Source organism: Cebidichthys violaceus, unplaced genomic scaffold, assembly GCF_023349555.1.
Source record: "Cebidichthys violaceus isolate CVI_PGR_0920_01 unplaced genomic scaffold, fCebVio1.0.p SCAF_24, whole genome shotgun sequence".
In the NCBI taxonomy this organism is placed as follows: Eukaryota; Metazoa; Chordata; class Actinopteri; order Perciformes; family Stichaeidae; genus Cebidichthys; species Cebidichthys violaceus.
In genome coordinates, this window is record NW_027176417.1 from 4321309 (window position 1) to 4609666 (window position 288358).

A 288358-nucleotide genomic window follows, 5' to 3' on the forward strand; every position below is an offset into this window, starting at 1 on the left:
CGCCATCCTCCTGCACGCCCGGCCCAATTCTTTTGACTCAACCGAGAGCAGCTGCTTGAACTGGGATACGTCTTGGAGAGGCATCTGGGCCCCGCGGTCGCAGCGACCAACGCTGGATCTCACCAGGGCAATGAGCTCGCTGGCGTCGCGGCGGACATCAACGAACCCGGAAGGGAAGCAGTACATGCGGTCCTTGAGTGCGTTGATTCGCGCGAGGCGGTCGCTGAAGCTCATGTTGTTGAGCACCTCCCCATACAGCTGCTCCCCAGCTACATCCACCACCGAGCCACAGGGCATTATGGCCGATGCAGCCGCACAGCCGTTATCCATATCGTTCCCACCGCGGCTCCGTCGGGGCCTCTCCCACTCGATGTCATCCTCCTCTCCCTCGCTCTTACGTTTGAAGAAACAGTAGCTAAAAGGCCCATTGCATCTCCAGGGACTGGTGTCCAGTTTTTGAGAGCCCTTCATGTGCTTAGCGTCTTTCTGCAGTGGAAGTGCCACAGACGCCCTCCTGCTGTCTGCCCTACTGCCTGTAGACCAGCATGCGTGGGCAGACACAGAGCCTTGGGAGTAGCTCTTGGAGAGCCGCTTCCTCGTCGGCCTCCGTTGGACTTTGGTCTCACCTTGCAGGGGCACAGATGGTGACAGGGGCTGCTGGCTCCGGCACCGAGTGGGCTTATCAAACAGGACCTCCACGCTCCCGGAACTGGCGGTCACATTGCTGGAGCTGCGTTTGAGCTCCCTGCCCCGTTGCAGGCTATTGCAGAAGGGATCCGCCTGTGTTGGGGTTGGGGTAACAGCCTGAATGTGGTTGTGATTTGGCCGAGACTGGATGCAATGGATGGCCTCCTGTGTGCATCCCGAGTTGCCGGAGCTAGCGTTGGCTTGCGAGGGAAGAGACAAAGGAGGTGGAGGAGGCGGGGGAGGTGGAGGAGGAGGGGGAGATTGCAGGTTGGGAGTGGGAGATGTAATGCAAGCCCTAGTGCCAGCACATGTCTGCCTGACAAAAGCTGAAGGGTGGTCTCCCCTTCCTAGTGAGACGGTGTTGAGGTCAGCCCGTTGACCACTTACACTGGAGGCAGCAGAGAAACAAAGAGAATCATTAGGACGACAATGTGGTGACTGACGAACTGCATGCTTTGCTCTCGGCTCTGATCTGAACCAGTCCTCAGTGCTGCTACTAGGCTGGCTTCTTGACCGAGGCGGGGGGCGGTTAGCGGTACCCCCACCCTCGCGGTTTCCACCTGTAATGAATCCCCCGTCACGACTGATACAGCCCTCTCTCTTATACAGGGACAGGAAGTGCTCTGGGTCCATACCACTCCTCTCTAGTTCGCTTTCCAGGCCAGAAAAGGAGCTTCTCCTCTCGGCAGTAGCGGGCATGAAATCTAGACTGTCATTCGGTTTCTGAGCATGCATGTCAGAACTTCTCTTGAGTTTGGCAGGAAGTGTGGCAGAATGGTATGACTGAGGGTTTCTATTTGCCAGCTGCATGGTGTTCGCGTTTGGGGTTACTAAATTTGGGCTGAGGAATGGGGATGATATGGAGGAAGGCATACATGGGCAGCGAGCAATGGTGTTCCCCCTATTCTTTACCATTTCGACAAGCTGAGGGTTACTCGTGATAAAGCGCCTGGTGTCCTTTTTTACTGCCCCTCCCATGCCTGCACTGTACAGCTTCCCTCCCTGATGCATCTGGCTGACTGTTAGATAGTTAATCAGTTGTCTGTAGGCCTCGCTGCCTTCCTTCTGGTTCAGCCCCTTAAAACAGGCCTGTTGTTTAGCATGCAGATCATTGTGGGGCCTCTTGCTCCCAGTACCTGTTGTCTCTTTATGCTTAGACGGTGTGGCCGACGAGGGACGGCCTGGTTCAGCCCCAGCAGCAGGAGGGTGAATGTTGGGAAGCATTTTCCGAAGGAGGGAAGGGTCTGCATGAGGGTGGAGGTCCTTTCCCTGAGTGCTCTGGCTAGGGGTGCCGCGAGGGATTCCGGGTTTGCTATCCTCATAGTTTAGCACCCTGAGTAATGAGGAGGAGGAACTAGAGAGTGGGTGCCTTTGCAAATGGTGGCGTTTTAATTCAACCGCACCGGGGCCGAGGGGTGAGTCCGTTGGGGTGGCACATGCACTACTGTTCGTGCTGCCGCCAGCGTCCAGCGATGAGCACAGAGAACCCTGTAGTGAACTGTGGGCTTCCCCTTGCAAATTTGAAATCCTCTTGGCGAGGTGGTACTCACACAACCGTGCGACACTCTGCTGTCTAGAAATCGGCTGATGGTCATTTTGTATGTCCGATCCCTGCTCGGACCCCCCTGAACTGGATTTTTTGGCTGGGGACAGCAATGATGCTACAACTAGATGCTCGTCTTGCTCGACAGCAGCAGCTCCATTATCTGCACCGCAGTCCCCCAAGTTAACAACATCTAACAGGCGATCAGAGCTAGTGGACGGAGGGCGGGGAATTCTGTGATGGTTGCGGGGGAGGCTGTTCATTGCAACGCCCTCGGCTGCAGCATTTTCTGCCAGAAAAGAATTCTGTCTCCTTTGACTTTCCCCTCGCTCACAGAAGGAAGTGCGCTGGTCCAATGCAAGATGGCCGCGGCTCCCACTGCCCTCGCCTCGATGCCCTTCCCTTGTGCTGAAGGTGTTGTACTTGCCACCGGAGTCCGCAGACTTTTTGTGATGCTTGCCTCCTGGTGTGGTGGAACTCGGGCGCTGGAGAGTGGACGAGAGCTTTGTCTGGGATCTCACCGCCAAGCTGTCGGGCCCTGATGAAGCGGTGTCCAATAGGGGGCTCCGTCTTGGGGGAACAGCTGGAGGCTGAAGGTGCCGTGTTGGACTACGGGGTTTCTTCTGTATCGTTCCTACCGTGCTGGGCGAGACGGGGAATTCGGTTTTCTCCTCGAGTAAAGGTTGGTACCCTTCCCTTGTGGCCATCAGGAGACGCATGTGGCTCTCATTGAGCCTGTGAGTTGCAGCCAGTTCACAGATTTCCGTCATCTCCGAGGAGTTGGTCTCATTGCCAGAATCTGAGGACGACTCTGGGCTGAAGCCTCGAGACGCGTAAACACCTAGGAGACAAGAGAGACAAAGTTAAATATGGGTCGTTTAGCTAACTAAGCTAGCTGCTGAAGCTGTTACATGGTATGACATATTCCACAGAGATATGTCCATATTTGTAATTGAGAAGGCCTATTATAAAAATAGTTTTTGTTCTAGTGTCATGGATGTGTTCAATCAAAGACATAGATGGTGGTGATCAAACGTTACTGTACTTGCATGAACTGTCAACACACCTGGATTGCTACTGCTGGGTGGTGGCGGCGGAGGCCTCTGTTCAGAGACGGACAGAGCCTCCAGTGCCTGTAGGGTATGCATGACTGCATTCTCCAGCCTTCTCTCCCCTCCCGTGCTCCCTTCCCCGTGCGTTGGAACGGCGTCGATTAACGACACCGGGATATCGTCATTGTCGGGCGTGCTTAGCGGCCTTCCCTCGGGTGCCGCGTCCTCGTCTGAACTGTCCCGAAAGCCCGGTGGAGGAGCCGCGATCGCAAGGTTGAGCGTCTGCAGCAGCGTGTCGTCTTCGTCGTCGTCGACACTGTCGTCTCCCTCGGGAGGGGGCAGCGACGTCAGGTCGATAATGTCGTCGGTGGAACCGGAAAGCACGAGGAAGGAAGCCTTGCCGGCTGCCGTGGCCAACCTTCCTCCTTGGCTGCCACGGTTTTCATCTCCGCCTCCTCCGTCGTCGCCCACTGGTGTCCCCCCGGTGGAGTCTTCTTCGCAGGAAGCATCGTCGTCGTCCTCCGCATCGTCCGTTGTGTCGCGATAAAATAGATCCCTCAGCAGTGGCTCCTCACCACCTTCCTCGGTTATAATGTTACTATAGACGTGCGTCAGACCACCGAACTGAAACGGCACCCTGTCCTGTGGCCGAAAGTCAGTGTTGTTGTGCAAGTAGGGCGGTCTGTGCTCGGGGACCTCGGGGCTCTCCAACAGTCTTTCATAGCCCAAGTTCTTCGGCTTGTTCAAAGGTGGGTCCCCTCCAAAGATGAACGACACTTTGGCGCTCCGAGGAGAGTCTTGAGGTTTGTGTCTGGTAGTGGGGGGAAGAGGAGGGGGCAACGGACTCCTCCGTGTCCCAAGGTCTCTGTCCGGGTTCGGGAGTTCATGGAAGTAAGGAGAGATGCTGTTTTCTTTCTGCCCATTGTTGGGATACTCAGAGTCCCTGTTGTAGACCTCTCCTTGGCTGGGTGACGGCTCCTCGTTGTCCCCCAAAGATGTGCTGTATGGCCATTCCAGGACACGATCCTGACCTGCAGACAGCAGCAATACACCGTCTTATTATTTTATGTGTTTTATATTTTATGTTGATTGAATCTTAAAGTGGCTGCCTGCTCTTCACAAGATGTTTGAGTGCTCCACTTTGAGACTTTTTGGTTTTAATGCTGCACTGTAAATCTTACATTTTTTAAGCTTCGAGCGTTTCTTCTCTACTTGTTTTAATGGTTTCATGTGGAGTGTCCTGCCAGGACAAAGATGTTGCCACATATTTTTACAATGCTCACGAATAAAAATGTGCTGGGAAATGCACATTTTGTCATCCAAATGCACACACAATTTAAATACTGACTGTACAGTTCAACAAATTAAATTATATTAGTAGCAAATCCATACTATTCTGGCCGCACACACATACAACACTGGCTTGGTTAATCATAACTCACCAGTGTCATCCCCTCCAGTGCTATTGGAGTGGGGCATGCTGAAGATAGATCTCCTGGAGTCCACTAGGAGGCGGTAGTAGCCTGCTGTTAGACAGGCCAGGTTCATTGCATCACTGGCTTCCATGATCAGTGTGATGGGCTGTGAAAAAAAAACGGAGGAAAAGAAGGGTGGAAGGAGGGAAGGAAAAAATAAAAGAAGGGATAAACAACAGATAGTATAATTTGTGTGAAATAATGCTCGCTACTGCTTCTGTTTTCGGACAGAACCGCGCTCACCCTGACATCCAGAACATGCAGCTCCAGTCGGACGTTGGTCTCATCCTCCGTGAGGATCTCGATGCGGTTGACGTGGCTGAAGTCGGCCAACAGGGCCACTAGGTTGGTCCGGGTGTTGATGACGTGACTGATGCCGTAACGCGGGCCCACCAGCAGCGTCACCTCGGTCTGTTTCTCCCCTTGCTAAAGACGGTTAAAAGCAAATCATCATGTCAAACTTTCATTTCAAAAGATTTCAAAATTGACAGAAACACAGTTGGAATCCAAACTCAACTTTGTTTTTTTAAACTTGTACAAACCCTTTGCAGAACTAATGTCCTTACCAAAAGTATTGAACTGAACTCCCTCCCTCCATAGAGCCGGAGTTCGCTGAGGTACCTCAGGTAATGCACCTTGGCCTGCAACGCAGTCAGCTGCACAGAGAGAAGGGAAATACATTAGTAAGCATCCGAAAACCAAATCACTTCAACCTGTGCGGACACATTTGTATTATGTCAGGATGTAAAGCACTCTCAAGCCATTTTGATCCAGACCACTGATTTTCCATTACATCCCATCATGTTATTTAAATCTGATCAAAGTCTGAAGCGCTGCTCCGCTGCAGTTCTCGTTGTGGCTTGCTTGTGTGGATGTGTTCCTCTCCAGTCATTTAGGGTCTGTCAGATGTATAACATTCAATCTTAAAAAAGACACAAACTGCATTTTAGCATTAAATATCGCTGCCTACACTGTAACGAGACATATATATATATATATATATATATATATATATATATATATGTTTTATGCATCCATTGTTACTTCTTCACTTCTTTACAGAGCAGATTGTGTTTTTTATTCACCTTTTTTATTATTAATATGCACATGTCCTATATCAAGCTGCCTTCATCACCACTTACAATACTCAGCGTCAGACTTATTTATTTATTGTACATCTATCTGATGTTGCACCTTAAATTAAAATCAGTAGCAAAAGAAACTACAGGCTAATGGGATGTCTGACCTTGACAGACATCTCCATTAAAAAATAATTCTGTTTGGATCAAATCCTCGCTCCGTTTTAACCACCAAACCGAGTGAGCAGCTCCTTTTGGTGAGGGCTGAGGGATAACTTCAAGGCCGTAATAAGAATGCTAATTTGCGGCGTCAGTGTTTTGAACCGCGTGTCAGTTCGTTGGTGTTCCTTGGCCGCATGTCTGCCTAATGAGAAGGTGGATATCAACCGTGAATGCAAATGATCAGCGCATCGCGCTGCTCGAGGCTGGGAGGGAAGAGATCGATGTCCCTCTAGTAAGCCGGGCATTTTATAGACATTATACACACATATATGGAGTTCAGGGGTGTTTAACGTAAACTACGTTCCTTCATCCACTACATGAAGCTGTGTTAGGTAACATTAGGCATAGAGCAATGCTGATTTGTCTGCTGATGAGTAATGTTGCCTTTCAGATTATATACTTCATTTTATTCACTCTTCACCCAATCACAGGAGGAGCCTGGCATCTATAAACATACTCTCATGTGTCCTTAACAGTGGTTCAACATCCAAACATCTGCTGGCGTCGGTTGAAAAGTGGAGCTATTACAAGCGCACGCATCAAAAGAACAAATCTGATTTATCCATGCATGAGAAACTGGCTGTTACACTTTCGTTGTTTTTATGTTTGAAAGATAAGAGATGTAAAACTGAAGGATGATATTATTGAATTTGTAATGTCTGTTAAAGAAACTGTTCAAAATCGTATAAGACAATACAGATACATAGAGAACTCAGAGAATAGACTTGAAATTACCAAATTTAGAGTCGTACCCAAACTGGATTGCCTAAAGATCCGTAAACCTATTGTTCAATATCTTTTTTTTTCTCTCGGTGTAACAAATTAATCCCAAAAAACAGAAATGTGTTTTTGTCTCCTTACTTTCCTGCCTCCCTGCTCTGTCTGCAGCACTCAGCCTCGAGCTCATCCATTACTACTGAAGATGTAAATCTTTCAAAATGGGCCAAAAATATAGAGTCATTTAAAAAGAAAAAAAAAAAAGGCTAAGTAATTTCCAAAAACAGCTGCGCTCTGCAGTTCTTTAAGGAGTCATACAACATTCAGCCAGGATGAATACATATTTGGAGGGAGTATGGCATGTATGGCGGCACGATGGTGTAAGAGGGATCGACTCGAGATGAACTACATGTCACCAAGTGTGCTGTGTCTTTAATCACAGTACAGTTCTTTTACTCATCCACATGCACTCATAGTTCAGTTTGGAAGCGTTTGCGTCTCCTCTGAGATTCCGTGTCAAAGTAAATGTGGGTGTTACAGTATGAGCGCCTGTATCATTGAAACAGTTTCACAAAGAGCTAGAAAGTTGAGCTGAAGTTGGATCAGCGGCCCCTGGCCGGTGGAACATGTGTGCGTGAATATGAATATCGTATTATGCACCAAGTTTGACGAAGCGTTTTGCTCGTTTTTCACATTAGCATGCGCGGTCTGGCTCGACTGAGGGTCTTATGTTGACAAGGGTGAGAACCTTTACAAGGTCGAGCATGGCAGCGATGCTATTTAAGGATATTGCGTCAGGAAAACAGACTGCGCTCGTGCACATTCGTGTGTGTGTCAGAAGTTTGATAACAAGGGCAAAGAAAGACAAAGGGGGCTGCTTACTTTTTTCCCTGGAGGCACGAGGTTCTGGTTGGTTTTTAGGATGTGCGTCAGAGCCTTCTTGATGTTTTTCTCCTTCATGCTGGACAGCACGACGGGAGGCAGGAACAGCGGCAGACCCCACTCCTTTCTGTTGAGAGCAGATGGATTGCCAGTTAGAAAGAGGTGGGGAGCTTTCACCAGGCTTCCTCAATAACTTTACCATACGTGAGAGAATAATCCTAACAACTGCCGGACTGTATAAGTTGTGGTGCTGAAACGTGTCCATGACTCGTACGAGAGTTCTGGACCACATATGGATTTTGTTGCCGAATGCCATGCATTGTCCTGAATCACTTGTTTGTGCAACTTAAGAACAAATCTGTTTCATTTGAAAAAAGTGTTTTTTACACAAGGCCTAATGTTTGGATGCCATTTCTTAAGATGATGCAATTTGATTGTTTAGCCAACCAGAAGACTGAATCCCTGAGAAACTTCTGTAAAAGCATCAAAAAATAACTTTCAGAGGAAACCAAACAGTCTCAGTCAGTCTACTATGTATTATTGATGGAGCAGCTCCAGGCTGTACAACAGTTTAACATTACGGACCATGTTGGTAGTGTCAAAAACACACCCGCAACGTCCTTTACACGCAAACTTACTGGATGTATTTCAGGGACACCTTCTGGGTCTGCCTGGTCGTCATGGTGAGGATGTACATCTGCAGAGCAGCCAGTCGCAGCGCGGCGTCGTACTTCAGCTCCGTGCCGAAGCGCTCCAACACCACGTCGTTGCAACTCTACGGCAAAGCAGGAAGCAGTGTTACATAAGAATCCCAAAGTCAAGCTGCTGGGGCTCGTGAAGTGCGGTTTGTGTCTCCATCGAGCGGTTCGAGCGGCAGCAGCGTCCCTGCAGAGCTGAAATAAGTCGTTCCCAACCTTCGTGACTTGAGCTTCCTTCAAAGGGAAACCGTTTCCAGTCCCTGGTGAAGGACTCGGAAGTACAAAATGTCGAACTGAAGATTAGCTTTCCTTCTCTCAGGCTATTTCACTTGACTAATTATCAAAGGAATCCTATGGGGAGGCAATTTGTTATTTTAGAGAGTAGTTAAGACAAGAGTGTTTTTTTTTTTACTTGAGGACTTTATTTGCAAATGAAGATTTTGTCTTGACAGGATCCATTCTGTAGCTTTGTTGTTGACCATTAATCACTTCCAAATTACCATATGCTCCATCCTTATCCCGCTCCAATGTTTCACAGAGTCAGTTTCAGGACTTTGCTCACCTGCACATAGAGGTATTCAAACGCCACAGCGTCTCTCCGGAGCAGCTCAACAGGGTCCCTGGGCACGAAGCTGAGCCTAAAGAAACACTTCATCTTGTCACAGCCGGGCCTCTGGGTCACCTGGGGTCACAGACAGGAGGGAGACATGAAGGGAGAGAGAGAGAGAGAGAGAGAGAGAGAGAGAGAGAGAGAGAGAGAGAGGAGAGAGAGAGAGGAGGGGAAGAGAAAGATGGAGGGTCAGAGGTGAACAGAAGCATCAGAACATGCACCGATGAAGAAAAGGCAGTGAACCTCCGCTGGTGGTCGTAACCTTGTCTCCGCATTTGATTCCATTTCCAGCATCATCATTACAATATTGAATGTATTTTATGAATGATTTAATGTGGTAGTGTAGGGAGTTTGTTTTCTATTTCAAGGACTACCCGCCTCCTCCTCTACAACTGTCACTGAGATTGACACTCAGCTGTATTACACTGTATGTTTCATCAAGCGTGTCGGCGACTCTTAAACTGCCAGTGCGTGTGCCACGTGCAGAGCTCCACATCGAAATATTAAAATTGTCCTCTTGTGATCCCGCAACCTCATCAGAATGTAGCGGACACTATGGGTGAGAGTGAGTGTGTGTGTGTGTGTGTGTGTGTGTGTGTGTGTGTGTGTGTGTGTTGGAGTATAGGTGTAATGTGAGCTGTCGCCCCTTCTGTGCCAGTGCTGATAAATAGCACTGCGGTCCAAATGCTGTGTGAATACTGAGCAGGAATGTGTGTGTGTGTGTGTGTGTGTGTGTGTGTTTGTGTGTGCGTGTGTGTGTGTGTTTGTGTTCGTCACACAAAGAAAGCGAACGAAGAGGAAACATCCCCTACCTGAGTAAGCATCTCCTGTTCGTGCAGGAGGAGCAGTTTGCTTCCAGAGCCTTCCGTCCTGTGTTCCAACACCAGGGAGAAGTGCTCGATGCATTTGATGGACAGCTTCTCTTGCAGGGTCAGGATCACGTCCTGAAGTAAAAACACCACATGCTTATTTAATTAGAGTAGTCGCTCTATTTCCTTTGTGAATCAATCAATTGGGTTTTCTTACGTTTTGTCATTTTCAAGTGTGAAATCACTGCGTGGCATATAGTCAGAACCTGCTCGGAATACGCGGGGCCGATGCGTATTTGTAACACATAACACTAAGCATATCCTTTATGAAAAGTTACAGACTATCTGGATTCTGTGCTTGACATTTGCCCTGTTTCTTCCATTCTTTAACAAAAACCTTGACTAAAAATGTCAAGAGATGAAATTGTTGAAAAGGGAAAAGACTGTGGGTGGAGTGGAAACAATCCGGACTTTGGACGTGTCTTTTATTCTGATGGAAATTTAGTGTAAAACATGATAGAAACAAGGTCAAAATATGACGGTGTGAGTGAGGTGTTTTGCATTACTTACTGTACACGTTTTTCGAGCTTCAGTATAATTATTGGTTCCTTTTTTCTCTCGTCTACCGGTTTAAGATTCTCGCCCATTCGTCTTTTATATTTTACTTTTTAAGAGAAATAAATGTTTTTGTATCTTTACCTTAGCATAGAATATAAAATGCATGTTCTTGTTATGTGAAGGAGAATCTGCTTCCATAATCAAATAACGCTTCTGTAAAGCTAGCTAACATTAGCTTACCAGTTGACATAACTGCTGTTGTGGGTAACTGTTGCCATAGCTAAGTAGCTTAGCTAGCTCTCTTAGTAGCATGACTAAAACAGAACGTAATTTGCAAGTTTGATAATTTGACATTGAAAATAAAACTTTAAATAATGCTGGTGTGTGATTCCAATGAATATTATCAGAAAAATGTATGATAGCATATATTTAATATAACAAATTAATTCTAATACAGGTCTTTTATTTCTAGAGATTATTTTTTTTTCCATTCATCAGACAAAACATTGACCTATATCGACATAAATAATCATTTCATGAAGGTCATCTTTGACCCACCTATGGAGTAGTGTGGGTTCCGATGACCTATGGGTTAAGAGGATAAAGTAGATTGTATTAATCACTACAGACTGGATCACTCCAGTGTGTGTGTGTGGCGCTCGGACCACACCCATCTTAAAACCTGGCTTTCATTTTGGCACGCACGCACGCACGCACGCACGCACGCACGCACGCACGCACGCACGCACGCACACAGGGGCTCACCAGGTGAAGACAATACCAGCCACAGAAGTGAGAAAAGGAGTGACTCGGTTCTCTTGCTTCCCAAACTATACGCTGGGAGCCACACTGGATCAGAACTGAATCTACAAGTCAAACATTGAAATATGCTCTTTGCCACCTCGCCTGAATAAATGCGCCGCTCCAACAATCTGAACTCGAACAGTGATTCAATTTTGTGGTCTGTGTGTGTGTGTGTGTGTGTGTGTGTGTGTGTGTGTGTGTGCAACCGAGACACACTCATTTGCACTCTGAATGAATTTCTCCCTTTGTAATAACAGATGCAGCAGAGACTGCTAATCTTGCAAAGTGTGCCTCGAAGGGTCGGGGCACACGCAAACGCGCACCTTGATAGAAGTGCTGCTGTCGAAGCGAAAAGACTTGGTCTGCCCGTTCTCCAGGTAGACCTTCAGGACATTTGGCATGAACAGAAGAGAGTTGTCCTTCACCGGGTTCTGCAAAGGAGGAATACCATCAGTCTTTTCATCCTGCTCATTTGACGTCCCTCTAACAGAATACAGGTGAGGTTCAATATGTGAGAGGATTTCACAAAAGTGTATCGATGTCGTAACACATTTTTGCGACTGTCTTATCTATCTGGCATTCTCTCAACTGTCTGTCTTATGTGGTAACCATCTGTCATTGCCTATATAGGTCATACATAAGTGTGTGTGTGTGTGTGTGTATGTGTGTGTTAGTACTGACTGGAACCTGGCCGTTTATAATGACCGCCTCTGCAAAGCGCACTTTGACCGGATTGGACTTGAGCATGGCTTTTTTGGCTGCACTGATGAACGCTGATTTAGGGGACTAGGAGGCAGCGGTCCAAAGAGAGAGACACGGGAGGGAAAGAGAGAGATGGAGAGAGACAGATGGAGGGAGAGAGATAAAGAGAAGCATAAATAAACATGCACAAATGAAGAAGGGGAAAAAAAAAAACAGGTTTCCACATTAGCTGCACATGTAACACTGGAAAAATCAATACAACTTTAACATAATAACATAAGTTTCCTGAAATTGGGAAAAGCAATTTTCGAGAAACACAACCCTGGTGCAACACACCCCAATCTTAAGAGGAGACGGATGAATGCATTTAGTTGAAGGAAGACAAGATCATTCCATCCACTTTAAAGGAGGTTTAACGGGCCTGCAGGAGAGTTGAGGAGAGCTTTAACTGTGAGCCACAAATCTATACCTCCCCAAATATGGTAACAAGGGCACACGTCATTAATGAGGAACTCAATTTTCAAGAGACACTCAGAGGATGTTTTTGTTTCTGATAATTATATAAAAGGTATCAATTATTGTGACAGAATCAACACATTACACATACAGAGTAATCCTTTCCCTGGATTTCATTCCAGCATTTTCTTTTTTTTTTTTAAATAAATATATCTGGCACATACAACCCTTGTGGTGCATAATGCAATCTACTCACGGGATACGGTTGGACGACAGTCAACACGATGGATTCTTTGCAGCTCCTGAAGCGAGAGAGGACAGCGAATCACAAAGTCAACAGAATCATCAGGAAACAACAGTCGCAGCGAACCGCGATGGCAGATAAGCGAGAGGAACTTGATTAGCTTGGCTGAAATGGAATGAGGCGCCTCTGGCAGTCGCCACTTACGAGTAGAAGCAGTTAAAATAAGAAACACACACACATACTCATTAGTTTCCCATTTAAAAAAAACCCAAAACGTGATAGTATGTCAAGGAATATGTCAAGGTAAACTGAGTGCATCCAAGTAGCAAAAAGCTTTTTTTTTCTTTTCAATTCAAAATATGTATTTATCCGAGTCTGTGCATCAAGCATTGGATTTAATAACTTATGACAGGGTCCGTTCCCAAGTCTTTTTGGAATACGAGTGAACTGGCCCTTTAAATCTAGGTGATCCACAACCTTCAGGACAGGGTTTTCAGGGGGGGGGGGGGATTCTTGTATTTCGTCACAACATCCTCCAGGTGATTAACCTGAACTGCTACAGCTTAGTTTCTGTAGTCACCTGACGAGGTCGATGACTCGTTCTCTGGGAGCCGAGCTGACGGGTTCGTCGTTGATCATGATGATCTCATCGCCTGGCAACAGCTTCCCCTCCGATGGACCACCTGCGCGCGCACAAGACACGAATGCATACAAGCCGTAGTTGATGACAGCGCACATCGAGAGTTTCGGCCCGTCAGCCAAAGATTGTCTGGGAATGAGTCAGTGGAGGAACAGCTGAATGGACACTGCATATAAATGTGTCAGCTTACAGATAATGTGGACGTGTCCGTCTCCTGACACATGCATTGATAAACTGCTGCGTCCTTAAGCACAAGCAGTATATTGCTTTTCTTGGCCAACAACTCTGAATAGAATATTCATTGGTTCAACTGTCTGTTTGAAATTCAGCACTGATTGATTATTGAGATATAATCACTGTGTGTGTGTGTGTGTGTGTGTGTGTGTGTGTGTGTGTGTGTGTGTGTGTGTGTGTGTGTGTGTGTGTGTGTGTGTGTGTGTGTGTGTGTGTGTGTCGTTGCAGCCACCGGAGCTGACGGCTGATAGGAGTCTGTAAGCAGTGGTTTGGCAGAAATTTGGCAATTAACCAAAATAAACAACACTTCCTTTACAAAAAAAAACTAGCATGGCTTCCTTCTAAACAATCATTACAGCAACTGTTTGCACTGATAAGCACGCTGCAAACAGCAAGGAGGAACTTATGAAACCGCTCAGAGCAATCTCTCAGGCCATTCTTTTCCGGCTTTGTTTTGTTAGCGTTACTTTATTTTCTCTCAGTTATTCCGGTAGCATCATATCCCGCTACTGTTCAGCGTTGCTAGTGCAGGCAATGAATACTGCTCCTCTAGCCGTCAGTCATCTGACACCCACAGTGGTAAATGGGCTTTTGCCTGGCGAAATACTCCCTCTAGAAACATGATTCATGTGTTATTCTTTGGTAAAATACATGCAGTTAAAGACAGTGTTTTACAAGTGACTCACACAGGAAGCAAAGCTAAATTGAACACAGTTAACGTATATGCATGCATGTTTAGTGAATGTTTTTTTACTTGAGGGATGTGGATTGTATTAAACTACGATTCAGGGTTGCCAGTTTATTCTATCAAGTCAATGATTTCAAGCCCTGATGTGTTGGATTTGACCATTTCTGACGTTGGCGACTCCTTGTGGTGACATCGGAGAGGACGCTGTTAAAGCCAGCGACGCGTGGCGCCTACCTGGTGTGACAGAGCGGACCACCACCGGTTTCTCACTGCCTGCCACAAAGCCGAAGCCCAGGACCGGGTCCCGTCTCATCTCCACTAGGCGGGGGGCGGGGGGGACCCCATCCAGGTGAACCTCCTCCAGGGAGCTGCACTGGGACACTTGGCTGGAAAAGAGAAAAAAGAAAAGGAGAGGATGATGAGTCAGCAGATCGTTTCACTTCAAGAAGAGATGTAGCTGGTAATAGGCTCAGTGACTGTGCTGCATATTAACAAAGAATCTCTTAGAGATTATGATGCAGAGCACATTAAAATCCAATCAATTCATTCATTCCTACACTAGAAATTAGTTTTAGCTCTGAAAGAAAACATTAAACTTGGAGTGAATGATTTGAGCTATCCCATCAGCTGCTCATAAATCAGAGCCCTGGCTCAGGTTTGGTCATTAGCACAACATTTTATGCTTAAGAGCTATTTATAAAGAGAGCACAGGTCCTGCGTTCATAAAATACCTAAGATCTGCAATCTGGAACCAATTTGGTTCATGCATCCACATAAAAGTCTGCAGACTATTCCAAATTAAAGTGTGTTGATCATTTAATCGAGTCACAATTGTTCAAAATGAATGTGCAAATGTCAGAAAGGCCTGCTCTCTTCTTAACGGCTGCCGTTATCGTCATATTAGCACAATGTCATGCATCTGAGGGACTGAAACTAATTCCTTTAAATCCCTTTTGAAAAAAAAGCAACATTAATGCAGGTTAATATTGGTGAAGTATCGCATTATCCTTTTCTTTGCCTTAGTGCAAGTCACTCAGGATGAGAGCACCACTTAAACGTAAATGCCTCATATTAAATTAAACCTCCCTGCTTGCTGAAGCTCAGACGTCTGTCTGACCGGGACACAGAGTGCCTGTTAATTATGAGGCGATATTCGCTTTCAGTGGGGTTCACTCATTCTCTCTCTGTCTCTATCTCCACCTCCCCTCCCCTTTTTCGCAGCTTAAAATGCTCCCTTGGCAGCCGTTGCTTCCCCGCTGCACATTAAGTCCGGCACAGGCCGGGGTGTCCATTGTTCCCAAGCCAACATCCATTCCATATTGGCTGCCTCTGCTGTCCATATAGATAAATTCATGCCTCATCTGTCCTAACCTTCACATAGTCACATATGCTTCATTAGTTTGTAACTAAGCTAAACTAACGTCTCTCTTTTAATTCATCAGATGATATTGTTTCAAAATTTTGCATGTCCAATGTGGCTTTACCAATGGATATTTATCTAGTTATCGCTATATATATATATATATATATATATATATATATATATATATATATATATAGACACACACACACACACACACCTGCAGCTTTGCCTCAATCTGCCCTGATTATAAATGTCCCAACCGACTCCATCTCCGACCGCTTCGGATCAGTCTCGATCTCCGCCACCTTCTTCCCCTCTTGCGCTTTCTCATTCTGTCTCTCATTACCACATTGATCTGTACTGTGCATACGAGGAGGGGGGGGGGGGATCTCAAACTAAATCTGTCTGTAATGAAGCATGTTCCAATCTGCGACGTGGGCCCATGTTCTCTGTCAGGGTCAGTGGGGCTTAATCCCGCGGGAGGGCAGAGCCGGGATGTCAGGGGGTCAGGGGGGAAGCTGAATACAAAAAGGTCCTCGCGTTGCTGCTAGTCATGGAAGAATGGGGAAAAAGCATGCACACCAATGCAACTCACGCTGACGCTCCAGGTTCTCGTCAGTTGTAATTGTTAAAGGTTTGTATCACTAACCATGACTGAAGTCGTTCTCTAATCTTAACCAAGTGGTGTGAGTTGCCAGGTGCTGACTAATTTTATCGGGATAACCAGCTGAAAAAATGCTAAGAGTAGCGTTACGATCCACTATCGTTTCACATAGACTGTATATCAGAGGTGGAAGTAGTCACTGTGAGGTCAACCATTGGTTTTCAGACTGCAGCTTTGAAGCCAATTTGGCTGTGGCCATCTTGGTTTTTGGCCGTCACCAGAAGGGACACGAGAGGGTGGAGCTAAGTACAACTGAACGCTGGATAAGACATTTTTAGGCGATGTATTTTAGGCAAAAGCTTACTTATTTATTGAGATGGTATATGCTAAGTACCTTTCCTATGGGGATTGAATGCACTCATTGAAAGTCACTTTGATTGAAGGCACCTGCTAAATGTCTTGATATATGAATGTAATGGTTTATGTTAGATAATTGTATCCCTATCGCCCACCTGTACATCCATCCCAGGCAATGGAACACCAATGAAAAAGGAGAAAGGGAGCAATATTAGGTGTCAGCGTGGAATAGACTGTCACGAAACAGTTGGCAGGGTTTATAAAGCACACACGGATAAGCTCATGAGCACACACCACAAGTATCCATGTTAATCCACACAGGAAGGCATATGATTACTCTACACACACTGTCAAATCACTCCTGAACGTTCTTCAGATAAGGACAAATATGATAGTTGTACATTTGTTAAACTGATTTGTTGTTTTCAAAATTGTTTTGAGAGTAAAACACAACTCTAAAAACAAATCACATCCATCTCATGACAGACACAAATGTAAAAATGCCCATTTTATACACAGTATGTGCAAATACATACAGCCCAGCTGCCATATCACAGGGAGTTCAACTCCACTGACACTTGAGTGGAGACTGGCATTGACAAACCTGCTAGATCATGTTAGATAAGGTTAGGGGGGATATCTGTCCATTATAGGTAAATCAACTGCTGGCTTTAGTCGCTCTCTCGCTCGCTTTTCTCTTTCTGTCTCGCAGAAATCCAATCGGGATACTCAATCTGTGCCACCTCCACTAAAGCCAACAGCTTTTCTCTGGGAACAAAGCCACATAACCAGAGCCATCTCACTTGTCATATTTGACTTTCCCATAATGAGGAGAGGAAGAAAATCAAAATCAAAGAATGTATAAAAGGATGGATAAGAGGATATACAGTAAGAGGGCAGGAGAGCAAGAGAGGAAATGGATACAAGAACAGACAATACTGAAAATAATCAAATCAATAATCAAATGTGCCAAGTGTTGAACGAGTTATTTTTATCAGTGCTGCATTTGTCCACTGAAGCCCAGAATACCAGCCTTTGGAAAGCAGAGACCAAGGGAGGGGAATTGATGTCGAGGGGTCAAAGCGAAGATGAGGTCAGAAGAGAAGGACAGGTCGAAGGAAGGATGAAAGGAAAAGTATCAGCGAGAAGTAGAAGTGCAACCAAGAAGGAAACGAAAGAAAACACGATGACAAGTGGCAAAGAGAGGGACCAAGGAGAGGAGCTAAGCAACCAACAAAACATATGCAGCCATTGTCAATTAATACACAGCGTAGTTTCACCACCGCATAAAGCAACTGGTGCGTCAAAAAAGTTAATTGGATCACAGCTTATCAGAATCAGACATGTCTGCCTAACACAGAGCCTGGTCCACAGCGTGTACATAGCGCTGGCATCATCGTGCAGAACGTTCGGCATGCCAAAAGCCCTCGACGCCAGTCCAACTGCAGGATCTGCATGTTTACCTGGCTTCATGTTTCTTTCTGAAAAACAAATTTCCACAGACAGGCTCTGAACGCTAAACTGTCTGAACAGTGCCTACTTTTTGTGCATGTGGGGAGGACGTGGCGGATGAAGCAATACACTGGCTCATTTAAGTATCGTGATTAAACTATCCATTCATTCATCCACTATCTTCTGCTTATCCCAGGCCGGGCTTAGCAGGGTATTCCAGACACCCCTGTCCCCAGAAACATTTTCCAACTCTTCCTGGGGAACCTAGGCCAGACGAGATATGTAATCCCTCCAGTGAGTTCTGGGTCTACCCCGGGCGTCTCTTATGACCACCTTACACGATGGCTGCAAACCGCCCCAGTGCGTGCTGAAGGTCACGGTCTGATGGAGCCAACAGGACCACATCATCTGCATATTGATTCAACGAGGTGATGCTTTTGGGAATAGGCGGGTTTCAAAAGGCGGTAGTCACCTAAAACAACTTTTGAACCACTACCACTGCTGTTTCTCCAGAGGATCTTCCTGATGCAATCATAATCAACTGCGGGGACTCTGCGGTGATGATTGTACATCATATAAACATGTGAGCACACGGCATGCTGTTGTTTAGGATCACGCTGTACATACTTGGTGAGGCAGTCCCGTCCGTCCCTGGTGCTGTTCATGCTGTCCCAGCTGTATGGAGGCCCCTGCAGTCCAGTCCAGGCGCCTGGGCCAGGGGGCGGCCAGCCCGACATTTTGTTCTTATGGCTGAAACATAAAGGACGGGGAAAAATGAGCATTTGATCGTCACATATGACCAAAAATGTGCTTTTATCAGGGTGCTGTGGAAGATAATTGAAGTAAAAACACTTGATTCCTACGTAGTTTTCACTTTTGTTAGAAGGAAATATAGATAAACAAGGACCAGCATCTTGAGTGATAGAGTGAACCTGGTAAGGTCATTTTTAAGAACACAAAAGTTTCTCATTCCCCCTGCACATAAGTCACTTCTAAGAAAAACAAACACTTATCAACATTTAAATGGAACTCATACATAAACATCACGGCACATGCATCTACTTATTTCAAGAGGTACATCATGTAAGAAAAGAATGAAAGGTGAATATATAAATCTCTTTGGATTAAAAACACTGAGGGACACTCTGGTAAAATCCCTCTCAGCCCAATTAGTGTGACCTCTTGCCTCTCTGTGTGTGGCTTGCGGTGTGACATCGCACTGTTTAGTGCAATCAACTGCAGTCAAATAGCGGCCCACCGGGTCCGTAGATGGCCAATCAATAGCTGCACGTACGGGCGAGCACTGCGGCGGCTGCTCTGCAGAATTGCCCGCGTGCGGTGAGGAGAAGCGCTGATGTGACGGCTGATTCGGTTATTGCAGATTACTCAAAACGATGTCATTGAGGATCGTTGGAGGAGATAGCAGGGGAGAGATCAGCTCCGACGTGTCACCCCGCCGTGAACTGCGAGGGAAAAGTTCTTCCTATAAATGAGGATTGAACAGACCCCCCCCCACCCCTCACCCACCTCCTGAATCAACTGTGCCAAGTCCAAATCCACACACGATACAGCGACTAATCATGCACAGGTTATAAAACTCTCCACGGAAATAATCACAAATGCAATAAAAGATCATCAAGCCGGAGAAAAATGCCACTGAATTTAAATATGCACTTTAAACATAGCCTATATTTGATTTACTTTGGAGAACACCACGAACCATGAAGACAAGTTTATCGTCCTGACCTCAAATATATGGTCACAAGCAGATGCATATATAACCACAGTAACGATGAATAGATTCATGGAATTTATGTGCCAAGATTTAGACTGACATTCTGTTACGCAGCATGTTCTCCACTGTGTGCTTTACATCACAGTTTCAGCCCTTTCCCATTGGACGCAAAGGCCCCAAGTGATCAGCCAATGACTCTGCAGTCGATACAAATGCTTAAAAAAGAAGAAAATGCGTACTAGAGGAGGACGTCATCGCCGTAAGAATCCAGCTGATCGATTCCCATGTTGTGCTGTCGATGGGCGGAATACATCAGTCAGTCATGTCATAGCTTATGGTGTGTGGAAAAGAAAATTGGCCTTTAGACGAGCGGTGCAAAACAAGCTCCACTGGGAGCTGGAAGTGTCAGAGCCGATCAGTCATCCTGCTGATCAGCTGTCATGTAGAAGGAAAAAAGTCGTGATGTCTCAAGCAATACACACATCTTCTGTGCTTCTATTAACACCCACATGCAAAGAAAATAAAACAAAATAGGAGGTCCATTTCAGCACTCGAGGAGTTCTACTCTTGAAGCAGTCGGACGCTTGTGCTCCTGCTGCATCTTCAGTCACCCGAAAGAAAAACACATCCACCACCACTTCAGAATCCCAATCAGAGGCTGCGGCGCTAACGGCTGTGCAGATCTCCAGTGTGCAGCCAGACATGCATCCGTGTTTGTCGCCGTGCTGCTGCCGAGAGCAGCTTTGGGTCCAAACTGAACTAAACTGCCGTGGCCTCGCCTCCTTTATCCCATAATCCCTCTCATCACAGAGAAAACAAATCCATGCTGTGTGTGTGTGAGAGAGAGTATGAGTATGTGTGTGTGTATGAGAGAGAGAAAAAATGAGAGGGAGGGAGAGAGTGTGTGCAACCGTGCATGTATATATACGTGTGTGTGTGTGTGTGTGTGTGTGTGTGTGTGTGTGTGTGAAGAGGCTTTTCAGAGAGCAACAACGTATATGGAAACATCGCTCCATTTCTGAGCTGGAGGAAACTGACTCTTAAAGTTCACCTGGATGGCATTAATACTTTACTCCCTTTTGGTCCTCCTCCAGCAAAAAATAAGTTGTTTTTATGTCCATACGGGACAGAAAAGGGCAAATGGTTCCGCCAGTAAGACGAAAAATGATAGTTGAGTGACCGACCGAGCGTTATTGCCATCCCTGGCGGAATAAAATACACTTCAAGGCCCGATTGTAAATGAAATAAGGCATTTAAAGATAGATATTTTCTACCACAGACAAGGTCCTTTGCCTCCATGTTAGCAGCGTCGCCTCCTGAATGCAAAACGCAGGGATTAACACGCAGATTCAAGCCCAAAATCAGATAGCTGTGTTTACCATTCACAACAGTGACAGTCACACTGATTGTACAGCTGCATGTTGAAAGGGAAACCCTACAAGTGGTGTTGAAAGCCGCACCCTCTACCCTTCAGCTGGGACGGTGCAGGCATCTTTCTACTTCTCCCATTTCTTTGCCTTCCTTAGTATTTATTCTGAAAGTGCAAAAGGTAACCGACTAAAGAATCCCTGCGCAGAAACTGAAACGTCGACAGATCCCAACACAACGAAACGTAACACCTGCATTCCATCATGAAAGTTGTCTCCTCGATGAACTACGCAGCACAGTTTTTGTCCAACTCAAACTTGCCGTCTTGACACGAGGGCCCCCCCCCACGTTTCATTTCCGTTCAACATACCAGGGGTCACATTATATGAATTCAAAAGAAGCAGCGGGGGGGCTTCGTTCTGTGGGTGTCTTTTGCTGAAAAGGCCACAGTATTGACTTCAAAAAGTACTTTTTGTTCCAATCTGATCAATGAATGCTTTTTCCTTTAGCGCCTGGGATTGATCTCTCTCTCTGTCATCCACACAGCTCAAAAGCTAAACTTGAAACACAAACTCAATCGATGTTTCGTCCCTTGACGAAAACGGACCGCAAAGAACCCTTTTTTGTGTGAACGTGTGGGACAGGACTTGAGGAGTAGGAGACTCTATTAAGAGGGTTGTATGTAATTGACTTAGACAGATTTCATAGATTTAATTATACATAAGTGATTGATTTGACAGGTTGTAGTATTAGGAGGGTACAAGTTCTGCCAAGCGACGGCCCCAGAGCAGCATGTTTTGTTTCACTTCAATGGTTTTGACTAAATTAGAATCCTGATGCTTGTTTCACCCGTTAGAACCTCGCCTGCCTAATTGATTTGTCACAGCCGGGGTCCTTATCGACTGCCATTACTCGTATTGATCGCCTGTCTTTTCATCGTCGTCAAAAACACTGAGGACGCGGACTGGATCCCGGTCGTGTATTGCACGGCGAGGCATAACCTCTACACTTATCCTTCTTTAGAAACAAAGATGGTGGTTACTGGAGCTAGTCTGTTTTTTGTTTTTCCTCGCTGCATCATATGACAGACCTCCCCATCACAGAAAGCAGCCTTGCCAGCTGGCACAGACCTCCCCACTCAGCCACCACATGCTCCAGTCAGCAAGAGCGCACATGGCCCCGAACGCTGATCTCCGGGTGCATCGCAACAAATGTTTCCTCTCCGACATGCCGCGGCTCGGATTCCGATTGCTCCCGTCCAGTAAAGTAATCCATCGCAGGGTTCAGCCGAGGAAATGCCTACAGTACTATCCATATGAGCCTAATATGTAACAGTACATTCAAGCAGATTATAATCCCCTCTTTCTCTGACATTTGTCATCAGTAAATATGATTGCTTTCATAGAGAATTCTGCAACTAGAAATAGTTGTTTTTTTATGTCCAATGATAAGTCTTGTAGTCACAAATGAATGACTCATGCTCTCAAATTAAGGCGGCAACAGATGTTGCCCACAAATAGTGAATTTATTCCTTTATATTGATGTCATTAGATTATCACATTCGTGACGTTTGACCCTTTACATACAGCCGTGGTTACAGTTGCCAGGCCATAGACAGTATAATCTAAATGATTCACTTGAATTCAGTGCAACGTGTGTGTGCATGTATGTGTGTGTGTGTGTGTGTGTGTGTGTGTTCTTTTCCTCTGAGGCTCTCTACTGTTTATGTTTGACCTGATATGGGACTCATTTCCAGTTTGGTCTCCACTCTGCCACTGAACCCTAGACATCAGCGAGCATCTGTCACACCGTCTCCTCAAATGAAAGCCAGGAGCAGAAGGGGAGCCGAGCCACTGGGGCATTTCTGCGCCGATCTTTGCCAACACATTATTTTTACAGAGTTTGAATTGTGATTTCAACAAGACGCCGAAGCATTTCAAAGATCCAGCCTCAGGATGGAGGCCATATAGAGGACTTATTTACGGCCTGGCTACTTATCACTGCTGCCGGGAGTGAAAATATTTTAGTTTGACCTTCCTTTTTTTAAAAGAGACCACACACACACAAACAACGATTTGTAAAACCCCTCAAGATCTTTATCAAGACTGAGTGAGTTTGCACAAAAAGCGAAGAGCTCTCCCTAGATGCTTTAGCCTACATTATGACAATGCTCACGACAGCCAGTAGCATAAAAGCCCACCAGCCCTCTGCCAATTCTCACCACTTTACACTCTGCAGAACAACTCGGGTTTAAGCCACAACCCCCCCTGTCCTGTTAAAAGCTCAGCTGCTGGGTGTCCTGCATGCTGGTGGAGCTGAGGACCCCTCTCAGCATTCAGGGACATCAGCTGGGCAGCTGAGTCTGCAATAAACACAAAAGTGTTCATTCAGTCTCTCCTTTATAAAGAGCACTGATATATTGACTTAAGTGCTTTAGGAAAATCGACTCTAATAAAAGGTATGTCATCTCCAGGGACTTGAAATGAGATGCAAAGAGACGACTTTCTGCCGTGATTTCACACTACTGAGCACGAAAAGTTTAGAAAATAGAAAAAAAGATAAAATAGCTCTATAAAAACAACACAATTAGCCTGAAGTAATCCTGTGCATTTAGAAGATGTATCACTGAGCAGGAGGCTCCATTAAAAAGACCCCGGTTCTGGTTTAAATGGACAAAAAGAAAAGGAGATTGTGGTTAGAAGTGTTCATACAAAGACACTTAACACATGGTGTAACTGACTTAAACCAGATAACAGTTCACAGGTTAATTGCATGTCGCACCGTGCGATAATAAAACGTCAGATGTAATCTGTGTCAGACATTTTGAGGCCTGTTCGATCGGGTGATAAACGCCTGGTGAATCATTGCACTACGAGGCAGGCAGAGACATCAACGTGTGTCATCCATCTGTTCTCATGATTTAAAAACCAAAAACAACTCATAATAAATGTACACCAATAAGGGTGCTAAAAGTATTGATGGGCCGGTGTATTCTGCCACATTTGATGTCGTACTCTGATTGGATGCTTCCAGATTCTCAAACGTGAGTAGAAGCAATTTAAAGATGTCGCCTCGGAGGAATCATAACTATCCGGGAAAAGAATCAGCAGATTAATCGACAATGATTCCACAGTTCTAAAGCTGAAGTGAGTGGATCTGTGCTGTTGTCTCTGCCGTTGTCCAGTTAGGCATTGTCACTAGAAAATGTCCTAATTTGCTTGCTAATGGAGCTTCTTTCCTCCAAGTCTTCCTCATTATGCTCATTAATGTTCCAACTTAACACACTCATAGCTCCCAGCAAGACAACCGCAGCCATCGCCTGACCTTGTTCTCGTCCAATCCTCACTCCAGTTCCATTTGTGGGCTTTTCCCCCCCTCTCTCTCGTCCTCTTCTCAGTCTGTTCTCCACGCCTTTGCGCAGTTCATAAAAAAAACATTGCCGCCCGTTGCTAAAAGTTGCCCTGGAAGTGCTCTTTCTGATATAGCTTTACTATACGAAGACGACATGCTTTGGCTCTCAACAAGCGGGGCACGGACGTACACGTGAAAACGTGCACATGCACACTTTGTTGTTATGCAACACCCTTGAACATTAAGCTCCACTCTACATGCTCGCTGAACATCTCGCCGAGTGCAGATGTTTGCAAAACAAGCAAAATAGAGCAAAAAAACAAAACAAAGAAAAGCTGTGGAAAAAAAGTTGCTAATTTGCAAGCAGAGGCTTCTGAGACACTTCGGGAAACAAATTATGTGGAGAACAATCACATTGACTCATAAACTGAGGGGATAATGGATCCATCCATTTAGGTGATTCATGGCTGCTTTTCCAACCATCCATCTGAAAGTGAACAGCTCTCACATTCACCATTTAAAGAGCACTTTAAGATTTCCTTTCACAGCCACCACGAGCCATCACGGCTTTGGACAGGAGAGATCGTTCATGAAGCCGACGCAGTCAAGCTCCTGATTGCAGCCCAGGAAATCAGACTGAACTGACATTTCGCTTAACTTCATTATTCAGTCGGACTCATTTCAGCCAATTTGTGTGTGCGAGGAGGGTTATTTTGACTCATTGAGGCAAAACCAAGTCAATCCAATGGAGTTGTTGCAATCAGTGAATTCGCTCACAAGGGCAAAGCAAATCCACACGATTCAAATTCGACTGCACCGCTGACCATTAGAGGAGCTGCAGATCTTTGTGGAAACAGACAGCAGGAGTCCAAAATGGAAGGCGCGATCGTTCTGCGTTGCACCATTCTTCACTGTTATTTGACCTTCTTTGTTGGAGCACAAGCAGCTGTTTTGAGACACGAGTCAACGGTTTAAAATACGTGTTTTAAACAGTGAGCTTAATGTTCCATTTAGTTGTTGTCCTTTAAGGTAGCTTGTTAAGTGTCAATCAGCAAAGTGTCTCTTAGCAAGGTCGTTGGCTTATAGAGCTTTTTATACGTCTTCATTTGGTCTTTATTGGATGATATGATGAGAACAAAGTGCCAGGGGGAGTAAAGGGTCCGGTACAGAGACGGAACGAAGCTGGGAGTGTTATTGTGACCGACTACAGCTAACCAGCAACAGTAGTTCACCACTGAGGGAAAAAATAAAAGTATTTTTAGGCCCAGTCACAGGAAGATAATGTCTCCATCCTTAATTCCACTAATAAAGCTCTGAATGGTTGGTTGCTTTTTCACCCTGGGACATGTCTGGACCTGGCTAGTTGTGAAAAGACATCTGCAGTGATTCAGAAATAATCTAGTATTCATACTCAGCATGCCACAAATCTGAAATGGAAAGCAAAACATAAATGTTGAATATTTCAAAAAGAGATTGTTTAAAAAAAAACGCTCACATCTGGTTCCGTCTACAGTACTCCACCATATGCAATCATTTGTATTTCCCCGTCAGCCACCAAGTTGCTAAATCCACGAACTGCAGAGGCAGTGAGTCACCGCTATTCTGCTATTTTATGATTGCGGGTAAATGTTGCATTTGTCATGTTGCACTGTGCGTTATTTCCTCTGCAAATTGCCGGTCCACTGAGATCACAATACAGACAGATCTGCCTCCTTTCCTTACGAACACTGGCTGGTCTTACTGATGTGGAAACATGCCAACGGCGTGTGATGATGGAATCAATTAAAAGCTCACATAATAAAAAAGCTACTCCGCACAAAGACATCAAAGTAGGTGAGCAGAGGGAGCTGTTACATTGAGGATTTCATTCAGCGTTGGTTTCAGGACCACGGACAGCTCTCCTTCTATTCTACAGCGCTGATCAGATGGGAATACTGATTCCCAAGTTAAGGCAGTGTAAAAAACGATGTTCACACAAACGCTCATTCTTTATCACTTCTTCCTTTTGACTTTTCCTCCTCGTCCTCACACACACACACACACACACACACACACACACACACACTCACTGTGAGTGTACCAGACTAGAACTAGTGGGCACACCCTGTCCTTTCCCAATGTGAGGATTTGGACTCTTCCACAGGCGGCTGGCCAGACCCTTGACCTTGGCAAAAACACACACATCGCCGCTCAACGACTGTCCTTAACAGCACTGCGAATGGCCTCTAACAGCTTGAGACAAGCCTGTGAGTTTAAAAAAAAACCCCAAAAGGCTCCATTTCTCCTCGCGATGGAAGGAGGAGAGCAGCATTTGGTTGGAGGACAGCAGGTGCAGCTACAAGTGTGTTCATTTATAGGATGAGATAATATCAGATGAAACCTCAATGTTTGCCAATGGGGGAGTTTAAAAAATAGAGAATCTGGCAGCAGATGTAAGCACGCGAAAACAGAAAAATAAGCTGGATGCTATAAAAAAATTAACATCACGCTGTGTTGAAGAAGACTTGAAACTAGAGATTGAGACCATAAACTCATGTTTACTGAGGGAATAAATCAAGAGAGAAGTAGAGTCATCTTCTCACAGACTTCTATAGAACACTTCTTCTTTTTACAATAAGAAGAGATAATAGATAGTACATTAACTTTGGTCTTTGGGATAAACTTACCTTTACCCTCTAATGGTAATGAAAGGAGCTACAAGGGCAGGTCACAAAAAGCAAAGCTACATCAGGGAAATAAGGATGAAAGTGGTGGAATTGTTTATCTGGCTTGTAGGTCAGTTCTGTTTCCGACCCGTCACCGTGCACATTGCATCTGTATCGGCGGCAGACCGGAACACTTTACAGTGTTGCTTTTCAACCTTTGCAGCGCAGCGGTACGTCTTTGTTGGACAACACAGTCCGCAGAACAACACCCCATTGATTGTTTGTAAAGGTCACGTAAAGCCCAGTGGAACCAGGAGCCAGAAAACACAAACGGCCGCAGAGCAGAGTTTTAAATTATGTTTCTTTTAAATAAATCGGACAATCGTCTGTTTGAATCAGGTTGATGCTGTTGTCGAATCAACGATTTTTGTGGCCTAAAGCTCCACAGGAGCTCACTGCTCAGCTTCAGCTAGAGGAGAAACTAATACTAAGACACAGCATTTCATTGCAGCCCGCACCTTTGGGCTGTCCATTAACAGATCCAAGAGGAAGCTCTGAGATTCCACTTAAAGACCAGGATGAAACAGATGGATCCCCAGGGACAACTGAAGGCAATTACTCACCAGTCACCCTACCTCACAGTCCGTCATGAAGAAAACGAAAAGTCAAGGCTTACATTGTCCCTTTGTTTACAGAAAAAACACTATTTTATTCAGAAGTATATACTGTGGTGATCCAGTGGATTCAGTAAAGGCATCATGATGAAGTCAAGTGGGGCCTTTTGCGGTCCTTCCTGAGAAGTTGTGTTTTAAAAAACGGTCTCAATTTGTGCACATATTTATTCTATACCTCTTAAAAATGAATTTGGCTTTCTGTGTCATATCCTTTTAATGTTGTTCATATGTGGACTGGGGGGGTAGTACTTTATCTGAGGTCATGCCTGTGGGGAGTTTCATGTTAGTTTCTGGTTGGTTGACTGTACTCGCGTGATGCAATGACGACAAAGCATCGACAACCTCCGTCTATTCGGACCGAGTCAATTTTAAAGGTTAGAGAAAGAACACAGTGTGTGTGTGTGTGTGTGTGTGTGTGTGTGTGTGTGTGTGTGTGTGTGTGTGTGTGTGTGTGTGTGCATATCTGCTTGCAGCATGAAAAATAATTCAGTGTGTGTGTGTGTGTGTGTGTGTGTGTGTGTGTGTGTGTGCATATCTGCTTGCAGCATGAAAAATAATTCAGTGTGTGTGTGTGTGTGTGTGTGTGTGTGTGTGTGTGTGTGTACTGCAAATACACTTGAGTCGCTTCATTTGTCACTGGCTACATTTGGTCCATGTCAAAAAATGCGTACAGGCTGAAAACACGAGAGTGGCCGGAACATCTGCACCGAAACATCGAGGCACAAAGCCGTGGGTTAAAAATACCGAACGCCGAACGCCCCACTAAATAAGATTACACATGAGGATGGTGATCATTCAGTGAATAAGAAACACTAATGTCTGGAGTCTTCAATCACAACGGAATGAAAGTCTGGCAGTGAAAAAGAAAGAGAGAGCATAAAGAGTGCAGCAGGGTATGGATATGCAGCAGATAAACAAGTGTTTTATGAAGCACTTTGAGAAATGATGCACTCACAATTAGTGGGAGTGAAAGCCATGCTCAATCAGTGGAGGAATATATATATATATATATATATATATATATATATATATATATATATATATACACACACATATATATATATATATATATATATATATATATATATACACACACATGCCAGGCTTGAACATGCATCCCAGTGCAAGTGCTGCACTGTATGTAGATTTACAGTACAGTGTGTGTGTGTGTGTGTGTGTGTGTGTGTGTGTGTGTGTGTGTGTCAGTATTATGCCATAGTATTTGGAGCAGAACTAATCACTCAACTAGCCTCTTTAGCGAACACATGTATCAGCGAACGGACAACTGGGTGTCAGTGGGAGCTCGTCAATCACGTGCCTCGTCACTCAGTAATCCTTCCACATCGCTTTGATTGTGTTTAGTTCAATCTTATTTGTCGATCGCCTGAATTCCAGAAATGCAATGGTGTACTGCCCAATCTGCTGCTGTTGCAGTGACAGATGGCCCACGGGTGGAAAAGATGATGTTCTGTTGTTGTTTCAGAATGTGTTAGTTGAAAGTTAATGTGGGAAAATCCAAACTCATAAGAAAACACCTCCTCGATACAAAACAAATGTGTGCAACTAAATACAAATTCACCACTTGAACAACCGCCCTTTTAAGATAAATCACTTTCTTCCTGTCATGTTTCATTCATGTGTTCCACAGCGCTGTACCCTTCCCTGTTACAAACATCACCCAGAATACCAGTGTGTGCGTGCGCGTGTGTGTGTGTATGTGTGTGTGTGTGTGTGTGTGTGTGTGTGTGTGTGTGTGTGTGTGTGTGTGTGTGAGAGAGAGAATATAGAATGCAAGATAATGCAAGATATTTTTAACTTTCCTTCTGTCCCACTGTATGTAGTAAAACCCAGCCTAAGTGATCAATTATTGAGGATGCACTTCCCCTAAGAGTATGACAGCGTTTGTGAAACATTCTCACACACTGGTCAAATCTGTGGAGACTTGTAGGCATTTTAAGCTTCGTGACCACTTGAAGAAAAATACAGATTTTCAAGCAACATGCTTGTTATATAATGAGAACACAGATGCTAAAATCACCCATGTGTCCTCGGGCACACTTCGGCATACAGTATGCAAGTGAATGCGTCTGTGAGCATTTATCTGAAAAGGGAACAGCTGTAAGGGTTAACGGTACATTGAGACTTGTACTTCATTCTGTCAATGTTGCGTTAATGTTGTCAAGTTGTGTGCTGGACTATTTCTTGGCCAGGAGCATTCAGGAACTACCTGGAGTCTCTGCTGGTTACCTGGCACCCCCACGATGACCAGAAGGCTACCTTTGTATTATTTCAAATGCAAAGGGAGCAAATGAGATCCCAAAACCCGAAAACCGGCGTCATAACCAGCAGCAGAATTCTACACGGCATATCTACAAAGTGATGAATCCATGAGAGGATTAACAGAGGAGGGAGCGAGATGTATAGACTGTGTAGGGCTGGCAAACGAGCGATGTGACACAGTCAACGGGTTCAAATGTTTTTAAATCATTACAGTGCTGAGGGAGGAAAAAATAAAAATGTCTGTGAATCACCTCATCGCATGAGCACTGACCCGGCCAACAGAGTCATTATGGACGTGATGCAAACCTACAGGGAAAAATCTCCAGGCTGTTCCTCCACCTTACAGTCTGTGTATCCCAAAGTCATTCTCAAAATGACCCTGAAACACATCACAGAACACTCAGTTAAAAAGCTGCTCGCTCGACAAAGTGCTTGAATGCAGTGAAAACTTCAGACAGAAGATCAGTCACTTGAGTGAGTCATCTTGGGACACATGGGTGGTTTTTTTGATGCCTTTGTTCTCGGGGATTGCTGTGGGGTTCAACCTCGGGGCGAACACCATCACATGCCTCGTTATGATGGGCGTTGGGGAGAAGAGAGGGTTGTCTCACCCCACAAAAAAAATAAGAACAATTCCAGTTGAACTCCCGCAGTTTGGTTACAACGAGGCGGTTTATCCATTTATGAAGCGAAAAGCCTATGCATCCGCGTGTCGTTAAATAATGCACTGAGCAGGTTCCATGCAGAATGCATGAGACATGAAAGCGCTGACAGAGAAAACACATGCTGTACGCCGAGCTCTCTTAAAACTTACAGAACAAGTGACGAGAACCCAATAAAGAGCGTTACTTCCTGCGTCACCGATCAGCTGGCTGACAATTAAAGCGGAATTGGGAGATGTCGCTTGTCCTCGCAATTATTTGTTTCTCGCGAAGCCGAGGCGAGGGAAGGAAGTTCAGATGTGAACGGAGCGAGTGAACAAAATGGGTTTTTTGCCCTATTTGCATAATTGATCAAATTTGGTCTTTCGTCAAAAAGGGGGAGCGGAAGCATGAGGCGCGTCGCTCCAGTCTTGTGTGAGAGATGACTGGAATTAGGGGAAGCAAAATGTGGCAATCATAACATAAGAGAATATTAGCATTCACCAGGAAATGAATCCCTGCAGTAAGACTGATTAAACTATTCCATTTCAGAGCTGCTATCTTTTATCAAATACGCATCAAGAGATAACAAACGTGTGGGCTGAAAACAAAGTGGCTCCTGTGGCTTCAGTACACATTTTGAAACATGTATTAACAAAAGAAAAAAAGCCTTAAAATAAATCCAACATCCTTAAACAATCAAAAGCCATATCAGCCTCAGATTGAGAGATGAATCACCTGTATGAAGCAGACAGGCAGGAATAAATACACATGGAAGCGGATGGATGTGCTGCCATATAAAGGAGACAGATAGGTGAGGGGGAGAGAGTGAGAGATGTTGTGATGTGATTTCAGATCCTGACTGAAACAGCCAGCAGTGTGTTCACCATGCCAGCCCCTCCTGCAGTGATCACCGACCAAATCCCTTAGGAGGATTATCCAGACGCAAATCAAGAAAATTGTCCAACTTTAAGGGTTACGGGCAGGGAGTGAGAAAGTGAGAGTGTGGTGGTGGTGGGGCCTCCGATTTGTGTTTCGACACACGTGCACAGCTACGCGAATACAACTGCAAATATAAGGTAAAGAAATGTATTTTGTTCATTTATGAGCCTTGGTGGTGCTGATTTTTTTAACCTTTGGGGAGATCCAGGCTCGTTGTTTCCCCCCCTGATTCTAGTCAGCTAACTGTGTCCTGGCTGTAGATTTATACTTGGCATACAGACACTCGAGTCTTATTAAAATTCTCATCCCCCTCTCTTTTAGAAAGGTTCATCACGCTGCTCACACTGCTTCCAAAAATGCTCCGTACATCATGAGCACAACCGAGGCACAAGATTCCACACAGAACGATGTTACATTTGTCTCCGGTGACGATGAAATGATTACAGGTGATTTTAAGTAACGAGTGTCCCGATTGACTAAAACTTTGCAAAAGATTTTTTTTTTTTTTCGGGAGCCACGATGTGTCAGATGGCTCTCGGTGTAGTGGAACTTTGCCCTCTGAAGTAGCAGCATGCATTTGGCAAAAAGCAGAAGGCAATTTGGCACGCGTCGCTGTAATCTGATATTCAGAACACAAACAAGGCCTGCTGGCTAGTTTCACTGCCAAATTCCAGGACACTAAAAAGCCAAGAATTTCCCACAGTACAAACGCTGATAGAGGTCCCTGCCTTTGTCTTTGGGATGCATTGGATAAGAGAGACCGGCCTCCCGGAATAAAGCCAGATGTGTGTGAACAAAACTCCCATGAGTCCATAGTCAGAATAAAACCAACAAACAACGAGAAGGATCACATATCCCTCTCACCTGCTGCAGCTGTTTTATTTCCCATCTGACGATGAATGATTCATTACGAGCATTAGGCGGTGATGAATTAACCACAACTTCTCATTACAGTTTATGAAGCAAACTTGGCTTGCGCAGCAAGTGCAAACAGAAGGCTCTGAAACTGTATTATGACAGCTCATGGATACACAACGGCCATCTGGGAACGGGCAAAGCGCGGCTAACTTGCCAGTGAGGCAAACACTCTCTTGGCGCCTGTTAGCGCGACGCCATTATTAATTTTTGCCATTTTACAGTCTGTCAACAATGAGATTGGAGCCAAATGTGAATAAGTGGGAGTGGCGAATATTTTGACCGGCTGACAAAACGGTGAAGCGTAAGGGAAAGTGCCAGTGGCAGCCAGGAGGGTAAAAACACTCCTGGAGGAGGAGGGGAAGCACTTCTTATGACAAACGGAAGCTATTTATTCAAATCAGAAGTCAAATAAAGACAAAAGTGGGAACATATGCAAAACATGCACACCTGCCTCTGTGCCGTGTGACTCATTCATCTACATTCATGAGAGGAATATGAATGTTCTCCATTTTGGATGGTTGTTTTTGTTGGTGTTTTTTGGAAGTCCAGGAAAAAACTAATTTAAAGAACACCAACTGTTTATCTCTCGCCTCATGATGTGCAGGGGTAGTTGTAAAAGATTTGCTTTTTGAATAGGTATTTAAAAGATGATAGATTTGTTGTGGAATGCTTGGCGGTAAGTCGGAGCCACCGTGGACACTTCTCTCTGTCTTTCCTCAGAGGAGTGGAGGACCCGCTCCAGATGCTAACTTCTGGATGTGTAGGTTTAAGAGATTTGTCATGAGCCACGTTTAGAGGGCTTAGAGATGTGAGAGTCAGGGATCATGCAAACATGTGTCTACATACGTATGTGTGGTGTATAAAACCCACGGTGAGCGGGGGATTGTTGTGTGCTGAGCTCTTCATCATCGCCGCAGCTCCGACGTCTTAAGACTTTTTTTTTTTAGTGCCTGTGATTGGTTTTATTCAACGGGTCCGGTGAAGTTTACTCGAATGGAAATAACCCTGAATGAAGCGTTTGATGAATATGTTTCCCTTTATTGTGTAATTGTAATACGTGGGGCGAGGTTGAGCATCACGGAGGCTGGATAGCGTTGCTCGGGGTAAACCTGGTTCTCTGGAACAGACTTTTAAAGCTGAAGTACTTAGTAGTCTTGTTACGACTCTTCCTCTGGCCCTCTGCTCTCCACCGGCTCACTTTGTGTTCCCATCCTTTTCAGTAACCATTGTCTGTCCACTCTGGTTTCTTTATCTTTCCCTTAATCACCAGCGCTCTCTGGTTGCTCCTTGGACTCTGTGATTGCATCTCATAGATGCCAACATTTCTTCGCCACTAAAATAACAGGACGAAAACACGAGGCCTCTACCTGCATACATAAAATGTAACTAAGTACATTTACTCAAACATTTGATCACAACAAAGTCTGTGGACTGTCTTGAGTAACCGGGTGGTGATTTCTAGGGAGAGAGACGTTGCTGTGTGCCATACAGTCCCATTATAATGAAGAGAAGGCACACTACTGCGGGTATCTCCAAAAACAGGAAAACTCACTTCCATTCCATGCTATGGTAGACATCTTCTGCACTGCAATTCAGAGGGACAGATTGTACTTCACTGCATTTATTAGTACTTACTCAGATTTATTTGATTGACTTATCAGATGTATTGTTGTAGATGAAAGGCCCACATCCCTGGGAGCGTCCGAGAAGTCACAATATATATATATCTGAATTTTATATATATATATATATATATATATATATATATATATATATATATATATATATATATATATATATATATATATTTTTTTTTTTTTTTTTTTTTTTTTGTTGTTGTGTTTTTATAGCACATGATGACGACTTATCTTGTGTGCATAATATATATTTGTTTGCATCCTTATGGATGATTACACACTGAAATGGGCCTTTGACTTTGCTACTTTAGGTACATTTTAAGCAGAATTATGAACATAACTTTAATTATCGGTTACAGTGCGGTATTGTTACTTTTACTTCAGTAAAGGATCTGAATACTTCCTCCACCATTGACCAGTCTCATTCATTGTGAGAGTCATGGAACTTTTTGGGTGAAATGCACACCGGCTGACAGAGTGACTGTAGAGTGCAATTACTGGCTCTTCCAAAGAGACTCTTGACTTGTATACCCGGCAAAAAAACGATCCGCCTCACAGCACCTTCTTCACTGTTGAGACAACTTCACCTGAATGGATTATCTTGTCTTTCTTCCCAAGGAAGTGGCATTTGTCATTAGAAAACACATGATGGTGCCCTCAGAGCCTAGAAGTAAAAGAACACACGCACACACACACGCGCACACGCACGCACGCACGCACGCACGCACGCACGCACACACGCACACACACACACACACACACACACACACACACACACACACACACACACACACACACACACACACACACACACACACTCACCCAGACAGCTTTGGCATCTTGGAGAAACCAAACATGTCCATGTGGTCCTGCTACAGCACTCTATATCCCAAAGCTGCTCCACATCAGTATTCTAATCCACATCCAAAGCTCAGACAATCCAGTTTCAACCTGGATCCATATTAAGAGTCAACAAAAGCCTTTTGAACGCAGAATTCAGAATTCCTCGCTGTTAGTGAGAAAACACTTGAATGGTGTGGTGAAAGTATTGCCCTTGTCCGGTGCGCAGACTGTCCAATTCCTTGTCCGTCCACAGTGTTGCGTCCTTTAAGTGATGACATAGACCGCGCGGGTCACCCCCTTCCTCTCTGCTCTCTCTGGGACGAGTCAGCCCATTCTGCCGCTCTCCACCTGGCTTAGTTGAGCTGCAATACGCCCCCCGTGTGTGCTCTCCATCTCGGCGCATGGAGTAGTGCAGTGATCCTAGCCGCGGCAAGCAGGGTAGAGGAGAGGAGGGGGGAGGGAGAGTGAATGGCAGAGGGATGGGATGGAGAGGGAGAGAGGGAGGACAAAGCGAATGGATGACGGATGCTCTCTGTCTCCGGCTTTGCCCTCCGTTCATCTGGGCTGCGAGTCCCTTTGCAGGGCAGAGGAGAGGATGCAGGAAAAAGGAGGGATATGAGGATATCAAGATAAAAGATGGAGGAGGGACATAAAAGGAGGGTAAAAGTGCTTTGGTTGTAAAGAGGAAGCAACTGAGAGAGACAGAGAAGGAGGGGGGAGAGCGGTGATGGGCAGAGGAAAGCTGACTCGGCAGAAAGGGGCGCTGATGGGAGCAAGACCCCGTCTCTCAGGGTTTTTTTCTGTTTTTCTCCACTGCTTGGTTTTACTTGCTTGTAACACTGATGCAACAAAATGTTGAGAAATCTCTTCACATAAAAACCTCATTTAGATTGAAAACAAATGTCTTTTTAACACACTGAACAGAAGAAAATCGACTTTAGACGGTCTGCCTTCTAAGAACGTTCAAGGACTTGTTATTTTTTTATTTTTGTTGCTGTGCATGTTCACACATTCCTTCACAGCCTGTCAAACATCGTCAACAAGTCAGGGCCTAGTGTGTGTGTGTGTGTGTGTGTGTGTGTGTGTGTGTGTGTGTGTGTGTGTGTGTGTGTGTGTGTGGACGCACACAGATGGCTCAGCCTTAGCCACAAGGTGCCGTGGACGAACCACAAATGGACCTCAGTGGCGATGATGAACTTCAATTGAACGCAAAAGAGCGTAAATTATGTTTAGCATCCCATGTAGTCCAGCTCAACTGGGCGTGTAATGAAAGGTACACGCTTCTCATTTTTCTTATGAATGACGGGAGGACATTTTTCTTGTTCTCATTAGTTTAGCATCATCGGCCGCTACGGGTAACAGCACAGGGGTTGTTTTATCAACGGGGGCCTGCTGTCACCGATGGCATCTGACAGTCTTATGTGACAAGAGTCACTAATTTGGCTCCAGGCCTTTCCTTAAATGTGCGGTTACAGCGCTGTCGGATCAGGACAGCGGAGGGGAGACGTAATGTCAAGCGGCATGTGAAATGAGAGAAATGGAAGCAGCAAGTTGAATGCCACAAGATTTAAGGATTCATAAAAAAGTTACTCTGATGGTTGAGGACAGTCTAATTACTATTTATGAGCACGGGCGGTTCTCCGGGGAGCGATGAAAAGACTGTGCACTTGATCACATTAAAAGTTTCAGACTCTCTCTCTCTTTTTCAGAGAAAAGTTTTCGAGAATATTGCTCAGACAGTCCCAGGACACATAACATAATGCTCCACCTCAAATAAATATACAGGGTCATAATCTGCTTTCTGTTACATTACTGCTTATTGTCAGTGCTACAGCGTCATAGATTTGTGCTTTTCCTAAATTCCTACAAGCTTTGGGTTATCATTAATCAGTTCAGTCTCATTCTCACTCATTTAAATGAAGATGCTGTAAGAGTCACTGGATGTTATCCTATCATGACGTCCTGATTTGCTTGTTGTCTCTTTTCAGGGTTAAGAGGACAGTATACTTCGTAAGAATTGTTTGTCATGGCCAGATAGCTTGGCAGCACGGAGGGAGACTTATATAGGTAGGTAGAGACAGGTAGGTCGGCCATCCGCTCATTTTGTCCGATTTATTTAGTTTTTTTGTCAGAGCATTTGATTTATGGGTTTCTGTCGGGACGTAAAGATAGTTTCAAAAATTGAAATCAGAAAAAATGCTTCTAGTTTGAAGGAAATTCAAAGCTCTGCGGTTAATGAGCTCACAGATCTTTGGAGATCACGTTCAGTAAATAAGAGGCATCACGTCCGTCTCCTCTCAAAGCGGTAATGGCAGAAAGCAGCGGCTTAATGTCAGGCAGCTTTGATGCAAAGACTCTTTGATGACCCTTGTCTTCCCTCAGGCACACACTAAAGCACATGCATCCACATGCATCCGCATACATCAAACGCACTTTGTGAGTAGCAACATATGAAAGGCCTTGTTGCCCTCTTCCATATTGGTTTGCTCACATCCCATCTCACAGCGAGACAAAAGAAGCCCCCTTTTATCTGTTCGTATTCAATTTCCTGTCAGAACGTATTACAGTTCAAATCTATTTTGGGATATCTAGTTGTGTGCATCACTGGGGGCTTATGGATGATTGTTTCCAGGAATCCTTATTGTTGAGCTTTGAAAATTAGGAAACTTTCCTTTTGATAAATCACATTTGTGTCAGAATGGTGGGAGGTTCTTAGATGCGTGGACATCTTTAAGTGAAGGCGACAACAGAAACAAACCAAATTGTCTGGAAATAATGAGCCACATCTGCAGCAACGTAGTTCCTCTGCCCCGACCGTGTTTATCCTCCATCAGTATATTTGACCTGACACATCGACAGAAGAGCAAAGAACAACAAGCATCTTGTGCGATGCATACGCTCTGCAACATGATGATGAAGCAGTGCGACGGCTTCCATGTTACCAGCTCCTTGCTAACACACACACTTCCTGCACTGAATGCATGGTCTTAGTCTGCTAATGGCTGTGTTTTAGTGGACCACCCATAAATATTGTACTGACTTTATTCTCATTTGAAATATCAAACGTAAAAGCCGGCCTTTATCCTCAGATTAGGAAAAGGAAGGCTCAGAACACAAGGAAGAGTAATGGAGTTGGTGGCTGAAGAAGCTGGAAGCAGTGCACTTCAGGAGGAGCTGATTGGATTGGCGAAGGAAGCGGTGACTAACGATTGGTCCCCGTGTGAGTAAGTGAGCGGAGTGCTACCTTTAGGTTTAAGAGATTGGATAAAGTGATTGAGGAAGGAGTTGCCTAATTTGAATGTGACAGGATAATAAAGGGAGGCAGGGGTCCATGAGAATGGATCAGGGCCAAGAGGCCTAAGGGCTGAGAGCGGGGAGCGAATGAAGAAGTGAGCGACAGTGAATGACCTTTTTTTGCCAGGGTCCACAAAGTCCCATTTTATCTCCATGACTTGTTTCATTAAGGGATGTAAAGGACGGGACAAAGAGTGAGTAGGACATGCTGGACCTGTTCCTCCTGAACTGGTCATTTACTTCCACACTTCACGGATTCCTCCTGCAGTGACTTTCTCAGCTTCTCTGAGAATGTTATGAACCGGTTCCCGTCCCAGAGGGACTCGAACAGAGCCAACTTTGAAAACCGCAAGATGGAACATGAGCTCAACAACAACATACAAGCAAAAGAAACATGTGAAAAGTATTTTCTTTCTACAGCTTCTGCTTTCTTATGTTCTTGACTTGACCTGTGACTTCACTTGGTCTTCTGCCTTTTGATTCGGAATGACTTCCACAGCCCCGAAAGTAATGTTATAAGTGTGCAGAGGATCAAGAGCTCATTTTCCTGTCAACTGATGAAATCAATCCAACAGCACTCACTCATGTGCCGTGAGCAGAAGGGAAAGGTTCAGACCAGCCGACAGACACCAGATGGTTCCTCAGATCGTCACATTCGGATGGAGAGACTGCCGGCAACTCGGCTCAGATGTGACAAATGATTGTGATACAGGAACGTATCCATATTGATTCTAAATGTTCTAATTTTCATTTGAAAGTAATGCATACCAAAGCTAAAAGCATGCATTTCTGTACATTTTCCATTTCAACTTTTCCTATATTAAGAATGTTGTGTATCCGCTGTGTGTAGTTGTGTTAGCCGTTTGCCAAACTTCTGTCCGAAACACTGTTTTCCCCTTTGACGTACAGTCTCTGGTCGCAGAGCCACGTCCGAGTATGGACCGAGGAGTCGGCAGGCAGCCAACGGCAATAAAAAGCAGGCGATAAAAATGTTTTTTTCCGAGAGCGCGGGAGTCACCGCAATCACAAGAGGTCCTTGAACACGCAGCTATAACTCGCCACCCAAAATATTATGCAGTTTGCTGCAGCAGAATGCGAGCGGTGGACAAACATAGGCGCTCACTCACTCACACACGAGAGCGCATAGTTCTCCTGATGGAGATAATGATTATGTAAATGTAGTATTATGTTCAGCATATCATCATCTCTATAGGCGATATATAAAGTCAGCCCACCCACAGCTCTCCTTTCGCCAAATTCTTAAAATGAAAATGTTATTTAAAAACAGTAATAATCTTTACAGTCCGTGAACGTGTTGAGCACCTGAGGAACAGAACAGCAGGACCTTTTTTTTTTTTTTTTTTTTTTTATCAGTCAAGGCTGCTGTCTGATCTCTCCACTCTTCTTATTATAGTGAGGATAGATAGGAACGCCACTCGCATCCCACTGCCGGTTTGTGTCCCATAGAGATAAGCCTCTGTCCACTAATGAATAACAATATAGCCCAAGGTCGCCATTCAAGTGTGAGTGGCTGGGAGAGAGAGAGAGAACACATGCGTGCCACGCATTACTACACATCGCATTGGCATTCAGCACTCCTTCACCTCTCTGTGATGGTTGACACGCACGCACAGCGAGTCATTAACCTGCCTGTGTGTGGGGTGTATCTGTTTCTCTGCTGCCTGCTGTCAAAGAGCAGGATGTTGCATGTCAATACCCATCATAACAGCAGCCTGTAATGGGGTTTCCACTGGAGGCTGCCTCAGGAACAATAAAGATCCTCACGCAGTTAAACGTGCGGCTGATCAGCTGATGTCTCTTTTTTGTAGGAACTGGACCTTGATGACTTTGACATTCCCTTGAGTCTCATACATAAATCACTATCGCCTTTGCAACAGCCACTCACATCTCCCTGGTTGTTCTGTATTCTGCAGACTACTGAAGAACATATACAGAGCCGGCCCTATCTGCTACAGGACGCGGTTGTGTACGACCTTTGCAAATTGTGGTTTGATGGAAACGCTGTCGCCGCCTGGATTACGTTCACTCGCAACGCTTTTGCTTCAATTCATGAGGAGTGGCAATCTTTATAGTGTCACAGGGACAAAGGGAGTCCACAAAGAGAGGTCCTGCATCCCTCATATGGTCGGCTTGGTTGGAAAAAGGCTCTTGTGTGTCATTTGCATTAGTTACCTCAAGCTGATTCATTTTACTTAAATTAACTTCTTCCCCCATTACAGGAAACAGAACTCATCAAAAATAAAAAAGCTAGCATTTTATCTGAAAGTGGTGAGACATTACTAATCAGCAATAACTAAATCGACCCATATACAATGAAAACAAGTTACAAGAGAAAAACTGTGTTTATGTTCACAATTAATATATTTAATTTAAAGCTTCCCCATGGAGTTTTCAACCACTAGTGGTGCTGTAGAGCAACGTTTCAACAATGCAACAATTAAAATACAAGACAAGGCGTGCAAAGAGTTTAAAATGATTAGAATAGCTTTGTGAATAGTTTATGCACATACAATGCATTTGTGACCGTTTGTTTACTTCACCAGGTACCTTTAAGTCACCATAATGTCATTGTTACAGCTGGTGTCATGTTTTAAATAAATACATAAATCAAGTCATACTCATGCTTTACTTTGTCACAGCACAGGTGGGGCGTTCAATCATAGTATTACCCGATTATTATCTAAGTGTATACGCGATCGCTACGGCAACGTGCAGTCTCAGCAGCCCAATCCATCATCAAACAGTAATGTTACACGCCCACATGCATGACTTCCCAGCATGCAACAGCGCGGGGCCAGGCGTTTCCGGGCCAGCTCCCAGTCATTACAGGGGATAAAGCGGACGCCACCCTTCACATGCACACGCGCACGTGCACACACATGCAGCAACTTTATGCGACTCGTCTAAACAACGAGATCATAGAATTTCATTCCCGTCCGCCTTTAATCCAAACGGCAATCTCTCTCTTTCTCTCTTTTCCTTATGAGACAGGCTTAATCTGATAGGGCAGACTACCCTAAAGCAAGGGAGGGGAGGGGAGATGAAGGGAGGGAGGGTGTGAGAAAGAGGAGAAAATGACTAGATTGATAAAACAAGGGGGAGCGAGGGAGGTGTACGTAGGGAGAGATGATGAGGGTTTTTGGGGGGTGGAGAGGGGAAAAAGGTCAGGGAGGATAAATAGATGGAGGGAGAAGACGGATATTCAAAAGTGAGGGGTTATAAGATGAAGGCGTGATGTGGGAGTTGATGACGGATTGGGAGAGAAGGAGACTGAAGGATGGAATGAGCGAAAGAGATGGGAAAGGGCAAGAGGAGACGCAGAGGGGAAGGGATTATATGACGAGAGACAACCGAGGAGAGGAGGCGGATACTTTATGAATACAACATTATGCTATTCAAGATTTGAGACCAGATTGCTTGCTGGATACGATCTAATCCACTGTAGCAGACATGGATCAAGTAAGATTGTGAAAACCTTCACTTGCTTTAAAACATTATTGGCACACAGGTTGGGAATGCCAAGTCAATGTATGAAAGTGGATTTTGTTTCAGTGAAAGACTAAACATGCTGCTTTTGAGGACTTTTAGATATGACTGATTAAAAAGGTCACACTCATTATATCCATCCATCTATTTACAAAATAGAATTCTACAGAGAAAAATAAAGTTACTTTTTAGGGCTTTTTGGTGTTCCTGGAAATAATATCCTGTAAAACGTGTTCACACACCCACGAGAACTTAAAATAAAAGTAGCTTTTTCTCTAATATTCTCCCAGAGCTTTTTATTTGCATGGCATACCTGCTGTACCTGGCAGCAACCACATTGCTTGTGACGCACTGAACCTGTTGAGTGCTCCATGTGGGTTTAAACAAACAACGCATTAGGCTCGGCTTGGTTTTTTTTTTTGGTCTCTCTTTCCTCGTGCCTCCTGCTGTCAGCCTGCTAAATGTCCCTCATCAATAACGCTTGTAGATAAATAGAGCTTGTCGGAGACACTTGGGAGATAAGGAAGAGTGGGGAAACGACGGGAGCTATCTGTCACCTCACTGAATATCAGTAAGCTGCTGGTTGCCCCGCCCCCTCAGATTTTTTTGTGGCACACTAAGATGGAGGCCTCTATGTAGAATTGATCAAACGCTATCGGCTATTCGTCGAGTCCAGCGTGACATTTAATTACGCACACGCTCGCTAAGCTTGAATGCTGACGAGAGACACATCTCTAGACGACGCAGACAAACAAGCATTTACATTCAAACGTGTGCACGCAATCTGTCTCAGTAGAACCGCAACTCACATTCCATTAAGGTGCTCATTATAAGGGGACTTTTATTTATTTATTATAAAAAAGAAAATGATAATGAATAACCTGTGGCAGAAAAGGAGCAAAACAGCAAAAGCAATTATATAGACATTTTTAACAGTCATTTTCAAAAGAGTAGAAATAGCTTATTTGTGGAAAAGCTACTGCTCAGTGGATGTCGAGACTAAGTGTGATTACCAGTCCCAATGATGCTGGATATAACTGGGCAAGTGAGAGTCACAGTAGAGGCGGACGTGTTCTGGACAGGAGTAGCAGTAATAAATAACATTCCCCTGGAACAGGAGCTGGAAGGCCTTATTAGGATGTTTTCTGTGTTGCACTTTTAAAGCAATTGTATTTGCCTGAGTGTGTTTGGACCAGATGTTACACTGTGACAGTATAAATGATGGAAACTTCCCATAAGGGTTACATCAGAAACTGGAAAACGGTGAAATGCACCGCCGTCAAGACGTGTCCAAGCATTCAGAGGTGCTGAGAACACTGGTACTACATTCATGTGTTTTCTATTCCACGGCATTCTAATCGAGGATGAAGGGAATTTAAGTGTATTTGAGCAAGATGTGGTCAAATAGACCTAGATAATTACACCTCGGCTCTTGTTGACTACCAATTAGAATCTCTAATTCACTTGAGGGGGAAGGAGGAAGACCACCTTAACCAGGACGGACAATCAGGATTGAGAACCAGACCTTGACAGGTTACTCTTCTAACCACTGAGCCCACAGTACCTGATCTTCTGGATGTATAGAGCAAAATAATTGCCCTCCCTGGCTGACTTAATACCACCTAATTTAGCTTTTAGTAATAAGATCAACTTGTCAACCTCAGCCACACTTTATTACTGGAGGTAGGTGTCAGTAAATCACACTACCTGTTAATAAATGCCCATTTTGGCGACTTTGAGAAGTGGCTGTAAAAGGCCTTAAACGATGAGCACTCTTGTTGCTGGCTCACTGATGCAGGGTTGTGTTTGGTGGTCTGAATGCTAATAAAGCAAAACGGAAATTGCATAATTTATAACAACAATCCCAACATATTCCTGCAATAAAACTGAAGCTTAATTAACATTCAGCACAACTCGACTTCAAGAAAAGACAATTTGAAGTCAGTTTGACATCAAAGTTAATGTAGTTATTAACATTATTATTCCAAATCTCCTCCATCTGTTGTAATAATTTAACATGCAATGGGACACTAAGTGGCATATGGGTTTTAAAGCTCACAGTTCCTCCGGCAGACAAGCGGAGATAAACATCACGTGATAACCCCGGCTGAATGGACACGTATCTGCATTCAGTCATTAAAGGATTGTGGCTTTGCACATTAGCTCATCTGACATTTATGGAAGATCTCGGACTGTTTGGAAACGGACGACGGATTTGCACCACAAATCCCCCACTTAGAGCCACCGGTCCAGAGACTCACACTCACTCACTCAGACCGCGGATATTGTGTTTGTGCGATAAGTGGTACTCCGAGCGAGATTATCATCATCTGCTTGCAGTGCGTGAACAACAATGAGGCACGATAAATACACAACAACCGCCGACCGAGAATGAGGAGCGAACAGCCCGATGATGCCCTGTCGATACCTGCCAGCGTAGCTGCACACAGTAATGTGGTATTGATGGTTCAGCCTTGTTGGTCAATGGTGTGGTCAGCTGTTTTGGTAATGGAGTGTCTTGTTAACACACATGTCAGCACAAGTGCAGCAGGGTTTACAGTACACACAGACAGTGCGTGGTGCATGGCAGTATGACACATTGTCAGAGCTTCCTGTGTCAGGGGAGGGAAGGAACGGAGAGAACACATTGCGATATGTTCCTCTCACATCAGGTTAGGTTGGTTGTGAAAGCAGTGATGATGGTCTTTGTAGACACAAGGAATTACTACAAATTTGCAGGCAAAATCCCTAAAAAACAACATGAACTATGCTGGGTAACTGCTGCATGACTTCGGCATGTTGTCAACAATCTCCTCAGCATTTACAAAAGCAGAAAGTTTAGTGAGCCACATTCTGTATGGATGCGTACAGCAGCACGTAGTTTACTAGACACTTTCTATCAGATCAAAGCGACAGTGCTGCAGCTGACGCCACATTTCGACGGGCAGATTTGCTCCCCTGCAGTCTATTTTTCAGTAAGCAGAAATATATAAAAGCCAGAACGTTTTGGGAAACTTCGCTGTTGTGTGTGTTTTGTACATTTCCTTCCAGAGACGCTGGATCTTCGAAAATCTCAAATCGGAAGAGTAGGCGATTGTGGTGTTTTTCACGATGCATCCTAAATCACTTCTGTTTGCTGTCTGCGGCAAAAAGGAATTCATATGAATGTCCGTCTGACAGGCGGAAGGAGAAGACGACGAGGACTAGACTTCGAGCACATGCCAGCAAACTAAACGGTCTATAACCGATTTGGCCTCATGGTCCTTCCAGCCCGACCCAACCGATCCGGGCGCAAACATCCTGCGGTGCAGCGGAGTACAGAGGTGGAGCGGCAGCAGATCACGATTAAAGGAAGAGCACTTTCAATGGACACATATTCTCTGCACTTTTTTTTGGAGAGTGAGAGAATTGTATGAAGTCTCTAACAAAGCACCCACGGTGAATAGAAAGAGATCCCCCAAGGGGTTTTAGGGGGGATGGATGTGCACCTTCAACCTAAGATGAAAATGAAAATGGATTTTTTTGGAGGGAAAATGATTTATTGGCTCTTGACATGAAATGTCGAGTATTGGTTTTACCTTTGTCTTGTATTGTGTTTTGGTACAATTTAACGTAATATAAGACTCTTCCTTCAACATTAGCGTGAACAATAGTGAAAGGCGATGAAACTGAAAGATTATAATGAAACTGAATTTTGATTCTGTATATTCTAAAAAATATGTTTTTCATGACAGCATATGTATGGTCAAAACAAGTATATTTTCAATGTGTGAGGTTGCTGGGTATTAAGTGATTTCTGCCTTCAACAAAGCAGGATTACAGTGAGGGGCGCATCAGGGTTCCAGTCTTAGGCCACCATTAATTGATATTTATAAATGATTACCCAAATGTGTCCAACATAGTGTCTATAACAACTGCACAATCGATGGAACATCATTGGTGATGACAATATTTAAAATAGTAAAAAATAAATATTGCAAACGTCTCCCTTTGATTAATAAAAAGCCAGCTATAGCTTGATTAGAAACACTTCAGACTCCATTTTATAATCTCATTTAGTTTCATTGTATCTACAGTAATAACATATTTTTGTGTGAATTTGGTCAATTGTATGCGCTTATTTGGAAGAATACAGAACAGAGCTACATATTTTAGTTTTGATGCAGACTGTAGTGCAATATGAATGAGAAAAGCGGCACAACATGTTCATTTGGTTTCACTTGTATCTCGCGGTGTGTCACTCATCCTGCAAGCTGAGTCAACATTCAAATATTTGGAATATCAGTGATTTGAAAACCAGGAACAGCAGGTGGAGAGATTGAAAAAAAGAATAAATCAGTCCACGTCTGCCTGTCTGCCTGCCTGACTGACTGACAGCACAGCAGAGGCTGAATCTGAATCAAATTTCATTTGTCTGCTTTCTGGGCCACATGTTTCCTGGCCAATGACCTATCACCTCGTTGCTGTAATCCTTCGACAATGATGCCGCGTTCTGGCGCCTCCTCAATCACACGGTCCACTGCTGACCAGCAGCTGCATGGTTTTATTGTGTTTAGATATGAAGAAAGACAAAAAAAAAACAGGAGGGGAACACTTATCCCCCCACAAACTGCTGTCGTTAGAAAAACATACCATGAAGTTGTGTTTTATTGTGTTTTAATAACTTGACATGATTCGAATGTGTGTGTATGTGTGGGTTTATATGTGGATTATTACTCCAAATGACAATCAGTAAACACATCATCATGCTGTTGAAGGGACAATACTAAAACAAAAACAGAACATGGACAGTGTGGGAAGCAACATTCATAATATATGGGCAAAATAATAACATTTTATGAGACCACACCTCACACACACCCAACCCCCACAACCACCCACACACACACTCTTCCCAGCAGCCAGCTAGCTAAACCCCCTCAATCCATGATGTAATCTCTAAGTGTGTTCAGTAATTACAAGGTCCTAGATTCCTCCGCTACTTGGAGCTACCTCGGCCTTATGTAACCGGCGGCTCACGTGCCGCCAATTCACCGAGCAAGATTACAATATGGCTGCTTTAAAGCCTGCCGCGGGAGAGTCGGCCATTAAATCCACAGACTTGCTCAGATCAGCTCTGGTGATAGTCAAGAGATGATGGAGAAAAAAAGAAAGAAAAAAAAACACGTGACGACGCTGTGACCTCAAGGAGGTCACGGGCAATGAGAGTCAGTCCGGTTCATCCAGTATTTAACACATCGATAAACAATTATCTTATAAAAACACTAACGATCAGCACAGAGAGGCCCGTCAATACATGGCACCCCGATGCACAGTCCCACAGTTGAGCACCAAGTAACACATACGCATCCACAAACAATGAAAATACATCGTTCTGGCAGAAAAACTCTCCAGAAAGAAACAGTTATGTAATGTAAATTATGCTTGTGACAGCAGTTTTCTTCAGTAACCTGTATTACTTTTGTGCAATTATAATTAATAAACCAGGCAAAAGAGAAAATGACCTTGATCAAACGCATCGTCAGAGTACAGCTTACATATTAATATGGCAATAATTATGATGATCATTCATGGGATGTTATAACACCGACATAAAAATACTGTGGATACTTTACATTCTGTTGACAACACTTCAATACTTATACTTTAATGCAATTTTGCATGTAGGAACTTTACTCGCAGTGAAGTACTCTGGGTGTGATAATGCTACTTTTACTGAAGTAAATGATTTGAATACTTCTTCCACCACTGATTAAAAACTACCTTCTGATTCCTGCTTGATCACGTTTCATATTTGCACTTCGCTTCTACCGCTGACTTTGGCCGAGAAGAACAGTTAAAACAAAAGTGCATAATACTTAATCCACAACACATTTCAGATGAAAACAAACAGCACAGCCATTTGCGAAGGCGTCGGAAGATCAATCACCAAAAACGGGCCTGAGGCAGCACAGCTATTCATAACGAACCTGCGACCCCGAGTCACAGGCCCATAAGAGGCTCCAACCACCAGCGGCAACCTCCATGTAAACCTCCCATGGAGCGTAATCAACAAAGCCCTCACTAAAGAGCTTTGTCACTCTGATCAGGAAGTACTGAAAGAGGTGGCAAAGGCTGGAAATGGATCTCAAAGAGATTCTACTTTGCAAAATAAGTCCAACGTGGCGACGGCTTGCTTTCTGTTCTACGACCACGGCGAGCCAACCACAAAGAAGAGACAAGGGACACCACCACTTACTGGAAAGCGGTTAACATCCCCAGTTCGTCATCGTCGTCGCACGGCTCCATCCTGTCAGCCGGCCCCGGACAGATGAAGGAATGAACGGGTGGAGAGAGTGGGATGGACGCCCCCGGCCCCACCACCACCAAAAGGCTCAGAGCGTTGGAGAAACAGCTCCTGTCCCGGTCCCTGAGTCCAACTCCAATAAAAAAATAAAAATCCACTTCCTCTGAATCTCTTTAAAAAAAAAAGAAAGAAAAAAAATCCCCAAACTCAATTCTGTGTGTGTGTGTGTGTGTGTGTGTGTGTGTGTGTGTGTGCACATATGTGTGTGTTTGAGTGTGCTCCTGTTTTTCTTTTTTTTTCATTCCTAGCTTGGTGCCAAATGTTCCAGCTTAGCACCGCTGTGCAGCACCGCTGGTGATGGATTTAGCCGGGGCATCTGGGCCAGCGGGGATAAACTCCATTCACTCTCACACACACACACACACACACACACACACACACACACACACACACACACACACACACACACACACACACACACACACACACACACACACACACACAAGCATAAATGCACAGACACCGGCACAAACACACACACACATGCATGCATGCATGCAGAGAGTGTCATGCGGTGTGAGATTGCAGGGGACAATGTTGGGAAAAACCTTCCCCCACACGGCATCATCCGGGAGATGACAAGATGTGTGATATACAGTGTGTCCAGCACACAAACGCACACACACACGCCCCCTCACACACGGCTTGCTCGCAGAGCGGGCGGATCAATGCATGAACAGATGTGTGCCAACTTTAGAGCTGCTACTAAGCGCAGACATCAGCAGCTGTACTTACAACGGGCGCGTGTGCGAGTGTGTTCCCTCAGACACAAAGACGTCTGAAGCCACTCGTAAACCCCGACGCCACACAGCGAGGGAGTGTGTGTGCGGGACATATAGCAGACATTTGTCATACAAGTGTGTGTGTGTGTGTGTATACGTATGGGATGGGAATCAATGGCTGTGACATGATTCCCTCCTGTCAGAGCAGCCAGAGGTCAGCGGTGCCCCTGGGCACGCAGTGGACAGAGAGAGATTAACACAACAATAATGTACACACAATAGGAGAAGGACGCAACAGAAGAGTGCAGGAGGCGTCCTTGCTGACTCAGAGGAGATAAACAAGGACCGGTGACAATAAAAATCTGATTGTGTAGAGTGAGAAAGGAAATTTATTCTCACACACACACCATCACATAAAATTCTCTCTCTCTCTCTCTCTCTCTCTCTCTCTCTCTCTCTCTCTCTCTCTCTCTCTCTGAAGAGGGGGGTTGAGCAAAAAAGTAAAATCAACACTGAGGGTCTGTGAGGGGGGTGCGGGGCCTTGTGACAGAGGCGGAGTAGGGGGAGTCATTGCTGATAATCTTAACCTTCTTTACATGGACAAATATGAATTCCGGGGCATATCTTAGAGGAACGTAAAACAATGCACATGGTAAAACATGTTCAAAGAAAGGACAGGAAATGGGGAGCCAGGATTTTAGAAACACTGCAGCCAACACACCCCAGTGCAAGCTTCAAATGTTGGTCCTGAATGAAAAGTCAGATTCTACATCTAATTCACTCAGGTTCTTTAGCCTCCCACGGTGCTAAAGAACCTGTACTTGGGTCAAATCAGACCAGTACGAGTCCAGAAAACGGTTGAGAGCTTGCAAGTGAAGGGCTCAAATGACCAGATTGCAGGTATGGAATGCAGATCGTAGAGAAAATGCTAAAGCAAGCAGCACCCATTGCTCAGGCTTTAGAAGGCTCTAGGAAGTCGTCACAAAGGACCTAGAATGAAGCATGTTTTGTTTACATAAGATGAAGGTATACGGAGGTGACTTTAGCTGCATATGCTAATAAGTTGAAAGGTTCAGAGATGCCAGGAATCACCGTTCTAATTGAATAAAACATCTGCGACAGCAATCACTATTTAGATAACCAGAATGATATACAGCTACAATCTCAGACACTCAAATCTTTAACATCTAGCCAGCTGGTGAGAAGTGCTGCCCGTCTGATTACCCTCAGATTTATGACTGCATGTCCTCTACTGTCACCCCTTGTGGGCGAGTATGTCATTCTTTTGACAGCTGAATTCTCTCTCCATTCAGCAGTTTATTTGTATTACAAAATGCAACAGGATGAAGGTCTTACAGTGACATGGTGATATAATGCAAGCCCTGCAAATTCCAGTTCAGGCCAACATTTGCTACTGAGATGCCACCTGGCACTGACTCTTGGCCAAGTGGCTATCTATAGCCATGTCTCTAGGGACGGGACTACAGGTTTGTACATGCTCTTGACCCCTGTGTGTCTAATTTTATAAACAGCACAATAAAAAAAAAAGCTCACCAAAGCTACATAAAACCTTCCTAATTTAACTCCCTACTTTAGTCATGAGTTTTACTAAAGAATTCTACTTTGTGAAGTAGAATTGTTCTTACATATTTCCCTGATCATAAACACACGTGTTGGCTCGCCCCGCCTCAAAGGGTTAGGATTTAGAATTAAAGTGAGGTTAAGGTGACTATGACGGTTAATGCGAGGCCGTGGCAAAGGTGAACATGTTGGGAACAAATATGGGATTAAGAAATGAGAATAAGCTCCGAACTGCCCTAAAGAGACACGTAGAAGTGTGTATGTGTCGTGTGAGCATGTTATGCTGGGAAAGACTCCTGGCCAAAGAGCTGCACCTCCATCGTGTCCATCTGGAGGCTTTGTAGACTTTATGTAATCGTGTTTGTTTACTGGGAAAAGCAAGCGAAAGAGTCTCCTAAGTAAAGGCAATTTTTTTTTTTTTATCCACTTACTACCATGAGCTCTATTTGATGTATTATGTGGATTGTCGTGGGAGGGGGGGGTAGGAGACAAAGAGGAGGGCGATATCAAGGGAAGAAGATGGAAATGGAGAGACGAAGGGAGGGAGGAGGATCTCAAGTATGACTCATTGTGTAAAATAAAAAGATGACGGATAATACATTTGGGGTGCGGGGACTGTTAATCGGCAAAATGCAGCGTCATCCCTATTCTGAACAAAAGCAATAACCTGTCATCAATTCTTATAATCTGTATCGCTCACATCTCATTCACAGCTGGTGGATTTGATGGAACAGACGGCTCACTCCCGAACGCCAAGAGTCCTTACTGTTTCATTATGAAGAGAATGGAGATTGATCCTCTCTTTAATTACACCCTCTCCTATCAGTAATAATAGACCATGAATTAACTGACCCAGCCACCGGCTGACCAGGACAGGAAATATGTTGCCTCTGAAAAGAGTGCTTCACTTTTTTTATTGTTGGCTGTTTGTACTAATGCAGTCGCTCAATTACCCGTGAGTCGACGTTTCTCCCCGTCTTGTTACTGCTTAAAGGTCAAAGTTTTGTCAAAAAGACAAAATGTGCCATCTGAACCAGCACTGCTCTAGTTTTTAACAAATCTTGCATGTATTATTAGTTTTTTTCATTAGCTCATTGATACGCCACTGTATTCCACACACATCCAGCCATGCTCACAAATCCAACTGGTGGTCCATTGAGGGGCAATTAAAGGTCGACAGTTTACACTCAAATGTGGTGCAGACAGCACTGGAGTGATTCAGACATATTGGCACTGGGTTTTAGTAAAATGCATGCTCATTAATCTCATTACTTCTCCTGTGTTGTGGCTGGGCTGCTTCCAGTCCGACCAATCGATCAATGTACTGATTTCTGCGACGTCCATACATGGTTAACCATGTTACTGAGCAGCCATGGCGATGTGTGTGTCCAGTATTTATTCTCCTTGAAGCCCTGATTTGCTGCAGACTAACTCCTGAGGGAAATCTCCCTCTCTCTTTAGCTGCTAAACGCTCCACAGTCTTCACCAACCAGTCGCTAACCTTGTCTGTTGGTGGTTTGGCACTGGGCAGTGTACATGTCTGTCCATTATGTCATCACTTCATCTTTGAAAAACATGTTTTGTGATGTCACAGTGACCTTTGATCACCAAAATCTAATCAGTCCAGTTTGTGCCCAATTTGATGAAATTCTCTTCCAGGTAATTTCTGCCATGATGACGTAGACAACGTTTTCTATACTGGCTGCTCATAAAACACCGACTGATCCATCACATCTTAATGTGTGAATCATGTTTGTTTGTATCTATCTAGGCTGGGAAAGACGCTGTATGTGGGTTTAGGCGGCGGCCATCCTACAGGCTGCACTGCACAGCATCACACTAAAGCCTGACTTTAAATCCTCTCGAATGTTATGTCAAAACCACAGGGCTTGGGAAAAGTAGAAAATGCAGTTACTGCAGTAAGATAAGTGGGAGGGCTCGGATCAGAGTGCCTCCACCCGACTGTGAAAATGTCTGTCTGCCACAGTCTGCGCTCGCCCGGCGAGATGGAAACAACTTCGTCCAAAACTTTCCGGACGACCCGACCATTTGCAGCCTGTGCTTCAGATGAAATGAGGCACCGAGTGCGCAGGAATATGGACACGGTGCAATATTTGATTTGCTATGCGTTCTGTGCTGTACCATCAGGAGGCAAAATGGATATAAAAATTGTTAAATCTGAAAAATGATCACGAAGGATGAGGTGACAGTAGAAACTATATCTTAGCCTACCTCATAACTCAGTGTCTCTGTTCCTCTCTGCCCCAACAAACACAATAACCACAAATGCTGCAAAATGACTTTATGTTTGGGTCAGTGGGGTGGGGTGGTGAAAAGAAATTGCAGTTGTGAAGCGGTTAAAATAACAAGGGGGGGGGGGGTAGAAAAACAAAATGAGAAGAGGAATAATGGAAGGTGTGAATCTGGGGCAGAGGACAAGTGGTGATCGGGTCAAGTAGAAAGTCCTTCAATCTAGTTCTATTCCTCTTTCCCATCTTTCCCTGTCTTTGAAGCTCCTATGGTAGGATTCTCAGGAGCTAAATATTTATATTGTCAAATTTAGTTCAAATTTAGTTGATTTAGTTCTAAATTCAGAAATGGTTATTATTATCATCATCTTCATTATTATTCTCATGTGATGCAGCCCATCTTGTTCCAGATGGTCCAATCATCGCTAAGCTTCCCTAAATGCGCCAGCCAATAGGGTTTTAGCGCGCTGACCGCTGTAACCTTTTTAGACTTTAAATACGGCAGAAGAACATTAACCGTTTCCCCGCGCGCCGCTGAGTCAGACATCGGCACGAGGAGAGGAGAGTGTAGGAACATGAGGAGGAGACGTGAAGGAGGCAAGGGAACGAGAGGAGGGTCACTGGCCACGCAGGAGCCTCAAAGCGATTAGCTTAGCAGAGACACTGAAAGCATGAGCAAACAGCTAGCTTGGCTAAACAATAGATTAGTATGAAGTTTATGTTTCAAAATAAAAGACAAAATACTTACAAATTTTACTTTTGTGGCATGTATATCCTTTTATATATTTTGCACTATCTGTATTATAATTCCCATTGTTGCAAAAACAATTGATCTTTTTTTTAATAATGCAATACAATCACTATTATGCATTTTAATATGACTATAAGTCACTCTAAGTGGTGATTGTTTGCTTTATAGACAGGCGTTATAGAGAATACCTTATATGTAACAGTGCTCTGCCAAAATGGTTGTATTGTTAGCGAGATTTACATTCCAATACGTCTTTCTCCACACCTGAATGTGAACCAAAAAAAAAAAAGAAAGTCTAGCCAACATTTGACAATTCTATTGAGAAATTCAATTTTAAAGTTGGAAACGCAGCTACTGACAGAGATGGATAAAAAGAGCAAAATGCATTTATATTCCTCAGCTAGCTGTGAAATATTCCTCAACCAAAGTTGAATCTGTCGGTGTAAAGATAGTGAACCCTCCACAGGGAGCTAGGGGTGATTTAAAGACGCGGCGAGAGTGTCAGCCAGTGAGCGTGCTCTGTTGGTGGGAGAGTAATTGTATGCATCAGGCCATGGTGGGTGAAAGAAAGAAAGGGAAAGAGAAAAGCTTGATGAACAACACCCGGAGTTCTCCCTCTAGCCAGAGACCGAGATTCCCTGAAGGGTTCAAGGAGAGGTGATTTATGGTCTCTATCTAAACAAACAGGGCTTGTTTTATCCACTCCTCGCCGTCCTGCCACTGGGAATCAGACTCCCATTACAGAACCACTGGTGATTAAAAACCAGATGAAACAGATAATCATCACCACTGTGGGCTGAAAGCTAAGTCTCAGTGAGAGCGCGAGCATTCACGTACCATTGGAAGAGATCTTTAATCCCCTTCTCTTCTGTCATTTCTAGAGAGGTTACTGGTATTTTTTCTTGCTGCTAAATTCCCGACCAGATGGGGGAAGAGCAAAACACGCATTCCCCGAACAAAACTCATTTTTAATGACTCGGGTGATCAGTTGCAAGCTCAAAAAGTATGCAGAACTGCATATTGATATTGGCGGGCTTAATGAAAACATATTGATCACTCCTCGTGTTTGTATCAAGGGACTCATCACATGACTTTGTAGTCTACAGCTGTAATGACGCAGAAGTGATATTGAAGAACAGTCAATCCAATGAAAAGACTAAGATGCAGTTAGAATGGAATGCATGCATTTCACAGCCGGAGTCACATGCCAGTGACAGGAATGAAGTGTCTTGTTTACAAGGACACTTGGCATGCAGCCGTCTATCTGTAATCCAACATGTGGAGACAATGAGTGTTTTCACCTCGTCCCTGATGAATGCTCTAGTTATTACAATAATGGGCTTACTCATCGCTTCCAAGAAAAGACGTCTCCCTCCATGCAACCTGCCTGTTTCGCGCCTCGGATGAGAAGTTGACCGAACGGGGCTTCTTCGGGTGCCGGTCCTCGAACGCTTTGCAGCCGCCGGGAGCCGTCGGGGGGGTCGAGACTTGGTCAGAGCTGACTGACGTGAGGTCAGTGCTCAGGTCAAATGATGTCCAAGAAGAGTCGGAGGAGGCAAAGGAGCTGGTGTCCACCTTCTCCTCTTGCAATCCATCTCCTAGGTCCATGGTGCAGGAAAGAAAACGGAGGGGGCAAAAAGCTGGAGAAGGAAGATGAATGACACAAGAGAAAAACTGACGGAGGACTTGGATGAGGACGGGTAAGGAGATCAATGCGTCAAACGTTGTCTGGATTAAGCAAAAGCTCGGAATGGCAAGCAGAAAACACTTCAGAATTAGATAATGGAACGGAAAGAGATACGTCTGGCTTTTCACTCTCTTCTCTTCTGCCTCAAAAAGAGTTCTGAAGAGAGTGACGAGAGGAACGGAGAGACAAAAAGACCAATCAGGGGGAAACACTAGACAAAAGAGACGGCGATATGGATGTGAGGGCAGGAAAAGAAAACCACTCAGGGACTGAAGAGGAAGCCAGACAGTGAGAACATAGAGTGCGATGGAAAGATAGGACCCAACGGCTGCAGATGGAGAGGGGAGGTGAGCACAGACAAGAGGAATCAGGTGAGAGGTGAGGGCGGCAGCACTTATGAGGTGATGGCTCGCATCTCATTACATCCCATCACCACCTCCACAACAATTGAATCATGCGGTAAGCGGATCGCGGCGGGAAATCGATTGGAGATGCATGGGGCGGACTGTACTGGTGGCTTCTGCGGCTACACGATAGCAGCAGGAAGGAGAGTGCCGTCTCGGGTTGCAGTGTTGAGCAGTTCATTACCAGAAGTCTGACCCAGTCCAAATACAATTATGGCTCACCACTAAAGCCCATTAGGACCCTGAAATGGGGAAGCCAGGTTAGCAGGCCTCCCGAAGGTACACTGGGAATAGATTAATGGCATTGTTCTGCAGACTGTACAGATACAGTATACAGGTACTCAGGGTATCCACGTGTGCACCCATCGGTCAACTGCACCAGAAGCTCGGCCAACAAATCACACTTGTAATATACTTTAAAAAGTCTGGCTTGCCGTCAATGTGGTTTAGGCAACATACTTGTAACTATTTGGTTAGGATTAATAAAAGATTGTTTTGGGTTATATACTTTTGTAAAGTAACTTCTATTACGTTAACTATGAAGCTTGAGCCAGGAGATGATTAGCTTAGCTTAGCATAAAGACTGTTAGCAGGGGGAGAGAGCTCCCGTGCCTGGCAGCACCAATAAAGCGAATTAACTAACAAGCTAGATCCCATTTAATGTGTACACGAACAGAACTGTAAAAACAGCAATTTACAGTTTTACAGAGAGTCATGTGCTGGAACTAATTAATTAACACTTACTTATAGTGAGCCATAAAAGGTGCTGCTAGGTTTACTTTTGAGCTTCAGGACAGAGCCAGTCTTCATGCCAAGTGAAACTAATGCACTTCAAAGAGTTTGATGAATGTCAAAAGAAATTCTCCAAGTGGCAGAGCGACAGCAGCAGTTACACTGGTAGACATAAAACCAGGAGGTATATTATTGATCTCACAGCATGCCTCCCAAAGCTCACTCTTACTCAGTAGCTTTATAGTTTGTCAATTTGTCTTCGGGGAGCGCACAAAGACACAACCAGTTCCAATAGTGCCCGATTTAGAACAACGCATCGAACTTTTGTCTCTGCCAAAGACACGTCCGCCTCTTCTTAGCACTACAGGCACTAGAACACTCCCATCCATCTCCAGCAGACAAGGGTACATTGATTAGGTCAAAATTCCAACTTCATCACTAACGCTCACCAGGGGAACCGTCGCCATATCACACCACAGCAGATCTGTCTTTCTCTCTTTTGTTTTTGAACTAGATTTGATTCAATAGGGTCAAAGTAGTGCAACGTTCATTTAACAGAGAACCACTGGATTCAATAAGGTTTGGTCTCAAGTAGCTCAAAGACAAAGAGGAGCTGTGGTAACAAGGACAGCCGACTCAAAATGTCACGCTGCGGCAAAACCATTTCCAGGGTGTAAGTTTTAATCAGCTACAGTGCGAGGACATGGAAGGTGAAGGTAGCTGATAAAACTGTCTACATTAAACTTTTAATAGAGGAGCGCTTTGTGAGGTTTATCTGATGATTCAAATGAACGTGCGGCGGAATACGACGCAGAAACGAAGCACACATCAATCAAGATAGTACAAGTGGCATCCCTAGAATCAGCTGCGGTGGTCCAGGCATACACGACCATGGTGCTTTATGTGTATGTGAAGGATGGAAGTCTTTATTTAAACTCTAAGAAAACAGAGTTGAAAAGAAACATTACAGTAAATAAACAATACGGGAAAAATAGAACCATTGTATGACACATAGTAATGTGTCATGTCACATATTGTAAAACCAATTCAACAAACATGAACAGGGTGGTGTGCAAAGACAAATAAATAACATACTGATCAACAGGTATTTACATTTCCTAGCATTCGTTTAAATGATTACAATTTATTTTTTTTAGCAAATGGCATCAGTTGTTACGCTGCACATAAATGTATGCTCAATGTGTTCTGACCCGTTCAAGTGATTGTCTAATCTCTCTGGTCCTCAATGAACTGAGCTTGAATACAACAATCTTTAATATTTGCAAATACTAACAGCATCAGGTCTTTAACTGTGCGATAAGATTAAATGTCTCAGTTATGTCGTACACAGAATATTGTCTTCAGTTTTTCACCATCCTGTTTGCTAGAAGGCAAAAAAAAAACTGGAAATAAAAATCAGCTAGACATTTATCAGAGCAACAGGACAACATGAGAAGCAGGACAAACCAAGAAGACAATCTCTCAGGGGCACTGGAAGGTGTAATACTACAGAGAGAAGTCCACAGGAAAAACAACATTCCTGACTCAAAGTATTTTAAGAGTCAGTACTTTAGAACTACGCAGCGAAAGCAGCGAAGCGCCTCTGGGACGGGAGGACCAAGTCCAGATGAGGATCGCTGGCGGCGCTGCATTGGGAGCGCTGACATAAAGTCAGTACTAAAGAGGAGCCAAGCTACCAAACAGGCAAACCAGCGATGCCCTAAAGACTATCCAAACTCAGAACAGGAAGAATATCAATCCCTGTCAGTTTCCCTTCTACGAACAGGCCTCAATGTTCCAAAACACTGAGGCTTTGAAGAGCGGTAAAGTCTGAGTCGGTGACAAAAGGGGCTTTTTGCCAAGCAATGCTGCGTGTGTCTGCTTCCACAGCTGAGTGATTCAAAGCTGTTTGTATTTGGTTAGCCTCTAAAAGCTGAGAGGCTAGAGAACTTCCTAGCCTTAGCCTGCTCTTAAAACGTGTAGGCCAGCTAACAAATAAGCGGGTGACAATGAGGAAAGCGGAGCAGGGTGCCTCTGCATGCAGGACAGTGGGTTAGTGGCATGGCAGAAGCAACTAGTTCCACAAGCCAGCTGCAGGAAAAACTAATGTTAGGCCAGAGGAAAAGGAAGGTTGGTCCAGGAAAAGACAACACGGCTGAACTCCAAATACAGCTGCTATTTATTCCTCTGCACACGAGCCCAGACAGGTCGGTCTAGACGCACTGAAGGGAAGGTCAGGGTAGAGACAAGCAAGGGAGAGAAAGCACAATGGCCGACGTCTCCTTCAATAAATGGGCCTTGGTTGTTTCATGCTGTAGTGGGCCTCGGACGCCGACACGTATGCGGACTCTGGAAAGAAATCCTCATGGAACTCTGCCAGAAACCTAAAAGAGAGGACGGGAGAAAGGAAGTACAAGAGAGGGAAATCGGGTGAGATGGTTTTGACTTCGACGACGTTAGGAAGCCCTCGGTGCTCACATTAAACACTCAAAATAAGTGTGCCATCCGACACGATTTGCTTACACAAAGCAAAAAATGCGTTAACAATGAAAGCATCTCAAATGTCCTGTCCCAGCACGCTTGGACTTCTGGTTTTCCTAGATGTCCCTGGCTCATTCCACATAAACCCTAGACCCCTTGCCCTCTGCCTGGGGGTGTATATGTCAGACACAAAACCCCCTCATCCATCCTATACCATCAGCGCCAGAGAACCAATCGCTCTGACGGAAAGACAGAACATGAGAATGACCGACCAGCAGTCAGAGAGAGAAGAGTGAAAGATCCCCCCCCCCTCCCTTCTCCTCCTCCCATCTAATCAGTAGCGAGGAAAACTAATCCGGAATCTTCTTAGTATCCGCTACTCGGCCAAATCCTCTAAATCTTGCCATCTCATCTTAGCTCCACCGGCCTTCCTAATCTCAATGCAAACAAATTATCCTCATCAGAGAAGAACTTAAGAACGCTTTGACAACGAATAACAAACAAGACAACCTAATGGGACAATAAAGGGGACATGCCAGTAGCCCACAGTGACACTTAATCATAATCATTCTTGCGGAGACAGGGGAGAGTGAGAGATCAACTGTGGCCAAAGCCCAGAATGCACTGCACTTCAGTCTCTGCGACATCAATCAGTTTTTCGCCCGCTCTGCACAATCTGCCACGCGGCTGATTTCAGAGTAAAAGGCATCAAGGCTTTTCCCAAAAGACATCAGTGTTTTAGTTCATGTCCAGTGTCCTGCAGAGTCTCCAACACGGCGAAAATAGGAATTAGTTACTGAGAGAAACTCTGTTTTCTGTATTGAACACTGTCGATGCCCGTCTAAGCGACTTATAGTTCATCACAGAGCTGTAGGGGAGATTGAAACTGCAAACATGATTTACTTTGAAGCGCTTCACGCCTCGTGCAAGTTATTGTCCGTGCCATTTGACAGAATAATATTCTGTGCAAGGAGATGCACCAGTGATTTGCAGTCCAGTGTCACTGGAGTGGATTAAAAGACTTTCTACTCCAACTGCTGATGACACTGCAATATGTGTTTCGCCAAGAGAAACTGCCAATGCTGCTGAAAAGAATGAGGTATCGGTCTTCTATTTAGTGTGGAGCATTACAGTCGCGGGTTGACAATGCCGCTTTACAGCCCTTCTGTCCCGCCGCGAGAGAGAACTAAAATCAGCGCATCACATATGTAGTTGAATGCTGTAATCACACTGCACACCACTCTCTTCCCACAAACCGACATGAACGCCAGCCGTGGCTATTTTCAGAGGACCACCTCTTGGTTTTTATGGCACTGAGTGCTGAGCTCCAGTTTATTTATTTATATAAATTTTTTTGGGGTTGAGTAGTGGAATAGAGGTAATTTTGGCTCTTAGACTCGGGCCTGTCTCCGTGGTGAGTTCAGGTGTTGCTCCACAGCACTGCTCGGTGGCAGGAAGACGGTACTGCGTGCGTTTGATTAGAGAATGAGAGGACCTAAATCCCCCAGGTTTGGGACCGGCTGAACTGAAGATCGCTGGGGAGGATTTAAAGATTAGACTCCCGCGCTTGTGTAACGCCCACTCATCTCCCTCCCTCTAACACATGCTCTTTCTCACTCCATCTCTCCTTCCCATCATGTTCTCCTTTACTTACTCTTTATTCTTATTCTGTTTCTGGGTTATTTCCGGACAATCATTATTATTGTCTTTCTATGAATTCTATCTTTGTCCGCGACCTTTTAATATCTTGCTTCTGTGAAGCAGGCTACCAAATACATTGTGAGTGAGGAATGACGTATTGGTCAAGGGTGTTCTAGAGATTGATAGCTTCCAGGTTCTTTGTGAAATGAGAACTTCTTGCAGCTCAAGGCTGGCAGTAAGTATTGAGCTTTAATGCTTAGCTAGGTCAAACCATGGTTAATGGACTATGCAGGTTATTACCAAGGAGCATTTTAAGTCAAAGTGCGTCCTATTTTATGTCCCGTTAATTGAATGCAGCCCCTCGTCTTTCTAATGAATCATCCTCCGTGGAAATTATACATGATTTAACACCGTTTCTTTCCACCTGACGGCACAATCCACTTTTCGAGAAGGGGGTGAGATGTCAATATTATGCCTGAATGTTTCAGTGAAGGAACCGTTATCCTTTAGGCCTGAGTGAACCAAAGATTGGTACTTTCCCATCTGCACAGCGTAAAGGAACTTGAAACCTCTTTAACCCATCTTAATGAAATCGTTGCTGTCCCTCTTTCGCTTACTGAAGCACTTACCTCTGAGACCTCTTACACGTAAAGTTGAAAAAACGGATACACTTGATTTGAACACAATCACATACCTGAGAAAGAGTTCCAAATGCTTGACCAGGGCTCGGAGGTTCCTCTCTGGGATCTGCATTTTTCCCAGGATCTCAGGAAGCTTCACTGAAAGAGAAAAGGCCAGACAGTGACAAGAATGCTTCACCGCAATCAAACCACTGAAATCACGAAAGACAAGTGAACCAGTGTGAGCAAAACATTACGGTCATTACATTACGGTCATTACAAAACGATGAGAGACACCAACCAAAAAGCCGCAGGAGGTGCTGTGATCCGTACAGGTAGGAGGGTGGATGAGGCTGGTCATGCAGAGGGTAGTTATCAGGAGTCAGCTTCCAACTTAGGACCTGGTTGACGGAGTAAAGGAAAAATCATTTAACAGACAATTTGATCCTTTTTTCATTGGTTATCAGGAGTCAGCTCACATGGTATTGTCAAATATGTCAAAACCTCAAACAGTTGCTTAACTTCTCTCCCTGCAATGAAGGAGGCCATTTATGTAACTACCCGAGTACCCTTGAGCATGAAATTGTTTCCCACCCAGATACTAGTACACACACAATTTCATCACCTCATTAAGCTCATTGTTTCTCCGGCTCTCAAGGCCATAGAAAGGCCCACTTCGCTCTTTGCTTGGCGTCAAGGGCAACGGGGAAGATGAGCCGCTGTGCACTGGGGTTTCTGGGTAACAGGAACCGACAAAGAACAACATGTTTACAGATACATTACATATAGATATATAAATATATATATGAAATATCGCACAAAAAAAAAAAAAAAAAAAAAGACAGCAAAAATGTATGGAGGCAAAGATTTTAGGGCACAAAGTTCTTCTTAGGAAAGTGTAGTTCTTAGGTACTTGGAAGGGGATAAATGTGAGAGGAAAGAAGTAGGACAACACCATCTACTGGGCAAAACTGGTTACTACAAATACAAAAGGTTGCCACTACCCGTAACAATATTACATTGAATGTTTCATGCAATGCATTACCTTAACATCAATCTGACTGTGAGCATCTTGACTTGTCAAGCACATGTGTAACTAATAACAGTAAGTTAACAATAAGGTTTATCATTTTCAGTAAAGGTAAAAAGAAAGTGGAACTCGTGGTAGAAAAGTAATATCACAAAAAGCTTTCATTTGAAGTCCTATTTCTTGAACAGACTGTCGTCTTACTTCTCTCGAGGTTGAGGAAGAACTTGGGCTGGGATGAGGTGTCGACCAAGCGGCGTTTGAGCTGCGGGGATGCTGTAGCACTGCCTCCACCTGAATCATTACATCATTACATACATTCTATCAAGTTACAAGTATGCTTTACTCAACATAAAAACACATATATTACTACTGAAGCATACAAAAATAGATGAAGTCTCCTTAAATGAAATATCCTGTTGGATAATTTTCCAAATAGCACCAAATCCAGTAAAAAGTGATTACCTCCACTGCTGCCTTCAGCTGGCCGGTCGCCTCCAGATGTGTTCCTGGTGGAGCGTCTGAGTGACTGGGACTGGAACGAGATGCAGTCCATGTCAGGGTGACGCCGGCGCTTCGGGGTGGGGGCGGCGGCGGTGGGCGTGGTGGCAGAGATGTCGCTCAGTGCTGGTTGGCTGTCTGTGGACTGGGGGGTGGGCGGGTTGTGCCCCAACGGGCTCGGGCTGCGCTCTCGTTGGGCGCTTCAGACACAACGGGAGAGAAAAAGGCTTACAGCTTGATGGAGGAGCTCAACGGTCGATCACAGCCGAGCAGTGGCTTCTGAAACAACACGGGAGTCTTGATTCATCATAGCACACTCACCTGCTGGAGCAGGGGGAGATTTCGTTGACAGCCAGGAAAAGCCTGGAGGAGCTGACCTTTTTGAACTGGGCTTGTTCACAGGGGTAGAGGAGGATCATGGGTAAGGTGAAGTCGAACGTGATCCTCAGGCCGTCGACCATCTCCTTACACAACTCCTCACTTCAAACAAAGGAAATGTAAGGATTAGGTAATGTTCATAATCATGTATGCCGTCTCAGCTGGGCCAGACAAAGAAATCAATCCGACAATGAAAAAGAAACATTTTGGTAGACACATGACTGGGAACCATAATATATGAATATGGGGAAAAACGATGACAAAACCTGTTGTCTTAACAGATGGTCTACGTTGGACAAAGCACATCTGTTTCCACCGCACTCTGTTCAAAGCGTGCGCAGACTCACCTCTTCTCTGGAGGGGCCGGCTGCGGGCTGCTGTTCTGCGTGGTGTTCTGCTGACGCCGGTACCGCTCGTTGGCCATGAACGCTTTGTTGATGGCAAAGTGCTTGACGTAGTACTCGAGGATGTGCACGACATTCGTCTGACAGGGAACCATGACCAGCTAGGGAGAGGAAAGCATGGACAAGACTCGAGTCAGTTCAATATCTTCCCATGCCTACCAGAAGTAGCAGTATCGGTATGTTAACATGTGGAACGCTGCTTAGCATCTGCTGCATGTACCTTCTTCCTCTTGTTGATGTAAAAGCAGTCGTCCTCCAGTTTCTTCTTCAGGACATCGGGGATGTTGAGGTCCACATGGACGATCTTCTCCTCACATTCCCTTTTAACATTAATGTCGGGCTCAACCCTCTGAAACACACAAGATATGAACCTTCAGGTAAATAGAAACTAAGGATGTGCTTTGCTACGGACAGAAGTCATGGTCTTAAAAGTTATGTTTGGATTATCAAGTGTTGGATAAGTTACAACATTACGAGGGAACAAAGGAAATAGAGGTAATTTTCCGGTGGCACTTTGTGCAATGCAAGTTGGTCTAGATAACAGCATCAGCTAAAGGCCTAACATGTAAATGTTGGTCTATATATGCCTTTGTCTTAGATGGAAACTGAGCTGATCCACTTCACCATTTTGTTGATGTCCTCAGAGAAGGTGCTTTCCCCGCTATTGGAAGATTCAGGGTCAGAGTCGTCCTCGCCACTGCTCCCCGAAGACGAAATCAAACCTAGACAGAAAAATTCGGAGGGATTAATTTGATTGCTGTGGGAGACTGGGAGCTAAATAACAAACGGCAGAGGAGGATTTCTCACATGCGTCATCACTGTCGTCCTCCTTAGGGAGAGTCTTCAGTGAAGATTTAGTACCAGACTGCCGACGCCGCCTCTTGGCCCATCCCTTTCTCTTCCTACCGCCAGGAAAGAAAACAAAAACGCACCCACCATCTGTATCAGTCTCGTCTAAAGATAGACCAAACTAATAGAAAGGTCGAATCCAAAGCATGTGGACACAGAACAGACATTGACATGCACTGGACTTGTGGTTTGAGTTACAGGTGTCATGTACAGTATGTTCACGGACAGCGCTGCGCATGTCAGAAATCAACAGTAAAACTTTTCAAGCCCATTCTATGACGCTACTCTCTCTACTTAGAGAGGCCCAAGTGATACACATGCAAGAAAATATTCTCAAAGGTTAAACATTTTGATGGCATTTACCTGCATGGCTGAATGAATGAACATAATATGAACTTACATGCGACCTAGAGCTTTGCGTGCCAGTTTATGTTGCAATTTACGGTTTTCCTCAGAGTCCCTTAGGACATGATCCTCTGCAGCCCAACGATCCCAGCTACCCAAACACACACACATTTAGAAAATAAAAAAAACATCACACAGACCTGCATGGGTTGAAGGCAGTGTTTCATATCGATTTCATTACACAAGTTGATGAATGTGACATTTTGCAATGATAAACACTACAATGAGTATGATATATGCAAGTAGGGAGGTGACAGGGACTCATCTTACCTTCTGTTCCAACCGTTGAAGTGAATCAGGTACTTTGGGATTCTTCTTCCATGCTCATCTGTACCAATCAAGATGTCAAGGACCTGTGAAGGGAACAGAAAACTATGAGTTTTGCTTGCTCAAGGCTCCTGTGGTCGTATTCAGTTCCTTGCATTTCGACAGGTATTATTATAGTTTTTCTTGTAAATTATAGATTTATATATTATAGTTTTTCTTGCACATTTGTATGCGGTCAGATGCAAATCACTATCTTACATAATGCATCACTGGTTCCAAATGATATGCTGAGTGGGGGGAAAAACTCTATTCTGTCATTATCACAACCTATAAGCTCATGAACTATGATGGGACTAACTTGCAGTTTAGCTTGGAGCTGGAAGGACCTACTGTTCGGGAATATCCTAAGAATCTGGCCTTAAATACAGCAAATATCCAAATCCCATAACACAACACCGTCACTTATTAGCATCTATAGGCCAGCGTTAGCACCAACACGATTTTAATGTAATTTATTGTTTTCTTTAACGTTTAAATTCAAAATGAACTTCACTTATTAGGCTACAGTTACTTAAATGAAACATTTGACGCTTCTTACACCAATGCAACTCAGTCAATGCTAACTGTTAGCTTGCCTAGATTAGCAAGAGCCAGGCTAGAATGTGTTGATGTAAACAAACCCTCTATTAGCGTTAGCTTGCTAACTAGCCAGCCAGTAAAAACGACATTGCGCACATAACGTTAACGAAAATAAAACTAGAATTAGGCTAGAACATCATTAACTGCAATAAACACGTTTAAAATGTGTTTGTTGCTACCGTGAAATGCAATGAAAACAGCAAATGCTACAGTAACGGTCAGTGTTGGTGCGTTTGTTTATTAGGCGTTTCCGTTAAACTACTTTGAATGATAGCCAGCCAGCTATAACTACTTTACTATTAATGCATAACTATGTCTCTAGCGTTAATTCAAATAGCGTTATTACATGCCGTGGTAACAGTTTTTGTCTGCAACGCTTTATCACGCAACAAAATATCACAGTTGTCTCTACGACTAAGATTAATCTTGCGCTTCAAGAAGAAACATGTGTAATCGAACGTACCCGGAAACCATCAAGAAACAGTTTACGTTATATCGCAGCACATTGTGCATTAACCGCTAACGTTGTTTATCTGAGGCCTACGTGGTCGAGTCATATACCCCACACTTTACACAAACTGCCCTGCTTCTCCAATATAAAGTATTCGTTTGGAAAAAAATCGAAATACCGAAGAGCTAAATTACGCATACGAGATATTACCTTAGCGTCGTACAACACTTTAGCCTTGGTGGGGTCGGGTTCAAAGCACAGGACTCTCTCTCCTTTGTGAAATGAGTACTTAATGCCCCGCGAATTCATTTGTTCATGGCGACGTGTGGGAAAGGGGGCATCAATCTGGACCCTATAAACTCCTTAACCCTTTCCTCTCCAAACGCTTTTCTGCGAGGGGTCTCCCACCGAAACACACTTTGGAGGGGTGGCGCTATTGCGGGATAAATGCAACATCTACTTGCTGCCTTCACTGGCTCCTCGTAATTTCCCCTATCAAGCCTTGTGGGAACAGTACTGGGTCGTGGAATATGGTTGTGATTGCCTTGATATAATAGAAAACTTTTTTTTTTGCAATACAAATTCACTGAAAAACCATGAAGCTTGAAGCTGAACATCACGAATGTATTTTTGGTATGTTTTCACAATTTCAACAGTTTTAATATTCAATTAAAACCAACACGATTTTAAGAATTCATCATATTATTCTGACATTTATGAGTGAGTGCAATGGGCTAAATTTAGCCAAATAAATACATAAATGCAATCTATCGTCATCCACTGTGTAGCATTGATCATTTATGTATGCAAAACACCTATCCGCGACATTCCACAGAGCACTGAAGGCAGCATGGAAAACGCAATTCAATAAGTTTGAAATGGTCTCTCACGAACGCCGTACTAGTAGTGTAATTTCAGAAACTGGTCAGCAGATGTCAGTATACGGGCACAAAAACAAGTGTACATGAAACTAATTTGCCTTCATTGTGAAGTTACCACCAAACTGAATTTGTTCCATTTGGTAAATTAGATTTAGTACATATATGTAGTACATTTCCACAACAAAGCAACACATGCCTTGACTAGACGAAGCCTTTGTCTGTGTGGACCATGTGTATGAGTTACATCATGAACATAAACTAATGCTCAAAGACCCCAGTGTTTTACAGGTCTCCATGTATTGCCTGGCACACATGTGAAACAGATTTTTACTGTAATTCACCTGTGTTTATCCCAATTCTAATAACACCTTTTACCATTATCTTCATAATCTCCACTTTCATATGAAAAAGTAGGTCCTATAAGGTTCCACGGGATACAATCTCACCAAAGAGGAAAGCCATCTGTGTGCGTTTAGGGGTCCATGACATGAACATTATTGAGAGCCTGCAGGTAATTTATTGGACGATTGCAAATGACCTCAATTACAACTCTGCAGATACTCAGATTAAATATCTGTATTAAACCACCCTATACAAATTAAGCACACCCGGGTATCATACACATGTTTTGGTATTCAGTTAACACAGGTTAGGGAAGGAGCCTTTTCCTTGAGGCACAATACAGTAAAAGAAAATCCAGCATGTCTCAATAATCTAATCTTCCTCTATTGGAACAATATGGTGGCTCTATAATATACAGGGGTGTTTAGATGTGCAGCCAGGAACACGTGAAATCTGAGGTTGGATGCATTGCTCTAGGGTACAAACCCTCTCTCTGTGTGCACTGTGTTTGTCAATTTGATAACATCCTGTTAGTTTGCAAACAGATTAAATTACTTCTCTAATCGCAGTAGTAGTAAAATATGGAATAATGCTGAAGTTAATTGTCTTTAACAGATCAACAATAGACCTCGCATCACTGATTCATTGTTTCATATTTCATATGTAGCGCTACAAGTAATTAGATTTCCTTTGATTGCTGACCTTGTCACCTTCTCATTCGCAATGAAATGTGCACTGATCCCCAGCACAGGAAACCATGTCTCTACAGCTGTAGCTGAATCAAGGCTGCTCCACTATTGTACACCAAATATGGACAGCGTGTACTTTACACTGAACGTGACCAGCTGAAGTGCAGCCCCGCTGGTGTATTCTCCTTCCCTTTGACCCTGACTGCGACTGATATATGTTGACAGTCACGTCAAACGATCACTGTTTCACATTAAATGTTTTCCACGGTTACGCAGCGTATTCAGTCTCCTAATGCCCAGCTTGTCTTTGACGAAGAGCTTGAAGGCAGCAAAATGAAAAGCCAAGGATGTGCGAGGGTCTATACTTTCTAAATCTTTGTAACATCTTCTCAATCAAGCACTATTGTTCCATAGGACTGTTGTTCTTGGCTTTCCCCCCAAATGGAGGAGTTGTACGGGCAGAGTTCAGGGCAATACTGCCTCCCTCGGGTCCTGGCTCCTTTCCATGAACTGTCCTAATGCAAAACACCATGTTTTCTTTCTATAATATCCCGCTTCTGTGATTTCACTCAGCCTGTGTCTCGTCCCCACGCAGACTGTTTTTAGAAGGTTCAAATCTATCTCAGCTGTTATCGGTGTCATGTCACGCTGTGTTGTGTGTATGTGTGTGAGCGCGTCATGCGGAGCAGCTTCATAAGCTCCTTTATCAGCCGTGCGGCACCCTCCTCTCAGGGCTCCTGCTGTCCCTTTTCATTTCTCCCATACTTTCACACACTGGGCCACACATGATCCGTCTCTCTCTCTCTCTCTCTCCCTCCCTCTCTCTCTCTCGGAGTCTCTCTTTCTCTCACACACTCCTTTAAAAAAAACACACTCACTCAGCCATCCCAACATGCTGGGATCGCTGAGCTCCTCCACGAGCATCTGTGTAAACAAATGTCTGGAATACAGCCTCTTGCACAGGTGTATAAAGAAAGGCATTGGTTATTAATCCTGTGGCTCACTTATTGTCCGGCTAATAATAGCACACAGCGGGCTTCTCTGATAGACCCATTATTCCCAGACGGCGAGGTGGATTAATGAGAGACAAGGATTAATATGCCTATTTTCATCCCATGGCTAAATCATGTCTGTCTGTCTGTGAGCGTGACCTTCTGCCCGTCTGATTATCGTGTATGTCTACTCGCCTAATTATGAAAATTAGCTTATTAATCATAGAAACTTATCTTACTTTCCTTTTTTTTAATTGCAAAGGCAGCAGGAAACTAAATGGAGTTTAACTTCAAGCTTTTCTAAATGGAATTTGGTGGATGAGATTAGGGAACTCCCACTGATGGATCATCTGGAGGGCATTTACATTTTATCAACAAAGTAAAAGAGGAGCCATGGGGGTCTTGGAGTCGACTCTTTAAATGCAAACTCGCCTGGAGAGTTGACCAAATTAAATCAAAGTGGTTAATAAAATGCTATGTTGACATCAAATGGTTAATAAGCAAAAAATGCAAGAACTGATCTCAAGTTGTCTGAACCCCCTCCTACACACACACACACACACACACACACACACACACACACACACACACACACACACACAATTAAACTGTGTTCTCACTCCACTCTAGTTTGGGAATGACCAACGTGAGAGGAAAAGAAGACTCACTCTTTCTCCACTTTACGCAGCGTCCGCAGCCAGATGCGGCACATTCCAGCTCTCCGCCAGCTCGTGCTCGGACCCTTCCTTTTGGTGGGGAAACGCTAAACTCGCGTCTTGTAGTTGTCGGGGAGCTTTTGAGGGACGCATTGAGCAGCGCTGATGTGAGATTAGGAGACATGTCTGCCGCTCAAGGACTCCTCAACAGCGTCTTCTCCTGCTCCTCTCCTGCCTCTAAAGCCATAACCAAACGGAGGCTACGCCAAACCCGGAGCCTGGACCCCGCCATCATAAGATACTGTGACACCGGGACCCACGGGGCAAGTGGCGCACCGTTTTCTGGAGCGGCGGCTGCGGACGCAGGTGCGTCTCCGGAGCGCTCGGCTGTGAAACCGACTTTACGCACCAAAATCCCGACACTTAAGGAGTCCATAACACCGTCCATCTCCTCTCCTTCGATTCCTCTGGATGTTTCTCCGTCCTCCAACTTCCACTTTGACTATGACATCGTGAAGCGTGCCAAAAGGAATACCGCCGGGGATTTACCGTTTCTGGTGAGGGGGCCCGGGGCAACGCCGTCCGGGAGCACCGGCACTCTGTTCTCCCCGCGGAGGTGGCTTCAGAGGAAAGCGCAGCCGTCCATCTCTCACGCTTACGTTGTGTGGAAATCAGAGGTAAACTTTTTTTTTTTTTAAACTTAGATTCCAGCGCAGTGCATGAGTTTCTTCCTCTGTGGTTTTAATTCAGGGTGGCACAGTTTTTGCAGGTTCAGTGCTGTGCTACATATATAGACATCAGGCATCCAACAAGGCAAACAACTACCTTTTCCTATTTCTTCAGTAAGTTCCTCATTATTATGGATCCATACTAAAATGCTGTGTCACTAAAACATGTGGAAAGACAGAATTTAGGTCCAACTCCATCCCTCTATGTGTCTATGACAGCTCCTGGAACAGTTTGTATATTACAGTTTGTATATTTCTGCTAGAAGCGAGTCAAGCCCCTATGCCAGCACACACATCTGCTGCAAATCTCTTTTCAGCACAGCCAGGCTCTTTAAAATGCATGTTTTATTCCTGGACCCAGAAATCTGGAATTCCACCGTGCATCGAATCGTGACATCAGGACTCGAGGTGTTTCTGTGTGGAGACGGTGGAGTCTATGATTTATGGGTTTTCAAGAGGGAGTGTTGACCCCACACTGACTTCTGCACCTGGAAGATGTCCAGTATCAAACCACCACAACTGGAGCAGTTGTCTCGGTCTTGCCCAAGGGCACTTGGGTAATTAACAGGGGGAAGGGAGCTGCACTTATCCTACCTGTATTTGTTTCCCAGTGTTTTCAGTCCTTGTGAGAGTCACCTTACACCAAAGCATACTTCTGGGAAAGCTGAAGAAGGATCTCTTATGGAGAGCTGAGGATTAAATAAATACAACAAAATCTTGTTTTCCCCTCCTACTGTTGTCAACAGTGGGCTGGTTGGGCTTTTGTCTTCATATAGGCTTCAAATTGAGTGTGAATGAGGGGGAGGGCAGTGTATGAAAGCCTTATCAAAACATACTTGGGAGACTTACTTTTAGCGAGGGGGGGGGAGGTTTATAGGCTGCATAGTTGGCACGAGTCCACATGCACTGGTGAGAAGGTATGATAATTTCCCCCGGCTCTTGTGTGGACCCGGCCTCGTATTTCGCTTCTCCTTCCACACCGGGTGTACGTGCAGCAGCAGCGCCTGCGTGTGCTGATGTGAGGGACTTAAGGACACATGGCCCGGGAGTCGGTTCTCACGACTGCGAGCGGTCTCCAGGTCAAAACCCATGCGGCCCCTCAAACGGCTCTCCCATCATTTCCTATTACAAAGAGCTGCTCCATGCTTCACTCTCTCTGTTTCACGTTCTTGCACACACACACACACGCGCGCGCGCGCGCACACACACACACACACACACACACACACACACACACACACACACACACACACACACACACACACACACACACACACACACACACACACACACACACACACACACACACACACACACACACACACACACACACACACACTTCCTCCCTGAGATGTGGAGAAGCTCTCACTCAGCAGTTTCCCACCACTGCAGCTCTGTTTTCCATGCCCCCCCCCCACACACGCCTGCTACGCTCCACCGAGGATAACATGAGGCCATCGGTTTGGAGTCATTAGTACAATCTGGACCTTGAAGTTATTGCACCTCAGAGTGTTTGTAAAAATACAGAGCTGAGACAGAGTGTTGCTGCTCCGCTGGGAGGTTTCACACGTGTTGCTGTGAGCTGAAATCCTGACACGAAGCGTAAACAAAGAATATGTTTTGGAATACTGAATCTAGCAGAATTTGATTTAGTTGCAATGCACCTGTCTTTCCCAACGCAATTCAATTCTCAATTTCTCTGAACAAAGAAAAAAAGCAGGAATAGACGTCTGCATTGTATCAATATAGATAGACAGGTTTTACATGTAGGTGCAAGGTCATGTATTGCAATCTATGTCTAGCTTTTGCTCTGGTTGAGATCCCACTTTAAATTATTTGCATGTGTGCCACTGAGAGAGAGTGTGAGTGTGTGTGTGTGTGTGTGTGTGTGTGTGTGTGTGTGTGTGTGTGTGTGTGTGTGTGTAGGGCAACCTGTGCAGATGTGTCTCATGCTATGCCTTTTTAAGGAGAGAGACCTGGACAGTGAGGCAGAGGGAGAAAAGAAGGGGGCGGCAGAGACAAAGTGGAGATGGTTTACACAAAAAGAAAATGTCTGACAGATATATTGCCTGTGATTGCTTAATTAATAGCTATTTTTCCACGGTCAGGTTGTTGATGTTGAACGAAGAATGACGCAAAGGAGAAAATCTTCGGAAAGTCAAAGCACCCTCGGTGTTATTACAGCAGAAGGGCCGGTGACTGGAAGCGGCTCTTCTTGTGGAGTGATTGGACTCTAGAGTTGGCCGTCTTATCAACATGTTCTTGCAGAACAGCACACGTATAAAAACAATGGATGGTTTTTAGAGGAGCGCACTGGAATGTGGAACTTCAGCGCGCAAAACATACGCTCACAGCTCGCTCACAGCTCGCTCACAGCTCGCTCACAGCTCGCTCACGCGCGCTTCACACGGGCTCAGAGAGGAAGCAGCAGTCGGCTAATTTAATCCTGGTTGTTTATAGGGCGCCAGAATGTTGACATTGTGCAGTCTATTTTTAGAGCCACTTACCCCAATGCTTAAGAAGAGGGGGCCAAGTGAAGAAAATCATCTCAAAATGATCGCTTCTAAACGGCTGATGTGTGACGGTGGTTGGTTGAGGTCAGAGCTACTAACACAGAGTGGGGTTGGAGGGAAAGTGGAGGAAAGGAAAATGTGTTTGCTTACTCTGGCCTATCAAGTAAGGTAATGCTATTTGTAAAGGCTAAAGAGCCACTATTAGTGTGCAAAAATGGTTGATCCCGAACTTTATCTGTTTTGATTGGTTTAGTGTGTTTACACAGAGCAGATCCCACACTCTTCTGTTGCCTTCTAGAGAAGAATGGAATGTGAGATGGCAGCTCAGACTTTAGAATCACTTTCGCTAAAGTGTGTGGAGAGAGAGAGAGAGAGAGAGAGAGAGAGAGAGAGAGAGAGAGAGAGAGAGAGAGAGAGAGAGAGAGGAAATAATTTGAGTGTTTATTGAAGTGTCAGTATATATGACCGGTGTCCTCGTGTGGGACATTTACAATGACAGTCGCTGACATGTTGCCATTCTTAAAATTCTCTAGATGCCCCCGTGTTGATTTATGTTTATGCATCATCGCCGAGCTACATCAGAGCACTCTGAGCTCGGAGGAGAAGTGGAGGTTTGCTCATAGGATCACTAAATGTCTGCGTCTTTTTTTGTAAACCATGCCGTAGACACAGATCTATACAGCAATGTCGATGGATCGGTCCGTTGGATTGGTGCATTCACGGTGCCCAGAGGATGAACCCAAATGGCTTTGGTGATCCGCTGCCTTTTCCTCTATAGCGCCACAACGAGACCAATAATGAGGGTGAGGGTTCAATTAAAAGGTAACATGTACTACATTCTGTTATCCAAACACAACTATCACTAGACTCACACATTGACTTTTGACAGTTTGTTGGCTATTTGGTAGAAATATCTGTGTAACATTACTGAGATCTATTTTTGATAGAATCCCCCCCCGTTATGTGAAATATTATCATTATGTTCCGAGCTTACACATCTCGTAAACGCATTTATTTTTCAAGCTGCAGGGGCAACGCTTCATTTATCACACATCATGCATCCTAATTCAGCCTCCCTGCTTTGTCCAACATCTTCAGTATGAACGTCAGTGCGCTTTGAACCATATAAGCCAGTTGACACGGGTCATTTCAACACTCATGACGATGGCAATGTCATGCTTTATGGCGAAAAGAACGTCCCGTCTCCACCTCTACGCTCTATGCATCCTAACCCAGTCATGAACTAGGAAAGGTCTGTTACTGGACTATTCCTAGTTCATGACTCTCCCTCTTCTGTGTCCTTCTCTCCTATATGCAGATCTCTTCAAAATGTTTCCCAGTGTTCCTGGAAAACATGCGTCATCAAACAAAAACACTCAGGAATGAGGCAACTCTCACTCTTGAATTTGTTCAACGACTCGAATGAAAATCAAAACTACAACACGAAACAATAGCAATGCAATGAGAAATACAACAAAAACCTGAGACTGTATCTTTGAAATTCTGATACACAACACACACTTGCTCTAGGAAACAGAGAGGCCTGAACTTTTGAACCTAACAGCCATCCATTTTGCTTTTCCTCCCCGATTTCCTCCCTAAGTTCCCTCAAAGTGAGGAGGCTGCGTTGGAGGAACGAGACCTTGACGCTTTCGACATCTTTGGAATGTGCGTACCAAAAATACAAACTAAAAACTAATCCACACACTACCTCGGAGGGTTCAGCCCAAGGATTTGCAAAGTCTCATTAATCTAGAAAGAGGTTTTTTTTTCTCTCTGTTTAACGAAACATTATCACAGAGTGCAGAGCGAGTGGATTACAATGTAAATCAAGGAGTAGGATGTCATCACGCTGTTGCAAGAGCTTTTGGCAAACCACTGAAACTGATGGGGTGCAGGTTGACTTTCGTGGCTTACAGCATTACGTTTCTGATGTGGGTTCACCGTAGTCTTAAAGTCAGAGTCTGATCCGATGGGAGTCAAAGGACAGCTGCTCTTAGCTGTACAGGATTTAAAGATCATTTCTGCAGTTCTTGATATGTCTGATACAAAAGGCCTGATTTTAGGGTGGATTTCCTCTTTGCATGCGTTGCTCACTACATCAGAATGAGTCACATGTTGAAATGATGAAGCTGTGTTCAAAAAGCAACCACCGAGCCTGTTGTTTCTTGCTGCTTAACATGCATAGTTATGGTATAGACGAGCTCTGCAGCATGTTCTAGTACAGCTCCCCTCCTGGGAGAGGCTCTGGGTTGATGCATGTGGGTCTGCATGGGGCTGTAGTTGGATTACGGTCCTTATTAAGTTTAACGGGCCTGGTTGTTAACATGTACAGCCTACTGACAGGCCTCCTATTTATGAAATCATCTAAATATTCAGCCGTGGCACAGCACCCTTTCTTAGTTCTGTGCTGTAAAGTAACCAGAAAGCAATCAGACAAGTATAGGACATGACAAACGTTTGCTTCCAATGAGACGTAGCTAGCACTATACTGTATAATGTGTCTTCCCAGAAACGTGATACCTTGCGGGGTAATCTTTTGACAAGTTTGTGTGATATTCCGCTGAAAAGAACCATATGAAACAGCGGGGTTTGTTTGCCGGCGTTCTTGGTTTCGCAATCTCACATCTCCGCTGGGATGTTTTCTCAACAACGGAGGAAAAACGAGAGCAGTTGGAAATAGAGACGGCTGAAAAGTAAACATTAATTTCCGCAGCCAGAATCTCTCTGTCTGGTGCAGATTAAAGCGCTCCTCCAGTGAGAAAGCAGCGGTGTTGAGTTACGTTCAGTGTGTGTGTGTGTGTGTGTGTGTGTGTGTGTGTGTGTGTGTGTGTGTGTGTGTGTGTGTGTGTGTGTGTGTGTGAGAATCCGAAGGCAGCGGGTGGATGATCTAATGGCCGTCCCCTTGTGTATGTGTGTGTGTGTGTGTGTGTGTGTGTGTGTGTGTGTGCGTTACAGTGACCCCTGTGTCCACTAATGTCCTCTCTAATGTGGTTTGTCATGGGCTGCGGGGGGAAACGCATGGACAAGATCCTCTCACATCTGTCATTGTGTGTTAAGTTTACAACTTCCCATTTATGCATTCGTCTCAATCAGTGTAAACTCTGGTGATGTGATACTCACACTGGGTGAGAACGTTTCGTTGCGTCACCAACACACCCGCTCTTTGTCTAATCTCAGAACAATAACACGGAGAGAGAAACTGAAAAAGTGACTTAAAGAGATATTTTAAGGCTTTTTTTTTTTTTTTAAATGCTGTGGATTTAAATTCCCTCACATACATTAAGAAACATGCAATGAGAAATATTTGTTTAGCATAATCATATTAGAAATGATCTGATTATCGTAGGCGCTCTAATGAACGGCTCACTCTTTGGTCACAATATTCTGGGTTTATTAGAAGTGGACTTAGTCACTGTGACGTCACCCGTTGCTTTGTGGACTATAGTTTTGAAGGGTTTTTGTCCGTCGCCATCTTGTTTGTTTACAACCAGAATGACACGAGAGGGTGGAGTCAATTACAACAAAAACTACCATAATAATACCCACCAGCGTTTCGTGTTATCCATTTAAGTTGTTTTTTTTCTGCTGATCTCGAGAACAATACCAATCAAGAGAGTTTTTCCACCCTGACATCTTGCTCAGGGTGATGGACATGCTCTGGCTCTGTGTTTCAGCGAGTGCAACGATCTTCATGAGGAATATCAAGAGGACACTGCATGTTCATATCCTGTCCCGTAGCGGAAACATGAGCCCCGAGAAATAAAATCCAATTTTGGTTTTGATTTTGTCACGCTACAGTTTTCATTTGACCATTGGCACATCTCAGTGCAGCCGAGGACATCTTGCTTACTGCTTCACTGTAAACTGTGTTGTTTTGTTGGCTTTCCTGTTCTGCGTATATTAATTACTTGCATATACTAAAGAGCATTTGACCTCAGTGTCATGCCTCCCTTTGCCTGCTCATTTATTACTGAAAGAAAGGGTTTCATGGTGTATTTAGTAAGGATTAACCGAATGTTCCTGCTCACACATGCAGGATTTAGGCTACTGTGAGAGCTAAGCTTTGACAATTAATACCTACGAGTGTGTACACTTTGGTGCATGCATGCGTGTGTGATTTTCCCTTGCAGAATTATGTCTGTCGATCAAATGCACCCTTAAATATTGGGAAAACTAGTCTAAATAAGCCGTGGTTTTGGAGTAATTGTACATTTTGCTCGGTGCACCCCCTTCGTGTGTGTGTGTGTGTGTGTGTGTGTGTGTGTGTGTGTGTGTGTGTGTGTCTCCTTCAGTGGGGGTTTTAAGGAATTATTTATTTGGAATTCCAGGTCAGAGCTTCATGCCGAGGCCCCAGGGCTCCTATTGAAGAAGGGGAGGCTACTGACTGAGTGACCCTCTCACCAACTTCCTGTCCTCTTCACACACCCATCCCTTTTTCTGCCTGGTTTTGTTTTTCATCACAGAAGCTTTCTCCTGTCCTGTTCTTGACTTTTACTGCCTCACTTTTTAAAGGCGCTCCCCCCATTCTCTCTAATCCCGTGTTTACGCTGAATGCAGCAACCGGAGCAAAAAAACATGAGATCACACCAGGTTGATTTGACTTTTACGGAAACAAGAACCGAGCTGGGATCGCAGCCCGGGTTTGTTGGACAGGTCCAGCTTTGCCCTTCCAAAGACTGCACTGAAAGCAGGCAACAATCTGTTCTCTGGCATGGAGGCTCCTTTGAACCGAACTGCCTGAGGAGCTGAGGGCCAAATCAGTGTCATCTTTCAAACGGCGGCGTAAAACTCCCTTTTTACAGACACGTGTTTATGCAGTTTCCACTAATTTTCTTTAACTGAACTCAATTTCCATCTCAAAAACTAGCCTAGAGGATGAATCTTCATGTTTTGATGACCTCTCAGGCCGAAGTTTCTCTTGTAGACAAAACACAACATCAGACTCCAATAATAATCTAGCAATATGGACAGCGGTCACACACGTGATTCGGTTTATTCCTCACTCCCACCTCGTCGAATATGTATTCACATACGTAACAAACACTCATTTTAACTCAAACCTTGATCTTTTCTGAAACTTAACAAAGTCATTGTGTTGCCTGAACTTAAGAAGTAGTTTAGTTTGACTTCACAATGTTAACCACGTGTTGAAGTCTATGGGACTACCCTGCAAGTTGAAAATGGATGCTAAAGAGCCAGTCCGTTATTAAAAAGGGACCCCAAAGCGGTCCTGACTGCATGTGACGAGTTGGGAGGGAGATCGTGTTGGATGAGGCGTGTTCACACATGTGCAGTTGCCGTAAAACCTTGTTGTCTCCGCAGACGCTGAAAGTAGAATATGAAGTCATGAGTAAGCTTCCTGCATTGCGACACATTCATACTGGGGAGTGTAACAAACATCGCAGCCTAAAGTTGCACTCGTATGGCTTCAAAATGTATTCTCCTGCCAAAGCAGCATTGATTTGAAACAAAGCACAACATAAACGTTGGCTTTTACTTTTAGAAATCGATGACAAACCGAGGAGTCGGTCAGCTGCATGCAGTTTCTTGAAAGGGTCAGGAGGTCGGTAGGGAGTAAGGATTAGAGGCGGTCAGGTCATGTTGAGGAAAGTTCCTCAAGTGACATGGGCGCACATACACTGTACCGTCTCACGGATCTACCGCCATGTGAACATCTGTTTAGCATAGAAACAGACAAATGACAGACACGCTCTTATGAAAGCAAATCCTTGTCAGATATACATGACTCCAGGCCCCCGAAAAGCAGAGTGATTTAAAGCAGAGGACCTCTCTCGCCCTGAACGAGGGAGCAAAACAGAATGAGACAGCAGGCATTTCAGACACAGCCGGAGCTCTGTGGCTATAAATAGAAAAACAGCTCAGCGGAGGAACACTCAAGTTCCAGAGGCGAGGCGGGGAGAGTCATATCGGTTGCAGGTGTGTGTGTGTGTGTGTGTGTGTGTGTGTGTGTGTTGAGGACTGTGCAGCTTATGTGTGTACCTGCAGTTGAAATATGATGGGTGTCGTATTTAAGTCAGAGGTACCTTCAAAGTGCAAAGTTTGTGATCATTTGCATGCACTCAGCAGAAAGGCCTGATAAAGAGAAAGCTGAATCAAAACGTTTTAATGCCATCTAGTGGACATAACAAATAAATCATCTCCCATTACACTCTTCATACATGCCACCTTCCATCACACATCTTTGCCTTGGCTATATTACCCCAAAACAAGAAGTGAATCAGCCAAATATATATATATATATATATATATATATATATATATATATATATATATATATATATATATAAATATCCTAATTAAAAGGGTTGTAATGGTGCCACGTTTATATTGCATTACTATAGTACAGTACATTACTATTGTTTTTCCAGTTTGCTTACTGTAGTCTTAATATTACTGTTGCATACAATGTACTAAAACACTATATAGTGCTGCATTTTATTGAATTTAGTGGCAGATAACTCAGTAAAATGAATGGGAAAGTGCAGATTAAGAGAGAAATGTGAGGAGTTGTTTTTGCCACTAGAGGGTGCCAGTCAGCTTCCAGTAAATCTCCCATGAGTTGAGAACATTGAGTATTATCTGGATGGACACGTACGCACACGCGCACACGCACGCACAAACCGATGATCAATTATAGTAAAAATGTGGGTGGGCTGCATTATGGCCCGTCACAGCTGCGCACATCTGTCTCCTCGGCCTCTCTATGTCATAAGTATCTTACAAAAACATTACAAAAGCTGATACCAGCTGCAGGCAGACCGTATTTCACAGTGCTGGGGCCAAATAAAACTGTTTAAAATGCATTGGACAGGGAGGAGAAACCCAAACAATTTGATCCTAGGCCCTGGAATGTGTTCGCTTTAAAAGGATATTTTAACAGGCTGACAATGTGTTGCAGACCGCAAACATCTATACATATAAACCTGACTGGAGCTGTTGTCGTCTGCAGGGCGCTCACACAATCAATGCATGCATCGATTTCCCTATAAACTGCCCTCCCTCCTCACTGTTAAAGCACTTAAACCAATAAAACCTTCTGGTAAATGTGGGCTTGTGTTGTTATTATTACACATTTGCAAAGTATTCTCATAAGACATCTCCAGTGGAGTGGAATTGTTTGTACTGTCACCAATACCCACACACACACACACACACACACACACACACACACCCACACACAAACATAACAATGTGTGTTTGTACTGCTTTGGTAGGGAACAGCATCACTTCCAAGCAAAGATCAAATTCTCTCCTGCAGAGTACCTTCCCAGAACATCAGTGTGTGTGTGTGTGTGTGTGTGTGTGTGTGTGTGTGTGTGTGTGTGTGTTAGAAAGAGAGAGTGTGTACATACGATATTAGTTTTTAAGAACCAGTAGTCTCCCACATTAAAATAACAGAGATGTTGGCCTACTTTTTTGTACTAAAGATGTTTTCTTTTTTTGAAGTTTAAAGGAAACGTGCGCCTTCAGGCTTGTAGTCAAATGTTGAAGCATGCATTTAAGAGGATCAAAGGTATTTATGTTACTTTTTCTAATAAATAAACGCTCATTTTGCCACGTTCTCTATGGATGATTGCTCAAACACAAGAGCACATCAGCCTGATGCCAGCTCAGGAAGGGTTTTACCTTTCTGGACACCTGGCGTCAAGTAGGTCTTTCCCAGGGAAAATTCCACCAGTACAGGAAGTGATGAGTTTTTGTTTTTTTTTACATTTCCAGCAACAGCAGCAGCGGTTTGTTTGCAATAAACAGAAGAAGAAGCGGGTGGTTGGCATTAGCGGCGATGGCCACCATGACTAAAGAAAAAAATCCTCTAAAGAGAGTCTCACTTGTATTGTTCCCATAAAGGCATCATTCATGTTTATTATGCGCTTCAGAACCCTGATGTCACTGTGCATCATCTTTCAGCCTCATTCTTCAGGCTGAACACAAAGCAAATGCTTTGTCTTGTTGGATTCATCGTCTCATTCCATCGGGCTTCCACTCTCAAGACACTTTAAATGAACACAAAGGGGCTCAAAAAAAGAAGCTCTTGGATGGATGTAGCAGCCCAGGTGTCGATTAGCATGTGGGATACGCACTTAAAGAATCAGTGAAAGCGCTTCACCCGGGCCGACGGTGAAGAGAGACGACTCAAAGAGGAGAACTCTACGGCTGTCTTTTCCAGACTTTAGGTGACTGTGGAGATGCCTGTGCTTAAGGAGATCAACAATGAGGTGTGTCAGTCTGCTTTCCCGCTGAGAGCTGCAATTTGCCTTGATTTGACCTAATTGGAGGAGGTTGCAGAGCTGCCAGGTTTAGGGCAGAGCGTGGGAAATGGAGCCATTCGTTGAAACAGAGATATGGAAAGGGGGGGGGGGGGGGGGGGGGGGGGGGGAGAGAGTAAGAGACAGAGAGAAAGTAGAGGGGGAGAGAAAGAAGGAGGGAGCAGTGGAGAGATGGGGTAAAAACTCTCTCTCTCTCTCTCTCTCTCTCTCTCTCTCTCTCTCTCTCTCTCTCTCTCTCTCTCTCTCTCTCTCTCTCTCTCTCTCTCTCTCTCTCTCTCTCTCTCTCTCTCTCTCTCTCTCTCTCTCTCTCTCTCTCTCTCTCTCTCTCTCTCTCTCACACACACACACACACACACACACACACACACACACACACACACACACACACACACACACACACACACACACACACACACACACACACACACACCTGGGTTGGATTAGCTCGGGCTAGCAGGGAGGCTCCGTGTTAATGGAGATTTAATAGGCTCTGAAATGACTACCGCAGTCATACAGTGTTGATGTGTGTGTGTGTGTGTGTGTGTGTGTGTGTGTGTGTGTGTGTGCTCGAATTAGTATTTCTGAATGTTTACCATGCCTTTTGGTTTTATGAAGTTATTAAATCTTTCCACTTGGCTTTCTGCCGACAGTCGACCAGTGAAAAGCCGACTCGCTGGGCAATCATAACCGCACAGAATAGATGTTTGGATTTGGTTCATTGAGTGCGTTTACAGGATTTAGTTGGGAAGCCACACTGGCTAGAAGGATGCTGGTAAACTCTTACCATGCATTATGCATAAACACACAAAACAATGTGGTGTGAATTTGGCTGGTTTGAGACCAGCTTATATCTTGAGAGCACCTGAGAAGAGAGGCGGCTCACACTGAAATGAACTGGTCCTGTGTCGCGTAATGCAACTGCACTTTGTTATGTTGCTTTCAAGGATTTCCGAATCCGACTCTTCAGACTCTACTCTTTGTGCCCGCGAGGTTCGGTCTGTTGCCGTGGCGACAGCTCGGTGATGTAAACACGCCGCTGACCCTGGCCGTACGAGCGAGAACAAAGACGCCGTCCTCCTCGAACGTAAGCATTCGGAGACGGTCTATGTTCAAAGGCTCTGACGCAGTTAGTGCAAGTTTCTAGGCAATGGAAAAAAATCAGACATGGGGAACATGAACTGAAATTACAAATAGAATATAGCAATAAAGATGTTGAGAGGTGCAAAACGCCATCGACCTTAAACATCACTCGTACCTTTCCTGACATTATGGCTGCATAATATCACGTATAGGGCTGATTGAGAGTGACTCTTACAGGGAACATGTATTGTATTTATTAGCTTAGCTGCACACGTTTAGCAATTATTCCTGTGCAAAATGTGTGACATCTGTAGGTCTCAGCACATATTGTTGTAGCTCAATACACACTGTGGAAAGAAAGTCACGTTTTAGGGTAAAACAAACCTAAATCATCTTAAGGTCACAACGTTCCCTGCTCTTTTTTTACCACTGTGTGGTTGGCTGTGGAATCTAACCCTAACCCTAATATACTTGACTGACAAGTCCTAGTTTGTGAATTTATTTTATTTTAGGGAATAACTGCTGCAAACCCAGCTTGTGATTGTGTGTGTGGGTGGAGCCAACAGGGGAGTCGAGCTTGGATTCCAGCCACATTCCAGAGATTGAAAAAAGGGATGGGATGGATCCGTCAACCCCCACCTCCTGTCTGTCTTCCAGCTCTTTCTTCTTCTTCTCGTCCCATGCCTCCACCCAAACATGCACACACATACTTAAACACTGAGCTTGCCTGGTGAAGCTCATGTCAAATCACATGACAATACTGTGTGGGAAATTAAAAAACGCCTCAGAATATAAAAGCTATGCGTTTCAGTTTGTTTGTAATTTAAAATGAACCTTGAATCAAAGTTTTTGGGAGGTTGGCTAGTCGGCTAACTAACATGTTTAAGTACAAGGATGTCGATATTCTTTATTTTTCTTATTATTGAAATCATAAATATATTGATCCCTCTAACAAGTATTGTCTGTGTAGCCCCTATAAATAAATAAATACTCCAAGGACACTGAATGTGTATTTATCCACAGCTGGAAATAAAACAATGCTCTGCTAACATTTGCTAAAAACTACAATGCGCAGCTGATTTTGTTTATCTTCTTCTTTTTTTTGGGTATTTTCAACAAGCTTTTTTGACAATAACAAACGCATAGAATAACATAATTGTAAGACTCTCAGTAATATGAGCATAAACATGTAATGTATGCTTATAGTCTATCATCACACTGGACAGTTTATCAGAGAGACAGAACGTCATGGCTGCACGTGTTGCATATTCGGATGATGTCCCTCACCCAGATTATCAGTAGAAGGATAAAAGCATTGCTGTCATTCGTGAACAGAGCATTCCTAGAGGGCTGCTGTGTTTATCCTGCACACTAAATATTTATCCCCTGAACTGAGAAGAACTGAGGCCGCTCAGTTCGAATCTGATAAAGCTTTGATATGCTTTAGACCAGGTGACTTACATGCTGCACAGATCACACACACGACCGCATTCACTGCATGTGTATACAGCTATGCAAACAGAGCGTCTGTGAATGCACAAGCACATGTACCCAACGTATGCATGCATGCATACAGGGGTACTTATGTCAACTTATATGAATATGTTGGAAAAGATCCTGGGAATCCAAAAGCACAAACTGATAAACACAGATGAAGGGTACGTCCAAGCAATGTCACTTGTGCTCGTTTGTTATGGCCCGAAGAGTTCAAATGAGTTTGCAGTCCATAGTAGGCCCGACCAAAGCAACACTAAAATACATCTGCTGCAAATGAAAGGCGATCGTGGGCCGAGATGGGGTGAAGGTGTGGCAGAGAAGAGGTACAACTCCAGGGAGGAAGAGGAGAAGGGCAGAGGTTGAGAGAAATATGGTGTCTATTATTTTGAATTTATTTTTTGCATATTTTTAAGTACAAAAAAACCTCACTAGCTTTGAGAAACACCAGAAGAAAAAAAAAAATCAGACAAGTAGATTTGCATCTGAAACAAGTGAAAGCTTCGCCAGGTTGAGCTGATTACCATAGAAAACAAGCAGACTAATGAAGACAGTTGAGTGTGTAATACTCATCCATGCAGCTCCATATTGTCTACACGGCCTCGCCTCTGGTGCTCGAGTGATTGCATTTCAAACAGATTTGCATAAAACAACACGTGATGAGACAAAGCGCCGGCAACACTAAGCACACTCATTTGCATGCAAGCAGGTGATTGGATGTGGAGGCCATGGATCAGCCACTGTCCACAATATATCACTAATCGCTAGCATGAGCACTTTGATTGCTCAATGAATAGAGTCCACTATCGGATTGATTTAGTAAAAAACACACACACAATTATTGTGTCCATTAGAAATGGACTAAACTGTCATTCATCATTGAACGTGTCTCGCCCTTTACCCCAGTTCAGAATGCAAAACGCAGATGGTTACCTTAGCACAGCTCAAACATCAGAAACAGGCAAATAGTGAGCCTGGCTCTGTCGAAAAGGAAGGAAACCTGAAGCTCAATATTTAACTCGTAAGAGTTGGTTTCTTTAATCCGTACACTGACCAAAGTGTAGAAACACAATTGGCCTTTCGTTCGGCCTCAAAAGTTGGCTATAATATAGATGCAGCCTTAGTTCATAACGTACTTAAGTGGTGGATATTTGCAGTAAATCATATCGTGAAAAAAATAATTGACACACAATCAATCTTGAGCTTTTCGGGCCCCTGGGGGTCTAGGACAGTTGCCCGCTTTTCACAGTTGTTAAAGTGATGTGATGTGATGTAATGCCTGGGCCAACATCTTGGACTCGGAATACTTCAAACTAAAGCCAAGTTTGTGTGAGTTCATGTAAAACCAGTTCATACACTCTCATAAACTCACACTCTGAGCTAAACAATAAGCAGAACTAAGGAGTCCTCATTCCTACAACAGTGGCTAATAGATCCAAAACACACACACACAGGAACACTAAGTGTTTGGATGAACGTACAGAGAGAGGCGCTCTCCTTCAGCGGAGGCTGAGCCAACACGCGCACGTCACATCACTCAGTGGACATTTTATTCTGTTATTCAAGCTATTCCAAAGCCTCTCTGGAGATTCGCTCAGCGGCTGTTCCTTTAGTTTACTCGAGAGTTGGTCCAAACGCTCTGCGTCAGGCAGAACTGTGTCGCCGACAAAATGAAGAAGACAAAGTGAAAAGGAGCTGTTGTTTTTCCAAAAGCGTGGATCTCTTGATGTTTTATAACAGGTGTGGAGCTGCTGTTTTCTTAAGCGCTGCCACCTTTAATTAGGTTGGTTTTTTTTTTGTTCGCAAGCGAGAGAAAATAAGTGAGCTGTGGTTTGTTTGACTGTGTTGTAGTCCATTGCATTAAATTACTTCTGCACTCAAGAGTAGACATTGTTTTTCATTTTTTTGCCGTATTTTGACCAAACGTTTATTCCCGGTCTGTTGTTTTTCTAGAACATGGTCTCATGGTCAATTTGGAGTTTGGTATTTCAAAGAAATATTTAAGTGCCCCAGATAATTCTGTGTCTGTTTTTTTTTTCTCTTCCCCAAATCTAAGCTCATGTGATCATCTCACATCGCTCCCTCCCTTTCCCATAATGATCCAGACACTTTCACTGTGGTGCTATGGCAACAAGTCAAGGCTATTTTCTGCTTTCCTCCAGCCAGCAAATGCATCACAGAGCATACGAGCACAGAAATCTCTGCAATTATTTTTCCCACGGTCTTTTGCAATGTTTTCTCAACAGTTTGCCTCGATTTGAAGAAAATTATCAATGGCAGGAATTGAGGCAGCATTTATTACATTATATGTCTCTACAATAGATTTGTCAGACTTGACGTAATGCTGACATCTGACCAAATGTGACATCTACGTGTATTTGATGGTCTCTGAGGGGACACCGCTGGGTTGAAATGTAAACCACGTCAGCACGTTGTGTTGTATGCCGACACTTGGGTATACAAACACATGCGTGCGCACACTATCACAGAAATACACATGTACTTGTTATTGTGCTGTCCTACACAGCTGGCGAGCCGAGACACCATGGCAACTGTTGTGGCAGAAAACATTAAGAAGGCGTGGGAGGTGGACACTGTGGGTGTTGGTGCGCATTAAGGGGGACAGGCTGGAGCTGAAAGACGAGATATCTTAACTTAACTTTATTGTACAGACAACAAAGTCATTCACTTCAATATATGTTTTTAAAATATGTATTTCTTCCACATGAATTTAAATTGTCTTGTGTTGGATTAACCAAAGGTGAAGATTTGAAGATAACATAGCAAAAGACACTCCCTTTTAGTTTTTAAAGCACCTGACCCGTATGGGAAAACCTACCCAGCATTACTAAGGGATCCCAAGGGGGGAGAGCTGCCGGCCGACCAGTCATGCAAACAAGCTGACAGAGCGGCAGGCAGGAGGATGGATAGAAGGGTAGAAGGTAGGAGGTCAGATCACCACACATATATACACAGACGGCGAGACAGACGGATGAGGCCAGACGCAGACAAACACATGAGTGGAGAGACGGACTTCACTGATCGAGTCACTAAAAGTAGGGCGATGAAAACACGCAGGGTCTGAGAGGTATGCATGCATTTCCATTTGAAAACCCCGGAGAAGAACGCAGATGGACCTGCACTTTAAATACATTCTGTTATGTTCCCTGGAACACTTTCATCCATTTAAAAACAGATTCAACCGATTTCATCTTGAAAAGCATGAACAGGTTGACTCCGACTTGAATCTGGTGTGATTGAACACGTAAGTCAAAGTGCTGCCCTGATAATCAATATTTAAGCGGTTGTTACAGATAGAACTTCATTCAGTCCACTTATCAGGTGAGTCAACAATGCTGGTTTCAAAATAAAGTACGTTTCAACTGGAACGAGACCAAGAACACAGTTACGGCCTGCTTTTGCTTGGAGAATAAACACTTCTATGTTCTAATAGAGAAGACCGTCATCTAGGCGTCAATGTGAAAGTTTCATTTAGTGCCAGGCAAACAAACGGCAAACCAACTACAGGAAATGACCCGAAACAGAAACAAATGCATTTGTATGAGAGAATGAATGTTGACATGTGATAGCAAACGGTTCCTGATGTTAGGAGAGCTTAGTTTAACAGATCGAGCAAACAACAGTCGGACTACAATAAGAAACTACGTAAGAGACTCTTTTGCCAAATCTGACCCACCAATTTTCAATCAATAATTCCTGCGCAGCTCCAAAAGTAAATGACGTGAGATAATGAAATGGATTTCTGACAAAGAAGTTCAAAGTGAGTTGCTTGTCTTCGCTGTTTGAGGCTTTTTGTTGTTTCTTCATCTGGTTCCTTAAACGGGGAGATTTCCAAAAGCAGATTTGAATAAATTCTTGGGGCACAGTCGATTTAAGACACGCAACACAATGTTAGTGACTACACCTTGGTGGTCTTTTAGTTGTTGATTTTACATAATGCTTTCAAGATACTGCGACTCCAGATAATATAAACAACATTGCAAACCATGTCGAGGAATAACGTCACAACATTGTTTTTCTCAGAGAGGTCATCGGCCCTATTTTCTTAAAATGAAAACTCTATTCTCAGCAAGTGGTTTTCATGCAAATTACAACCAGAAATTCTACAAAGTGCACCTCTCTACTTTGATTTTTTTCACATTCTAAACGTTTCCTTTTGCAAAACATACTTCCTTATATATTTCAAAACGTCGTGGCCTCGGGTCAGGGCCAAGCAGTTCCACTGAAGAGCGGTCCTGACCCGCCTGCCGCCTCGAGCGCAGTCTAATGGAGGTGGTGTGGAGATGAGAGCCATATAGCAACACTCAGACTAGTACCCAAAATCCATGACTTACACCCCCCCCCACCCCACCCCACCGTTCTCTCTGTCGATTGGCCCTCAGGACAGAGTACGGAGATTTAGGACAACTGGGTTGGCCTGTTGAAAGAAGCGTCCAGATTGAATCCAGACCCACGCTGTCGTCACGTTCCGTGTGTGCGTGTGTATGTGTCCTGTGTTTGGTGGATGTTGAGTGATCAGTTCCTCTAAGAAAACATTTCCCCCGCTGCACGACGGCCGTCTCTGGAGGGAGGCTGTGGTCCAAGACCCTTGACAAGACATAATTCCTTAATATATTTGTTTGCGTGTGTGCGTCTTCTGTATTTACCTCCCGAGTGAAGCACCGTCTTTCTCTCTGTCTTTTACTCACTCTCTCACACACACACACACACACACACACACACACACACACACACACACACACACACACACACACACACACACACACACACACACACACACACACACACACACACACACACACACACACATTCCCCAGTTCTGAGGTCATCCCCCAGAGCTGCTTTGTGCTGCTCCTGCTGTAAATTCGTTTATGTGTGCCCAGTTTTTACCATTCCTCTACCCCCCCCCCCCACACACACACACACACACACACACACACACACACACACACACACACACACACACACACACACACACACACACACACACACACACACGTTCCCCTTTCCCCCTTTCTCTCATTTACTTTCTCTTACACCCCGTGTTGTGAAATTGAGGTCAAAGTTCATTGAATCAACGAAAGATAAAACACAGAGACCACAAGCTAATAAGAGGCTGCGGTTGTTTTTTTTCCTTGAATTTGATCAGTCTGATTAGGATCACATATTACATACCAAAACAATATAAAAATTGTGCTCAAAAACGTGACTACAGGCAGAAATATATAGTCATGAATATGGTGGAAACCAGACTGAAGGCCCAAAAAATGACCAGCGCGTCTTTGTGAAACATTTGATTCTATAAACTTGGTGACGCAGCGAGCACTCGCAGGGCTAGCTGTTGAGTTACTGTAGCTGGCAAACATCTGAAACTGTAATAATCACTTTATTTGTTGTTGTAACAACATATGGAAGTAGATGTCGATTCTATATTTGAGGATAACCTTTCCAAGATGTGTTTTCACCCAGCGTCCACCGGGAGCGAGGCGAGCTCGTGCACGTGATGCAACGCACGCAGATGCTTCGATGGGGGGGCCTCGCAACATCTATTTTGCGAGTGTTTGCTAAACAGATCGAAGGCCCCGCAGGATTCCTCTGTGGTTCGCTGGATCGTCTTTAAGCACTTTAACAGAATACTTTCCACTCGATGGAGTGATTTCACAACTCAGGCATTCGGCCTTTGGAAGGGAGGGGGCCGCACCTCCCCACTGAGCGATGTAAACATTAGCGTTCTGCAGCCCGCCTCCACCATACTGCTCTGGAATTATATGCCGGCCTCATGAGCTCCCTGTAAGATAGTATTGGAAATCTCAAGGAGGTGATTTAAGCAGCGTGCGTCCGAAAAATTCTTTTTGGAGAAAAGGTTTATGAGGATTAAAAAAAAGACATCATGATGCAGATTTAAATCGCTGTAAATACTAATCACTGTCTCTTTTGTTGCCTCTCCAAACTGATTCTCTTCCAAATGGACACTCAATAGCAGGGATGTGGTGCATCAACACAAGCGGGCCGAGCCAAATTCAACAGCGGAAAATCCCTGAGTGTGCTTTGAAACTGATATACGATCACACGGGGGCCTCGTTTCAGCTTCATGTTTTTAACAAGTTCAAGATGATATGAGCAGCGATGGCGAGCTGAAGGGACATGACATGACAGACGTGGCGTTGCACGGCCTCCATGAACGGGCAGTCGGAGCCGATTCCTGCCGTTTGCAACATGCGTGTAAAAACACTCGGCCATGTTCCTCCTCTCTTCCCTTCGCTACTTCTTCTTGTCCTTCCTCTCCTCCAGCCTACCCTCCCTCCCTCCCCCACAAGCTCAGTGTGTTTATCTGTGCGTGTGTGTGTGTGTGTGTGTGTGTGTGTGTGTGTGTGTGTGTGTGTGTGTGTGTGTGTGTGTGTGTGTGTGTGTGTGTGAGTGAGAGCCATACTGGGACAATTGAAACTCCATTTTAGGAGACACTTGGCTCCTCCTACAGGTCCATAAAACACAGCGTCTAGCCTTACGACTGAACTTCAGTGTTTTTAGGGGGGGAAATTAGACTTTCACTTGATCATTTTTCATATTTTGTATTGGCCAATTTTGCTTTTTCTAAAGGTCTTATTGCATCCCGGTCCAAAGCATATTTTAGCATAAAAGTGTATTCTTGAACTTGGAAATAGCAGTTTGACAAAACAACCAATATATATATTTTTTACATATACAAATTTCAGTTAGATGTTAATCTGTAATGAGAAATAAATAAACAGGAAAAAAAAGTTATACAAATCCTCTACATATATAGTCACCAAGTCAGAAGAGATCACAAAGAAGTTTCCACTGTATATGGATAAAATCAAAACTGCCACTGATTGAACACATTCCATAACAACGGATAAAACCCCATCTGATGATGAGGATTATGTAATCAGACAGAAAACACAAGAATGTTATTAAGTGGACCTTTGGTTGGGATTCTTTTGTCAAAGATATTTAAACTGGGCTAAGATCCACGTTGATTCAGTAAATTCAAGCTCCAGATGTTACATCAGATGTGCGTGATTATTGACGTTTAATGGAACGAAGCATACAAACTGAACTGGATATGGTGGGTTTGGAATCTGACTCTCAGGCTCCACGTAAGTTCATTGTTTCAGAAAACTCTCACAACACTAAAAACAACATCACAGTGAACAGGACGTTCGAGTCAGCAGAAACAAGTGGGATTTTGACAGCCGCGTTTATCAAGTATGTCTTTATAACCTCACATCACAAGTCGTTCTCATCCCAAACAACACATGCAGCTGCTGAAATAACAGAGGGACTCCACGTTCTGTCCCAATTTCACTTAATCCAAACACTTTTATTTTGTTTTGACCAACCCCGTTCAAACAAGATCTGATAAGCAGCCGCCCTATCTAATAGCTGTTCAGAACAGGTTTTCTGTAACCATGCAGGGCTGTGATGACGCCTGTGGGAGACACACACTTACAGTACGGCACCTGGTTTACTGCCGAGTCAGTCCGCAGCAGCTTATCTCTTATCTCCAGGTCTCAGAGTGAAGTAAAGTGGTCCTCTTGACGTCTCTGCATTCTTTAAATGGCGAAGGCACTATCAGATCAGCGTGGAGGAACTCACCGCCTTTCTCTCACTCAACTCATTCACACGTACTGTTTATTAAATACAGAACATAATGTGGTCAGTTTGTGTCCTTCTCTATAAACCCACTACTGCAGAGCAAAGCAAATGCTTTTCATTAACTCTCACTGTGTGTGTGTGTGTGTGTGTGTGTGTGTGTGTGTGTGTGTGTGTGTGTGTGTGTGAGTGAGGTCAGCTTATATTCTTTGGCCACTGTGCCCATTTGTTTTGCATGCTTCTGGTTTTTACCAGCTACGATGTGGAGTCGTAAGACGCCGATTGCAAAACGCCTGTTCCACATTAAGTGTTACACAAACCCTGACAAGCCTCCCCCTCCTGTTTAGAATCTTCCAGTGGTGAACTGGCCCTTTCATGGTCGCTCCAAAGAGCATTTTTCAAAAGGGGAACGCTCATAAATAAAATATTTATTTTTTTTACAATTGAAGCAAGCAATCGCAGTTTGGGTTCAGCGGTTCGTCCAGTAAATTGTCTCCGCTGTGATTTATTTGCTCCAGTAATTAGGCCAACAGAAGGCTATTTGTCACAGCTGGCAGGAACTTTGTATCTCCAAAATATCAACTTTCCACATGCTGAGATAAATGGGTTTGTTTTTATCTTAATGCATGATGCATTTCTGGATATTTCCAGTGAGGATGGCAGTAAAAAAGGACTTGAAAGCCCCATAATTCATATGGCAATATTAGACTGTTATTCAATTTTTGTCTTGTTGAATTTACAATACCACAAGAAGCTGTCGTTAAGGTGACGTAATTCATTCATTCTGTCATTAATTATGCATAGAAGTTGTATATGTAACTCTCCACACTGTTTCTGACTACAGTAAAAACAGTAACAGCTCTTTACTATAAACAATCCAAAGAAGTTACCCTATATGGAGTTCCCAGAGTCAAAGCTTATCAACTATGTTTTTATTTGTATCTGTGTAGCTTAATGCAATAAATGCATAATACAGTAGAAGATATGTCATGTCTAATAATGGCCATGCTGCCTGTAGAAAACAGCAAGCATTTGGAACATGGTCAAAAGTCACTTTGTTACTCAAAACTAAAAATTAATTATCACTATTATTACTATTAGTGTGGTTGATATTGTTGTTACTTTTCTCATTTGCAAGGAGACTCATGTCTCTCGTGACAGTAGAATAGTTTTCAAGACAACACAATGTCTCAAATAATAACAGAAATGCGCAGTTTCCATCCTACTTTCTGATTCTTGTGTAAAAACACAACCCTGACCAAAGCTTGTTATATTTTGAAAATCTCAACCGGAAGCCCGGACTCATACTGCCGACAGCGCGCTCTCTGGCTCGGCTCAGCATCTGTCTTCACCAGAGTGCACGGAGCGCGCAGTATGGACCCGTTACGCATTACGCACAATGGTGTCCCTCCCGGCACGGATGGTTTTCTGACCCGCGCTTCTGACTGGCGTAAAGACATCAACTGTTAAAAGCGGCGGCGACGTGCAGTGAAAAAGAAGTCCACGGTCTCCGTTTGTCTTGAATGCAGAAGAGGGAGAAGACGCGAGTGATCCGTGGAGACTCTAGTTTTCTCCGCTCCGACGCGCGCACACACTTTTTTTGGGGGGACTTATTTTCTACCGGGATATCATTTGCTGCATCTGCATTTTTGGGGGTGTTTACTATATGTGGATACTTATCCGGGACCATGGGAGACTCCGTGTTCCTCGACAGGCACAATTCCTATCTTGTAAGTACTCGGTTTATTGGCCGTAAATTAATTAGAAAGACTCGAACGTGTGCTGATAAGGCGCCTTGACGGCTTACATCTACTGTTGTCAGACAGCGTATGCGCGTGCAAGTGCAATGTGCAGTGCGTGCTCGTGTAAGGAACAGAGACAGCTGTTTGTTTCCTGCATGAAGATGACTTTCTGCAATTTAAAGCATCTCTGTCTCCCTGTATGGCTGATATTGTGCAGACTTGTACATCATTTTCCGTATTATAGTCGACAAACTTGATGCAGCAACACAAATAAAAATAACTTTTAAGTTTTAAATGAAATGTCTTTCCCTGTAAAATGAAGGTGAGTGTGAAACAGGAGTCTGAAACTGAGCAGAGAAAAGACGGCCTCAACATGCAAAAGCTTCCTGTGATGGAACGTTTTCAGTGACATGTGATGTATAGAGCGGCGGACGCATGTAGGCACACAAGACCACACACACGTTTCCTGGTTGGGAGACGGAGACTTTTGCTCTGCGGAGCAGCTCTCTGAAGACTTGTGCCGACCGCATGTTGTTGCGTTTGACACTCTACACCTCAAAGCTCGGTGGCCACATGAGGGCAAAACACGCAGATGTGGGTCAAGGCCGTGAGGACCGATGAGAACCGCACCTTCAAAACGAAACCCTCAGCATTTTTTATTTGTGAGCTCATGTTTGGCTATTTGGCGGATTGCAGAACAGGTTCATTCCGAAGTGGGAATAGGATCGGTATGTGTCGTGGACACAGATTTAATCATCCACACATGCTCGTATTTGATCCCCCTTCTGTTTCCATCTCTCCCCCTTCTCCTCCTCTCTGGTGGTGAGGAATCCTCCAGCGGTGTGTCTCCTCTTTATGAGCGATGTTTCTGTGGCTGGAAGCCCTCATAAAGCTACGAGCGCCGATTGGAAAACAATACAATTGTCTTTGGCTCGGCTGGCAGCGCGGTGTGGTCTGGATGTGGGTTCTGCAGCGTGACTGTGTGGTGCGAAAGCCGTCGCCACATGGCTCACAGAAATGGTGTTTAAAATGAATCCAACACACGACGCGCTGCCAAATTGTTCTTGATGCACTTCTCCACTACAATGCATGCACTTTGATGTATCTGGGCTCTTATTTGTTAGTGTTAGCCCTGGTCTCCTTTTGTGAACCCAATAAATACTTGTTGGAAAATCAAATCATCACTGATGGCTTTCAGAGCGGGTGATTTGATTGGACGTAAAGTTGCTGGGAGTAACTTTTAACTGGTTATGAAACAGTCTTAATTGAATAACGATGCCTCTCTTTGACCTACATAAGTAAACAAGTCAACGAGAAGATTGCATCTTTCTACAAAGTTATTCTTAATGCCGGTCATTGGTGCCACCGGGTTGGATTCCAGTTAAAAAAACAAACAAACTCATGCAGGATCACCAGAAACTCATCCAGCTCAGACTACTGCTGGGCTTCCAGCAGCCTCCGGCCCACCACGGACAGACCCAGATCGGGCTTCACTGAGTAATGTGGTTGTGCTGAAGGCACTCGTCTGCAAAGTTCCTGTTGATGCTCTACATTTCATGAGCAAGCAGCAAAGATCTGGTCATTTAGCAAAGAAGTCAAGGATGGTAGTGTATTTCCTGGAGGCTTTATAAGGTAAGACATTCATTCAGACGGCATCTATTGATATAAATACATAAAATATTTACTCAGGGAACCTTAAACTAGCACTTTTTTTTTAACAAAAAGCAGCAGGTTAAGGCACGAGAGTAATGTCCTGACAGTGCACCACAAATACTAGTGGACCTCCAGCCAGGCTGCTCATTGCCGTCTCATCAATCCTCAACACTTGGTTGAATTTGGTACAAGAATGCAGCTAAAATACGACAAAGAAGAAGCAGCTACAAAGAAAACTGCATTTGTGTTAATGGAGGATTAATCCCCTCCAAGCCGTCGTTCGTCCGCCGATGATAAACAAGCACACCAGCGAGCTTTTCCTCGTTCCTGCCAGAGCAGATTGAATATTTCAGATGCTCGGTTACTGGAGGCACACAGGGATGGAGAAGACGGCGAGACGGAGCGGTTGCCAGTGCGTAAACGTTTAATCCCCCCTCCTCGTGCATTTTGTTCCAGTTGCAGTGACTTGTTCCTTTAGACTCTTAGAATCGTGTTTTGCACTTTTTGCTGTGGATGTTTTGCAGCAGGACACTAGTGAATAAAAACTTTGAAAGTGAACAAAGCAGCAACAGGCAGCTTGGTGTGGTGCACACACATTGAACAAATGAATCAATCCTGTCTGAATCGGTTGAACAAGTAAACCGTTTGTTCAGCTCAGTAGATAGATTAAGCTTCAGCAGATGAGCTATTAACTCATTAACTTAATTATTTAGCTACTGAGCAAACTATGAATCATCAGGTTATTTCAGGCAGGAAATACAAGTCATGTTTGCCACATCAGGAGACTGTCACTTGATCCGTACCGACACGTTGCAACAGAGGTTCTTTCTCACCGTTCTTGACTGAGGTCGATTCATAGGTCGTAAAAAATGAAATGTCGTCTGGGTGTCACATGATGAGGACAGAGAGATGAATGAACGAGGACGTTTTAGAACACGGGAGTTTGATACAAGTGATCCTGGAGGGGAGCCGAGGCTTTCGCCAATTGTTTTCTGCAAACAAGTGCAAACTCTTATGACTTGTTCACTTTGCATATAGCAGGCTATCATTCAAACGAAGGATTTATTGTGCTACATTATGCAGGCTGTGCATTTACTGCAGAAGTGAGGAAAAGTCTTTGTCTCTCTTTGTCTGTCTGAGTCCGTCTCTCATCACTGACCAAACAGAAATGTCGGCGTCTTCCTTTAGCCGTCCTGGGACCCTCTTCAGCCCGAGTGCAGCTACCTGTTTAGTCAAGCACCAAATCCCTCTTTAGCCTCCAATTGTTCTCCTCTTTGCTGTTTCTCTCTACATTAGACTTCCATTGTTTTCACTCACTTCAAATTCGTATTTCTCTCCCTCTCTGTGCTCTCCTTACCTGCTGATATGTGACCTTGTTCTGCTGCAGTAGGTGTGTTTGTTTTACTCCCCTGCCACTCCCAGTACAAACAGCTCTGGCAGAAAATGCCACAAAGCCTTTCACACGGCAAATCGAAAAGGCGGTTTGACATAATGGATGAATGATTAAAGCATTGATTAATCCAAAAGACAGGCATATTGACAACTATGCTTGATGCTCTAGCGTCTGTAATGAACAGCTGTGGTCATGCATGCATGTGTGTGTGGACGGATGGCATCAACCATCCATGCGGCTTCTTAGTCATCGGCACAGCGAGTTTATTTACAATGACCACAAGATTTCCAAAGCACAACCTGACCCAGAGGAAGGACTCAACAGGAGTGGACGTTTTGTTCGAGTGCAGTTACTAGGAATGCACACAGATACGGTATGGTTTCATTACAGAGGGCCTGTCCAATATTGGGGGACAATGTCTCCTTCAGATCTGTCTTCTGACCTCTTATCACGCCCGTCATGTTTTGTGACACTTGAAAAAGGATCCGTTGTTGCATGTGTGGGGTAAGTCGAAAACGGCGTTCCACAGCCGTCACTTCTGGCCCGTCATGACAACACTGTCCTTCCCTAGTTTTTTCTTTCTGGACCCTGTCGGGGGGGAAAGGCACTTGTTTTATTATCAACAGCGAAAGAGAAGTCCGCCCTCCCTGTGACTTGTCTTTTTATGGAGATGGTCGAAGGCTGAGGGGAAAGCAGAGGAGGAGAAAGTTCTGGCAAGATCTGATCCACTGTTTGCCGAAGGGAGATGGGCTACCAGAGGCAGGAGTCTTTCTCTGGGCCTGAAGGAAATATGTGATGTTTTAAGGAGTCTGATTTACAGCTGAAGCTCTTGCCCTGGTTTCCTCATTACTTCATGTATTCAGGTGTGTCTGGAACGGAGTTGGCCAGCAGGTTCAAGAAAAGGTTAGACATGTTTCCTGGCTGTTTGTGTGAAAGCCATGAGGGCATGACGTCAACTGCCGCGTTGCCGTGTGAAGTGCAGAAGTGTTACATCATAGTTTGGGAATTTTGAAGCGCCATAACGGCATGTTCACCACGATTTGCTGAAAAACGGCACACTGAACTGGAATCAAGATGGAACTAATCAAGCATACCATATTAAAAGTTTAGTAATCCATTACTTCACACACACACACACACACACACACACACACACACACACACACACACACACACACACACACACACACACACACACTGATGTTTGCGCTCAACCCGCACAGCCACACATGGATGCATCATGAGTCATGCACACAAAAGCAGAACTATGCTAAATGGTGAAAACAGATTGAGCCGTCCAGTGGAGAAATCTCTTCATTTCCAACACCTCAGCCAGCTGTTGCTCTGCGGTTGACCTCAACAACACAGCAACGCCAAAACTAGCCAAAGCCGTTAAAGCTCAGCAGGATACACCTCCCGGCTCTGCACATGTCTATCAAGAGCAGTGCATTTGCATCTCGCAGCAGTCTGCAGAGGACAAGTGATGCTTGCAGACTTGAGGCTCATAATGGTTTCTGCACGATTCCAGAAATACAAAAAAAAAAAAAACATGCCTATGCTTTGGAAAGAAGTGCAAACCAGCTCAGAAAGCATGCACGCACGCACGCACACGCACACACACACACACACACACACACACACACAACTCTGTTTCTCCTTGGTGGACAGGTTTTTGTGGATGCAATATCTACGACCGCAGCGGCACAGAAGAGCACTTCGCTTGAGGAAACCACAATAACGACACGGAAGAAAGCCAAGAACAGTTGCTGTGACCAAACTGAGAAGCTTGGCTCCCATGATTAGTGAACTGCTCCAGCAATGGCGACTGTGAAGTGTTTGTATTATTCTTGACTAGCAAAATCCCCCAGATTATTTTTTTGAATTTAATTGGATGGAATTGGTTGAAAATACACAACATAAACCGTAATAACCTTTCCATTTGGAACACAAGTTATTATGTTGTCCAACTTTTGTCTAAAAGTTCACAGTGGGGCTCCACTTCCTACTTCCGGCTGCACGGCTTCCACAGAGGAGTCTCAGAGCGTGACAAGGCAACGCGTCACATGCAGCGGAGTCGACTGAGACGCTAACTCACGGCGTTCAGAATAGAACGCACTTTCAAGGGTTTCGAGGCACCTCGTCAAGTTATTACAGCAAGCTGGTGTGAACAAGTAGCCTCAAGGTTAAAAGTAGCATGCGGCTTTAAATAAACGGCCTCATTCTCGGTCAGCGTCATGGCGGCGATCGCTGCCTGTCACAGATTAGTCGAAAGGTGCTGGTGCCATTGATCATGACAGATTCCATTCGCATAGAGAGCAGAACAAAAACTCAAGACAGACAAACCTATGGAGACAGATGCACCGATAGAATCAAGCGCAAACAGATGGACACAGATGAGCTGACAAGACAACAAGGAAAGGTGGAAGTCAGACCTCCAGTTCGGTTACATCTCAGAGAGCCTGGATGAAGGAAAGATCCCAAGTCAGACAAGGAATAACACAGATGAAGCCAGGAATAACACTGCTTTCTGTGACAGACACACAGTTGGTTCATTGGAGACACCGTTTATGCGTGCAGCGGCTATGTGCACTCATGTGCCGGCTATGCACATATTTGCACACAGGACAAACCCGTTTAATGTGTGTGCCCATGCATTTAACTTGTGAGTATGTGTGCAGACGAAGTGTGACCCAGGTTCAAGGGACCTTTGACTAAGACTGGATTAGCTGCTCTCAAGGCTGCCACTGGAATGCGAGGATCAACAAGGCTGTTGTGGCAGTGCACACGCAAACACACACACATGCACACACACACACACACACACACACACACACACATTGCCTTGTGGCGCACTCGATATTTACCCTCCATTCTATTATTATTATTCCTCCACTCCTTCTCGCCCCGTGTTCTGACCATTTTCTCACTGGGAGTATCGTTCAAATTGGCTTTAATGAGAGCAGCACCGGTGGCTTTATTCATCGTTTACATCAGCGTACGGCTCGGTGTGGACATAAACGCAGCGTCCCACTTCTGCACGGCTGCATATTCACCCGCTCATTACATACGCCTTATTGTCTTCAATGTATTTTGCACATTTTTGCAGAAAAGCTTGAACTAGAGTTTTGCAAAACAGCGATACTTGCAGACATGTCATGAATGATGAATGATCCGTTTGAAAAATGTGTTTCTAGTTCTATCTAAGTGGCTGCAGGGATCATGAGGCAGTATTTGTTTATTCCTTAGAACAGGTGGAAAAGAGCAGGAATGTTTCCACAAAGGCATCTGTGTCCTTTTCACTGTGTTGACTGAAAGTTGGCATCTGCAAGTCAAATTGTCCAAAGTGGGACTTTTTCGTTTTACTAATGGATTTATATTTTGAAAATATTTTTACAAGCTCGGTGTATCTGATGTATGAGGCTTTATTTCCATAACTAATCCACTGCGCTGCGCTTATGAAAACAGTGAAAAGTAGTTCCTGGAAAGTACCGAGATGTTTTGTGTAAATATAAATCTAGTCCCAATCATTTTTTGCACAGTCCCTTACACCGTTACAGACGTTCTCCCTTTGAGGGATAGTTCCAGGGATTTACTTTCTCTCACCGTTGATCAAAGTGTCAGCACAGAACCGCTGTCATCATGTTTCAGTGCCGGACCTTATTAAATCCTTGTGGTGTGGGGCTTGGTGGATCTAGTTTCCCAACACTCACAACTAATCAGACCTACACTTAACAGGCCCGGGGAGAAAAACGGACTTTGTTTGAGTTTTGATTGCTCTCACCGAGCAGTGCCAGTGGGAAGGCGATAAGTAATTTGCCTTGTTAATCAGCCCGTGTTCAAAGTGTTCTACACCTAGTCGTTACTGTACTGTTAACACTAAACATATATAGTGTTCTTTTCTGGCACGCATTCACACACACGTTTTGATCGGTTGAAGAGTTGGGTGTGTTGGGCGGCACTAGAGCGCTGTGTTCAATAATAGACCAGCTGACCCGACGATGACCTACGTTACACACACACACACACACACACACACACACACACACACACACACACACACACACACACACACACACACACACACACACACACACACACACACACACACACACAGCGTCACATCCACCGTCCGGAGAGAACAAAGCATTGTGGGGCAGTGGCGGGTGTGGCGTGGGTCTCCAGGAAGTCACACTTGGCTAAAACTTCCTGGACTGAAACGAGGCTGATGGTTTCGTATGTCCGATTGAATCACTTCTGTTTTCTCTTATGTGCGGTACTTCGTTGTTTGTGAATGGTTCAGATGTCTCCGTGATCCAGCGGAGAAACTGTCCGTTTATGGGCAGATTGGTTGACACTCACTGTTTTTCAGTTTTTAGCAATTTTTAAAGAAAAATCCCTGAACTTCTCTTTCACCTGGATTTTACGTCCCAGTGCACCACAACACACACCAAACTACAAGAAGCTAGTGTAGATTAAATGGAAACATGGAGAAACAGAGGTGCCTACAGATGTAATATACAGTTAATGTGACAAGCGCATTTGACCACAGATGCAAGCCCATGATGTGCATTTACAAGTCAACAGTCTGTAGTTGTCCCAGTGTCTCAGCCCGGTCATACATTCCAGTCCCGCCATGGAAGACATCCTGCAGGATGAGCCCTGGGGTATAAAAAGGGGCCCTTAAATTGTTTTGTCAAAATTATAGAAGAACACATTGATCACATGCACTTAATGAGCCACAGAAAACCCAAGGAGACAGACCCAGAGTCTATGAAATGCTGGATTTTCTCTGCACATATGCCCCCCCCCCCTTCAGTGTAGCATCCAAGGTCATGTCTTGTGAACATGTGTGCGACTGCACGTGTGGCTGGTGCGAACGCCTCGCATTTAAGTCGTAAACGCTGCCATGTACCTCATAAAGTGACCACGGCTCTGCCTCCACTCTGTCATCTTCATCGTCAACATCATGCGGACTCCGAGGAGCAGACCAGCAGGTTCTAATCCCCTGCTCTTTAACTACTGCACAGGATTAACTCGGGGGGGTGGGGGTCTTGCACCCATGTGGAAAATAAAGAGTCTTATGGAGACTTTGCTCTGATCCCGCTGTGTTAAATGGATACGGTGGAAGAAGCACAGAGAGAGAGAGAGAGGAACCAAGGGAATGCGCTGTACTTGTGTCGGCTCATGTTCTCGCCGCTGGTGTGAAAAATAAACCTACTATTCCCTAATAGGATCAACGTCTTATCCTACCCACGCTTACATCCATGAACAACGTGTTAAGTCAACGCACTCGCACTCTGATCTGTTATAATAGCTGTTGATGACAATCAGTTAATGGGGAAACAGTTAAACTCCTTTATTGTTATTAATCTAAGCTAGATGTCTTTGGACTGCGAGAAGAAACCGGAGCTCCAGTTCGAGAATGCTTCTGAAAAGGCTCAGCGACAACGCTTATCTTAAAATGGCAGTTATAACACTGCTTCCTCAAAAAAAAAGAAAAAACTCATCCGACATGCAAAGTTTATTTGTATGGATGTTTTTCAGTGAGGAAATCGTCTTAGGCACGGAGGAGGAGGAAGTCTGTGGTTGCGAAACCGCCATTCAACTGAAACGTCTACAGCCACAGTGCATTGTGTGAAATTCGACAAGCAGAGACAAATTTCAAGCTCTTTCAAGAGAAGAAAATGTTCAGCCGTTTCAGTTGTTTGGAATTAGACATGTATTGCCAGAAAATCTTGAATTCATTATTTGCTTCAGGACATCCTCTAAGACATTTGGGACATATTCTTCTTCTTGGTTGTTTTGAAGTCACACTCAATTAAAAAAAACAACAACCGTGGCCTCATTCTTCTAGTGTCGTAGTGATCATGTGTCTGTCTGGACTGCAGGAAGTAGCAGGACAAAGTCGTGGATGGCTGTTGAGACCGGTAATGAGTGTCTTGGTACACGGGCGTGTCTCCATGCACATGTTTGCTTGTTACTGAAGTATTTCAACTGAGCAGGGTTTTATGGGGCGTGTGGTATTGGTATGACGGGGGAAACTTGCGGAAACTTATGTTGGATTTTGCTCTTCATGGTTGAGGGGAGCAAGAGAAGCCGAGTCGCATCACAAGTCGCGTTCCCGCTTTACATCAGAGGCCCGATGCGTTTGGCCAGTTCTGATCTCTGAATCTATTTAACATTCCAGGAACTATGGAGTGGCACATTATTTCTCTGGGAGTGCTTTTCTGTGAAGCCTGTGCCTGTGCCTGTGTGTGTGTGTGTGTGTGTGTGTGTGTGTGTGTGTGTGTGTGTGTGTGTGTGTCCGTTCTCACGGTGCTGACTTAGTGGAGCGCTCAGACTGCAAAAGGTTTGATGGGAAAGTAATGCTCATGGGGCTACTTACGCAGTCTTTTGGACTGATTGGTAGATAAAGTGGTCACACACAAACACACACAAACACACACACACACTGCATATTAATTTAATGTCAATCTGTGTTAATGGAGGGACACTGAATTCAACGATGTCCTTCCTCAGCTGTAAGTGTCAGATGTCTAAAATCATGCTCACCTCTGAGGGTTGAAAGCTGCCATTTGTCATCTGCTCAGTTCTGTTTGGCAGTGGTTAGGCTACTGCTGAGTTGTGACCTTAATTTGAGTTTCAAATCACTCCAGAACACAGATGGAGGCCTGGAGGAACTCACATAAACACACACATGCATGCAGGTCCAGGACTGAGCACTGATTGCTCAGATTGTCTCAGCTGCTGCCATCAGGCCACAATCAGTTGGTCTCAGTTCAAGCGGAGCGAGCCACGCATTTTTCCACTTATTTATGCTGAAGCGCACCTGACCCCCCGATCTGCACACACATACAACAACCGGTAAAAGTGCCCTACTCCCCATACAGGATGAGTGATGATTAACCAGCTTCATTAGCTCAGCTGGCTAGACTGGTAAGAGAGAGACAGGAGGAGGATTTATAGAGATGTATACAGTTGAATAAGACTTGATTTTTGTGTGTGTGTGTGTGTGTGTGTGTGTGTGTGTGTGTGTGTGTGTGTGTGTGTGTGTGTGTGTGTGTGTGTGTGTGTGTGTGTGATAAAATGCCGGAGGACATATTGGCCCAGGAGTAAGAACAATGACTTTATTTCTATAAAGTTTATTAAGCTAACAAAGGAACACATTGTGATGGAATTAGGTCTTGTGATTTTCTTGGAGAATCATTATATATTATATATGAATTGCTAATTAATTGAACCCAACAGCAATATTAAATAATCTAAAACAATATTTAGTTGAATGGCTTGAATCCTCTGTTGTTGTTGTTGTCATATGATGACCTCACAGCTTTGTATTACATCACTATGGGAGATGCGTCACAGTGCCGTTTAAGACATTCTTCACTGAGAAAAAAACTGAAGCAGGAGCTGGATATTTTTTAGGGGGATTTAAATGTGGATCTTCACACTTGAGCTGCGATGTTTCACTTCCCACAATTCACACGATTACAAAAAAAAAAACAGAAAAATTGTGTAGCAACACGAGGCAAACAGCATGACAAATATGTCATGAAAGGTTATGACAACTTCTGCCAGACAGAAACAGCACTTGCAATTTTGGCAAGAATTGGGGGAAAAGGTTAGTAAGGCCTGTTCACAGACTTCAGATGTCTGCTCTTGAGCACACACACACACACACACACACACACACACACACACACACACACACACACACACACACACACACACACACACACACACACACACACACACACACACACACACACACACACACTCCTCATACTTGAGGTTTGTATGCATAAAGTTCAGTGTTGCAAACAGGAGTATTATGTCTCCGACATAAACCCAGTCTGCCAATAACAGCTGACTGATTTTTGAATGTAATCTGTGGTCAGACTGCCATCTACAAATTGCTTTGTAACAATACCACACACACACACACACACACACGCACACACACACGCACACGCCCTCAACTTCTCTTTCTATCAACTGCGGTGTTGATACAATACCTGATTCCCTTCCCTTTTGCAGCTTACGTAAGCATTATGCGAGCTCCCAAGTCGTCAAGGTCGGACCTCATTACCGCTGCAGGCCCTTCATATTAATCTTTAAAATGTTTGAAGTTGGCCCGATGCTTTAGATGTGCCTGCCAGTGATTAGAGGGGAATATTTGGAGCACACACTCCACATTGCTCATTATTGCGACCGAGCCAGGAAGCCCTCATTAAATGCAAAGGCAGATGAAAAACAATGTGCGGTGAAAGACGACACCAGCATATTCTGTATTTACTCACTAATGTGCGGTGGCGCCCCGCAGCTACAAACAGTTTATTGTTCATACATTTACTGCTAATTAAAATAGCAAAACCCAACTCAAAAATGTATGACTGTTCAAATGTAAAGGCTCATGAGTTCTCAAGCTGTCCATTGTTAGGAGAACTTGTGTAATATAGTGTCAAGTGTGGAAGTCAACACAAAAGCAGAGTTTTGCATTTTGGTTCCTTTTGGAAAGTAGGATAACTCGCCACCATAATGTGCTGAATCATATATTCATCACTTGTTTGTCAGAATGTCATTCTCAGATAGAAACATTGGACAGACTGTCCTCTGCTGCATGCTGGGAAGGACAAGACTGAAAGTGCATTTCTTTCTGTACTGATTTTATTATCTTAATATTGACCAGCCCAAATGCTAATTATGCAACCATAATGTAAATACTTGTTTTGATTGCCATAACTCATAACCATCAACATTACTTGATGTAAAAGGCAAATATTCAATTTTGAGAAGGTGGAAATAACACATTTGCCATTTTACTTTACAAACAAGTTAATGCAGTTAATATACTAGCATTTTTTTATTGATTGAATATTTGTTTTACAGCAAGGATCAATCATTTTAGCACTAACTGACACATTGTTTGTGTTACAGCTGCATTTAGACACAACCAGATGTGTCTGAATCTGCCCTTTTAATTGCATTTACAACCACAACATCTTATTGTTCTCACACAATACTCTATCTGCAAGCTCTCCCATACTGGAGGCTGATAACCTCACATTTTACAACCAATGATAAGCCTGATACTGCTGAATTGCTTTTGCATCGGGTTATGCAACCTGTGCGTGGGATCCATAAAATCCGGCGGTTATTTCCCCCTCAGGCGGCGTCAGGTACAACCCAAAACAGGTGGGGGAGACTATTAATCGTTGCTGTGTGGCAGATACAGATACACAGATGTACAAACACGCACACGCACACACACACACACACACACACACACACACACACACACACACACACACTGACAAAGTAAAAGTGGTCACTAATTACAAGCAGGTGGGAACCTTGAGGAGGTTTCAGGGCAGCAAAAGCAATCTATTACATGCATGAAGTCAACCTGTAAAAGAAAAAAAGAAAAAGAAAAGTGTTGAAGAATACAAGTGCATTCCTCTGGATCAGTGTTGTGGTACAGAAACTCTGCTCAAGGGCCATTTAAAGCCAGCTGCAACACAAAAGGGAACGAAAACAAACCAAAGAGTAGGATGTGAAGAATTTTGCAAAAGTTCCTTTCACCAAAAGTGTCTGCATTCACCAAAAAGGGACCTCTCCCTGGACCTCTGGTACCTCTCCTCGAATATCACTACACACGTCACGTCGTTTACACAAAGCCAGCCAGCATGATTTAACCATTACAGATGTGCGTGTATGCATAAGGTTGTAGAGAACACATCTGTAAATCAGACGCGGTCTTGTCCGTGGCTACCTGTGTTTTCCTCCCGCTGGCAGATTTGCTATCTTGAGACATTTCACTCAGAACCACAAATGTGTACTTCATGGTAGCAGTAGAGGAAAAGTCACGAGATCACCACAGTCATAAGGATCCGCCAATGTCTGCGCAACACTATCGCAATCCATCAATGGCATGTTGGAACATTTCACATTTCACTTTCATACGTGCTTTCTTTAGGGTCAAAACTCATCCGTCTTGCAGGATTTGCTACATCGTCTCAATTTATTGCTGTACATGGTTGTAGTAGGACTATTTCGAACAGCACTTGAAGGCAGCGTGTGGGTGCATATATTAATTTGAGGCTTGCTTTCTCTCCCATCACACACACACACACACACACACACACACACACACACACACAGTTGTAAAGTAACGAATCATCAGATGGGGACTAATAGAAACAGTTTTGTCAATGTGTTGCCACGGCGTTTCAGGCCAATAATGGTCACACAGACGTCGATATGGAATATTGAGCGGGAAAGGGCTGGCTGTGTTTGTTGTTGGTTACATCATCACGTGGTGCTGTCAATAAGTCATGAAAGGACACTGATGATCCAGAGAGGACAATCATGTGAAAACATGCATGGTTGTCATTACTGTTCCCAAATCAGTACGGCACAAAAACCTCCAACAGGCCTTTTCTCCGCCTCAGTGACGCTATTAAAATGAGATTGAGTTCAAGCAGCACAGCACAACGACAATTGCCCCGCTGCTTGTGTGTGTGTGTGTGTGTGTCCCAGGTGCGTTACCATAGTAATATTTCTCTCACTTCCTGGCCCTTTTGATTTGCTGTGTATGCGTTGCCACGGAAACTGACATATTCCTTTGTCCGTGGCTTTTTTGTGCCATTGTCCCGTTGTCTGAAATAGAACAGAAACCACATGCTGCAGTGCACTGGATGTCCAGATGGCATTAGTCATCTAACTGCACGGTGCGCGTCCAGTCAGCAGAGTCATTAATCTTTCTAGTTCAAGTGTTGAATCCCATAACAGAAGCCTCGCATAGCGTTTCACATACACAACATGCCCTGGTAATATTAACGGTGAGTTGGACATTTATTTAAACATTTAATAACCGGTTTACAACACCCGTGCACTCTCACCGAGCTGTTTGGCTTCGATGAACCCCACGCCTAAATCACTGTTTGCATTCTTCTACCCCACATGTCGAACCATTTGTCTTTCCCCCTTTCCTGCAAAGCAAATTCATGATTTAATGCGGTTTATTTAAATTGCATTAATAAGTGTGGCAAACTGGCAGAAAATACAATTCGTTAAAGTTGGGATTATCCGATTAGATCTGCTCAGCCAGTCCAGCAAACAACATCTGTGGGGGGGTTCGACAGTTCTAGTAAATACAGAGGCAAACAAATGATGGCAGTTATGTAAAGGCATAGCAACTGACTGTATTTTGGAGACAAACAGGAGTTAAAGGATTGTGACAGTAGCTGCATGGCAGATTTGTCTTTATAGAGGCTATTCAAACAGTGTTACGTCTCACTAAACGTCCACGTCATGAGGTCCCACATAATGAATGCTTTGGTCGTATGTTCCACAGGCTACGGCTAGGCTCAGTGCTACGGTGCTATGTGTGTTTCCAATGCGATTTGTGGTCCAGTAACATGTGATCTCATTAACTCCGCTGATAGAGCCAAACAAATGAGCATGTTCTATGGTGTGTAATAGTAGCCGACTATCATTATCTCAACAGTGGGAAAATGACCTCCCGATTAGATGACTGTTATTAGATGTGAGCAGTTTTCTTCCAGGGGATGATAAGAAAAATCAATCCCTACTGTTTAAAATGAAACCATGAACTCAAAAGGACTTATCACCATGGCAATCAGCTGCTGTGTATGTGTCTGCTGCTGTTGAGGCCAGGTTTAGATGTCTGACGAGGTAAACTTGGCCGTAGATTCTAAAAGCTTGAAGGCCAAAATAAATCCCAAATCACTGATTTTTGCTCCATTAAGGTGAGTGATAATGTGGAAAAGGGGTTTATTTAAAGCTGAAATCTAGTAGCTTTCCAAGCACTCTGCATCATGTTGGCATCCTTTTTATGTCACTCTCTTTTGTTTCTGTGTTCTAATACACTCCAACAGCTAATATATGGGGGTACGGGGGTAAAGCAGAGCGGGAGATGGACAGGCGTTGTACCGGACCATCAAAGACAAAGCTCTTTATTCACTAGATTATCCGCAGTGCGTTCCCCACCTATGATCTGCATCGTTAGCCACTGAGATAGCAAGCCACTCACCAGAGCAATGAGACAGAATACACAACAAGTCAGACCACGATGAACGTTCTCTTATCATGTAATTGCACTTGACCGTGCGTCCAAATTACAGGTCAAGAATGTTAATTCTAAAACCAACATCTAGTAAAAAAAATAGAACATGTGATAACACAGTGGTTGCAGATGTGGTATGCCTTTTTGACCCCTTCAAAAATATATGGACACATCCTCTTTGACAGAGACGAGTGATACAACATCATCCGACAAGAATTCTACTTTGTCAAAAGCCAAACTGTGCGGGTCGGTTTTGGAACGTCTCGGTTTGTACGTTTCAACGGGCGTCCCTGCGGGTCACGCAGGCTTTCAGCTCATTGTTGCCAGAATCCAGCAGCGATACCAGCATTTGGTCCGGCCTCTTCGCCCCGCTGTCAGCATTCCACGGGTTTCATAGGCTGACACTCAAGAACTGAAGCTCATCCATCCCCTTCAGGAATCCTGCTGGGCAGAACCAGCTCGACCGCAGAGAGGCCTCTTATTTAACTTCTCCAACTGTTTGTCTTTGCTTTCGCGGCGTGTGTGAGCGCAGGCGTGTGTGAGCGCAGGCGTGTGTGAGCGCCCCCTCAAGCTGCGTGTGAGGTCAAGCGGCAGGGAAAAGGGTTTCCTCGGCCAGCGATAAGGAATTGCACACACACAAACAGTTGTGCTGGATGACCTGCTCTATCCAAAAAAAAAAAAAAAGGGGGGGGGGGGGGGGGGGGGACTTGTGACACACACTCAGGTGGCTCTCCAGGTTGCCTTTTGTCCACATTCTGTTTTTCCTGCCACGGATGAATGATGGCTCTGTTGCTTCTCTGCACTGAATGGGGTCCAATAACAAGAGAGCTGACAGCAGGAGAATTAACTTAAAGAAAATATTGTTGATGGAGGCGAAATCGTGAAAGGAAAAGTGACATAAAGTCTTCAGTGTGTCTCAGAGAAGCCCATTTCTTCTAGAAGACGTGAAGAATAAACAAGGGCAACGTGATGAAATTCTATTTTTTCAAAGATATAAATGGTTTATCTGTGCTTGCGGCAGCACAAAATGAAGACCATATATAAACACAGGCACATTAGAGTGCACTTGTAAGCCCTCTGTCTGGATAAGGCATTAGATAAATTGCAGCAGTCTGTCCTCTCCGTCTCTTCCCTTTCTTTCTTAACCTCTCCCTCTTCCTGACCTCTCTTCTCAGTAGACAGAGGAATGCATGACCAGAGACTCAGATGACTCCAATGTTCATCAAAGCCAAAGCGCTCTCTGCGTCTGCGGCAATTCATTACAATTCACTTCGATTCGAGTCCACCTTGATCACAGATTAAAGCCAAAGCTGCGACGTAAACCTGTCTGAGGATGAGAAACGAGCGCGGTGACTCAGACCGCTTCCTATACGCTCTGGCCTCATCGTAACCTCACCTCCTCCTCCACATATGCATTCTCAACGCCGGTTACGTGTTCAGAAAGCATATTGCAAATCCATCAGTGCGAGGCCACTGCATGTCCTCACTTGCTCTTTTTTTTGTTCTTCTTTCCATCTACGTCTGTGTGGACTTCAACTTTATACATTCAGTTCGGCTCATGTTCCAGTGTTGTAAACCGTCCTGCACACACGTATTTTGCAGACTTTTCACATATGCTCTTTATCTGTTTGAACTGTGTTTGTTGTACTACATGTTATCCAATACAATCTACTCTCAAACTCATCATCTGTGAGAATCGCATTCAAATGTTTTTTTTTCTAATCCTTTTTTGTATTACTCAAAGAATGCAGAGGCCAAGGGTTTCCTTAGTTTCACATGCATCAAGTCCAGGCAACCTTAATGTTTTTCAAGATTAAAACAACAGTAGTTACATTCTATTCCTACGTTTTATGTTCCGATAGGCTAATCTTTGCGTTAACTCTTGCCTCCCTCAGGGTGATTTCACCTGGAGCAGCCTGTCGGGGCGGAGCGTGCGTCTGACGCCGGTCGCCATCCAGAGCCTGTCGGAGCTGGAGAGGGCCAGGCTGCAGGAAGTAGCCTACACCCGATTACACCAGGACTATGATCTGGGATGTCAGATCACCATGCCGAAAGGTGGGAGAATGTGTGTTTCGGAAGCTAAGCGCCAACATAGTTCCTATGCTGGTTGGTTCCAAATGGCCTCAGCCTTTCAAGACGCTGACAATAATGTGACTGTTAACTCGGTCACAACACCTATGTGACCGTGTCCGGAGCGGTTCTGTGAAGACGACGCTACCCATTTGAAGTTCTTCACTAGAGTTTGGTTTGTAAGGTTGCGCAGCTACTTCCAAGTGTCCCATAAAGTAAAGCCAAAAGCTCGAGCCGCTGACCACATCCTGTCGTCATCTCGTCAAGTGTATTTAAGGGAAGTCATGTAGGGTAACACATGGATTTAGATGTAAACCGTAGTTCACATTGGGATCGCGTGCTTCCTGTTACCCCCCCCCCCCCGCTCTTAACACGCGACTCCCTTTCCGCTGCAGTTGAGTGCCCGCTTGTCACGATACACACTCTATTAAAAATTGTTTGTGGGCCTATCTAAAATCTTTTTTTGGTCCCGTATAGCAAATCATTAAGCGAATGAGGGTCAAAATTGGACAAATTAGTGCAGATATAGCAGGCATGGGCACTGCTCTGAAAGTGGCTGAGTCGGTGGTTTGTTTGCCTCTGGGCCCGCCCGTGCTAAAAATGTCTACATGAATCAGTTTATAGAAAAGGACCAGAGTGTGGTTATTTATTTGGTATCGGATGAGTAGTATTGAATCAGCAGAGACCCATATATTCCAACTTCTACTCCCTAATACGCCCCAAATACTATGGATCCTTCATTTCCCAAAATGCAACTCAATAGCATTTTTTGTTAGGTTTTCCTTTCCTGGTGTCTGCCCATATCTCTGCTCCCAGTCTGTAACAGGCCTCCTGTTAAACTAAATGTAGGTCTTAAGCTGAGATGACCTCATCAGCTTTATTTTCTCAGACTTCACAGAGCTCCCTCCAGAGACACAGACGACATGATTCAACTGTGTTACAGGTTGAGTAGTTAAGTAAACTGAACGTCATGTAAGTCAGACTTGTTTGGAACAGAACCTGCTGTACTTGTGGTCCTGTAGGTGTTTGTGCCCACATTTCTTATGTGCTCACTTGTGGTATTTGTTTCAGTGGTTCCCAACCTTTTGGGCTTTTGGCCCCACAGACTGAACTTATGTCAAAAAGTATTTTTTCATCACTCTGATTAATTTATATAATTTTTTAGAGGCCTGAGAAGGTAAAATTATCCAATTAGTCTGATTAGTAGATGAAAGTCAAGAAAAAAAAAACATGCTGTACATTCCTCTCCATCTCATGACCCTCCAGATCTCTCTCCGACCCCTTGGGGGGTCCTGACCTCCAGGTTTGGATCCAATGATTTCAAAAATCTGGCAAAACAGTCACAGCCTAGTTTACAACAAACACTTCTTGCTATAGTCATTCAGCTGTGTTTCCAGCAATTAGTTCAAAATATTGTTATCTTAATCAACAGAAATGAGACCCAAATTTGTATTAAACCAGAATTATTCTTTCAGTCATGTAAGTGTGCAGCTTTCTTTCCCTGCACTGGATACGAGTGGCGCGGCTGCCGTAGCAGCGGTATAGTGCTGGATTAACCAGGGCCTTGCATTCCAGCTGAAGGTTAAACCTCTCCCTACCATGATTTAATGCGTACTTGTCTGTGTTGCTTATGAATTCCAGAGCGCCTAACAGCCGTCATGTGCTAGCTAGGGAAATATTTCAACTTGTGTGTATGAGTTTCTTGTGCGTGTGCTACTTCAGCACCGCTAATGTGGGCTTTTCGGACCTGCCGTTTGTCATATTCATCCCAGGGCTAGGGGTCATGTTTCTAGTGTTTCTTCAAGACCAAAAAAACAGATTGATAGAAGCGAAAGGGAGACAAAGAGGGACGGGGCGATGGTGCACTGACACGGGGAAGAAGAAGCAAAGGTCCATCAGACAGTTGCACAACCAGTTGGGAGTTAGACTGGGAAGGTTTGGAGGTTCGGGGGATTTCCGTACGGCTTTGGGAACCATCTGTCAAAAATCCAAACCATTTCTCTCTCTCTCTCTCTCTCTCTCTCTCTCTCTCTCTCTCTCTCTCTCTCTCTCTCTCTCTCTCTCTCTCTCTCTCTCTCTCTCTCTCTCTCTCTCTCTCTCCTCTCACAACATCTGCTTTCTTTCTCCCATCTCACACTGTTTCCCACCTATTTTTCCCCTCATACATACACCCCAAGACTCTGACTCCAGGCGAAGAGTCTTAAAAGGACACGCAAGTTTCTCATATATCACCGCGGTGGCAATAAATTGATTATCAAAGAACAGCAGCCTTGCTGAACTTGTTCAGATTTGTCAGAGACGGTTGGACACATGGGGAAACTGAAGCTGCTCCCTGACGTAGCGGGCTACCACCGCGCGTGTTGTTGGGGCTGGATGAAATTTCCTGAACCCCGCAAGTGACTCATTTGATACAGCTGAAAGGAACATCTGGGGGGTTCAAACTGAGGTTGCTAAACTAGCAGACCAAAGCGAAGGCTCTCTCAACGGGTTCACGATGATCTGATGTGTAAAAGAGTTGGTTCTGCGATACCAAAAACAAAAACAGCAGAGTGACCGACTGACGGCACTAAAAGCTGCTGAGGTTTCACAAACTGACATCCTGGCCCGAGTCGAGCACTCCGAGACTTGAAAGCCGCATGGGCCACGATTTCCAGATTTCCCTGGTCATTAATCAGCAAGTTCAGGAGTCATTCATCATGTTGACAGCGGCTTCCCTCCTTTCAGAGCGCGGATGTAAAGCATTCACGTACACAAATATAAACGTGCATGGCATCGCGGCTCATTATTTCCAAAAGTGGGAAAGTCCTCACACATATTAGCCGGCGTTGATAAACAATATGAGTGATTTAATATATTTTTCCTGCTGGCTAATACCGCAGCTGAACCTGTCTGACATTTCAGTTCAATGGATTTGAGTTCACAGACAGCTTTCCCCCCGTGGCTAATTTATGTCTGCATTCCCGACATAAGCTTATTAGATATAATAAGCGAGATAAGATACAGCCGATATGGAAACCATTTGTTTCACATGATTTATTTTCTTGTTTTGTTTCCGCTGCAGATGGACAGAAGAGGAAAAAGTCTCTGAGGAGGAAGTTGGACTCGCTAGCAAAAGAGAAGAGTAAAGACAAAGGTACGCCAAGTTCTTTTCACACTTTGCCAGCTCGCAGGGTTTTTTCCTCTCTCCATCTCTGCCGGGTCGCGTCTCTCGCCCCGCTGCCAGCGAGACAGCGGTGGTCTCCGCCCCTCAGGCAGGTGAACGGCGAGGTTATAAAAACACTTTCTGTTTACTGGGCTTTCACGGTTTATATTTAGCTTAAGTGGAGGGACTCCATGTAAGGGGACTGGCTCTGAGAAGCGGCGACTCTGCTGCACTAAGCAAAGCATATTTGGCAGGAGAGAGAATCTCAGTCAAAAAGGAAGCCCAGCTGCAGAGAGGAGCAGGAGGCAAAATGAACTGGGCTGTCAAAAATACACAGCAGTGGCGGTTGTTGCTTTTCTCATGTAGCGTGGTACAAACGAGTAAATACTGCTGACTAGTTCACTCTAGTGTGTGCACTGGCTTTAGGTAAGTAACATAGAATCACTTAAGCCATTGAGCCAAGCTAAATATTCATAAACAGTTCATAAATGTAGCAAGTAGGCAAACAGTATTCAGAAACCAAGTAACTCAAGCAATTTGCATTATTTATCATAATCAGTAATACAAAAAAACTATGTTTTTGTGTATATATATATATATATATATATATATATATATATATATATATATATATATATATATATATATATATATATATATATATATATATATATATATATAGAGGACGTTTTTGTCAGCATTGGACACAATGTCCTTCCCCAAAAGTATGAGAAACAGCTGTCCAGTTTTATATTGGAAAGATGACGAGGTTGCTACAGTATGTCACGCATCGGCCAATCAGAACCTGCTATTGTATTCGGCAACCGAAGCAACTTTGATTCTACATTGCTCCGGCTGGTGATAATGACGAGGCAAACCTATTTATCAGACCCACATTCGTTTGTTACATTTCTGTCAGGCCTGGCTCTGCCCCTCTGGAGCAGATGGCTCAGACGTAGCTGTGGTCGAACCGGCCAAATGGATTCTAAGTTTTAAATGATCATGCGTCTCTGAATACAAAGCCCTGCATTTCACTTTGAAGCAAGCTCTCTGCAAGAGACACAGAGAGAGAAGCATGCGGGCTCCTTTGATGCAGCCACAATCATCTGAGCTGGTGTGATCAGACCTCAGTCAAAATACATAAATAAGATTATATATATATATATATATATATATATATATATATTTTTATTTTTTACCTAAGATAATAAGCGATTGTTTGTGAAAGTTGAGATTTAGAAATTGGCACTTGTATTGTCCTATGTGGTAAACTTTATGTTACTTACCACTTTCCTGACTTTCTGCATGGACTTACAACACACTGCATGGACATGAATAAGAAGTAATTACTAAAAAAAAACAGAACTGACGCTGTGTAAATGTAGATTTATGAAAATCTGACATGTGGTCTGGCTGTGGACGCACCAAGAAGAGCTTTGCATTACACTGGAAAAGCACTGGATGTTATGCGATCCAGAGTGTGTGTATTTGCACGTCTGTGTGTGTGTGTGTGTGTGTGTGTGTGTGTGTTACATAAGCCCTGTTAACACTTTGAGGCTGCAAAGCAAATTCGTTGTGTCACAACGTTCGTGGTCATGTTGTTCATGAACACAGCCCTCCACTTGTGGTTGTGGAATGCATCTTGCTTTCTCTCCCTCCATTTTCCTATGAACACACACACACACACACACACACACACACACACACACACACACACACACACACACACACACACACACACACACACACACACACACACACACACACACACACACACAACAGCTGGACTGGTTTTTTTTTTCTCAGCTGCTGGGATTCTGTATAATTGAATATATAGCCTGCGGCGGCCCACGATGATGTCATTCCTCTCTGAAGCATATCTTCCAAGTGCTTGCGTCCCTCAGCAGTACAAACACACATTTGCTCAAGTCCCGAGTTAATTGCAATTGCTTCGCCAAATTTTTGTTTAAACTCAATTGAAAGTGCGTCTGTCGCAACTCCTTGCCAAAACAAACGGCATTCCGCCTCTCGTCATGCCCAAAAATGAGTGGAAATGGAACAAAGGAATAGGATTTGCGTACATGTGTCAGCGCAGAGCGGTTTCTAAAAACGGCCTGCATGGATAGCGTGGCGTTGCTTGTGGGTACGAGTGATCAGGGTTGTGTTATTTTGGTCAAAGGCACTGGAATTAGTGGTCTGTCATAGTTGTTTTCCAACTTTCCTTCTGTGATGTCTTATTTTGGAAAACAGATGTACTGTAGTAGTGCTATACGAGTATTAACTTACTCACATAGTGAACATCTGTTGTGAGGCTTTTATCTCATGTAAATAGGGAGCTCCGACTGAAGTAATATGTTTAATTGGATGTGTTTGATGTTCATGTTGCAAGTTCTAAGAGCTATTTTTGGATGTTTCTAACAGAGCTTTCCTTTTTTTTGTTCTCTGAACTAATGCAGTTTTATTTCCTGTCTTTTTGCCCTCTTTCCTGCCCTTTTTCTTTTTAAATCCCAGAATGCATACCCCATGCCTTCAGTATAGTGCTCTCCCAGGTCATCGCTAATGACAGAACCCACAGGCAGCGTCAGGACGGCCATCGTCAGGACCCGCCGCAGCGCGAGGAGCACAAGGACTCCTCTGACCTCGTCTCGTCCATTCTACAGGTCAGTTTATCTCACTCTCCTTGGGTTCCATATTTAAGGCATTTTAAAGACAAATATCTAAAACTATATAGAATAACACATATTATACTGTCTGAAGGGAAAGCCAAATCTAACTCTTGGATCATCTGTCCTGCAGTTTGCCACCAAGCGGTCGTCCAATAAGGAGTTATCCAGCAGTAACTCCTCTTTGAGTTCCACATCGGAGACGGCCAATGAGTCAACGTCACCCAACACGCCCGAGGTTGCACCGCGAGCACGCAGGAGGGTGAGACAAAATAAGATAATTAACCCCAGTGTGAGCTGCAGGCCTAGGATCAGGCGTTTTATTCAGTTGAACCCGTCTGAATGAAAATGCACGATTAACCTCCAGGGAGGCATGTCAGTGGACTCGATCACGGACCTGGACGACAACCAGTCCCGCCTGCTCGAGGCCCTGCAGCTCTCTCTGCCGGCCGAGACGCCGAATAAGAAGGAGAAGCACCGGGACAAAAGGCTGAGCCTCAATCCCATCTACCGCCAGGTGCCCCGGGTGGTCGACAGCTGCTGTCAGCACATCGAGAAATACGGTGAGCAGCTACTGTCGCCAATATGCATCCCCTCCTGGTACGACTACGACAGGTGCATCGAGACAGCTGTTGCTTTCTGGTTTTGAGGGGGTTTTTTTCTTCGCTTTTCCACTCCAGGTTTGCAGACTGTGGGGATCTTTAGAGTGGGAAGCTCCAAGAAGAGAGTCCGACAGGTGAGGTCATTCGGTGTTCTGGTAATGGAGCCGACATCGGCTGATTTTGCGTTAAGTGAAATCAATGTTCTGTGCGAAATCTTCCAATACAACAGATTTGAGCCGAATGTATCTATCATTCAAGCAAATATATCCTTACCAGCTCCATACACACAAACAATAATGTATCTACTTACTCCTAGACCTTTCATTACCTATCCACCCTTGATTCCCTTAAGTGAATACACAGTAAAAGAACATGTAAACCAGGGTAAAGCTTCATTTTTAGATGATTTTTCATGTTGGATATTTTCATAACACTGTTTTCCACTTGTAGCAGCAACTACAGACACTGATCGTTTCATCAAAAGGTACACGTCTTTGATCTTCAGATCTTTGAAACACTAGATCTTAATTGAATATAAGACTGACCCTCAGCTAAAGAGAGGAGGGGTGCTGTAAGACGCAGCACAGGATACATATTCAGTGTCTCTTGGTTTCATTGTGTAACCAGTTCATTTGATTTAATCACTATGTTCCTTTGAAATAGATTGTTCTACTGTACCTTTAAAATACAGTTGTGTTTTCAGACATTTCAAAGAGGATGCAAATAGAGAATCAAACCAGACCAAATAACGTTTAAACCCCCCCCCCAAAAAAAACAGTTGCACAGTCGGAAAAGACTCCAATAAATATGATGATATTAACATGTTGATTATGGTTAGATAGACCACTATACACCTGTGTATGTATATACAAATAAATAGCCATTTTGTCTGTGTTGATACAAACCAATGTCAGCATTTATGCATTAGCCGCCATCGTCAGCTTATTGAGAAATTATAATTTATGAAAGCAGGTATATAAGTGCTGAACAGATGACGCCTATATATCCATCATCATGGCCGAAACTAATTCCCTGGAAGTCATCCAAAAGTCAGATCCAAGATTAAGATGCGTACTGGCAGAACTAGTTTGAGGCTACCGGGTCACTTGGAGGACCCACAGGAAGTGAACGCGTGCGGCTGTGTGCACTACCGAGATATATAATGTGCATTGTTACGTGTGGAGGATGTTTCTGAATCCCCCTCTTCCTCTCTTTTCTTCAACTGCAGCTACGTGAGGAGTTTGACCGCGGCATCGACGTCCAGCTGGACGAGGAGTACAGTGTTCACGACGTGGCTGCTCTGCTGAAGGAGTTTCTCAGGGACATGCCTGACCCGCTGCTCACTAAGGAGCTCTACACGGCCTTCATCAACACCACAAGTGAGCTCCACCCCCCCCCCCCCCCCCCCCCATCTCTTTATTTTTTCCCCCTCCTCCACATGACCTCCGCTCTCCTTTTGTTGTCTTCCTTCCTTCTGTTCCTCTTTTCTCACTTTTTAAACCAGTCCATCTTAATCCGTGTTGCAGTGTTGGATTCAGATGAGCAGCAGAATGTTACTCAGCTGCTGGTCTACCTGCTCCCAGCATGCAACAGCGATACCCTCCACCGCCTCCTGGAGTTTCTGTCCACCGTTACCGACCACGCCCATGACCGGCAGGACAAAGACAGACAGGAGGTAAGCGCCAGTTTTTCTATCAAATGAGGGGATACGACTCAAAAATATCCATTAAATCGGCGGATGACGGCTGGAGACTACGAGTTAAAAAACGAAACTGTTGGTTTTGAACCTGTGATAGTAAACATGAGGGGAATAGAGATCAGAATACAGGAAGTGACATCATGACCCGTGATTGTTTTAATGAAAATCCACTCTCCCGCACTCCCTTGAGCCGTCTTTAATTCCCACACCATGGACTCATGCATGTGTGTCCCTATCAATCTCACCACTTTGTGTGTGTGTGTGTGTGTGTGTGTGTGTGTGTGTGTGTGTGTGTGTGTGTTGTTTAAGTGTGAGGTAGAAGTGTGTTTCGACATGTTTGTGCGCAGATGGAAGTGTGTTTTTTTCTCTGTGCGTATGCATGAGAATGGAGTCGAACATTGACGTGTGTGTTTTTTCCCTTCGCGACTCCACGGCTCCTCTGTATCTGAGATCGTGACAGGAAGTCGGAGCGTTTCACACTCGGGGCCCTGGAGCAACACTTCCACACGTTTTAGCCGCTTGTTGCTCCCGTCTCTCCCCCGGAAAGGGAGGAAACTGGGGAGAGATGCAGAATTATGAATTCATCTCTCTAAAAAAAAAAGTTGTTCATGCTTCGAAGGGCTTGTAACTTTAGATGCTAATTGTGTCACAGGATGCACACCATCACCCAAACCTGGTACAAACAGATTCAGCTGTCATACACTCCATCACTTTTAGTGTTAACAATCCCCATGTGCCACTCTTCATCCATCTTTTGGTCAAAGTGACAACAAAATAAAAAAAAGAGAGGGGAATGTGCCAAGAGAGACAGAACGTTGAGGGAGAGTTGAGAAAATCAACATGAAAGGATGGATGGAGGCTGGAGATGTAAGTGGGAACTGGAGGAGGAAAGGGGGAGAAGAAGAGTCAGGAGGGAGGAGATGGAACGTCTCAAAGGGCCGTGTGATTGCGGCAGTGTGATGTCATTTCTACAGCCTCGGAGCGTTTTCAGACCTAGATCGTTTGCTTTCTTTCCGCTTCAGGGACTTATTTCATACAATTGTTGCATTTGCCCCTTGGTTCATTCAAAAGCTGTACAAAAGTTGTACACGAATGCTGTACACGAGCAATCTGTTCTGTCATTGGTCAGAAATAATAGCGGGAAGATTCGCCTCAAGATGCTTCCTCTTCTCTTTCCTTTTTTTATTTTCTTCTTCACTAGAGGGATTAAGTATTTAAGGTCTCCTCAATGGTTTACAGAAAGTACCTGACCTAGCATTCACACGGCTGCACAAACCGTTTGTCTCTCCGATGACAGATCACCGGGAACAAGATGACGTCTCTGAACCTGGCCACCATCTTTGGGCCCAACCTGCTCCACAAGCAGAAGAACTCGGACAAGGAGTTCAGCGTCCAGAGCTCGGCCAGGGCCGAGGAGAGCACGGCCGTCATCGCCGTGCTGCAGAGGATGATCGCCAGCTACCACACCCTCTTCATGGTCAGTCACTGAGCACGACACCCATCCCCACTTCCTGATTTCATTCTTCCGCTCCTCCGCTGAACACACACAATCCCTCCTGGCTTAGCAACAATGCTTGTGTCTTTGGTGAGAGAAAGAAGACAATAAAGGAAGTGAGAAAATAAAAATGTGCAAGATGACAGATGGATGAGGTGTGTTTTTGGTCCAAGTCAATCCTGAATTCTTGTGAGTAAATGTAAGAAAGAAGTAAACGCTCGCCAGTCAGCCGACAATAACATCGAGAACTTTTCATTGCGAGACTTATTATTTCCAAAATAAAAGCAGAAAATGCAGGCTTGAAGAGGTGACAGTTTTCTCAAATGACTGCAGGTCATTTCAGGTCCGAAACCTGAAACCGTAATGTTTTGTAATCTGCCACTACCGTTCCCCCTGAGGCTTACATTCCTGCAGTAAGCCAACGAAGAGCTAATAATCGCCTATAGTGAATTGGAACCGACTTGCTCAGTGTTGGTGAGTAAAAACAGATTTGTCGGCAGCTCGAGTTCTGCGAATTCACATTTTAGTACATGGAACAGGTGGAGTTTTATTTACTAGAAATCAAGTTCAGGCTAATGCAATTTATGTTATTGGGAAAAAAAGAAATTGGTGTTTGCAGTTTAGAAAATAACTGTGTAGGTATGATCTAAAACAGGCATAAGAGTAGAACAGAAAAAAAGCCTCTTGATTCATTCATTTCACTCAAATTGTTTTGTTAATAGTTCACGTCTTTTTAGGTGCCTCCTGATCTGCAGAACGAGGTCTTGATGAATCTGTTGGAGACGGATCCAGATGTAGTCGACTACCTTCTGAGAAGAAAAGCCTCACAGTGAGTTCCACACGCATAAACACATGAGGCGTTCACGTGCGCGCGGTCTGCCGTTCGCCTGCTTTCAACCGTCTGTCATTAACCGCAGGAGTCCCGACCTGTTGCAGTCAGAGGAGCCCTTCTCCCTGAGCGAGCGCCATTCCTCCAGCGACTCCAACAAGGTGTCCAGCGGCGAGGTGTCCCCTTACGACAACAACTCCCCAATCCTGAGTGAGCGGAGAGGGGAACCGGGGAGCCCGGGCAGCGAGCCGCTCTTCTGTGTCCCGGAACAATACACTCTGGTGGGGCAGGTGGCCGGCTGGAGCCGCGAGCCTGGGGCCGACACTTGGGGCAGCAAAGGTGAATGACTCTCAGTAGTGGGTGATTGGATTCTTCATATCTGATCTCACGGTTCTTTAAAATTGTCACTTTTTTTGCTGGACGTACAAAAGGAATATTACGGAGCTTTTGCTTACTGTGCAGGAGGAATTTGACCTCTCTTTTTTCTGTCCTCAGACGCTTTATCAGAGGAGCACGCTAACATTTGGGGGACGTGGCACACTACGCTGAAACCAACACTCAAGGACCACGCATACACAGGTAAACTGCTTCATTGTGGTTGAAGAGCCAGAGCAGTGAGTTCTCAAAGTCCCAGTGAAACGGAAGTGAGAGCTTCTTTAGCTTCTGTACCGAGACGTATTCCCCAGTGAGAGGGAATGTTTGGAATAAAAAAACAAGACATTTTCCATTTCATCACAACTTTAACCATCAGGGGGGGGAACGAAAAGCTGCTGCTGTGTGGTTTTTTTATTCATTTTTGTAGCAACTGATTCCCACACGTGATGCCGGGTGAATGCGTTCAACTGATTACCTCGCTGGGAGGGCAGAAACTAATCAGTATTCTGATACAGTTGCAACACTGTCTGAATAAAAACCTACAGTGTAAAAAGTATATGCAAAATTCTGCAGAAAAGGTTCGTCAATCAGAGCATTTCTTTGCACATTGTTTTATGTCAAGCACAAACTTGTGACGCGTGTATCCCTTGTTATTCACCAAACTATAATTAAACCCGCTGATGTAGTTGATGTTCTGTTTATAGGTTCCCATGGCAACATGTCAGAGGGAAGCTCCCGCAGCTCACAGGAAGGTCTCGACGGACTCCATGGCGACGGCAGGCAGCAAGCAATGCCGCAACGGACTCACACGACGCCCGGCATCGGCGAATGCAGGCCCCACCCCCCGGTCACCAGAGTGTGTACCAGCCCCCACGTGGAGCCGGGACCACCACGCCTGCAGCTCAGCGCCAACCCCTCGGTGACGTCCCACCTCAACAGCACGCAAGGGCTCCACCGAGCAAGTGGACACGCGCTTAACCCGACCTCCAGACCTCAAGGCGGGTTGAGCGCCGGCGAGGGCGGCCCTGCCGTGCTCAACGACGGCCGCACCCCGCCCCCTTACAGCGCCCGCCATCTGCGACTGGCTAGTTCGCACAGTTCACCTCAGCTCGCGACGGCTCAGCGGCCCCCTCTGCAGCACGGGAGGTCGAGCGCGGCGCTGAGTAACTCGGCCTCAACGACACAGAGCCAAATGGTGCCGCAGAGCTCAGAGTGGCAGGACTGGCAGAGAGACCGGTGGCAGATCTGGCAGCTGCTGTCCTCGGACAATGCCGACGCACTGCCTGAAACGCTGGTGTGATCTCAGACCATGGACTTGATCTCTGTGGAGATTCTGATGGCATGATCAAACCCCTCCAATGACAATCGCTCCTCACCCCTCCCTTCATTTCATGTTTTCTGTCAGCTTGCCTTTTCATCCATCCATGGACTTCATCCTTCCCCCCCGTGCTTCTCCTGCATCCCAGCGCCATGGAGTTGTTGTTTACGTGTGCAGCTGCTGCCTTATACAGACTTTTACATCCAAGAGCCACTAGTATTTCTTCTTTTAAATGGATGTTGCTTCTGTTCTTTGCCCATTATGTTTTGATTTGATGCCCACCAGAAATACCTCAAAAAACAATCATTTTCCCAACTCCTATCTATTCACAGTGACTTCAGTCTTCATATCTCAATGGAGAACAATAGGAAACCATTTGTTTCTTTAGTTTGTTATATTTTCAGTTCATACTCTTTAGTTTTGTTTTTTTAAAGCTCTTTTTTCACCGTACAGACACTAACATGTACCCATTAGTAATTGCTGCTAAGTGTATAATTTCTGTGTTCGTACTGGTATTGCAGTTCAGCCACTCCCGTCTAAAAAGATCAAATGTTGGAGTACTTTACCGTCAGATTACGTTTGATGTATATACAAACATACTTTACAATATATATATATATATATATATATATATATATATATATATATATATATATATATATATATATATATATATATATATATATATATATATATATATATATATATATATGTAAATTGACATGTAAAATATATAAATTGCCAATCTGCTAAAAGTAAGTCAGCCCTTTAACTGCCAGTCAAAATGTTGGTGTTTGTCAGACTGCTGAATTGTCTTTAATATTGAATGTAGAATGTTTCGCTTTGAGCAAAAATGCTTCGACCTAATTATAAAGCACTTGGCTGTAAGTTTGCTGAGATGTGCTCTCGCCACCTGCTGCACGGCAGGAACATTGTGCCAAAGTCTCTCGTTACTTCAGGATATTTATCGTAGAGTTGTGGTCATTTCATCCAGTCGTTCATTTTAGGGGGAAAAAAAACCTCAAGAGCTCGTGACATTTGCAGGTGTTTGTACGGAATTTCAGAGTCACAAGACTCATTTTAAGACACAAACATGATTTCATTATCAGGATTTCCTACAAGATGAAGCCCCAATAGCCCACGTAATACATATCTAAAATGGCTTTTAAACGTCAGCATGTGCATACAAATACTACAACGTAGAGGTGAAGAATTCAGAGAATGTGGTAAATGTACCTTCTTTCAATTTATAAAATGTTTTTTTCACATTGCAAAGATTCTATACAGCAAACTCCGTCCATTTGGTTTTCTGAGATTAAGAATCATTTAAATGTGTTATTTGACCTACATCTGGTTACGTCAGAGCAAAGTATATGAACTACAGTCTGGAACTACATTCCCCAAGTTCAGTGTAAACGCTGCTGTGAATTCACACACAAAGTATGCATTTGTCGAAGATAAAAAAACAACTATAAAAAACAGCTCTACAAGTACTGAGCGTGGTCGTTAAAAACCCGACACATCATGATGATATCACCAGGACTACATTCACACCAATGGTTCTGACTGACCCGTGTTATTACACCTCTCATGGTCGACTGAATGTCCCACTTGAGCCCGTCTAAAAGGTTTGAGGCTATTTTACAATTCAAAAAGACTGAATGATTCTGCAGTGGTCCAGCTGTGTTGCTAATAAATAAAAGAAGAGAAAGTTGGCTCACATATTTTCTCATTTCAATTCCAGTATTGTTGCTTTACTGGGGGGGAAAACAAAATACTTTTTTGAATACACCCACAACCAAATCCTCTCAAACATCAGTCAAGTGGGTATTTGCTGGCAAATATTTCACATTTTCTCAAGTTACGGTGTCGTATTTGAAGCCACGTCAGCATCATGTCGAATTCTGACGTCTTCTTTGTCCTCGTGATGTGTGAGAGCTTCACACGCGAAAGAAGCGGAAGGATCGTGGTAAGGCTTGCGGCGCCATCTATTGTCAGACCGTGTGTACTAGCATGTTGCTGTGTCCCACAGTTCACTGTTTCCATGGCATCCATCTGAGCCCGGTGTAGAAACGATTAGCTCAACATTATAAGCACCTTTTGGTTTTTTTTGAAAACCTGTAAATCCGTGTGAGGAAATAAACGTGCTACAGGTCTCGCTCTTAAAAGTTGTTTCTCCATTACATTGCTCAAGGTTCATATTTTGTGAATTGTTTTTGTATTACTTAGTTTTTTTCGGTTGAGTGTTGTAATATATTACAGTATAACAATTTGTATTCACGGAGTAAAAAAGAGGAGGGAATAATCCTAACGGTCCGAGCTATGTCTCCACAAACCAAGCCCGTGTCTGTCTCGTCGACTTCACTATGAAACTAAGAGAAACTTAGTCAATGGTGTTCTATTGTGGATATTTTCCGTGGGATTGATTTACTGGGTCCAAGTTGTAATGGAATGTCTGGTAATTGCTTTTGTACTGCGTGTCATCAATATGCTACAGTGGAATTAAATATGATAAAGTTTACACGAGCTGTTGAAGTCAATGCTTTGGGAAAACGATAGCATATACTACACCATTAGGCAACACAACTACAGTGTGAAACACACATTCAACATTGTAAATTACTACTAAACACACTACGAAACTACTACATTAAGTTTCAGCAACTAAACTACAGTTTGAAACAAGTTATACAATAAGTCAGAAAAACTAAAAACACTACATAAGCACTTTAAGTTGAAGCAAGAAATACTTGTTTTACAGGGGGCACAAACAGACTTCTGGCTTTAAAGCCACAACCTAGACCTCGTCCCAGTGCAGACTTGTGTAGAGTTCTACGAGTCTCGTCCACGTTGAGCACACGTGCTCTAGTTAGATTTTCTACACAAACACTGTTGCTTTTCAAGCCAAAAAGGTCATAAGTACTTTTTAAGATCCATAACGACCACGAGTCCTGGAGTCAGCCTGCAGTCGTGAGATTTGTTTGCATACCATTATTGTGTATGTGGTGTGCGGTTACAGTCGCTTGATCGTTCCCTCAGTCGTCCACTCGAGGATTCACCTACTCCGTTTTACACACACACACACACACACACACACACACACACACACACACACACACACACACACACACACACACACACACACACACACACACAATCAGGTTTTGCTCTCATAAAAGATAAATGGAACACTACTTTTCATTTACATTATGAATTAAAGAGGTCTTTTTTTTTTCTCCATTATTTTGGCAGCGTCTGGCTTTAAGAAGAGATCAAAGCGACATATAGAGACTGCTGATAGTTAGGAGGTAGGAGATAGAAGAGGAGATAGAAGGCTACTTAGGATCAGTGATAAAAGAAACGGAAGTCTGATGGGCGTGTGAGAGATGGATGTCGTTCTCAGCACTAAGCCCTGACTGCGGCGCCTCTGGCTTCAGCTGCAAGGACAAACGGAACAAAACAAATCCGAGTCACTCGACAGGAAATGTCAAAGTGAGGCGTGGGCAGGCAGTTTCAGAGTCTCACCTTCAAAAATCTGCCGGAGTGCACAAAGCCCTTTATTACACCTGAAGAATAAACGTGTGCGAGTGAAGTGGTGCAAAGGATAGAGGCGGTGGTCTAGTGAGCACTGGGAAAATGTCAAGATTGTCAGATTAGTCATCTTAAAAAAAAGAAGAAGAAGAAGAAGAAGAGTCACAAAAGTACAGTTTCAGGCCAAATCAAGTCAACACGTCTCAGACTGTTCTTTTAAACTCCTTTACAGAAAAGGTGCATGCTAATGAACACAACGCTGTCCAGGACGAAGACGCCACTCTCCGCCTAATCCGGACATAAGTCAACAGATTTCAAGCCAGCTCAGCATTCCAAAACCCACTAATAGAGCCTCCCGTGGAAAAATGATGTCACAGTCCTGCAGGGGATACTCAAGAAAACTGCAAGCCGAGGCCTCCTGTAGCTGTGGAGGTGGTCCTGTACAGGATGGGCTGATTGTTTTGGCAGCTAAGTGGAGTATCTTTTTCAGTACTTGAGCATATGTCCTTCATCAAATGTGTCTGTAGTGCTGAAGAAAAAAAAAAAAATGTGTGATGTGTTGTGACTTCCCAATTACACCACTAGAGGTCAGTCGAGAGCCTTGGATAGCTTTTTGAAGCGGATGCAAGGCTTGAGATCAAGCATTTTTGCCTTTCATATCACCGAAATCACAACTGCTGGAGAATTAATTAAACAAAACTAGTTATGGGAGCGACAAATACAGGTAAGTCCATAACAAAGATTTAAAAAAGCGATATGTTCGGTGATGGTTTGATGAAGGGGAGATAAAAGGAAAAGGGAATGGAGGGGGAAATAAAACAAGGGGGATTAAAAAGATTTCATGGCTTTTGGTTTCAATTCTCCTCAGCCCTGCCTGATAGCATATCCAAATCATCTTACAGACCCCCCAGAGAAGTGGAATCAGCTGCCAGCAGACCATTAGACACACTGGGAAAGGTAATGTGTGAGCATTTGGGCGTCTGGTACGGGGACACGGACTGAGAGTGTGTGAGACTGGCAGACGGGGACGAGCTAATAATTGAAATAGAGACGATGCGCAGTATGAACACTTGCTTTCTCTCGTTTCTCGTGATGGACTCGGGGGAATAATGAGAATAAAGTCAATTTAGCCGGTCCTCTCCAAGCTGCTTATCAGAGTTCTGATCAGGTCTGGAAACTTTGGAAAGTAATTAGAATCTTTTCTTGGATCTCACAATGAGACACAGGCAGCACACAGAAAACCCAGGACTTTTGTATGAGTTGCATTTTTCTTCCCTTTTCGTTCCCGGGTCCGTCCCTCACAACACCAATTAAAGATTTTGCTGTGCTCTGTGTGCCAGCAATGTTTGAAACCAGCATGTCATGTTCTGCTCAAGGAGGTTCTGATTAATTGTGATCAGTGGAAGCGTAGAGGCACTTTGTTTAAGATACTGTACTCTGAGAGCGCTTCTTCTATTTCCTTTTGTCCCCTTTTGTCGGTTTCTGGACGGGAGCCTGGATTTTAAATAGAATTTTGTGGACCATGACAACAAAACAAAGCCTCCTTATTTCAGCGACTAATGACTTGGCCCGGAGTAACGTAATCCAGTTGGCCGAGCTAAAAAGACAATTTGCCAGAAAAAGGCGCATGCACAAATAGGTATGCATGCACTCATCCACAGAGAGAAACTTGTAATTGCCAGTACAATAGTTCAGCCCCACTCCTGGAGGGAGTTAAGAACCCATGCATGACGGTAAACAAAATGTGGTCTGCTCTTAGTGATAGAGGACTGTGGGAAATATGATGGTTTACTGTCATTCAATCAAGTGTAGTTCATGCCCCATCACATTGTTCTGAAACGTTCTTCATGCCAACAAAAACCATCTCGCAATACTTTTACTTCCCCACACTGTCTTTAACACTCAGCCCCAACCCCATCCCATAATACATGTCAGAAGGTTCAATTGCTGGTTATGGTCTTTTCATGTGATTTGTTAATAGGCGAACATGAGCATGAACAGGCAAAAGCGTTGTTCTGCACTGTGGTGACAGACATCAGCAAGGAGCCAGAAGAGGCTTTATGACCCCCAGTGTTTGTATATTCATGTATGTTACGACTGCAGCCATGTGACAGGAGGACACTGTCCGACCAACCATGGTTGATCTGCCCTCAGGAGCATTCTGGCATGCTGTACACACGTTCACATACACACCAACACCCAACCACAGCAACTCATACTCATAGAAAGTCATTGACCAATCAATTACCCACATGGGCCAGTTCTATAAAAAGAAATACTGACATATCCACAGTCAATTTGTTGATTCCACGTAACTGGATTCCGAACGAGGTCATGCCTCAACTGATTTATCGCTTTTGTGCAATGCAAAGATGTTGCAAAGCATTCCAGTGCGTCAAATGGATCAACCTCCCACAGTGCTTACAGACCCGTGATTCAACATGATTTAAATACACCAGACCCAGGTGTAATCAGAACTTTGATATCAATCGTCCGTCAGTGGCTGTGCCTCACAGAGAGATCTTAGACCACCACTGAAAAGCCCAAAACTGCACAGCACTGGCAGCTTTTAGACGTACATGTACTACCACCATACATAGCATAAGGATGCTATGCATACTTGAAGCCAGATGTGAAGCACATCACACTGCTGTCCTTGACGACTGTAACTTCACTCCATATCCTGTAAATTGTGTGTGGCTGGTGATTCGCACTGTAGCGATGTGTGTGGGAGAGAGAAACTGGGAGATCCTTGTTAGTCATTCATAAATCTACTTGAATAAATTATAGTAGCTGAATAAAACATTTGGATTATAAATTGCAGATGAGGAGTTCACTTTTGGGCTTTTAAATTAGTCAGCTAAATCAGCACAGCTTAAAATGTGTAGTGGTGTAAATAAACAGGAGCATCATCATTTATGAACATTAAACTGCACTTTTAATGGATCTCCAGCTGCTGTGTGAATGTTTGCAAGAGGTGGATTATAAACATTTATTTTAGGTCCGTTGCAGAAATGTTGCCGGGCAGATTTTTTTTTTGGAGTCTCCGAAAGGGCCTTTTGAAAATCTCGATGAACTGAGCATCCAAGTGGAGCTTTTAACGGATGAGCCTCCGAGCGCGGTTGCCAGCTGGTTTCCGTTGAATCCTCTGCTGTGCCGTGTGCAGAGCTGCGATAGTGAGAAGATCCCGTCTGTAGCTCGTCTCTGGCACATCATCACAGCTGGCCATTTGGTTTCGATTCGCGCCGAGTCCTGCGATACCGCCGTCCAAAGAGAGCTCCGCCGGGGTCCCGTCACCTCTCTTTCACCTGTTGGTGGTTAAAGCAGGGACTTATTCTGCGTCGATGGAACAGTACTGCAGTTTCCTCTCGGGCCTCCCCGTGGTTGTGCGGCACTGGAGGAGTTCTCGTGGCAACTGTGTTGAACTTTCACCAGCAGGTGTTGCTCATGCTGTCATGGGGTTTGCATTGAGGTCAGGACAGAGAAAAAAGGAAAAATGTTGAGACTACAAATGTCAACATCGTTGCACTGGAGGAAAGTTAAGGAATCATCAGGGTCTATTGTCTGGAACCCGTGCATGTATACTTTTTGTGCCAATCCATTTAGTCGACGTTTCGATATTTCACTGCATGAGTGTAACCTTTTCAGTAGGATCCTCTAGGGACCATGAATGTCCGTACACAAATTCATTGCAATTACTACTATAGGTTTTGTGATATTTTTGCCTGGACCAAAGTGATGGACTCCCATCAGTTTGTAAAGCAAGATTCCCATTAAATCCCTAAACCCAAACAGAGGAAACCCTGGTGACCCTGTTAGGCACGGCCATTATTCACACAGTACACTAGTTATTGATACAACTCACTGCTTAAAATGCAAATAGTCGAATCATAGTGGTGAAATTAGACAAATGTATTTGCCATTTTAAGGGTGCTATTTTACATAAAAAGGGGATCAGTGGTGTGTGTATATGGGTCTGTGTGTTCCTGCACCAGACAGAAGTAAGGTGCTTTAATGATTCTGGTAGGGCCTCACTTTTACAATAAACATCCAACGGTTAGGTGAAGTTAACGGAACAGAGTTGAAGGGGAAAATATATCCTTTATCTTTGCATATACAAAATCTCTCCCTGTGCTCTTTAAAGTCACTTTGGATGTTTGCGATCGACATCCCATTGCCCTCATTCACTTCTAATCAATGTGCAATCAGCTCCACATCTAATCCAGAGGCTATTAGATCGCCAGCTTCGGTAATGGTCTGGAGCAGAGATAATACACTGATTGAGGCCGTTATCCTCATCTCCTCTGTTCGGAACCTTTTGCACGTGCACATTATTTAAAGTCTGTGCCTAATTACACGTTATGAAAAGACATTAGTGGAAACCAACTAAAAGCCATGAAGCATTTAATGTCAAGTTCATTAAAAATCTGCTGCCAGTATTTCAGCCGTTTTGTAATAACCGAGTTACGCTGATTGGATCCCCAAAGTTAGACTTTATGATGATTGGAGTACTTCTAAATATAGATCTGTATCTCTTACTGATGTTAGATGGATTTTTGTACATTTCTTTCATGGTGTTTGTTTTTATCACCAACTGGAAAATAAATCACATTAGATTGTAAAAATGCACATTAAATTTGGTTTGCGTTACACGTTGACATTCGGTCGATCCGAGGGTCTTCAGTCATGGCCCGACTGTGAGAAATGAATTGGCGATGCATTATTCAACGTGGTTAACATTATTAGGGATGGTATGAGGCGACTCAAAATACCACAGAGAATGGAGGATGGAGGGGCAGAGGTTTTTGAAAGGTTTTCTTATCTGAAGTTTAGTTTGGGGAAGTTGAATTCCCCTGTGTGCCCGAGTCAGAGAGGAGTGAATGAGTGAGGGATAAATAATGCAGGTCAGGATCCTATTGTTTGGTGAAGGCCCTCTGAAGCCCAGGGCGCAGCACAGGAGACTTTGTGAAATATTGATTCACCACTTAAAAGTTGTTGTGTGGATGTTGGCTGGCTTGTAGGATGTGAATAGAGATTTTCCTCTTTGTTTCCTGGATATACTAACACATCTGGAGTTAGGTGAGAACACTTCAGGTGGGATTTTGGTTCCAAAACACTTCAAAAGAAGGTAAAACAGCACTGACACATTGGAAACGTGAAATGGCACAAAAGCCTGCAGTCGGGGCTAAACCCGTTCGCTGGGTATTCATGGATTCATTTTCTCCTTTAACCACTACAGACCCACTGTTTGGTTTGTGTATCAAGTTGCACATACTTGGAGGACTCTAAGGAGGTAACCCAGACTGGTGCATCAGATTTGATTCGTTGCAATATTATGACACATGGTGATATTATTGGACGTAGTCAAGTCACAAGGGGTCGTTAGCGTCGAGACTGGTTTCTGGAACATGGCAGAATAGCTGCATACCAACAGGCAAGAAAGAGGGGAAAGTTCTTGCAATAAAATGTTGTGTATCTGCATCAAAATGTGACAGATATTATCTTGAAAACGACAAAATAAGATGTCCTAACAATCCCTGACCAACCAACATCTCTCAGCCTGAATTCAGTTTGATTTTTGCCTCGCAAGAGCAGTTGTGTGTGACAAAACAGCGGCTCTCCTGCAGTCTGGAGATGGACGTGACCCGCGGAGCCTTCCCCACGGGTTAGCACAAACGTCAAGCGGCCCAGATCCCTCCAGGAGGAGCATGGGGAGGCAAGGGGAAGAGTGCTATGGAAATTACAGACGACAGGGCACGAGTGGAGGGAAAGGGAGAGGAACTGTGTGAGGGGAGAACTATAATTACAGAATATGAGAACCTGGCTGTCACTTCTGATGCTGATGATGATTAGAGTACGGTGCTACCTCACTTCTCTACACCCCCTTCCACCTCCTCCAAAGCCTCTTCTGTCATTTTTTTAAGGATACACTTTGTTGCCTTTCCTCTCTCACCCCTTCATTTTCTTGGCCTCGGAGTGATGGAACATTTAACATAGCCTGCTGTTATCAGACTGTAAGAATGTTCCGAAATAGTAATTCCATAATGCGTATGGCTTGTGCTTATCACCTGCTACTCAATACCGTGCTCTCCTCCGTATCTTGCCATTCCTCCCGCTCTCTGTGCCCAGCATATCAGACCAATCAAGCATCACAAAACATTCCAGCACATGGCTGCTGAATTCACTGCTGCTTTCCAGGGGGGAAGTGTCTGCTTTTGCTTTTCTGTGGAAGGGGAAACTTACTGACATTTTCATTGTCCCACAGCCAGCCGGCCTTGTGTTTATGAAGCCTGAGGAAATTGCACAAAAATGTACGTGCCTGCAGTAAAAAAAAAAAAAATTGGGGTTTGTGAGAATGTATTTAACGGATTCATATATAGAGTGCAATATAAGCATGCTTCCATTCTTTACAACAGGAAATGAGTCCAACAGAAAAGTGCAGAAATGCCCATGCCATACACAGTGGGAATATTAATATTTCATTGTTGAACTGTGTGTCGTCTGTTCTCCACTTTCCCAACCTCCACTTTTCCTTTTAATTTTTCTTTTTCCTCCAAGTGTCTTCCTCCAGACAGAGAGAGGAAAAGGATTCCTTATGAATTACTTAACTGTAAGGCATAGAAGCCACAGAAGCTTGTAATCTACAGTAGAGCTTTTTCTGGTTGTGGCACGTCTCGCTTTACATGGGCTTTCCCCCTCTGAGACGTGATCTCTTATACGATCCTTTGCTGTTATTTTTAGCCACGATAGTGGTGAGGCTAGTAGAGGCAAGCGAAGTCGGTCAGTCCAACACTTTGGCCAAAGGATGAAATAGTTCAACAACTATTGGATGCATCCGCATGGAATTTGCTGCAGGCATTCATTGTCCCCAGAAGATGAACCCGCAACGCTTTGGTGATCCTTTGACTCTGCATATTGCACAATCAAGCGGTTAAAGTTATTGGATGAACCTGCAGGGCATGAATTATGTCCAATGCCAACATTCAGTGCACATTACTAACCACTTTAAGTTGTCTCTAAGCAGACTTACCACGCTGGAATGCAGATCCTCTTTAAATAATCAAGCTATCAAGACAAAAAGGTTTTTGTTTTATGTTACTCTATGAAAATAAGAGCGCAATTTCCATTAATGCTCTTCTCATGCACAAAGATTGAGATATCCGTACCCTGCTTTATGTTCAAGGAGCAGGAACAAGGTCTATAAATGACAAGAGCCTCTGGCAGTAGATTTGCAACGACAAGGTCAGCTAATGTGAGGCTGGAACTCTGCAGCTAGAGCAAGCGATGTTCTTTTAAGCAATCAATAAACCAGGCAGATTTCAGCTAGATGACTAATGTCTGCTGATCTTCTTGGCCAGTTATTTGCGTTGTTAGCATTATTTATTTACAGTCATTTTACAAATGTCTCAGAATTAATGTCTTGACATTAAAATGCTCTGCACAGCACCATATACATGACAAGTTACAGCTCTCATGGACAGCTCTTCTGTGTCAACAAGACAAGTTTATAGCAGGAGTGAGCAGCAGGCTGAGGACTCCAGCAGCTCACAAGCATGATATAGTGTATATTCAGATAACATCACTTTAAAGCCATCATCAAAAACATCCTTTTTCTTGATCTCACCGTTTCTTTATATTTTCAAAGAGAATCTAACCTCACACCTCTTCTTGTAGTCTCTTTTACAGCTTTGTAAAGCCGTCTGTCCTTGGATAGATGGCGCTCAAAGAACCTGCAGGACAAGTACAAACGCTCGGAAATTACAACAAGCGTAAAGGAGGTGGTCCTTGGAAGAGAGCACAAAAGTTCAATAAACACGAAAAAGGTCCAAGGCACTCTTCCTGCAAAAAGTTAAGCCTTTCATCAGATTGCTATTTCATGGTGGAATTGTAAAAACATGAACAATGTCCGTATTAATATACAGATAAGATAGCTGGGTAAGAACCCACTCAAACCGGCACATACAGCCTTCTCCAGGGTGCAGGGTGAAGTCTGCAGTCATACCTGAGTTATGCAGCTTATAAGGAATTAGTGTTCCTGGCTGATGGAGGGCGTTTATAGTGTTCATAGTCACACTTTTTAAACATTTGTTGCCACGTTCCTGAGGAAAGCGTTTGGTCGCTGGATGATGAATGACAGGAAAGCAGAGCCGACTTATGAATGTTGCGCTCCTGTTTAAAAACCCTGTTTGCAAAAGGCACATTCAGTAGAGCTACTGTTCTCTTTGCACCAGGTTGCTTTTAGAAAAACCTAGCTTGTAATACCTTAAGAGCATTACAAGAACACTCCTGCATTATTTATTCCCCTCAGGCATCAAAGCAAAAGACGTACGATCAATGTTAGATAAAATCCTGCTCCTTTACTTTCTCAGTTTCGCCTGTAGTGATCCAGTAGAAATTCTTCTTGTCCTCAGTGAGTAGAAATATCCAGTGTGTGGTTTGAGCAGGGTGTGTCGGTCCACATCTGTGGTCTTTCACCAAGTCAGAAACGAGTGCATCAGCATCCAGACCTTTCCGTTTCCCCGACAGAGCGCAACCGTCTTATTGTTTACCACGACCGCGATCACGTGTTGCTGTAGCTCTGAATATGTCAAACGTTCAGTCTGTCAATAGCTGATGGAAATCCAAGGTGATCATTTGGTCAGAGTTTAAGAGTTTCAAGAGTTTAAGAGTTTCAAGTCACATCTGCCAACAATTTGTGTCTGACGTGCTTTTTTTCCCCAGGACCTCAGTTTGCTGCGTCATTCTGCATCTGTTTGAAGTGCTAACAATGAATGGGACACAGTCTCTGTGGGCTCCCACATAGGGTGCAATTTCATGCAAATTTGTATTTTTCCTGCGATAGTTCAAGCTTTTATTTAACTAAATCATACGTGCCGAGGAAAACGTTGTTGGATAGAATTACAGTGAAAGTTTTCCCATTTTCCAGGTCATTTCAGACAACTTATTTGTCTGCTTACTTTGAGTTCTGATAGAATACATCAGACCATACTTAGGTGGCTCTGTGAGGCCGTAGCTTTGTTGCTTTGAGGTAAATGACAACATCAGCATGCTTTAGCTGTATGCTGACAATGACAAAGCTGACGTGCCTATGTTCTTGTAATGACATTGGTTTATGGGCACATACCTGAAAAAGTATTGGACACCAAAGGAAAGGATCACCAAAGTGTACAGAATGTCATGAATAACCATTCACCAATCCAACACGGCCATCCCTAAAGCCTAGTCATGTCGCAACACTTAGCGTCGACTTGTGTTGAGCCTTACCTAATTGCCGCCAGTGGCCACTGCATTTAAAAGGTGACGCCAAGGGGTCCTGACCAACTGTCCCTATGTGACGGGTTGGATATTCCCCTCATGCTTAAGACTCTACATGTTCAGACAGAAGATGACTCCCGGAAAGTTGGAGCCCATGAGGATTGTTTGGCTTTGTCGGTAAAGTCTTTAAGATAGCCAGAGGCTCCTGGAAATCCAGTGGAAAAAGTGACTAACGTGGTGTCTGTGTGTGTGTGTGTGTGTGTGTGTGTGTGTGTGTGTTGTTTGAGTCTCGCCCGAAGAACCAAAGATCTCAATCCTGTATTAGGATCACTCCAAAAAAAGGATTAGCCTCTGTGTCTAATCCCTGACGGAAGGTTTCATTCAACGATTTCAACTTCCATTCAGTAATGTGTTTCTTTTCCTTCATGTTTCGCAGATCGGAAGTGTTCGAGGGATAAAGCTTCGCATGACATCCTTCGCGCCGTGGGTCCACATGCTTCAGAGGAGAAGGCCAATAGTGGAACAAACAGATGTTTCGCCTCTTTACAAACAGATCTGAACATCAGTTCCACATTTACTTAAGTTGTGCATTTACTTCAAACAGGCCGCCTCTCTGACCTGTGACGTGCACACATGCAGAAGTGCCCTAGCATGTGTGTGTGTGTGTGTGTGTGTGTGTGTGTGTGTGTGTGTGTGTGTGTGTGTGTGTGTGTGTGTGTGTGTGTGTGTGTGTGTGTGTGTGTGTGTGTGTCATCCTCATTAGCTTTGGGAACAGCACGTTGCACCGTTGTACAGGACCTGCATGCCCGTGTAGGATTTACCGTCTGCCAAAGACATTTCCATAACGGGGGCAACGGCACAAAATATAAGCTCATTAAATCAACACTCGCAAGAGGATTTCCAGCAAACTTAGTGCTGGAACTAATTTTAGGACAGGTTTGAATAAATTGCCCTCTGAATGACCTGCCAGACATGTTTTAAGGATATTTTCAGTATTTCAAAGGATTTACAATTCAACAGCTTACTGGTGTGAAGGTTGACTTCAAGAAAGACGGTTTCATTGTATACTTCCATCAGTCTTGTGTGTTCTACTATTAGAAGTATCAGAGTCTGTAAAGTTACCTTGCTTTATCTTCCAACTGCGCTCATGCTACTTTTTACAAGTGGTGGTTTGCAGCACAAACTTTAACGGGCCAAATACCAAATTGCAGAACCTAAACAGCACAGGACCAAAGAAGATTAACCACATCATAAACATTCACCGAGTCAGAACAAAGTAGGTAAGACACCATCCGACCTAACTTTATAGTTTCATGCACTGGAGTGAAGACAGGTGGAAAATCTAGGGAGAGAATAATGTGAGAGTGACGCTCGGTTTTTATCTCTAAGTGCAAGGTTTGCACATGAGTAGATCTGGACTAACATTTAGTTGAAGTGCCTTCTAAAGGGGGATAAAATACATTTCTCTGAGGCATCAACGTGCCAAAAGTGAACTACAATCTCTAACTCATTCATAAAAGCATGCACATTCACTAGTTTCACACTTTCTAAGTGACGAAACCACACTCCTTTCATCCAACACTACCTTCTAAACTGTGTTCACACTTGACCGTCAACAGGGCAACGCCTCACGTTGCAACAAACACAACTCGAGTGTTGTACACTGAGCGTGACCTTCAAGGTTGTTCAATACTAGCACCGCTCACCGAATGAAAAGAGGAAAAAAAAAAAAAAAAAAAAAAGCTCTGAAAAAGTGTTTAAGATTTCATGTGGCTTTTGAGAGCTTTTCATTCCCTCTCCAAGCGTGATTTTTCCGATTCATCTGACAGACCTTAATGCTTCCTAAGAGCCAGAGGCTGCATTGTTCGGAGGACCTGCTTGGTGGAAGTAAAAATATAGACTAATACAGATGTAGAAATACAGTACAAGAATCAGAGAACATGAAATATACATGGAGGGAAGTGGATGCTGTGGTTGGCTTTTTATTTGAGAAGCTCTCAACATGATCTCAATTGGGAATTTAGAGGTGGCCGATAAAGCAAATATAGAAATGCTATTTTATACTGTGGCTGTGACTTTCTACAGAAACAAAGGGCTGAATGTTGGGTGCAGTTGAAATCATACGATGTATTGTGTATATTATGAGGTGTATTAAAGCTACTACTGTAGTCCCTTTACAAAACCTCTCAAGTCTATCCCGCTTTATCCTGGTTCTGGTTCTCCAGTGCCTCCCTTCCCTCCGGTGGGTCCAGCACTACGGCCTGGGCCTCCAGCAGCGTGGCGTCGGTGTTGGTGTTGGCTCCCAGCATGCACCGGTGAAGCTCTGCTCGTGGCCGCAGAAAGAGAAGCTGCTGCCAGGCCCGAAGCGAAGGTGGCAGCGATTATTTCGTAAACAGAAATGTCTGAACTAATCCTGCAGCTCAGATTTATAGACCTCCAAAAGGACTGATCAACGAGCTTAAAATGAAAGAACTGCAGTCATTTTAAATAATTAATTGAAATTCAAATGAAGTACACAAGTGAACTCATGCACTACAGCATAAAAAATTCACTGACCTGCAGAGACACACAGGCGCTGCCGTATGTACTGTACATGCTTGCAAAGCGCTGCGACTGGCTGCACACTAAAAGCAGGTGAGAGGAGATACAAAACTGAAGGCACGCAATGGAAAACAGATGTTGGTATACGGCGAGGTTGGGAGACCAGTAATCCTCTCGGCGTGGCGTCAACAGTGCCACACATGTGCGGCGCATAAACTCAGGCAGGCAGGAAAAGCAAGATGATGAAATGTACAGCAACGAACCACAAGACCACAAGTAAAATAACGTGTGTTTGTATTATTAACTGACCACACACACACACACACAAACCACCCAGCCACACACACACACACACACACACACACACACACACACAGCGTAGTTTCTGTTCCTGTCTGTGCTTGTTCTGTGTTTGACCTTAGAACCTTTCTCTACACCGCCGTGGGGAATAGTCCTCTAGAGTAGACGCTGACCTTCTACTGGTGACTGCATGACCAGTGTATCCTCAAAACACCCTTCTGGACTGTGTGTGTGTGTGTGTGTGTGTGTGTGTGTGTGTGTGTAAATGAACAGCCCAGATTTTATACCCTCGCTGATCTGTCTGACTGTCTGTGTGGTTTGCTTTTTCATGGAGATCCATATTCTCCACATTCTCATAATTATTTGCCCTTTTTGTGCATCAACCTCTGGATTTAACTGCATATGATTGAATAACCGACAACAGAGAGTAGTTCAGCCTCGACAGAGCATCACACAAGAACTTAACTAATAATGGCATACCAGTATGAGGTGTTAGTTCTTCCAGTGTAAAGAAAAAAAAAAAAATGCAATAATTAATGTCTAATATGATGGATAACATAGAGACTAAATGCATATTTACATCAAAAACTACACATTTGTCAGAGAAAATAGCTTGTAGTCATTTTAATCAGATCTGGATTTGATTTTAGAATTTTATGTTTTAAGATACAGTACAAAAACATAACATGTTCAGCTAAGTAAATCACCAAAATATTAGCACTAGCCTTGAAAACCAATTTCAGTCATAACCTACTTTAGATGAATAGAACTATATTGTTTGACTTCTATATGGTTCTTAAATGAACAAGTCATGACTTAGCCACACATGTTAGACTGTATATTATGAGCAGTTTGCTTTAGTCTCGGTCGTGTTCTTGCTAATTAACCTCGTTACACTTTGAACTGTCCTATGGGACCCCGGAGCCATCTATGATCTACAGCCAGCCTGCTAATAACCCTCAGTTTGAGAGAGAAATCCCAAAGAGGAGCGACCATTTTGGAAGCGACATCATCAGCTAAACGCTGACATTCGAGAAGGATAAGTAGACTCCCGGAGGAACGCGGCGGTGTCGGAGCCACATTCTGACACACCGCCATTCACACCATTCACACCATTCACTTGTCATTGAGACAGGAAATGTAGATCGTGCTGTAGAGCCACGCACATGAGAAAAAAATTATTTGTGTTGCACGGTAAGAAAGAAATGTACATGTGCCGCCTCTCTGATACAAATTATTCTTGCACTAAATTCCTAAAAGAGACGTTCTGTCAGAACTACACTCATGTTCCGTTTACTTTGGTCTTAAAGTTTATGAATAATTACAGGAGGAAAGCCAGATTTGACTTTTCTAAATGCAAATCCAGTCGGGGGCCGTGAGGGTTCCGTGCCGAGCCACTCAAATGAGGGAAGGGGAACAAAGAGCAACAGAGAGCAGAGGAGTCACCCATTTTATTAATTGTGTTGGTTCTAGCAGTTGCCCTTTAGAAAAGCCAGTGGACTTAATTAAATTAGCACTCACGCTCTGAGGAAGAAGCATGCAGCCCTTTAAAACAGAGCCTTGAAAGCATTCAATCCCTTATCTAATGAGAATGAGAGCCACGGGGACGCTCACAGGTCTTTAAGTGTCCTCAGAGTGTGTCCTCAGAGTCCTTCATTTACTATTATAATATCTGAATTTAGACGAGAGGAAAGCAAAGTCGTTTTGCAAAAGCGATGCACAGCTACTGTGCTATATGCGAGGGCTAGCGTCTGTGTTCCTGCGCATCGCAGTCAAAACAGCAGTGCGTGGTGAGCAAACACAACCGGGGCTGATGGGAGAGACGCTGCCAATGCTTTCAGCCCTGCCAGCCGCCCTGCTATATAGTGCCCTTTAAACCCTCTGGGCCCTTCAGAGTAAAGGCATTCTTTTTCCAGGTCAGCTCGCTTGTTTGCCTCCCACAGCTGAGGCTCGCTGCCTGCTGTTAGCGCGGCACATATAGGATGATTGCAGACGGCCCATGGGTAAAGGGAGTTGGGCACACGACAAGCTGGCATAGTGGACTAAGCGGTCATGACATGTTTGCCTGCGCTCCCTCCACACACACCCACACACCCACACACACACACACACACACACACACACACACACACACACACACACACACACACACACACACACACACACACACACACACACACACACACACACGTTCCAAAGCCCCGAGGCAGCGCCCACAGTTCTGAAGGCTCAGGGATCAGGCAGATGCATGCAGGGTAATGTGGTGAAGCTGCAGAGGACCAGACATGGACGGGCACAGTGCAAATGCCGGATCCTGTTTTTGGTGTTACATTGCAGTGCTAGGGAAGAAACATACAGTGGACCACGAGTAGAGAGCAACAATGCCCAATATCCAGGTCAGCCTCTCTTTGAATAAGCACACCACCTGTAGTTCATTAGTTCAGACATGATCAATGTTAAACAGAACTGTCTTATTTATTTAGAAGAGCCAGGGCAGATGCATTGTATATAATACACTAGACCCTGAACAAGCTGCTCTTTGTTGACAGTAGTGAAGCCTCAATATTAAAATCTGTATTTAATTACACCTCACTGCTCTGCCAGTGGGTCAGTCATTACAGACTCAAGCAGTCAAACCCACTGAACAAGTTTCTAAAAGGCACCAATTAACCGATGCGGGTGGTTGGTTCAACGCCTGCATTATGTTCTGACTGCGTATGCATTTCGCCCCATTTGACTTCTTTTTAACAAAGTCATCCTTTTTGTTTTGGTAGTGGAGTTTAATGGGAATTTATGAGTCAAAATATGTGGCTTTGAACTCAATGATCTCCTGTGAAAACCTCCAGGCTTTCGTGTTATTACAAAATATTGTGTCACTGGATTCATATGTTTTCAACGTAATGCAATAAACGTAGACATATTGCACTAATAAGAGCAAATAGGTCGCCCGTGCATTCTTCCATGGACTCCAGGCAACACAGCCATTTAAATATCTGGGAGTTGGTCTCATTTTCCGTTTGCTATGATAATGTACTTGTTATGATGTGGAGTCCCTGAGGACATTGTGACTTCTGTGCTTGGCGTCATCCCTCAGCTACCCTAACCCTGGGACTGCTGCGGGTTTCTCAGCGTTATTTAAGGAGAGCTCGTTTGTCCGAGTTGTTGATCGCGGTCCGTCTGCCTTTGTTAAAACACATTATGCAAAACGTCACTTTCTTTGTTCCCACAGTTCTTCAGGAAAACGTATTAACAAACATTTAATTTCCTTTTGGACTTCCTTTGTTGCTCACAGCAGCCCTGCAGCCGTGACGCTCCGGGCCAGAACACGGCAGAATGTTTGTTGTTGGCGGTTCAGCTGATACAATATGTGAAATATGTATGTAATGACTCGGTGCAAGCGCAGCAACGTCATTCCATATTTAAATGCATATGACAATAACAAATTAGTATGAATTTTCCTCATGCCCTGAAGTCAGTAAAAGGAAGATATATGTCTGCATTGTAGCCTTGATTTCATCTATTTTGGCAGGAAGGAAGTGAACAATAAACATCCAAACATCTTCTCCTGATTCATAAAACTTATAAAAAGGTTGAAACCTGTCAACAGCATGTTCTCCCTTTGCTGTCTCTTTCACTTTTGAGCCAAAATGTAGCTCTCCAGCTGTTAAGGGTGATGTTTTTTTGATGCAGTTGAAATAGCAGCAGTAGCTCGGACACGATGTTGACAGAAAGCTTGTCTGTTTCGCATCCAAATACCAGCAACATGGTTTTCTTTGTGCCTTTTTCCTACTGTACAGATGGGCTAAATGGGTCAACAGACGGTGGATGTGTGTCGGTGATTCCCTCCTGGTACAGAGCTGACCTCCTGCCTGTGGAGATTTTAGCAGAGAAAATAAAGCTGCTGATGCTCACTTAAAAGCAGCCTTGACCTGTTTGTTTCACTTTCAAACTGTATACAGTACAGCTGGAACCTGTACAGAAATAAACTCTCTCTGGAACATATTGATCCCATTCATTATTCACTTTTGATGTCCAGCACTGTACTGGATGAGGGCAGCTGGAACACTTGAGCGTTCAGATGTCACTCAACAAGACGCCATTAAACTGAAACTTACACTAAGTTTCTTCTTTGTGACTGCTGGTGGTTACAGAGCTTCCAACTTTAGTGATTGGCTCTTAAACGTCACACCATGTCCACACTAAGTTGGGTAAATCTAAAAAGATAAGGCTTTTCAAAGACTGTCCAGAGTGCAACATCTGTAACAACAATGCCGGATTAGATGTGATTAAAAGTTTACTTTGTGAACGTTAAGTCACCCTAAGGCCTCCCCCACACTGCTTGGTGCAGAACTGCTGAATCCTTATTTTATGTATTTTGTCAGGTAGTCAAATCTGAATAAAATAAATCTCACAATACTGAGTTCAAGCTCAATACCCACCATGTGTAGATTTTTTTAATTGTGGAATGAAGACTCCGCCACATGGCCTCAGTGTCCTCATTTGAAGTCGCAGCCTCGAGGTTGCATTAATGAGCCACAATACATTTTGACTTTTCAGCTATTCTGCTACCTTCCAACAGAAAAATGAAATAATTGAAAACAATAGCTATCTCATACTGTAACGCACGTCTACAGCCGGTTTCAGACATCTTTCAGTCGTCTCATGTACATCTAACCAAACAAGTCTACTTCCATGTTATACCATTTCATATTTGGCGGGCTTACGGTCTCATTTCCTCTTGAACACGATCTGAGAATTTCACACAACAGGTCTTTTGTGATATGTTCCGCCGCAGCAGAGAAAGCATGAAAGCATTACAAAGTGCCAGAGGTTGGCATGGAACATATTAGGACTGGTCCTTGAGCTCTGGGGACAAATAGAGACAGCTGCAACCCACGCAGACACAAAACCATTACAGCTTTGACATGTCTTTGAACGTCTCACGGAACCGACACTGTACATCATCTCATCCAACAAGAAGGCCATTTGGGTGGGTTATCCCGTCAGCAAAAATACAAAAATGGATGCACATGCATAACGCGAACGAGATGATACACATCGGAAACCAAACACCTTCTCCTGGGTGGCTTTTAAGATTATCCTACCACTTCTCTAACAAGCGAGCCCATCTCAAGATCATCTCCCCACATGTCCATACAGGCACGAGGGAAAGAAGATACAGACATGAATATCAGCTCTACATCCTCTGTAATCTTCACGGAGTATGAAATAGTCGTCTCTTAAAAGCATAGCACATTTAAAATTCACTTTAATCTGGGTTTTTTTTTTCCACCCACTTGCACTGAAGCAGATGATTAGCCATGCCAGCCCTCATCAGCAGGTCTTTTGCTCCCTGCTGGAGCTTGACTGAGCTGCTGATCATGTTGTTGGGGACTGTTGGAACAGCTTAGGTCATCCAAATCCTAAGCACTGTCAGCAAGGGGGGGAGGGGCATTCCTTTCCCAGACGCGTTTGTGCTGGCTGTATGATGACCGTAAAATGATGCAAACCGAAAAGAAAAGGATCCTCACTCATGCATTGGAGTTTCATTCCGTGTCACGGGCCCGTTTCCTGTGTACTGACCCGTCTTTGTCGTCGGAGACATCAGAGTGAGCCAAAAATACAAAATGCTGCCACAGACTGGAGAGAAATGTTTTGAAGTCTTGATATTTTTGAGGTTGAAATGTTTTGAAGCTTGAGCTCTGCGCTCATCTGTTCTCGCCATCTTCTGCCGACTGAAATAATCAGAGTGCTGGGTGAAGCTGAGGTGGGAGGGGGGGGTAAATGCCACGGTTGAGTGCGATCGTCTGAGACACCTGTCAGTCAAGCAAACATGCCCACACAGTGCTATTTAACCCTTGCTGTGCTATTAACTTAAGAAAACCACCACTGAGACATTTCACAACAAGTTACGTATGTTTGTAATACGTTATCATGTGTTCACCTAATAATGGGAACAGTAGCTGTTATAGGAATTTACATGTAGAGGCTGAATCAGTGTATTGCCACGAGGTCCCGCATGAAAGATCAAGGAGGTCGTTGACATCAGGCGCCCGAAGACAATACTTAGTATACGACCGGGGGTCACAATCTCTACCCGTGAGGTATACAACCACCTGTTACCATGACGATGACGGAGGGTTCACACTTGGGTTAAACCAGCTCCATTACCACATCCCCCATATTTAATCTATGCGTTCATGTGGTGATCCCCCGGAGACCCTCAGAAGCAAGTGAGACGAGAAAATTCTGCTCATTCTTTTTCTTAGTCTGGTCTTATCTCCTGTTTAAGATTTAAAAACGGGTGAAAACAGGTTTTGCTAGGATCATATTTCTAATTATTTTTATTACTTATCTGTGAAACACGTTAAAAAAACTATTTTGCCAGGTGAAAAAAACAAAAACATTTGTTTCAAAGTTACCTTTTTGCATCCATAAAAAACAGATGGGGAAAGTTTGTTGTTGTAATACTTATTCTGACCACAAGAGGCCGAAGTGCACCACTACCTCACGTTCTAGATCGAACTCCTCCAGGTGAGTTTTCCTTTACATAACATGCTCACACACACACAATACATAACTTAAAATGATCCTGACTCAACTTTTGTTTTAACAGTCCTTGAACTCATTTGAGAAAACTATTTCGGTCAAACCTAGAAAACGGATCGCCAGAATATTTCCCTTTTCCTTTATCCAAGGTAGGGGTGGCAATGGAAATTGGTCTGTCCACCACTTTGGTTCTGACTGAAATATCTCAAAAACTACTGGATGGATTGCCATGGAATTATGTGTGTACATAATGAGATCATCAGCAAACAGAGAAACTGCAATTGTTTCATTTTCTGGAAGGAGACTTGTATTGTATATTTTAAAGTTTCGGACCAAAATGCAAAATGAGTTAAACTGTGGACTTTGAATATGAAACCGTCTGCTGATCCCGCTGCTCCGTGCTTCTGTTCCCTTGGGTGACGACCACTAAAAGTTAAAAGCAACTCAAGAACTGCAAACATTACTAAAAATGGAGGCGTTTTGCATCAGCTCTTTCAGCGAGAGAAAAAAATGGATATATGGAGAGTAACATTTTGTGTAATCAGCAAATGGCTGCACAGCAAGAGCCCTTGATTTGATTGAATTGAGGCAATGTGAATGTGTCTGCAGTTTGGGGCTTTCATTATCCTTTTTGGAACTGACTTAACCGAAATGTGAAGTTGTAGCCAACTGTTTTTGGAAACTGGAGGCATGCCTCTGAAGGAGATCTATCTACTTTTTCCAAAGGAGTTTTTATTTTTATTATTATTATTATTAGGATGGGATCCCAGGAAGGTGTGATAGACAAGCCAAGATGCTGGATATCGTCTCCTGCCTCACCGTCCATCTGCTCTGGATCAAAACTCACAGAAGGGTCCAAGAAAGCTCAATGTTCCAAGTAATATAAGCATGAGCTGGACGAAGAAGCACTTGCAGCGCTGGTTTCCTCAGCCCGCTTTGCGCTTGACTGAGCCTGAACACATGACAAGTAAAACCTGAAGGCACGGGTTTGGGGGGGGGGGGGGGGGGGGGGGGGGGCGCGCGCTGAACAGGAGGAGGAGGGGAGATGCAAGAAAATATCCTAAGTGTTTTGATTTGCGAGTGCGCCGGGTGTGTGGATGCATGAATCTGCGTCCTCTCTCACCTTTCTTTTCCGTCTCTCTGACTCTCCCCCCTCACTTTCACCACCTCTCTCTCCCCCTCTCTTCAAGGTTATTCACTATTGTTTTCCCAGACTGGAATCACTGCACGCTTCTCTTCTTTTCTGTCGGAGGACCATGTGAGGCTCTTGAATGTAAGTGCCTCCTTTGTTGCTTAATTCACTTTCATTGGGACCATTCCTTTAGAGGCAGTAGGTTTCGGGTCTTTCTTTTTCTTCCTCGTAGCACATGCACAATGGGATGTCATACATCGGAGGGGTGGAGCGGGTCGGGACGGGGTGGGGAGGGGGTGTTTCGGGGGCTTGATTGCTCCATGTGGTCTAAGCGTGGGAGTTGGATGCACGTGTCTGCTGCTGTCATTGTCTCAGCGCAGCTTCTGCACAGCTTTGTCTTCAGTTTTAAACCCGATACGCTGCATGTGCTGTTCATTGACTTCTGGCGGGCTTTGTATTTGGTAACCATGAACTCTAAGTGCTTGATTATAGGTCTGCAATGTTCTAAATTGAATTGCGAATAAATGAGTAGGAGGAGCACAAAAACAACCATTTTTCAAATGTAAACAATATAATGCAATAGCTTGTTTTGTAAATATAATTACATACCTGTAAAATACAGACTTTAATGCCTTATTATTAACTTTACTTAACAGTGCACCATTTTAAATGACTAAAAATGTCCTGCGCATTAACTGGATGCAACACATGTAGCTGTGTAGTAGTTATTGGGTCATTATCATAGTTCAGCCAACTGTGTGTTGAATTGACAGAATGCCATGTTTATGTTTCACCACTAGCTTGTTAGCTGTACCCTGCATGTACCATTGTTTCTTTATCCCAACATATTATCCAATGTTCTCCGTGAACACGAGCCAATAGACAAATTGCTTGCTTGGACTCATGACCGTATTATGGAAGCCAATGTTCCACATTCGTACCGGATAAATCATAAAGCTAAGTATTTCGCTTGTCGGTATAATAGGCCTCGTAAGTTGGCTTCGTTAGTCTCTGTGGCGAGCTCAGAGCACTTTTACATGATAAGGATGCAGCTTACGTTTCAGTCAAAAGTAAACATAAGATATATGCACTTTAATTTAAGTCTTCATGTCTGGACACATCTATGAGGACAGAGACTTTACAGCGATCGACCAGCTTTGTTCTATAAGCTGTCAAAAGCTGAAAGAAGTAAGCAATGGTTTGAATGCGCAAACACATATGTTCTTTAAAAGCAACAGCTTTGATCGACAGAGGGGTATGACGCTCATTATATTGTACAATTTCTTTTTTTTGTGGAGTTACTCTCTTCATTAAAGTTCCTCCCTTTGCTTTGTACTGCAGGGTTTTAATGCAAATATGTTCTCAGTCTCAGCAAAGATGTTAAGAAGAACAGCACGACTTCCTATGACAAGTCCTTAAAATTCCTTCAGGTCTGCATGGATTTCTGTGAGGGTTCAGCGTTAAACACCCTTCCATGCTTCAGTACACAGCAATGTGTCTGAAGTGAATCGCAACTGACACGGCCAATGAATAATACAAACAGTATATACACTCCGTTATCAATTATAGACAACTGATCTCGGCTGCATGCTGAGCATGAAGGTTTGTGGTGAACATGCGTGTTTACCTACACTATATTTGTGATCGCATGCTCACCGGGGACTTATTTTCGGGCCGTAGCGATGTTCCCTTTGGTTTGTTAAAAGCCCGGCACACAAACACGCAACTGCTCTAAATATTGAAATGCATAAGGTGTCGGTGCAGTCAGTGGGATTTCTGTATGGCTGATTGAGCAGCATGAATCTACAGCTTACTTCAGTACAAGATAAATGAAACCTCATCTTCAATAACAAAAGACCACTTTCTATCAAAATGTCTTTTTTTCCTCAGAAACTCAAACCTTATATTTTAGAAAAAAAAATAAATACTGTGTATAAAGTGTGTTTTTATCACCTCCAGTGAATTTGACATACTCATGAGGTTTTTACATTTCCAGGAGTCCTGTTAGTGCATTGACCTTTTGCTTCAAGAGGGATGAAATTATTAATTATTCACTTCTATTACTGCAGTGATCATGGATGCATTCGCAGTTCACAACAGCCTCGGTCCATCCACTCCCCCATTGTTATGGATTCCACACACTCCGTTCCCTTATCAGTGCTGACATGTGGAGAGGGAGGTGCTGCTGAATGCAGCAGGATGTGACAGTTGCGTACCTGGAGCCTCTGGCGCTGAGCTAAAATGAAGTGAACCGGTGTGTGGAGGGAGGTTTTTGGAGACCCGGAGCGTGGATGAGAGTCCCTGGCTCGGCACAGTGAGGAGTGAAGGTGTTGGAGAAAGCCAAAGATGGATAGATAGTGAATTAAAAAGCACAAGTCTTTGCATCATTTAAGGCAATTGTCTCTTCCAAACTGTGCCCAGCGCTGTGGCATTTTAGCGTGTTTAGAGGTAACAGTGTTGTTTGTTTGATAGCTGCTGCTAATGTTTGCTACCCGGTTCTTTGCCTCTTTATTCCTCACACTGCTCGTTTCATTTTTTTTTTCCAGATTTAACAAAACTATAGATTCAATCGCTTTCTTTATTTTAAAAAGGGACAGTTGATTCGAATATTTCATTACATGTTAAAAATCCCTTTTGAAGTCTTAACTATCTGCACTTTGCTCTGATTATTTCCAGTTTTGACACCCTCTTTGACGTATTTGGAAGCCGGCAGCATCTCGAGCTAGGAGGCCTTGGCAGCAGCCACTGCCAAATGTGTCCAATCTTCTTCATGCCCAGCCAAACCCCCCACATTCCAGCTTTAAAATCCCATCTCTCCGCTAAGGACTCGAGAGCTTGGCATTCACGTTTCAACTCCTCGGCAGCAGAACTCTGGCTCCTCGCCATCTCCTTGTCCTATACCAAAGCTCAAGTAAATGAGTTTGAATAGAGAGAAAGGATGGGGAGGGGGTTTTTTGAGAGACGTAGGGGGAGTTTTAAATGCACGAAGAGGCATTTTATTTGCAGTGACCCCCTTTCATCCGCCCTCGGGGTATTGGACTGTATGAATGGGCTGGTTTGTCCTTCGGGTGACCAAACATGGCACTTGAATGTTTATCTGCACAATGACAAAACTTGAGGGAGCCAAAGACACTCGGTGATGAGATGGACCGTGAACTAGTCAAGTGCCCCGCTTTGTTCGGTCTCTGCTAAATACACAGCTTTGGCTCCACTGCAGCTCCGGCTGTGTGGGCGATTCTGCTTCTCTCAATACGCTGCATGCTTGTGCAATTGTTTAATGTGCTGGGAACCTTGTACACACAGCACTACCGCCTTTAGAACTCACACAGGATGACAATCCTCAACAGAAGTTAGCATTACGATTAGAACTTAACATTAGATGGTCGTGCAATAAGATGCTGCCCTGTGTGACTCTGAATAAGGTGAAGACAATGAAGTGTCTGTAGTATTGCCATTGAAGGAGAGACATTGATTTGACCGTTGGATCGGTTTTTTTTCATAGCTGTTGGAGTCAACAAAACCTGATCTGTGATTATCAACACAAGAGCATCCAAGAGAATAGACCAACAGAAGGTAATTTGAACAAAGATCACTCTCAACGAGATAATAGCTGACACCGTTTGTCTCATCTAGTTCACAAAGTCAGTGCCTGTGCAGCTCAGTATTCCACTGATTAACGCTGCGGCTCGGTGCGCATACTGCTGAAAGCGATAATTGGCACTTTGATTAGCTGAAGCTCAGAGTCTGGCCTAGAAGCAGATCGATGTGTCCTGGTGGAGAATTCAGAAACCGAGAGAACGGTGTCAGGAGAGTTGTTTTCCAAAGCTGAGAGAGTCGCGTTCAACATTGCAAATGCTCAAATGAGCCCATGTGTCCCTGCATCATATTAGATCACGCTCGCCCAATGTGATTCCTGGAAAAGATGCTCCCAAATTATATGGGGAGCAGGTTTTTCCAGGTGCGGCGTTATGATTTGTAACCAAAACCTCAAAGCATACCAGTGTGTTTTCATTCCTTACAACTGTATATATTGAGGGGTGACAACAAAAATTCAAGATGTGCTCCAACTTGTTCCACTTAACTGAAGGAAGAAGAAAAAAAAATCGCATGTGACAAGACAACAAAAGTGAAGACTTGCCAGCAAAGTAAAGAGGTTTCATGCCACCTTTCACAGCAGCACTGTCACCAATGACTCCCCAACACATCCTAACAAGATGGCACACCCAGTGTTTCCAGTCAAACACACTCTCACTCAGCCTGTAAGAAGGTATCGCTACCAAGACAACCAATACAGTAATGACAGCAGAAAGATTTTACCGTCCAAACAAATCCAATGTGGAGGCTTGTAAAATACAAAAGACAGCCTTTATGACCGGTTATTACAAAGAATTGGATTTGCGTGCCGTCTGAACAAAGCAAAGCGGTCTGATCGCTCGGTGGCCCAAACATCTGTTCACTGGAGGTTTGATCGCTTTCGGTCCACAACAGTCTTGAGGGAAAACCACAGAAGGAATGTGTCAAGTCAGCAGGATCACAGTCACCACACTGTTTTGGAAAATTTGACCCAAATGCAGTGCCAACGGGGAGGCTGAGCTCAGGATCGTGGAGGATAATTCCATTATTTAAGTTCCATTTGAACTGTGAAAGCATCGCAAATTATGTTGCATCGGCCATCAGGGTGCAACAATAGACAAATATGTATTTCTTTACGGATGTATTGCATAACTCAGACTTCTAAGAGTAGATTGAGGCATGAGTTTAATATTTATTTGAGCTATAATGTATTTATAGTGACCGATTTTCCCATCTTTTGGTAGGACAGTTGTTATGTCTGACTACAGTGCATCTGTCAGAAACAGTGCTGAATGACTACACAAATAACTGCATATTCCCTCTTCCATTTTCAATATTCATTACTTGCATCTTACATTATATTTTATTAAAAACACAATAGAAAAATGCAGTTAATGTAAATGTCACATTGTATTTATACATGGTGAAATGTACAGTTCAAATTGGAAGGGACAACCTTGGGACAACCTTGGTCCACTCTTAGGGCACCTGAAGTGCCACGGGATCCACTCTGGGAACATATTCACGTGTCCGATCCCCATTCAGTGTTGGCCTCCTTATGATTTACAACTCGTGTGTTAAAAAGAAGGAGAGTCAAACAATCTCTCTCTTTTTAGCCCCATTGTTATGAATGGATTTCTTTGTGCAAACAGACAACGCGTGCCGAGATGAATGAAGCTGTGTGTTCCAAGGGAGACCAACGCAATATCACTAACGACTTTATAGATTGCCTTGTTTGTTTGCGAGAGCAGTAACCAAACACACACACACACACACACACACACACACACACACACACACACACACACACACACACACACACACACACACACACACACACACACACACACACACACACACACACACACACACAGTCCCACAATGTCTCTTTCCAAGCTTTGGAAAAGTGCTGCGGGTGGTTTATTGATTGAACCTCTGAGGTCAATGTGTGCTCGATTGTGTGTGTGTGTGTGTGTGTGTGTGTGTGTGTGTGTGTGTGTGTGTGTGTGTGTGTGTGTGTGTGTGTGTGTGTGTGTGTGTGTGAGACTGGCCCTGTGTGTCACCGGCTGGCAGTATTTATCTGTGCTGATGTTAGAAGAATAGAGACGAGGTGTTGGCCCGGCCTGAGGGCACAGCTCGAGCTCGATAGAGAAACAAGACGTGTCGAGAGGGCAAGCAAACATGTAAGAAGCAAATGCCATTCTCTTTGTCCCCTGGGAACCATCTCTGAGGGCCGGCACATCTACCTGTCCGTCTGTCCCAATACTGCATTGGAAGTGAGATAGATAGTCCTATGTGCCTCTTGAACCTCCTCCGTTTTGTATTCATCACATCTCCTCTCTGGTGACACCATCCTAAGCTTTGTGTAACACGTATCAAACTCATTTCATAAAATAGGTGAGACAAACACCTTCATTTACACCTGGATCTCAAAAGCCCTGAACCTGCTAAAGTAGATGATTCAGTTGATTAATAATTCACACCGTTAACGATCCAGCTGAGACCATCATTTATCCCATTTATAATTTATGGCTGTCTTATGCTGTATGTCACACTGTATGCAGCCCCCCTACCCACCTTCATACAAAATGCATGTCCTCTGATTAACGTTTTCCGCTTTCGATTCCTCTCACTGACTTTGTACTTCCTGTCATCCGCATCTCCGATTTGTTTTACGGCCATGGAGGATGTTTACTTTCTGCTATACTCATGTTTGTGTATGTGCCCTCTCTCTGTCACAGGTGCTGACAGGCTCATATATCTGAATATTTTCTCACTGCCAGTTGGACCGGAGTACGTCATTGCATTACATTAAGCACACACACACACACACACACACACACACACACACACACACACACACACACACACACACACACACACACACACACACACACACACACACACACACACACACACACACACTGCACACAGGGAGCTGCACTACACTGCAGGGATGAGAGCAGGGGAGGTCGGAGAGCCTGACTTTCACTTCTAACTTATTCATGCTTCACGCTGTCATTCAGCACACCTGGGGAAAAAAGTCAATTTTTTTCACCACGGGGCTGCTCATCTAAAACAGCAGTATGTGACTTTAAGATAACTCCCTCGCATAGTATTTCCCATGCACCTCCTTCAGGGCTCCAAATGACAGAGCGGAGCGGTATTATCAGTGCCTTTCTGTGACCCGCGGTAGGAATCTGTGTCCCAGCTGGAGCAGTTTCAGGCTCGGCCGATTGAATCATTGGCCCTGGATTGGAGGGAGTAATCCTGAAAGGTCACATGTGCTGCTGATATGTCATGTTGCTTCCGGTCTGCCCATTAGCTTATTACATGGCCTTGTAAATGATGACATTAAAAAGGTGGAGTTGCCAGATTGCCATGGCCTTTCCTCTTTAAACATCCATGGCCTTTCCCCTGTCCTGACGGGAATAATGTGTGTGGGGCTGTAGTGAACGGTAAAAAAAAGCTTTATTCATAACGTTGACATTCAAATTTGAATGCAACAGAATGCTGCACGCCGTCCTTTTTCTTTTTGCACGTCTATTTGTTCTGATCAAACACCGTATTTCTGCACAGTTACAGTGTTTCCCTTGAACAGAACCAGGAATGTGTGTGAACAATGGATTTATTTCTCAGCGCAGACACACACACACACACACAACGGACAGCCAGCGGACCGCGAGGAGATGTTCGTTGAATTCAACAAATGCGTATCGGATTAGAATCACAGACTTTAATTGTATGTGAGCTTTTATTTCCAGTTGAGGGTAAAGTCCTCGGGATGTTTAATAGTAGGACTGTAGCTGTACAGAAAGGCAAAGCTCGTTCATTAGCCGAGGACGCTTGCTGTCCTTTAAGAGCTGCGTTTGTGATGACCTCCATTTAATACGGAATGAGGAGTTATACAACTTCCAGGGACAAATGGTGAGGGGATCGAGTGCAAAATACAAGAGGAGCATTGTGGCGAGATACATTCATGCACTAATTGGAAGGTTTCATATTGGACATAATTAGGATTTTAGCTGGACTATGACTGTACTTTGCAGGAGCGTATGATAACGTCTTCCTTTCTCGCATGAAATCCACATATATATTTAAATTAGCTTGGCTTCTGCCCTGGACTCAGCGGAAGAGAGGTGAAGACTATTTCCCCTGCCTCATCACCCCCTTATTTTACTTAACACAACAAGGCAGCTGCACTGCACTTTACTCCGAGTGAGAATTTGAATAGTCGATGTAGCGACGCCTGAAATAGCACATTAGCTGGAAGACAAACTCAGCAGTGTGTGCCAGTGACTGCCTGAGAGCCGGCTGATGCTACCCACGCTGTGCATGATATTCAGGGACCGACCATACGCACTGGATGTACGACTGTCTCCAGTCTTGATATTGATTAATTGGGATTCGTAACGGTATAGCAGGTCAAATAATTGCCACTTTACACATCTTTTTAAATTGGCTTTAAGGAGAATATGTATTTTTTTTTTTTTTTGAGCCATTGACATCCTGAATGATTTATTAAGATGGTCTCATTATGCAATCTGGTCACGAAGTTTCAATCTCTGTCTTTGCCTCGATACGGAGCCATAATAAAGACTGGTCAGTAGAATACACTGATTAGTAGGGCTGGGTATCGTTTGAAATTGTTTTGAAAAAAAAAAAAAAAATGATTCTTCTATAATACGATTTGTTACTTTGAGCCGAGACAGTTCAGAGAGATTTGTTTGTAAAACTACTTGTTAGCATGTGACCACCATCCAAAACACCTCAGCCAAATCCATTCGCTGATTCGCCTTCAATCGAAGAAAAAAAGAATTGTAATAATTTCATCTCTAGCTCTCCCGGCACTTGCAGCCTAATGCAGGCATTCATTGTCTGGTTGATTTGGAGTCTATTTTCTTCGGGACTACATAATGTTGTCATGGTGCGCCAGCTGGTGTTGGTTTGGGTTGAGGGCGAGCAGCGAGGACCTGACAGTTTGAGGACACATTGGGGCCGCTGACAGCTAATGATGATGCTGCCTGACACTCATACATATGCGCCTGCTATTTGCGTGTGTGTGTCCATTTGTGTTTATCAGTGTGTCCTTGTGCGTGTCTGTGTTTTGTGTGCGCTTTAGGGCATGTGTTTGACTGTGTATGGGCCTATTTGCATTCGCCTTGGTGATGTTGCACTGGATTTCTTCGGGGTGACGGAGAGTGACCTTGAGCCATTGCTCCTGGTGAATGTGTCAGATTCAGGAAATGGATATAGATGTTTTGCGTGCATGCATAATGTACAAAAATCGCCACTGGATGCTCTCCACTATATCTGGAATCTGACAGGGAGTGCCCTTTTATTCTCTCTTTATCATCCCGGATGATGTTTTTATCAGGTCCACTTCGTTGTCAGGGTCGGATGGAGCCAGCAGGCTGAAGATGTTCACGACTAACTGCTGACTCAGAGTTTGCCATTTCTCACTCCGACCTCGGTTGCCTCATGCTGCTTGTTACTCACAAACGGCATTGAATCAAAAATATCTCCGTTGATTGGCTGACCCGCTTGATTCCCTGACTCACAATGGTATTTGAAGTAATGTGTCATGTCCGTTCTCACTTGATGTTTGTCACGTTTGACCGTTCACACAGACGGGCTGTCGATTCACCTAATAAACATGTAAATGTCGGTCATGATGAGTGGTCTCTCAGTGGGCATATTTAAAGGGCAGTTCACCGAACAATATCTATGTCAGAGGAAGTAGTGCAGCTACATGTAACGTTTATCACCTAGGCTTCTTTATCTCCTGCCCTCCCCATCCTTCCATAGCTCTTAATCTGTCTGTCTCACTCCCCCTCCTCCTCCAAAAAAAATCTGTTCTCGGGGGGGGTTGTCTTTGTATTAGTTTATGTCTGATTAAATCAGTTTATTCTCTGCGATCACTTGACAGACACAGAAAGCTCACGGACAACAAAATCTCCTCAACAAAACCCAAAAATGCGCACTAATCTCAAACTGCGCTGCCGGGTCTCTGCTCGGCTGGCACCAGCTGTGCATCTTCCCCCTCGCTGATTGAAGCCAGCGCCTTACTGCCCGCATGTGAACCCACTTAGAAGGCCAGAGGTCAGTTTGAGGGAGAATATGTTGAGCCTCCCAAAAAGCTTTAAAAAAAGGTCACTAATACGTCTTTTATGGAGCCGGGGGCGAAGCTAGAAACGAACCGTACTCAGAAGCAAATGTATCTCAGAACAGCTCCACAGAATATCTCCACAACTTCCCATGAGTCATGCAATTTGAATGCATATCTAATGTGAGTCCAAGATAGTGATCAGTGACTGGGGAGGTTTTATGACATGGTATATCTAAGTCATAAAGATGCCTCTGGATGATAATATAGTGATGGAGCTCACGCAACATATGTGGCTGTTCGGATCAAAAAGGAGGCCGACTACGAGTCCTTTTGCATTTATTTGACCTGGCTAAGAGCCATTTAAAAGATCAGAGTGTTGTTGTTCACGTGTCCATCTGCACATATGTGTGATGTAAATCCCACAAATCCCAGACTACCCACAGCGTCGCTGCCCTCTGCAAAGGTCCTGGTCGTAACCCTGTCGTGCTTTATCCCTTTAATGGTCTCACCCCGAGAGAGGAGACGGACCCCGCCGCATTCCGCTCATTCCTGGTTGTTAAAAATAAGACCTCTCTAAAGTCAGTGGAGGCCAGCTTTCCCAAAGTCAGAGACTTGTCATTGGGAGGTTGGGAATTAAAAGGCAAGAGAGGAGCTTTCTTCTCTATATATCACAAAGAAAATGCATTCAAATTGTTTAAAGACTTTTCACAGCTGAGCTTTTATGTCCCAGACTCTTTCATCTTCTTTTTGCTCGATTAGATACACAAGAACCTCACAGGATAGTTACTTAAGAGCAAAACAAAACCACAGCCTTGAAGACGACCGAGAATGAACACAAATGTACACAGCTACAGCATTCCAAGAAACCTTTCTGAATGTGCAAAACAACATCTTCCTAATGTACAATTCTCTACATCCCATAGAATTGCTTTTTTCTCTTATTTTGTCCAATGTCTCTATAGCCTCCTTGCACTGAATGTGAATCATCATGTCTTTTTTTGGCATTTGTGCACAAAAAAAAAAAATCTTAAAAATGAAATTGGCCATTGTGCCTGGTAAATTAGGATTCTGAACTCAACACCCTCCATCTCTGCTTGCACAATGTCATTTGGAGCACAATCAAAAATATCACCAGGGGCAAGATGGGAACATATAGTTCAAGGTGAAAAGCTCGACTTTGCGGTATTGAGGTAGAGGATGCGTGACAAAAGTTCCGTTGCTGCGTCTGCTGCTTTCAGACTTGAATGAGTGAAGCGGCTTTGTGTCTGTGTGCTTTAATTCCGAAGAGTGCTGTTGGATAACCTCCAGAGGGGAAATAACTGAAGCCGTCTAATGGAGGGGCTGTGCAGTATCTCTGCTGTGCCATCAATGAAACGCCTGTTCCCTCCACATCTATCTCCCCAGGTACAACTTTGATTACAAAACTCAAATTACTTTTTTTAAAAGGTGGGCGTAATGCTCCATGCACTGCAGCTTAGATGGTGTTTTGTCCATTTGCGTGCTTTCCACTAGATGGATTGCAGTGCCACTATACTTTATGCATTTCAAAGCTAAATTGAGGCACCAACACAGGAGTTTGTTACAGGGACATCATTCAACAGATTCTGTAACTTTCTGAAAATTAACATTGACGTCCACCGTATGCAGCGATGGGCCAGTTGTGTGGAAGGGAGAAAGTAGATCTCAGATGATGCGTTCGGGGGTGAATGATACATGCGGTAATACCGTTTCTCGCCAAAAAATTGAAACACATAATAACGTTAGAATTTAACTTTGCCCTGTACTTATTTTTTACTGAATAGAGCTTAAATGCGTCATAATGTAACTCAATACAGCCTCCATACTTTAGCTGTTATTTAACTGAAGCACGAAAGAGACTGACCTTTGGAGGGTTTTTAGGTAAATCGTATTAATCTGAAGTCTGAAAATCTCAAGTGCCACTTTGCTTGAAAGTATGACCTTCAGACTTACATACTGTAGCACTGAGACATACTTTACAACTCGACTAATTAATTCTGAGTAGTATGAATTGAAAAAGAGAAAAAAATATATTTTTGCATTGAGGGCAATGTGTGTGTGTGTCTATATTTTCCTTGGAGCAGTGTTGAGGGAACACTTCATATCTTGTGGGACTAGTAGAGTGTTCAGACAGTCAGCGATCTTGCTCTTGCCGGGAACTGACCCGAGATGGAAACTCTTTCCTTGTTCTTTTCCAGAAGAGCATTCTTTGGCGGCAGCCTCACCTCGACTGATCCCACTAAAAACACAGCCGCAACTCCCACCAGAGTGCGCACGTCCAAACACTGTACATGGACATATTGTCGGCACACATATCCCTCCAACACCATGAAAAAGTTGCAACGAAATGTGCCATAAACACCCAACATTGGTCATGCACGATAGATAGATAGATAGATAGATAGATAGATAGATAGATAGATAGATAGATAGATAGATAGATAGATAGATAGATAGATAGATAGATAGATAGATAGATAGATAGATAGATCTCTTTGTTTAGGGTGGCACATAACGCACCTCCATGATCATTGTAATAACCTTCAGGGAATAGATTTGAATTCACTAAACGACCTCCATCTGAGATCTGAGAGCCAAAATAGTGAAAGCCCATTTAAACTGACCTTACAGGGATTCAGTAACACTTCATCTCATTGAGAAGTCTGTTAGTGCTTGGCATTTCAGTGGTGCATTCACGCTTTCTGGAACGTATCAGACCCAAACGAACAGTTTCATTTGAAGCGCACAAGTCCGTTTTAGTCCAAAAGGCCATTTCTGGCTCCAGGATCCTGCAGTCCAGGATACAAGTTGGAATTAAACCCAAAGCCGTTTGCAAAGCAAGAACACCACATATTACACTTTTAACAATAGGGCTCACTCCCCTAGGGCAAAACGTTAGGGATTATTTGGGCTCTAGCAACCAATGAGCAGCCAGATTACAAAGCTTTCACATCTCTCGGACTGTAAATTTCTCAATAATGGTTAGGGCCGATTCTGTTTTTTTGGCTTCATGCCGCTTTCTGTTATGCGCAATTGGCAAGACTAAGAGCACCATTCACAGCGAGTCAGACATGACTGGGAGGTATGGTTTACAACGAGACAGCTGATGCCTGCTGAAGATTTCTGATCAGAGACTGCAGTTTTTGGCGGCGCAGAGTGCTTTATGTGGGAGGGTAAATGACCGACTACAGATTAATTTAAGCTGCTTTCCTTGCGGGACGCATAAAAAAACGGGGGTTTGTTTTTATGAGTGGCGGCCAAAACAGCTGAAGTTTCAAGGTAGGGGGAGAGACACATTAAAAATGATGAAGGTTGAATCGTTACCGAGGGCGTGTTGTGAATGCAATAGTGGAAAAATACAGGAAATTCACAAAATAGAGACCTCAAATGCAGAGGCGTTCACTTGAGAGAGGCTTATTATAGAAATGTTTTTAATTGCTCGCGATCTAAATTGCTGTTGATGTAAACCCAACTCGTCCTCCATTTTTACCTGTTTTGATAATTAATATTTCCACAGCACTAAATCTATCAGTATGATTACACTTTTGCTTTGAGTTTGAACAGAAATGCTGCTTTCAATTAATTGCATTAATTAGTTCTCCATAGCTGTGTTTTTCTTTTTGTCCGATCGGTGCGTTGCTGCATTCATGTCATATATTTGAGCTTTAAAAATGTTCCAATTACAACTTGGATGTTGGCGTGAACGCTTTTAACAAGTCAGAAAAGCCTAAACAAAGTAGAATTTATTGAAATTAGAATGACGGCAATGACGTGGCCGTTTTTGTATTGAAAAAGTTCAACAAGAGGACATGCTGGAATATGTCAGACAGTCTTCATTTAAAGTGAATGGCAGACGGAGCACAGATTTGCAGGAAGTGTAATGTGATGCGACTGCACTTTTGGCGACAAGAGGGACATTATTTTTTCACACAACTCAGCTATTAATTGAACAGCGGTAAAACGGGTCGAGGATCACAGCACTGCCTTCTTCCTCGAAGCGAAACGCAACGTGGCTTTGGACTTAGTGCACAAGTACGCGCACACATGTCCGCATGAGTTTGCATGCAAGCGAGGACATAAGCGTGGACGAGTAGCCATGCAAACAGACCGAATATCTGCGTGACGCATCTGATGGCAAACTCGCACATGCACACAACAGCCGGCCCAGACTCCACCCCCAGTGGAACAGTGATTGGCCTACTTAGAGGCAGGGCAGCCCACTGGCAGATTTGAATACGGGGAAACAGAGAGGGAGGAGGGGAGAAAGAGAGGGGGGGGGGGGGGGGCGGAGCACTAGTTTGTCCCTGCTCGCTCTCTCTCTCTCTCTCTCTCTCTTCTCTCTCTCTCTCTCTCTCTCTCTCTCTCTCTCTCTCTCCTCTCTCTCGCTCTCTCTCTCTCTCTCTCGCTCTCTCTCGCTCTCTCTCGCTCTCTCTCGCTCTCTCTCCCTGCCGGGTCAGGATGGAAAGGCTTACACAGGCAGGGGGGGGAAACATGTCATGAGAGGTGATGACACAGCCACGGAGACATATCCACATCCTCACCGACTCCCAAGTTCGCTGCTCGCCGCTGCCGTTACCGCGTCCGACAGAGAAGAGAGAGAGAGAGCCAGAGATAGCCTCCGTTCTCTGCCCAGCTCTCTCTCTTCCTCTCTTTTTTTTCACTTTGTGTGTGGATGATGGGATTGTAATCATGTGGAAGGTAAGAGGAGGTGGAAGAGGAGGAGTGAGGGGCTTGTTTCGTTTTGTTATGCACACTGTATAGAAAAGGGGGGGCCTGTCCCTGTGGGAGTTCGTGTTGCTCTTAGTTTACTTTAGTGTGCGAGTCCCTGAGGGAGTCCTGCATGCCTTCGCCCTCCGCCTCGGCTCAGATTGTGTTTTCAGTGGAAATGAGGAGTTGAAGCGTTGAGTGCCAGCATTACTGGAATGATAATGACAGAGCAGTGGCTTCAGGACTCAGCCAATGAGTTCTGTGGAGCCATCTGTATCACTGTCGGGGAGAAACTTCTGTTGAAACAACTGAAATTACCTTTAGACCAAGTTTATTTGTACCATGTGGTCTTGGAGTTCTGAGCAACTTAAGCTTTACAAAAACTTTAATTTCGCCTTTTTATTTTTTTGCCAACCCAAAATGTGCTGACATCAGCTTTAAATGTGGAATTGGATGTTGAATCTGAAGATTGACTGTGACACTTCTGAACATTGACCCAAACAACACATTCAATTGTGTGTGTGTGTGTGTGTGTGTGTGTGTGTGTGTGTGTGGTGTGGTGGGGGGGGGGGGGGGGGGGTGGTGGGGGGGGGGTTATGCTGCATGTGAGAGTCTGTTTTGTGTGACCCAAATTCAAAGAGCCACTGTGTTGTGGTGGTTGCTTGAAGCACAACATACATAAGGACAGGAGACAGCGCCTTGAGGGATGCTTAAAATATGTGTACTAGAGTGCTGTGTGTACTAGAGTGGCTTTAAAAAGCTCCCGAATGGTCTTTTTAGCACTTAAAAGGGAGGAAGTCTGACAGAGTTAATTTAAAAGCGAACATATTTAACTGGATGGACCTTTAGAATTATTCTTCACGTATAAGTCTGTCATCGTGTGCTTTAATGAGCCTCCTGGACCCCGCAGCATCTCCTGTGCCGAGGCGTGTTTAGTACAGTACATACAGTATCTGTGTGTGTGTGTGTGTATGTGTGTGTGTGTGTGCGTGCGTCTCGTGGGCGCCGAAGCGTGTGTGAGACAGCTGGCTGCCACGGGCTCAGGGCTACTACTGATCCTTCTCACCTGCTGCGGGTCAAAGGGATCAAAAGGAAATCCAGGTTCAGGGTTTGGACCTGCAAGACAATGTCCTGTACTGTTAGAGCAGTTCATCGCCATGGTTAAAGGAACGCTGCGTGCGACTTTGACCGAAGCAAAACAAAAGCATTAAATAGAAGCATGTGGGTCTTTTGAGGCAGCTTCCTTTGATTTTAGTCCAAATAGTTCACCTCTTTGTACTAAAAGCTGTGGAAACTAGATTTAAAACAGTCCTATTTGACCTGCAGTGACTTTGTTTGAGGAAACATTTCACTTATACAAGAAACTTTTAGTCCATAGATGTTTGCCACATTTGAGACTAGGAAGCACAAAAAGGTTTTGTCTGTTTGGTTTGTAGTTGCCACGATGTCGACCGATATAGCATTGTTGCTTTTCCTGTTTCCCCCCCGACACGTTTTAGTGGCATTGTCAGCCAGGGCGGGCTTGAGAAAAGCATCTCAGCTTTTCCAGACCTGAAGATTGACTGTGGGAACCATGCAGACAAATATAGCCGAGGCTGCATTGTCATGTTTGTTCCTGAGTGGGGCACATCGGTCACTTTGTTTAGACTTGGCAGGAGGGAAAGCTCTTGTTGTTGCTTTAAGACACAAGGAGAAAAGTTAATTGCTGGTTGCTGATAACATGAGCCACCTATGTTGCCCCCCCCCCCCCCCCCCCCCCCCAACAACCTGTTATCTCACCAGTGTGGAGCTTACATGACACGAGGTGGAGGTATAACTCATGAGATAATTAGTTGATTTAGTCTTCAAAGCGTCAGCAGCCTCCGACTTCACACGCTTGAGGGGCCGGCTGCTAATTGCTATCTAAACATCCTTCAAAATAAAAGGACAAAGACGGACTGGAATTCTCTTTTTTTTTTCTTTTTCACTCATCCTCCCCCCTATTTCCACTCCAGTTCATTTTATTCACTCCAGTGCATTCTTTAATCACCAACCGACTAAGATGAAGTACAGTGTTGCCATGGAAACTTGTGACAATGAGCGCGACCGGTTCAGTGAGACTTGGCAGCTTGTGTAGTCCCGTGGAGAGGATAAGTGGTTCCTCAAACTTTGTCAGGAGCCTCTACAGTGGGCTGCTTCACACATTCAGAGGGCGGTATTGCCTAAAAAGTTAACGTTTGAACTATAAATATATCATCATTTCATCCATTTTGCACTGCATGCTAATTTTAGAGATGAAGGCAGTAAAGCAGCAGATTATGCTTCACTAAATGCATGCTCAAAGCACTGATTGCTGGTAGGTTTTGCAATACAAGTCATTTATGATTTTGTGTCTCGTTTGATTGCGTAGATGCTACGAGATTATACATCATATTTCTAACTATTCCACAGTAATCTTGCAATCCCAGAACTTTCTTGCACTTGTTGTTCTGCGAAAAGCAATCAAAGCAAAGCTCACTTCCTCTGAAATCTGTGATAAATCCACAACCTTTTCCAGTTTAATCCTTTAGGAGCAAAAAATAAATCTCAGATTCTTTGAGAGCGCCGCCCGATAAACAACCGTTCACAGGTGTCAGACGCGACTCGGTTTTAGTTATTTTCCTCTCCTGATTGTGAGTTTGAAGATACGCCGCTGCCGCTTTTGTATGCATGGATGGTTTTGGTTAATGCGCTGCAGGCCAGCAGATGTTAAAGAGTCAGATCACATCGCTTTGGAATATCTGCCACTCGAGGGGCCTCTCGAGTTCTATGTCATCTTGCTTTTTTTCTTTTTGACATTCCTTCCCTTCGGTTTCAATGTAAACACAGATCATGTCATCGCACTTTGCTCTGAAAAGTCATGGTTCATGCTCAAAAAATGCACGGTTCAAAAGCCTGCGTAATTGTAAGCATATTCCACAGCTGTCCACATGTTGGATGGTGTGACATACAGGGTGCTCTGTGGAGCAGGGTCGTTTCAGGCATGCGCAGGTTAAACAGAAGTCACATGTGCAAAGAAATTGAACTCTAAACTAATTCCTTGATCACACTATAAACACATCCATTGTGGCTTTCCATTTCTCCCACAGTGATTGGTTCATACATGCGTAAGCTAGCCTACCTCATCTGCCGGCTCTCTGGGGCCGCTTTAACGCTGAAAACATCTCATCATCCAATCAAAGTTTCGATGTTAATTTCGCACTTTGGGGAATAACCACTATTTAATCACTTTCATCTCCGCCAGGGGATCCTGAGCAAATATTTTTAAGGCAACATTAAGGCATTGTAGAATAATTGTGATCATGGAGGGAGGCATTAAGTAAATGTGTAGCGTCTTAAAAAAGGAAATGTAGCACACGTGTGCTCATCAGTTAATGCTCCATCATCCCGGGCAGCACACACGGCAAACGTAGTATTAAAAGAAGACTCATACCAGAGTGGCTTCTTGCTCTAAAGAAGTAACATTGAAGTGCATCATGTTGGGCTTTCAGTATCCAACACAATACTTGTGCTTTGAACTGTTGCGGTGCATTGAATCCCACCAACGTGCTGCTTTATCCAAGCTACAAAAAGCACTCTAATATCCTCGTTATTGTGCGTATGTGTGTGTGTGTGTGTGTGTGTGTGTGTGTGTGTGTGTGTGTGTGTGTGTGTGTGTGTGTTCGTATGGTGGGTGTGAAGATCATTCGCCCTGATCAAATATGTCCTTGACAGCAGCACCGGGCTTGTTTTTGTCCCCTGTAATCTCTGGCCCCCAAACATCACATCTCATATGTGGCACTGTACCCAATCTGGGTCACACAAGCAAGAATCCAGACGGACCCCGCCACACACACACACACACACACACACACACACACACACACACACACACACACACACACACACACACACACACACACACACACACACACACACACACACACACACACACACGATCACAAATGTCACCCGTAATCATAATCACTAATAGCCTCGGCATCCCGGACTATGCGACCAGCCAATCCTGTTAGGTGTGACTGACCGCTTCGGAACATGAAAGGCCGTGATTGGTCACAGCCAGTGTGGTAGGAAGCGGATTAGGGATCAACATGGCAGGGTGTCTGGAATCAGACAAAGACGTAATATGTGTGTGTGTGTGTGTGTGTGGCAACAGTTTGTGTTGTTAACGGGCTAACAATCCAGAGAGTGTGCTTTACAGGGGAGAGGAGAGGAAGAGAAGAGAGAGATTCTGAAATCTAATTCTCCTTTGAGTCTGAAAAGCTCCAAACTTTTCTTTTTTTATCACGAGTGGAGTTATCACTAGTTTGGACTTCTTTAGTGTTAGCTCTGGGCGTGTTCACATCACCAAAGTATACGATCTCCTCCTCTGTCTAAATTGGACTTTTCAGCACCTGCAAGCCCAAGTCCACTGTGGACGACATAAAATGAATTTCTTTCAGCACCAGCGCTGCAAGATTTATCACATTCTTCGGTGCCTAAGACAAATATTTTGCAAGGAAGCGCTGTAGAATAATATTTTGACTTTGCTCCACATGGCAGTGGGAGCATATCAGCAGTCCGTCTGCATGGCTGCATCCACACCGCCTATATGGATGAGGAAATGTTTTTTTTATATAAAAAAAATAAAAATATATATACACACACTAAAATTTACTTCGACCTTGGCACGGAGAGCAACTCCGTGAGGTCGGGGGTTAATCTCTCGATGCGCGCTATCCGCTGCTGTTATGAAAGCAGATTATGTTTTTTTTCCCTCAATCTCAAATCCCATAAGCGGTTGGGGGGGGGTTCTTAAAATTATTCGACAGATTGTAAGTAAACGAGGTGTTGAAATGTTTAGATGATGTTAAATATGGAGAAGGGGAAGCTTTTAAAAAAGGAAGAAAAAAACAAGGTGAAGGTTGTGTTTTATAATTCACAAAATCATTCAATAATTTATGCAGTTTTTCCACAAAATTGTGAATAATTGAGCGCCGCTTCTTTCCGTGCGTGTCCCTACTGTGAGGGTAAGTGATGTTTGTGGGCAGTTACTCAAGACGACGGCATATTTGCAATTAGCTGGAGTGGCAAAATGTCCAAGCGACATTTTTTTTAAGTCGTGGTCACCTTGGGTTTTCGGTCGATTGTGAACATATTTCATTCAGATCAGAGTTCTTTTTGATGTGACGATGTGGCGTCATAGAGGCTGACATGATCACGTTTACTCTAAGCTTCACATGGTTTGCCCTCTTTTGCTTGGTTCCAACATTTCGCTGTGTGTGTGTGTGTTTGCTATTTTCTGCCTCCTGTAAGTTAAGGGAGAATTGGAACAAACATACAGTGAGAGACACACACACACACACACACACACACACACACACACACACACAGTGTATGATGACTGTGTGAGGCAGGTCAATGGCGATGACCTACTTCTCGGTTCTGCTCACGTCAACGCACCAAACGGACCCCCTCCACCCACCCAAATGTTGTTTTTTAGAGGGGGTGGGGGAATTAAATTGCTTTTGGCTGCTTATTATAATTATCTTTTCTGAGCGATTTCGTGTCAGTTACTGGGAGTGATGTGGAAATGGAATCGCTCCCCACTGCCATGGTTGAGTCTAACTTTTTCAGCTCAATTTGTCAAACGATGGTGGAGCTGAAATATTCATTCAGCTGAAAAGCTGAAAGTGAAATAGAATCCTGCTTCAGGGAGAGTTTAAAGCGGACATAATATAAAGGCAGAATCTTTTATTGTTAAAACACTGGGAGAAGAAGAAACCGCGGGGAGACGCGCGATTATTAACAGTTATTACCGGCACATCAGGAGCGGCTCCACGTATCACGGAGAGCCGCAGGAACCACTCGCACTCCTCTCCCCATTTCAAAAACACAGCCTCTGCTCTGGTCTGCATCGTGCTCTTGTCGAATCAGTTTTTAGAAAATAGATAGAAGAGCTCCTATGAAAATTTTAACAGCTTAAACTGTGAGTGGAAGGGGAACGCCGCAGCCTTCTTTGACCCACACGTCGATGAAAGATTTAGAGGTGGAGCGCAGGCCAATGGGGGAGTCCGCCCAAATATGAACAGGAAGAGAGATGAAAAGCCGAAAGGGGGGTTCATTTCTCAAGCGCTTCATTAGCTGTTCTCGTGCTGATTTGCTCTCCAAGGAGGAAGTGAACATTCGTCAAAACATCAAAAGAAAATGTTGCGCTGCAAAAGGTTATTCGGTGACATTTATGGATCAGAGCAGAGGGCTTTGTTTTAAAATAAAACACCATGCATCCGAGAGTAGCATCAGGGCAGTGACATTTGTACCTCTCAAAATAGAAATGTAGCATTTTGGACTTCAGGTTACACGGCCGTGTAACGGGAGAGAGGCAGAGACGTGAAAACTGCCAGGAATAGAAGAAGACGAGACAGGAATCAGACTCTTTCTGAGAGGAGGAGAAGCTCTCCACAGATCCTCTAACCCACACCTAAGCATTTCACATCTGACAGACATTGTTGTGCTGCCTGTATAGGGGAAGGAAGGAAGCAGGGATAACAGCTCATGGTCAGAGGTTCACAGTGCAGTAGCAGAGTTTTACTAAGTTAAAGTCCTGTTTAAAGTGGATGACCAATCAATGCCTGTCGTGGTTTAAGGAATGACACTGTACTGGTATAGTTGGACTAAACTCCTTGTGTATTTTACTTTTTTTTTTTTTAGACTTCCTTGCAGGCTTACAGGTTACAGTTTGTGCTGGTACATTTTGAAAATCAACTCTTTTGAATCAGGACTCGTGTAAAAGGCGTCTTATATGCACTTGATACATGATGTGGTGCACAAAGACTGAAGCTAAAGCTGCACTGTTACGTTGTGTTGACAATAGAAAGACAGAAGGAACTAAATATATGTACCGTCTCTTACATAAGTATAGCCACTTTCATGAAGACGTATGTCATACTGAAGTACATAAATAGTATGTATAGTACATGAAGTCTGTTTTTTGGGTTGGGTAAGAAAGATGTATTGCAGGGGAAAAGAGGAGGAATAAGACTGTGGGGGATTCCTCCACTGCTCACTCAGCTTTGTATTGCCCGCCCCCCACTGAAGACTATCGGTACTGACGTCTTTACACACAGCGACAGCTCTGACAGCAATCATACACAAAGTGATGGTGGGGAAAAATAAACTACTTCCACTGGATCTTCTTCCTCCGGCCTGAATGCCGTTCTCACATTCCTGACTTTAGATCTCAATGCTCCTCTTCCCCTCCTGTGCCTCTGGAACGCTCACCCTCCCTTTTGCGCTGTCACCTCAATGCACGGTTCAACAGTGTCACCTATAGTGTGCTGAGAGGCATCTCACCCCGTCTCACACGCCAGTTTGGATTTGTGCGCCTATGCATGTCAGATTTGGGTTTGTGTGTGTGTTTGTCTTTGTCAGAATGAGGTGGGTTTATTCTCTTTATCCTTTGTTGCCTCCAGGTTTCCCCTGCTGTCAACAGTAGCCTGTCAGAGCTCCATCAATGTCAACTATACCGGCTTTGTCAGGAACTTTTTTTTTTTTTTTCCTGGATTTTCTCTGCTTTAGTAAAACGCTGTCTGCTGTTTATATTACCTGGCTGACATCTGTGCACAAGGATGGACTGCAGAATTCTCAAATCTGCTTCATTAATACAGCACTTTACACTTTACAATGCTCAATGTACACACACACACACACACACACACACACACACACACACACACACACACACACACACACACACACACACACACACACACACACACACACACACACACACACACACACACACACACACACACACACACCATGCACTACTGCATGACATTTATCTGCAGAATATATGCATTCCCTATAGAAATGGGTTTTAAAAAGAAGATGTTAGCTATGCAGGATTATTGCCATATTAAACATGTTGTAATTCAATCCAGATGTTCCAACATTAACTTTAGCTTATTACTCAATTTCAACAGTCCTCAGATGCACTGACAGGATGCCACTTAATGAGCCACGGTGGTGCATTTTCTTTTTCTTTTATTAGCAGGCCTCCAACATGTTTTTGGGCATGACGCTGCATAAAACTTAAAGCTGCATTAATAGATTTTTGGCCACTTGGGGGCAGTAAAAACAACATTGACACCACGCATGGTACGCAACCAGCAGACGCAAAGCACAAATGCAAGTCCAAGACTGTCTCTCCTTTCGCTTGAACCATCCTGGTGGGTAGTCCAACATTTGCGGAAATTAGTCTCCTGGTCGACCGGATTGGCCAGCAGCACACTGAAACAAGCTTGCTAGGTAGCTAACCAGCTAGCAGTATGCTACAGACTAAAACTAGTGACCTAGCGTGGTAAGAACCAGCGAAGTGGAGTAATGCCGGCAAGCTCAATGTATCGAACTGACCTAAGACACTAGTGGTGTAAACTATGCCAAACCATGACTGTTGTCAGCCCACAATCTGACAGACATATTGATTTTAGTGGCCTTAAAATAAGATTTGATTATTGAGAAATGTGTTTAGAGATTTAAAATGGCCCTTATCTCAACACGGAAATGAAACAATTGTGCTTCATTTTGATTGTTATGTGTTTTCTTACTTACTTTAAGTGTAAATCAAATAGACATTAGGAACATCCCAACGTGTCACAGGGAAGATTTCAGCATCTATATCTGAACAGGCAAATTGACCAAAAACGCCAAGAACATCAGGAAATAGTGAATTCCCTTTACAACTCGACACAGCTCTCCAAGTTTTAGTGGACCACCAACAAGCTTCAGAATATCTGGAGATATAAACGCACGAGAGAGGCTCTTTGGTGCTTCACAGAAACTGCTGTGTGTTTGTGGGAATTTGAGTGTGTATCGATGTGTATGGACAAGAGTGCGTCTCCAAGGATTTGTTGTGTTTACAGTCCCTCCAAACACACCATTTCATTTCATTTCAAGCGTGTGATTGCTGAATCACTTCCATCTCTCCCACTCAATTCCTGTCCTCTTCTCCCTCTATATCCCTCCACATTTGCTTCATTTCAAAATGTGGCCTTTCCTTTCTTATTTGGAAATAAGAGCTCAAAGTTGCTCGGCTAGCATCAGCTTTTTTTTCTTTACAATCCTAAAATTATTTTCTCCTTCCATCCATTCTGTGATCCTGAAGCTCATCTGCACTGCAAATTACTGATATCTGGCGTGAGATATCGCAGGCGACTTGCTTTATCTACAGCACAGAGGATGAAAGGAAAGCATGCATAAAGATGACAAGGCAGAGAATAGGAGGGATATTCTGAGGATGGTAGTCCACTCAGACGCACACAAGCCTTAAGCTCAGTAAACAGTGACATCTGCTGAAAATACCTCACTGTATGGTCAGAGTGGATGCCTTTCCTGCCTCAGAAATTCATGCAATCCATCCAGTGTCAGAATGCATTCAGAGGGTTTTCTAACCCTCTGAATGCATTCTGTACTTAGTACTCGTTTGAGAATTGTTCAAAGCACTCATTTGCATGTCCACTTGAGAAAAACACACGTTCACTGGATTTCCTTTAATACATTCACACAAGAAAAATCAAACTGCGTTGTATTATCTTCAATATATTCCATTCCATTTCTAGTCTTATCTAGATGCCAGTGATCTATTTCCCTCTGCGTACAGAGATCCCGTTTCCTTGAAGGGCTTGCATAGGTTTCATCTGATCTTGAAAAGTTTCTCTCTCTTTTTGTGCTGAAAGATTGTTTTCAGCAGTTGTGAAATCTCTATTCGCTGCCACAAACTAACTGCCGTTATTAACAACCCTCTGGCTAAGTTTGTCAATGAGGAGGGAACAAAGGAAAACAGAACTTGCAAGCAGAGTGGAACTTTTAACTCAAAGAGAACTTTTGGACGGACTGATAAGACTGATTGGAAGTGAAGTAATCAAGATCCCAGCCACACTTATTAATCGACTTACTGCTGCACTCATCGCCATAAACGGAATATTTCTGGACAGTTTTTAATTAAATACACATTTAACTAAGCAGCAGACAGCTTCCCTTTAACATCTTCTATCCCACCGTGGCTTTGATAGGATACTATTGAGTACTGGGTGTTGATTTAAGTAGAACTAAGTTCCATGTGAAAGTGTGGGTTTTTCCTCTGAGGCGTAATACAATTTTCTAATTAAAAAGCAACTGCACACACAAAGTAAACAGCAACCAGCGACTTTACAGCACACAGGTGACTCTCAGCACACAGGGCCAGAAGGAAATCATGACTCGGCTCTTCTGCAGGGGGAATAAATGGTCATGTGCACAAATTAACAGTTGACTACAGCCGTGGCTGCAGCTGCCACTGCTGCACCCGATATCAAAACTACACCGCACTGCCACACCAGTGCCAACAAAATATCAGTTCAAATGTTTGGAACAAGACTATAATCCCCTGGTTCTTTCTGTAATTACCGGTATCCTACCATAGACTGACGTCACCCATTGGTTTGTGGATGACCTTTTTGAAGCCCGATGTTGGAATTTTGCCCGCGCCATCTTGTTTTTTTTGGAGCCAGAAGTGAGCATATTTGGAGGAGAGGGCGAAGCAAGAGAGGGACACGCATTGCTACACATCTATCAGGGTTTGGGGGTCAAAGAAAAACCATGACCCTATTACTCGAGATAACCAACAGACTAATAACGTCTCTGGATTATCTCTTTCCCTAGTGTGCATTTGTGTTTGGGTATTCCATAGAAAGGGGTTGAGGCCATGGTTTGGAAGATGTTGACTCTTCATCAATGGATTTGTTACCATTGGTAAATGATTAATATATTAAGATTGGTACAACGCAATTATATGCATCAGAGCTAAAACTGAACTGAACTTAGTATTAGCTTGTCTAGCGTTTGGAGATATCAATTGTCCCTCATTTTCGCCTCTCACACAGACTTAGAAAATCCAGCAGTACCACACTGCCATTCTTTAAGTCCACTCAGTGGTCTGGTCCATTGAGATATAAGTCCTCCCAAGAAAGCAATGTGAAGTAAGCCGTTTCACACCATTTAATCACAAATCCCTGTGCTTTTCTTTCCCTTTTTTCCCCCTCTCTTTCTGCCATCCACCTTCTATCTCTCTGTCTCCGGCCTGCAGACAGCTGAGCGGCTCTTCTGGATTTCGCTGACTCTGCGCCTGGTCCCGCCTGGCCTCCTCTGAGCAGGATGGACACTCTGGAGTCAGAGCTGACCTGCCCAATCTGCCTGGAGCTCTTTGAAGACCCGCTACTGCTCCCCTGCGCTCACAGCCTGTGCTTCGGCTGCGCCCATCGCATCCTGATCTCTCACTGTGCCACCAACGAATCTGTCCAGAGCATCGGCGCCTTCCAGTGTCCCACCTGTCGATATGTCATTTCCCTGAGTCCGGAGCGTGGACTAGAAGGACTTAAGAGAAACGTGACCTTACAGAACATTATTGATAGAGTTCAGCGGGCCTCATCTTCAGCTGGGGTCCCTCTGCCGCTGCCTGCGCCCCATAGCGGGCCCAACTCTCCCAGCGAGGAAGGGAGCGACCGGCTGGCGCTGGTCCCAGTCAGCGCCGCCATGTCCAGCCCGGTCATGCCTCCTGAACCGGTCCAGTGCCAGTTCTGCGAGCAGGACCCGCCGCAGGACGCCGTCAAAACGTGTGTGACGTGCGAGGTGTCGTACTGCGAGGAGTGCCTGAGGGCGACGCACCCGAACAAGAAGCCGTTCACCGGCCACCGGCTCATCGAGCCCATGCCGGACTCCCACCTCAGAGGGCTCCAGTGCCTGGAGCACGAGGAGGAGAAGGTGAACATGTACTGTGTCACAGACGATCAGCTGATCTGCTCGCTGTGCAAACTGGTGGGGAGGCACAGAGACCACCAGGTGGCAGCACTGAGCGACCGCTATGAGAAACTCAAGGTAAGCACAGAAGTAAAATTACAATACTTGCATGGTGTGATTTTTCCGTTAAAAGCGGAATTTTCCAAAAACTCAGTTCTAATTAACCTGCAGCCTTTATTTTAAGGTCATAGATTCCCTCCATACCATTAACACAAATTTTAAGCTTTCATTTTATGCCGCTCTGCAGAAATCTGCTATTATCCTCACCCAGGTATCTAACTAGATTATCAAGTGAGATTTTATCATTTCATGCCGACTTATTATCTCCGCTGAATAATTAAGCAATTAACATAATCGCTACTCCATGCCAGCGTGCCGGGAGGGTATTCAGAGGCGTGCACACACAGTGAATATGGGAAGTGTCATTAGTGACAAGGCATGGTGTCTTCAATGAGGTTGCAGGTTAACGAGCGCCAATTGCATGCGGGTGTAGGTGTGCTTAATTGGGCATGGCTATTAAGAGTGCGCTCGTAATGGCCTCAGAGGCACCATGTGTGTGCGCATAGCGTAGTAGTCAGATCTGAGCTCATGCAGAAGGAAATGTTACTTGGAATGTCTACAGGATGCTTTTCGTCTCATATTCTAACTATCTAACATTAAATATTGAAGCAGTTTTACATTTTGTATTGAATCTCCATAAAATGTATGGACTTTGGGCTTTTGTCAAACAGTTTTCTCAGGCTGAGAAGTACTGATGCATACCACTGGTAGATGATTTTAGTCCATTAGTTATTTGGCTAAAGTATTAAGTAACCATTTTAATAATCTACTAAATGTTTCGGACATGTTTCAAGCAGGAAGGCCATTAAAAGAAATCTGAAGAATGTTAAAAGCAATAAAAATCAACTAGGGAGCCATTTAAAATGAGCTAGCACAGGATAATAACAATACTCATATCTCCTGGTGCCACTTATGTAACCCCTTTAATACAGAAGATGCACTTTACGAGGTCAAACTTTAGCATTTGGGTGAAAAGTCGGAACTTTTCCTCAGGTTCAGTCAGAGCGTTGACTTACTCCTCCAACATAAACATTTTTCAACCATTCTCCTCATTCCACGCAAGTAACCAAAGCGTCATTTACCCAGGGAGCATTTTTCAGCCCTCGGAAAGTGTTTATTCAGCCGCTCGAAGCGTCTTTAAATGAAACGCTGTGGTGTGACTCCTTTGAGAAACAGCTTTTTTCCTTTTACCAGAGCTTTGAAACACATTTTCAAGTGTGAGGTAGTGTGTAATACGTCCTCAGAGGAGCCATTCCTTCGGTGATATAATTGAAGAAACTGAATCTCAACAACCGATACCAAGTTGTGGTACCCACAGAAGATAAAGATAGTGATCACTGAAACATTACTGCGCAACATCGAATGGCAGCTTTGTAATAAAACTTAGTTCCACAGATTGAAAAGTGTCTTTGAGTTGTAAAATGCCCTGTTTTAACATCCTTCTTTAGAGTAGAAAAGCACCAAACAATAACCAAAATCAATGATTGAAACCATCTATTTTCAGCGTCTGCACTTTCCTTCATTCTCAAGAAAAAGACCAAACAATGAGACCAAAAAACCCCTCCTGCACACTGATCTGTTATTAGGGGCCCTCTACTGGTTGGCGTCCTTTCTGCCTCCAATGAAGGGCTCCATGTGCCGCCATCACAGGTGACGTGCAGCCGTACCTTCTCGTCAAGCAGAGAGGAATAATTAGCAGGAAAAGCTTTCGGGTCAGTGCATCATCTAAATATCCCTCCAATCATCCGGAGAGAGAGAATGTAGCACAGCACGGGTCAGCGCGCCCAGCAGTTATCATACAGGCTAATTATCTGCTTTAATACAAAAAGCACAGCAATAGCAGATAGCTCCTCGCTCTGACGTGCTCACAGGTTGCAAAATATTGCCCATGTATGCGAAGGAGACGTACAACAATGCCTCTTAGATCCCTGCTGTGTAGTACACTGGCAGTAGCTACATGTGATTCACCGTCACTGAAGAAATACTCTCAGCGTGTCACGATTGCGTGAGCGGATCCAATGTGTGATTCACTCTATACGTGTGAATTTAAATCTATTGCCCGAGGACACACTCATCCCCGGTGGCTCTTTTGCAGTCTGAGCTGCTGAACATCGAACAAGCTGTGAGATGAAACAAGTGAAGCTTCAAGAGAAAGTCCAGTTTATTATCCACCGATATCTGAATCAGAAATAGAAATAGAAATTAGAGAAGCACTTACAGAGACAGCCTAGACAGCCAATTCATAAATGACATCAAGCTAAAACTAGCTGGTAACACTAACATTAGTTCAAACTAAAGCTACATATAGCCTACTCATTGATTCTTCTTCACCTAAATGTGTTATTTCACTAAACAGAATGAGATAGCAGTTAAATCAAATCATGATAGAAATATAAACCATAGTGCTACAGCTAATTAGCTTAGCATAATAGCAGCGTCAGCTATTGCCACTAGTGGAATTCACACGATTTTGGTGGACAAGCTACTTTCAAATCACACATTTAAACACATGTAGATTGATTAATCATATTGATTTTATTATAAATAGTAGTTGACTGCTCTCCTCTCCATTGTCTGGCTGTATCACGTCTCCTTCCTCTAGTCAGCTTTGGTGTCTTTTAACCTTGAACACAATCTTTCCCCTTTCTTCCTTTAGTAGGACTTGTTGTATAAGTGATATTATTATCTACTTCATAAGCTATATAATCCTCAAACTAAGTCAATTACGAATACATTTGTACCTTGTGAGGACAAAGAGAGCAGATGGGGGAACAAAAACGTGTGTGACCGCTTCATTAACTTCTGAGCACACCGTCTATGTCTCTCACACACAAACACACGAACACCCAGGCATGCATGTCTACCCTGGAGACCCCCCAATCTGCCCCCCCCCCCCCCCTCAGCAATCTGCAGATAGTCACGGGCAGCAGCTCCGTTCTCTCACAAATGTTCCTTTTCTGGCAGCAGCTAGAGGGGATTTGACCACCTCACGCCGGCCAGCTGGCCCACGACGGGAGGTTGATGCAAACCTTGGATTAAGACCCGGTCGACCCCGAGCTGAAGCGTCTAAGCTCTTTCTTCGAATAACTGACTTGTTTTGCTGCATCTTCAATCAACAGTGAGGCTTAAAATATACATCTCAGCCTCGGGCTGCATTCAGTTTCAGAGCAGAAAGCTAAGTTCTGTACATGCGAGTTAACTTAACCTCGACTCATCGCATTAGCGCTCGGGCTACTTTTTGTGCGTGGCAGCTTTCTGGCACGCGGAGTAAAAACACCCAGTAAACACACTCACTACACAAGCAAAACAAATCGACAGAAACGGTAATCTCATCTACGATTATGATTACGAAACAAGTAATGTTAGTGCAATCTTCTCAAACCTTGAGACAGAGAAAAATGTATTAGTTCAATTGAAATTCTAATGTTTTACTAGCTACGCTGCATTGAGGTGAAGCTTTTAAGAGGCAACGTTTTGAGGCGAATGCTTGAAGTTTTCAACATGCGACAGAAACAGGGTAGGGAATAAATTGAGGCCTCGATCTAATTACCACGGGAAAAAAAACCCAACCGCCACGCAATATTTATGCTGAACGACACATTTGATTTTGAAAGCATGAGGACAGGAAACTTCGGGGCGAACTTCTTGAAAGAGGAGGCAGAGAACAGGCATGAAAGCCTCCGTTTGTCAGGTAACCTGCATGGTTGAAATGCTTCAGATGTAAAAGGCATTCCCCCCCCCCCCCCTCTTTCACTCAAATCTGGTGCCATTCTTTCATTTTGGAGTCTGACAAGTCAGAAATGTTTTGGTCACATTTTCCGGACCATTTCAAGCATATCTCTTTTTGCACTGATCGACTGGAATTTGAGATATCCCCACTCTGCACCGGGCCAAAAAAGAAAAAAAAAAAAAGAACAGATGATTGGAATGGTTTCCTTTTTTCAGTGGCAGTGGTGTTGCGCCTGATAAGAGCCGTGGAGGTTATTGAGGGAACACCCATCCTTTTTGGGAGATAAAATTACCCCCGTCACAGGAAATTGACGAGAAGGCGACGAGAAATAGCTTTCAAAGTCCTTGGCGCTGGGTCTGAGGAGAAAGAACCTTGAGGATAAAAGATGGGCCCTTCTGTGCGTTTCAGCTTTGGTTTCAAATCATAGGTTTGTTGTGTTTTATATAGTAATCTATTTGGTTTAATCAGCTGCCCAGGGATTTGTGTGCCAACATGCACAATAAAAAACAAACAGACAACATTTGATTCACAGCCTTTTAAGCACGATATTTACCTTCATGTCTTCATTCATCTTTTTATATCATGAATTCCCTTATCCCCGGACTTACTTCCTCAATATAGTCCATGCTATTATGTTGTTTTTTTTCACTTTAAAATCCAACCTTGAAAAACTTCCCTCAAGTCATTTAAAGAGCAGCTACAAAATGTTCTCCTGTGGCGTGACGTCTCACCTTGCTGCAGCGATGTAGGAGTGTACTCTAAGGCGCGGCTGTACACCTTGAAATCACACTCACAAGTGCAAAACAAGTAGCCATTAAAAGTCTGATTTTACTGTTTAAATCTTTTAAATAATCTAATGACAAAACCCCTATTATAGCTAAGGTCCTTTAAACTTGCCGTCTCATTTTTGTCCAGGTGGGGGCAGCAGAAACAAGCTGTGAACACAGCTTTGACATATCACCTGGTAAAGGTGCTATTCAAGTGGCTCATTGTTATTATAAACACATAGATCATAGCTCGCTTTAAGGATGCGATTTAAGGACTGGATCCTGCTATGTCAGCGTTTCTAGATGTCGTAAGAGGTTGACAAGGCTCTTACTGCAACATGCAACCTTCTCCTGCATGGATTTGAACAACACAATAAAGCCCTGTTCTCTCTTCAACTGAAGCCATTATTTGAGAATTTACAGGGCAGCACTCACTGTCCTCATTCTGCACGGAATGTTCCTTTTACTCAGAGCCGTCTCGTCTCAAACTAACACACAAAACACACACAAACAATCCTTTCCCAATTTACCGCAGCACAATGCTGTCTTGCCTTTTTTTTTTTTTCCCCCCTCTCTGTTGTGCTTTGCTTTCGAGTCAGGTCTGGTCTGCCGGAGTCATCTCTGTTTCTCCAGGACTGATACAAACTTATTGTTTCCAATTTATAGAGGCGCTCACTGGCAGAAAAGTGGGTGTCGAGCAAACACACAGGTGCCCTCCGTGAGCTACAGAACACTGCTATACAGTGATGACTTAGCAATAACAGAGAGCGTGTGGATGTGTGTAAAGATGGTTGAACATCGCCGTAAAGAACGGCAGTAAAGGAAGAAATGATGAATCCTATGGTCGGCTTTTCCTCTCTGCCTCGCTCTTTAACTCTCCACCTTTGTTCTCTCTGCACCACTGTTTCTGTCTTCATCTGTGTGACTACGGTCTCTCTCTCTCTCTCTCTCTCTCTCTCTCTCTCTCTCTCTCTCTCTCTCTCTCTCTCTCTCTCTCTCTCTCTCTCTCTCTCTCTCTCTCTCTCTCTCTCTCTCTCTCTCTCTCAACAAGGAAAAGAACGAAGTGAAATTCTGGCAGTTTGGTGAGGATTCCTGAGAACACAATCCTGCTCAGTGTCACATTAAATCTCGAAAAGATGTAGCTCCTCTGAAGTTTTCAGTTCACTTGTCTACCTGTCTCCATCTCTGGTTGTGTGTGCGTGTGCTCGTGTGTGTGTGTGTGTGTCATCCCCTAGCACACCTTCTTAGCTTATCAGCACTGCTTCAGGGCGATTTAGCTCACTCACAGCATGCATCTGCTCATGCACACATGAACACTAATGACAATGGCAGACAACTTTGTATTTTTAAGCCAACAGGCAGACGGCGGTGATGAAACGTATGCAGAGTTTTGCCTCGTTTTCAAAGGGTGGATTCTTGTTGGCCGATATAAGAAGAGGCTGATCGGAGTGTGCTGCAGCAGAGCAGCTTCCCAGTGATTAGGAGCAGATGCTGCGGAGGGAAGCAGCTTTCCTTTGAAAAACACAGAACTGGCTCTGCCTCTGTCAGTTGACCACAATAAAATAAATAACTGGTATTTTTAAAACGTATACCTACATTTAAAGCAATTTCACTAAACGTCTCGTCTCCAAACATTGAATCACAAGAGTTTTGTCAGCTGCCAAGCGACCATGATGGTCACCACTTTAGGATTTCTTTTTGAAGGAGACATTGCAAGCTATATTTTGTATGTATATGTGTATTTAAAGGATACCACAACCAAGAGGATGTCACAGTGTACTGACATCCTCTGGAGTACACTTGTACATCACTGCAGAAAAGTGAGAGGACCACTGGAGGGAGCGATCTCTAGTTTCTAGTCTTGTTCAATACAGCATGATGTGGTAAATTATGTTCCTATTTAAAATGACTCTGCATCCATAGAGCTCGGTTAATCCTAATCCAGTATCTTATATCTACTAACTCATCAAATCAAACACGGCCTAGTTGGTTCAGAGCAGAGATTAACTTTAAATTGACACAGTTTTTGGGGTACAAATCCGGCTCGGACAGGCGGACAGAGATGGAGAGATACACAGCGGATAAACAAGCAGGATGATTGTGAGGTGATCAACCTCTGACGAGCAGCCGGGCAATTCAGCTCCAAGAGATTAAGACTAGTCGGCGACGTAGATGTGAGTTAACCCCTTCACGTCCAATTCTGACCACAAACGCACAGAGAGAATGTGTATTTACTTTGTATGTGTACATCTAAACAAACTAACCACCTGAAGATCGCATGCGTGCATATGGAGATGTAAAGTCTGCTTTTGAACATGTGCTTACAATAGCTGGTATGTAGACATGACTACAAATATGTTTTCCTCTTTGCATTTAAGTATGCATGCATGAGTTCTGCTGCACACAGCGACCAGCGCGTGACGCAGATTCTGACTGATTCTTATCATCATCATGTAAGAGGTTTAGTTTATTTTTATCTCCATGGATGATAATGGTGTCGACAGCGCCATACTCTCTCTGAGGAGACCTTTATGCTGCTTTCTCTTTTGTGTGTCATCTGCGTATTAAGGCCACCCATTAAGCCCCCACACACACACACACACACACACACACACACACACACACACACACACACACACACACACACACACACACACACACACACACACACACACACACACACACACACCAATATTCCCTCTGGGGTAACTCCTTTTTAATCCTCGACATAACATCAGAACCTGGCTGTGTTTACACTGCTGCTCAAAAGTGGTGAAAGTGAATTGGAATGCAGGGTTTCGAGCTACTTATTCAGTTTAAAGTCAATAAATGTGTAGTTTTAACCGAAGCAAACGACTTAAAAATGTTGAATTCAAGAAACCTGTGCTTTCAGCAAAGCTAGCTTTGGCCTTGTTGATCCAACGCCTTTTTTCCGAGACATCCAAATCTCAGCGTTCGCCAAGTCAGAGCTGAAATTGTTCTGGAAAACAGTTCTGAACAGGACAGTGGAGATGCGGCATCAGAGCGGCTTAAGCGCGCTCGGTTTGGCAATAACATGACGGTCTTGAAATAAAGGAGACAGCTTGTGCCCGGGCGGATGAAAATCAGCAAAAGAGGACAAAAAAAAAAAAAAAGGGGGAGGGAAGAGAAAAGCGAGGGAGGAGCGTTAAGGGACAGAGCTGACGCGCTGTCACCTGTTTGCCGGTTCGTTAGCCGACAGCGCTGCTGCGTGCTCTCATAGGGAAGGCTTTTGATGCCCAATTTGTCGCTCGGCCGGGTTTGCGCTTGGCTTGGTGCTCAGTGGAGTGGCTGTCCCAGTCACATCCTCTCCTAGAGTAAGCTCCTCTCTCGGCGGCTCGGACGGGGCAAGATGAGGAGGCAGCACAGGGATGAGGGGTATCACCCGCGCTCAGAGGTACGACGGACACTGAACGCACCTCTTCAATAGAGGAAGGAAAGTGTGCAACTTGTTGGGATGCTGAGGGGGAAACATCGCTTCTATTTGCTGCTCTTATGCTGAGGAATCAAACATTTTTGCTGATTTTGTTCCGTGTTTCCAAGAATGTAGTTGCTCTAGAACTTTTTGTTTTTGTTTTGTGATGCGGTGCCCGGGGTTGTTTTAACAACTTTTTTTGGCTGGTGTAAGCAGAGAAACCCGAGGAGGAAAAAGCAGTTTCATTTGCATCCTCCTTTGATTTACGGCTCTGCCCTCCTCGGCTTCTTTGCATTTATGTCCCATCCGTTTCTTTTTTATGTGTTTGCTACAGCAAGCCTTGGACTCCAACCTGACCAATCTGATCAAGAGAAACAACGAGCTGGAGTCTCTGATGGGGAAACTGATCCAGACTTGTCAACATGTAGAGGTGAGTCCCAGTGGTCACCGCTGACCTATATAATGTCTCAGTCTAGTCAATATCACATTTATCATATTATTTATGTTGATATGTTTGCCTATGACTACTTTTTTATTATCAACCTATTATTGCAGTTATTGTACACTAAATCTATTTTTTTTATTTTCATTTATGTCAGAAAAACATGAATGTTCTATTCTGCAGAGATACTTGTGTAATGACTTAAGACCAGTATCCTTTAGCTTAGCATGTAGCTAAGGTTAGCAGCTAAACAGCAACCCCTATAGTGGCTGTTTGAAATGATGATACAATGTGTTTTAGAGCTGAAAGGATTTGTCAATTAGTCGATCGGCAGTAAAGGAACTGGTGACATTTCTGATATATTAGTTGTTTTAGTCATGAATCAAGCGTAAAATGCGAAAATTGGAATTGGAAAATGGAATATTAAATGGGTTTTGGAGTGTTGGCTGGACATACAAAATCATCAAGGCTCTTTGATCTTGTGCTTTTTGTAATCTACAATGTTTTTGCAAACGCCGACCTTTATTTGTGTCCAACATCTGGTTTTGTTTAATACGTTTACTATGAGGATAATAAAGTGTGTGCATGATTGTGTGTATTTACTGGAGGGCAATGCCAAGCCTGCCTGTTCATGTTACGCTGGCCCACTAAGAAGCTTTAAATAAAGCAATGCCACAGGCTTAGAAGGCAGAGACATCTCCGCTTGGAAATAATGGAGGACAGGGCCTTCACAACTGCAAGAAAAGAGGATTGTGATTTATGAAGGAGAGTTGTTTTTGTATTTGCTATAGTGCTGTGTGCGTATTGTTTATGTTTTTGTGTCACCATCACACAGAGAGGTTTTTCTGCGAGTTAAGCTTGAAGAATTCTGATGATGCTGGAATTTTAAATAAAAAAAAAAAAAACTCTCTTTGATCGTCCGGACCGTCAAGAAAGGACAGAAAAAAAATGAAACACTCCACTTTGAAAATCAGAAATTAAAAAATAATGGATATATGAAGGGGGGAAAAAAATACTTGACCTTTTTTTCCCTTTCCGGTCACATCTACTCGTACGGGAGGGTTTTGCAACTCACTCCGAATCCCTAAAATAGCTTGTGGAGTCAGGAGTGACAGCACGTTGTTGTTAGGTGAGAACAGCCATATTGCACAAGTAGAAGATGTAAAGTGTGATAAACGCATGCAATAATATAAACTCAATATATGGAGGTGCTTGACATGCAGCTGCAGTAGTGGTGTATCAGAGGGCTTTAAAAAAATAAAAAATAAAATAAAAAGGAGGGTCACACAGTAAAAGCGTTGCACAGGCGGCTTTCTGAATATTTCAAATCAGATGAATCTATTCAACAGCTTCTCAGGAGATAGCTGCTGAGATTCTCTGACATCTCTGAGACTAGATGAGGACTTAAAACTGCACAGTGCTCATGCATACTTAGAGGCACAGATGGTCTCCTAAAAAAAATCCAGTTCTTCTGAGCTGTGGTTTAAACCTGAGTCACAATTCACCTGCACCGCATTACTTCAAACACCAGCAACACGTCAACTAATAGAATCAAGATGCTGTACTTGTTGGAATCTAATGCCACGCAGTATTTGAGCACTTCTGTTAAAAATAGAGTTACCATGTCTAAATCAAGTTAATCACATAATAACAAACAGTCAAAGAGAGACCATTTGAAGCAGTTAATTGGTATGTTTATAGAAATAGAGGGAAAACTGATGCTTATTCTGTAGCCAAAGCCACAAAAGGAATAAATTCCTCTGATGTCTCTGGCTTGTGAAGTTTAAAGTCACCTCCCTCCGCAGAAAGTTGCCTTTTACAAAAGTTTGGATATCCTCGAGGTCTGAGTCGTCTGTGTGTGTGTGTGTGTGTGTGTGTGTGTGTGTGTGTGTGTGTGTGTGTGTGTGTGTGTGTGTGTGTGTGTGTGTGTTTCTGAGGCTAATGAATCACTTAATGTCCCTGCTAGGGTGCAATCTGTCATACTGCTCATACGCTCCAGAGGGCTCTGCCCACAGTCATTAGATGCTCCACATCTTTACATGGTGCATCATGTACTCTGGTCACAAACTCTGTGTGTGTGTGTGTGTGTGTGTGTGTGTGTGTGTGTGTGTGTGTGTACGTTTTCTTACTGGAATGCTGAAATTCAGAGGCAGAGCGACCGCAGTGTGTGCGTGTGTGATGACTCGTGTGCGGTCGTTCCACTCAGATGAGCAATATCGGAGGACGTCGTCTTCGTTCACATTGACCTCTTGAGATTAATGGTCGTGAAATGTCAGCCGGCTCTACTTTATTGTTGTTTAGCAGCTCGTGGAAACGACTCGTAACCCAATGGTGCTTTAAAAACACAGCAAAATAAGCGGAATCTGCAGGAGACCAAAAAGAGCTGACTTCCAAAAAAAAAAGAAAAGTTGAACACCAATGTGTGTCTTTGTGGTCTAATTCAGTGAATATTCCACCCCAAATCCCCATAATATTTAGATCTGTTAAAGTATACCAATTGGTGCACAAAGTGACACAAAGAGATAACACGTATACAAGCTTTTCACCGAGTAAGCAGTTTTACATCTTAAGTTCCCACAGAGCTGTCTCGGTGATGACGAAGGGACCAATTAGAAGAGTTGAAGAGGCAGACGCTCCGGCGTTGCTCTAAGGTGCTCGGCTGAGCACATCTCGCACACTGTCGGTTTGTAATCCAGGTGTTAATATAAACGGATTTCTGTTCAGAAGAGCCCACGGAGGCTGTTTAGGAGGCCATGTTGAGGATATTGAGGAAGTACTTCCCAGCCTTGTTTGGTTCTACGGAGGAAAGGCTAACCGCTGCCCCATGATGTCATGATTAAACACCTGTGTTTAACAGAGAGCGCACGTGTTTGTTTGAATAGCTGTGCACTAACTGGTTGGCAACACTCACGGCAGACTTCCCTTTCATTGCTCCCTGCGTTAATCGCTTCGCGGCGGCAACACAACTAGAGATGCACCGATCCGATATCAATATCTGTATCGGTCCCGATATAGGAAAAAAATTCTAGATCGGGTATCGGTGACAATGTGACCGATCCATAAAGGCAAATCTATTCAGTCCAATTATATGCGTTGTGCTCTGCGTAACGTCATGCGCTAGCGAACTGGCCGCATAGATTGTTTTCAAAATGGAGCTAGCTAAAGGATCAGCCATCTGGAACCGGGCAGCCGTTCTCAGTTGTCGGGGATAAGGGATTCCGGCTGCTAGTTAACCACCTGGAACCACGCTACGACATGGTAAGCCGAAAATATTTGTCGGAGACGGCGCTACCTGAACTGCACGGTAAAGTGTGCAAACGCATATTGAAGGAGATAAAAGATGTCAAATCGATAAGTTTCACGACAGACATCTGGAGCTCCGACGTTTCCCCTGTGTCACTTTTAAGTTTAACAGCACACTGGCTGGATGAAACTTTTGTGCCACACAGTGCAATATTAAATGCAACAAACTTTCGTGGGTCGCACACCAGCGAAGCGATAGCAGCTAGCCTGAAGGAAATGTTTGACAAGTGGCAAATTCAGTTGAGCAAAATCCACGTGATTCTGAGGGACAACGCCAGCAACATGAGAAAAGCGATGGACAACCTGGGGGCGCGTAGCGTCGGCTGCGTTTTTTAAATCGATTCAGCACTGTTTTTCTCTATTAGATCGGTATCAGATCGGTATCGGCCGATACTAAACCTCAGATATCTGTATCGGTATCGGAAGTGAAAAACGTGGATCGGTGCATCCCTAAACACAACACTTTACACGGTGCTGAAAGGAGCACGAGGAAATGGCCACAATGAGAGTGCACACGTAATGTTAGGACCTGCAGTCTCATAATTGGAGTTGAACAACTTTTATAGGCTGTAAAGGTTCCAAGTCAAACAAACACCTCAGCCGGCTGCCCTCTTGCTTCTGAAAGACCTTGCCTCTGAGTCAACTGCACTTTCACAAACACCTTCCAACTAAATCCAATTATTTTTCTTAAGTTGAACATCAGTTGGTTCTGAACCCAGCAGCTGTTTGAACCCACTGCCACACAAATCCATATGCCTCATATGAAGCTAGGTGAGCACTGGCCTTTATCTATAGGTAGGTTAACTAGTTTTTATACCTTCTACAGCGTCACACAAAACCCTAAAATATGAGCAAACAGCAACCTGGATTCATACGGTTTTCATTGGGGATTATGTAAAATGACAAATGTCTGATTCTCATCTTTTTTTAAACAGTAATACTTCCATACTTCAAAATGGCTACCATGGAAAAGAGGGTTACTCATTGGCCGTTTCCAAAATCATTCCCTTGTTCCCTTGTTCACTATTCCCTACAATGGACACTCAGTAGTTTACTCTCAGTCAGTGCATTTCGATTTCCTACACATATCATCAATCCGTCAACACTGACGACAGTAGAGTCTCACAACGGGCATTTTCATTTCTATCAAAAGCAACACATTGAATTCTACAGTGAGACATTTTTCCAGGGCACTACATTTCACACAGTCCCGATTTAAGATGCAGCCTGGTTCTTCAGCATACTGCTGACTGTCATGTCTGCTCTCTAACAGCCACAGAACTCGCTGCTTATTTCACTTGTCACTCAGCGAGCGGGAGGCAAAAATGGCTGAATATGCCTCATCTTCCCAAAGTGTTTGCTTCAGCCGGGAGGGCCGGCTGATGGTTGAAAATGACATCCTGTCCCTCGGCCGACATAATGTGGAGTCTCTCTCTCTCTCTCTCTCTCTCTCTGGATGGCTCTCTGTGAATTGGTTCTCAGGTGAACGCGTCCCGCCAAGAGGGCAAGCTCCTGGAGGAGTGCGATGTCCTGATTGACATTATTCAGCAGAGGAGGCAGATCATCGGCAACAAGATCAAGGAGGGGAAGGTGAGGCGAGCGCTCAGCGGGGGCGAGGAATGCGACAGCAGATACCCGCTATTTTCTTTTGCCATTTTGTGTACCGATCTTTCACCTCATAGCCTCTCACTGGCGAACAGTGAATTAACTAAAATGCGTAGCCCATTTCAAAGCTACCACACATTAACTCCTTTATTCCTGCATATGTACAATGTAATGAGTCAAACGATTTGGATTCCAACAGAGTGATGATGTCATTACCTTTATCCATCAATATTTAAATCATTGAAAACACTCCAAGCTATATTTGTCCAATGCAATACTTCATTACAGCCACTTGACCTTATATTGTGAGCAGCTGCCAAACTGTTCAGCTGCCTCAGATGCAAACCTTTCAACACATTCCGAACAGACGGGGGAAAAAGTAGATCCCAGAGCATATGGGACGGTGCGTGTACTTGTACTCTAAACCCGGATGATTTTTTAAAAAGCCGTCTCTAATGAGACTAGCATCCCACCAGGGATTTCTTTTTTTACACCGTGTAGTGTGCACTTTTAGCTTTGAGGATTGTGTCAGCGAGGACACAGAAGAGATAAAGAGATGTTTATTTTCAGGCTTTTCTGAGACAAAGTTTCTGTTCTCCTTATTTTTGTACACAATGAGGACTTGAAATGGAATTGGACTGAGATTAGATTTTTTTTTTTTTTTTAGATCTATACAAGCCAAACTGCTGATGAAATGTCCTTTAACCTCAATCCAACCGCTGACCTCAATCTGTCTCCTAACATCTCTGCTCATACTGTAGGGAGAGGGGATGAAACCGGGGGGCAAACGAGGGGATATCCAATCCCAGATTTGCGTGCAGTAAAATCACTGTAACGCATAAAGAATGTGGTATTGGCAGCGACATGGAAACGCTTAACTCACTCGGTTTTCCATTTCTTTTTCAAATTAATGAACTTTCGTAGGAAGTTTGGTTGCAGAATGACACTTATAGTTTCTCTACAACATAGAGAGATTTAACCTTGAAGTGTCTGGTTCATTTAAGACATCCATGGCGTCTAAACAGAACCTCATAGAACATGTGAACAGGAGGGAGGCCAAAACAAATCAGCTTGCAGTCCCTGAACTCCAACCAGGAAGGACACATTCTTACCCTTTGCTGTAATTCACAGTGCTGGATGTTCATACTAATTAAGAAATACATGGCTATGTGCATCAGTCGGCCCTGGATATGACCTTTTCGTGAACTTTGAAACATTAAATCCAAAAAACAGATTTTTGGATAATTTCCTGTCAAATCTGATTATGTTCTAATCCCTAATAATCCGCAACATTTTAACCTGACTGAAGGTATTTTCATGCATTCTAGGTTTAGTAATTTGATGCAGCCTAACAGCACTGTTCTCATACTTCTCTTTGCCATCCTTCCCAGGCACAAAGGATTCGGAAGCTCGCCCAACAGATCACCAACTGCAAGCAGTGCATCGAGAGGTCCTCCGCCCTCATCACGCAGGCCGATCAGACGCTGAAGGAAACCGATCACGCTCGCTTCCTGCAGACCGCCAAAAGCATCAACGAGAGGTCAGAGAGCCCACACACTGGCCCCGCATGTTGGAATTATTCAGCTCAGCCAGCCAATGGCTAGCGTTAGGAAGTGGGCAAAGAGTGCACACGTATATGTCGAGAAACACTTTGAGAACTCTGCGTACTTCATTTCCCCAACAGCAGACGAGTAGAGAGGGAATCCAGCCTTCATTTAGCCAAATTGCATTCCACTCCGTACTCGAGCTTTCTGACTAATTTGGCAATTTAGAGCAAAATCCGGCGTCCAATATGTGCATGCTCAGGAGTGTTTCAATCGGAATCTCATCTGCAGCCTCACGATTTAGGGCTCTGATTTAATTCAGATTGAGTATTTACAATTTAGCCACTCTTGAGCAGTTAGTTAATTTGATATAACATATCTTACTCCATCAACCCAATATACCTAAATCCCTTGTTTCAGCATCTTGGAGTAGCTTATAAATGATGATATAGCTCCTCAGTTCTAATATGCATACTTGTAGAATAACGTTTGAAAGCCTGTTCTATTCTGATTGGTAATGATCTAGGGTGTCCATGGCGACCGCATCAACCCAAGTGCTGATTCCTGAGATCCACCTAACGGACACCTTCGACACTGTTGCCCTGGACTTCACCAGAGAGAAGAAGCTGCTGGAGAATCTGGATTACCTTACAGGTAAATCTATTCAAGCCCATTGTTATTAATTCAAAAGCACTATATGATGCCAAAATCAGTGAGAACTACAGACGAGCCCTTTAATTCAGTTCCTCACTGAACATAAAACCAAACGCCGCCTTGAATTACAACTCTATTACAGCTTCGAGTTCTACTTTTGTTATTCTTTTGAAGTCTGTTTTCAAGCACTGCGTTTGAAGGAGCGGTCCCCAGTACATTAACTCCAAAATTAATTTTCAACATTAATTTCTGATGTCCCATTTGGAAGGGCCCATCATAATGTCACTGTGTGAGTTATGAGCACACCGGGGACAAAAACAAGGCATCATGTGTAGTGGTTTTGAAGGTCTGTGAAAATGGCTGGCTCATATTTATTCTCTGCGATGCATGAGGGCTTCGCTGGAGGGCCTTTTCACTAAGTGAATCAGTCTGAATCACTCCACTATGTTCAGCCACTCATGGCAGAATGCTTGGGAGAGGGAGAGAGTGACAGACACAGAGAGAGATGAGGAGTGGCTGTACAATCAATTGAAGATGCGTCTTTGTATCTTTGTTTCTCACCTCAGTCCATTCTCTTTCTACCAAATGCTTTGTGAATACAAAAAAAAGGAGAACTATATCACAAAGAGCACATGGATACACAAGTGAAAAATCTAGCGTATCTGGTTATATAACGACTCACATGAGTTACTGCTAAACTGTTATTTACCCTCCCCGCTGTGTTAATGTGAGCTGCTTTTCATGTGAATATTTCATTATTTCTCTCCCGCATTGCTTTAAATGCTCAACCTACCACTCTAGTGGAAAGAACATCTTCAGTCCTGTGTGTAATGAAGCCTGTAGACTCATAAATGGAGCCAAATGAACTAGTACGGGGTTAATTGGGGCTACTGTTTGCTAAAACAAATGACAAGTGCGTTATCATTTTTGGAATAGCGTAATTTGCAATTGTATTCAGTTGGTGTCATCAGCGTTAGATCGTGTTGGATGACTTTTCCTTTTTTATGCCCTCTGCAGCTCCGAACGCTCCGTGCATAAGGGAGGAGTTGTGCACAGCTTCGTACGACACCATCTCGGTCCACTGGACGTCTGACGACGAGTTCACGGTGGTGTCCTATGAGCTCCAGTACGCCATCTTCACTGGGCAGTCCAACATTGCCAGTAAGTATGAGCGGCTGAAAAGGAATGCTTGAAATCAGACGGGGAATTATTGTAGTTTCAGGTTTTTGGAAGCAGCATCTTTTTTTTATCTTGTGTTTTTAGCAGCCTGGTGGGAGTCTAGTCCACATCAATGTTCTCTGACGGAAAACAACCGTGCCAATCACTGTTTCTTGGGCAAAATTGGGAACGGTGATTTTGTCTTCCTGTGTTACAACCAGAAAAATACTGACAAAAGAAATAACTATGACAATGGCCTCTAGCGCGCACGAGATTGACGAGAAATAACTCTGAAATCAGCATATTTCTTCCATCAACGCAGAACATATTAACTGCCCCCAGAAAGCACTACTGCAGCTTTCCTGCTCACTGAAACTGATGCAGACTGGATGGATACGTCAAGTCACTACTGACGGAGCAACAACCCCACCCAGATGGAAAATGGAGCAGAAATGTGTCTTTGATTCTGAAATTATTAGAAGATTAAAAGAAGCACCAAGTATTCAATGGTGAGAAGTGAATCAAGGTTAAATGAATGGATATAAAATGCTGAGGTAGCAAGCTGGCTCCAGAAAGAAGCCGTCCTTACAAATTAAGATGCTTTATGGCAACAGGGACAAACTAATTGTTAAAGATGCTTTGAAGAAGCATCTTGAGAACTTGCTGACGGAATAAAAAGAACTGCTGAAGCACAATCGTGCTGCTCTACTGGTGGCCACTGGCTCCCCTTAGGCAGCTGGGAGCTATAGTGCTTTTCTAAAAAGCCGAGATAGCGGTGGAAGTGGAACCTCCTGAAGTGAAGCCTTTATGCCGCCATCACCCTCAGATGTTGTCGCACATCAAGTGACTGTAGCTTGTGACGGATGAAAGGCGAACAAGATTTGACAATAGTGCAGTAGAGGATTCGCGGTGTGTAGAGCCCTCAGTCAAAGAGCAGACTTCAGCGGAGTTCTTACGTCTGAACACGCGAGATGTTAAAGTGGCAATGACGGGGTCCGTATGCTGAAAGATTCCTTCTTCTCTATCTTTCTTCCCATCTTCCCGAGGTTACACCTTTCAAATGACTTTACCGTTCAAAGCATGTTTGGAACTGACGGCCATCAAGTTAATGTGACATTTATTTCCCTCTCTCTTTCACATCCCTGTCTCCTCCCGTTCACCGAGACGCTGTGATTTTTCTCACCTCCTGTTTTCACATCCGATAATGTCAGAGGTCGTTTGCTGTCGACATCCAAGTCGCACGGCAGAAAATTCCCCCCGGAGCAATTCGTATGAATCAAAAAGTGAAAGTCTACCAATGTGGATTTAATAAAAGACACCAAAAAGCACATGTTTAACCTATGCACACATGTTGAGTGGAATTTGATTGCCTGTGGGAAATGAGTGCTAGGATGATAGGAAAGGGAGAAAGACTTCTATGTCTTGGATTTTAATGGATTTACTGTATATACTTAAAAATCATTACCATAAACAATGCATATACTGCTCAGGCTTCACTAGATAGAAAGACAGACTGCAGTATCTACCAACAAAAGGCGTTCTATAAGCTACAAGGTGGTGGCCAGATCTTTATGCGACACTGTAACATTCAAAGGAGATCTGAAGCCGATCGGTATGGAATATTATTTTCACTTCTGGGTGGGCAACAAGGAGCAGCTACACTGGTAGTGGTTCCTTCCAGTGTAAATTCCTCAGGCAAACTAAGCCACGACATGGAAGGACAGTACACGCATGCACGCCTCAGGGGGCGGTGCTGCAGTACCGTCATGCCATTGAATAAACACGCACACCAAACAGAGCGTAGTGCAGCTATGAAGCCGTCGAGGTGTGAATGGTTTCCTCTAGTGCCTTTTCACACCCTCTAACCTGTTCCCACTGCCGCAGGCTAACACACAGCCGATCATTTAGTACACTCGCCTGTCACACGGCTGTACTGGACTTCACTCCTCTCCAGGAGACCTTGAAGTAAACCCTTTTTCTCCTATTCGGGTGTTGATTTTGCTGAACATGTCTGCAGTTACACAGATTTCTTCTCAGGCAGTTATCCTTTGAATGTAATTAATTATATTTGTTATAAATACATTTTTTAGGAACCTTTAAGCAGCAAAAACTTGAATATGTCTCATTGAATCAACTGACTGCACACTGCATCAACCCTCCCTCTTCCTCCTTATCTTGCGCCCCTTACCCTCTCTGTCCCAGGTCTGTGTAACTCATTGGAGAGCTGGATGATCGTTCCCAACATCAAGCAGAACCACTACACGGTGCACGGTCTGCAGAGCGGCACAAAGTATATCTTTGTTGTCAAGGCCATTAACCAAGCGGGAAGCAGGAGCAGTGAACCGGGGACTCTGAAGACCAACAGTAAGCGCCACACTACTGAAAACCAACGCCCGAGATCGGATCGACCTGTGCTGAAAATACGTCTTTAAAAACACTCACACAAAAGTAGCTCGTTGGTTTTATTATTCGGCAATTATGAAAGTCAATAAAAGGAAAAATAAATGAGCTGTTCTGTAAAGATTGTGCACGTTGAAAATCCTTCTCCTCTACCAGGCCAGCCGTTCAAGCTGGACCCCAAATCCGCCCACAAGAAGCTGAAGGTGTCCCACGATAACCTGACGGTGGAGCGGGACGAGACCACGTCCAAGAAAGGCCACAGCCAGGAGCGTTTCACCAGCCAGAGCAGCTACGGCGTGGTGGGGAACGTCTACATCGACAGCGGTCGCCACTACTGGGAGGCGTTAATTGGAGGGAGCACATGGTGAGTTTTACTGACCCACAAACATCTAGTCGGGAGTCCATTTGAGGTAAAGGTTCGAGGTTGACCGAAGTCTCCGCCCCTCCACAGGTACGCTGTGGGTATAGCCTACAAATCGGCCCCCAAGCACGAGTGGATCGGCAAGAACTCGGCCTCCTGGGTGCTCTGCCGCTGCAACAACTCCTGGGTGGTTCGCCACAACAGCAAAGAGCTGGCCATCGAGCCCTCGCCCCACCTGCGACGGGTCGGAGTCCTGCTCGATTACGACGCCGGTTACGTGACCTTCTACGACGCCGTGGGCTCCCAGCACCTGCACACATTCCAAGTCTCCTTCGTCCAGCCCGTGTGCCCCGTGTTCAACGTGTGGAACAAGTGTCTGACCATTCTCACTGGTCTACCCATCCCCGACCACCTAGAGGAGCTGGAGCCCGACAACTGACAGCTATAGGCAGACGGGAGTAAATCAGCATGAACTGGTCTCAATCATGTTAAAGCTGCACTGGGCAAGATTTGTGAAATCATTCGGATACAAAGCAGAGTGTCCCATCCTTTTTATTTCATACAAATCTGCTGTTTTTACCAAAATTAAATCCTCGTCACTTTTGCATAAGGAGTGAAGTCTCCGAAACAGCAGCTTGCAGCTCTGTCCTTAAAAAAAACAAAACAACCTGTGTCTGATATTAATACTTGCTACCATTTGTGCAAAATTACCTAGTGCAGCTTTCATATGCAAAAAGAAAAAGAAAAGAGGAGATGTCTGGTGTGTTTTCTCATTGAGCTGTGATTTCCCGTTGTTTACTTTGATATGGCGCTGGTTCATGTCATCTTTGACTTCTTGTGAAAACCTTTTTCGAGATGGATGACAGTAAGCTGGAGTCAATCCAGAAGAAACCAGGGCAAATGGACAGACCTGAGCCACACATTCATACTCTAAGGCACTTTTGGCCACGATGGGTGCATTTGTCCCATGGCAACTGGGAAACAAGCCACAAATCAATTTGTAATTTTCTTATTTTTTTTCCTTTGCACCACCTTATCAGATATAGCACCTTGAAGATCCCTGAAAGTACACACACACACACACACACACACACACACACACACACACACACACACACACACCAATCATGGATGCTGGAAAGAGCAGAATTAAAGATGTATATTTTGTAAATTCATCGCATACCTCCCCTTATCTTTCCCTCGTTCATTGAAAAGGAACCAAAGTAGCCATTGCTGTTTGTTCAGATGTCTTTACATACATTTTACATAAGTAAATAAATGCTGAATTATTTTTGAAAACGTAAAAAGAGAGGATATAGAATTATGCTAATATTAAATGCAGGATTCCCTTAAATGTAGACCTTGTTTCTGTACATTGCTCATACTTTATTCATGCTTTTGTAGCATACAATTTATTTCGGTGCAATTATCATGCATTAATATTGGGAAAGTGTTGTGTTCTGTTTGACTTTTTTGTGTTGAATTCACTTTGGTTTGGCGGCCATTAGGGTTTCATGCGATACATTATATGCGAGTTGTGTTACAGTTGTAGCCGCAAGTTATTATTGGAGCAAAGGGATGAAATGAAACATTACAATGTGATTTTCTCACTTTTCTCTACAACAAGCGTATGGCTGTTTAGTAGGACATACTTGTGCTGGTGTGCCAGTACTTAATTCATTTGCTTTTAATTAAGTGTTTTCCCCATTATCAAAATACTCATATTTACATGTCATGTTTACACTGAGGTCTTGTGAAAATCAAATCTACATGCAGACATGTTGCACATGGAGGATGTCAGCAGGGCACACATCACTCTTCACTCATTGGCTTGCTAAAAAAAGAGGGAAAAACGGCAAAAATGAGAATCAGCCATTGATACTCAAAAGGTCAAGACTCTTGCAACAAAGGGATATTGTCAATACTGCATCCTATAATTCAATATTGTTCTATATGTAATATTGTTTAACAGTGGTAAAAAAGGCGCTCAGTGTAAATATAAAGATTTGGTTGTATCGCGTCGCTTTGTTTCAATACCTGGTACACTTCAAAAGTATGACGACAAATCTGTTCTTGAATTCTGTGTTTCCTCGGCAATTAATTGAACTGTTCATTGTATCCGATAAATATGTAGCGCTTAATTTAATGTTTCCATTTGAACTTCATGACCATGGTGTCATTTGTTCCGTCTCTGTGGACGTCGTGGACGTTTTCATGGAAAACAGGATATGTGCGCTTGCATCACTGTCGTCTGAGATAAGTCTATGAGAAGGTCAAAAATAAACGTTTGTTCCTTTTCACATTTAAAGTGTGCCGTTCTTTATCCAGTGAGGCGAAACAGCAGTGAGAGAATATCAAGAGTTGATCTCATAAAAGCAGGACGGGGTGAAATGCCAGGAAATGCCAGGAGCCACTTCTGGTGTTCAAACTGGTGGCGAACAAACAAAGATCCCATTTTGAGGATATTCAAGCATTTGCAAATTCAGTTAAGACTCTGGCATCTTGGTCTGTGTAAAGTTAGTGGTGTTCCTCAGGGAGACTGTGCACTCAATTCAGGTCAGACACTGTCAGACAGCAGACATTTAAAGCCTCTCTAATCCATAATCGTACATGAACAATGGAACACACGACATGTGAAAGGGGTCGCTCGGTAGTTATCACCCAACTCTGGGATCGACCCCTGAGGTTGGAAACCAATGCTTAGTCACAAAACAACTTCATATGGTGTTCAACAATGGATCTGCAGTGGCTCGGTTTAGTTAGGTGGGGTCTAAACGTTGTGACGAGAGGTATCAGTTTCTGTTTATTTTGCTTCTGACAGCCAGACACCCATTAATCCGCTAACAACGTTCTGCACAAGGCATCAAAGCACCCGCCGGCATCCTCCAGGAAGATGCTCATGTCCCTCTAAGTTCAGACCACGACTTGTTCAGGTCGTTTGACTCGATGCGTTTCCTGAGGAAGGGGTGGTGGTTCGAGTCCGTCATGTAAACTTCCCGCGGACATTGAGGGACTCTTCCTGATTCTTCCAGGAGCGATTGTTCCTAGACGCCAGGCTTCAGTGGGGGGTTTGCCTCTGAACACCTAGCATTAGCTGAAGCTTTGTGTGTGTTTGCTGGCACGGTTCAGTGGTTTGAGTGGGTTTAAAAAAAAAAAATCAGTTAAGCCAGTGCTCGGCCGAGCAAACAATGAAAGGACACAGAGGCAATTTATGGGTCACCATCTGCAAATAATGGAGGCGTTTGTCTGTAATATGGAAGATATGCTGGGGATCGTATGGGCAGATGTCTCTTTGTTGTCACTGATACCAGTGCTGCTTTCTTGAACTGCTGCCGCGTGAGACAGACAATACGCATTTACTCTTATGCATTTATGAATAGCTAAAAACACAACATGGGCTACCGACTGACTAGAGTTAGTAGAATGTGTCATGAGAACCAGTTGCACAGTGCTACACCCGAGATACAATTACACTCATTGCATATGAAACGTCTTATACCCTGAGTCACAATATTAGGCCATCTGTTCTCTAAAAGGGAGTCAGCCGAGCATGAATTGTGTAATTTCTTGATACGGGGGCGTCCACAGAGAGCAATTATCTTCTGAACACTTGCCTCCGAGTCATCTTCTCGTATTCACGAAATAATGAATTCCTTGTTGGCCTGCTATAAGGGAGGAACGCCTTCAGGTTGTCAAACAACTGCATGTACTTGAATAACAATGAAAGTCACCGGGCCGGAATTATAACCTTTTTCACCAACTTAATCCAATTTTAGCCCAAGTTCAGCAGTTAAACGCGCTCACTGACCCTCCCGTGTTCATGTGCAAGACTTTGTGTGACATTTCAAAACAATCAATTCAGTCATTTAAAGCGTCTTGGGATTTTGTTGCTTGGCTGAAATGTACCGCAAAAGGTTGAGGACCAACTATTGCATTAACCTTTGTCAGGGGAAGGATTTGCTGAGCTTGTGTGCTGCTGTATTTCTCCACAACCTTGGTTCACGTAGTGATGCACCACCACTATACTCACAATTGAGAACTGTGAAGGACCAGCAGCTTAGAGAGCTCAGGCCTTACATTTTGCCAAGGGCACCTTGAATATATTTCAACAAGACGCAGAATCTGTTAGTCGTTCAATTCCTACCCATGGGTCTTGGAATTTGAGCCTCTCTGACCTTCCGTCACAAGACCGCTTCACTCTCCTTTAGGCGAGCGTTGTCCTACTTTTGTACATTGTCGTTTGTGCTGCCACCACCGCAACCGCACTTGTATGGGTAGTCTGGAGGCTCTGCCGTCCCCAGAGGATTTTTACAGCCAAGCCACAGCAGACACACACACAGAGGCAGACAGATAGAGGCAGAGAGAGAGAGAGAGGCAGAGAGAGAGGCAGAGAGAGAGAGAGAGGCAGAGAGAGAGAGAGGCAGAGAGAGAGAGAGAGGCAGAGAGAGAGGCAGAGAGAGAGACAGAGAGAGAGGCAGAGAGAGAGAGAGAGACAGAGAGAGAGAGAGACAGAGAGAGGCAGAGAGAGAGAGAGAGAGAGAGAGAGAGAGAGAGAGACACAGAGAGAGGCAGAGAGAGAGAGAGAGGCAGAGAGAGAGGCAGAGAGAGAGACAGAGAGAGAGGCAGAGAGAGAGACAGAGAGAGAGGCAGAGAGAGAGACAGAGAGAGAGAGAGACAGAGAGAGAGAGACAGAGAGAGGCAGAGAGAGAGAGAGGCAGAGAGAGAGAGAGGCAGAGAGAGAGAGAGAGGCAGAGAGAGAGGCAGAGAGAGAGAGGCAGAGAGAGACAGAGACAGAGACAGAGAGAGACAGAGAGAGAGGCAGAGAGAGACAGAGAGAGAGGCAGAGAGAGACAGAGAGAGACAGAGAGAGACAGAGACAGAGAGAGAGACTCTGTGCATCTATTCTATGGGCCTTTGTGGTCCTGATGTACATATGTGTGTGTGGTAAACAAACTGGCACATCTGGTGGCAATGTGGCATTTCAGGCCAACAGGCAATGGCAGCATGAGCAGAGGAGCCATAATAGTAACTCCCTCAGGAGTGGATCTGGAAAATGGGACAGACTTTTGGTCCAGAAGCGCAGGACCAACAAAGACTAAATAAAGCTACGTCTAACTATTGGGTTACTGGGTCTAACTCGCCGTTTTGCAAATTAAATTCTGATCGACCGCTACCAGGAATGGAATAAGAACTAGAAAGTCATACTCAAACAAAAGCATACTTTGATAAAAGTAAAAAGTAGGTCAGTTAATATGTACTCTGAGTTAATGTGGAAAAAATGTGGGGGGAGTCAATCATATTTTTTTTTTTTTTAAATCAATTACTTGATGCATCCGATAAGCAGTTTTCTGAATAAGCTGCAGCTGTCCGATATTTTATTTATATATATATATATATATATATATATATATATATATATATATATATATATATATAAAAATCTTTAAACATGATAGTAGGCTTATTTTGTAATTCTGTTGTTGAAATTTAGATCAGAGTCCAGAATAAAACATTCTATCAGGTCCTCTCTTTTTTTGCCACCAAACTTCATTGTGTCAGCTTTGTCCTTATTTAATTGGAGAACATTCTGGCACGTCCACTAGGAACAACATCACACCACAGAGCGCCGATGTCCAAAACCAACAATGAAAGTCCTTCTCTATAGACGGATATTTGCAGCCCAGCGCATCCGAATGACAAACGAAACAAAAATGACAGACAGAATGAGCAATAGACACCACGGCGGGTGCGACGAGCCTCATTAAGCCACATGAATTAAATCTGACACTTGTTATGGAATCAACAGCGGAATAAAGAGTCAGCAAAGCAGATGTGCAGCAAAATAAGAGTCACATGAACATGAACATGAACACATGTAAGCGAAGGACAAAACTGCACAGTTTGCTACACAACACTCACCTGTACAGTGAGTTACAACAATAACAGTGTGTCATTGCACTTACCTGCAGGGTTGGAAATATTAGAAAAATATTCTCAAGTTTACATCACCTTTAGGTTACTAAATACATTTGATCAGATGTCGACCCATACATCAAGGGGCCTACGTCAATTATTATCTACAATCACCTACCTCTAGAAACAACCAGGAAAGAGACAAAACCAGACGAATAAAGATATATGACCACAAATGGTGCAACCAGCGTTAGCCTATAGTGCACCTGACAGCAGTCATATTAGAATAACACATCACCAGAGCAGACATCACACAGGTGTGCAGAATAGACTCATAGCACAGCATGAAGCAAAGGAGAGACTGTGTACACACTGCTTAGCAAACGCACGCATTCTACATTGCTATGTTGCAACACAGCGGCTGCCAACCTTCTCACTGTACAATACACAGATATACAACAAGTCAATTAGGCCACTCACCAGTCTGACGAGGCCTCCACAGTCTGCTCTGCCTCCCCTGGCGCGTCCGTTCTCAGTCCGCAACACAAGCCGGTCCCGTCGGCCTCCTCCGGTCCCCTCGGCGCTCCTCCGGTCCCCTCGGCGCTCCTCCGTTTTCCTGTCGGCCTCCTCCGGTACCGTCAATGCTCCTCCGGTCCCCTCGGCGCTCCTCAAAGTCTTCAAACGCTTGGAGCTGAGCGAGGCCCTGCAGACGGAGAGCGGAGGTCTCAAACAGCAGAAAGTCCTCGCGCACACCTCAAAGAGGGCAAAAGTTTCTCAGTATCAACGCAGAGAATCACGGAGCATCCATCGCGAGCGTAAACACTGCGCGCGTCTGTTGTCACGCGACGCCACACTGATTCACACCTGGTGGTAGCCCGGATCGGTGATTGGGTCTAATCAGGATACGCAACGTCACCTGTCGCCTCTCTGGAGCTGCGGGGAGCGTCCTACTAATTAGTTCAGTTCTCACGTAGTTTATCAGGAGTTTTGATTTTACTCTGAAACTAATGTGACCTGGAAATGTAGCGATGTGCATATGATAACAAAAATAAACAAAATGTAAAAGCTCACAAACCTTTATTGTAACAGAGTAAATGTAATCACATTGCTTCCACCCCTAACCACCACATTCAAGCTATATTGAGACATACTCGGTAATATAACGCTAATTATTTTGTGTTAAATAACATTTTTCATTATTATACAACTTATTTTAAGCCTAGCCAAGTTCCTTTCTCAACAACTCTTCATGCATATTTGTCTGTTTAGTATAGAAATCAGTCCTCTAAATGTCCAGCAGATGTCACTGTTAGGGTTCAGGAAAAACAAGCATACAAGCGCCCCATAGACATGTCACTGAATAATGGACGGTAATTGGCAACATAAGGACTATTGAACTTCTCTATAAACCTGGTGTGTGTGCTTGTTTCAAAGAAAGAGGCGTTTCAAGCAGACAAATCAACTGATTGTTATCCATTATAATCTACCCTATTCATATATTACAATATTGCTGAGGCCTCTGGTCTGGAAAGCACTAGAAATAATCATGTCCATTTATCACATCATATCTCATATCTCATCTCCCGATTTCAACTTTATTACACTGAAAATGGGAAGATTCCGTGAATGAAATGCCAGCAGTTGTTATACACAAGTGTCAGTAACTCATTTGGACGTCCATCAAACATTCTCCGACTCCTTTAAGTCACTATCTATTAAATCCTCAAATTGGTTGGGAGACCGTTAGTCACAAGCCAGTGCAGTAATAGAGACCATAGTTGTGTCCATTTTAGTACGGGCCTAGAAAATGTGGCAGAATACGTTGCGAGGCTCGACTGCAGCCATAATGTTTCACGAGTGTTTTGAAAAGATCAATATGCAATCAGGTTGTGGCTGTTTTTTTCTTTTCTTTCTAAGAACGCTGCATGTACGTCTGGTACAAACTGCAAGCATGTGTAGCATACACATTTGTGCATTATACGAAATCCGAGCATTCTGCCCTACTGAGGTGTCAATGAGCAAGACACTGAATCCACCCCCCCCCCCTCCAGAGGTGCTGTGCTCTGCCTCTTATGCTAAGGAGAACATTCATCACATTCTTAGTATTATTAAACATCACATACTTAATGGCCACTATTTGAGAAATCTCGCACCCACTCTGACGACATAATTGCTAGTGTGCAGGGGTGAAATCACTATTATTATGGGAAAGTTATTAGCTAATGTGGCTAAAGGGTTTCAGGTCAATGATTAGCAGAGAGGTTGAGTAGAGCGGCTGCAGAGAATGGACGGCATTAATGGTCAAACTCATGCGCTCATTGCCCAACTGCTCCGCCTCACGGTCAAGCCGCTCGATGATGACATCCACAGCTGCGGAGCTCGCTGCCAGCCAGGATCCAGGATCTTGGCTGGCGTCCGCGGAGGCCAGGTTGCTGGAGCTGGCGCTTCAGGGGCTCGGTCTTGATCCGGAGTGGCCCCTCTTCACTTGGCTCATAAGTACATCTGGGAGGCTGCTGCCGAGGCTGTTTGGCCGCTAGTCGGGGCCTCTCCTGTTAGGAGGTGGAGTAGCCACACGGGGCCCACAGTCTGGACACTCATACCTACCGCTGAACTCAGGAAAAGTCATCCAGAGCTTGCCGCCCAGCTTTATTCTCAGGATGTTGAAAAAAAGAGAGCTAAAAAGAAAGTGGCCCGCTTCTTTAACCTGCAATTAGCCCTCACACAGTCTGTGCTAATTGCAGGCTAGCTGCTGGGGGATTTGGAGGAAGCAGGTATTCCAATGTTGCCTGTACATCCTGGCTCTCGGCACAACTACGCCTCGCTACCGATCAATGCAGTTCAACAAATTCATCCTTCTCTTTCCGGTATGAAGCCCATGACTTCATAGCTGCGCTATAGCTTCTTGCAAAAAAAAAAAAAAAACAACAGCCGTGGCTTATCCTTACTCCCACACGAGCTAAGCTCACCATCCCCCTGAAAGGAGAGCAGACAGATATGGGCTCGTTAATGAGAATGAGGTCTGGCGCGGCTTCTTATCAGGACTCCCCTTACCTCTCGCTACCTCCCAAATAACGCTAAACCATACCCTCTCCTCTCCAGAACCTATTTAGAAACTTGAGATAGCATTTTTTTTTTTCTTTTTTGGAATGAGACTCCTCATTTCTCCTTTATTGCATTTGATGTTAATCAGACACTTGTTATGTATGCTCCAGCCTTGCATTCTAATCGGTTGCACCAGACGAGGCACCAGAGGCTTTTGTGATGAACAATTTAGTTTATTGATCAGAAAGGGCCCGGAGCACAATTAAAACCCAAAGGCATGAACAATCACTTTACTAATGATGGGTTTTTTTTTTGGAAAGTTCAGCTAAGAAGTATTGTAGTGTGTACCTGTATCTCTTTTTGACTTCCGTCTCCCCCTTTCTTCTCTCACAGTCTGTACTTCCCAGCACTTCTCCCTCTCTTGCGTTTCTCTCCTTAAAAGTCACTCGCACGCTGCATTTTCTCCACCGGCCTTCTCAATCACTCGCTCCAGCCCTTTTTGATAGTCGAGCAATTTTATCCAGACAGCCAGTCAGGAATCCAATTAGTTTGCACCTCTCAATCATAAAATCTTCAGTCAGGTTGAAGCAAACTTGGACGGACATGCTTTTACTGCCTCGCTGCCTAATTAAGAGACGATAATTCATTGCACTCCAAATGGGCAAGGGCTTTTGTGCACTCAAGTAATTGGAAAAGAAAAATATATAAGGGAGACAAGAGAGGGGAGCAACCAAGCGACGAGAAACGATAAAGGCATGAATTAAAAGGTAGCAGACACGGGCAGGGTGTTAGCTTGGTGTTTGAGCCATTCCTGCTCATTTCTCCCTTGGCTAAGTCCAAACTAAGAGCAGCCCGTTTTTCTAAGAGGGTGCTAGTGAGTCATCGAAGGACTCAGGTGTGTTTCATCTCCGTTTTTTAAAATCCAGGGCAGCGTCGCTTGTATCAGCAACACATTGCTTTTCATTTTCATGAGGAAAGTACAAGAGAGCCTCTCTGACCCGACAAGGTGGAAGAACAAACATGTCTGTGTGTCTTTTTGTGTATGCGTTTGTGTGTTCCTGTGCTTTTGTACTCGGGAGAAACAAATATAGTTTCAGACCTTTCTAGTGACAGCAGATCTGAGACGTGAGCAGATTTTATTTGGGGTCCTCAGGGTAGGATTTATATTTCAGATTGCAGTTAACAAATATAGGTAGGTTTATCTTTAGGCTGTGGCACTGACAGTGTTGTATTGTCAATCATCCAATTAGTGCACATTTTTCCTCAAAAATGCTAAATAGTTTTGACCCAAAACAAAAATGATTGACTCCATTTACACATGGTATTATTCTGTAATCTGTATCTGGCTATCTTATCCTGACAAGAAGAAATGCTTGCTAATGCAAGGTGGTTTAGGTGCTACTTTGCACTTTGCAACCAGAATACTATCTAATAAGAGAAGTGGGAGCCAAGTCGTTTTAATGTAAGTCACGAGTAAGTCTCAAGTCTTAGCACTCAAGTCCCAAATCAGGACAGGCAAGTCCTGAGTCAAGTCCTAAATCAGGACAGACAAGTCCTGAGTTAAGTCCCAAAACAGGACAGGCAAGTCCTGAGTTAAGTCCTAAATCAGGACAGCCAAGTCCTGAGTTAAGTCCCAAATCAGGACTAACAAGTACCAAGTCAAGTCTCAAGTCTTAAACTTTGAGTTTTGAGTCCTAATTGAGTCATCATGTGCTCTTCTCGGATTTTGTTGAGTCTAAATTCAACAAATTAGTGACTTGAGTCTGACCCCAGTCCAAGTCACGTGACTTGAGTCCATACCTCTGCCCACCAGTAATGATGGGGAATAAACCTGACATGTAAAATCCCTGGAGTGCCCTTTTACGTTGATAAAGATTGAATGAATGCAGTCAGCAGACACACATGAATAGGACTGAAACACAACTCCTACACTCTGCGAGTGTAAGTGTGAAGGACAGAAGGTGAGGACGAGGGGGTGAGACCAAATGTGAGAAGAGAGAAAACATGAATTTGGTGAGTTTGTGTGAATAAGGAGAGCGAGGAGAGTATGTGTGAGATTAGGTGTAGTTACGGGGGAGGTGGAGAGGGAGGGAGGGAGGAAAGGTGAGAGGAAGATGCGCATTTGTGTATGGATGTGTGTGTGTGTGTGTGTGTGTGTGTGTGTGTGTGTGTGTGTGTGTGTGCGAGCTTGTGGCGGCGTTTGCTCTTGCCTGAGTGCATTTGCACAGAGGAGAACGGATATGACAGGCCTGTCTGTTGTCTCCCCAGAATAATTGCTTATGGATTACCTGAGGCGAGTCCCACTGGAGATACTTAGAAATGACACTCCCGGGTGACTCCTTGAATCATGTTCATATCCGGTCTGGGCGAGACTTTGATTTGGCTTTGCCTGATGTGCGCATATCCTATGTGTGTGTTGGTGTGTGCAGATCCAAGGTGATACGCCGTCTCCTTCATCTTGCTGACTTGCACAGAACTCCAAAAGACGTCACAGCTGTTTATTGCGTGCGCTGATAGCAAGTACACAGACACACAACGAAACACGCACTCCCTCCAAATCCATCATCTATGACTCAGCTGAATTCAGCGTGGTTGACAGACTTATTACAGGAACATTTTTGCTGCTAATTGTGTTTGCATCCAGCAAATCCAGGAGGTTCGAGAGACATTTTTCTTGCTCAGAGAGGCTTTCCAGCAGTCAACACGTACACGTATGCATTCAGTTCTCAATTTCCGAAAACCCTCAAGGTCTGGGACATCATTAGGGGGGGATTCGGGAGGCCAAAACCCCCTGGAAGATGGCTGTGATTATTTGCAGTTTGAAAGCTGTTGTGTTGTTGCCGAGGGGCCCAGAACTTCTTTCTCCTTGCTCAAGCCACACAAACTTGAGTGCGAGTGTACCTGGCTGTTGTCACGTCTGCCTGCAGAAAGCAAGCGGTTCCGCTCGCCTGACAAATATACACAAAAGAGCTATTTCATGTACCATTAACATTCACAAAAGCCAAACAATGGCCATTGTTTGTGTTGGGACAGTTGGCGAAATACTGGACAGCCCCAAAAATTAACTGAGCTTACAGTTTCTACATACTCAGTAGTAGCAGGTGTGTTATTTATGCCAGGAATAAATAACACAGCAGATTAGACATAACTCTTTGTTTCGGTTACTTTATCTCCCCTTCAGGCTACCTTTCCCTCCGCCCGTTGATGTTGGCTTTGCACACAATGAATTCTTTATGATGCGATCCCACTAAGCCGGTAGAAATCTGTCACTCGCACTTCTGAGGAAGGGTGAACAGTCCACTCAAAGTATGGATATTAGCGCATCGCGCCAACAGCTCAAATCCAGCTCACACTTTACTGCGCAAGCTGTTGCTTCCCGTCGCTAGCAGCTGTCATTTATGGGCAGCGCTGGGGAAATATGGCCACAACATAAAAACAAAGGTTGCTGCAGGTCATTTTCTGATTTATGGAGAATTAGGAATTTCAAACAGTGACAGTTGCCACTATCAACAATTGCTCCCCACGGGAGGTTTTTCAATATCCCCATGCATAAAGTAGAAATTGTAGAGGTCATTCTTCTGATTTAAATACTTTTCTTTTGCAATAACGACAAAGAAAAATATAGAATAAAAGTGGAGAACGAAGGTCTTTTTGTAAAATATGTCCTCCTGCAAGTGTCGTCCTTATAATTGACTGGACTTAAATAAACGCCCCCTCAACTGCAAGGTGAGATAGGGAAGTGAATGACAATGTGTAATCCTTGGTGAGGTTGTTCCCGAGTTCACACGTCGTATTAAACACCATCCCCTCATTTACTGGAATGTGCTGAAAACTCCGGGCTTTCTTGGCTCATTGTAACCATTAAAACATCTGAACGAGAGAGGGAACTCTGCATCAAACGGAGGGTGATAAACGTTCTGCAACAAATGGTTTTACTGTCGCATAAAAAGACGAGGGAGTTCGGCAGACACCCCCCTCGTCGGTGCTGCACGACGGAGAGAAAAATGTGCTAAAATACATTTTCCGAAACGGATGCATCACTCAAAAAAGACAGTAGTGAACTTAAAGCAATCAGGGGAAGGTCACATGTCGGAAAACTCGTGAATTCTGATCCGTCAATCATTTCTATTAACAGTACAGTAGTTTTCATGATCCAGTTTGCAGCAAAATGATCAAGGTCAAGTGTAGCAGAAGACTTATGATCGCGTGAAATAAATCAACTGTCTCGCCGTCACAAAAAAAACTAACTAAATAACGATCATATTATCGTTCAGATCGGACGCCTTTAGACCCAAGGAGGCTGTTTGTGAGTGTGGCGTTTGATGGAGTTTCTCTGCAGAAGGGATCCCGGAGAGACTGAAAGGTATGGGCAACATTCAATTACATACCTCTCTACACACTGTATGTGTTGAACCGTGGTGGGCCTGAAGTAGATGAGGGGTGACAGGGAGACGCTTAAAACCCAGTGGTCCTTCTATTTTTTTTTTTACGAGCACAGAATCACAGTGGGCTTGTGTGGTTGACGCACCGGTCCATGCCAAGAGTATGGACTTAGCTGACACCATACATGTGAATAAGGCTCGTCTGCTTGAGTTTTGAGAATTAAAAAGGAGATTTGGGTTCCCTGATGCCAAGATCTTCTTGTAGTGTGAATAAATTAGACTTAATCCGTTATGTTTCTTATTGATTTCTTAAATTCCTGATTTTGTCAAGGAACCCTGGAACTCCCTGATTGACCCATATGGAATCAGCGCACAGCAGCACAGCTAATCCTGGATTACCCCGACACAGACACATGTTCTGGTTTACTTGCAGGAACTTTGCTATTATCTCCCGCTTACTCGTGCGTCTGGCGTCGTTGAAACATTTCTAATCAGTATCATTAACCATTGTGTTTGCATGTTGGATTTATTTCTCATTATTTGGGGTCCTAGAGACACGCACCGACGTAAATATCGTCCGAATAACTGCAAAAACGATTTTCTTTTGATTGATTTAAATACAAGAGAAGTGAAATTATTGAAGAAACCCTTTCCTGACACATCGGAACTTGCACATTTCACGACATTGGCAAAATTAAGGAATTACATTGTTTTCATATGCCATCAGTTCAAAATCATGTTTCTCATAAAAGTTAGGCGATAAAACAATGTTAAATATGTCTATTTGTTGGTATTATTAAATAGGTTTCTGCAGGACATCCATCACTACATTAGGGTTAATGCAAGGTCCAAAAAGAAATGGGGATAAATTAAAGTGACAATTGTGAGAAGAAATAGGCACAAAAGTGTTACGCTAGGATCGAGGACGAGACAATAAGAGGAGCAACGTGGGTGCAGTTCTTACAGTCGGCCAGCAGAGAGTGATGCACACACTATAATGGAGCTTTTCCAGACTGCGGCTTTGGGTGAAAGCTGGAAGCTACTCTCCAACCCTCTGCAACAAAGAAACTATGTGTGTGTGTGTGTGTGTGTGTGTGTTCACTATGCACACGCGTACATGTGTGTATCAGTCGTAGCACCGACATCCAACCCTCTCCAGCACACTGAGAGCTGGAAGCCGCCGCCTGACATTCACAGACAATGGCCGCGCAAGACAACGCAAACAAGATGCCTGGGATCATCTCCCCGTCCCCACGTTCAACACCACCCACCTCTTTTCTTACGACATAAGACATCGCCCAAGGTGTAGATTTGTGGAACCGCGCAGATCCCTTTTCCAACCGTCCCTCAACCAAATCATCCGCCATTTAAGGCACACCTTCGTATCTCAGTTCCACATCAGACACGTTAACTTTGGAGCTTGTAAGAGCAGTCGTTTTTTTTTCTTTTTTCGGGAAAAGCCCCGCATGTAGTCCAGGGCGATTTGAAGCTGACTGTGTTTCGCAGGGCAGCATAAACATCCTCAGGGTGTTGTTTGAGTCAAACACCCATTTGGCTTAGTAATCGTATGGGTCAAATGCACACCAGAGGAAGGGCGGGAATACCCTGGCGCCACCTTGAATAGCAATGCTCCCCTGAGCCTCGACCCGACAGATCGCATTCGTGTCTGCATGCATGTGGGGCGCGCGTGTGTTGAATCGCATTCGTAGCGGCAAAACAATCTGTCCGATAAAACTTCTGAAACACTGCCGCGCAGAATTAAAGCCGCTCGATAAGAGTTTCGATTGTGTCGCCAATCGCGACGAAGCAGAATTCTGTCAACGGGGGCCTGATCACCGTCGGTACGATCAAACTTTAACGTGAACCAAAAGGCTTTAAGGCAGTGCTGCCCCCCCCAACACACACACACACAACACACACACAATGAGTTAATGGAATCTCCCTCAGTTTAAACAAACCGGTGAGAAAAACGTCCTCTCAACAAAATAACACCTCCTGCCCTCGCACGTCTTTAAATAGCTGTGGCTTTAACAGCACTCCCACTATTACGGTCTTGCTTTTACGTTGCTCACACACTACACCGATTCCTTTAATGACTCCTGGTTTCGTGCCACGTTCACAGCATTGCCACTTTTTCTTCAGCCTCAAAGTGATTTTTTTTTTTATTATCTCTCATTGGAATGCTTTGTGTCCAAGAGCGCACAATCAATCTCAACACATCTACAGCAGCAATTTCTCACTCTTCAAGTTCTTGGTTGAACGTGGCGGTACAAAATCTCACCTAGCAGGGTCTTGGCCAAAAACGTGTAAAGAAACAACACATCTAAGCATAACCGCAGTTCCAACCAGAGAGCGCATTAAGTGACCCAATTCAGGAACAGCACATGCATCCACCACAAGTCCCATGCTCGAGTTCAGCTCACCTCTTATTGGACACTTTTCAGTTATTCAGAGCAGAAACAATAAGTAAAGGACAGAACTGGGATAGCAGTTTCCTCCAGGTGTGTACCTCTGAGCCTGCATGTGTGTCTGCCCATCCTTGGAGACGAATGCTGCGGAAGTAATGCAGGCTGAAGGCACATTTCAATCCGGTGAGTCGGTGTGTTTCGAGGCAGAATCGATGCCCTTATATGCTATGCTCTGTATGGTAATGGAATTATTGCCCCGATGGATTGCAGCTCGGGGCATATGGCTCGCAGCACCGTGGAAGTGCATTTTCGAGGTAGAGATTTGGGGATTTTCCGAGCATTTGAGGCTGAGGAGTGGAGGGAATAGTCATCTGTGTAATGATGGTAATATTATTTCGGGGGGGAGCGAGGCTAAATTGTAGCGAGGCCGACTGGGAGTGAAACTCAAACCAGAGGATCAGTGTGTATTTCCAAGAGTAAGGAGTCAATTAAAAGTCATTTCAGGCAATTTGAGAACTTTTCTAAGTTGAAATCAAAAGCGCACAATTGGATTATTATCATGATTGGTCCCATAATGGACTGCACGTTTTTAATAAACTGAATTCAGTGCACGTACTGTTGCCTGCAGGTCCAAGCAAAGACGTTTATCAGGGATTCAGCTTCAAGGAAGGACCTGCGTGCGAACAAGGTGTATGAGTGTATTCATATGTCGCAAAGCAATGCATGTGTATGTCTGAGCGCGTGCCGGATGTGCGTCTGCATTGTCCCGGCTCCTCCCTCTTTCACACTCTGGAGATCAGTCTCCTGCAGATTGCCAGAGCTCTGGGTGAGGCACTTCAAAGTGCTATGAGAACGAGTCAGAGAGAGAGAGAGAGTGAAAGAGGGGGAATCAGCTCGTATACTCCAATCGACCGGGCGGGTGGGAAGGCGCAGCTCGTGAGCCGTGCTATATTCCACTCGACAGAGCCAAAAAATAGAGGGGATCTCAGCCCCTCATGGATACCTCGCTGCTTGTAAAACCTGCCAGAGTTAGCAACCTTTAGAATACACATGAAGCAAGGATAAACAGACAATATGACAATTTAGGGGAAAAAAAGATAGTAAAAAACCCCAAACTTTTCACTGTAAACTTAGGGTGTATTTACCACCTCCCTCCCTGCTTTCATGCCTTTGAAGAGAAGCAGCTAGCCGCTGGTCTTGGTTATCCTCCAAACACAGACTGCTGTGTGTTTGGAAGCCTTAGAACTGAAGTTTTGGAATCTACTTCTTATTGGGATGGATCATCTGCCCTGATATGCTTTCTTTTTTTTTCTCTAAAACGTGCCTTAGAACAATGTTTTTTCCCCAAAAAGAAGACCGGAACAGGAAATGAGTAAAAAGCTGAAAATAAGTAAAAGTATAGGCTTTAATTTTCTTTAAAGCTGAGCATCCTTTCAAAGTAATTATTTTGTATTACAATGATAAAAGCTTTGCAAACATATGAAAAATGATGGTGAATCATCGCTCTGTACACTGAAAGGTAGAAGCATTAAAAAAGTAAATTAAAAGTAATTTGACGTCCAAGATGTGTGCAGCATTGAAAAACCCGTGTTTGTATAAATTGCCCCTCAGCTGCCATCATTACGCTTTGTGTTGTAATATGATTGGCTTTCTTGTGTCTCCTCGCAAAAAAAACAAGCACCAATCCACACCTTTTGATGCCAGCGTGGACCTTCAAATGAATACAAGCCATGCAGATTCAAATTGAGGGCCCAGTTTTTCCTCGACTCAAAAATGGAGCAGGTGGATAATCCCTTTCATTCTCTCTAAGGATCAAATCGACGTGGAAGCCATTAGCCTGGTATTCTGCCGAAACTCCATCAAAAGTCCTGTCAGAGGCACCCGGATATTATGCTTTCAATGAATGTGGTTAGATGTGTTGAACACTGTAATAACAGAGAATCTGTGTGCGTGAGTGGGTGGGTGATGGCTGGGAAGTACTATCAACTTTTACCAACGATGACAAAACTGTACAGCACTAAACCGACGGACACTAACAGGGATAAGATGAAAGTTGCTGCCACATTCTTCATGGTATTGATGCGTATAGCAGCAATCCATTTAAAATCTCAAAGGAGTATGCTTTGGAAAGGGAAAAAAGAAATGACTGTATTGGAAATAGTCACCGTGACGTCATTGGTTTGTGGACTACGGTTTGAAGCCTCAAGTTCGGTATTTTGGCCGTGGCCATCTTGGCTTTTTGGAACTAGAATGACACGAGAGCGAAGAACAACTGAACGCCGAATAAGACATTTTTAGGCAATCAAAATGTTACAATAAACTTCCGTGAATTGAAAACACACTGTGAAAGGTTTAAACACACACGGACAACGTGATAGCAACCTGTCAATCACAAGGTAGCCCCGCCCTAACGCAAACCCTGCTTTATGGTCTATTTAACTCCCAATTGGACCATAATTTACGAAATGAACATCAGACTTGAAACTAGTGGAAAACATAGTTATAAAGGCCAATTAATCCTGTTAAAATAGTATATGTATGGACATCACAGTGACAGAGTTACGTTGAGTTCCATAGCAACACTGCACAAGGCCCAGCAGGTTATCCAACTCACCCGCATGTGGAAATTAACTCAGGTCACAGATTTAACACCTTAGATGTCAGGCGTGTACTTCATTATGTCCAGCGTCCTTGTGTATATAGTCCAATCAAATCCTGTGGTTTGAAATTGGCATGAATTCCAGTCTGATAACCACCAACACACGTCACATGAACGGGATCCGTTCCAATTGAGACTTCGCTGTGTTGTTTTCAATTAGACGCCCCTGATGCAGTTGCCAGTCCCTCACATTAACCCCCCCCCCCCAGCTCTCAACCCCACGCTTCCCTCCAAGGGATCAATTGTACAACAAATTATGTGGCAGGGCATGTATTTCCTCTGAGAGCACCGGTTGCTCTTGAGCGTTGAGAGAAAAGGCGATGGGAAAAGGAAAGATGGGGGAGAAACAGGTGAGTGAGAGCGGCGAGAGAGCTGGTGATGGGGAGATGGGGAGGGAGGTGGGGGGGGGGGAGCACCTTTGAGGTCACTGCATATTTAGCGGCGGTCTTTTGACGAGGCTTGGCAAAGAGAGGTGCTGCGTCGTGGCGTCGAAATGAAAGGCGCTAAGACGGAAATGAAAGCGGGCAAAGGATAAGATCAGGAAATACAATAAGGAGCTGTCTTGTAAACACGCCTCGATGCCAAAAACAGATAATAAAAAGAACCGGCTGATGAAGCAGTACTTTTATTCCGCTTGACAGAGGGGTGTGTGCAGGTCATTATCTTTCAGGGTGGCTTTAAGAAGTGTTTCAAGCATTATGCTGACACCAACATTATTTGTTTGAGGAACTAAATAACTCTTTGTAGTTTTTGCAACATTTCCTCCCATCCTCCCATCCTCCTCCTCCTCCTTTCACAAGCTTTTACTGTAAAACTGTAGAAAAAAAAAAAAACCAACAACCTCACAATACAATCAGAGTACTTGGTATTCAGTGCTGTGCTAAAAGATCTCTCTGAGCCACACAAAAATAAACCAGCAGCTCCTAACATTCACATTGCGTATGAACAGAATATGTAAGTAAAGATTTAGCATTATTATTGATTTTATTCATACATTCTGTAAAAGGCCATCATCGCAGTTAATTAGCTTTAGTCGGCCTTATACATTATGCATATTTTCCAATATAGAACAAAAGAATGGATGGTATTTCAAGAATAGGCCTCCGAATGCTTAACAGTGGTGCGAAGGGTAATTATACAGGCTTGTGCGTGAACTCTCTACTTTTAAAATTATGATGTGTGTGAACTTTCTTTCCCCACAGGGACGACCAAAATGGCAGGGCTCGGTAAGTGGACGGTACACATCGTGTACACCAAAGGGTGTTCCAGCACACTAATGAGTGGAGGGATCGTTGTAACCCTTTCACAAAGAGTCCAGATCGAAAGATCGATCTAATTGCGTCTAGGGTTCCTATGTAAACATATTACATATCAGGCTGGAGCTGCTATGAACAAAGGATACTAGGAGGTATTCAAACTTGACCCTAACTGCTGTAAAAACAGCAAAAAAAGTGATCAGGTTGGATTCATGCTGTTATTACACCACGGCCGTGCTTCTAGTGCTGCCTATGAATGGAGCTGTAGTCGGGGTGCACAGCTCGTCCATCACGTCAGACAAAATCTGATGTGTCGAAAAGCGTTTGCCGTCACGGATGGCCGGCTCTGAATTTGATGCAAACGTCATATCATTGCAAGTAATGTGTTGAAAAGCAATTTCAACAGCCATGCTGTGACACGCCACCGGTAAACATTACCCCCGCTCAACTCCAGTGCGTTAACATTGTCATTGATAGTAAATGGACTCGTACGGCTCTTTTCTAGTCTTCCGAGCGCTCAAAGCGCCATCGCACTACATGTCATCATTCAACCAGTCACACCCATTCACACGCTGCTGGCAGGGGCTACAATGCAAGGTGCTTTCCACCTGTCCATCAGGACTCTAACTAACAGTCACACAACATCCACTCACTGTAGACACAGCTACGGCAGCAATTCGGGGGTTAAGTGTCTTGCCCAAGGACACATCGACATTGGACTAGCGGAGCCGGGGATCGAACCACCGATCCTCTGATTGAAGCGCGACCCTGCTCTACCACTGAGTGGTGATCAGCAGTTGAATGGATGTAGATTCTAATACCTCATTTTTGTATTTTATCAGAAAAAGCAGGAAACACTCCCCTCTCTATCTTATGCTGCTTTGTCCACTTGCTTCACTTCACTGGATTGTCTCGCAGTGTCAAAAAGACGCGGCTCGCCTTTCAACAGTTGGAGCGTTGCACTGTGACAGATGGCTCTGTCGGCGCGTGTCGATGGGAACTTTATGGTGATGAGAAGATTAGACGACGGTCAGCACAACCTGCCGGAGACGACCACCCACACGGGTTTGATGCCTCACTGAGGAACATTTACAGGTACAGAGTGTCTTTTCTGCTGCTTAACATCTTCTAATTATAACAGTGCTGTGGACGGCACTTCAGGAGGGAAAAGGACATTATTGGCGTGTGACGTTTGCCATGAAATTCATATTTTGTGGACAAAAACAGATTACTCAAAATGAGCTTGAATGTTTGGATCAGCCAAAGCTAGTAAAAGTAAGACAACTGCACTGACCCTTCCAAAAACCATGAAGTGCATAGATTAACCTGTTTTTAAAAAGGACTGCTGTACATTATAAAGATAGTTTCCAGAACTCCCTGGGTGGATCTACACGTGAGGATCGAAGCAGGTGGAAATTGTACTCTGAACACAGAGGTTACGGATGATTGCACCTCATGTAAACCGATAAAAGCCAGGTTTTATTTGATTCTTTACGGGAGGGATCGATTTAGACTTTCATAACGCGGCTGATCAAAGGAAATCGTCCAGGAAGCACAATATGGACAAAAACATATACCCCAGCGCATGCAGAGATGTTACAGAATCAGTTAAACTGATTTGTAGCTTCCGTGTGTCTTTGAGATGCATCGAGAAAAAAGGGGAAAGAAGTCCGACTTCTGAAAGTGGATCAACTGAGAAAACAATTTCTGCGGTTGCTGACGCCACGCCGGAGCCTCACAGCGGTGACAAAAGAAGCGCGCCCCTGATACACGAACCTCACTGTACAGTCCAGGCAACCACATTCGGTGCCGATTTAATGGCGTGTTTAATTAGCTTTTAATCAAATCCCGTCTCTTTCACTTCCGTGGAGTAAATCTGGATTTCTCCCCGAGTTCATTAACTAGAAGGACGCCCTGTCGTCTCCACTGACATTCTCCGGACCTCAGGTAAATCTGACCTTTCATTCAGAGTAGTCATGTGAATAACGTGAAGATTCCGGAAAAAAAAACAACCCACTGACAAGCCAGACCGGGAAGCACATTCATCAGGTGAAGGTATCGAGTCACCGGGCAGAACACACACAAAACGAGACCGCCAGCTGCATTTAGCCACTTGCTGCTAACCGCCTGCAGAGCAACACAACCTTTGAACTCTGGGTAGGTGCCGGACCAGCATGCATTTTAAATGTCTCTGGGCTGTTTAATGCAGGAAAGGTGTCGTGAGGGTGACATGAGATAAACGTCATGCTCCAGAGGTAATTGCAAATTCTCTATCCAAGTCTAGGTCATTCCTCCAAACTGTCATAGAAGAGAGAAAAAAAAGCAACAAAACACATATAAATAAAACATTCTTTCTTAACTTCGGCTCAGCCTGTCCTTTGTGAGAGCGGTTGTTAGCTCCACAAAGTCACTTTCCCTGTCCGTCTTAAGAACGGAGTTAGCAGAATCGTTTCCGCCTCATTTCCGAGGCAACCTCTGAAACTGACTCCTGTGTCAGGCCAACCTGTGCTGACAACCCCCTGCTGGAACACGCACACACACACGAGCACACACACACACTCTGAAATCCGGCATGATGTCTTGGATCCCCCCCCCCCTCTTCTCAAATCTTGATTGACTAGCTCCTGCTCAAAGCCTGCCAACCCTCCAGGGTCATTTACGCCACGGAGGGAAGAAAAGGGATGGTGAAAAGAGACAGATCAGAAAGAAAAGCCCAATAAGGGGGATGAATAGCAGAGGTGAGAGAAAAGAAGAGGCCAGTCTTATCTGGAGCTGTCAAAAGCCCCCGCTTTGAGAAGCTGAAAACCTTGTCTCTTCTTCCTCCTGATTTTATTTTTATTTTAGGAAGCTCCCTCTGGGATTTTGTCATCAATTTATTTCTGAGGAGCAAAGTTGGACTACAGCTGGAAATAAAAAAACAACAACCTTGGAGCCAAGGCCACAGAGGAAACGCTTCACAAGGAGATTATTGTGGGAGATTTCAAGGATGGATAATAGTTTTTTGTTTGATGTGTCAAAGAAAATGGCTAAATTATCATTGGCTATAATCTTTCCTGTATAATCAGCTCGTTGTGCTCTTGAACACAAAATCCAAAGGCATGCTGTAGTTATCGTTTGGGACCGAATACTGCGTCTCCTTTGACTCAACATCCCTGCCCCGTGATCTACGACTCTCTCCAAACACCCAGGCCGTGGATGGGCCACTTGACATTCAGCGAGTATTTGTCCGGAAGCCACTCCGGCTGCGACTTGGCTGTGTGCTCGAAGGTAATTGTTGTGCTAAAAGGTGAATCTTCATCCCGGTCTGAAGGTTTGGGCACTCTCAAGCGGGTTTGCTTCAAGGACCCCTTCAAGATTTGGCTCAGTGTACTGGCTCAGCAGTGGGTTGTCAGACCCGCAGTACAAAAAATGCTGTCATACAAAAAAAACAACATCATCAATGAATACAAATGCTTCTTTCTTGTCAAAACATGGTGTTTACATTACCCACAATGCAACTCAAGTCAATAGACTGTACAGATTAGGGTATGCTAGTAGCAGCTAACGTAGCCTCAAGCCACCAGCCACCAGCCACCAGCCTCGAGCAAGAGATGAGGAGCGGGCTGTAGAGGTCTAGTAAGGTCACTTATTTCTAACTCCAACCCCCCCCCCCCTACTCTTCATCCCAACGGACGCTGACTCAAGTGACATCACTCCAGTCACTTTATTAGATTTCTCTCAGCTCCCTCTGGAGCCAAAAGAGGCTTTACGCAACTTGTTTCAAATATGTAACGGCCCTCCCAGAGGCCCGTAAACAGAGTTTGATGTTGATAATCAGTGTAGTCAATTGGGCCTAAAAGCACACGGTAAAATGTTTGGCCAAGTTGTCTTAGAGGCTGCTTTACAAGCTTTAGGTGAGTGCTCTCTGCCTTACACTCACAGCTCCTTCCATCTGGTCCCTGTGCCATAAAGCACTGATTGATGGAGAGCTACAGGGATGAGTTTCCCTCAAGCAGACTCTTCAATCTCCGCAGACAGAGGGACTCTGATTCTTGGTTAAGGTTGCCATTTTGTTCCTCATCAGCCTCCCAGTTTGACTCACGCTGCTTTCCAGCCTCTACCTTTTAACAACAGTGCCGGCTGTGCTGGGAATATTCATTTATCAAATCTTCACCTCTTGAACTAATACCTTGACACGATTCTACGCTGGAGTTTTCAAAGCTTTGTGTTTGCATGGGCTGAATTTAGACCTCTCTAAATCATGTCCAATCCATTGCAATCGTCACAAGCGCAGTGAAAATCCAAGTGACACGTTCACGATCAAAAGGAAACAGGATGCATCGAAGATCAGTGGGGCTGTCAGAGTGAAGGTATGTGAAGAAGTTATTTCAAGCTGTTAATAATGTAGGAAGTTCATTTGCGAGCCTTCATTTTGATGTAATCATATATTTACTTTCACATCAGCTCTCATTTTCATTTCCTCTCCTCGCCTTTCATCACGTCTCGCCTGTTGATTGTTCACACACAAGGTGAAGATGTGTCTTTCCTTTCCAGAACTTTCTCGGGGAGCATTGGCTTCTCATTACAATGCACACATACACATGCAGCTCACACTACTCCCACGCTGATATTCATGAACCAGAGCCTCGCTCGGATCTCTTTTTGGAAAGCAGAGTGTACTTTTAAGTCGTCACGTGAGTTGAAACTTTGCCCGTTCTTCGCGCTCGTTTGTGCGACCGGACCTGTCTGAATAATACGGTCGCTCTATTAAACGGAAAAACTAACTTATTTGCTGGATTAAGTGCATTCTCCTGCTTCATAGGTATTTTACTTACTTTCTTCCCGCTGAAATGATTTTGGCGCCTCAGAGTCAAATAGGCTTTGGGGCTGAAAGGAGTGCAAATATGATAGTGAGGCAGCCGACGTTTAAAACGCAACATGAATTCTCATTAGGGTTGGAAAGAGCTGTTGCAGATGGAGTAATCCTTGGCAGCAGCAAGCGCGCTAATATTTCCAAAAGCATTAATACGTCAAGCGCATTTGGGTATGTGTGGGTCTGACTAGTGGCTGGGAAGTAGGGCGCCCGCCAAGGGAAGTCGACACACAAGCACTCGCGGCGGCGACGTGACAGAGACAGACACGCACGCACACACACCCACCTGAAGCTGAATCATCCGAGAAAAAAAATAAAAAATTGCCGCCGAGCTGCGACAGCCTGCGCGTTTTGTTAATACAAATTTAGGCCCAATCACACCCACGCTGACTTTGTTTGGGAGAGGAGGGGAGACACAGGGAGAAAGGTGAAAGGAAGAGGGGGGGGACATTTAGAGCGCCGTTGTAAGGAGGAGATGGCTGGGAGGTAAATAGGAGAAGAAGAGGGAGAGATCTTATTTGCAGTTAGAAAACAGAATCACCTTACCGTGGGGAAAAGAGAGGAGAGACTGACAAGGAGAAGGGATGCGTAACGAAGTTATCAAGAATTGTATATCCTCCACAAAACGGCAAGACTAGAGGAAAGTAGCCAGGAGGAAATGCAAGCAACAAAATGCTTGAATAACCAAAAGACTAATTCTCAATCGTTTTAAAAGTCGGTTTCTTTTCATTTGTATTCTATATTTCAGAAACTATATAAACTTGTGATGCATTTCTGGTCCTGGTGCATTTTCTGACCTTTGAGAACAGCCAGCTCCATAGTGCTGCATATGGCACTGGTCCAGGCCCTGAACTCTGTGGCCCTGGGGAAATGCTAATCAGCCAGTTGGGGGGACTGGTGAAAGGCCAGTACACAGAAGCTTCGCCCGAGCTACTGTGGCCTCCAGCTAGCAGATAAGTCTACTTTAGACATTTTAATGTGATTCAAAACACTGATATAGTGCTCTCAGTTGCCTGGCGCTGCCCTCTGGGCCAACGACTCATGGAAATATACCAGCAGGATGTAGCCTGTAGGGCTTAAAGGTGACCACAGCTGATAGAAAGGGGATTCATCAAATGCATATGCTGGGTGGCCATTATCTATGTACCTGATGGGAATGTAAAGCCACAGTATGGTTGACACATCCTCCACATGTGCTCATAATAAATGTCCGTGGGTCTGACTGGGTCACCTTGAAGCAATGTGTGTTATGTTTCAGTTTGAGGTAAAAGCATTTGATGGGAAGAGATGAACTCTTAGCTGAACAAAGGATGTCTCAGGTTTCACCAACAAAAAGGCATCAGAGTCCCGCCCACACGGTTTAAGAGAAAGGTGATCTTTAGTGAGGCGCAGAAATACGAGTGAGCATCGCTACAGCACATGAGTATATGTATATATATATATCAAGCTTCGTCACTACTAGTGACCCCTTTGACATTACACACAGCCATGTACTGCAGCTCTTTACATGTATGACCATACGCCTCACAGAAGATGCATACATACATGACCCGTTCAGGGCCAGCACTTACAGCCAGCTCAACATTCACCTGCCGCCCTCGATGCCCGTTAGGCCTAAAAGCTATTGATTGATAAGACGTAGCTCGGTAATGATCCCAAACCGCCAAGTTTACATTTCCAACCGCGGGTGTACTCCTCCGGCCGCCCCCACCTGCATCTGCATGGGAGGCTGAGTGCACAGAATACTTGGCTGGAAAACGCATTTGAGTACACGGTCTTGCATATCTGCACCCGTTCGATTCAATTTGTCATTCCAGACACTTAACCAGCTTCAAAACAAGACGCGTCGGTGGCAGGGTAAAGATGAAAAGCACATTCTTCATGTTCACCCATGCATTCGGGAACGCACTCCACTACTATTTTCTCACACTCTAAAATCTACTATGCACTGTAATTGCGCGGGGAGGCGACGCGGGGAGCAACGCAGGAGCACGACGATTTGCTCTGCGGTGTTTAACACAAACAAAAAAAAAGTGCCTGCAATCTCTCCGTCTCTTTGACTCCCCTCTTCCTTTTTAACTTGTCTCTTAAAATCATCCGCCGATCCTCTCTTACCCTTCTATCTGCTTCTACTATTGTTCTCATTGCTGTATTTCTCTCCCCCCCCACCTCCCCTCTCTCTCTCTCTCTCTCCTCTCTCTCTCTCTCTCAGTGCTGAGTCGTCTGTAGAATGTTAAAAGCCTCTAACACTGTGATGTTCCTGCAGAGCCTTGCTGTCCTGAGAGTGGAGGCTGAGTTGAATGCTAAATGGGCCGCGGCACGGTCGCTGACGCTCGCCACTGCCGGGTCCTGGTCTATGCACAACCTGTGGGCCGTGCCAGGCGTGTGCGTGGAAGTGAAGTAAGAGATGTGGAAGGGGGGCAAGAGAGAGACTGAGTGGATGACGGTGTGTATGCTGGTGGGTGGGTGGGTGGGTGCATTATGCATGCTCTCCTGTAAGCTATGTTAATGAGGATGTGTGAGCAGTGCTAGGACCCCGACTGTGCTCTATCAAAAAACAAGTGTTTTTATCCCCACCTCTCCTTACTGTAAATCCTCATGTGTGGCTTTACAGATGAAAGATTCTTCTTGCATGGTAAAAGCTTCCATCATTAAAACTCCTGGCTTCCAGTTTGTAACAAGTCTTTCTCAGATTTGACAAAGTTCCTCCAGAACCACAAAAGACATCATACATATTTTATACTCCTTTTTTTTTTTTTTACAGGATGTGTAGTTCGTCCTTCGACTGGTAAATTGACTTGGACATACACAATCAGTGAAGTGCTCCTTTAAATTAAAGCCAGCGACAACCAAAGGCTGACGGGTTATCAACACATATAATCATGATTTATTATGTACTGGGAAAAAAAACCAAACAAGGCCTGTTATTAATAAAAAAACTTCACAGGCCAAGACAAATTTCTAAATAATAAATGAAGCATCAGAGGCGTGCTGTGGCAAACAGCAGCCGAAAGCACAATGTGTTTCTGGAAACAACTCTCATCCTCTTTCCATCGCTTGGACAACACATCGGTACGAGCGTTTAAAGCAAGTGATTGGCCCAGCAGCGCCGGCGACAACCTTGACCAGAAAGCAAAGAAAGGTAAAAAAAAAACGGTTTGAAAACACCTAATGTTACAGCCAGTGACTCAATCGTCTCATCAGGATTCTGTTAGAAATCCCAGCCAACGTTGATGGATGACTGTATACACAGTATATATATATATATATTCATACTTGAACTGACAACCGGGCTTTCACTTTCCCCCGGAAACCCCAACCCCCCCTGTCTCATGTGGGATCCACAATGGTGCAAGAGGAGCCAGTCCTGCAGCTACAGCTGAGTAAAAATCTCCATTTGAGCCGAGTCGATTAGCACATGCTGTGAAAAGAGAGATGCATAATGTACGGTGTTCTTAAATGATGACTAAACATGAGGGCATGGCTTGTTAAATGCATAGGCTAGGACCTGGGGAAGCAGAATGGTAGCAGAAAGCTTTTAAGGCAGCAGGAGTTGGTGACAAATGCACCACCACGAATACCAACTTCGCAGAAGAAGATGCATTTTTCACCTGACTCCTGCCTACGAGAACTAGGACACACACTTTATTCCACACACACACACACACACACACACACACACACACACACACACACACACACACACACACACACATTCACACCTAAATGAACAGCTGCTGTGTTAAGCATTATCTAAATACAATCAGGACGCGCTCACCAACAGCACCATTTGCATCTCTCTCACTCTGTCTCGGCATTCCGCCATGGCTCGTCAGCACTTTAGTAAAAGGGCTTTTCACGCACAAACACAATAAAGCCCCCAACAGGCGTCTCAGGTGGGTAGCAAAGCTGTAATCCTCTTTCCATCTAAGCACCTTTTTACTTTAGGTAGAGGAGAGGGAGAGGGAGCTGAGAGCAAGAATTTGTCACCCTTTTCCTTCCCTCAGCTGCAGGAGAATTTGCATAGCATATACACGAGGTGCGAAGGATTGATTTAATTGGCTATCTTGTCTTCTTCACCAAGATATGATGCAGCGGGAGGAAAAGAAAACACAAAATGAGGTTGTGTGGTGTGTTTGAGAGAGAAATACAGATTTCCAGCCTTTTTGATGAATGTGTGTGTCTGCCTGTCTGCGTGTTCCTGCTGGCTGTCAGTGTGTGTGTGTGTGTGTGTGTGTGTGTGTGTAGCAAAAGTGCCCGCCTGTGTGCGAGTGTATTCGCGCGTGCTCTGACGGGAGCAAAAAAAAGGGGGTGTTCAGAATGAAGCGGCGAGGCCCGAGTCAGGGACAACACACAGTCTTTAGCTGAGAACACAGGCCTCATTTAGGTTAGCGCAGGATTAGCCACGCCGAGCCGCACAAGCACAGGAATTAAAATGCAAATGAGGACAAGGATTGCACAGGAGGAGTGCAACAAGACGGGGATGAAAAAGCACAGGCAAGGGGTGGATGCAGTGTGTGCTGTGCTGGTATTATTTATGTTGTCGCCTTTTTTAATTGCCAAAGTTGTGGAGATGTAGAAATAGCTGAAGCAGATCGAAACATGCATTAACAGGACTTAAGATATCAGGCATTCAACTTCTTCATAATACGATTTTATTGCCAATTAAAGTGGTTGTTTTGAAGGGGAAACGGGGGGACGTACAGTAGACGGGTGGTGTGCTGTCACTGCTAATAATAGCAGTTTTACTGCAGTTTGAACGCAACAATCCCATTTTTGTAGGTCAAAAAGCAAAGTGCCGAGTAAGAAGTGAAATTTGAATTCTTTCGCAGATTGTTTCAGTTGTACCACTCAGTCTGTTAAAAAGGCTGCATAATGTCACCTGTGACTCTACAGGAGTCAAGCATGACAAAATGAACCGTGATGATGTCACAGTGATGTCGTCAGGGTTACCTCAGCTCAGGCTTTGAGACAACACGTGTTCAACTGCTATAGCCTGCATTAAAAACGGGTTTGAAAGACCCCATCAATTAGGCAGAGTCTAATAAAACCTATCAAGTTGCATTATGGGAAGTGTAGGATCCAGCATTTCTCATGATCTCGTAAACGTATTGCTTGTGAACATGCATGTTTCGCTTTACATCCCCAATGTTGGAATAAAGGCAGAATATAAAATATAAATGACCCATTCAGGAAAGGGAAACATTAGAAGAGCTAGAAGGCAGTATTTCACGATAGAAAGGAGGCAGTGAATCAACAGATATTCTCTTCATATAATCTCCCTAAATGTCAAGGAATTTAAGTCCTGAAGAAATCCAGCAGGGACTTCTTATTGTAACGGAGATAATACGGACTCTTGAGGTTTTCCTATCCACATTACTGCTGAAAGTTAAATTGTGTACACATAATTCCAAAACATGAGGGTTATAATTTGCAGTATTAGGAGTTTTCTGCCTTTTACAAGATTTTAGATAAGATAAGGTTTTCTAAGTGAATTCCTCCAGTGTGTTGCTATGAAAAGCCTTTACAAGCCCCTGAAACATGTCAGTGGAAGGGAAATAACTTAATTCTAACGACCTCACACTGTTTTTATTTTCAACGGTATCTGTTTTCTGATGAAATCCCTTCTAGATTAGGCATTATTGAATAGGGGCTCTCTACCATAGGCTTGACATTGAGAAGGGTACGCAGGACTGAGGCAATTATAAGTTTTCACTGCTCGCATCTGCCCTCCAGCTAAAAACACAGTAGCAAATTAATCATCTTAAAATGGCCAAAACTAAAGGTTAGTCATAATCCTCCACATCATTGTCCATATGCGAGCATTCAAACACGCACACACACACACACACACACACACACACACACACACACACGAGCGCCTCTCCTCCTTGTCTCCTCTCGTGTCCTCTGAGTGGACATAATGAAAGTTAATGAATAAATCCATAACTTATATTTTATAAAAATGGGAAACCCTGCGCAGGCAGGAAAGGACATTTCTCTGAATATGTGCATAGATTTCAATAGGGCAAGAACACAGCCCTGGGAAGGTTTAGGGGGGGGGGGGGGGGCAACCAAAACAGAGGCCAAGTGAGCAGCAGTGAAAACAGCTGGATGGAGCAGGGATGATCTCGATGGTTATGGCGGTGGCAAGGGTTTGATTATTTGGGCTTCTGAAGGCCAAGAATGCAGCAATCACTCCGGGTTGTGCCTCCTTCATCAGACCTCGATCGGTCACTAACAAGAGTCTATAAGTCTCTTTTTCTTCTGATTTTAATAGCAGTATGTGTTGCTTGTGTGATAAGACAGATGTGCGCCATCTACAGTCAATTAGGTTTTATGCACAGTGCGGCATCAAGTTGCATCTACCATATGTTTGTCAGAGCGTTGACCTATTACACAATGATTGGAGTGTCATCGTGCCTGTGTCACAGCGGGGGTGGGGTGGGGTGGGGGGGGGGGGTGCAGTCATCGTGTGTAGCCCCCCCCCCAAGCCAGCATAGAGCTGTGAAAAACATAATATGACACACAGTGACTCTGGTTCTAGAAGTCCTGCTGTTCTGCTAAATGACATTCCCATCAGCCCCAGCTCCACTTTGTGTTTTGTGCTATTTAGCAAATGTTAGCAAGCTGTGTCACTCTAAGCATGTTAGCACGCTGACGTTAGCATTTGAATTACAGCCTCACAGAGTGAGTGAGTGAGTGAGTGAGTGAGTGAGTGGTGTTGATTCTCAGTGGGCTGGGCACTACGGGCATCCATTAGTCATTAGAAGTCATATTAGAAATGGGGATATCAAAAAAAGTACTTAGTACATGATTCATGATTGTACAAGATTATGAATGTACAAGTGGGCCCAGTTTGTGCCTCCATAGTTATATTTGTATGTATACCCGATGATGAGTGTTACTAAGTATTTAATGTAGCTGATAACGACTGACATCTGTATGTTGAAGTGACATCTCTATGAAAACAAGATTCTGCATGAGGAAGACAAAAGGAAAGAAAATATATGATATATAACATCCAAACGTGTTGATATGGAGAGTTAAGAGTATCACAGATTTTGATCTGTATTCAACGCAGCAGCGAGATGGAAGCCTCTACCGCGCCGGCGTAAGCAACGGAGATTTACGACGGGTGCATGTGTCGGTTCCCCGGGCCTAATCCAGAGGCTCTCCTCAGAATGGGAGCTTGTCAGATAGACCGACAGTCAGACAGACTTTTCTCAAGAAGGCTTGCTTGTCAAATTGCAGACACACAGTTGGGCATTTGCACACACACACACACACACACACACACACACACACACACACACACACACACAATCTTTCCCCAGCAAGGGGTCACATACCCAATCAGGTGCACACAAACATATCCACACACATGGCAGTGTACTAGTTTGATATGGCGCTCGGAGTGTGATGACAGTATCAGGCCCTTGTGTGATTGAGGTGACGGAGGCAGAGGTAGGATGGGGCCTGTCATCAGCTGTGAGTGACAGGAAGTTGAGGTGGGGAAGGTGCGTTAAGGGGGGGGGGGGGGGGGGGGGGTTGACAGCTGAGTTCATGACAGGCAGTCTATCCCTCTGTTTGTCTATGTGGTTTGTCTCACCTTCCTTTTCTCTCTCTCTGTCTCTCTATCCATCTGCCTCTTTCTTATGCCTGCCAGTCTGTTTCAACCTTTCCGTCTTCTTTGTCCTGTCTGTCCATCTCTCCCTTTCAAATACATACATACATATATATATATATATATATATATATATATATATATATATATATATATATATATATATATATATATATATATATATATATATATTTTTATATCTTTTTTTCTCTCTCTCTCTCCCCGGATAATGGGTGGATGAATTTTGCCCTTTCTTCCCTGTGTCAGACACTGCATCAAGAAAAACAATAGGAGACCCATAAATAGGGTTTAGAGAACATGCACCCAATTTACTTTGACAGTGGGGGAGGTGTGTTGGTGTGTGCGTACGCGGGCACGCATGTGCGCGCGGGCGTAAGTCACTTTGACAGCTGCTGCAAATGAGGCAATACTGCAGGTATTGACTGACATCGTCGGCCCCGGGCCCTCTGCTCGCTGAAAAAAAAAAAGAGTGGTCATCATAAATCACAAGTTGTATTAGCAATTGATGCTCCAGCTGGGGATGCAGGGACTTAGAATCTTAATCCAACATTATTTTAACGGCGACATGAAGCCTCTCAGACTGCTTTGATAAGATAAATGTGATTTACGACGAGAAGTGTAGAAATTCCCACAGGTGGCATCCTTAATAAGCAATAATCAATTGTCAAGATCACACCTTCCTTGCTGTCGAGGGCATGAAGAACCAGCGCTCCGTGCCTGCATGCTGTCTCACATTGTCAGCATGTTCATTTTTATAAAAAAAGAAATAATTTTCTACAATTCAGGCTTGTTATTTATTGAACAGTGCCGAAACGGCAAAAGAAAGCAAAAGCTGCATTAGTTGCTGAAAATCAGAAGGTATTATTCTCTGCAGTCCTTGTTCTCATCCCCATTGTCACATACCGATGCTTCCTCATAGGCCACTGACACTTCTGGGTAAACTCAACGATTCATCGACCGATGCACTGCGGACCTGCGCGCAAACCCTCGACAGTAGGTCCACGCCGAGGCCGGCTCCTCTCGGGTATCCCAGCAGCTCGTCCTATTCTTAGGCTCCGCTGTCATTTTTTTTCCCCCTGCTTTGCTTCGCCCCCTTGTTCGGAACAAAGGCCGTGAGATGAGGGTCATCTTTCCTGACAGCGAGGACGGACGGCCCCGGTGAGGTTGTCATACTCCGCTACCGTCAACGGTGCGCCACTTTAACAGACCTCTTCGCACGGGTGTGTGTGTTCCCACGCACTGTACGTCTGCATGTGTGTGTGTGTGTGTGTGAGAACGTGGTTGTTAAAATAGTGATCTTCTAGCACCTCCCGGCTTCAACCTCTGCTGAGCTTGCTGGCATGTGCAGGGGAGGAGGCATTGTCACAGCACTGCCCTTTGAACATCACTGTGCTTTCTTTAGTTTTTTGTGTGTGTGTGCCCGCAGTGTAAGCGTCCCACATTAACCGATCTGAAATCCTCTGACCTTTGGATATAAATAACACTCTCTATTTGACTTGTGAACAGAACGGCCGCTCGGTTCTCAGAGCGACCGTTGGTGGCCGGGCTAATTGCTTTTGTGCGGTTGTCTCGTCAGCTGCCAAGGCGCACTCTGCTGAGCCACGGACTTGGCCTGCGCATGAGAGAGAGTTGGACAACGGGGCTCTAAAATATGCCAACATCCATTTGACTGCTTGGCAGTAATACAAAGAGGATGGAGATGGGAGGGACAGAATAAGTGAGAAAGAGAATGGGACAGAGAGAGGTGAATGAGGAACTGTCAGTGCGAGGGAGGTTTGGTGAAAAATAGTAGACAAGGGGAATAGTGGATAATATGCCCTTAGCCCTTTTTAGCCTTATTTTGATTCCTGATAGCCCATGACGGAACAGGCGCCCCTCTGCTGTGTAGAAATCTACATACAAATCAATACCTATTGACTTGCCATTAAATTTATTCCCCTTTCCCCTGAACTATTTCCCCTCTTCCTCCACCCCTTCCTAATTCCTAATGATTGCCTCACTGCTCAGTGGGGAATCTGCCAAAGCCTCGGAATTTCCTCCCTGCTTGGTTTGCGTCAACGCCACAGCAGCTCCTGAACCCGCCTGTCATCCGAAATCAGGCGGGAGATGAGTGACAGCGTATGAAATCCCAATCTCTTAACTGGCTCTGGTTGGAAGAAGGGGAAGAAGAGAAAAGCTGATGAAAAAAAGGGAAATCTCCCCGAAGGCTGTCTGTGGAGTCAACAATCTTGGCAATGCCGGCAGAGGTTGATTTGTGTGTGTGTTTTCTCGGAGGCTTGTATAATGGCTTTGACACTGAGCCTTCTCATTGTGACCATCAGTGGTAAGCCTCCGTGTTAGGTCACCTACCATATTTCCTCTCTGGCAGTAGTATTAAAAGTGTCAACAGGGAGCGGCGATGTCCTCCCCAGCAACACTGCCCGACAGTAAACACGCTATGTGTTGCATCCGAGTCCGAAGCAAATGCCATGTCTATAGCGAGAAAGTTGATTGTATTGACTTTTGTCTCATAGGACGAACCAACATAGCATCGAGCGACATGGCCCGAAGCTACGGACAGAAAAGCACGAGACTTTACTCTATCCTCTAATGACAGTCGTTGCGGCGATGTTCAGTGATCGACTGAGCCGCTTTTTCCTCCGAACTGCTAAACATCTAACGGTTCTTTGACTGCGGTGTTGCAGTGGAGAATCTCTCCGCCCATACCAGTTAATTGGCCATGGAGCTGTACATTTGAGAAGAAAGAAAAAAAGACGTTAGCCGGGAAAATCGCGACTCTTTCAAACCATCTCTCTAGCAAAACTTTGTCATCAATAGTCTTTTTATTTTTATTATTTCTTCCTGGTTATAAAAGGAGAATAGACCAGGCTTCTGGGTGAATTATGCAATGGAGAAATCTAATGCATATCTGAGACAAAGGTCTGTACCAACAAACGAGTGTGTTCACAAACTTGACGAGCTTACCCTGTTTGACTGCTGAAGCCTTTTCGCAGGGTGCCAAAGTGTTCCTCATTAAATACATCTTTGAATACTGCTGAGTGAACCACTAGCCAGAAGCCAGGAACAACGAAAGAGGGGGAATGTCAATTACTCAATCACACATTGTAAGAGGTCACTGTAGAGAAGTGATTTGTTGGCTTGAGGGCTCAGTCTCTCTATTAAAGCGCTGCCCCCCCCCCCCCACCCCATCCATTGCAATGCGTGCCGCTGTTCTCCTTCCTCTGTCATTTTTGTCATTGGTCAGATTGTTCTTATTTGGAGCAACGTGCCCGTATAAGACTCGCGCCCAGCGAGGCTGAAAGTTTGCAGATGACACCGAAAGTGATGAGCCAATTTGCAGGCTGTAATGAGGCGGATTTGTGGCGACGCGCAGAGCACGGTCTACAATCTGTCACGTCTGACACAAGAGCCGAGAGTCTGCGTCCGAGTGACCGCCGTTATGAGTTCCTCAAAAACCCACAACATCCAGGAACCCCAAACAGGAGCTGAAGAAGACGTCGCGTTGAAGCGGATCTATGTATTGCACGGCCTCTTCTTCCACCGTCCTGCAGCAGATAGAAGAGGCCCACCACTCCACTATTGTTCATTCCCACCTGTACTCAAGACTTACAGGAAGCAGCGTGGGAGGAAAGCTTAAAGCAACACTGGCAATCTAACCCGCCCAAACCACCGAGTGTTTTGTCCCTCGCCGTCGAGCAAATGGCACCCCAGCAATTTCGACACCGGAGCAGATTTTACCCTGAAGCCATAAGAGTCTCACAATTACACCCAGGTGGGTTTTACTGAGCAACATCCTCCCCCACAAACATACACTGCAGCCCACCCATGCGTTTTCAAATGGGCAGCGATGCAAAACTGGCCTCAGCACACAGTACTGGGTTGTTTAACAATGGAGTCTGACTACGTGATGCAGGCCTCCGAATGTGGCTGTGCTATTTCTATAACGATTAGTTTGATATGTTATTAAAAGAGATAGACACAGCATGGTGGATTGGAACTGCGGGTCTTAGAAAAAGTGCTGGACACCGCCTAGTTTCAGACACTTCAATGGCACTTTGGGTTCCTGCTTTGTCTTCCTCCACAGTACGCTCTTACATAAATAAACTCCTACAGGATGTCTCAAGTTCAGACTAACCTGATTACCATGCTAACAAGCACACGGGGGACACGAAGAACAATGAGCTGCTCGTTTGTATCGTAAGTCACCACACTCAGTCTGTTCAATAATTTATTCGCAAAAGTGAAAAACATTCAATGAAAGAAGGTATTGGGTTTCAAAGCCTGGCGTACACACACACACACACACACACACACACACACACACACACACACACACACACACACACACACAATAGACACATTAGAGTGGAGAATTTAACAAGGGGCATGGGCGGATGATGAATATTTCTCATTCTTTTCTCACATTTCTATTAGAATTTGAGTGATGGGGTTATTTCAAAATATTCTGCTCTATTTAGTGCTGTACCGCTCAGCAGAGTGTGAAAGGGTAGATGGGAAAACAAGGACAGCGACACCACCAGAGTGATGAGTCAGACAAACCTATGACATCACAAGTTCAACAGATGGACCTCACCATTACGCCGAGTGAGTCCCTGCTCTCCAGCCCTCTGCCATGGACGAGCACGCAGCTGTTCCCTCCAAACAGCCTGATTCCACTAACCGGTTCTCTCCTCTCTGGTTGAAAGTGTTGATCTGCTGCTGTACAGTTTGGCTGGAGGGAAAACCCTCATGCTCTTCCATGGCAATGGAGACGTGCTGGCTTGACAGAGCAACACTGGACTTTATCTGCCCAAGATCCAGTGTTGCATTCTTCTAAGTGTGACCAGAAGGGAAACATGCATAGAAATACGAACCCATAGAGAGCTGTGCTGTGGGTTGATTCTAAATTTCTGCAAAAGTTTGTTTTTAGTTTATCATCAAGTAGATTCCATGCACTAATTAACACACTTAAGTAGGGGTGCCACTGGCTTTACAAAGTCAAATCTGAGTAATCAAGTGTCCTATTGTATAAGCCATCTTCATCTATAGAAACAAAAGTTAAAACCAAATAATTACTGGCAGAGATCCACGTGACTATGGCTTTCAGAATATGCTGAGGCGCTGTCCAGAGTCCTGAAACTGGTTTCTTAGCCAGCTTGCTTTTTGTGTTTTAAAGAGAACTTTGAACGTTAATTCCATATTCCTCCGAATCGTAGCAATGCACAGACAGAAGGAAAACGAGAGGTTAATCCAAGAGACAGTCAACAGTCAAAGAGACGCAGGCCATGAACAGCTGTTTTCCCTAAGAGTTGACTTTTCCCGAGTGACCCCTTCATTTTAGACTTTAGATGTGGCGATGGTTTCATACTAATCAGATATGTACCAATGGCAAGAAAGCACTCAGTAGGTTTTTAAATTCTTCATATAATCATATCCGCGACATGTTTATGAAGCCTCGAGGATGCACAGAATGTTTGGTGAGAAGCAGTGAATGCAAAAATAACTCTGGCTACCTTTAATACCTTGGCGTTCCAGTGGTATTTTGTGGGGAAATAGGCGTATAAAGACAAATCATGGGACATATCATGTCCCACAGAATTGATATGTCCAACAATTACATAATGAGCCAGCAGCGGCTTTCTTACCCTGGGTGATTCAGTGTGGGTTCAGCCTTTAACACAGATGCTGCAGCTATAATAAATGCCATATGAGCCAATCCATCACAGTTACATGGCATTTCAGCACTTTATAGCGGTTAACAATGCCTGATATACATCATGCCCAGGTCTGAGATAATGACTGGCCCATATGGCATGATATGGATCAGTAAAAAAAGAATAGAAAAAAATGCTCATTTTGGGGAATTCTGTGGAATATTGCACCATCACATTTCTTTTAAAGGCCTGTCTGTGCACTCTGCTGCCCACTGTCTCACACACACACACACACACACACACACACACACACACGTCCCTTTCCCCTGCAGAAACTGCTTCGACAAGATAAGTGTGGGACTTGTAATTGTGCGAGGGCCCTCATCTCTCCGCATTGGCTAATAATGGTGCTGTGGAGGCCTAGTGCTCATTACGCCAGCCTTTGTTGTTTTTTATTGCACAGCTTGGTTGATTTTTATTTTTTTTTTTTCCAAGATAATTCTGAAGGTTTAATGCTCTCCCCTGTTTCCGTAAACAGAGCTGCCACTGTGGCGGGCAAACTCCTGCAAAATAAACCAGTAAATATATGAAAAACTATACAAAAAAATCCCAACCTTGACAATCAGAGAAGTATACTCGGCGTTCTGTAAAACACCTTCCATATTTGCACACATGAGGTGTACTGATAGAGGGACCTTCAGACTGCTTTCTAACTTGAGTGAACACTCCAAGTGGTGCTCACAGTATTAATGGCAATAGCTCGGACCAATTCAACCGCAGCGGTGCGTGGGAGCAGAGAAACAGATATAAACTATCCACATTTATTTTCCCTAGCATGGCAAATACTTAGTCAGTAGCTTGTGCTGGGGAACGCTTTGGTTTCCCATTATCTTTTTTGAAAAATATGAGATTCAATCCGACCTGTGGTTTTCAGCGGCCTATCATCCAGACACAGACACGGACCAAAGTCATTCCTTAGAAGTCAACCTTCCTCCAGTTGTTTTAGATTGCTGGAGCACTGAGCTGAAAAAAAACACTACAGCTTTTCCATCTTTGCGACTAATCAGGGACGGATAAAGCATTATCCCTTGACTTTCTCTGCTCGCTGCCTCCCATATGTGCCTACTAAATAAAAACAGACCGTGTTTACCTCCATGTACTGCAGAGTCAGTTACATCACAGCCCACTGACTTATTTCTCTGTGACTCAAAGCGTCAGCGAACCGTACATATTCAAAGTTGTCAAAGAACACTCTTGTTTAATGCATCCGATTTGCTAGTCATGCTTTCAATAAGAAATTAATGATTAAGCATGTCTTGCAAACAAGACTACAGTATCCACTCTATGCTCATGATGAACTAGAGGGTTACTGAATCACCTTCCAAGCGTCATTGCTGATAAACAAACAAAATACCATATTTTCTGTTTCAATGCCACAGGGTCAGAGCCTTTCACCTCGCCGTGTAGCTCATTATGTAGAGGGCGACTCCAAGGCAACGGGATTCATTTGTCCGTGCTGCTAAAGTGTGACAAGGTTAGAGTAAATGGATCAGGGCCAGAGTTCATGAACAGCAGTAAATGTCAATGGAAACTGGCACCTGAAGATGAGAACAAAATAGATATGTTTCATAATGAATCTTATTATGTCACACAAAGCCTCACTAACAGCCCCTGTACTTTGTCCTTTAAAGCGCCGACACAGAAAGCAACAATTTGCCCATCTTCAATGGGCAACTGTGAGTTCTCTCCGGATCATTACTGTAATCACCGCGGAGCATCTTCTCGAACCATTCAGACAGAGCCTGTGAGTAACTGTTCTTGTTTCAGATGAAGGAGGAGAAGCTTCCCAGAATATCATTTTAAATCACGGGTTGAAGCAAGGTCGCTTGATTTCATGACGTGAAAGGCAGATGACATGATGTGTGCAATTCAAAAGGTAATCTCTGTCCGATATACCGACGTGAACAATGAATTTAATTAGATATTAGTAATCAACAATATATAGCTATTCAGTTACATGTTCAAAATCATGCTTCCCACAGTTATTAATGAGACAACTTTATACTGAATTCAGAGCGTAGACATGATTGAGCGATTGCCTCCACACTGCTCTCGCGGCGAAGGCTGAGCCGGCGGCTAGCAGCTAACGGTGCTAACTACGATAACGGTGCGCTTTTAAAGTCCTACGTACATGCTAACTTACCAGGATCCTAAGCTGCTCAGTGACCTGCTGGTCAATAGGGAACTGTAAGGGGCCTTTTATCATTCCTTTGTTTTGGATAATACCTTCTCTTTTGTTCGGACGATCAATAAGAACTCAAATTGCATCAAATTGGAAGAACTTTTGAAGAGGGATCGGTCACGTAACCATACATTGGAATGTTATATCCTTTTAGTTATTGACAATTGAAGAGCATGTTAGTGGTCCTTTTATGACTCGAGGACGGGCCGTTAACAATTCAGCAACTTTATTCCCCTTTGTACCTAATCCCCACCAGCACCCCCCACCCAATTTTGGATTAGCGCAGTAAATTTAAACTTGCGTGAACAGAAATAATTGAGGATTTCTTGAGGTTTCACAGTTTAGAGTTTAAACAGGTAATACAGCAGATTATATTAGGACAGAAGTGAAGAAAGTGTGTGTAACAGCTACATTTAGAAAAGGATGTTGTCAGAAATTAAACCGCACTGAAGCGTTACGTGCATTGGCTTTAGTTCTTTTCTATGACAGCACAGCTATTCATTTCTGCCAAATTGTCAGACTAGAAACAGCAACAGAGAATTAAGAAGAAAATATACCAATGCACAAAACCAAGTGCATTTACTTTTTCCCCTCCCGTGGGTCATTTTCTAACACCCCACCACCTCTCACCTCCGTGTCACACCCTTCTCCTGCCTCCTAGCACCCTCACCTCCTTCTTTCAGACAATGTGACGGATACTAACAGGTTAAATAAGCTCGACAATACTTAAATGATTGCATTTTGTGTTAAAAGAGTGTGCCAAAATTAAGGACACGAAGCACCTAAGCATTATCCCTACTCCATAAACGCTGCCAGCAGTCTCCTGTTATGAGTTCCTGTTATGCACAGGAGAATAATAAGGTCGTCTCTTCTCACCGCCGAGAACAATAATGAGTTCTCTGTGCAACAGTCGCCGTGGCTCAATAGCTGCACCTTTGATTCTGATGACTCTCTCTTTTTCTTCTGGTCGGGGGACTTTCTTTCTCTCCCCTCCATCACCTCTATCTCTTCCTTGCTCTCTCGCAGTCCGCAGCGAGGAAACTCCTCTCTGGGCATAAATCCCCTGCAAATACGATTAAAGCACTGAGTCATCATTTGGACCGCAGGGTGTAGCGGCCAAAGTGGCGATGCTGTGTGTGTGTGTGTGTGTGTGTCTGCGTGCGGGGAGGTGTGTGTCTGTTTGTCTGTCTGTGACAGAGGGTTCAACGCTGTGGATCCGGGGAGCACTCTATTCCTCTGTGCAAGAACAAAATGGGCAATCCCATTCCACTCATCTCTCTGTCTCTTTGAGATTCAGCATGGAGGGTAAGGCGTGACCAATCGCAACCAGATATCTTCACCTCTCCAACTTCCTCTCCTCCCGCTACCCCTCCCTTCCCTCTCCCCTTCCCTTAAGGCTCCCAATGTAATTGCGTCTCTTTTTTTTTTTTGTTGGAGAACCTTGCCGGCGAAGTGTAGAGGGTATTTTTTGATTACTTTTTTTTTTTTCCTTTTTCTTTGGAGCACATTATGACAGAGGGGTAGAGAGAGACAGAGTAAAGGGTAGCAGATGGAAACCGAGGGTCTTAAAAGGGGCATGATGCTTCTCAGGATGAATTTCTGGGGCCACTTGGGGAAATGAAAGGGTCTTTGGTGTGGAAATGATGGCAATTACAGCTACTCCATCCTCCTCAAAGCAGACATACAGTACTGTCCTTAGATGGCTTGATTGCCGTCTGTCAGATGTACAGAAAGAAATGCCACTACAATTGACAGCGCAGGGTTCGTTTCCTTCTTGATTACTGAGATCAGAACACTGAGTAAAAGAGAGCTCTGCTCCGCTCCGCTATTTTATTACAACAGTCAACTTGTCAGAGCAATGCTCCAATCAGAGCACAGAACCACATTATTGGTGACATATTGTTTTGTCTCAGTGTTGGACTGCTGGTGAACAGTCGAGATTTTACCATGGCTGACTGTCACCTCAATGAAGAGAGCCACATAACTTGCAGTCGACTTTGTTTTGACCAGAACACACAATGCACAAATGCAAATACGCACGTTTGGGGGCAAAGAATGCGTTCGCCCCGACTGCCTTTGAGGACGATTGACTGTGTTTCTGTTTTACTTCAACTTACGAGTCAGTACGCTTTGTCCTGTTGTGCGAACTCGAGGGACAATCACTTGAACAAAAGCTTTCAATCCGTGCAGACTTCGAGTGTTTTTGCTCGCATCTCTGTTTCCCTGTACATCTTAGAGAGACAAAGAGCGCATGCAATGAGTTCATCTTTAGCCTGTACTATACGTCAAGCCTGTTCTACGATACGGCACGGGCAGAGGGATGAGCGAGCCTGTGGCAGGGTTCTGACGTGGCTGCGGCTACAGGCGGTACCGAGGAGATAACGTCACGACTGTCAAGAAAGTTGATCTTGCTCTGCTAAACCACTACCCTTAAGATGACTGGATAAAAGCTGCCAGGGTTTGCATTGCTATTCACCAAGCAGCTCGAGCCTGGAGTATTTTTTCGTGGGGAGGGTGGAACAGGATGGGAGGGGTGATGATTGATCAAATCAATCCTCACAGCCGCAAAGAAGTAAAGACGATCTGGCCTGTTGGGCTGCCGCATGAACTCCTGATGCTGAATTATGAATGACATTTGCTGAGAACTACCAGAAGAAGACGAAGGTTGTTCTTAAGCAGGCAAAATCAATCAGTCAATCAATCAATCATCTCCATGGAAATCGTGCCACATTTAGAGAAACTGGGAGTCATTTTTTTTTGTCTTGACCGCTTGAAATATTCATCCAAGGAACACTTCATTTTGAATCAGAGCGAATTTGTTCATCGACTAGGTTGGTAGTGTGCACACAGCAAACACGGTCCCTACCTAATAATCCGAGCTGGAAACCTGCATATAAACACAGTTGGCACCACTCCTGGGCCTTGCTCCCTGCCAGAAGCTTGAGGACGCAGGGCCCAGCCGGTGACGATTAGACAAAGTGACACGTTATATAAATATATATTTTTAGAAGCCGGGCAAAAGTAGAGCTTATCAATAATGCATATATAATTCATTAGGGCAATCAACTAGTTCTCCCCTCCACCACGAGCCAAAGGCGCACAGATAACATCTGCAGTGGCTGGTGTCGGTTTAATTGATGGGTGATGTGACCACTGGGATCGGGAGAGGAAGGAAGCAGGAAGCGGAGGAGAGGATGGATTAGACGTTGGAGATAAAGATAAGGGGACATGTGTGTGGGTGCATGTGTGTGCTGACTCAAGCTCAGTGTTGGCGTGGCATTAAGACTTTACTGTTTATGGATTTTACAACCGTAGTGCAATCTGTAAAGCTAGCATCACAGCTGGTGTCGGTGCAGTGAAATATGAGAAGGACAACTATTCTGTCATATCAATTCATGAAGACAGGAAATACTTCAACCAGCATTTAGGCATGCACATTTAACTCAACAATTGGCATGAACTAACATTATGGATTTTAGCGTTTTCCCAACCGCACACCAGATAGTGTGACATTAGCACAGACAACACATACAATTTACACTTGTTGCTCATATCACACGTTTTAAACATATTACCAAATTAAGGCTACTAAATCAAAGTAGCAGAACCTGAGCTTTAGACCCAGAGCCCAAGGTGTCGCTATCGAATTGTGTGAGCAAGCACCGTTTCTGTTGTTTGCACTGTTAGCTGTGAAGCGCTTGGCTAAAGAATGTAGCCCCTTTGCTCCCTTATTTGGTCCATCTTTACATGCATTTATCCTGCATTCGTCTCTTTGCTTTCACTTTCATGCACAATGGGCAATCCTCCATACTGCCGTCATGAGCGTGACATTAAAACTGCCACTGTCTGAAGTCGATGCTACGACTTTCCATCTAAAGTGAGGGCCACTAAATCTGTGTGAAGTCTTTCTCATATCTTATCAAACCCCACACTCAAGAAAATCACTTTTGCATTAAAGCCCTGCTTTGTTTTTATGTTGCAGGACAGAGTTTAGTGCTTGAAGACTGCAGCAGATCCCCCCCAGGCCCTAATTACAGCTATCAAAGCAAAGCTAATGGCCAGTGTATCAAACTGCGAATGCTCAATCAAGGACATATGCTTAGAAGGTCAAAATGTACAGTCATATAACATCTCATCATTTCTGCAGCCGCTGCATGTATGATACGGTACACAGGTTATTTTTTAATGAACCCTACTATCTGTTCTTGCATGATTCATGCACACACACACACACACACACACACACACACACACACACACACACACACACACACACACACACACACACACACACACACACACACAGCACCACCACATCCCAATCCGCCCGCCCGCAGCTCCACACCACTGCATCTAGAGCAGGACAATTAGTAATCCATCACCGCTGTTTACAGTCTGGGTGGTGGGGCTCTGGAGAGCAGGAGTGATGGGGGGAGGGGGGGATAGAGATGTGGTGTTAAAGGGGTGAGAAATAGAGGGAGGTCAACAAAGCAATGTGAGGGGGGGGGCGCAGAAAAATAGAAGTAAACAAGGATAAGAGGACGGCAGGGACAAACAAGTGTTTTCATACCGGCTAGCAACTTCTTCACCGTGTATCTGTGTGTGTGTGTGTGTGTGTGTGTGTGTGTCTCTGTGAGCCCTTGTTTTGAGTCATTGCAGCATACAGGGGAAAATTACCAGTCACTGCTGCTTTTGCCAAATCAGGAATCTGTGCAGGCGTACATGCACCACCACCCAGCATGCATATTAATGTGCGTGGGCGTGCATGTAGGCGTGTGTGTGTGTGTGTGTGTGTGTGTCTAGGAAAAAAAAAAGATGAAAGTGTGAGCTCCGGAGGTACTGTGGCAGGGAGAAGGAAAGGAACAATGAGGAAATAAAGGAGAAGAGGAAGACGGGATGGATGGAAAGGGTGTCCACTAGATGGCACTGGTGTGTGGTGAGTTTAATTCCTCCATCTTCTCTGTATTCCCTCTTTCTCTCCTCCCTTTTCTCTGTCTGTTTCTATCTCGTGCCCCCCCCCCCCGCTGTCCTCTCTCTCTCTCTCTCTCTCTCTCTCTCTCTCTCTCTCTCTCTCTCTCTCTCTCTCTCTCTCTCTCTTGTCTTTTTACCTCCCTCCCCTGCTCTCCCTCTTTCTATGCGCAGCATGTATGATGGTGCCAGTTATACAGCTGGGATTTGAACACAGAGAACTGTATGGTTCCCTGAATGCAAGCTGGATGCTTGAGACCCCAGAACGCTTATCCAAGGACAGTGTCTGTGTGTTTACTCGCCTGCCACCATCACTACTCCGACGCACCTATCCATGCTCACACATATGAAACGAGACGCACACAGAGCCTCACACTCCACCGCGTGAAAGGTTGGAGCCGGCCTCCATTTCCTTGGCGACAGAGAGGTGAAAGACAAGAGGACGGTGAGCGCATGAATAATGCCAATCAGGGAGGACGGACACATTTGTGAGGGTGAGATGAGTGAAAGTGGATGCAGGAGTGTGTGGGCGAGCTGTCGGCATACAGTGGAAGGCAAGCGCAGGGAAGTGGTCAGCGTAGATGGTGTGAGTAAAGTGCGATGGATCACTGACGTAAGAACTGTTCTTGTGACTCACAACACCTCAAGAAAGTTTTACTCCATTAACGCCGATGGTAATCAGCCCCCCCCCCCCCCCCAAGCAAGCATCAGTCAGTGTGTATTTGTGGCATTCTCAGGTATGTAACTGGTCATTTAAGATACAAGTGGCAAATGGGCCGCGGACATACTGCTGGAGAGGATAGATTAGCGGAGGTACGGAGAGTCGGTGTTGGAGCGCTCATACAAGTATTGCACAATCATATAATCAGGATATTAATGGTTTTCTGTTGGTCACAAGCTCCTAATTTAAAAGGCATCCATTAACTGATAGTCTTTGCGATGGTGAATTAAATTACTTATCAGTTGCAATTTAGATTGCAGTTTGTATGAATATAACACTAATATTGCATTAAAATTTGAGTCAGACCAGCTCCCTGCCAAAATTCAAATGCCCGCATGTTAAAATTGCATAATAATCAAACATCTGGCATACAAACTCATTATCACAGAATCCATTAACATGAACAAAAATGCATAATTAATTTAGCCGATGAACTTAGGCCAGCCAAAGCAGATTACCATTTGGAAGCATCTTTAAGCATAACAGTAATAGTAATAGTATAGTAATAGTAATATCGGCCTGTTGGTGGGTCGGCCGGTCCACCACTTTGGTCCAGACTGGAATATCTCAACAGCTGTTGGATGGGTAACCATGACATTTTGTACTTACATTCATGTCCCCCATAAGATGAAGCCTACTCTCTTTACTTATGCAGATCACACAGATGCATCAGTAAATTGAGAGTTTCTCATAGTAACTGTAATCTATAAATGATAATGTGAAAAGTTAAAAGATTTTTTTTTTCCTGCTCATGCTTCTGATAAAGTACACTGTGACCCAGACAGCACGTTGCTATGTAATGTAAACACGGTCCTAAGTGGGCAGCTGGTTCTTACATTCTAATATGATTCATACCCAAGGTCATAATTGACATTTCAAGTCATGACCGGACCTCTGGTTGGATGGTTCCCATTCCTAATGTCTCACAAGAGCATTTTAACCCTTATTTAAATAAGCAAGGCGTACTGCATGCTCTACCAGTTACCTGTGCTGGGAATTGGAGTCATACATATTTATACTGCCTTTAAAACTTGGCAAGTGTTGCCTGGTTGACCTGCGCGTCATCCTTCATCCTACATTATTGTTTCTGCTGCTGTTTCGAATCCTACACTATCACACCGAACCTCATTGTTTCCTGAGAACGAAGCTTTTCAGGACGTCAGCCGACCATTCCCAGGACACCCCCCCCCCAGATCATATCCATTTACACACACATTCATTTCTAGCCTTGGCTCCTTTCTGGGACTCTATCATTTTGATAGAGGATGAGGGCTCTGCGGAAACCCCTCGGAGCGGAGTAGTCCTTTGGCAAACTGTATGTCTAGACACCTAATTCAAATATGACCGTGTGAGTGATGGCTGTGCCCGTGGATGAGATCGAGTGCAGGGTTTTTCCTTCCTCTTGCACTCCAGAGGACGAAAATTGAGGAATAAGCTCCGTGACAGATTCTGATAGTATGGAGAGATACTGTCAGCACTCACCTCAGGCAGGAATCCATAGCTCAATATGTTTTTATTTCCCGTTGATTTGAGATTACTTTTTTCGGAGACTATAATTATCATTGAATTGGCAGTCGTCCTCGTGCCTTTTCAGCGTCCCTGTTTTGCTAACTCTGTTTCCTCTCCGCTTGCTCTCTGCTCCCCTCCTCTCCTTCCCTGTAATGCCAAGAAAATTACCAGATTGTTTACGAACTGCAACAAAAAGCTATTTGCAATCCAGCCGCAACGCCGAACCACACTGCCATTATGGAAGCATCTGATAAAGTAGTTCAGCAGAATCATGAATGTTTGAATACAACGACCAACAACCAGTTTTCACTTCCTATCTGTGCAGCGGCGGATGAGACTTAAGTTCAAGTCGGTCTAATCTCCAAAACCTGCCACAAAATTGCTTATTTTACTTGACTGGAGTGATTTTGGCCCGAGGGGCAAAACCTGTGCTGTAAACTGGTGCTGCATATGAAAACAGCGTCTGCTGTGAGGTTCTGAGTGCTTACAAGGTACTGGGACAATAAGGAAGGTAGGAATGTCAAAATCAAGATTTTAGCTCCTTTCTCATAATATGTATAATTTATTAACAGTTAGCGTCACAGCTTTTAATGCTTTACACGATACAATAAACCCTTTTGTTTCTGCTTGGATTAGACCTGAAAAGAGTGCCTGACGCTTTATAATGCCTTTTATGGTTGTGACGGTCAAAAAAAAAGGGCATATATCCAAAGCAACAAGTAGATAATGGGAGTGATGTCACTGGGGAAACCCCAACAAATGATCGTTAGTAATGCACAACCAACCTCAAACTTGGATTCTTTCTAATAACTATCAGGGGGCGACTCCTCTGGTTGTATAGAAGTCTATGAGAAGATGACTCTACTTCTCTCTTGATTTATTCCCTCAGTAAACATTGTAAACATGAGTTTATGGTCTCAATCTCTAGTTTCAAGTCTTCTTCAATACAGCGTGATGTTCATTTAGTACACTATGGTCCATTTAGAGTCAAACAGACCATGAAGCAGGGGATGATTTAGGGCGGGGCTACCTTGTGACTACCAGGCTGCTACAGCGGCATTGTCTGGTTTTGGTATTGACTTATTCACTGTTCAGTTTTACTTTACTCTACCCTTCTTCTCTGAACTTCATATGCATGTGTTTCACACATGGATACAAAAACTGCAGTTTAAATAGAGCAATACAGGACAAAAACAAAAGATAAAATGAGCCTTTGGAAAGGATGTTCAATGGCAGATTTAGCTGGACACTGTTGCAACATGTTTGTGTATATTTCCCTGTGGTAGCATAGCGCTGGCTACAAACCGGCTAGCAAACGTTACTGCCTTTTACCCAGTGCCTCTGAGTGTTGTTGTTTTTTTTTGCATCCAGACGCTTGCTCCCATTGGCCCCCTCCGTGCTTTCCCTGCCAGTGATAGAGGCCTAATGGACACACTGCTTTAAGAAAGGAGTGAAGCGCGGAGCTAAATGTGCAGCAGCCGAGGCCATTTAATGTAACTTTGACATCAGCGCTTTCTGGATTTCTTTCTCTCACTATGGGAGACAAAAGGGCATTTAAATGACAAGGTCAAATTGTTGTGGGTTCATCAAACAGCTCATTAAGACGAGTTTGAAATGTTCCACTGCAAAGTTGGCCGACTAATCCCTCAAGGCAAAAAGTTATTAATTCCACAGCCTTAAAGAGTAACTTTGGTATTTCTCCACCTGGACCGTATTTCCCCATGTTTCTGTGTGCAAGGGACTGCCAATTTTTGAAAATGTAACTATCTTTAACTATCTCTTGATCTGATCCGTTCATAATTTAGTCTCGCTCACAAAAAAGGAGGACAAGACTGAAATCTCGCAGGAGCGCGAGGCCTCAGCCACACTGCCAAAATCACTTTAATATTCAGCCGTGACATTGGAGCGCTGTTAGATAACACTAAGCTACACTTTCTGTACTCAAACACAACAAACTCTGACAACACCGGCGCTCCTCTCTTCAACTCTCACCCACATTTCCATCGTTGTCTTTCGGCAACAAGTCGCATGACAGAAAATAGCAGCATGTGGATGTTTTTTTGAAGTGTAGTTTGGTAATAGAAGAAATGTGGTCATGTGGAAAAACTTTCCCTTCAATCCCAACCTCCTAATATGCCTTCAGAAATCTGCAGTAGCAAAGGCTGCCATCACTGGCTTGAATCCCAGCCCCTGTCTGAGACCACAAGTCTGTAAAATCCGCCTCCCTCCAGAGGCTACAAGCGCGTCCATCCCACCCGACACTTGAACACAGCTGAGGTGAACAGGAAGTTAGTGGACCTGAAACAGCCCATACTGCACAGGAACCTACTCAGGGGGCAGACACAACGTCGGATGCCACCTTGCCATCTGAGTCATATTAGTTAGTACGGTCAAACTGGGTCAGTTTTGCATCATTGTTGTCATAATATCTCAGATTCTCAGTCCTGCCTAGCAGCGGCAAGTCAAAGGTAACGCTGCATGTTCGGATATACAGTACTTTGGGATCTGTACTAGAGCCAGTGCCCTTTCAGTTTGACGTCTCAGATGCAGGAGAGATGAGACATAAAAGCTCGTGGGTACTATTCCACTGTTACATGCGTATTACTCATTTGTTATTCTAAATGACCTCTATTCACTCTTTAAATCGCATGTTTGACACATATTTTTGATATAGATTCGACAGCACCTTTATTTATATATATATATATATATATATATATATATAAGGAATGGCTGTTTCTTGAACCTTTTTTGCGAAGCTGTCTCCTTCAATGTACCTTCTTTAATTCAGTCATTTGTGCCATTTTTACCCGCCGTGTGTCCTCCCCAACAGGCTAAATACTCCTCTCTCCACAGAGTTGTTAGTAGCCCGCCTGGTCACCCGGGTTCAGCTCGGTCTGTTGACTTAATCCTTGTCTGATGTTGTCTCAGATGACTGCAGCGCCACGGCCGTCTGATAACGCCTCTCCTCAAAGCCCGCCACTCCAATCTGATCAGAAAGCTGATGAGAAGCGGCCACGGTAACCAGTGTTTACCGGAGAAGACGTAAGATCTGGCACCCGGCTGGGCGGAGTGGGATGGGAGTGGAGCGGAGCAAAGGTTCACAGCAGAGAGGAGGACAGTTGAATTGTTAAGGCTGGTTTCTGATGCATCTCCTCCAACTGTCTGAAATATTGATGTAAACAGCCTCCAGTAAACAACATTCACTGTAATGACTATAGAAGCAGTAATAAAACATGCATACTCTGCTGATGTGAGATACAATTTGCTAATGCTGTGCAGTAAAGTCATCGCTTTATGCATGCTGCACGCAACAGCTTGAGCAGATTACAACTTTATCTTCCCATTATAGATGCATGTTAGCATCATGTGCGGCTTTGGAAATCGGAATCATATCCTATTAGTGCATTATTCATGTCTTAAGTATCACGAGAAAGAAAAGATATGTGACGTCGCTCCTCTGAGACGTCCACAGCGGATCTCTCAGTCACAGCGGGAACGTTTTCTTGCTCTGACAGAAGGAATAAAAACGGGATACTGGACTTGGGTTGTCCACAACTGGGAGCTGCCCCAGTACAAGTGCAGCCTCCTGCTGCAGGCCGGTGGAGGGGATTTAAATGCCTTCCTCAGTGGCACCTCAGTGGCAGTTAAGAAGAGTCGGAGCATTAATCATTCATTCCCTCTGTCCAGATTTTGCCAGCCTGTCAGAGGATCTGAACTGGCAACCCGTTCGGTCACGGCTGCACTGGAGTCTGTTCAAATAAATGCCATTTATTCAACTTCTCTCATTATTTGGTGTATCTGCACGAGTGAAAGCCTAAGTTCAACGCTGCTGTGCTTAAGCTTGTTTATATATGAATGTATGTGTGTGTGTGTGTGTGTGTGTGTGTGCGTGAGTGCGTGCATCCTTTCATTTTAGTAATGGAAATGCTGGGAAGCCTTTAGTAGTTGCCACTGGTAATGGAATGAGAACATATGTATAATTTAAGGCTTTGCTACAGGCTCCCAATGGAGCCAAGGCGCGCGCGCGCACACGCACACGCACACGCACACGCACACACACACACACACACACACACACACACACACACATACACAAGCAAACACACATCCACAAGAAGCTTAATCACTGGCAGTGTTTCTTCATCTGAGTGAGTGAAAGTGGCACTAATATAGCGCTGTAGTTTCAGCTCTCTTAAAGTCCCACCAAATATCCCTCTCTGCTTATTATTCTGCCAGTTGGCCTAGATGAGTCAAGACTACATAGAGCTAAGAGAGAGAGAGAGGCGCGGTGAAAGCAGAGTTCGGCTCGCTTTACGGAACACCAGGGAGAGTTACAGTAAAAGGGAAGGTTCAGGTTTTGCAGACGGCTGTGGTATCGATCAGTAAGCGAGCCCTTACGAATGTCGCCATACCGGGATTTGGGTTACAGGGAAGGCTGGCACCGCTCTTGTTTTAGCATTTGTTAGCGGGCCGGTGTGTGTGTGTGTGTGTGTGTGTGTGTGTGTGTGTGTGTGTGTGTGTGTGTGTGAAGACCTTTCCCCCCGAAATGTCAGTGACGCCTCCTGGCGTCACGCTGTAACGCTGTGAGTGTGCACCTTCTCTGCTTTCCCTTATGAAGATATATCAAAGCACAATACACCGAATATAACTCAATGCCTTAAACTTCACTAATTACTTTTGTAGCGCACAGGTTGATACGGATGTTTGATGCTTTTATTTTGGCGCGCTTTAGCATCGCGGCAGAAGTTTTTAGCGTAACAAGCCCTGATGAACCGACTGTACGCCACCTGCCCAGCGCCACTTAACAAACAGACAACGCTAGTTACTATCAGATCAAAAAGGAGAGCATTTAGTTACAGGGGCTCTCCCCAAAGGAGATGGTGGAGACCAAAACAAAGCGAAAAGCTGAGCGAACGTTGGACTCACTAGAATGTCTGCTGGATGTTGCCAATAACAACTCCCTGCAGTTGTAATATGACAATGTTGTGTTTACAACTTGTTCTGCTGCCCCCAAGAGGCCAAAAACAAGCTGGGCTGCACGATTATGGCCAAATTGATAATCATGATTACATCGATCAATACCGAGACGTTATCACGATTATTTATTGATTTTAGGGAGAAAAGCCATGCATCATTCCAACTGGTTGTTTTCATGAAACATCAAAATATGCTTCAGGTTATGTCTTGAACTAAAATAATTCAGCACTCTGAATGCATATAAAATAAAGTCTATTATGCAATGTCAGAACCTGAAGAAATCATTAGAAGGATGTTATGAAGTGGTTTAATAACATCACAACAATATATCTACAACAAATATAAAAGTCAGTATAAAATGTGTCACCGAAAAGCCCTCTCCACATTGTTGCCCTTTTTGCTCTTTAATTGGTATTTGCCAAACGACATTTCAAAACACATTTGACTCATTAACATCCACTCACTTTCCTCCTGTTTGTGTATGCAATTTGCATTTGATTTGTACCATCAAGCTATAATTTATGTGTGAGTGTGTGTGTGTCTTGCTGCAATATGACGCGGGCCGCCAAGCGATGAGTCAGGACACCATAATAACTGCACGGCATTGTCTTCTGCCTCGCAGCTCCATATTGTCTTGTCTCCGAGCTAGAAAGTCCCCTGCTTGACAGGCAATTGAGATTCCCAACGGCGGTCCACAAAAAGGCCACGTCCTTTTTTTCCCTCCCTTTTCTGTCCCTTTTCTTTCTTTTTTTTGTTTTACAATGGAGTGTGAGAATGCAATCATCGCGGCCGTTTCAGACGGAGTAAGACAATTTGGACGGGGAGAGAGGAGGCACTGTCCCTGGCATGTTTATAGAGGGCTCTGCCAGACGACGGCGGCGGCGGCGGCGGGGGGGGAGGGAGAGGACAGAGAGCGGGGCGAAAGGATAAAGAGACACAGGGAGAGGGACGAAGACGGAGCGCAAGTGGAGGAGAAAAGATAGATGGAAAATTGCACGAGCAAAGGGTTGATGGATGGAGTGAGGGGATGACTGGAGGAGAGAGAGACAGAGGGGGGGGAGCAAAGCATCTCCTCCACTGCCGTGGCAACCCCGACGATGTCATTTCCTTCTGGCTCGTGCTACTGGTGCTAACAACCCCCCCCCCCCCTTCCTGCGAGCCCTATGCACACTTCACCCGCCCTCACACATTCAAACAAAGACACGCACTACCCTTCTCATTCTATTAATCTCCCCTCTCTCTCTCTCCTCCCCGTTAGCATGGAGTCTCCCTCAAGGCTGATTACAGCGGTCTGTGCGCGCATATGTGTCCGCACAAGAATGTGTGTGTGTGTGTGCACGCGCGTGCCTTTTCTTCCATCTCCAGATTTCTATTCCTCCCATTTGTCCCCCCCCTCCCTCCCTCTCTCCCGCGCTCATGGCAGACACTTGCTGTAATAAAGTAAATGAGGTTGGGAAATGGCAAGACTCAAGGTGATATTTCAGCAGGCAACTCCCCAGCAACAACACTGTGGGGGAGGCGGGCAGGCAGCTGAGCGTCTAAATGAGGTGTCTGAGTGTGTGTGTGTGTGTGTGCGTGTGTGTGGAGTGTTGCAAAAGCTTGTTTTATGCGAGTTTGCACGCCGACGCCCGACTCCTGTGTTTGTTTTTTCTTATCGCGGTGGAGGGAGGGGCGTTAACGCCGACAAAAAGGTCATCCCTGAAAAGATCAAGCCCAGACAAACGGGAAAACAACAACAACAACAACACAATGTGCAACATCAGCGTCTGTGTTCACAGCGGCAGTAACTCGTGCCGCCGCCGCTGCGTACAAGGAAGCACAAAGAAATGGAGGATATATTTCCACAGCCGGCGGTGGAGGAGGTAGATCAGGCCGGGGTGACGGGGTTCACAAGCTACCTGCGCACGGCGGCTCAGGAAATCACTTGAGTTATCTGTGCCACACACACTACGTCTTCACACAAGCAGTTAGACCCGCTAAGCGCTAAGTACCGAGTGTCTGTTGTATAATGAAAGATAAATATTGAAGCCCTCCTTCGCTGTTTACCACAGGGCCCTCCCACCACATATATATATATATATATATATATATATATATATATATATATATATATATATATATATATATATATATATATATATATATATATATATATATATATATATTGGGAATGGCTGTTTCTTGAACCTTTTTTGCGAAGCTGTCTCCTTCAGGTGTGAGGTGTGTTTGTGGTTCAAGGAATGCCGTTTTAAAGCCTTGCGTAAAGCATTTTGCCTGTCTTAGTTTTTTGGAACCGGAAGTGACAAGAGAGGGCGGAGCTAAGTACGACCAAACGCTAAACGAGACATTTCCAGGCGACCGAAATGTTAACTTTCAGGAAGTGAAACCACATTCTGAAAGGGTTAAACTTGTAGGACAACTCCCAGACCAGACAACACCGTGCTAGCAACCTGTCAATCACAAAGTAGCCCCGCCCTCAAGCATACCCTGCTGGGCTATGGTCTATTTGACTTTAGTTGCATTATAGGAAAAAGTCAGCGAGTTCCCCAACTTTATGGAAGTGCAGCGCTGAACAGTTGCTGTGCCTCTTCTTTCATATTAGACACTCCTTAGATAGGCAACATTATTAGATGTAATGATAGCCCCGGGTATTTCAGTCTCAATATCACATGATTCGCAAATTGTTTTTCATGCATCATGATCATTTTGTTCTCAGTAGGCATTTTTAATGCCCCTAAGTGCTCCTTAACAGCTTCGTCTCCAAATAAAGCCATTTGATGATAGAATACTCAAAATGGTTATGAAATTGCTCCAATCACCATTTTATCTCAATGCTATTTTTTTTCTTTCTGTTAATGTATTTACTACAAAGTGTCCTTAAAGTTCATATATAGCTTGATAATTCTTCATCAGTTACTCTAGCATGCTTTGGACAAAAAGAAAGAAAGTATCCCCCCTGTGAGGTTTCAGATACAAAGCAAAATGGATATTATTTTACAAAGATAGTCCCTAAAAAAAGCTGAGCAATGTAGTTTTTGGCAAATGCTACACTAACCGGAGCAAATAGGGCATTTCTCTGGGACTATTTTCAGCTGCGGATGCATACATCTCACAGGAGAAAATTGAAACATCTTCATCAAACAGCCGTGGTCTCTGTCCCCGTCCCTGCGCCCCACTCACTGCCAGCCTGCAATGCTGCTGCTTGGTCTCCTCCAGCAGCCAGTTATACAAACAAGGATACACCAAAAACAGCAACCATCACAACCTCCTGAATGAAAGGTCAACGCCCCGAGTGTCTAAAATTAGCCTGTTGAGTCTCTCCAGTCTGCAGTCAAACAAGGCAAGACTTGAATGAATCACACCAGCTCCCTTTAAATGAAAGGGGGTAGGTTTTTATAATGGTGTGAAAATAATGCATTTTTGGTGACTTTTAGAAATGAGATAAGATGAGTTGAGATGATACTTTACTGCAGGAATTTTTTTGCCATTGCGGAAGCAAGGAAAGGGATCCGATAAGGATGCAACAGTATATTAAAGAACCTATGAAAATACCTACAGGGTTAACTAGCTTGACGTTGTTAACGTGCTTCGGTTTTTTACTACCTGTTGTTGGAAATCTGTCATTTCAGTTCCTACCAGCGCCGGAACAGCTCGCCACGTGTCCCCGTGTTTTCTTAAAGATTATGTAATTGTTTGTGATTTTTTTAGGACCCCCCCCTGGCTGCTTCGGCTGACAAGCTCTTGCGAAGAACGGCGCTCTGAATTCCTCCCCTCCGGGGCGGCAGGTTTGGCTGTGAGCTGGCTGTAGCCGACCGTTTCCATGAGTCCCACGTCCGCTCCTATCGCAGTCAGACTCGCTCCCGGAAAAAAAACGAAACACGAGTCTAATGCCAACCACACGGACAATTCTGCGTCGCACAAATAATCTCTCTCTCTACATAATGCGCGTGCATGTGTACAAAAACAAAAAGTACACGTACACATAGTACGCTTACATAACCACAAGCACACACACTTTGACATTTCACATGAAGGAATGACGTGAGGGGGGGAGAGGAATGTCAAGCACAATGGACGTCCACTCGCGTTTGGCCCTAGTTTGTGATGCGTAGTGACACGACACGCAGCTCAGTAGGTATGCCATTTGTATAGATTAAACCGTGATTTGGGTGATACTGGAGGGCACATCCAGTAAAAAGAGCGAGACAGACGTGGCAGAGAGGAAGATGGGGGGGGGGAGAGACAGATACAGAGGAGAATTCATTATTTGGCATGTCCAACAGTGAAGCAGGCAGCCAGTGTGTGTTTTCTGGGCATGCAGCTTCCACTGTTCCCCTCAAAGTCCTTTTTCAATAACGTAAATGTCCCTCACTGGCGGGCCCGTCTCCTCTCTGTGCTTAATTGTTTCTGGCCTGTTATGCCTTCGCTCCCCTCACACAGTCTGAGACTGTTGCTCGCCCCTGTTTATTTTGCCTCTGTGTGTTTGTGTGCCTTGCATGGATGGCGCATGGCTTTTGTTTGTGCACTTTTGTCAGCAAATAATGCATTTTTTTTGTTTTTTCCGAGACAGGGAAACCGAAGAGAAATAAATCAAGACGGCAAAAACCTTGAAATCGGCGGAGAGAGAGAGTCATGTGAACGCGACATTAGCGGGACGGGAGCGGCGCAAGTGAGGAGTGCGTCTGAGAAAACCTCGAGAAGAAACAAGAGACAGAGGAACAGTCTGTACCAAAACCAGAGACGGAGCTGCGTGTAGAGAGCCGTGAAACTATAATAAGGGAAAACGAGGAAGAAGCTCAGGGAGTAAAGAGAAAGGAAAGTAAAAAAGTGCTGAAATGTGAACAGGAACATTAATAAAAAGGGAGAATAAAGAGGGAGGGGGGGGAGAGAGAGACGGACGGGAGGTGTACAATGAGGTGGCACTCTATTTGTCTGGCTTATGCAGTGCAACATCCCCAAATACACACACACACACACACACACACACACACACACACACACACACACACACAATACAGACAGGCCTCCCTGTGGGTTGTTAGCCATGCTTGCAGAAATACAACTTCATTTCTGTTGACAGCCGGAGGAAAAATAATTGGCTGATAACAACTCATCAGAATGCAGGCGATATGTATGATTTTCTCACCCAGTTGTATCGGAGACAATCAGCAGCAGTGTAAACAACTGAGCGGAGGGATCGTTTCATTCCTGTCAAGGCGCCGTCGGAAGCAACGTTTGGATTTGCCTACACACACGTCGGCTTTATTGATTTCTTCGTCTTCGAGCTAGTTCACTCTCAGGTGCAGACAAATGAGGGATTTGGCGAGGGGCCTTTGCGATCCCCGTGTCCACGACGCCCTGTTTGTTTTCAAGAACATTTGTATAACTTCTGATAGCAAGCGTAAAGGAGCAGAAATACCCCAAAATAATGAGCCAAACTGGAACTGAAACCAGCTGATAAACTGAAAAGACCCGCAGGCAAACATGTAAAAACGTGCGTCTCGATTTTCAACAAGCGCTTGATGTTTGGCTAGGTCAGGTCTCCACGACAAACTGTTGGAGCCAAATCAAATAACTTTCACAGTCGGCGAGTGCTGGGGGTGACTCACAGTTAGCCAACTGCTGTGAAAAGCTATTCATTTCACAAGAGTCTGTTGCTGGATTGTTTTTCGAGTTATGGCCCAGCAAATGGCAGTCATTTGTCTACGTAATGAGATGATAACCACCCCAGCTACGTCTGGGGGGGGTTCAACCTCAACATTTTGGAGTTGCTGAGCTCAACTCCTTGGGAAATTTAAGCTCCTCTGCAAGGTCCCATGTGGAATCTGGCAGGGTGAGGAAATTAGCACTCCAACTCAGGCCTGAAAAGTCAAATTGGTTGAATGTTATTCACATTTCTTGCAACTCCCACTGCAGAGATGACTCAGCCTTGTGTCACTTAACCCGCTCCGGGTTTACTCATCAACCGGCGGCTGCTGCCGGACTGAGAATCTGAATATGACAAATGTCTTCCGAAAAAAGGATGAGGGGATGCATTACTATGTTTGGTCCCGCATGAATTGCATAATTCCGAACGTTGTTTGTTGATCTCGTACACTCCTGTCAGTCTTCCTCATGGCTGGAAAGGCAACTGTTTGCATTTCAATTCAGCGGCCAATTAGCCACGACTCCCGGGTTTCCAGCCGAGCGTGGTCGGACGGAAACGGCAGTTAACTTCCATCCTCGCTACGCTATCATGCCCTCCACCCTTCTGAAAAGGTTCTCTTCAGGGCCGCATTTGTATTAGGTTGAAATGGACTATCAAGTCCAATCGTATGTCATATAGATGGAGTGTAATTTACCTCTCTTGGCTTCTGCGTGAAATTGCGAGGCTTTCCTTTGTGATTGTCCTCTCAGCAAGGGGCCCTTTGCAGATGAAATGTCTCTTTGGAGCTAAACGGATGTGCCATTCAGTGTACCTCCTTAAGAGTATCAAATATGACTTTATACGCAGCATGTTGTATTATAAGAAGGCGTGTCAGTATCCCTGGAGTGCCTTTAAAGTGGTGATAAAGACATGCCAGAGGTGTCTTGTGTGTCATCATACCGTGCATTGAAGTTACATGTAAAACGTTGTCAAACCTATCAAATATGATTTTCACATTAAGTGTGAAACCTTGAGGTAATTACTGTGAGCACAAACCAACATGAGTCATATGACGGCCTGCCTCTCCCACCAATTAGTGCTTTATTTGCACGCTCTGCCTCTCGCTGAAGATGATCAACCAGCACAGCTCCATGTCGAGTTTGCTCATGGAAACTGATATAACTAAGATTAGGGAATCATCATGGTTATGGTGGGGTTTTAATTATTTTTGTATTTGTCAGCAGAATTAGGTGGAAGTGAAAATCATGGGCTCAGGAAGAACCCGTCAAATTTTGAAGCGGTTCTGAATCACGGGGCTGAAAATCATTATTGCAGAGTTCAAGGGTTTTTCGGGATGGGAGTGCCGGTGTCACGCATATCCATCCGCCACTCTGACCTCTTATTGTCCACCGTTACATTCAGAGCACGCCGCTTCATGCATTGCCGTTGAACATTAGCATTGGACGAAAATTGGCAAGTGCTGAATGTGGCAGCTAATGAGAAATGCAATAACGGCACATATTTAAGTGCCTTTCCATACACATGTTGTAATGTGCATATTCAATATACATCCGATAAGACCTGAGTGGAAACGCTGGCGCTCTTTTAAGGACATCATCTCATTGCTCCTTCTTCTTCGGCAATTATGCAATGGCACCCAACTGCACATTTGGCACCACCAGCTGTTTATCTTAAAGCCCCCAATATTGGTAAACCAGTATGCATAAAAAACAAGCATTCATATGCATTTTATTTTGCCAATATACCACACACACATATATATATATATATATATATATATATATATACACATTTGGATGGAAACTTGACAAATGGATTGCGGTGTCAATTCAATTAAAGATCCTTTCATTTGTAGTATTTGGAAGAGCCAATAAAGTCTCAAGGTGTCCCTCTTTTACAAGCCAGCACACTGACAACAGATGCAGGGATAAGGCAGAGACGGCTCCACAATAAAGTGTTTGTGTGCTGCTTTTTAATGCATCAATTGTAAAGAAATTTGTGGCGCAAATGTGAGCTCATCATTAAGGTACACTGCAGCTAGGGAGTTACACTTGCAGATGACACGTCAGGAGAGATTTATCCTCCCCAGCAGCACCTATAATAAGTCACCAATCACAGTTGTTGCCCTTCCTCGCGTGTCTATAACGATACCTGCACTGCTGATTGATGCGCGACAGCAGCATTGCTACCAGCGGTGGTCATTTTTGAAGCATCAGCACTTGCCAGCAGCGAACAGCGCTACCTGACCGCACCTGCTGAGCTCCCCTCAATTAAAGTAGCCGTGTGTGTGTGTGTGTGTGTGTGTGTGTGTGTGTGTGTGTGTGTGTGAACTGTCAGTTTGCTGCTCGTTTCTTTGCCCGTTTGGTCGCGCCTGCCTGGCCTCTCACCGAGCTCATTTTCCCCTTCACTCTGTGTGAAGGCCATCTTCAGAGAGAGAGCCGAGAAAGACAGGAAGGAACAAATCAGAGGGAGGGAAGAAAAGACAGGGCGGAAAGTGAAGACAGAGAAACTGAAACAAAAGGAGGCTGTTAAAAAAAAGAAAAAAGAATGAGCTGGCCGGAGGAAGATAGAGGATCTCGCAAGAAACAGATAGAGCCAAAGAGATAAAGGAAAGATAGAAAGGCAATGAGAGAGACTGTCATGAAAGTTATTTGTTCTTTCTGGACTCTTCTTTAAACACACAGCTCAGTTGAAACGATCAAGCTGAGCTGTAATCTTTACGGTGTGGCAGTGGAGACTCTGAAATGTAAACTTTATGGCGCTATTTATTGTAAGATAGGCTCACACACACACTCACACACACACACACACACACACACACACACACACACACACACACACACACACAGATGCAGAGATTGATTCCCACCCATAATTACGGGCGTGTTCACAAACACACGTACAGAATGCTAGAAAGTTTCAGGACTACAAAAAAGTGAGGGGGGGGGGATGTGCTCCCTGCTGCTCCGCGCGCCTTTACAAAAGCTCTCCAAGCCGGTGCTGCGGAGGTTTAGGAAGCGCATTGGACCTGTAATGCATCGCAACGGATCCCGAGCAAATAAACAAATTGGAGAGAAAAGCGACGCACCGAAAGCCTTGCCAGGCACTATTTATCAAAACTTCCAGGGGCCTGTTGTCTCTGACCTATAAGAACGCCTTCTCCCGCTCCTCTTTCGTGCAGAATACCTTATAGATGCAAGCTGACACCGCTGGCATATAGCCTCGGAGAAATTATAGCTCAGCTCCGTGCTCCGCGACTTTTACCAACCTGTCAGTAATGGCTATTATCTTATGCGACGACTGCAATGTCCCTGCTCTAAAGCATGGATAACTTCCAACACAATTGACCTCCGTTTTGAGGTCACATCATTTACTCTACCCTTACACCGGTGGCCCATCTCGCCTCTCCGCCGCACGCTGGGGGTAACCTATGTGGACATTTGTTACAATGGCAGCGAGAGGCCGTTGCTTGAGTGTTTTATTACTCGCCCGGGGGTGAACGGCGCTCTACATCCCCTCGTCCCTGAGTGCGTGCCTCGTCAAAGCGTCCTCTTCACCCCCGCGCCGACCGAGAAAGTGTGTAAGTGTGAAATTTATGTTTTGTTGTCGTCGGCCTCTCCGCGCGCCGGGCTTCGCGAGGACACTTGAGGCAAATCCTACTTCCACATGAATTTGAATCCCATGAGGAGACACGCTGGTGCTTACCTCACAGCTGATGGATTCAAAGGGTTCATTCACACCGAGTGGTATGCAGCCATGCAGACTGCGTTCACTCCGTTTGGCCGGGTTTTGACCACCTGCGGGTCAGAAAAAAAGAGAGAAATCATCAGCGCTACGTTAACACACTGCGTTCTACGACATTCATTTGCTGAAACTACTTGTTCACCAAAGAAATAGCCCCAAAGAAAACAGAGTGTCTACTTCTTAATCTGGGTGAACAGACCTTTTAAGGTTGTCAAATAGCGTGTGTGAAGCGTGTTTCACTTTGGTCTTCGCTCCAACACAATTTCTCATGAAATGAAATGATGAAATACATCAAGAGATATGAAATTGTGAAAGAAAATCCACCCGTGGGAGTTATTTTTGTTATGTGCTCTCCACCATCTATTCCATTTCCTGAAAGTTTTTTCATTCAAATTAACTTCTTCCTCTGGATTTTCAGACGTGCAGTTTCCAAAAATGCAAAGACGTGGATTGGGGGAGCTTTGTGAATCTCACGCTCTTTGAAGATTGTGGTATTTTTCAATTAAAAAAACAGCTGGCCGGATGATGCGTGCTTGGAAGCACTCATGCGTGGCTCAATGTTTCAAGCTGACTTTTAATATAATACACCTGCCAGCCCCCCCCACCCCCCACCAATCTAAAGGAAGTGTGTTGTTGTGACAGCCGTAGGCAATGGCCACTCAGTCGGAGTAAATGTCCGTCTGAAATTGGCTGGAATTGGTACAATCTGGGGCGCCGAATCACTACACTGGCATGAGCTCACCACGAAACACGTTCTGCGTTCGTGTTGCCAATTTCATTAGGCCTGGCCGTGCTCTCTTCATGTTCCTCTGACAGCTTCTCTTGCTTTTCTTTCTTGCTCCTCTTACTCATTTGGTTTCTTCTGGTGGAGCTGGACAGGCTCCCTCCGGAGACAGATCTCTCATTGTGAGGACTCTGCAGAAGACTCGCGATAGAAGCACGCTGACGCGCCGCCCCGTCAGTCACAACCTGCGCACACACACACACACGGACGGAGCACGTCGTAGAGTGCTTTAGCTCCATCCATAAGCCCGCGCTAATAATGAGGCGGTGCTGCCGATGAGAAAGCTAAAATAATTGGTCCGCTGGGAGTCCCGCTTTGTCTATGTCGTTTGAAACAGCTCAGGGACAAAAGGCGGGGACGCACGAATCCAAATAACTTTGGGGGCAAGCAAGCAGTGTGACCCACAAAGAAACAACGTAAACTGGAGGAGTTTTGAGACCTGGAAGAATTATCTGCAACACAACTTGCCGTACAAGTGCATACTCTGTGTGTATTTGAGCAAATGTTAGACATTATACATTGATTTCCTTCAGTCGCTTTCGAATGACTTTTTTTTTCTGCCGGGTGACTTTGAAGAAAGGCTTCATCTTTGAAACACGCCAATTAGACACTTTTTTTTTAAACAACTCGGAGCAAATGTGCAGTCGGACGGATACCAAAGCCACTGTTCCTCCAACACGTCACCCTTCATCCACTCAATTAGAACAGCAGGCAGAAACTTTGGAGTGTTCTCGCCATCAGCGACTTAAAGAGATCCGCTGCGTTTCTGGTCCGCTGCACTCTTTAGGGTATAATATTGCTCACTGACTGTCAAAAACTTTTCTTTTACGGGGGGGCGAACAACTTTCTCAGATTGAGGGCACCTCTCTTTAAAAGAGAACATGTCCCCGTTCGTATTTCAAATGATCGTCTGCGATTATTCCCGTCTTGTCAAAAAGACGATCATCTTAAAGGGAAACTATCCAGAGACCACTGTGCCAGGAAGAACAAACCCCACCTCCGAGTGCTCACGGTGAAGCCAAGCCTATTTGCATGTGGATAAAGGATGCGCGGCGGCGTTTGAGTACTCTCGCACTGCATGTTGTCTTGTACACTCAAAGCGTCTGATCGGGGAGCGACAACAGAGCGAGTCCGCGAAGGGGAACGTCTAAAAAAAAAAAACGAAACACCGTGCGGATTTCCAGTCTGAAATTAACTGAGCCGCCTACTACGGGGAGCCGAAGACGGAGAACATTTCTTATGTGTTCTTTTTCCTCGCAGAAGTTTTACAAGACAACATGATTACAGCGCGGGGCCTGAAAGAGAAAATGCACAGAGGCATCGATACCGAAATGAAAGCAGACAGACGGTACGGTGCTGCTTCTTAAGCAGGGCTCATTACAGAAGGCCATGCTCTTTTTTTTTTTTTCCTCTGCTCTGCTCTCCTTTTTCCTTCGGCTGCTTCTCACCGCGGGTTGTTTCCCCTTTTCATCTCCACCTTTCCCTGCAGTTTCGGCGCTCTCCATCCCTACTTGTGTGAAAAAGTGAAGCTGGCCCCTGCTCCTGAAAACAACGATTTTGCAGAAGAAAAAAAAAATAAAAATGCACAACTTCAACACTTCTTTTTAATCTTCCTGTTCTTCTGTGGGTGTTGCTCGGAAGTTCTGCTTCTGTTCTGTATCTCTGCCCGGCTTTACACAGCTGCGGGGAAAGACTAAACGAGGGGCCTCATTTGGAGAAAAGTAGTCCAATCAAGTATGACCTGACCAGAAGTGTGCAGAGAAAGTGATGCCAGATCGCCAAAGCTGGGCTTTTACTTGATGTGGAAAAGATTTCAGCTCTCTGTCGGGTCTTCACTGGACTTACAAACACTGATTTCTGGTTTGATGGCTGCTGTGTTGATAGCCGCATGCTCACCGAGCGAGCGCTTCAATTGACAGCGGAACAGAAGGCAAGACGCGGAGGTCGGAAGCGCCGAGCAGGGCAAAAGGTCGACGCGAAGGCGGCGCGCATCAGAATGGCTGCCCCACTTCTTTTTTTCACCACCCACTCGGGTCGACACAATGCGTTTCAACACAAATGCAACTGCCCCTTAGTCTTTATCGTACCGGCTACACATCCACACTGTTCCTGTGTTACTTTTTACCATTCTGCTTGATTCTACTCTCTCATTGAGTCTCCTCCTCTTCGTCTTAATTAAACCTTGCGTACCATACATGGTTAATGATTCACCATTGGATTTCTATCTTTGTAATAGAGTCTGTTTTTAGGATTAGCTTGCAAGTACAATTTACTTTTACAGCTAATAAAACAAACAAGACTTGAACTGAATTTCCCCCAGAGGGGCAATTTGTGGCACAGCAGAGTAAACAATGAACGTAATGAAGACAAAATTAAACCGCAGAACAACAGAGACAAAAGTCCATCATCATTATCCATCAATAGTATGTGTGTATTTTGCATAGTCCTATGTATTGCACGCCCCCCCCCACCCCCGGTCTATGAGCTAACATAACATACTTCAAACCATATGTTGCAGATCACCCTATCGCAGACTAACAGCCTCTACACACCGCGGATGTGACGAATTAAATGACATGAAATACAAAATACTCGCCTGGGAATATTAGAAGTATAGTATAAATTGTAAAGCGCTTTATCCAGTGATGTAGAAAAGCGCTGTCTGTTTACTCATTGTTTTGAAACAGCACAGCCGACATGTTCACGTCTCCCTGAAATCACATGCCACGGGGGTTTTTGGCCTTCAGCACGCAAAGACATACACAAGCACTGTCTCTTAGAGTCTGCAGTACTCTTGACCCGCGTGTCTACGGGCCGTGGGAGGAAATGTAAGCGAGCCCAGTGAGAAAATGCAAACTGTACGCAGAGCCGCCCACGGCTCGGACCTCCTCGGTACAGGGCAACGGTGTTAATGACCGAGGTACTGTGCTCCATATGCACTTTACTCCAGGCTTGAATACGATTCAGATGAAACAAGTGGTCAACTAACATTACATGTAATGCAAATGTATGTAATTACCAGTGCCATCCCCGCAGTGGATTCAGAGAGAAGAGTTATGTAATGGAGGTAAAAACAGAAAAATGTTGCATCGTTTGTTTTCCCCGTGACCTTTAGATTCAGATAAGTGTGTGTAGCCATTTTAAAACCGCCGCTTGTGTCTCAAAGTAAGCGTCCTTGAGCATTAATGAGGACTTTAAAATATTTATTAAGGGGGCTGGTAAGGTTGCTGATCTTACTCCTTGTAAATTTGCAGCCGTCTGGACAATTTCACCTTCAGTTGGATGTCAGAACATTAACTGATTAATCCATTGATTTATTTATTGATCCCTAAAACTGACAAGTCTGTCAGGAAGCCCATCACTCGCACATCTCTGTCAGACGCCGCGGGGTCACACAAGGGTGGTTGTTAATCATTAACACTGCAGGGATTTTAACCAGTGCGTGATCAGGTTAGGGACACACAAAAAGAATGGAGCTAATTTTAATGGTTAGTGATGCTTTCATATATTTTACATGTGGGATATGAAAGTCAATTTTCATAACAAAAAAAATAAAAAATATTTAAATAATTTAGACTATCCAGTGACTGGAATATATATATCTCAAGGTGCTGTAGAATCCATATCATAAATATTGTCATTTCTTTTTGTTTTACTCTTGAGTTATTGGTACATTTTTGGAGAAAATTCAAGTAATGTAGTTGAGCTATTGTAAACCTTAACTGCCATGCTTTACAAAAATAAATTAATATATAAAGTCAAACTTCAAACTCCTGAAACATCACGGCAGAAGATACATAAGTATGTGAAGCAAATATCATAAGCTTTTTTAATTTTAAAAAGTTGACTTTTCCAGGAAACACCCCCGAGAGTTTTGTGCTGTGAGCCACTCATCAATCATATTTTTTTTGCTGTAAAGTTTCCGGCTTCTTCACGGTGCAGTGAGAGTCGAGGCTGCAGGCTAGCGTGCCACCGAACTCTCAGTGAAAATTCCCTCCATTCTCACTTCCCTGCAATCATTCTCCGCCCAGAAACAGAACAGGTGGCACACGGCTCCCCGGAGACACGGTGACAACCAGGAAAACAAATGTTGAGCCTACTTGAGTGGTAGAGACTGGCTGTCGAATAAATATGCTGGGGTTTAATTTCCATTATCAATGAATGGTTTCAGGGGGGAATCTGCATGTAAAAAAGAAAAAAAAAGCCTGGTACATAACACAAGGTAATTCCCATTTGAAAGTGTAATGGCTGTTGCCACAAACTGTGCTCACTTAGCATCCCCCAACAGCCCCCACCCCACATTGCAGCTCTAGCTGCGGGTCCCTGGGGAGACAATTGTTTTTGCCATGTTTACTTTGTGAGGAATACTTCCAAAGTCTTGATGCATCAGTACTGTACAGGCTCATTTGCAAAACATATGAGACGGGCAACCTGTTCTCTTTCGTTTTGGCAGTCTGTCCGCAACTTGTAAACACACAGTAAGATATGCAGCGATTATAGAAGCAGCGCTGACTTTTCTGAATATGCAAGGCATATTACATGCCTTTGTTTCTCATCAAGGGCAGGCTAGATCTTAATCACTTGGTATTTTCCTCAGTGGCTTGGTAGTCCATCTCATTGCTTTGCTTCCAATTCCATATGATCGGCTAATTGAAATATGACAATGGCATGAATCTAAAAAAATGTTTACATTTTCTATAAATCTCTTTACAAATTGAATGAATGTGTAGGCTTTGTGGCAAACAGGATGCATTGGTTGTTATCTGCCTAGGTGCCTGTACACGGTGATATCAAGCACTGCCGGCCACAGTTAAAAGTCCCTTATGGCGTTTGAAGATCACTGAGTCTTTGGCGTTTCCTACGCTGATAAACATGGACCTTAAAAGCCTGAAAAGCAACACATACACCAATTTTCACTTTTTTATGCTATCATAATCATATTCAAGATATTATAGAAACAATAAAGGGCAATACATGTTACTAGCTTGTTGAGGCTTAGAGGGTATTACTATGTAATATGTATATAGTGTTCCTATATTGATATAGGATAATGTAGCCTCTGGAGCCCAATGTGTAGAACTCTTATGACATTGTCAGCATGCCGGTTGCTTTGACTTACAGAGTGAGTGACTTTTGGGCCACTCAAGACTTCTAAGAGGCTTAGATGAAACCTGAATAGAGAGGTTATAGTGCCTAAGAGCACAGAGCTCCATATATATATATATATATATATATATATATATATATATATATATATATATATATATATATATATATATATATATATATATATATATATATATATATATATATATATATATATATATATAAGTACCCCCGACTCCTGACAGTACTGCTGTTTTTGCTCAGTGCTGACAGGAGAAATGTGACAAATGCATCGCTTTTGCATGTTACGGCGCCAGATATACCACTCACCCCCTTGTGTTTGGCAGGCAATGTAGGTGAGGATCCAGCTGACTTTTTACAAGACAACCTGCTGTCCCATGAGCAGTTTTGATGCTGTGATGATTTTAGGCATTACCATTAGAAGGGCCTTAAATGGGCTCCCTGTGCTGCAGGGAGTTTTTCTGGCCTGGGGGAAAGTGTGCTACCGTTGGCGTCACAACCAGGTGCTGAGAGCAGAGGCAGACACCGTCTGAATAGGGGTAAACAGTAGCAAACAACTGCACTCAAGGCAATTGCGTTGTCAATGAGGGGGAAAAGCGACAGCAGCATCTATAGTACCCAAGATCATCAAGTGGGGTTCTTGCCACAGTGCCAGACTAGCAGCTGAATGTTGACCTGGGAAGGCAGCTCGAGATCCTAGACACTAGAGACAGCACTCAGTCCAGGCATGTGCAGTCCCAGACGTGGCCCTGTTGTCCGAAACGGCAAGACAAGTGGTCCTGCCGGTCCCATGGGAAGACCAGATGGAGGAGGGAAAAAGAGGCAAGTACAGAGACCTGATTGCCGGAGTGGAGGGATGGCGCGTGCAAAGCATGCTCATCGAGGTCGGCTGAAGGGGCCTCGCCACCCGATCCCTTTGCACTGCCACACACTGGGACCAAATTAAACTTTGCCGATGTTGAAAGACCTTGAAACACCTGATGATCCTGAAGTCAATTAATGCAGAAGCCCATATAGTTCATTTAATGACAATGTTTATCGTCTATGTTGTTTGGTCTTTAGTCCAGGATCTTATTTAGTGCCACTTTGTTATTTAAATATAGATTTTTTTTACGTTTATTCTTAAGTCACTAATCCCTTCTTTTTTAAGGCCCTTAATGGAAGTTTACAGCAAGCAAATGTATGCCGTTTACAAAATAAACCACACAATAAGCTCTCATTTACATGCTACCTTTACAACCCTATGTCTTGAAAGCACATCTAACCCACCCTTAAATGATACAAACAAGTGCATTATAATCATGACAGGATTTCTTGTGTTTATCTGAATATAGCTTAGAGAGAATACAATGAAACCAGGGTCTCCTATGTGTACGTAGGCTTTCAACAGGCTTTTTTTAGTCACTTCTAGAGAAAAAGGCAAAATGTCAAAGCCAATATGTGAGCAACCTGAAAGCAGTTTTTTTCACTGTCAGCCCACTCGTTCTATCATTTCCATCTCTCCAGCACTTCTGCTTCCACCACGCTCTTTTAATTTAGTCTCAGTTTGTGGCGCCATGTTCATTGTACATCCTTGTTAATTTCCCCCCAGATTCAGCCCCATTTCCTGCCTGTTGGCTAGGTGAACGGGGCCTAATCACGGAAGGTAATTCTCATATTAATTCATTTAACCCCAACCAAGTGCCATGAATTAAATATCTCCCCAAACAGACCCAAATCATTTCACATCTAAATCAGAATTAATCGTGTCTAATTAGACAATTATGCATTTATTCTGTTTTGCAGACAAGCAATCAAGGGGCAATTAGTGTGATCAGACAAATATATACATCAAATTGCTGGAAAATCTTAAAGTATCCCTAAATCATTAACAAGTTTGTTTTGCTGCGTGACTTTGATAGGCAGGATCTCACATTGATCTTTTTGCTTTGCCTTCAAGATCTTGTATTCGGCGTTAAACACTGATCACAGGTCTGCGCTCCAAGAAGACGGATGATCTCATGAGCAAAAGTACAATTATTCAGGAGAGACTCAGCAACTCGTATTGTAATGACAAGGCTTGATGTGTTTTGCTTTTATGCTTGCAATAAATTCATCTTCTCAGTTATTGATTTTTTTTTTTTTTTTTGCATTTTGAAAGAAATGATTGAGTCACCAATTCATCTCCTGAATCTCAAACCTATCCCCCTTTGAATCTCTGCTTCCATCTTGTTCACCGCTTCTCACCCTCTCTCCTTTCCTTCCTGTTTCACCCTCCCTTTATTCTTTCCACCTAAAATGATGGCATGGATAGCCTACTAGATCAACATTATATTTAGAAACTTTTAGTGACTGAGTACTTGACTAATGTCTTGGCCTGAAATCCACTTCACTGACTTTCTTTTCTTAATGGTTCTGAAAAGTCTCCATAGTCTGTTGCCTCAGACGGTCTTAATTTGTGGTAGTAAAATGTGTGATATGCACAGTAAAACTTCCCATTTCTTTGAATAGCCGAACATTACCGCTGCTATATTTTCACATGAACCCTCAGCCGAGGAGCCTGTGGTCAGATTTATTTTTTTAAATTGGATGAAAGTCACCATTTGTTCGACTTAATCTGTTGCTATGCACAAAATCATAACGATTAGGCCTGGGCTGTGCAATATTAAACCTCACCATAGCTTCATGCATAAAGAAGTAGATAAAAAAAAGTTTCAAATAGCACAGAGGAAACGAGCGGCGAATGAATCAGTAAGTGGATCGTCAGAATTTAATCGGCAAATATGTTGATAACCAATTCATCACTATTGGAGGGAGCCAAGCTAGCACATTCCCCCCGCTTCCAGGCTTTATGCTAAGCTAAGCTAGCTGTCTCCTGGCTCTCGGTTGATATCTAACAGACATTTGTATGACTTGTAGCGGTCTTCTCCTCTGTCTCTGGACATTTCCCAAATAGTTGAACGATTCCTCCAAGGATTAAAGCTTTACAGACCTCTTTAACTCTAAGATAAAGTTAGTCCATCTGACACCAGGGGAAACACGCTTCACTGTCAACCAACACGTACGGAGAGGAACGCAGTTTGATGGGATTGGAAGGTCAAAAGCACGAGATTGCCATCCATATGTTTTGCATTTATCCCGACTTGCAAAGGCTAGAACAAGCCAGACGAGATATTTGCGTCTCCTAATCAGCCACCTTTGTACAATGGCTTCCTGCCAATTTGGACCAAATCCAAACAATGTTACCGGCAACAATTCCACATTACTGCAGAGTCATTTGATTCAATGTTACCATCAATAAATGCTGATTAATGTAGCTGTAAGTAAAAGAAAACAAAACAAGCCAATCCAAATCCAATAATCCAAGGAAAGGCTACAGCAAATGTGACTGGGGCCTTGTAAGTTGGATTAATCAATAGGAATTTTGAGAGAGTCAAAAAGGTGGGCGAAGAGGTCGGAGCATCTCGGGAACAAATTGATTTCTGGGCGCCTTTGAAAAATTGAGGTTAGTAGTGAGAGTCAACAATGTCAAATGCGAGGCGCAGCTCATGGGATTAATAACTGTCCTTCCTTCCTGAAGCAAATGGCATTGATTACACATTCTGTCCAGTAGTTACGCAGTCGGTTATCGACACAGATGTGGTCTTTCCGTGCTGTTTTGATCAATTATCATCAGGCAGCCTCTTCCGTTGTTCACAGGGCTGACCAGTAAACATGCATGCTTCAATTCTCATGCTGCGAGACCGTGTCTCTCTATGCATTCACTTTGTCACTGCCGGGGTCAGAGAAATCATGAAACGGCACAGGGCTCCCAGCGGGGCACTTTGTTTTCTGTGACACAGAGAAAGTCATTTGTCATCACACAGCTAAAGAGTTATCCTGTAAAAATAGAATCAGATATATCTTCACCTCACCCACTTTTTCACAGGCAGTCATTCTGTTTGCTGTTTCATATTTTCCTCCCACCCTCCCTCATTTCTCACATTTTCCCTTTGCTCCCTCCTTCCTACGCCGCCTCACCTCCCGCCTAATTTGGTGCACGATCTGATATTTTGATGTAATTAGCTCAGAAATGACTCGAGAGCTGGATTGCACTTTAAAGCAATTTACTTCGTTTAGCTTCATTTATTTCTGCCTATCAAGACGTGGGGCACAACAAGTTGTTCCACTTGAAAAACGCTGGGGTGTGTGCAGGAGAAAGCCTGGTCTGTTTACACGCCTCGCCCTGAGGGCACACCAGGAGAGGAAACCTCTTCAGTATCCGCACCTTCACCACGTCCGCTGTACAGACTGGTGTACAGTGTATGCAAAGAGAGAGAGAGAGAGAGAGAGAGAGAGAGAGAGAGAGAGAGAGAGAGAGAGAGAAAACCCTATCTCTGTGCTAATTGGTGACTTCCCATCTCTGCAATCAAAGCTTGAGATGTGCTTTGCACTCATGCTATAACTTTGGATGAGGACTTTGTCTGGTTTCCCTTATATATACTGCATTGCAGAGAGCTGAGAGTAATCACTTATTCATCATAAAGACTGGAATGGACATGTATTTATCCAGGAAAATTACTTTTATTCACTTTTTTCTTAATATTTTTAATATATTTTTTACTGGATCACATTTTAATATTGCTTTCTACACTCTAGAGAGTAGTTATGAGAATCGTGGTGTTGTAGAAGAAGAAATGTTCAACTGGCAGGCAATCCATAGTTGGTCAAGTTGGATATAATATAGTGTTGGCCACCTGCTTGGCTGTAATCTGTAACCTTTTACTGTAATCGTCTGGGAAGAAATAGCTGCACAGAGACTACATTTAAGTGTACTTTTATTGTCGCGGTAGATCCAAAGAGGCAACCAACCATCCATGAAAAGGAGAAACACTTTACTAACGTGAAAGGCGAAGCTGTCGGACACCGTGTCAAGTACACGGTTTGTATCGTATGTGATGCTGGCCGAAGACTCTTTGGTTGCCACTAATGTGTTTACAGGTGAAGCATGAGCGACTCATGCAGCTTGAAAATATACAGTTTGGCCCACTTATCTAAAAGCTGTAAATAAGCCAGCAGATTACAGACTGTATCGTGATTGCGCCATTGTAAGGTCGTTGAGAAGGACTCAAACCCAGAATACAGTTCCATGATTTCAAGTAGCAGTTTGTGCTCTTTGGCTGTGATCCTTCAACTTAAAGAGCACAGTGCTTCACGTACATCGGAATATAAGAAAAGAAAGCCATTCACTGAGTTGTGTTTCGACAAAGTTAGAACTACACAAAGCCACTGTAGCACAACTGCTATGTCTGGCAGGCTGATGCCGTCTTGGAAGCTAAACACATAACAAAGAGCGACGGCACAAGAGATCGCAGGTGTTAAGTGCATTTTATAAATGGTCGCATTGCTTTGTTATAAGTGTCGTCGTTAAATGTGTGATCATGTTGCTCATCCTTTAGTGAATCGGTTTTAATATGCATAATGATTACCTAATTGCTTAAGAGCTCCAGGATGGAGGGGATGCCACCGATAAAAAAACAAATGGACAACAGTTATATTTAAATAATCTCTTCTCCTTTCTAATCCCAGCTGCTGCAGTAGAACGGCTCAGTGTAGCCGGGGCGGTGCGGGGGCGTGGTCCTTCCGGATGTACATGTGTGCGTTTTAACTGTGTGCTGTTGTGAAGCACATCCACAACTCGTGTCTTTCAGTCATCCCGTTTGGCACGTCGTGCCTTCTGACGGCCGAAGTGGAGAAAATGAGAATTTTCTGCATAATTAATCTCGGCGATTGAGCAATAATGAACTTCTGAAATAGCGGCGGTGTGCGGCGCACACAGAACGTGGGACTTTTCCACACACAGGACCGCCAGTTGGCATACATTAAGACGCGTCAATCTGTAGAGTCAAATGAGTTGCTATCAACGGAATGCTTGTTTAAAACCTTGACAAACAAAATCCTCTCTGTCTTTTAATTATCTTTCCTTTCCTTGGGCTCCGTGTGGATAAAGACTATAGAAACATTGCATTTAGTTATGCCAAATCTATCCATAATTGATCATCTTGGCTTGAATTATTCATTCTTATCAGGATATAAATATTGCATGGCTCATATGAATAATGAATCACTATCAAATTGAATTCTGTGTAACTTTGGACTATTGTAAGCACTTGGCTATGGGTAATTGCGTATTGACTGGGGGTTAGGCCAAATGTTTGTCAGACTGTGAATAAGACAGAATGACTGCTGAGCTTTTGCCTGATAAGGGGCAGTTCTCTGTATGTTGTCTGTAGTCCAACACCAGCTGGTACAAAACATTGAGCCACCTTCCATCAATAGCTTAAATTATATCTGACTGTCCATCCAGTCCAATTAACGTTGGATTGGCGTGGAAGGCCACAGACTCCAATCCAGGAAATGCTTATGATGATCTCAGTGGGGAATTAAGTGAGGGAGGCCTCCTTCTCACTTATGGACCACAGCTGAGGGGCCCTTAAGCTAGGTGTTTAACCCCCTACTGCCTCACCGGAGCACTTCAGTAGCCGAATGTAAAACGTGACAACTCAAGGAAATCAATATGAGGTATTGCTTTAAATAAAAAAAAAAGAAAAAAAAAACAGACTCGGTGAAGGAATCCTGGCTTCCAAAGTGTCAGTAGAGATAAAACAACGTGAAATGTAAAACAAACTGACAGCTTGCATGTAAGAAGGAGTAACTTGCATAGCTTTGCATACTGTAATGTCAGTTCAATCATTCCCCCGTCAGAATTCCACAGCTCTTTAATGGCTCCATTCTCTCTAATGTATTAAAGATCAAGAACTACACGGCTCGGTTCCATTAATATGTTTTGAAAGATAAACGGGGGGAAAAAAAAAACTGTAGGAATAACATAATTGGAAGTGTGTTGTACTTGAAGGCAGCTCATATACTTTATAACTTCATAGGACGGGGAGGCGAAAGCAGGGCAGAGTGAAACTCCATCCGTCCATCTGTGCTCTTTCAACTGATACCGGGACGTCTACCACCGACTTTAATACTTGATCGCTCAACAGAAGCACATGCTGCATGTTCAGAGGCAAAGCAAAGAAAAAGCAGGGCACAGTTAAAAAATGTAACATTACTGGATCTATCCACCTGGGCTCTAGTAATTTAAAACGGATTTGTATTTTAAGGATGCTTGCTCAGCTCGGGATTCATATTTGCTCAAGGGACCCGAACAATAAAACAGCGAACATGATTAACTCAATATGTAGCAGGACAGCAAATCTTCAGGATTCAGATCTTATCGGGGGAACTGATGCTGAAAACTGTATACGTGGACCGCATCTGCTTCACACCGCCGCTGTAAAGCCCCAGCCTATGGATTAACTTGTAATCAAAATAAATTGCTTCATTTGGGAGCCAGAATCTCAGACAGTGATTGCCACATTCAGGACGGACTGACCGCTCCTGACGGAGTGCATTTCTGTCAGTCACATCCAGCCAATTAAACTGGGGTTTGGAGTGAGAAGCAGTGGGAGCCTCGTCATTCCTTATATGTGTTTGTTGTCATGACAGCAGATCTAGAAATTGCTCCACGCACCACGAGACATCAAATTGTCCAGATCCCAGTTGGTATATGCTAAAAAGTAACTATGCAGATATACTTATATACCCGTGTAAATACAACGGGTCCTCCTCATGCTCAGCATTTATTCTTAATTTCTCAGCAATACATTCTAGATATAATACTAGCTGGAATAAGCACATTTCATGTTTTGTTTTGAATTGGATTTTGATATGAAAATACGAAGATATAGATTTTTTTTTGTTGGCATAGATTGTGAAATGGAAGCATATTTTGAGACTCGCCACTGGAGGGTACTGACCCCATAGGTTTGGAACGGCACCGTTAAACTAATACACCTACAGTTAGCCAGCTTACGTATTGATGCATCTGTATACAATTTAATAGTCACATTTTGAATATATTTCAGCATTTCCTTAAGTATTTTTTTTCATGAAGGACTTTTAATGGAGTATTTCTCCTTGTAATGGAGTATTTCAAAAGTGTCGTACTAGTACTTTAAGTAGAGGATCTGTGTACTAATTACACCACTGCTTTAGTATGAGAGTGCCGCTTTCAATACTCCCACACCACATTCACTGTGTTACAGCAGCATCGCAACACATACAGACAAGTGTAGATGTAAAGGTCATTGGAACAACAGATGTTCAAAATGCCCCCGACTGGAAGTTTCTTGTCAGAAAATAATGTACAAGACCATCGCTATCAAAGCTTATTACTCATGCGATAGTGTACTGTAAGTTGGGTCTTTGGTATTAGCTGCTGCTGCTGCTGCTGCTGCTGCTGCTCTGGAAGGCTGACAGCGAGAATGTAGAATTCATTTCCCTCACCTAGACCTGCTCGTGTCCACTGCCAGGCTCTGAAACTGATGAAAAGGCAGGGCCCGGCACCGAGCGGGTCTCTCTGGGAAGTCACTATGTTTAGTCGACGCTACAGGGCGAAGCTCGCTCAGCCAAGTTACAGATGTTAACACTCATTTTCAGGGGGGGGCGGGTCCGCCCCCCAGTGGAGAAGACAAGCTAAGCTAACGTTCAAGTGGCACGTCAACTGACGGCAGGGCATCCATGATCCCACCGCTGACAGAGTTAAGGGCCAACTCCCGTTTCATGTCAAGTAATACATGTGGGGTTTTTGCGGAATAGTCTGCGCAACGTTCCCACAACTTCACTTTGTCCAACTAGTTATACTGTAACAGAGGTCAAGAAGACCTGTGCAATAATAATCAAATGTGGCGTTTAGTATGTTTTCCAAACAAAAATAATTTACAACATTTATAATATATATATATATATATATATATATATATATATATATATATATATATATATATATATATATATATATATACACACACACACACACACTTCTTTATTTGTTACCCATTTCTGTCTTCCCGTTTTGTTTCCCTCAACATCATCATCATGCGATTAAGGTCCATTTCCTCCCTCTTGGAAAGTTCCAATCTCTTTGATTGTATCCCACAGGAAACTGCTCTAATAGCAATAAAGATGCTTTATGAGGCCGCATTTTATTGGAAAGGCTTTTTCTGATCAGTGATTTTTATGTAGGCCTGGTTAGCAGAATTATCGGGGCAGCCTGGGTGTGCAAATGTGCCCGCTGCAGAGGAAAGATGGATGTTAACAGGAGCGAGGGAATGGCTGCTTTGTAACAACGCCTGATTATTCGGACTGTAGATCAGCCGCCTCAGACACTGCTGATTGGAATTCGACGAAACCTCTGAATTATGCGGCTCACCTTTTGATTTTTTTGGGAGTTTGCATTTACGCTGATTTGGAGCGTTTGAAACGGCAAGACATGATGACATATCGATTAACTATGAGGGGAACTGCAGTATTAACGGGGGTTTAGAATTTTTTTATATGTGCAGAATAATTTGGGCACTTGTTGCCTTTCAAAATTCTGTGACATTATCAGAAGCTACCTGACATCCTGTATCTGAGTCAAATAATAGATCACATTCTAGTCCATCTTCACCAATGTTTCTGACCGCGAGTAGCCTGACTTGGGTGTTTTGTTGTCCCCTTGACCCAAACTGTAATTTCACCGGTGTTTTTGAGTAGCCGCGACTTGGGCGTGTGACTATGTCACGGCCGGTGTATCGTTCAGGACCGCAGGAAGCATCATTTTTACATGCTGTGCTCCAGAAACACCACAGGCCAAGCATTCGGCCTGTTCCAAACAGGGCACTGCACTGGTAATGATGATGGTGATTTTCCCAAGAGCAAACACCTGCAAAAAAAAAAATGTACCAAAAGATGTTTTTCTAAACACTCTGCGCTGCCTTTCACAGCTCTCAGAAGCTGAGTGTGAAAAGACTCTCCGTGTTCCAATTCCTTTGTGTCGACGAGCAAACCTCATGACAACAACGTTCAACGCTCTGCTTCAGTTTGATGTGCAAAGATACACAACACTGACGTTTAACAAAGACGTACTAACAAACATTACAGCTCAAAATTGACTGATTTAAGCCTGATTTAACTTTATTTTAATGGAGAACATGCGGGCGACTCGTCGGAGGTCCTTCTCATTAATGAGCTGTATCTATCAGACAATGGCAAAGGACAGACCGTCAGCCGTGAGCCTGCTTTGTATTACGAGCGAGAGCTGAAGAGATTTTACGATTATACGATGCCAGGGCAAAGTGTCGGACAGTGCTAAATTAAGGTAAGAAAGTAATTTAGCATGGAATAAATTAAAATGACTTTTGATGGCTTGTGATGTAGGTGGAACAGGCTCGCAAAAAAATGATATGACAACATGAAAGGTCTACGATTTATCCCATGGGCTTAAAGGCACTCAAGGTTTTTACAGTTCTGTGGAGTTCAACACCGTGTTTGCATTTGGCTTGCATTCAAATCAGACCAGTTATTATGCTCAACTATGCAGAAAGATAAGGGAATCTTGCCTATAGGAGTAAAAACGATGCATGACAACAGCTACTTCTAACGGTAGGCTACTCGAAACATCGCAGCGGTATGCCGTCTGCCTCCTGTCAAACCAAGATACATAGTGTTAAAGCATGTGTTTTGATACATGCACGTTTATCTCATGTATTTTGCACATTTGTTTGGGCCGCGTTAAGGGAACCGTGCACATCCAAATAGGTGTTACTATCAGTTTCAGACGAGGGGAACATATTAATGCCGCGGAGAGAAAAACGGGCGAATATCTAAAATATGCTGATCTCAAGTTCTAGGATTCAGCCGAGGGAAGGACTTCATGCATAATTCAAAGAGCCGCTGCCACACTGACAATGAACGTTTATGTAAACCCAAAGTGAGATAATATGGCAAAAAAAAAAAAAAGCAAATGCTAATTCACCTCACTAACAATTTGAAGATGATCATTTGCATACTGAACCACTGTATCAAAGGTTAGAGCGGGAAAGGAGTGGAATTAAATGGAAACGCTCTCTTGATAGGAAGATAAACTTCGTGGAGGGAGCAAAGCCGCATGTCATTCCCCCTGTGAGGAAAGGTCACGAGTGTTTTGAATAGACACAATTAACCAATTTCTGGAAAATTGCTTATTTGGGGTTTTATGTCTTTGGTGTAATTATTTTCAACGTAAAAGGCCGACAGAAGCTTTATCTGCAGGTTTACCGGCGTTTTCAGCTGAAACCTCCTCCAGCAAATCCTTCTTTGTGGCTCTGAGGTCAAACACATACCTCGCTGTAATGGAGCCGGTTTTACTTTGACATTCACACGGCTGTACTTTAGACACTTTTCTCAGCAGCTAGTGTGGCAGATTAAAAAGAATAAAAAACGTACTTGCATGTCAACTGTCATTCCCGTATTTTACGTCCTACTTGTCATAGAACTCTATGGAATCACTGGATTATATAGCTTCTTGAGGCCCCTGACTGCTTCTCTTTGTTTCATTATTGCAGTGCAGATAGGTTGTTCCTCGAGAGCCACGCACCACATTTGCAGGAGCGACAGTATGACCCTATTAACCGAGCGTGTTCCAGTGTCTTGCGAGAGAATTCTCCATGCACTTGCAGTCGTAACAGTCAATTACCGGATCCACATCACGCAAGTGGGCACCTGACTAGCGCGCGCACACACACACACACACACACACACACACACACACACACACACACACACACACACACACACACGTGAGTTAATGGAAGGGAGTCGGCGGCAGAAGAGGAGGAAGACTGAGCAGATGTCACCTTGGCTGTACGTGCTTTGAATTACGGCTGTGAAGAAAAACACATAAAGTGTGCACAAGCATTTATTTGCCACACGTGTTAACAACCCTTTCTGATTTATAGGCCTATAACTATTAAGATCAAAACATTCCACCAATCCAAAAAAAAAAAAAATCATGTTTTGCTTCACATTTCCCTGATTTTCTTCCAATAACTCCCGTGTTCCAAGATGCAACCACTTAACTCCACATGTTACATTAACTGTCTTTCCGAATACTTTCGGTTCAAATGAATATGCAAATATGCCCCTCGCAAAGCTTCTAAATCCCAAAGCACGCACGTACTCACACACCATCACATGCACATCCATCAAACAAGCCTCATTTACTTCTTTTTAACTTACACAGCCACTCAACCAGTGTACCACCACTCTACTTCCCAACTGCGTGCAAGCGCGCTTGGGTAATGCAATACTTCTCTGAGGTTTAGCCGTGTGAGAACGCTGCTTTTCTACAACGTGTCTTCTTAATAAATCATCTCGGCCCCTCTCATCACTCCTGAGGATTCAAAGACCCCCCCGATCAATCTGCCAGCCCTCTGTAGGAGCTTTCAGCTCGCGCTTGGCATTAAAATAATAATAAAAAAAAAAAAAAAGTCTTGAGGGTGAAAGTGTGCAGACTCGGTGAGGAACTGTGAGATAGACGGTGGAGAGACCTAGGGCGAGGCGGGCATGTGTTTGATATCGAAGGAACGCTGCTGAGTTGGAGCTGGTGTGTATGTGTGTGTGTGTGTGTGTGTGTGTGTGTGTGTGTGTGTGTGAGGGAGAGAAAGAGCGCATGGGGCACACAACTCCTCCGTCTCTCAATTAAGAACATTCACCACAGGCACAGACATGCACACGCAGCCATGCTGTGCCGAGGCCGTCGCCCCATATCGTAAATGTCAATCAATATAAGCTGCACGGTCCTCGGTGAGGCAGCAGTGCAGGAGGTGGGGCTTCGCACTGGTCGAGACAGAGCAGAACACAGCGGAACCTTTGTGAGCTCATCAACGCCGAGTGAGCCGCATTTCATCTGCTTGCACTTTGTTGTACCTGTCTCTCTTGAGAGACACCAACAAGCGCAAACTATTACTGCTGTGCAGCAGTATGCTGTACTTTACTATAATAAAGGTCAAACTTGTAGGAGGAAAAAAACAAAACGTCGTCCTTCCCTTTGCCGGTCTGTATGAAACACATCCGTGCGCGCACAAAAAAAACACACGTATGTGCAAAGGACACACATGCAAGTGCATTCGCACACTCCCGTGGATTCTAGCAAACACGTAGCCACACACACACACACACAGATGCAGTCGGCCCCTCTCCGCATAGCCAACGGGAGGTAATCAGGGCCCTGATATGCTCTAACCAGATCCATTAAGGAGCTAATAAAGGCTCGGGATGAGTTAATTAATGACCCCCAAGAACATCATCTGCCTTCCAGTGCTACTGCTCACACTGAAGTCTCTGACTCTCGCTGAGCCAATCCCAAATCAAAACAAAAACAGCCACAGTGGGGTGTAATTTAGGCGAAAATCCACTTATTCTGGCAACATGGCGACCAAAGAACAGGACCAACGATTTAAGCCCCATTGATTGGATGATGAGGTGTGCGTGCGTGCGCGTTTGTAGCCATGTCTGTGCACGCGGCATGTCAGTTCATATTCAGCACGCTGCTAGAAAAGACAATAATTCCAACAAAATGCCAACAGACACACACACACACACACAAAAGTAATTGATGCTAATGTGGAAAGAGGACGAGAGGGAAATCGAGCAAATCAATTAATAAAACATTTCATTCGTTTGGTGAAGCCTTGTGAAAACTTCACAGCTTCTTCAGAAGGCAACCGATCACCATTCTCTGCCTTTAGCAGATAATACTGTCAGTTCTTTCTGACAGAAACGTTTTCACACACGGCTAATTGTGTTGTTTTTTTAACTCATTGATGATTCTGCACAACTCCTTTGACTTCTATAATTAAAGAAAAAAAGAATGGAGAATATTTAATAATGATTTTGGAGGGTAGGAGTCATTGTTGCAGTCAATGTTTAACTGCAACTACTTAATATGTTGCATTTCCCATCTATATTGTGACTGATGATTGAGTGTATGCTCCCGTTTCACAGCAAAATGACTCTATATCTATATATCTATATATCTTCTGACTGCAATGCTCTTTTCAATAATAATCACTACAAGCTCACACATATATTAAGTCGTCACCTTGTTTACCTTAACAGCATATTACTTTACAGCACTCTAAGACTTTTTTTTTTCTTTTTGTTAAATGTTTTACACTCCCACAGAATCTAAAGGTAAACAGAAAACCTACTTCCATTAACCTTGTCAAGCGCAAATTGAGTAAAAAAAGAGCAAATGTGTTTGAGTTGCAATTTAGTATCAGCAGACAATTCAATATTCATTTACACGTTATGTTCTTACTGTTACTGTAATCTGTTGGCTACTTACTAAGAATCACAATGCTGCATGTGCTGTTGCTGTATGCTCCTCCTTATTCAAAGCATTCACAGGCATGAAACAGGCTGTTGGAGCATTTAAGATGTTAATGAAGTAAGTTTCTGAAGGGACAGATCTTTGCCTTTAGTTAACAGCCATGTAGCATGTATGTAGCATGTGGTTTTTGTCTTTGCATTGTGCTATCTGTTGGGTCTACAAGCTATTTTGCCCTGTCTTCGTACTTCATCTTCAGCGAGATACAGTCATTGCAGTTATTCCTGAAAAAAAGATCTCTTTTATGATTACGGTCACGTTGAGAATATTCACACTTCTATCCCTCTAATCCAATGCAAATAAAACGTCTTCATAGGTTGCATGTTTTCATAGGAATGACCCCCGTTAAATGTTTGCCCGCTGATTGAATTCTTTTATTGCTCTCATTTTATTGGCCGGCTCCTGGTAAATTGATTCGCTTATCAATGCATATATCCGTGTGTGTACGCACCTAAATGACCCTAAACCTTGACCCCCCCGGTAACTTATGGATTTGAATTGACCTCATCTCCCTGGCTGTTTTTATCCGCTGTCACAACAGAATGAGAGAATGATACCATCTTGCCTCACACGCTACAACTCTTTCACACCGCGGCGCTCTTGTTTACCCTCTCTCCCTCTCTCGTTTGACATTTGGCGATGTGCTAGCTCGGCTGGCAGCGTCTGCTTGTTTACAGGGTCGTTAACTGTTTCTCAGAGCCCCTGCACCCAGCACATGTGGTGATTATGGTCCGCGGAGAAGCTATAAGAAGTCTCACTATCATCACAAAGCACAGGCCGCGTTATACACATAACTGCCCCTCTTTCTTCTTCTTCTTCTTCTTCGTCGGCCTTTTGTATGCAGACTCAGCTGTTACTTGAGGCTTCTACCGCCCGTAAAAAATAATGAGGCTAATTCATTAAGTTGGCGTTTATTTGACATGGCTGGGGAAACACTCTTGGCGCATTCATACATAGTTATCTGCTGGGTGGTTTGTTCGTGGTCACCAGGACTGCTGAAGTGTTAAAAAGGCTTCACACATGCATGGCCACAAAAATGCACACACAATCAGCTCTGGCTTGGGGGAGATTTTGAAGGGATGTAGAGGAATATTTTATGATGTACAATCTCCCCTGTTAGGTGTGTACTCCCTGTCTTGCTGTGGTATTTCAACACGGCTCGAGGACAAGAAGGGGTGGCCGGTGTGTAAAATGATAAAGCTATTCGAGCTGCCTGCCTTGTGCTGCTAAATCATGATGTTTTTTGGGGAGGTCTGACATCCATCCATCCATGCATTTTGCAATTCCCACATTTGTCCTTTGGAGAGCTGCAGTCAAATCCCAGCTGGCATTGAGTAAGAGGCGGGGTCCACACCCTGGACATGTCTCCGGATCCCAAATGTCATACACGCAAGCCCGCCGCCCACAGAGCTCACAGGAGCACACGCTGGACTGCTCCGGACTGTAAACTGGGCGTCTACAAAACGGTATCTAAATAAAGATTAGGATTAGCTTAAACCCTCTGGCGGTGAGTAGTAAACAGTATTTTATGACACAGTTTTCGAGAAGCCTTATGGTTTCATCGATACTCCACAGACCGGTAAATGTGAAGGTCACTCTGGCAAATTAAAATCCTCATCACTATAGGTTCTGCAGCTGCTGGTGTGGAATAAAACAAAACAAAAAAAAGCTCAGTTTTTTGCAAGTTACGGGAGTAAAAATGAAATAGCTCGTCTCCGGTTGAAACCCCTGGAAAGGATCCAAGCTATAGAGTTGTGAAATGCGGCTGCAAACATTCCAATGTGGCTGATTGAAGTGTCTGTTGCCGAGCCCCTTTATTATTATCTCCATGTTAAAGCAGACAGCTGGTATTTATCGCGTCCTCATCGCCTGTCTTTGTTTACTCATTACGTCTGCGTGCAAACATACCTCGAGCCTCGCGAGCTCTTGAGGTACCCAACCATATGACGAGGTAACCCTGCTGCACGCGAAGGCAGGGAAGCCAAATACAAGCAGACGTTGAATTAATCAGACGCTCTGAAGAAAATGTTACCAGTCCAAATAGATTTTTTTAACCTCCATTCAAACTTTTGAAACTCCTCTCCTTATTGTGACGCTTGGCCTACTTGGAGGGACAAAGTTGATGTATTTTTTGTTCAGGGCCGCTGCATTTTACTAGTTCATTAACATTCAGGGCCCGTCTGGAAAAGCATCAGCGCTGGGGCCGCCGTGATGGTTGGAACTGAGGACACGGTGAATAAACATAAACACAGCCACAGGGGGTGATGCAGGGCTTGCAGGAGCGGCTTTCAGTGCATTTTAGTGTGCGACTCCCACTAAGTACGTTTGGCCAGTCATGAGGTTTACATATTGCATTATGCCATACATTGCAATGATACGTTTTATAGAATTTAGAACATGCATATTAAATACCTCTGTATGTCTATACAAAGTGCTATTAAAGCAGGATTAAATCAGGTAAATTCCACTGAGATTAAGATCTAATTTTCAAGGAAGATCTTAATCTCACGGGGATTTATGTGTTGGAACACTGCTTTGTTCAGTCTTTTGAACACTCATATGAGCATGCTTGGTCCCTCGAGTTTTTGTTTTTTACTACAAGACCATCATTAGGAACAAGTGGAGGTGCTGAAGAACAATGGATATTTAACTGGACAGAACAGAGATGGTTCTTGAGTGTGAAGGTGTAGAATAAAGGAGGAGACGCAGCAAAAAACAAAGGCTTGATCCACCAAAATCGAAAAGATGTTTAACCAAAAAATGTTGTTTCTGCAAACCAAAAACATGTTTCATAAATATGTGAAATATCAGCTTTACTTGGTTCGGTTTAAAAATCATAAATACTTGTACTTATGGTTACACACGGGACAGGGACAACAGTCTCCTGGGTGAAAGTCCTGTGTTTGTCACCCTTCCCATTAACACTAATAACAGCAGCTTTATTTATTACATCACATCGGGAACATTAGATCTTCACTTCATTTTAGCAGTATTGAACTATTTGATCATATTTCACATAATGTGATTCTGTTATTGCCTATACACCACCCACAGTCACCGTTCATGATGCTAATTGTAATATTCTCCCTCATGCATATTCAGCTCATAAATATTCAGCAACTAGTGTATCCTGCTAAATATCATTATTATCTTTGAACACAAGACTATAATTTTCAAAACAGGAAATTGAAAAAAAAAAATAAATAAATAAAAATAAAATGTCCAAACCGCTGCCAGAATTCTTGCTACCCAATTATGCCGATAAGCTCCGTGCTCCCATTCGTCTGCTCGTGATGAGCATGTGTGGATACAAAGGCTCTTGTTGGAGCCTCTCCTTCACTTTGGGAAGCATCTGCCTGGCATAAATAAGTAAGACACCAACATGTGTGTGCGCAGAACGCACGCCGACTCTCACACGCACACATGCCGTCGGTAGGCACGCTCACCATTCAGTACAGAACCCATGTTTCATTGCACACAGCATTGCTCTCAGGGAGGAATAATGGGACTGAATCTTTAATCTGCATACTGTGCTGTAACAAAAAGTCAGGCTTATGCTAATGCTTCATAATGCACCGTAGTGCCGTAATGAGCGACCGCACTCGCATACTGTTCAACCAGCTACTGTAGATGTAAGTGTGAGGGCGAGTTCAGAGATCATCATCAGGTTTGATATCCTTCAATACTAGTAATGCTGCTGGACTCACCACTGTGCACCAGCAGAGAGAACCCCGTTGAGTAGTAGCACCGACTTATCCACCAACAGAGGAGTAATGGAATGGAGTGTCAGGGTTTCCTCATGTTCTGAGTAGTTTTCCAGTCCTGGGAAGAAAATCATCATGCGAGATGAGAGAAAATTGGTATATCTTTCTGAAAAGAAATATACTTATCATGTTTTCCTTTTTGGGTGCAAAGTGTTTGATGTCCGCTCAACAGCTGGCAGCTGAAATGAAGGCTCTGTTCGGGGATGGGAAAGTTCAAATGGAAAGGCACCGCTCTCAGTTGATGTTTGTAATGCCCCGAAAAAATGTGGAGCTTTTGAATGTAGCCTGGGTCGCACGCGGACAGGTTTGGAGAGAGTTTCATGTTGCTAAGGAGAAACACTCACAAAGTAGGTTGAATTAAACATTTTCAATTCAATTGGCTTGTACACCTATCGTCAGCTTTTCTTTGAAACAGCTTTAGAGGCAAGTGTCACGATGCTGCTTCCCACTATTGCCGGAAATCTGCATATCTTTCATATGCAAGTCTCATTTTCTTGTGATTCTGTCCATTAACGTATTTAAATGAGACTTCCACAGAAATAACCTTTGACCTCTGTTGTGATCAGCCAGCTGCAGGTGGTTGAAGATGCGCTGGTAAACGATATCTTGAATGCATCCGGGGCTCTGAATGCAGCTGCAAAACACGAGACGCGGCTACAGGTCGGACCGGGAAACGTGGGAAAAGCACTGAGGTGGGAGGAGAAGACAAGGCAGCAGGAGGGAAAGGGAGGAGGGGAGGGGTCACACCGAGGATTCTCACTACGTTTCATCACAAAGCAGCCTCGTAGAACCAGATTCAGCGTAGATTCATTTCTGCTCTTCTACGCAGGTGTAAACACAAACACGGCGCACGCTTTCACAAACGTCGGCCCGGTTCTGGAGCCGACACGACTTTTCTCTGAACGGAAAAAAATGAATATCTGTGAACTGTCTGACAAACGGCGAGGGGTTGCTGCCTTGGGAAATTCTCGACGGAGTTGTCGGTTGCCGATGATTGAAAAGACACTCGGAAACCAAACGACCTCCGAGCGCTTATTGTTTTCTTCCTGATTCATTATGCGCGTATTCCCACAATGGGCTGTGCGTGCTCTGCTTACAGCAGCTTGAATGCAACAAAAAAAATAAAAATAAGTTGAGTCCTAAACTTGAGCCCAGAGAGACACGCAAAGAACAAACATAAATCTTGTAAATGCACTTGATCCCTTCGACGGGCTTTGTCGTGCATTTAAAGCAGACTGTGTTAGTGAGGTTATGTGTGGATTCAGCAGGACATGAATGAAGAGGATATACAGCAGAGGTTCATTCAGAGATCATTCGAGCCATACACATAGAATATTCTAAAGGTCCCCTGAGTCTATGGAGTTGCTCATTTGCAGTTAAATCACTTTTATTTATTCAAACATTCAGCTACGTGGGACATAAACAAGTACACTATTTCTGCATCCAAAGCCGATTTGGCTCGGGGGAAAACAAATAAGTAATACTTAAAAACTGTGTTGGCGCCCATCAGCAAAACACTGGAGCACCCCCTCATGCTCCATTTCGGATGAACAGTGTCCAACAATGGAGAAGCTCTGGATTTACTGGGCAGTTCCAAGTTGTGAGTGTGTGCGAATGAATACAAAAGCAGCGGGGTGAAAACAACAAACACACGTGATCGTCTTCGGTCATGCTGCTGCTTTAATAGATAAAACCATTCTGATGTCCTTTATGGATTTTATGGGAATGTTTATTTTTACTTGGCAATGATGAATTAATTTGTCCTAGGTTGGATACCAGAAGATCATAATTGCACGAATGGATGTTGAATAATATCGCTCAATATCTTGCAATTTAGTAACTTCAGCGAAACATTGTGATGAACAGGGACTCCCCTGATTATTCTGCAGACACTGGCAGGTACCCCGATGCCAGTACCCTTAAAGTCAAAGCGATGCCAATAAAGTACTACATTCGATGGAAGAGTCATTTGTTGGGGGGCTGTGTTGGCCATTTTTTTCTTTCTGTGGAAGGAAAGAATGTAAAATAGTACGTATGGGAGAGCATAAAAACACCTAAATGCTAACCTGGTACACTACCGGGGACATGCTCAACTCATGGTGTTTTCAAGCAACTGCTGTTCCTCGTGCAACATCTTACCCCTGCAGCCGAATGCCAGACGGCCATTAAATAGTGACTAGCGGAAAGAAGAACAATACACAATGTGGCGCCTGCTGCGGCTCACATGAGCCGACGAAGTGTGAGCGAAAAAATATCACCGTCTAACGACCTCGGGCCCGGACACATTCCGGTGCAAGCGCAGTCACAATACATCTCTCTAATAGTGCCCACGACTCGGCCTCTGTGCCGCACTAAAAGTGAATTACAGAGGCAGTTTTGTCTTCACACACAAAACGTCTCACGGGTGACGGCACAAAGAAAGGGAACTTGACATCAGCGAGGCCACGTCTCGGGCGAGCGGTCGGCGACACGTGACATTTAGGGTCCCCGCGCTGTCCGTCTGCGGGAACGACAGAGATTAACAGCGAAAAAAGAACTTCCACGATTCTCTGTTTCACAGTCGGCGGCATTACGCCATCTCCAGCTGAGATTCACAGACGTTCATTTCCACCTCGCTCATCAAGCCGCCCTTCGCCGCTCCGCACCTGTGCGCCGTCAACGGGGTCAGAGTCACAACCAAGAGAGGCCATCGAGCTCACGGAAGAGCATCGAGTGAAGGACCATCGCGCTGAGTGGCTTTAAGTTGAGGGACTTTAAAGCTGGCGAGCAACAGCTCGGCGACGACGTCAACCACATTGTGATCGTCAGCTGCTCGCTGTGTAAAAGCTGACTTGTTCTGGGCTGCATTCCCACTGGAGCAACTTATGCTAAATATGTGCTGTCTGTCGCTTTGAGTTAAATTGCATTCTTTCTTTTTTTTCTGTTAAAAACCCCACTTGCGTTATTTTGATGGAACGTCGGGGTTGCGGGCGCCGGAAATGAAATCACTTCATTTTACAGTTATAGGTCGGTGTGAACACCCAAAGCAGACGGGTGTCCTTATGATTATAACAACACAAAATGTGTTATGTTTTTTATAAACGCTGACTTGCTTAAGAGGCTTTCCCCCTCCAAAGCCAAGCATTACCACATCTGCACTTCACATATTTCCTCTCATATTCCAGTGTCATTAGCTGGAGCCTTGGTAATAAGCCATGTGATATATCCCCCTTAGTTGCAGACCTTGGCATGTAAATGAGAAGTGGCAGTGGGGGGGTGGGGGTATTGTGCGGCTGAATTTATCTGAACTGATCAGAAACACAATTATGCCTTGCTCGCTCATAATAAACCACGGTTAAGTGGGTTGGAGAATTCATTTATTTACATTAACTCTGTCGCCGTTCGACAGTAATGGATGCCTTTCATTAATGAATGAGGGATTTTAGCCAGGCTCTGGCTCTCCAGTTCTAAAGCCTTTTGATTGGGGGGGGGGGGGGGGGGGGGGGGGGGGGGGGGAGACAATTGATAAATGCAAACTTTTAGAGAGATTGTATTGAGCGATTCGGTGAATACTGCCAAGAAACAAATTGGCAAAAGAAATCCAAAGCCTTTTACCTTTCGGCTCTCCCTCCCCCTCTCTCTCTCACTCACACACACACACACACACACACACACACACACACACACACACACACACACACACACACACACACACACACACACATAGCTATTCATGTTCCAGCCCTTTTGTAGTCTGTCTAATTGAGGAAAATAAAAAAGATTTTACCATTGATTTTTTTTTCCCTCTATGATTATACCAACATAAAAAATGCATCGCTCCCAGTGGTCTACATCAAATTCATTTCTTTTGTAACGGGCAGCGATTTATAAAATTGCAGAGGGCGTGTGAATACGATTGTGTACTGTATACACATGTGCAGTACATCACTGTGTGTGATGTGCATCGCGCTCTCTCTCTCTCTCTCTCTCTCTCTCTCTCTCTCTCTCTCTCTCTCTCTCTCTCTCTCTCTCTCTCTCTCTCTCTGTCTCTCTTGGCCTGGCGTTACAGACAGATGTCTTATCTCCGCTCCTGCCAACCGTTTGCCCGCCCCGCCGCCACACAGGCCGCCCCTTACTAGGCGCTAATCTCCGCTTTGAATTAAAACATAATTGGGAATCATGAATCATTCATTTTTTTTTTTCATGGACAGCGCAGGCAATGCCCTGTCAACTTGATGCACAGCCTCCGTCGTATATATTTATTAAAGGCCTTTTCAGCGCGGCCTGTGATGTTCGTATTGCGGAGACGGAGTGGGTGGGCCCGGGCGCTGCGTGCAATGCCTCAGTTAATGGTGATTCACGTGCCCCGGGGTAACAGCTACCTTGACATTGCCTTATGAAGTACCGCATGGCTGTCTGAGCTCATATAAGCATGTATTATATATGGATTATCCAAGGTGAACGGCTCTTATATGTGCTGCAGTTTTAACACGGGGCAGCTGTAATGTTCTTACTGAACTCTTGTAAAAAAAGTGAGAGGAGATTTTTCACAGTATGACATGTTGTTACTTTTGAAAGCCCGTGAAGTTAAAGCACATCCCAGACCTCAACCTTATTTCTAATAATTTAACATGAAAAAATGAAACAAATGTTAATGTTTCGAAGAAAGAAAAAAAACGCATCCGCTTTCACCCTGCATGTCGTGTACGAGAGGATGACTTTTTACAATCTATTCCTTGCATAGGCCTGCAGCTAAAACACACACACACACACACACACACACACACACACATAAAATATTGCAACCCCAGAGAAGTAAGGATTTCATAATTTCAAGGATCACAAATTATTCTTTAGAGTCAGTTCTTTGTACGCCGTTCAACGCTTTAAGTGAAAATTAATGATGTGGTAAATAAGTGGAAAGGAACACCGGTGTATCGTTTCCATGATATCGCTCCAGAACGGCGTCATGGCGCACCAACCACTGATCTGTGTCACTGATCAAGTTGGTCTGTCATGTCTGGAGGCTGACTGACACATCGTTGAGGTACGAGCAGAGAGTCGTAAGTATTTCAAGTAATTCACATATTCTATCGTTTAATAAAGATTGAAGTCTGTATGCATGTGGCGAGCATAAATTGACATGTGTTGCTGGACTTTCGTAGGAAAACGCACAATCAATGAGGAATAACTTTTTCGTAACTTTTTCCGTTGTATGAGGACACGTTTAAAAATGCTCTCGTACATTGTGTTAGATTGAAGCAAGTAAAGTAAGCAGCCAACATTTCTGTAGGGTTATGATAAGCTATTAAAGTAGTATTGGTCCTCCACTGAATATAACAGCAGCTAATAGTGACTCATGTACTATAATGTAAATATAACCCTTTGGCCTGTTGCTTCATTTGAGGGAAATATGGCCAAGTGACAGCATAACAAGGACATATATAGATTTTCTAAACGCCAGTCGTGCAGTTATGTTGCCAGATCTAATGCTTCTTGAAAAACTGTCTGCACATATGGAACATTGCCAGCTGTCAGTTTTAATATACCTGCACCTGTCAATTAACATAAGAGCAGATAGATATGTCTCCTTTTTGCAGTGTTAGACAGCATCGGTGTGATCGTTTGGCTTAAGGAGTGTGGGTGGGCCTGTGAAAAATACCATGTCTTAGTCAATACCGACTCATATGCCCTGAAGTAGAAAGCTGCCCCGACTTCTCTTGATGAAGTAGGGCACAGGCGTCTTGGTTCGTGCGAAGCAAATGATGTATTGGATATGCGATGCGAACATGCACTGTGCAGATAACAAGGTTCATTCACGGTGGGTGCGCTTGTGAGAGAGAGGGAGGGGAGGGGAGGGAGGGAGAAGGAGAGCTGTGTGTCTGAGGCGGGTTTTATTTTTTTTTTTTTATGATGTATGCAAATGAACACATGTTCGGTTCAGGTGAGCAGATGGTACAGAAAACAGAGAACAACATATATGGGGAAAAAAACACACACCTCCAGGAATCAGATGATGTTTTTGTGCACAAGATTTCTAACATCTCTCCTTATGGTTGTCTGCCAAAGCCAAAGCATAATATCTCCATTTAAACCTATTTAACTTATAACAAGGGCTGGAAGCAGAAGGCTTGGTTAGGGTTTAATAGGATACAGGTCCAAAGAATTTGGATTTCAGAAAAGAGCAACAAGCATACAAGTGAAGGGGGTAAATACCTCATGATCGCCATTGCAGACCATTTTACCGCCACGCGTGGCGCAGAGGCTCAACCCCGTCCGACTCTCTTATCAGTTTAAAGTGCAACAAACGCAAAAACCCGATTGCCAAAAACACACTGCGCGCGTCGTTATTCCATTATGCTAATCATCTTTTTATTATGCTAATCCCATTTCCCAAATTTCATTCTAGTTGAACCAACCAGATAAGTGAGGAGACATGATTGCATTAGAGAGCAATTTATTACTTTTTTTTAACCTCTCATGATGACTAAAAGTTTTTAAGAGCTTTCCGTTCCCCACTCTCTTAAACCACTCCCCCTATCGTTCACAGTTAGGCGTGCTGTTCTATACATTCTGGGTAAATTGACCTCTGAAATCAGTGAGTGGGTGACTTAAGAAGTTAGTCTGAGGACATGGATACAAAGGGAAGAAAACATCTTACTTGAAGCTTGGGAATTACTATTTTTCCTTTTGAGCCACAGGCATGCTGTTGATGAAAACTTCACCTTTTTTTCTGCAATGAATCCTTCTCACTTTTAAAATTGTTAAATTGCTTCCAACTTCAAGGTGCTTCAGGTACAAACATCCTCCAAGACAAGCCCATCTCCTCTCATACATTTGTATTATTCTTTCCTCTGCGGCTGGCTTTCTAGTTTTCTCCCCCTTTTTAAAAATGATTTCCCTTGTTTTCTTGCACTTGTAGCTCGCTGCTTACATGGAAGAATAAGCGCTTCACCATCGTCGTGCCCATGGCTTGCTTGGATTACAGCTTTTGTGCCAAACGCTTTGTTTTTTTTTTTTTTTACACTTTTGTTATTTGGCTTCATGAGCTTATGATCCCCTGTGCTTGTAATGCCGATAACGTTTTTTATTATAGTGTAACACAAACACACAACACATTCACCTGTCACAGGACACAGGTTCGAGAGCTGAGTGTCAAAAGAAAACATGTTTTGACTGGTTTTGCTTTCTGCAGCTTCACTGTGACTGATTGGATGCTGAAGTCGCAGCATGCTCCATTCAGCCCTTCAGTCTTTTTATACTCTAATCCAGGAGATGCTCACATGCCTGTGAAAGTCCCTTCCTCTTTATTGCCATTAGGTTACCCTCGCAGTGAAAAAGCACTTTCTCTTTCTCTCTCAAAATATTCCCATGTCATCATTTATATGAAGTCTGTTTTTGTTTTTATGGCACATGCTGATGGTAACTGCTGCAGAGAGCTGAATATTTGTTGTTAATGCTACGCGTCTCATTTACTTCTGTCAATGTGTAACTTTGATTTCGAGTGACGGGTAAAAGAGGAAGAGCAGTTGGCAGCAAACATCTTCCACAAATCTATCTGAATCTGCCCTTAATCTTTTTGAATCCCGAATAAACAACAAAAAAACCTAAAAAAATAGATGTTTGCCGATTGCTGAATGACATCATGGATTATCTTGCATGGGAGGAGGTCACTCGAACACAACACGCTCCCTCTGCCCCTCTGTCTCTCTCACGCACAAGCAGCCAAATGCCAGCGTGGACTGTTGGTCAATAAGATATGACATCCGCGAAGGCAGTGTTTGTGTGAGTGCCTGTCAGAAGTGGCGCCTCGCCAACGCCGGGCGAGACCGCGTGACTCGCCGACTTGTGGGCGATTTGTCAACCCAGAAGCGACAGGGTCAGGGGGGGGGGGGGGTCGTCAACGCCCTTCGTGTGCGCGTCTCGTTGTCTCCCCCAGTGAATACTGTACATTTCATGTCGCTTCACAGCAACATGAGTTTTCTGTCAGGAGCACAAACAGTCACACTGGAGTGGAAAGAAACCAGATTCTCCCCACTGCAGTCCTCTTATATGTACTTGCATGCAAACCGTGAGCAATCTACACATATGATTAAATGTGAATTAGTCCAATCGAAGTCTGCATAACTCTTGTGCATCATCAGTAGTTGATGGTGACGATAACAAAGAGACTGACATCAATAGCTCCTTTCTGAACTGCACCAATTATTATAGACGGACACTGCAGCTGTTGTCACACCCGACTGGTTTACAGTACACTATCATCATGGCAACGGTGACAGAAGCATGTCTTAGGCCAGGCTTACTGATGCAGTGCGCTGCCTGTTTTTAAGGCTGCCTCGTCTCGTCTAATTGGGCGTCTTAGGGGGTTTTAAGGTTTGCTTCAGCGCTCGCTTGACTAACCTCGGCTTACTCTACGATTGTTATAAATTCTCATGTTGTCATGCAGCCAGTCTTTTTTTTTTTTTTTTTTTTTTTGTATTTCACAAATTTTTCATTATCCCTGTGTAATATTGCTCAATGTCCCCCTTCCAGCTTCCGGCCAACTTGCTGCCGTTTGATTATGCGGGTGAGAAAATTGCATTAAATGTGGAAAAGCCTCGTCTAGGTAGAGGAGTGCTCCTTTCAGGTAATTTATTTTTCTTTGCATATTAAAATGTTTTTTCTCCACGTGAAATATCCGCAGCTTCTCAGCTGGAGTTATATTTAATTCTGCTGGGATATTCTGTACATAATACATTTAATTGACAAGGGTTCCCTGACTCTAAGTCTTACTTTCAACAAGACAGCGGGGAGTGGAGCTTAAGTTCCCAATAGATGTGACTTTAATAAGCTGACTTTGAAATGTCAAAAGAAAGAGCATATTATATACAACACTTTAACCATTGTTTACCCAGAAACTATGAATACACAGGTATATGCATATATTTATATAACTCACTATGTGTATATATATATATATATATATATATATATATATATATATATATATATATATAAAATACAAAGTCTACATTCCACTATGGTACAGACCAATCGAATATATGTGTAAAATCGCACCCTAAGCTACCTGAAATCTTAGCATGATCCCAAACAAGCAATTGTCTCTGAGGTTCACATTTGTTGCTTGCTGTCTCAAGATGTTCTCACCAGGCTTTCAGCTCTGCAACCCGTCTCTGCACAACGACTGCGGTCTACCACCGTCTACCCAGCTGAACCACCGAGGCAGGAAGTTGGTGTGTAAATGGTAATTGTTAGCCATCACAGAGAAAAAACTACTTTTACCATACAGAACATTGCGACTGCTAAGAATGAGGCTGGAATAAAACCGTGTCACTGTACCGCTGCTTTTCCTCCTGTATGGACATTGTTTTGTAGCAACTGTAAGCCAAAACAAGGTTGTCTTTTTGGAACATTAGTTGAAAATAATTAAACTCCATTTATTCTGTGTCAAATGAATCATCCTTTGTCTGCTTCCTGGCCTTTCTGGTGATGAAAGTCCATTTCAAACATGGCTGTGGTATGAGGAGCGATCGATGAAGGGTGACACGTTTGAATGTCTGCATTTCCATTTTTGATTTTCTTAAGCATTGTTTGACAATAGCCCTAGTAAAGGTTAAGATGATTGATAGCACCCGTCACTCAATATTTGTGACGTATGAGGAGGTAAATATGAGCATTGATTTATTTTCTACGATGGTGCCTGTTCTTTAAAAAAAAGAAAACGAGGAAGATGTATTCAAAGAGTTTATCATTATATCGAGAGCGGCTGTGCATTGTCTATTGTAATGACACAGAATTAAAGCGTTGTGCCTGATGTTTTTCTGTGTTGTTTCCATCCATTATTCCATTTAACCCTGCTTTACATAAGCTCCCGTTTCATTGACCCCATTCAGGTAGTTGAATGCACTCTAATAACTAGCAATCAAGCGCTTCCATTGTGTTGCTGCCACCGGGCTCCCTGTATTTGATTGTGAATAGCAGAAATACATCATCCACTGTGAAAAACAACATGCTGTGGGAATAAGAAGCAAAGACGTATTTTCTCTTTCGTGGTCTCAATCATTGCAAAAGAACATATTCTTCTAATAACAAGCCTCTGCCAAATGCTTGAGAGGTCCATTACCTCATGCAGCGCACACAGGCACTCTCAACACTATGTGGGTCCCGTCAAGTGAAATCATTTTGATTAACACTCTTTCAGGGACAAAAAGCAAAATCCACTGTAAAAAAAAAAAAAAAAAAAAAAAAAAAAAAGATGTTCTATGAGACCTTTCCACAAATGAATAAGATGAATAAATGAATTATCGCTTTGTCTGTATAAGTACATTGACAAATGATATGGAAGAATATCGCTCTCTTCGCAGCCTGCGTAACAGCAACTGAGTTGTGCTGTGATTTCTTAAACCACAAAAAAAAGCAATGCCAAGAATGTGTTGGGGAACAGGCGTGAACAATAGAAACTGGCTGGATTTTTGGGTGAATGATCCTCTTCTTCTCACTCCTCTTCTAGTATTTCCTGTGCTTTTGGATGTGGACACACATTTTTAGCACAGTGAATTGGCTCACAACCGTAATTTGATCAAATCAGGCTTTGTTGAATCTGTAATAGCAGTTACAGCAGTATCACCCTGCATCCATGTACCTACATTGAAAGAAATCATAAATGACACACAGCAGTGTGCTGGTTTTAGTGCTGCTAACAAATGGGAGAAGAAAATCCATTTCATATATGATTCCCTCATGTCTGCTTTTCACTTCTGCTCCTCTGTGAGCTTTGCTCAGTGGACACACTGTACTTGACACATTATTATATTCCACTCAAGATATTATTGAAGAACGGTTACATACAAGCCCAGACTTTACGCCTGCAAATTTAAATTGTTGAGGGAAGATCAGAAATGAAACAAAGAAATCCATCGATAGTTACGTTATGCGAGGAACAGGGTAGAATAAGAATGTCTAGATTAAAGCAGAATCAACTCGGCCCCGTTCCTGGGTTGTTTTAATAAAGGAAAGAGTAAAATGATATTTATATATCCATGTCATGGGCATAGTGGCATACATATTATTAAACAAGTTAGAAATAGAATGAAAAGCTGGACAGCGATGCGGTGTATTTTGTGTAGGTGTTTTATTGTGAAAGGTAAGAATGGAAGCTGTAATGCGCTGGTGTTGACAATTTGGGAAGAAATAAGCAGTTAGCTTAGCATAGAAGAGCTAAGGCTAGTGCTACGTACTCTGCTGATGTTAGTTCTCCGGGTAACGAGCGTCACCGTCACAGTTTCACAACGTTTTACCACGACTAGCTCCAAATCCTCAAAACCACCCTGGAAAAAAGGCTGGTTTTGACCGGATCGATGTCGGACCCTGGTCGTAGCTAGGCTGATGCTGCGCTATCATTGGCCAGTCTGCGTTCAAGGGGCGGGACTTATTGAGGGGTAAATTGCATAGTGAAAACGGGGCTAATAGACAACCAATCTAAATTCCAATGGTGTCATTATTCTGTAGTCACATTGTGCAATCATCATTTACTTCATAAAGCTGTGGTAAAGGAAAATACATATCTATTGCCATTTTAAAAAAAGGAGAAGGGATC

General features: G+C 44.1%; 4 protein-coding genes across 9 annotated transcripts in view; 2 read left to right on the forward strand and 2 right to left on the reverse strand.

The window, feature by feature from the left end:
* LOC137878982 (FERM and PDZ domain-containing protein 4-like) overlaps positions 1 to 35527 on the reverse strand; it is a 36950-nt gene extending 1423 nt beyond the window's left edge. The window contains exons 1-17 of one of the 3 annotated variants that reach the window (XM_068719530.1): positions 19851 to 21000; positions 18504 to 18626; positions 14335 to 14486; positions 13119 to 13221; positions 12551 to 12596; positions 11818 to 11922; positions 11460 to 11567; positions 9778 to 9909; positions 8918 to 9037; positions 8296 to 8432; positions 7658 to 7784; positions 5324 to 5413; positions 5001 to 5183; positions 4725 to 4863; positions 3297 to 4313; positions 1824 to 3071; positions 1002 to 1075 (exon numbers count right to left, since the gene is read on the reverse strand). In XM_068719530.1, coding sequence (XP_068575631.1) covers positions 1071 to 1075; positions 1824 to 3071; positions 3297 to 4313; positions 4725 to 4863; positions 5001 to 5183; positions 5324 to 5413; positions 7658 to 7784; positions 8296 to 8432; positions 8918 to 9037; positions 9778 to 9909; positions 11460 to 11567; positions 11818 to 11922; positions 12551 to 12596; positions 13119 to 13221; positions 14335 to 14486; positions 18504 to 18626; positions 19851 to 19924 — 3909 coding nt within the window. In that variant the 5' untranslated portion in view covers positions 19925 to 21000 and the 3' untranslated portion in view covers positions 1002 to 1070. Of the gene's footprint in view, positions 3072 to 3296; positions 4314 to 4724; positions 4864 to 5000; positions 5184 to 5323; positions 5414 to 7657; positions 7785 to 8295; positions 8433 to 8917; positions 9038 to 9777; positions 9910 to 11459; positions 11568 to 11817; positions 11923 to 12550; positions 12597 to 13118; positions 13222 to 14334; positions 14487 to 18503; positions 18627 to 19850; positions 21001 to 34889 lie in introns of those variants that run through there. The other 2 variants (XM_068719529.1, XM_068719528.1) reach the window with 2 other exon arrangements.
* A 21535-nt stretch (positions 35528 to 57062) lies between these two features.
* LOC137878897 (MSL complex subunit 3-like) lies at positions 57063 to 66264 on the reverse strand. Of its 2 annotated transcripts, XM_068719396.1 has the most exons (14): positions 66057 to 66264; positions 64760 to 64842; positions 64485 to 64580; positions 64043 to 64137; positions 63860 to 63957; positions 63456 to 63584; positions 63179 to 63336; positions 62775 to 62933; positions 62418 to 62653; positions 62157 to 62246; positions 61551 to 61660; positions 61227 to 61326; positions 61000 to 61084; positions 57063 to 58567 (listed from the first exon to the last, which is right to left on the reverse strand). In XM_068719396.1, exons 1-14 carry the CDS (start codon positions 66153 to 66155, stop codon positions 58468 to 58470), a joined length of 1638 nt encoding a protein of 545 aa, XP_068575497.1. In that variant the 5' UTR covers positions 66156 to 66264; the 3' UTR covers positions 57063 to 58467. The 2 variants fall into 2 exon arrangements, with proteins under 2 accessions (XP_068575497.1, XP_068575498.1); XM_068719397.1 differs by lacking the exon at positions 64485 to 64580.
* Positions 66265 to 69447: 3183 nt separating this feature from the next.
* LOC137878896 (rho GTPase-activating protein 6-like) lies at positions 69448 to 122838 on the forward strand. 2 transcript variants are annotated; one of them, XM_068719394.1, is made up of 14 exons: positions 69448 to 70083; positions 109919 to 110078; positions 113155 to 113226; positions 115747 to 115895; positions 116032 to 116160; positions 116266 to 116461; positions 116579 to 116634; positions 117729 to 117879; positions 118027 to 118175; positions 119497 to 119676; positions 120432 to 120523; positions 120612 to 120862; positions 121019 to 121102; positions 121603 to 122838. In XM_068719394.1, exons 1-14 carry the CDS (start codon positions 69589 to 69591, stop codon positions 122196 to 122198), a joined length of 2760 nt encoding a protein of 919 aa, XP_068575495.1. In that variant the 5' UTR covers positions 69448 to 69588; the 3' UTR covers positions 122199 to 122838. The 2 variants fall into 2 exon arrangements, with proteins under 2 accessions (XP_068575495.1, XP_068575496.1); XM_068719395.1 differs by lacking the exon at positions 69448 to 70083 and adding an exon at positions 92522 to 92877.
* Positions 122839 to 145519: 22681 nt separating this feature from the next.
* LOC137879006 (E3 ubiquitin-protein ligase Midline-1-like) lies at positions 145520 to 193522 on the forward strand. 2 transcript variants are annotated; one of them, XM_068719565.1, is made up of 10 exons: positions 145520 to 145665; positions 171054 to 171841; positions 180088 to 180183; positions 184981 to 185088; positions 186495 to 186643; positions 187174 to 187301; positions 188319 to 188462; positions 190662 to 190823; positions 191016 to 191223; positions 191311 to 193522. In XM_068719565.1, the coding sequence occupies exons 2-10, from the start codon at positions 171122 to 171124 to the stop codon at positions 191657 to 191659; spliced, it is 2064 nt and encodes a 687-aa protein (XP_068575666.1). In that variant the 5' UTR covers positions 145520 to 145665; positions 171054 to 171121; the 3' UTR covers positions 191660 to 193522. The 2 variants fall into 2 exon arrangements, with proteins under 2 accessions (XP_068575666.1, XP_068575665.1); XM_068719564.1 differs by lacking the exon at positions 145520 to 145665 and adding an exon at positions 159691 to 159922.
* The last annotated feature ends 94836 nt before the right edge of the window (positions 193523 to 288358 follow it).

What these genes read in the sequence shown, in the direction of transcription:
- LOC137879006 (XM_068719565.1), top strand. Translation starts at nt 171,122, where the DNA reads ATGGACACTCTGGAGTCAGAGCTGACCTGCCCAATCTGCCTGGAGCTC. An exon ending in AGACTTGTCAACATGTAGAG is followed by an intron (nt 180,184 to 184,980) that starts GTGAGTCCCAGT and finishes ATTGGTTCTCAG; the next exon opens with GTGAACGCGTCCCGCCAAGA. An exon ending in GCCAAAAGCATCAACGAGAG is followed by an intron (nt 186,644 to 187,173) that starts GTCAGAGAGCCC and finishes GTAATGATCTAG; the next exon opens with GGTGTCCATGGCGACCGCAT.
- LOC137878897 (XM_068719396.1), bottom strand. Translation starts at nt 66,155, where the DNA reads ATGAATTCGCGGGGCATTAAGTACTCATTTCACAAAGGAGAGAGAGTC. An exon ending in ATCTCCCCCTGCTCCAGCAG is followed by an intron (nt 62,654 to 62,774) that starts GTGAGTGTGCTA and finishes TTGTGTCTGAAG; the next exon opens with CGCCCAACGAGAGCGCAGCC. An exon ending in GCACCTCCTGCGGCTTTTTG is followed by an intron (nt 61,085 to 61,226) that starts GTTGGTGTCTCT and finishes TTTCTCTTTCAG; the next exon opens with TGAAGCTTCCTGAGATCCTG.
- LOC137878896 (XM_068719394.1), top strand. Translation starts at nt 69,589, where the DNA reads ATGTCTGCCGCTCAAGGACTCCTCAACAGCGTCTTCTCCTGCTCCTCT. An exon ending in TCAGCACATCGAGAAATACG is followed by an intron (nt 116,462 to 116,578) that starts GTGAGCAGCTAC and finishes TTTCCACTCCAG; the next exon opens with GTTTGCAGACTGTGGGGATC. An exon ending in CCAAGAAGAGAGTCCGACAG is followed by an intron (nt 116,635 to 117,728) that starts GTGAGGTCATTC and finishes CTTCAACTGCAG; the next exon opens with CTACGTGAGGAGTTTGACCG.